At 43.0% G+C, this 280,393-nt stretch overlaps 10 protein-coding genes across 14 annotated transcripts; 4 read left to right on the top strand and 6 right to left on the bottom strand.

The window, feature by feature from the left end:
* Positions 1-6,452: 6,452 nt before the first annotated feature.
* Positions 6,453-14,245, bottom strand: tsn (translin). Of its 2 annotated transcripts, XR_013791380.1 has the most exons (7): positions 14,092-14,245; positions 13,213-13,306; positions 12,552-12,648; positions 10,804-10,919; positions 10,206-10,285; positions 8,270-8,856; positions 6,453-8,239 (listed from the first exon to the last, which is right to left on the bottom strand). XR_013791380.1 is itself a non-coding variant. In XM_079518322.1 (6 exons), the coding sequence occupies exons 1-6, from the start codon at positions 14,155-14,157 to the stop codon at positions 8,620-8,622; spliced, it is 690 nt and encodes a 229-aa protein (XP_079374448.1). In that variant the 5' UTR covers positions 14,158-14,245; the 3' UTR covers positions 6,453-8,619. The 2 variants fall into 2 exon arrangements, 1 of the variants encoding a protein (XP_079374448.1); XM_079518322.1 differs by having other exon boundaries at positions 6,453-8,856.
* Positions 14,246-17,158: 2,913 nt separating this feature from the next.
* fam124a (family with sequence similarity 124 member A) lies at positions 17,159-61,809 on the top strand (the record flags this gene model as incomplete). Its single annotated transcript, XM_079518678.1, has 6 exons — positions 17,159-17,273; positions 23,527-23,558; positions 45,463-45,698; positions 46,545-46,852; positions 47,737-48,007; positions 60,808-61,809. Exons 1-6 carry the CDS (start codon positions 17,191-17,193, stop codon positions 61,807-61,809), a joined length of 1,932 nt encoding a protein of 643 aa, XP_079374804.1. The 5' UTR covers positions 17,159-17,190.
* A 15,217-nt stretch (positions 61,810-77,026) lies between these two features.
* Positions 77,027-88,500, top strand: serpine3 (serpin peptidase inhibitor, clade E (nexin, plasminogen activator inhibitor type 1), member 3). The gene is made up of 9 exons (XM_079518764.1): positions 77,027-77,553; positions 78,397-78,716; positions 82,587-82,826; positions 83,834-84,076; positions 85,676-85,874; positions 86,459-86,559; positions 87,045-87,128; positions 87,639-87,722; positions 88,242-88,500. Exons 2-9 carry the CDS (start codon positions 78,452-78,454, stop codon positions 88,292-88,294), a joined length of 1,269 nt encoding a protein of 422 aa, XP_079374890.1. The 5' UTR covers positions 77,027-77,553; positions 78,397-78,451; the 3' UTR covers positions 88,295-88,500.
* An 879-nt stretch (positions 88,501-89,379) lies between these two features.
* Positions 89,380-150,352, bottom strand: ints6 (integrator complex subunit 6). Of its 2 annotated transcripts, none has more exons than XM_079518749.1 (18): positions 149,842-150,352; positions 149,572-149,649; positions 148,897-149,046; positions 141,798-141,887; positions 137,702-137,885; positions 128,484-128,609; positions 126,763-126,914; positions 122,591-122,743; positions 120,585-120,717; positions 108,202-108,296; positions 107,502-107,612; positions 106,670-106,891; positions 103,674-103,800; positions 102,554-102,696; positions 100,803-101,004; positions 99,399-99,872; positions 92,738-92,831; positions 89,380-92,341 (listed from the first exon to the last, which is right to left on the bottom strand). In XM_079518749.1, exons 1-18 carry the CDS (start codon positions 149,950-149,952, stop codon positions 92,248-92,250), a joined length of 2,739 nt encoding a protein of 912 aa, XP_079374875.1. In that variant the 5' UTR covers positions 149,953-150,352; the 3' UTR covers positions 89,380-92,247. The 2 variants fall into 2 exon arrangements, with proteins under 2 accessions (XP_079374875.1, XP_079374876.1); XM_079518750.1 differs by having other exon boundaries at positions 100,812-101,004.
* A 3,120-nt stretch (positions 150,353-153,472) lies between these two features.
* wdfy2 (WD repeat and FYVE domain containing 2) lies at positions 153,473-187,399 on the top strand. The gene is made up of 12 exons (XM_079518766.1): positions 153,473-153,834; positions 154,895-154,962; positions 161,085-161,158; positions 165,168-165,222; positions 166,264-166,414; positions 170,878-170,990; positions 175,365-175,491; positions 176,351-176,456; positions 179,230-179,331; positions 181,158-181,288; positions 182,956-183,064; positions 183,759-187,399. Exons 1-12 carry the CDS (start codon positions 153,698-153,700, stop codon positions 183,786-183,788), a joined length of 1,203 nt encoding a protein of 400 aa, XP_079374892.1. The 5' UTR covers positions 153,473-153,697; the 3' UTR covers positions 183,789-187,399.
* A 2,280-nt stretch (positions 187,400-189,679) lies between these two features.
* On the bottom strand, positions 189,680-210,366 carry dhrs12 (dehydrogenase/reductase (SDR family) member 12). 2 transcript variants are annotated; one of them, XM_079518340.1, is made up of 11 exons: positions 210,228-210,366; positions 209,689-209,768; positions 209,090-209,223; positions 207,335-207,417; positions 206,814-206,906; positions 206,423-206,504; positions 205,313-205,374; positions 194,446-194,550; positions 193,925-194,015; positions 192,851-192,991; positions 189,680-191,056 (listed from the first exon to the last, which is right to left on the bottom strand). In XM_079518340.1, the coding sequence occupies exons 1-11, from the start codon at positions 210,264-210,266 to the stop codon at positions 190,944-190,946; spliced, it is 1,023 nt and encodes a 340-aa protein (XP_079374466.1). In that variant the 5' UTR covers positions 210,267-210,366; the 3' UTR covers positions 189,680-190,943. The 2 variants fall into 2 exon arrangements, with proteins under 2 accessions (XP_079374466.1, XP_079374467.1); XM_079518341.1 differs by having other exon boundaries at positions 209,689-209,730; positions 210,228-210,316.
* Positions 210,367-215,824: 5,458 nt separating this feature from the next.
* Positions 215,825-239,660, top strand: LOC306935578 (integrin beta-2-like; the record flags this gene model as incomplete). The annotated part of the gene is made up of 13 exons (XM_079518677.1): positions 215,825-215,911; positions 217,816-217,882; positions 225,780-225,877; positions 227,158-227,359; positions 227,966-228,030; positions 228,770-228,907; positions 229,956-230,143; positions 232,060-232,194; positions 233,118-233,221; positions 234,589-234,811; positions 235,908-236,131; positions 236,719-236,853; positions 238,940-239,660. The coding sequence occupies 12 exons, from the start codon at positions 215,825-215,827 to the stop codon at positions 236,811-236,813; spliced, it is 1,626 nt and encodes a 541-aa protein (XP_079374803.1). The 3' UTR covers positions 236,814-236,853; positions 238,940-239,660.
* Positions 239,661-246,172: 6,512 nt separating this feature from the next.
* Positions 246,173-247,781, bottom strand: LOC306935233 (uncharacterized protein). The gene is made up of 2 exons (XM_079518197.1): positions 247,648-247,781; positions 246,173-247,013 (listed from the first exon to the last, which is right to left on the bottom strand). Exons 1-2 carry the CDS (start codon positions 247,771-247,773, stop codon positions 246,234-246,236), a joined length of 906 nt encoding a protein of 301 aa, XP_079374323.1. The 5' UTR covers positions 247,774-247,781; the 3' UTR covers positions 246,173-246,233.
* Positions 247,782-254,634: 6,853 nt separating this feature from the next.
* LOC306934823 (E3 ubiquitin/ISG15 ligase TRIM25-like) lies at positions 254,635-263,529 on the bottom strand. 2 transcript variants are annotated; one of them, XM_079517634.1, is made up of 7 exons: positions 263,276-263,529; positions 260,816-261,184; positions 259,090-259,185; positions 258,097-258,330; positions 256,964-257,123; positions 256,153-256,218; positions 254,635-256,005 (listed from the first exon to the last, which is right to left on the bottom strand). In XM_079517634.1, exons 1-7 carry the CDS (start codon positions 263,504-263,506, stop codon positions 255,482-255,484), a joined length of 1,680 nt encoding a protein of 559 aa, XP_079373760.1. In that variant the 5' UTR covers positions 263,507-263,529; the 3' UTR covers positions 254,635-255,481. The 2 variants fall into 2 exon arrangements, with proteins under 2 accessions (XP_079373760.1, XP_079373761.1); XM_079517635.1 differs by having other exon boundaries at positions 259,090-259,179.
* Positions 263,530-267,933: 4,404 nt separating this feature from the next.
* On the bottom strand, positions 267,934-270,332 carry LOC306934817 (ATP-dependent RNA helicase DHX15-like). The gene has a single exon (XM_079517620.1). The coding sequence runs from the start codon at positions 270,233-270,235 to the stop codon at positions 267,962-267,964; it is 2,274 nt and encodes a 757-aa protein (XP_079373746.1). The 5' UTR covers positions 270,236-270,332; the 3' UTR covers positions 267,934-267,961.
* Between the last annotated feature and the right edge of the window lie 10,061 nt (positions 270,333-280,393).

Here is a 280,393-nt window from a genome sequence, read left to right as displayed (position 1 = left end):
AGAGATGTATTTTCAGTATCCCTAAAACAAGGTGTACTGTGTTGAAAAAAGCATGACTGGAACATTCAACCGCAAAAAAAAAAAAAGAAGAAAAACTGTAAAGTCATTTTTTTTTAAGATGCACAAATGAGTGGAAACAATTATCGTTTAGTATACGTGTATTAATGGGGAGACTTGGACCATACTGTAGCTTTGTTCAATTGTTTGTTTTCGCAGTAGTGAGTTCAGTCACTGCCCTCTCTCCCATCTCTCTGTCTCCCTCTGCTGTATGTTAGTGGGATAGCAAACGGTCGTGCACTGCCAGAGAAGCGGTTGACACAGGGCTGTGATCATGGGACTGAACGAGCTACATCACTGTGTTTAGGTGAAGAAGTCACGTAGCAGCAATAATCTCTGCCAATTCTGAAAACTACAGTAGCTATATAAGTATTTTAATTCATCTACATTTTCCTTTGGCTTTCTCCGAGATTCTTTTTTGGAGTATGGGTTCAATTCCAACGACCTGTCGTTATCATTATCCCATTCTGGGCGGGAACCCCTTTTGGTGTTTTAAACATTATGTTGTAATTTAGCTATTGAAAAATAGCAGATCTACAAGCTCATAGCGCGCCACCGAGTGGCGCGCTACGAGCTTGTAGGTCTGCTATTTTTTGAAAAATCGTGAAAATATTTATTTCAGAAAACTTTTTTTTAAACGACGTCAGGCCTAAATGGGTTATAGGATGGGATGGCCTAGAATAGATTTTCAAGTAGCATACTAAAGGGCCTTGCAAACGGGGAGCGATAAAACGCGCCTATAGTTCATTTTCAATGAGACCTGCGTTTTTGCTCGGAGAAGTCGCGGTGCGACAACGCAAGCGTATTTACGCGAGCGCGGTCCCGTGAATTTGTTGCGCGCGGCGTGCTCGTTTCGTGCACACACCCCCGCGACTCACCAGACCTGGATACTGTTTAGCTTTTTTTTTGCACCGCTCTTGAGCAGACCTGGAGGAGAGACCTGTCGTTGATCCAGGCCTGATCAACGCCTGCGTTCCTCGCTTCCCGTTTGAAAGGCCCTTAAAGGACCACTTCACCACTTTTCAACCTATCTTCATATAGTAGGTCCTCACAAATAATCATGAAAAAATGGCGCAATTTCTTTCTACTCGGTCTGTGTCTCATAGGAGGGCTGTGGGCAGTTCAGAAACCGTCCTCCAGTGACATCATCGATGGGGAATACAAGCTAATAGAAACTGCAGGCTTACTAGTCCTGAAAAGTTGCAATGCGAAAATGGAAGCCATCGTTCTCACGATAATGAAAATCTAAACATTTTTGTAAAAATAAATCTTGTTTAAAAAAAAAATCTGCCTAATGATGATGTCACTGGAAGACGGTTTCTAAACTGCCCACAGCCCTCCTATGAGACACAGAATGAGTGGGGAAAAATCGTGCCATTTTATCATGATTATTAGTGAGGACCTATTATATGAAGATAGGTTGAAAAGTGGTGAAGTGGTCCTTTAATGCATCATTCCATGATGAACACGTCAGTGGAACTATAGATTAAAAAGCTATACTTGGGAATCCTGTCCTGGCCTGGCTCTCACCCAGCATCTTTGTGAAATGGATGGAAGTCAAACTCAACCTCGACTGTGATTTTAACCGGGCCATGAAGTCCACTCATGCCCAAAAAACGATGCCCTATGTTGCCACTTGCCACAGGGGTTTCAGACATGTATACTATTGTGTTGGGCAGACTAAGTGATGAGATTTTGTGCCTTTTGGTATTTGATTACCTGTACTCTAAATTGACTGAGATATTTGTAACATGTCACAGTAGCATTGTGTGTTTGAGATCTATGGCATAGAGTGCCCCTCTGTCACAATGTTGCAAAAAAAACGGCACTTCACTGAGATGAACTTGCGGGCAATAGTAATCAATTTATCTACTTTTACCTGGCTGCTAATAATGTAACTGATGATTTAGCCGTGCCCCTAAAGCTGTCAGTTTTGTGTGTTGTAACTGTTTCTGGTTTTAATTTTTATTTATGAGGCTTCTGCATTTTTGTTTGACGCACTTTATGGCTTGCTTTCCATATCCAGAAAAAGGCTGACGGTACTCTCTCTCTCTCTCCCACTCAACAATTTTGTATTCTGTTGTCTTTGTTTATTCAACTTGTATTCAATCTTTACTGTATACGTTCTGTTCTAGAAGTAGGCCTATTTCACATTTCCGCAGGTCAGGGCAATACAAGTTGGCTTACGCATCAAAACCAAAATTGTTATTTAATTTATAATAACCGTTCGGACATGTTTTATGTCAAGGAGTACAGCACTGCTAGAACAGGTAGCTTAATCACTGTGTTTGGGGCTCCCCCTGCTGGCCACTCTTCCTTTGGCACCCTCACTGTTAAACAGGGACGTGCAGAGAGTGTTACAGAGGGCAGGGGCTGAAATCCTGTTAAGAGGGGCAGTTTTGGACAAAAATAGCGAAAATAGCAGATCTACAAGCTCACAACGCGTCGCGCTGCGACACGTTGAGAGCTATTTTCGGGTCGCAAACCCAGCACTCTATCTACTTGGAGATGCGGTGTATACGACATGGATTTCTAAACAAATGTGTTCCAACGCAAAATGCTGCGTTCTAAGTTCAGGAGACTTCGGAAAAAAGCAATTCTCCTGAATGCTGCCTTCCGGAATGGCATGGAAAGGAAAGGAGTGGCATTTTTTGCATCTCTTTCACCATGTAGTAAATGCTGCATTCATTGGACTGGGAAAGGGCAGTTGTTTTACAGACGGGTATAAAAGGGCAGGGGCTCAAGCCCCCTTTTTGATGTCTATGTGTGCACGTCCCTGCTGTTAAAATAGTCTCTCAGCTTCCACAACATTTCAACAATCTACCACTTGCTGTGTCAAAGGATGTCATGGCATAGAAAACTAAAACCTTTCCAAAACAAACAAAAAAATAAACCTTTCCAAAACATTAATGTGCTGAGTTGTATACTTTTTATTTTCCTTTGCGATTTTAAGACCTAATGTAAAAATTTCCCTGTGTAATATATTGTGAATTATATTAAATATTTTAAATGCAGCCTGATTTATTGTTTCTCTTGTTATTGTTATGGTAATAACCTGTGTAACCCAGTTGAGTGTTGAGCAAAAACAATCTCATCTCAAAAGTTTGACTTTTTAACTTTTTAACCAGTGGTCCTTTGGTCCTTTGAGAGGGATCCAGTGTTGTTTTCGTCGACTAAAACTAAGGCCAAAAATGTTCGTCGACTACCTTTTTTCACTGACAAAAACTACATAAAAAAATCAGGGTGACTAAAATGTGACTGAAACTAAATTAAAACTTTTGAAGAGACTATGACTAAAACTAAAATCGAAATTTGCTGCCAAAAACAACACTGGAGAGTTCCCAGCTAAATGATGGAGAGTTGGTAACCAAATGGACCCTTGTAGATCTTTACCTCTTGAGAGTGTACAATGATACCAAACGGACCCTCACAGGGTCCGTTTGTTTCATTTTAAACTCAACATCGAGTTACATTATTGTTAAACATCAGCATTACTTAATTTACAAGAAGTCTACACAATTTAGAGACTGTAAAATAATTGCCATTTTGATCATTTTCCTGTTATCTCTCCTATAGTACAACATCAATACAGCATGGAATTGGGTGGGGAAAAAAATCAAACAATAACAAAATATTCTTTAGCTTTGTGTCTGAGAGGCTAAATGTCATCAAACGGTGGTCCCAGTGGCTCAAATGCCGAATAAATAATGGGCCTTGAAATGAAAAGGGTTGAAAGCCACTGTTCTATAATCAGGGGTTCTCAACCCGTGGGTCGCGACCCCTCGGGGGGGGGTCGCCAAACTATTTTAGGGGGTCCCCAAATTATTTTCAAAAAAATAAAAAATAAAAATATATATTTTCACGATTTTTCAAAAATAGCAGACCTACAAGCTCGTAGCGCGCCACTCGGTGGCGTGCTATGAGCTTGTAGATCTGCTATTTTTCAATAGCTAAATTAGCTTAAAACACCAAAAGGGGTTCCTGCCCAAAATGGTTTAAGGTTATTGTAGCAGTCAATTTATATTGGGGGTCGGGAGGGGGCGGGGCGGGGGTCCCGAGACATTGCCAAAGCATTTCCGGGGGTCCCCGGCCAAAAACGTTGAGAACCCCTGGACTATATTATGCACGTCCCAGTGTGATATTGGGAAGATGTTAGTATGTCACCAGTCGATACAGTACAGTACAGGTGGGTTTAATACCTGACTGACATCTTAAAGACAAATTAATTATATCAGCTTAGTGGTGATATTTGACCAAATGACAGTTTGAGATTGTTAGTAACTGTGAAAATGCTGTAGCCCAGGGGTGCCCACACTTTTTGACTTGAGCGCTACTTTCAAAATGACAAGCTCGGCAAGATCTACCCACCAAATCAATTATTATACCATTGCTGTTTAAATATTTTAAATATGTACCCGAGGTGGCTTCGGAATAGTAGAGTTCGTGTTACATTCTGTACAGTATAAGACAAATGCACTTGGAATGGGAAATAGAGGGAAAGAAATGTATTTTTTTTCCCCCAATATATTTAAATGAAATACTCTTTAGGGCCATGTCATGTGATCTACCTGCACAGCCTTTGTGATCTACTGGTAGATCGCGATCTACCTTTTGGGCACCCCTGCTGTAGCCCTTTTCCATGTACCCCAACAGTCTGAGAGGTCATTTTGTCAGTTTTTTTAATAAGATTTTGCCCATGAAGCTTTCAGGAGGTTCCCCATTCCATGACCATCATCATCCATCATCATTCTATCATCTCAGAAAAATCTGAAAAAAATTCTAAATATGAATTTAAGCACATGCTACTTCTATCTCATTTTACTTCAGACATGCTAGTGTTAAATGTCTTTGACTTTTGAATTTGAAGTAGGCTACAATGTCCAAAACCACTGAACAATTCCAAGGAGCAGGGACATTGCCAGGGCTGGATATAGGCATGGGCAATGCCCTGACTGCCCCACCAAACATGATGGCAATATGCAAACATCCACTACTACTGTAACTACAACAGTCGCACCACCAAACCAACACCATTTCATCATCCAAAAAAAGCTCAGTCTGATAGTTTTCTATGCATTTCAGGTGTTTGGGGGATTTAATCGTTATTATTTAGTCGTAAAAGGGCAAGGAACTACATGGACGGATTATAGACTGGACAAGGGGGTAAAGTATGTATAAGTAGGTAACCTGTTCAGCATATTACAGTACAAGGACCCTCCTATATTGTTGTTTGACTAACAAGACAAATCTCTGACTAGAGCCGACGAGAACTTTTTAAATACACGTTTTACATGCAAATAAATATCATGTAACTACTGTAAATTAGAGACACACGTGCCTTACAACTCAACTAGTATGTTTGCATGCCCAACCGACTGCCTGTTCTGGGAAGCACATGGCAAAGGCCGAAAAAGAAAAATGGCCCAGGGGCCTTGATCATAGAGTATATAAAAGGATAGAGACTGAACTGGCGCGAAGCTCCGCCCCCCCCCAGCTATTCATGTCAGTGGAAGTTGCTCAGTGGCGTTTTGAAGCACCCGGAAGACTGCCGGAAGTACCGTCTCAGAACGTCTACTTCCGCATTTGACCACCAAATGTTGGTGGTCAAATGCGGAAGTGCAACCGAGCGCTCAATGTTAAAGCCCAGCTGCACGGGGTTTCCCGGTCATGAATACACGGGTCCGCCTGTAGTCCCTCCTCCTACCACTAGGGCCCAGAGCTTCAACGTAGAATAGCCTCACTGGCCCCTTGGCCTTGATGAGTCAAAATCCATCCATTTGTAAGTTGCTCTGGATAAGTGTCTGCTACATGTATACATTTGCAGTGGCGTGCACAGACATTTAGAGGGGCAGGTGCTCAAGTTAAAAAAGGGCACCTTGTGCAGCGCGTGGAACCGGCCGGTTGCCTTAAACTATTTTGGGCGGGAACCCCTTTTGGTGTTAGCATTATGTTATGCTTTAGCTATTGAAAAATAGCAGATCTACAAGCTCATAGCGCGCCACCGAGTGGCGCGCTACGAGCTTGTAGGTCTGCTATTTTTGAAAAATCAAAAAAAAAAAAGGAAAAAAAAGGTTTTTCTTTTTCTTCTTCAAAAGGGCACATTGCCAAAAGGGCAGGGGGTGCTCTAGCACCCCCTAGTGTCTATCTGTGCACGCCACTGTACATTTGCCTACCAAATTGCCTATCTTAGGTCTAATTCTCTCAATGTCTCCGATACCATTACTTCATCACAGAAAGGCAAACCTCTGCATTGTTGGTACCAACTAGGACCACCCCACCTCCCCACCTAGATCACATACTGTAGCAACACCATAAGATGACTTTCATGATTTTAAATTAGGTTTCAGGATAATATTATCCATATAATATATGTTAGGTAAGAAATGTACCTGAAATGGAGAACGTAGAAATATTTATTTTGAAGCACTTTAGAGCAAGTGGATCCATATTAGGATCAAATACAGAAGTAAAAAAAAAAATACAAGTGAAACTGAACTGGAATCGTTTGTAAGCAACCACACATGGCACTTATTATCACTAATGGAAAACAAGAAACACAAATTGGAATTGAGCAAAAATACAGTTTCTAATGATAATTGCTAGTCTACAAGCAAAAAACGTACACTTCCAAAATAAAGTCACAAGACAGAACACTGCCGTACATGAAAAAAAGTCAGCGGAATAGCCTTTGATTTATTCAGAACATACTGCTGTCACAATCGTGGTTTTCCAGAGAAAGCGGTACTCAAACAAAATATAAAAATGGCACGGCTGATTCATTGGCAAGTGTTGTAGGGTACCTGGCCAATTGAACAAGGTGTAGAACTAGAAACATAGCAGTAGCTTTAGATTTTGTCAAGTGCATCCATTGCCATTTCTTTTGGCTCTCTTTCTTCCTTCTGAGGCCTCATTTATAATAAAAACACCAAAGCTTGTTGACTTACTGAAACTATCAAAACTAATCAGGGATCAATCGATTCTGTGTTTTGTTTTTCTGTGATATACAAGTATCATTTGGAAAAGTAAGGATGTTAAAGACATCTTATGATAATTCTAAATTGTCAAAATCAAACCGGTTAATTTTATAGATCAGGCCCCTGGGCTTCCCGTTAATGTCCCCGAGCATCAAGACAGTGTCTTACAAAACGACATATTTTATATTTAGTGTATATTTTACCTTTGTTGTTGCAAATAAAACACGTAACCACAACAATAAGCTCAACATGACTGGAACCAACTCGTCTTCGGTGGCCAACCATTTATCACAACTGTGAAGCAAACATCAAAAAACACTAGACAAGGAGTCGACGAAATCAATCCAACAATTGAAAAGGTTTAAACCAACAACCAATAAAATGGTATGGCCTCATTCACACCTAAGACACACGCGAGACACACACACTTGTGTCTTCTGTGCGTCATGGCCGTCTCAATGCATGGGGGGGGGGGGGGAAGGCAGAAGACAGTCATGCAACAAGGTTGTCACAAGGACTGTCTAAAGAGGACGAGACGCGAAGACCGTACGGGCGACGCCATGTTGCTCCATGGTGCTCCATGGAAGGAAAGAAACATGCGCAGTTGAGACCAAGGAAGCTGAACGCGGAAGTGTTGGCTGCATATAGCCCATTGCGCATGTTTCTTTCCTTCCATGGAGCAACATGGCGTCGCCCGTACGGTCTTCGCGTCTCGTCCTCTTTAGACAGTCCTTGGGTTGTCATCAAACCATGTGACCCCCCCCATTGGAAATGCATTGAGGCGGCCATAACACACAGAAGACACAGGACACAAGTGTGTCGTGAATGAGGCCTAATCAGGTGAACTGAATGATGCCGGGAACAAAAAGGAACAACTCTGAGACAAACTAAAAGAAACAAAGAGCATCATATCCGACTGCCTCTCGAACCATTTTGCTCTGATGGCGCCTCCTCAACACCTCTGACAGCCCGCCATCTTATCTAAAGCACTTCTCATGCAGTCAGTCACACACACACACACACACACACACACACACACACACACACACACACACACACACACACACACACACACACACACACACACACACACACACACACACACACACACACACACACACACACACACACACACACACACACACACACACACACACACACACACACAGTCTGTCCTAGGCTGCTGGGGCTCAAAGAAAATAGCCGATCTACAAGCTCACAACGCGTCGCAGCGCGACGCGTTGTGAGCTTGTAGATCAGCTATTTTCATACTTCATCGCACAGCGGTGTTAGCGGGGCCAAACTTTCCCCGACCTATAAGCGAACAACGAATCGCAATTATTGTTAGCTTGTAGGTCGGCTATTTTCGCTGCGCAACAACATTGTGCGACGGAAGCATAAGTGAGCCATCAGGCGCACACCCCCGTGGGTTCTTGAAATGGGGGGGTAAAAAAAAAGTCTCCAGCCTGCAGCAGCCGTTGGAAGCGGTCCCAGCCTAAGAGTGGAGGCTAGCGCATGCCTCCCCTGCGCCATCCTCCATCTCCGACAGCTTTTCCACCTCCTCCGGAGGGTGGCGGGGGGGGGGGTTCTACTTCTTGTCTCCTCCCCCGGCCTCGGGCTCCTTGGCCAGGCCGCGGATGGACAGGTCGTACACCACCTCCTCGATCTTCTTCACGTCGTACTTGAGGCCGTCGTAGCGCTTGCGGAGGGGGTCGTTCTTCAGGTTGAGAAGGCGGAAGCCCGAGTCCAGCTCGTTGATGAAGTTGGAGATGCGCAGTGGCCTGCCGTAGTCCCCCGCCGTCACACTGTTCACCGCCAGCCGTGACTATAGCGAGCCGAGGGAGGGGAAACGAAGCCAAGCGTTAATGAGTTGCATTTTTTATAGCGCTTTTTCCCCAAGTGCTCAAATCGCTTTACAATGAATGGTTCATTCATTGGGAGGTGAAGCAGTCGACTTCAGCGTCCTCACTTCCCACACCAATGGTGGGCAAGCTCACACCGACCGACTCATTGGAGGCAATGTAGGGTTCAGTGTCTTGCCCCAAGGACACTTCCACATGTGGACAGGAGGAGGAGCCGGGATTCGAAACACCGACCCACGGATCATTGGACGACCTGCTCTACCTCCTGAGCCACAGACGCCCGTATGTTCGATTGTAGACGGCAACACGGGACATTTCCTATAGTCTTAATTAAATCTGATCATGATCAGATCGTATCATGTGTAACAACACCACAGCAATAAGGGTAGGGAGAGTTCAATGTAATATCACCGCGGTGTTGCAGGGGGCAGAGTGTGCAATTTTTGTTAATGCGCATTTGGGAAATAAGTCATAATGATAACAAATATGATAATAATAATCATTGCTTGCCATGGGAAATCTGACTACTTTTGTTAAAACCCGATTTATGAATCAAGTCACACAACCAACCAACTATGTTTTTTCTAGATTCCTTTTTCAATTTACATTTTTAAGCTATGTCTAGAACAGGGGTTCTCAACCCGTGGGTCGCGACCCCTCGGGGGGTCGCCAAATTATTTTAGGGGGTCCCCAAATTATTTTCAAAAAAAAAAAAAAAAAAAAAAAAAGTTTTTTTTTTAAATTTTATTTTCACGATTTTTCAAAAATAGCAGACCTACAAGCTCGGTGGCGCGCTATGAGCTTGTAGATCTGCTATTTTTCAATAGCTAAATTATAACAATGCTTAAAACACCAAAGGTTATTGTAGCAGTCAATTTATATTGGGGGTCGGGAGGGGGCGGGGCGTGGGTCCCGAGACATTGCCAAAGCATTTCCGGGGGTCCCCGGCCAAAAACGTTGAGAACCCCTGGTCTAGAAGACTAAAACGCCATTCATGTGTTGGGGCTTAAATCCTTTCTGTTGGGCATGCATTCGGGCAATTGAGACAGTTTATCTAGAGCCTGCTATGGATACACATGACAATCATATGTTAGTATTTATTTTTTAAAGCTCAGTTGTCTCCCCCATCTACTTTGGAGCGTGGTTTTGAAAAGTTTGGTTTTCTTTGGTCGAAAATAGCTTTTAGACAGGATGGACAATCTGGGAACCCCAACACCTACGTACACGTACAAATATACACTTCTATATAGCCAAAAAACAGGAAATCATCAAAGGAGGTAAAAAGGGAAAAGAAAACATATACAGCACTTACCAATTCACTGGCCATGATGAGAACGCCTGCCAAGTAGTCCTCGACATCAAGGTGAAAACCCTTCTCTCTGACCACTTCGACTGAATGGAGGAAAGAGCAGAGGTCAGAATCAGAGCCCGACGGCCCGACAGATTTTTCGGTCAATCCCGATTTCGTGTTTCAGATGCCGTTTGGCAGTGCAGGCCACTGTGAAGCTGCAACTTTAAATCCCTTATTTTAGTATTATTCATTGAAATGCTGTGATATTTTTATCTGATCTAAAAAAAGGAAAAGTCTATTTATTTATGTATACATTGCACTTTAGCACCACTTGTCTAAAGTGTTTGTGTCAAAGTCAAAGTCGTACGATTTGTCACACACGTTAACGCAGTGAAATTTGTTCTCCGCATTTGACCCATCTCTTGGAGCGGTGAGCCGCAGCCAAGGAGCTGTAGCCGTGCCACGCTCGGGAATCATTATCAGTTAGTGCAGCGGCCCAGGGCCACAAACTAACATCTGTAACATTTGTTTTTATTTTTTTTATTTTATCATCCCCTAGCTGGCAGCAGTATGTATGGCCAAGTGATCAACTGGATCTTTTCCACGATTTGGTACCTACTGCCAAGTATCTCAGCCACTTCCTCCCGTTTGACCAGGTTCTCACTCTCCAGGTAAACCACGAAGGCTGCCAGGAAGACCAGGCGCTGGAGGACGAACCTCCAGTGTTCATGGAACCTAAATGCAAGAGGGGGGGAATGAGGAGGGAGGGTGAGAGAGAGGGCATTACTTGCATTTGCAAATTGTACTGTGTACTTATATATTATTGATAGAAATACAAATTCTAAGACTGATAGCCTGTTAACCAGCAAGTTGAAATAGTATGTAAAACATTGTGCGCTATCAGTAGCAGAACTTAGTATGACAAAAGGACTGTTATGATTTTACTATTAGTAAGTGTGTCCAATTTCTAGTTTACAATTCCAGTGCTTCCCCAAACAGTTTAAGATTGATTAGTGCAAATCATAATTTCCTGCAACACAAAATAAATAATTGTATATAAACACTGAAACCGGGTTTAAGAAAACCTGTAAACCTCAATCATGTGCCGTTACTGTAGCTGTTGCAATTTACCACCTCAAGGTATACACTGAATGTTTTGGGTCACTGACACACACAACCAGTTCACATTGAATGGCTGATATTCGATGCAGTACATTGCATGCATTTCAAATGCCATAGAATACTCCCATTTTGATGGAGAGATTCATCTCTGCAGCATTCTTTAGTGTGTTGCACTGTGTACTATTCACTCAATAATTAAGACATACATAACATAATGCTCTCATTGAAGGAAGTTTACATGTGCTTAGTGCTGCTACTGTACGTATGTACAGATTGTGTTTCATGTTAATTTTGTGGAAGATTTTTTTTTTTATTGACTGAAAAACGTACAAACAATTAATTAATTTTCACACATAGGTCAAAAGGATGACACGAAAAGCCCCAATAGCTTATTTCGGTTGTATGCCCACAAAAGTGGAGATATTTTACTTACTGTAAAACAGGGGTCGGCAACTGAGATTGTCCTCGGGCCAATATTATTCCCAGACATTCCATCGCGGGCCGGCCGTCTGGCGCGTGCGCGAAAAATTTCGGGTCTAATTCGGGTCTAATTCGGTCTAATTCGGGTCTAATTCGGGTCTATTTGACCAATATAAATCAACTTTTTTCTTTTTTTTTTGCTGGAAAAATATGGTGCTGACACGACGTTATGCTGCTTTCACACGGGCAGATGCAAAGCTACACTAGTACACCTAGTCACAGAACAGTGTCGTCGTTAAGCAGCAGGAGGATCCCACTGGCAGCACCTGTCCGTTTATCATTAGCACAACCACGAACGTCCAACACATATACAATGAATTACTCACCTAATGCTGCCTGCAGGTTCCATGTTTAATTCCAGCGGTGTGTAACCTACATTGTCTAAGTGACAGTTTTCATATTGTAAATATGGTCGCTAACGTGGGACTTAAAAAAAAAATAATAATAATAATTCTCAAAATTATCTCACGGGCCAGATATTATTTCTGGGGGGCCAATTTTGGCCCGCGGGCCGCCTGTTGCCGACCCCTGCGTGTAAAACATTCACGTTCAAATGGATTTGATAATAGACAATAACGGGTGGGAGATAACCACCAATTGATTTATGGGCGAGTACACACAGAGTTAGACTAAATTAGAATGTCCCAGAGATTAAACCCTCCGTGAATTTGCATCAAGTCTTCCATGGCTGTATATGGAAATTGAATACACACACACACAATGTATGGAATATCAGGTAATTGTGATTTTTAACAGCAAATGTACCTGTAATACTGCTCCGCAGGAAATTTTGTTTTGAGGTCTGCAAGGTGGGTCCTGACTGTGCAGAACAAGTCCCGGGCCTTCGCACATTTACTGGGAACTATAGAGAAACAAAAGAAATATACATGTATTTAACCCAATTTCGGGCGGGAACGCCTTTTGGTGATTTAACCATTACTTTAGCTATTGAAAAATAGCAGATCTACAAGCTCATAGCGCGGCACCGAGTGCCGCGCTTACGAGCTTGTAGATCTGCTATTTTTGAAAAATCTTGAAAATGTGGCGCAAATCTTTGAATATATATTCTTTCAGAGCGAACGTTTTTTAACTCAAATCTTTGCTTCTGGGGGGGTCCCTGGAACAACATATTTTCAGATGGGGGTCAGAGGCTGATTACATATAATTTTTGGGGTCCTTCTAATGAAAAAGGTTGGGCACCAGTGACATAAAAACATAGGTTTTTCAGAAAACTGTCAGGATTTAGAAGACATTTGTAGCATCGTCCTCAGGTCTAAATGAGTTAAAGCATCAACATTAAACGGAACCAACAATCTCTGGAATATCTCCATAAAGTATCTAGCATCGTCTGCGAGCACTGCAGTCATGCACAGGAATGGGGATAGACACATTATAGGCCTGTGCAGGCAACATCGCCGCCACTTACTTTCTTTGAAGCCAGAAGGCTGGTGGACACCTTGGAGTAGTGTTAGAATTTCCCTAGCAGTTTGTTCCAAAAGCTGGACCACTTTCCTAATGTCCTGTAAGATTAATGTACAATAGACAGATGGAAGTAAGAAAAATGTACGAATTAAATAAATGAAGTATAAAATGTAATAAAGATACAAAATAGGAATACAAACAGGCAGACATAAGTCTGATCTAGCCATCTGCACATTGATTGACAGGCTTAGATTAATTAACCAATATTAATAAATATAAATACAAATATAGACCAAAGCATAATGCACAATCTACTGTATCAGTTGTATGCGCACACACACACACACACCACCAATACTTAACAAAAATGTCAGTCATGTTTGCCATAGAATTCGTAACACAGCATGCCTTTATTTTACCAGTAACTGCATTGATATGATTCAATCCTAGAACGCATTGACAAAACAAAGGGAAAATAGCGCCCTCTTTTCCTTTACAATCTGTCTCGAGCAGAAAAAGACTACTAATCATGATTAGATACTATTAATGAAATTAAATAAATTTCAACGTTTGCATGTGTTTATGTACAAGACAAAAATGTGTCGATAATTGATTGATTGAAGTATTTATTAACAGTTTGCACTGCAGAATTACAGTACATTTCAAGCACACCTCAAAAACTGTTAACTGTGAGTGGACGACCGCAATAAAGCACTACACTTGTTTACAAGAGGGTCCACCTTGTTCAATTCATCATAACATTTAGAGACGTGCAGAAGGCATCAACGTAGCTTGCTGCTGCTGCTAACATAGCTGCTAGCTAGTCAGTTGTGCAGTACAGCTAAGCTATTATTGAATTGATAATAATCATTCATATTCACACCTCTCGCACGTCCTGGTCGGCGCCCAGGAAGCCTTGGATGTAGGTGAACATCTCGGTTACAGACATGATGGAAGATGAAATGCCTAGACGTAGTAGACGAGACGATGATGACCAAACAATGAGAAATATTCAACGTGCACACGAGTCGGCTAGGGGGGGGGGGGGCTGTCTCCCTCCTTCCTTGGTAAATATTACGTCGCCTCGAGATGACGTCATCGCTGACCAGGGAATTCAGATTTTGCATTTTGAGATTAAAAAATATATAAAATAAAGGCGAAAGCCACAAAAAACATGGCCTGAAAAAAATAATAACATTAAAAAGTTTAAAAAAAAAAGAAATATTGTTTTTTGGGGGGAAACAACAGTGAAAGGCAGCAGCAAACAGAATTGATTGATTGATTGATTGATTGATTGATTGATTGATTGATTGATTGATTGAAGTATTTAACAGATTGGAGAATTACAGTACATCAAGCACATACATTCAAGCACAACTCAATACAAAACAAGATGCTGTACTCTCTGTCGTCAACCCTAAGCCATTCCAGCCTGTCAAAGTGGGCAGGGGTGAGGTGGGTTCGGGGCGTGAGGCCAAGTAGTAGCCTGACCAGTTTGTTTTGGGAAGTCTGGAGCCTTGTTTTAATTATTATTATTGTTACATCTTGTGTACAGGTAGGCTATACATAAGAGTAAAACTTATTTTTGTTTGGCTTCCTTCAGACAGTGCAATTCGAGCGGGAAGAGGGAAAAGGTGCGGGGGGGGGGTAGCGTTTTCCTTTTCCCTGGTACACTCTGGTTCTTATGAGTTCGTTCATGTATCTGATTGTTCGGGGAAATAAGCTTTTTTACAGTCTATTTCCAGTGGCTTTGAGACTACGAAACCGCTTCGTAGTCACACACACACACACACACCCTTCTTGTTTTGATTTCTAGTTTTAAACCATTTAACCTTTTAACTAGTTTTTCTAATATATATATTTTTTTTACTTCTGTTCTGTAAAGCGACTTTGGGTACCTACTACCTAGAATAGCGCTATATAAATCGTATATATTATTATCGTACAGGGCTTGGATGGATGGGAGAGCACATCTGCTGATGCGTGCGGCTGTCCGCACAACCCTTTGCGATGCTTTGCGGTTAGGTCAGTGCATGCAGTTGCCATACCAGGCCGTGAAGCAACCAGTCAGGATGCTCTCTGTGGTGCCTCTGTAGAAAGCTCTTAGAACTTTGGACTTTGGACCCATTCCAGCTTTCTTCAGTTTACTGAGAAAGAAGAGGCGTTGTTTGTTGTGCTTTCGTCACCACCCGCTCTGTCTTGCACTGCCCAGGTGAGGTCCTCAGTGATGCACTCCCAGGAATTTGAGCTCTCTGACCCTTTCCACTGCAGCATCTCCGATCTGGATGGGAGAGTGGTCTCTGGGAGGCCTCCTGTAGTCAAAGATCAGCTCTTTTGTTTTGTCAACGTTGAGAGCCAGGTTGTTCTCTTGACACCATTGTGCCAGGTTTTCAAGCTCAGCTCTTACAATTCTCTTACTATTCCACTCGGCATGGATCATACATGAAAATGAATCACTGTTTATCCCATTTAGGCCCGACGTCGAAATGAATAAAAAGTATTCTGAAAGAATATACATTCAAAGATTTGTGCACCATTTGTGCCACAAAAGTCTTCTGAAAGAATATACATTCAAAGATTTGTGCCACATTTTCACAATCTTTAAAAAATAGCAGACCTATAAGCTCATAGCGCGCCACTCGGTGGCACGCTATGAGCTTGTAGATCTGCTATTTTCAATAGCTAAATGATGCTTAGTTATGCATGTTTCATTCTGATTGACTCTGGGTTCAGAGAGTATAAGCCAATCTAAGAACAACTATCAACAATCGAGTACTTTTAAACTTGATCATTTTAGGCATCTTCGTTGAACCCCAATGGAAACAAACAAGCCCTGCTTGTATAGCAGAGCTTTATTGTACTGTACTTCCTTGAACACTGTTAATAAAGTATTCAATCAATCAATCAATCAATTAATCAATCAATGATAATAAATAAAGGACCACTTCACCACTTTTCAACCTATCTTCATATAATTGGGCCTCACTAACAATCATGATAAAATGACACCATTTTGTTCTACTCAGTCTGTGTCTCATAGGAGGGCTGTGGGCAGTTCAGAAACCCGTCCACCAGTGACATCACCGTTAGGCAGATTTTTTTTAAACAAGATTTATTTTACAAAAATGTTTAGATTTGTATTATCGTGAGAACGATGGCTTCCTTTTTCACATTGCAACTTTTCAGGACTATAGAAAGCCTGCAGTTTCTATTAGCTTGGATTCCCCATTGATGATGTCACTGGTGGACGGGTTTCTGAACTGCCAACAGCCCTCCTATGAGACAAAGACTGAGTAGAAACAAATTGTGCGGCCCAGGCGGTGGCGTAACCGTCTGGGCACCCGACTGGTAATCCAGTCACAGTGTGCCGCGGGCTCGACTCCCGAGCCCGACACGGCCTTCCTGTCAGCCTACTGTCTGTCCCTTCAAAAACCAATAAAAGGCGTAAGCCGCAAAAAAATATCTTTAAAAAAAAACAAAAAAAAACAAATTGTGCCATTCTTTCATGATTATTAGTGAGGAGGACCTATTATATGAAGATAGGTTGAAAAGTGGCGAAGTAGTCCTTTAAGATTTCTGTATGCTCCTGGTGGCCACCACCAGGTGTCGCCAGAGCAGCGCATCATCCACTGTAGTGACTGTAGCAGCTTTAGATGACGCACGCAGACAGCAGAGCAGAGCAGCCTGTTGCTGTGTGTGTGTGTGCGTGTGTGTGTGTGTGTGTGTGTGTGTGTGTGTGTGTGTGTGTGTGTGTGTGTGTGTGTGTGTGCGCAGTTCTATGGAAGTTCACCACTCCAGTCCCAGGGAAGGAAAACATATCGGCGCGCTGTCTGTGTCATCATTGTGTCTCTCTCTCTACATGTAAACGCGCATCATTCGCATTCATCTGATAATCTCTCACAGCTCTGTTGAGTGCGTACGTTTCTTGCGCTAGTATTTAAAGTGATGTAGATTTAGATAAGTGTTGTTGTTGTTGAAGAAGATGATGATGATGATGTCCTTGTCTGAGATGGAGAAGATCGCAACAGAAGATGATTGCGTGGACTCGGGAGCGGAGACGGGAGGGTGAGTTCAGTCGAAATTGTATGTGTCACAGACAGTGTGTGACTATAGTAGGCTATAACAGCTCACTAGCATGACTGAAGTAAAATGTGACATAAGTAGCATGTGCTTAAATTAGAAAATGTTTCAGATGTCAAACATTTCTGAGATGATGAAATTATGATGGAATGATGATGGATGATGATGGTCATGGAAGAGGAACCTTCTGAAAGCTTGGGCAAAGATAATCAACTTCAAAATCTTGTTAAAAAAAAGGGTCCAAATTACCTCTCAGTCATGCTAGTGTTTTAAGAAAAATATATACTTTCATAGTTTCATATATGTAGGCTATGAATATGATATACCGCACTGTAATCTTATTATTTCCAAAGATTTTTGTTTTCATTGGGACTGACTGTGAGACTGCCATCCAGATAATTGCCAGACTGGATGGCAAACACGTTTTTCTTAATAGTTACCGGATGATCCATATTCCTTTAACTGAGAAAACGTGTTTGGTATGAGTTTGCTACACGACATGAACTGCAGAATATAATGCGGTAATTCGTTGGTTATTACATGGAGCCATTACATTTGACAGGCTATAACTTGGAAAAGCTTGTTTTTCCAAGCTTGGAATTCTTGGACTTTATCCAGATGCCATTAATTGCACTAATGATCAAGGCATATGGAGAAAGAGAATGCTAAAACATTAAAGACATTCAGCCAATCTTAATCACCCATCAACACACATGTTGGGGAGGGAATGTATGTATAGCAACTGAAATTAAAATGTATTTAAACTTTATCTATAAGTGCTTTCCCAAACAGGGTTAAAGTGCTTTACAATAGCAAGATTAAATATAGTCATAAGAGAATAGTAGTAGTGATGATAATAATAATAATAATAATAATAATAATAATAATAATAATAATAATAATAATAATAATAATAATAATAATAAAGTAATAATCAAAATATATATAAGTAAATAGTATTAGTATAAAATACACATAATTAAAAGCAAATGGCATCAATTGACATGCAGGAAAATGTACACAAGGAAATAATCATGCATAAAAGAGGTAATACAACGGTGAGAAGGCCTTGATTTAGAAGCTTTTCAGACTTTGCTATAGCCATATATCCTCAGGTAAGGCATCCCACAGCCTATAGATGCTGGAGGGCCACACAACACAAGCCTAGATGATGATCACCCATGGTTAGGGCCCGGTCAGCAGTGGCTCAGCGGTAGAGTGACTGGATGGGTATACACAAGGTTGCCAGTTCGAACCCGGGCTCCCCCTGAGTTAGTGTCGAAGTGTCCTTGAACCCCTGATTGCTCCTGATGTGCAGGTTGGTGCCTTGCATGGTTTCCGCCGCCATTGGTGTATGAATGTGTGTGTGAATGTAATGCACAATCTCTGTAAAGCGCCTTGGATAAAGGCGCTATATAAATGCACCATTTACCATCATGGTAAACAGTAGTACAAGCAGTGTGGAAACAGTAGTACAACAAGAGCACACTTTGCCTGATTGTGTTGTGCAGTGTTGCGTTGTTATGCGAGTGACCGGTGTGAAGTTATGTCCTCTTTAAATGTTCTCATTTAACTGTATCTTAAGATTGTGTACTTCATCTTCTGGCCAGACAAGGAAATGTTAAGGAGTAAATGTTAACGGATACCTGCATGCTGGCTGCTGCATTGGAACATGTAAAAGGGTGGCCTGTTTTCGTGCTCGGACACTCGGACTGTCGGACAGACCCAGCCAGGGACCCATATAGCCAGGGACACACATAGCTGTCTATATAGGAGGGGTTGCACCACTCAAAAAATGCTTCTCTGTCACTGTACAGCTTGTATTCATTCCTACACAGGCTTGGGATAAGGGCACGGTAACATGATGTTATATCAAGGGTGGTTTTAGGAGTCACCTGAGACTATAACTATTCCATTAGCCCTCACCTAGAACCAAACAACAGAGCGTGCATGCGTTTGTGCACGCGCGATCGTGTGTGTGTGTGTGTGCGTGTACGTGTGTGTGTTTGTGTGTTATGGGCATAAAAAAACTTTCAGTTCTGCTCAGTCATTCGTGGAGAAGTGCTGATGAGGAAAAGGAAAAGCAAGGGATCTCAAGCTGATAACTTGAGACGCACTCAGCAGTGCACCGGGGGTCATATCCTCCACGGAATCCCAGCACATTGGCTCACGCCTCCAACCACCCCTCCACCCTCCCTCGTCCTCCTCTAAAATTCACTCCTCTGTTCCCACACCAACTAACTGTGTTGCTCAATCCCAGCCCCTTCGTTCACTCTGATCGTCTTCCTTCGTCATCGTCTCCATGGATACTCTGATTTTCCATAATTGTCTTTCAGTTCATGTGGCAAGTCTTTGCTTAGCTAATTTTGGTATATATCCCTGCTCAGTGTCTTGTTTCCTCCTCCCCTCCTACCTTTCTTCTTTTTTTTTTTTAGTGGTGCAAACCACTCCAACAACTGGCTTTGTTAGTACCCGTGTGTGTGTGTTTGTGTACCTGTCCCTCAAAAGAATGAGCATGGTTACTATGGTCACTGACATTACGTCAGACCACAGCTGATCAGGCTATATAAGACCTTGCACCACTCAGTTCACACGGGTGTGTTTTTTTTAGATGCACGATATAATTGGTAGCATATCGGAATCGGCCATAAAAACACCATATTATCGGTATCGGATCGGTCTCAAAATTATTTTTGAGATTATCAAAAAAAATGTTTTACTGATATTGATGACACAGTAATAATGTGACCACGTCAATGGCTAAATTCTACATTTAATTTGTGTATACTCATCTCATCCAGTAGTCATTCAGTAGTGAAAACGGACTCTTGGAAAAGGAGTATATTTATTGATTGATTGAATACTTTATTAACAGGCTTTGGGCCAATAAGCCCCTAGGGCCTAGGCTTGTTTCCATTGTGGTCCTCTGTATAATATCGGAATCGGTCAGAATCGGTATCGGCAGATATGACCCTGCAAATAATCGGAGATCGGATATCGGTCATCATTTCATAATCGTGCACCCCTTTTTTCCTTCCATCTATGAAGACTGAAATCTTCAATTATTTGTTTTGTTTTATTTTAAATGAGCATTCAGTGATTTGGGTGATTTGGAAAACCACCCAGTCCGCCCCGGTAACAAAATGTGCACATGCACACGCTCTACAGTGGGGGGAAGTGCAACAGCATGTGCACCAAGGCCCGCCCCCACACATGATTGGAGGAAGGCCCCTCTCATCCTGATTGGATGAAGGCTTTGCCACCCGCCACCAAAACTGAAACTAGAGTTTTTTTTTACCCCAGGGGCTCACTGGGGACAGGGAGGAACTCCTTATATGGTCAGCACACTATAGTAGGGAGGATTATCCAAATAAAAATAAAAAACCACACCCGTGTGAACTGAGTGGTGTAAGGTCTTATATAGACTGATCAGCTGTGGTCTGACGTAATGTCTGACGTAATGAAATCACACCCGTGTGAACTGGGTGACCATAGCAACCATGCTCATTTTTTGGTACGAACAGACAGACAGACACGTAAACTAACAAAGCCAGTTGTAGGAGTGGTTTACACCACTCAAAAATAAGTGATATTTGAATGAAGCGAAATCACTGAATATACCTTTAACTATGTAATGGCAAAAATTAACATTGTATTTATGTTTTAATTTGATTGTATGAGTGTTTGGACCCCAGGAAGAGTAGTTAGTCTTCACTGTAGTGAGAGGACTAATGGGGATCCGTAATAAACAATAAATCACACCCGTGTGAAGTGAGAGGCGCTATATATACATATTTTATGACATAATTCATCCATCCATCTTCAACCGCTTATCCGTAGTCGGGTCGCGGGGGCAACAGCTCCACCAGAGAGCTCCAGACTTCCCTCTCCAGAGCAACATTAGTGACTTCCCCCTGGGGGATCCCGAGACGTTCCAAGGCCAGTGAGTCGATGTGTTTCCTCCAACTGTGCCTTGGTCTGCCCCGGGGGGTCTCCTCCCAGTGGGACGTGCCTCGAGGACGTCCCTAGGGAGACGCCCGAGAGGCATCCTATAACCAGATGGCCGAACCACCTAAGCTGGCTCCTTTCCAGGCGAAGGAGCAGCGGTTCTATGACGTAATAATCAGACAAAACAAATATTAAACTCTGTCCATGTCAATGGCGTTTTTAATGTTTGTTTAAGGAAAAACAAACATTAACCCATTTTGGGCGGGAACCCCTTTTGGTGTTAGCATTATGTTATGCTTTAGCTATTGAAAAATAGCAAGACAAGCTCATAGCGCGCCACCGAGTGGCGCGCTACGAGCTTGTAGGTCTGCTATTTTTGAAAAATCGAAGAACGACTGACATAGAAACATAGCTTTTTCAGAAAACTGTCAGGATGTAGAAGACATTTTTAGAATCTAATCTCAGGTCAAAATGGTTTAAACCTGTATATAGGAGGGTCTAGCGCCCCTCAATAAACACCCATCCATCCACTCACCCATCCACTCATCCATCCATCCATCCATCCATCCATCCATCCATCCATCCATCCATCCATCCCTCCCTCCCTGTGACAGCCATCGATAGACTTAACAGTGTGTGTACAGCAATCAGTTAGATAAACCTGTCCCGATCAGTTCCCCACACGCACGTCAAGTCTTTTTCAGTGTCACTCTCCCGCTGAACTCGGCACGCACGACCGACCGGGGCCGTAGCCCGCTATCCCCGCCTCACTTTGTTTATTGTCTTTGGACGGAGATGAAGCCTGGGCGGTGTGGCTGCACGCTTTGGAGGCCAGACTGAGAGACGAACGCCAGGCGAGACGCTGAACTGGCGCTCACGCTGTAGGCCCCGGCCATGCCAAACACACACACACACACACACACACACACACACACACACACACACACACACACACACACACACACACACACACCCGAGGGAGCGCTCAAAACAAGACCCCCATGCAACAACTATCTACCACGACTGACCACCTCCTCCTTCATCTCTCCAAAGACTCGTAAACCTTCAGCTTTTATGGCTTCCCAAAGAGCAACTCTCTCTCTCTATTCCGTCTTTAACTTTTCCACATTCTGTCATTCTGATTCCTCTCTGTAAACAGGGATTCACAGTCTCTGTGGCAGGGGGTGGGGGGGGAAGGTGTCAAGCCTTCTGTCTGTGTCTTTCCGTCTGAAATTTTCCGTACCCTTCTTCTTTCAGCACTTATTTGTTCCCCACCTGTGATTTATTTAGCTTTTGCTTTCTTTTCTTTTTACCACTATCTCTCCATCCTCCCATTCCTTTTAATTGACTAGACTACTAAATGCCTATTAGCTAGATTGATCATAATGTCCTGCAGCAGGAAACAGACACGTCGCTCTGGTTCCTGCAATCCCCCGACAGGTCCGACCAGACCAGACCAGACTTATTGGGTTATAGCTGTATAGTCACACAGTGGGGGTCTGTGTGTGGAGGGACAGTGTCTTCTGTGGTTGTCATCTGACTCCCAACATACTAGCACAAACTATACCTCAGGTTATGTAGAATGAGCAGTGACAGATGCTAATGGTGAGTCAGTGTCGCAGGAATTCTGGAATGACGTTTGCACGGTGAAGTCTAGCTGTGTGTAGAACCGCTCGGTGCTGTGTGAGCGTGTGTGTGTGTGCGTGTGTGTGTGTGTGTGCGTGCGTGCGTGCGTGCGTGCGTGCGTGCGTGCGTGCGTGCGTGCGTGCGTGCGTGCGTGCGTGCGTGCGTGTGTCTGTGCGTGTGTGTGTGTGTGTGGGTGTAATGTGTGTGTGCGCATACATGTGGCCATCTGTGTATTGTCATATTACTGTAATTACACAAATTGTCGGAAATCGTCTGGCTCCGCGAGACAAATTTTCACCTAATCCACAGTGCACATTAAGCAGCAGCCCCATGAAATATGTACCATGCACACACCCCTTGATTCCCATTTCACTGTTCATTTTGCGGATAAACTTAAAGAAACAATGCATCATTATTAAGTTGAAAAGTGTTTGTGTGTCTGTCTTTAGTACGTATAACTTTGTAGTTGAAGCAGCTCTCCTACTGTTTAACCAGATGTAGGGGAAGGGGGCACTTCCCCTGGACTATAGTTTCTGCATCAGCTTTTAAATCATTCTGATTTGTACAGTTTACACTAGTATATAAACTCCTGTCTCCTCTCTCTCTGTTTCTTGTCCTCCTTCACTCCCTCCACTCTCCATCTCTGTCTTTCTTTATACTGCAGGTCTGATTACAGTCCCATGTCCTCGGCCAGCAGTAAGTAAACCAATGCTGACGTAAAACATCTCTGTTCCAGCGACAGAGAGCCAGCACGCACGCACGCACACACACACACATGCGTATGCGCACACACACTATCGAGCTATAGGCCTGCAGAGGCTTTATCTCCCCGATACACCCTGACTGTGTGTGTATTGTACGTTGACATTACGAGCACAGAGGGAAAGACAGAGGCTGTTAGCTTGCTGTCGGATGTAGAAATGAGAGCTTTAAGGTGTTCATTATGGGCCAAAATCTCAGCTCAGGTTAAAGGAACAAGAATCGTAACTATACTAGACCTTACCCGTTCTGAATATATGAACACCAAATGATGTACAGTGTGGGTGATGCGATGTAATAGATCACATTACTGATTGGGAGGGAATTGTCCTGTCTCGCTATAGCGCACGTAGGCTACGCCATCGCAAAACATAGCGGATTTATCCCCCCAAAAAGCATGCTTTTGCAATAAACGTATAGGGCATTAAGCAACTAGTCGACTAGTTTACTAGTTTACTAGTCGACTAGTAAATCCACTAGTCGACCTTGTTGGTACTAGTTGACTAGTTGAGTTTTCTTTATTTCCCCCCCCCCCCCCGATTTTGTAGGCCTCAAGATCAGGTAGATTATACTTATAGTCACCATGTACACAGTTTTTCAATGTACAAATATTTATTTCCAAAAAAAAGAAGAAAAAATAAGTTTATTTTTTTAATTTATTTTATTTTTTACATAATAGGTAGTTAAACAACTAGTCGACTAGTCGACTAGTAAACTAGGCAACTAGTCAACTAGTAAAAATGACTAGAAGTGAATGCCCTAAAACGTATAAACATTCCGCAAAATTCCGTGTGGATTGGACATTCCGTTGGTGCAAGATTTGTGTCATTTGGAGCGATTGGTGCAGGCAGTGTGAGGCTTCGTATACACACACATAAAGAACAACTGTGCTGTGCTCATGCCTGTGTTTCATGGCCGCCCCAATGCTTTTTCCAATGGAAGTCACGTGGTTTGACCAAACACTTGTGTTTGATTGCCCCCCCCCCCCCCCCCCCCCTCCCCCCATCACACACACAACTGTTTGGTCAAACCACGTGACTTCCATTGGAAAGGCATTGAGGCGGCCATGAAACACGGACAGCACAGAGCATGTGTGTCTGATATGTGTGTACGAGGCCTGTGGCTACGACAGTGTTTCAGACATTTTATTTATTTGTATTTATTATTTTTATTTATTTATTTATTTGACAGGGACAATGCTCATTAATCAACATTTCAGTTTTCACTTCCATGTAAATGTGCCAGAGTTAGCCATAAGCTAATTTTCATCTGTAAAAAAAAAAAAACACTCTCCACTTTCATTCAGACATTCTTTCATTCAGACAGACAGACAGACATTGAGTGAATTATGGTATGATGATGACACTGATAACTGCAACGATAATTATCTGAGCATCCTCCACACACTGATTAACGATTATGTTTTGCAAACATGTCAATGTGTTGAGTGAAGTGTGACGGGCTGTAAATTCTGAAAGATTTTGATTGGTTGTTTTTTTATTGGATTTAGAGCCGTCGTCGTCAGTGTTTCCATTGTTCAGCATGGTATTGCTCTGAAAGTGACCCCAGCGATATTATTCTTCGCTGCTGTCTGTCGTCATTATAGTCGTGATGCTGTGTGGACTCCACACTATATCCACTTGAGTTAGACCAGGGTTCTTGGTGTGGGAAACTCCTTGCTTTCTGGTCCCAGTCAAAGTGGAGAGTGTAAATGTCAGAATGAAAGTAGTACTTTTGTTTTTGAGGGGCACCAGCCCCTCCTATATTCAGCTATTCGTGTGGATTTTCATCTTACACACACATTAAATTCCCGTTGACAATGAATGGAGAATTTTAGGTCATAGTGTCTGAGCAAATCGGCTATTTTGGTCTTACACCAAAATTGAGTGAGCAAATAGGCATAGTGTCTACTTGATGATGTAATACGACAATAAGAGCGCCCCTCACTTCACACGGGTGTGATTTTTAACTGTAGTAGTAACTATTTTTGAACTATAGTAAACCTGAAGACTCATGGATGGTATGCAGTTAACCGTAGTCGTAATTTATAAACAATCCCCCCCCCCCCCCCCCCCCATGTGCACCTTTACGTGTATGCACACAGGGGACATGTGTGTGTGTGTGTGTGTGTGTGTGTGTGTGTGTGTGTGTGTGTGTGTGTGTGTGTGTGTGTGTGTGTGTGTGTGTGTGTGTGTGTGTGTGTGTGTGTGTGTGTGTGTGTGTGTGTGTGCGCGCGCGCGTGTGCGCGTGCATGTTTGTTTACATAGGGGTCTGACTTCTTCACCCCAGCGTAGCTGCCAGGTCCGGACACTTTCACAATGGGAGGATTATGTCCAATATTAGCCCATTAATCTGGCCTGCAGGAAGCTGTGTTTCACACACACACACACACACACACACACACACACACACACACACACACACACACACACACACACACACGGCATGACCCGCTGTGCGTGTGGCGTACGTGGTCTTTCCTGTCATGTTTCCTGTGTCTCTCTTCTGTATCAGATGAGCCTCTGACCGTCATTGTCCCCCAATCTTTGTCCTCTCAATGCACAAGGACAGGGTGGGATTGTCCTCTCAATGCACAAGGACAGGGTGGGATTATATTATACACACATGCATGTGCTTTACTAACAGACGTGCATGTGCAGTGCACGCATGTGTTATGTATTCCATAGCAGCCCCTCGCCCTATAGGTCCCTTTGTCCCCCAATATATGGCCTATATGCAGTGGTGGAAAGTAACTAAGTACTTTTACTTAAGTACTGTACTTATGTACAATTTTGAGGTATTTGTACTTTACTTGAGTATATATTTCCAATTTCCAGTACTTTTACTTCTACTCCACTACATCTCAGAGCCAAAATTTGTACTTTTACTCCCACTACAATTATTTGAAAACTTTAGTTACTAGTTACTTTGGCGATTTTAATTTTGATTAGAAAACATATACATTAACCACTTCAACCCTATACATTTCGGACATTTGAAAATAGCAGATCTACAAGCTCACAATGCGTCGCGTTGCGACGCATTGTGAGCTTGTAGATCTGCTATTTTCAATAGATTTTGTACACATTTTGAACTTGTGAAATGGGACATTCTGCAATACTACTAGTACTTTAAGTACATTTTGATGCAGATACTGTACTTTTACTCAAGTACATTTTCAATTCCGTATACTTTTACTTGTAACGAAGTAGTTCTAAATTGCAGTATTGGTACTTTTACTTAAGTAAAACAATTGAGTACTTTTTCCACCACTGCCTACGTATATGGCCTCACTCAGACCTTTACTGCATTGCTGTATGCTTGTTGGATGAATGTTGTGTAGTGTCATGGCCGCCCCAATGCATTTCCAATGGGAGTCACATGGTTTGACACAACATTTGTGTTGTATGAGGGGGAGGGGCGCAGTCGAAACACAGCCGAAAGCCATACAACAGCTTGTAGTCCAAAATGTGGACTACAAACCATGTGACTTCCATTGGAAATGCATTGGGGCGACCATGACACTACACAACATTCATCCAACAAGCATACAGCAATGCAGTAAAGGTCTGAGTGAGGCCTAAGTCAGGATCACACACACACACACACACACACACACACACACACACACACACACACACACACACACACACACACACACACACACACACACACACACACACACACACACACACACACACACACATGCTTGTACCAATGTAGCAGAGTGGCTCAGAGCCTCAGCCTGATGGCCTCAAAAGTCTAATATCTCCCCCAGTCCACATACCGTAGGTCCTTTGGTCTAGTGGTTAAGATGTTGGACACGCGGGAAACCCGAGTTCGAATACCGGGCATTACACTGATACACATGTACTGATCATTCCCTAAACTGTACTGCTAATATTTTTACACTCATTCAAATTCTAACTCTAACACCAAAGCAGCTTCTTGAAAAGTGAGTCCAGCAAAATGTCCTTGCTTTCCATAATTTCCTCAACCCTGTTATCCTTGTGAGGACATTTGTTAATTAAAAATGATGGTATTATCAGACACGCACGCACGCACGCACGCACGCACGCACGCACGCACGCACTCACGCACGCACGCACGCACGCACGCACGCACGCACGCACGCACGCACGCACGCACGCACGCACGCACGCACGCACGCACGCACGCACGCACGCACACAGTCAAAAGACGAGATGAGGACATAGACTTGAACGTGGGACAAAAAAAAACAAGCGTTGTCATAAAGAACTACACGCACACATTGCTCATCCATTTCATACACAGTCATGCTGTGTGAACTCATCATCTGGGTCGTACTTCTAAAAGAAAATGGTCTTAATGTCTTAATGCCGGTTGCCAGCAGCCGTTTATTCACCTGCCAATCACAAATGAAACGCAGTCAGAGGAACCTTCGCGGCGGCTCTGTCAGGAAACACTATAACCCGTTTAGACCTGAGGACGATTCTACAAATGCCTTCTAAATCCTGACGGTTTTCTTGAAAAACCCATGTTTTTATGTCAGTCGTTCTCAAACATTTTCATGTCAAGGACCACAAAAAATATATGTAATTGGCCGCCGACCCCCTTCTGAAAATATGTTGTTCCAGGGACCTCCCCAGAAGCAAAAGATTTGCACTATGTTTTCACGATTAAAAAAAAATAGCAGACCTACGAGCTTGTAGATCTGCTATTTTTCAATAGCTAAAGTATAACATAAATGCTTTAAAACACCAAAAGGGGTTCCCGCCCAAAATGGGATAAACCCACCAGGGGACATCGATAATAGACTGGGAAGGAGTTCGGAAAACGGGGTCTACTCCCCACGTTTGCAGGGGCAACGAGGAGGGTGGTCCCGTGGCTATAGAGCGTAATACAAGACATGGCAAGTGGAACGACATATTATTTCTGCTGCTATACACACATACACATACACACACACACAGGCATGTGCATGTGCAGTGCACATGAGGCATGAGCACACTTTTTTTGCTCTTCCAGCCATGCAGGCAAGCGCTGCACGAGACGGCTGACTTTCACAATATAGTAACACTTAAGCCATTTTAGGCGGGAACCCCTTTTTGGTGTGTTTTAAGCATTATGTCATATAGCTATTGAAAAATAGCAGATCTACAAGCTCATAGCGCGGCACCGAGTGCCGCGCTACGAGCTTGTAGGTCTGCTATTTTTGAAAAATCGTGAAAATGTGGCACGAATTTGGAATACGTTTTTTAACTCAAATGTTTGCTTCTGGGGAGGTCCTTGGAACAACATATTTTCAGATGGGGGTCGGTGCGGCCAAATATATATAATTTTTGGGGTTCTTGACATGAAATATTTTGAAAACCACTGATATATTTTCAGCAAACTGTCATGATTTAGAAGACATTTTGTAGAATCTGGTGTCCTAAATGGGTTAAGGCCCTTTTCCCCCAAACGACAGATGGAGAGTCAATGAGGAAGAAAATGATTTTCTTATCGCTCGACAGGGTGGAGGCAGTCTTGCAGAGCACCTCCAGACAGAATATCTGTGTATACCAGAGGCAATCAACGCTAATTAATTTAACTCTGGGAGTGTATATAAATGGATAAATGAATACTTTGGGACTTTACTGTGTATGTTACTGTATGCACTATGCATGCTCTTTAGTGATACATGACAGCCTGGTACAAACTACTAGTTCTGAAAAGCACCACGGTCAAAGGTCAAAGTTTGAACATACCGATTAAGAGTTGCTGCTTCCACTGCATTGTCCTTATGTTGCCCTGTTTATGTACTGTTGTTTTGTTGTTGTTGCTTTTTTTCCCCCTGATATTTTTAGTATTTCTTTGTGTACAGCACTTTGTTTCAACCTTGTTGTATAAAAATGTGCTTTATAAATAAAGTGGATTGGATTGGATTGGATTGGAAAGTTTGAACCACCAACCTCTGCAATGAGAGACGTGCATCTTATCGTCCGTTAAAACGACCGGATTAAGGTTGGTGAGGAGTTCCGTTTGTGGCTTTGTGCGGTGCCACTCAAAGTGACTATACTTGGGTTGGGCTTGCTGGATGCATGTTTCCACCCCCTAGTATGTCTGTCAGAAGCCGTTGAGGGGTGATTTCAAGGGACAAATGCGGAACGTGTTTCTGTGTGTGTGTGCTGCATGGCTTGCATCCATCAAGGCATAATGTTTGTTTATGTGTGCGTGTACAGTACAGTCCATGTGTCTGTCTGTACTGTATTATGTACTCAGGCGTGTCTGTGTGCGAAGGTGCATATCAACACTCATCTCCCCCGTCTCACCGTCTAGCAATATTTAGGTCTCGACGGAGAGCAGAGTGATGTTTACACAGGTGGTTCTAACTCCTGCCCTTTGACCTCACGGCAGATCAGTCGCAAGCCCATTGTAGTCGGCCAGTCCGCCGCCTTATCGCAATAATAGCCCCCCACTCCATGCACGCACGCACGCGTGCACACGCGCACACGCACGCGATGATATGTGTCGTTGTAATATATTGCAGGCCTTGGCGGTGAATAGCTGTTAAAAGCTATTCAAAATAGCTGTTAATAGCTGTTTAAATAGTATAACTAGTACTACTACTGTAGTGTTAGTATTATTATTATTATTATTAGTAGTAGTAGTAGTAGTAGTAGGAGGAGGAGGAGGAGGAGGAGGAGGAGGAGGAGGAGGAGGAGGAGGCGGCAACTATTCTATTCTTAAAAAGGAAAAGGAGATCTGAACACTCAAATATGTGGAGGAGAGGAAGTTAAAACACATTTTATTCTATACAAATAATTGCTAACACGTTTAGAACAGTTTAAGGTCTTCATCTGGTCGAGAACTGAATTCTATTCTATTCTTGTTTAACTGCAGTACATGTTTAAATGTTAGTGGCATCAATATATAGATCTGTAAAAGTGCAGTTGGGTGATTTTTCTTACCATAACCCACCAACAGGAACTCCCTGGAAACATTGTGATGGAGTAATTTAGGTTGGCATGATGGGGGGCTTGAACCGGCTGTTCTGGCCCTGCAGAGGGACCTCACCGCTACCCTATGGTACAGTCACACTCAGGGGGGCTTGAACCGGCTGTTCTGGCCCTGCAGAGGAACGTCACCGCTACCCTATGGTATACTGTCACACTCACTAGGTACCTCTAGGTACACTTACCTAGAGGGCTTTCAGTCATGCTCTGGATATCAGCCTTCATTGCGTTGGAGTCACTTTGAACCGTCAATCTATTCTTAGGAACATCTACAGATTGTCTTAACACATTAAGACTCACCCCCTTCCCCTTAATTGTCTTCCATCACAGTGTTGAATGGGCCTTTTCAGTGTCTCCTTTTATACTCATATTTGACTGAAAGTTGTTCAATCTCTCCTTATAAGGAAGTGTTGGGTTTGAACCTCCAACAATGATTCTAGGAACATCTAGAGAATGTCTTAACAAACTGAGCCATCCTGCGCTGTTCTGTGTGTGCGTGTGTTTGTGTGTGTGTGTGTGTGCGTGCGTGCATGCGTGCGTGCGTTCTGTATTTAGTCCATTGTCTTGCATGCTCTTTAGTGAATCATGACAGCCTGGTACAAACTACTAGTTCTGAAAAGCACCAAGGTCAAAGGTCAAAGTTTGAACCAACAACCTCTGCAATAATAGCATAGCACTGCATCACATGCGTTTTGTACTTGATGCTGTACTGTCAGCATTCAATGACAGATTAGAGAAAGGCATAATTACATCCTTTTTTGGTTATTTGCACAAAGCTGCACAAACCTGTTTATTAAGCTTAGCTATCACATATCTCCACAAAGCGTCTGTTTACAAAGACTAGCTAGGCCTTACCCGTTCTAATTACTGTATATGAACAGGAAATGATGTACAGTGTGGGTAATTATGCGATATAATAGATCACATTGATTGGGAGGGAAATTGTTAACGGATGACCTTGGGAAGTTGGGTTGAACTTGGGCACAAAATGTTATTATATAAGATGGATGGATGGATGGATGGATGGATGGATAGATGGATATCTGTCATATCTGTCATTGCATCTCTGTATCTATTTATCATTTTATTTTACAGACGGCACAGGATGGTGGTCATTGCGCGGCTGCATGTCACAGTAATGTAGACATGTGTCTGTCTGTCTGTATCTGAAGAGTGCAAACTGACTGTGAAAAGTGGCAGCAGTGGCTCAGGGGTAGAGTTACCGGAAGGTTCCCAGTTCGAACCCGGGCTCCACCAGAGTTGGTGTCGAAGTAGCCTGGAACTCGCCTATGCTTTTTATGGCATAGGCAGCTCCCGGCAGGATCCGCCGGGAGAAACTATGCGCAGCTGCGCGACATGAGACTAATTACTTAGAGCGACAGAGAGAGAGAGGAGTGTGTGTGTGTACATGTGTGCGTGTGTGTCAATTTAACAAAGGTGCAGACGATCAGAAATCAGCAGAGAGTGAGCGATGTTTGCGCTACTCTATGCCGAATTGAAGTGGACTCGGACCCAGACTTTTTTTCTCTCCCTGGAAATAAAAACGTCTGGGTTTCCGAGGCTAGTGTCGAAGTGTCCTTGAGCAAGACACTGAACCCCTAATCGCTCCCGATGCCTTGCATGGTTTCTTGAACTTTCCTCCGGCATCGGTGTGTGAATGGGTGAATGTAATGCACAATCTCTGTAAAGCGCCTTGAATAAAGGCACTATATACTGTAAATGCACCATTTACCATTTACACACAGAGCCGTGGTTCATTTATTGTAAGATCACATAGGCATTCCATTCCGGGTCAGTTGATGGAAACGATGCTCAGGCAACTCGCGTTGTTCACAACGTGCTGCTTATACTCTATATTACAGACACACATAAATAACAGTATCTAGGAATTTTGTGTCAGCAATTGTTCATGTTTGTTTTCACTGTTTCACAAATAAAAGTGGCACCCAAATGGGTGTGTGTGTGTGTGTGTGTTTGTGCGTGTGTTTGTGCGTGCACGTGTGCATAACAGCCATACAGCGGGCCTCCCATCAGAGTGATGAATGTTTGTGGGTCAGAGGGTGCATGTTTTAAACAGGACAGAGGTCAGTCTATGAAAACAAAGACGGCCATGTGCTGGACATGGACGGGCTCATCGGACCGTGTCCCAAATCACTCCTTCATCCACTACTCCCTACTCCCTATATAGAGAGGACTAGGAGGACTAGGGAACTAGCGGTTGTCAGGGGGATAAATAAAATAAAAACATTTGCAGAGTGTGGGGTCATGACCGAAAGAAATAAGGTCGCGAATACAAAGCGGCCAAAATGAGTTTTCCCTCGACGGGTGGCTGGCATCTCCCTTAGAGCATGCAGGGGTTCTCAACCTTTTTGGCTGGGGAGTGGGGACCCCCGGAAATGCTTCGGCCATTTCTCGCGACCTCCGCTCCACCCCCCCTCCTCACCACCAATACAAACTGACTGCAAAAATAACCTTATGAGAAAATATATCATAAATGAATACTGAAACCAGATATAATCATTAAGTTTATGCATGTACCAAGTACTATGTAAACTCTTAATTTCAATTCCCCCCCCCCCCCCCCCCCCCCTCACGGGTTGAGAACCCCTGCCTTAGAGAGATAGGGTGAGAAGTTCAGTCACACGAGAGAGACTCGGAGTAGAGTCGCTGCTTCTTCGCCTGGAAAGGAGCCATCTTAGGTGGTTCGGGGCATCTGGTTAGGATGCCTCCCTATAGGGAGGTCCTCGAGGCACGTCCCACATTATAACCATATAAAATGAAATGGGAGTTAAATGCTGCAATTTGTAAAAATGACAAAATGTGACTCTTAACGGCGCTGAAGTGGGACTCATCAAATGTCCCTGGGACTCATCTAAAAGACCACCCCTGCATCCCGGGACTCATTACATTGAACACCTATTTACATCACTGCATACAATAATTCTGTCAATATACCACTACAAACTTGTGTCTAGATATAGTGCTCTATATAGATTTATTTTATTTTATTTTGTTTTGCTTTTTGCCTTAGTGAAGATAGACAGGAAAGTGGGAGGTTGCCATGAACGGGACTCGAACACGCGGCGCGCTGTCACAGGCCAGTGTGCCTATATGTGGCATGTGCCTGGACCGCTAGGCCAGCGGGCGCCCCTATAGTGCTCTATATAATGAGTAGTGATTTCCTACGCGGTTATGCACATATGAACACATAAAAGTATTCCAAAACATACCAGACCGTGTGTAATGGACATAAATACAGACTTGAGGAGGACACGTGTGATTCATAATGCAAATAGGCCTATTCATAAAAAAATGACATTTAAAAGAAATAAGTCATGTTTATCATGTAACATTGCCAATGTTAGAGGCCTCGCCCACAGCTGTTGTTGTATGATAATGTGGGAGGGGTTAGGGTTATGATGTCACTAAAATGGTGTTATTTCGACTTTTGACTGAAAGGCTTTCAGGAATAAACCAAAAATACACAGGGAAGACATAGGCTATTTGAATATTCTAACCACACCTGCGGGGCTCCATTAGAGTAGTGTTAAAGATGGAGTGCCGTGATTTTTGTTTTGTTTTGTATGTGTCTATGGAGTTAACATTACTCTAATGACCCCCAGGTGTGGTTATAATATTCAAATAATGTCTTCCCTGTGTATTTTATTCCTGAAAGCTGAAAGCCTTTCAGTCAAAATGCCCAATGGAAATAACACCATTTTAGTGACATGACATCATAACCCTAACCCCCACCCCCATTATCATGCAACAACAGCTGTGGGCGATGCTTAAGTTCAGGTGGGTGGTGCTAAGGTGAAAACCAGGTATACTTAATGAACTGGTGGGTGTGGCCACATAAAAACATAATTTTAACACTTTCTGTACACTTTTTTGAAAGAAATCTTCCTCCTAGTATAATCATAATACCTGATGATCATGTTTTAGGGGGGGAAATCACGGCACTACATCTTTAATTAACCCCATAGACACATGCAAAACAGAATTTTTTTTTTTTTTTTTACAGTGTACAAATGTAACCATTATAGTATACTCAGGCTACAGGCTCTAAGCGCCCCTTTGGTCCCTACTAGTACCTCTCAATCATTTAGCTGCAGGGGACCCGCTGGAACGCAAGTTACAGATGAAATGAAATGGATAAATGAACACTGCAAATTTGACTGTGTAGTCAGTGTGTAGCAGATGGCTGCTGGCTGGGACAAACACAGATGTATACTCATACATCTATCTGTGTGCGTGCGTGCGTGCGTGCGTGCGTGCGTGCGTGCGTGCGTGCGTGCGTGCGGTGGTGGAAAAAAGTACTGGCATTTGATTTACTTAATCACTGTCTTAAACCCTCTAGACGGTAAAACGACCTGGGTTGGCTCAGTACTTTTTCCCCTCTACACCATCTCTTTGCCAGAAATAGCCAATCTACAAGATCACAAGGCTATAGTAGTACTGCGGTTTCAAAAGATCTTTTTACAGTTTGAAAACTAGAAATGGAAATGGGATATTCTGCATATACTTAGGCTTACAAGCTCATAGCGCGGCACTCGGTACCGCGCTATGAGCTTGTAGATCTGCTATTTTTCAATAGCTAAAGAATATAATGCTTAAAACAGCAAAAGGGGTTACCGCCCAGAATGGGTTAAAAGATCTTTCTACATTTTGAAAACTAGAAATGGGACATTCTGCATAATGAATACTTATAGGCTTGTGGTACTTTAAACTACGTGTATATTTTGATACATTTTGACTCAGTACTGCAGGACTTTTACTTGTAACTAAGAGCTCGTCGATCTCCTATTTTCATATAGCCAAAGTAAAGTATACTGTACAGTGTGAGATGTAGTTGAGTAGAAGTAATAGTATTGAAAATTGGAAATACTATCCTGTACGAGTGTACGTGCCCATCGGCTACCGGCCTAATTGAGAATGATGCAACTTGGGCACCTAATAATAGACCTACCCGTTGTCAAGTGGACTGGTTAAGTAGGCTAATCAATTGTCAGGTGTGGGGTTTCCATGGCAATCAATTGGCTGAGGCAGAGGCTGGAAATTGCACAGGTGAGGCGGATTCCCACTGAGGGGATTCCCACTGGCAGAGCCTGAGCAGAGCCTTTTGTGGTGGTTCTGGAGAACCGTGGGTCCGCCCGACTCGATACCGGGCACTGCACTCCCTGTGGGGGTGTGGAACGCGTGTGTCGAATGTGAAGTCGGTGGGGCGAACGGTTCTCGAGTTACGTGCATTACCACCGTACACACACGTGGCGCATTTATAGTAGGATAATTGTACTTGAGTAAATTATACTTATATTTTCCACCACTGCATGTATGCATGTGGTATGTACTTGTGTGTGTGTATTGCGTTGCCAGTGCGTTAATCGCATTCAGCTGGGTGTGAACATGTGTTTGTCAGTGTGGTAAAAAACGATGAGTCTTCTTCCACTGCAACCCAAAACACTTGCCTCTTGAATCCAGACTTCATCCACTGCGTTGGACAAAAACGCCCCACTCTGGAAAAACAAATGGCACGTTAGCAGAACCAGTAACACATGTGCATCCATCCAGGCAACTAAACAAATTGAACAAGTCACTTGTATATTTACCAGGAAAGGACAGACTGACCTCTGTTTGACATGCATTCACATAGAACTGTGTGAATGCAGAGTAGAGAGGCAGGGGCTGAAATCCCGTTAAGAGAGCACTTTTGGACAGAAATAACGAAAATAGCAGATCTACAAGCTCACAACGCATCGCGCTGCGACGCGTTGAGAGCTTGTAGATTTACAACTTGTAGATCTACAAGTTGAGAGCTTGTAGATTTTCGCAATTTTTCGACTAGTAGGCGTCCTACCCTACACCATTGGGTCTATACATTTCTCAATGCAAGAGACGGCATCCTACCGCTAAAGATGTGCTAGTTATATTGTATAACATAGAGTATAACATACTCGTCTACCATACAGATTTGGTTAAAATAACATTTTATCCATTGAAACAAGCTGAAAACGGAAGCTTTTTCTATCACACACAGAAACGGTTGCCTGAACCATGCACCACCACACAACTTCATATAGAAGATAAGTTAACACTAAATAATATGTGACCAGATTTGCCATTGGATTTTTTTGAATTTTTGTTTTTTTTTGTCACGTGAAAGCAGGGAATCATAGCTTCAATTTGACATATTGGTTGTTCAGTTTGACCCACCAGTTTTGGAGATATGGCTTATAGAGTAATGTCTTGCAGAGAAACAGCGAGTTGAGAAAACAGGCTTGAAAGGTTCACTTCTGTGGACTCTAACATTACACCTACATGTTTAAGCATTTATTTCATATTTACATGTCGATTTCAGCTCTGACACTTATTTCAGACATGCTCTAGTATGTGAAGAGTCTGCCTGTGTTATTAAATAATTTTGGAAAAATGTAAAGTTTTTCTCCTCTGGTGAAAAGCTGGAATTCACGCGATGGCAGGCTCTCAGTCAAATCTGGTCACATATGTAGAAATGAAAAACATACACGCATATACATCATCATGAGCACATGAGTCTCAGTCTCAAAGATCCCACGCTTGCATTCAGTCTCCATCTGTGTGTACAAAGAGAAAGGCATTTTATTTATTGGCTCAATGGGGTTATTCTCACCAGCGCCGACCAGCCCCTTTTGCCTTTCATCAAACATACTGGCCAGGTTTCTCATTCACTCTTACTTACTAGAAGTGAAAACCGAGAGAACTCTTTAGATGACGCATTTAAAGTGACTACTGCCCAGTATCATTTTACACAGCAGCACCAAAGTGTGTGTGTGTGTGTGATGACGTCAAGTCAAGGTCCTTTTCCACACAGTCAAGTTGAACAGCACCTGATGCACCCAAGACCACCCACACCTAACACACGACACGCACAAGTGCACGCAAACACACACACGCGCAAGTGCACGCACACACACACACGACACGTGCACACACGCACGCACGCAATTGCATTCTCCTTCGATTTGAAGTGACATATGAGATGCAGGCTATATGCCGTAAAGCACTTTGAATTAAGTGTTACCAAATGTGCATTCTCCAGATGAGGTTTGGACCACAGGCCCGTGAAGTGATCCCCAAGCTAAATGTGCTGCTGTCGGCTGTTTCTTAATGGCTTAATTGAAACAGTGTTGTCTCTTAGCCTCGGCATGGGCCATTCACACTGTGTATGTGTTTAAGCCATTTAGACCGACTGGGGACGATTCTACAAATGTCTTCTAAATCCTGACAGTTTTCAGAAATACCTGCATGTTTCTATGTCAGTGGGTTCTCAAAGTTTTTCACGTCAAGGACCCCAAAAAATATATGTATTTGGCCGCCGACCCCCATCTGAAAATGTGTTGTTCCAGGGACCTCCCCCCAAGAAACAAAGATTTGAGTTAAAAAGGTTCGCTCTGAAAGAATATATATTCAAAGATTTGTGCCACATTTTCACGATGTTTCAAAAATAGCAGAGTGCCGCGCTATGAGCTTGTAGATCTGCTATTTTTCAATAGCTAAAGCATATATACGTAATGCTTAAAACACCAAAAGGGGGTTCCCGCCCAGAATGGATTAAATGAGAGACAGAGGGAGTCAAACAAGGGTCACCATCGTCTTTGTCTATACCACAAGGTGACATTTTTTCTTAGACCAAATGTGTGTTCTTTTTTTTTTCTCTCTGAAATGTTTTGGTGTGGTTGTTTTTATATTTTAGATGGTCTGACTCCTCCTCAAGACAATAATTTACACTAGTGTTCGTTCAATGCATGGTGACGAACAGATTATACAGACGAGAGGAGTCAAAGTTTATAATGTGAAAAGTGAAAAGCATTTCCTGTGTACCATAGTGTTTGTTTTTGGCAGCATATTTTGATTTTAGTTTTAGTCATAGTCTCTTGAATAGTTTTCATGTAGTTTTAGTCACATTTTAGTCGTAATGACTGTTTTTACACTTGCTGAAAATAGCCGATCTACAAGCTCATAGAGCGTCGCGTTGTGAGCTTGTAGATCATGCAATCATGCAACCAAGTGTAAAATGACTTATACTGGAAACCTAATAGAGGTAACATGGAATCACATTCCTGTGTAACCACAAACCAACGCAAATTAGTTCTCGTTTGAAATCTTTTGAAATTATAAATGAAGTACAAAACGTGAAATCGCTTTCACAGAACTTCATTTGAAAGTCCAAACCATTAAGATTGTAATGTACTGGGCACCACCAGTCAAAAGTGACGTGTTAGCAATGGAACTCAAATCATTTTTTCCCCCCTCGTTTTTTAACCAGACGAAATAAGGGCCCCTGCGCTTGAATTTCCTGCCCCAGTTGTTTTGACTTACATCTATGGCCAAGTTAGCTAAAACCTTAAACTGCTATATGCAAGCGCACGCACGCACGCACGCACGCACGCACGCACGCACGCACGCAGACACACACACAGACACACACACTTGCTCTGAGGCCTTGAGGTTGAGTTTGCACTGCTAATCGTTGTCATATGTTCATAGTACTGTATGCACTGGAGAGGCAATAAAATGTGTTTTATCTCACCTTACTGTACATCACCTGTGCTAATTAGCTGCATGCATGTGTTTGTGCGTTAACACTAAAGACGGAATGGTCACCTTATGACCAACATACAGTAAATAGCTTACAATTGTGTGCATTTATATGGCATAGTGGTGGTATATTTTGGACCACCTTTGAAGTGAATGCCTTTTTTGGGGCTTGGGGCAACTTTTGCATGTAGCGTATCGTTGCTGTTGGCCAGTAAACCTTCTATTTCCATATATATTCTTTTTCATTAATGAATGCCTCTATATGACATAATTTGTTATATGATAGTGTCGCACAAAAGTAGCAGAAATACCTGTTCTATACAAGCTCACCACGCACGCAAGTCAGGAACGATACAAAGTTGGGAATTGGCACGCATACCTGGTTATGCAATACCCGCAAGTCTGTCTTTGGGTTTAATAATTAAATATTAATCCTCCGATATGAAAGTATTAAGAAGAGCTTTTGACTAAACCACATTGGATCCGTTGGAACACTAGGTTCACATTTCCTGAGAGATAACGGTTTTGGACATGCAAGGTTTCTTTCTGCCCAACAGCGATGGCGTTTAGCAAAGTCAGAACATCAGCCTTGCCTGAAGACATAAGAGCTTAACCCATTTAGGCCTGACCTCCAGTTTTCTGAAATAAATATTTTCACGATTTTTCAAAAATAGCAGACCTACAAGCTCGTAGCGCGCCACTCGGTGGCGCGCTATGAGCTTGTAGATCTGCTATTTTTCAATAGCTAAATTACAACATAATGTTTAAAACACCAAAAAGGGTTCCCGCCCAAATGGGTTAAAACCCATTTAGACCTGAGGACATCCATCCATCTTCAACCGCTTATCCGTAGTCGGGTCGCGGGGGCAACAGCTCCACCAGAGTGCTCCAGACTTCCCTCTCCAGAGCAACATTAGTGACTTCCTCCTGGGGGATTCCGAGACGTTCCAAGGCCAGTGAGTCGATGTGTGAGACCTGAGGACGATTCTACAAATGTCTTCTAAATCCTGACAGTTTTCTGAAAAACCCATTTCTATGTCAGTGGTTCTCAAACATTTTCATGTCAAGCACCCACAGAACTATATGTATGTATAGGGCGAACCCCATCTGAAAATGTGTCTTTCCAAGGACCCCCCCAGAAGCAAACATATGAGTTAAAACGTTCGCTGTGAAAGAATATATATTCAAAGATTTGCACACGTTTTTCTCCAAATGAATGAATGGTATTTATATAGCACCTTTCCAAACATAATTTAATATAATATAGTTACAAAGTGCTTTACAGACAGGTTAAAACATGCAACAATCATAAACAACATCAAGAACATCAGAAAATAACAAAGCACAACATCACATCAAAACACATAAATGAATATATACATATACATACATATCCATATATATCTACATATATATATACACCCACATAGGCCTACATACATATACAAATAAAACTGAAATTAGGAAAAGCACTTGACATACAGGTGTGTTTTTAAAAGCCCTCCCCTTGCCTAACAGCCAAGGGGAGGGCATTCCAGAGCGGGCCACAAAAGCCAAAGGCAGCATACATGGAGAATTGGGTTATTCGGAACTTGAACGTAGCATTTTACGCTGACAGAATTTGTTTAGAAATCTATGACATACACCACATCAGTAGCAGTAGCTAAAAAGTTGCTGGGTTGTGCCTTGAAAATAGCAGATCTACAAGCTCTCAGTGAAACGCGTTGAGAGCTTGTGGATCTGCTATTTTCGCTATTTTTCACCCCTGTCACATTCTTTGCACGTCCCTGCCCCTTAGCCTTATTGTAATGTCTATTGTCAGCTAGTGTTGATTTTGTCGACTAAAACTAAGACGAAAAATGTTCGTCGACTACCTTTTTTCACCGACGAAAACTAAATGGAAACTAAATGAAAACTAAGCTATGATGACTAAAACTAAGACTAAATATATTGACAATTTCGTCAACAAACAAAAAGTGGACTGAAATGTGAAGAAGGGACTAATGGACAAGATAGCAGATCTACAAGCTCAGTAGGGATCAAGATCGGTTTAAAAAACAGTCATTACAACGGCATCAAGGCCCGCCAAAATACATTTCAGTCGACTAAATCTAGACTAACGTTAAGACATGTCCAGGTGACTAAAATGTGACTAAAACTAAATGAGAACTATTCAAGAGACTGACTAAAACTAATCTAAATTTGCTGTCAAAAACAACACTGATGTAAGCTACTGTAGCATCAAGCCATTATATTGTATCTGCCCAGCATGTGGGACAGGGTAGTATAGGCTACTAGTACAGTCATGATGTCATGTTTTAACTTTAGGCTGTGTTAACGTAACATTGTCTATACTACTATTTCTCTGCAAAGTCTGTTAAAGTAAACAATTTGGGTCTTTTAATCCTTTCAGAAGTAGCTTTAAAGTATTTGTTTATTCCACAAAAGCGTCTGTTTGGATTTAGCGTGCTGAACTACACACCAAACACAATGATAGCGATTTGTGGAATGGTGGAAACCTCTATTCTCATCTCCTCCTGGGCCAAATTCAGATCTATTCTCTATACTCTTGAAACCCCCTGCCTTGCTAACGTTTAAAGTTTATCTTTCGCTCCGCGAGTATCATAGGGCACCGCAGTCTGACGTCAATATCGGTAGAGGGCGCTATAAGTCCACGGGTTCATGTACTTTTTATTTGCATTGTAATCCCCACGGGGAGGATTTTAGATCGCCTCATATAAGAGCTGTGTTTGAAAAATAAACATGTCATCCCGGCCGTTTCACTCATATGGATATGAAGAATCAAGTGACTGAGAGAAAACGCTAATGTTACTGCTGTCAGTCAGTCAAATAATGAGTGACTGGCGGTCGTAAACGACACAAGAGACACCTCCCCGGACAATTTCGCCGAGACACTTTGTTTATTTTTTAACCACAATGCTTATATGAGACGATTTTTAAGATCACCCCATGTTATTCTCCATAGAGAAATGACTTCCGTGAACCATGTGAGATGATGAGTCAGGACTTCGGCGCTCTATTGCAACAGCCCTCATGTGGCATTGCAGGGAAGAGGGGGTGGAGTTGGTTGATTTTACAGACAGCTTGAGGATGCAATTAAATCAAATCAAACTTTATGCACATTTACAAAGACCTAAAGGTCAACCAAAGTGCTGTACAAGATCAGATAAAAGAAAAAAGAAAACCAAGAAAAATAACATGGTAGCCTATAACAACACAAACAAACAAAAGAGCAGCAATTACACAGTTTTACTGTAATTTAAGTCACCCATAAACCAACATGCAATCCAGGATCAGACAGAGTTAAAAGCCATGGAGGAAAAAAACGAGTTTTAAGAGAAGACTTAAAAGCTCCTAGCAGACTTAATCCGCAGGGCCAGACTGCAATGGAGTTGAGAGGTTCTCTCTGAAGCAGTTTTCGATCCTTTCCATTGGTTCAATATTTGTTAAAACATAACATAAACCATTATCGCATTGCAACTTTTCAGGAATAGAAATCCTGCCGTTTCTATTAGCTTGGATTCCCCATCGATGTGTCACTGGTGGACGGGTTTCTGAGCTGCCCACAGCCCTAGTATGAGACACAGACCGGGTAGGAAAAAAACTGTGTTTTAGTGAGGATAGGTCCTCACTAATAATCATGGTAAAATGGCATGAAGATAGGTTGAAAAGTGGTGAAGTGGTCCTTTAAGGGTGCTTAATACGGTTAATTATTAAAAAAAAAGAAAAGAAAAACTCAAAAATGGAGTTAAGTGGTATCCTCCCGACAGCGACGATATGCATTTTTTATGCTCTTCGCAATAATAATAAAATATGGAGGGAATGGGGGTCAGAAAAGGTTTGGCGTTATGGCTGGCTCATGACATTGAGAGTGTTGTGAGCTGAGCTTGTACATATTGACTAATTTCAAAACATTTGCATAATTCAAAAAGAAAAAGGGCTTAATGATTAAAACCCAATACTCATGATACATCACGATATTGCAACATCCAAAAACCCCAATCAATATAATATATTGATACAGTCTCATATCACAATATTGACGTAATATTGATATATTGCCCATGCAGCCCTATAGTTTGATTACCAGCAAGTGCTTGAACGTCCTGTTCAGACCAAAGACAACAGAAGAGTTGGGTCTTCGTAACGTGATCCGAAAGGTCGATATAGACCGTCACGTTTTTGGTCAAGTAGAAAGTCGTCCATTAGCAAAAAGGCCAAAGGGTCTCAGGAGACAGATCCTGTTGTACTCCCATCTGGGGCCAACAGAGTAGCCTGGTGACGGCGGTGCCCAAGCACCCCTCCTGTGTCCAATAACCCATTTACGGCCAAGCTACACCAGGCTTTTCTCGCACAAAACGCGCGCGTTTACCCTAAACGCGTGCGTTGAATTTATAGGTCCAGTCCTATTTCAAAAAACGCACGCGCGGGCCGCGCGTTTAGGGTAAACGCGCGAGAAAAGCCTGGTGTAGCTTGGCCGTTAGGCCTGACCTCGAAATTTAAAAAAAAATCTTCTAAATCCTACAGTTTTCTGAAATAAATATTTTCACAATTTTTCAAAAATAGCAGACCTGCAAGCTCGTAGCGCGCCACTCGGTGGCGCGCTACGAGCTTGTAGATCTGCTATTTTTCAATAGCTAAATTATAACGTAATGTTTAAAACACCAAAAGGGGTTCCCGCTCAAAATGGGATAAGGACACTGTGTGTCCTTTCCCTCGCCCTGTGCAGTGCCCCCCAGCCTTCAAGGCCTTCAAAAACGAAATGGGACAAGCCCCCAGAGAATTAAGATAACGAGTGCCGGTTAAAGACTTTCTTGAAAAGAGAGAACGAGAGGACATACTGTAGTGTATAGCAATGGGAATTAAGTTGGCATGTGTGCGTTTTATCTGTGTACATTCAACATTGTATAGCGGAGGGGAAAAACAACACATAGTTTGTGGCTTCAGGTAAAAGAAAAGAAAAATACTCTCCCAAGGACTCGGCATTTCAGGAGCATAACATTGGTGCAAATGTTAGTTTGGCAAGTATACCTGCCCTGGGTGGGGGAGAGCCAGCTAGGGGAGGTGCAGCCTGCTACTAACACTGCCCGTACTGCTGTTTACTTCTGACCCCCGTTTCAAGTCACTGTACTGTACTCTCAATATGCTTGTCCAGAGAGAGTTGGGGGGGATGGGGGAGTGGGTGGGAGAGGATGAGCAAGCTAACTGTATCTGTACATGTCTGTATTGTCTATTTGTGTAACTGCACTGTACTGTATGTCATGTTTTTCCCTGTGTACGGGACCCCCTCTAAAATGAGATGCTGCATCTCAAGGGGCTATCCTTTCGAGAAGATTCTGAGCAAATTCTGAGCCCGGGCTGCAGGGCCTTGTTTTTCCGGGTCACAGGTTCAGGGTGGAAGATACACCTTGCTGCTACCAGTGTTCCCTGCTGTGGTCTGGAACATTCCTCTGTGGGTTTTCCACTAATGACCTCCTAATGCCACTAATGACTGCAAAGAAACACTGTTCCGAGGGAGGATGGTTATATGGGAAGAAAGATGGTGTTAGATGTGGAGAAGAAGTGAAACCGAGAATGATGGTAATGAGAGATTAGTTCGGGAGGGAGGAGGGGGCGGGAAAGGAGAGGGAGAGAGAATTGCTAAGAGGTAAACAAGGGGAAGTGGAGACGGGACGAAATGCAGATGTCTGGCATGAAAAAAGGAGCCGGGCCCAAGATGAGAGATCTTCCGCAGTGAAGCCAAGCCGGCGTATTATATACCGGTTGCTCTGTGATGCATTCGCATCCTTTTGTGTGTGTCTCGTGCCACGCATAGCTGTGATGTTTATTTCTTTGGTTTTAACTTGGTTCTCAAATTCAGTGTGGGCTTCAATTCTTATGATTCCTTCTCTCTTTTCTTCCCCACCCTCCTCCTCCTCCTCCTCCTCCTCCTCTCCCATCATGGTCTTTCTTCTCTGTGGCTCGATGGCCCTTATGGGTCTGTAACTCTGAGAGTGTACAAATGGAACCAAATGAACCCTAACGGGTCCATTTGGTTCCATTTGTACACTCTCAGAGTTACATTAACTTAACTAAGCTGTGATGTTTATTTCTTGGTTTTAACTTGGTTCTCAAAATTCAGTGGGCTTCAATTCTTATGATTCCTTCTCTTTTCTTCCCCACCCTCCTCCACCTCCTCCTCCTCCTCCTCTCCCATCATGGCCTTTCTTCTTGTCCTCCTCCCCCTCTGTGGCTCGATGGTGGTGCTGCTGCTGGGTGTGGAGGTGGTGAGTCATCCACGCTGGAGGGGGCGCTCCACCACCAGGACCCGTTCCTCGTGAGCGTGCACCTCATCGCCGACCCGGGCCAGGGCCCGTCGCTGCAGCGCGCCGCCGACGCCGTGCTGTCATGGGTGCACCCCGAGCTGCAGCTCTTCCGCGTCTCCGAGCGCGCCTCCACATCCTCCTCGACCCAGCGTTCCTCCCGGCTGAAGCCCCGGCAACCGAACTGCGGCTTGACGGTAGGGCATTAAAGGGGAATTTCTTCCTAACCGTTTTTTTTTACAAAATCATGTTGATAATATGTATATTGACAAAAATATACTGTATATATATATTAAACAAAAAAAAACATATAGGGCGCTGGTCCTTTAAGAAAAGCGTAGGAGGGGTCTAACGTCAGCCTATGTAGAACAAGAACAGTGCAGCAACAACCCTGCATGGACTAACCTGTCATATCATCTAGAACAGATGTACACTAAAACTAAAACAAATCACGCGATTGAAAGCGGTTGATCCACCCGGACGGTAAATCCGCTAATTTGTTTTTTTTTCTTGTTTTTTTTCAATGACGAATGGATACGTGTCTTCATATACGGTAAGAAAACAGCTTGTGCGGAACTCTCCTTTAAGCAACTAGTCGACTATTCAACTAGTAAATCCACTAGTCGACCTTGTTGGTACCAGAGTAATCTAGTAAGACAGTGGCGACACTATAGCGTTGACTCCCATTGTAACAATGGAATGCGGAAGTGCTCATTCCACTCCATGCTATAGTTCCAATGTTTGGAACTATAGCCCATATAGGTGCCCGCTTTGCGGCGAGATGAAGATGGACTATAAGCCATAGAGATAGATTCAGAAGGTCCCCTAGTGGCCGTTAGCTGTAAAAATCCATAGATTAGCCTCACCGTTGTATAGGCCGCAGGGTTCAAAGCATGGGAAAAAAGTAGCGACTTATAGTCCGGAAATTACGGTAGTTAAACAACTAGTCTAGACTAGTAAAGACTAGTAAACTAGTCAACTAGTCAACTAGTAAAAATGACCAGAAGTGAATGCCCTATACTTGGCGGCGGCCTGCCATGCAGCAGCCGGCCTTGGCGGTCGTCCTTTTCCTCCAGGAGTCCTATAGCGACGGCGGCGGCGGTGAGGAGGAGCAGACGATCGCCACGCTGCACCGCGCGCTGCAGAGGCCCCCGTGGCGCTACCACCACACGGAGAAGGTGAGCAACGGGCGCCGCATGCTGCCGCTGGCGCCGCGCAGCCAGGACTTCTTCACGCTGGGCCCCGGCACGCCACTCTGGGCGGCGCGGCAGGTGCACTACGGGAAGGAGATCGTGCGCTTCACCGTGTACTGCCGCCACGACACTTACGCCGACATGGTGCGGCTGTACAGGTAAGGGCTGTGAATCTTTTGGGTGTCCCACGATTCTAGGCATGTAACGATATATCGTATATCGATATATATCGATATTAATCCCGACAATATGAATCGATTTATTGAAATAAAAAAATCGAGGGGGGGGCTAGTGAATTATGGTGTGTGATGTGAAATGTGAGCTTTAGTCATATTCCATCATATTCAAGTGCTTTTGGAGAGAAATTAGTCACTTTCTGTAGTAGAGCACTGTAGAGGGGAGCTGTGTGTGTCTGTGACTGTGCCCAGGTGATGATGGTCGTTGATGCTCATCAAGGAAGGCAATTATGTTTCTGCACTGTCAAAAGTAATGCTACTTCTTTTGCAATGTAGTTAAATAAAAAATGTGGAAAAAAGCTCGGGGGGAAGATAAATTATATAAAATTTTAAAAAAAAAATGTTCTGGAAAATATATTTTGTTTAAAATATCGTGAAAAATCGTATCGTGAACCTCATATCGTGATACGAATCGTATCGTGAGTTGAGTGAATTGTTACATGCCTTCCGATTCCGATTCTTGGGGGTCACGATTCGATTCAACTCGATTCTCAATCCAAAAAACGATTCAAAATATAATATTCAAAATGATTCTCGATTCAAATACTACAATACAATACAGCTGTGCTGAACTGAAGTGACTATAGTACTGACTATACAGTAACTTGAAAATGACTGAAGACATGATGTTTACTGTGATTAGGGTAAGCTTACATTTCATATCAAATACCATGTAGTGAAAACTGTAGGCCTAACTGTAAGCAGAAAAAAAATCCCAAAAATAAAAAAAATCGGAAATTGGAAATTATGAATCATTCATAACGGGAATGAATTCGAATCGATTTTTTTGACACCCCTACGTACAGGCTGCTGCTGCAGCGCAGGGTGGCGGCACAGAAGTCGAAGAAGGAGGACTTCTGCTTCTTCGTGACGTACGCCAACCCGGACACGGAGATCCAGCTGTCGTTGAAGAGGCTGCCCCGCGGGCAGAGCCCCGTGCCCACGGAGGCGGCGGTGATGGAGGTGAGGGTGCGCGACATGGGGGCGCTGGTGCCCCTCCTGCCGCGGCCCTGCAGCCCCATCAGCGAGGTGCGCTGGCAGACGGAGGACTACGACGGCAATAAGATCCTTCTGCAGGTGAGTGTTGTTGTGTTGACCGTCCTCCACTAAACTGACCTATTATGACCAGTGGTGGATAAAAGTACTCAATTGTTTTACTTAAGTAAAAGTATACCAATACTGCAATTTAGAACTGCTTTGTTACAAGTAAAAGTACTGAATTGAAAATGTACTTGAGTAAAAGTACAATAGTATCAGCATCAAAATGTACTTAAAGTACTAAAAGTAAAAGTACTCATTGTGCAGAATGTGCCATTTCACAAGTTCAAAATGTGTACAAAATCTACACGCATTGTGAGCTTGTAGATCGGCTATTTTCAAATGGCCGAAATGTATAGGGTTGAAGTGGTTAATGTATGGTTTCTAATCAAAATTGTAATCGCCAAAGTAACTAGTAACTAAAGTTTTCAAATAATTGTACTGAAGTAAAAGTAGAAGTTTTGGCTCTGAGATTATAGTGGAGTAGAAGTAAAAGTATTGGAAATTGGAAATACTCAAGTAAAGTACAAATACCTCAAAATTGTACTTAAAGGACAACTTTAGTTTTTTTCAACCAAGGTTCATGTTTTAGGTTGTTATTAGAGAAAGTAAAAGGTGAGTGTGATTTTTTTTCATTTGCTGCTTTCTTTCGTTTTAGGGATTTTAGCTGTTTTTGACAGGGGGGGCGGGGGCATTCGAGCACGGGGCTAAATATGTATTTATTTACAAAATGTTATAGCGATTTCTTTTTTTATTCTTTACTATAGTCCTACTAGACCCCAAGAAATTTAATTTGGCCACAAAAGATCACGGGATCTACTGAATGTGTCAAACTGACATATTGAGCCTATGACACACAGGGCAGTTTTATGCGTGGTACCAGGTCTTATTACTTAACTTAAGACCTGGAGGTGTGGTCAATGCTGTTTGGCCACTCAGAATAGCCAAATGGCATTGATCACGCCTCCAGGTTTTAAGTTAAGTAATAAGACCTGGTACTTAAGACACGCATAATACTGCCCACAGTGTGGCTTCCCTCCAGTAGGCTACCTTCACATTCAGTAGATCCTGTGATCTTTTGTGGCCAGATGTAATTTCCTGGGGTCTAGTAGGACTATAGTAAATAATAAAAAAAGAAATCGAAGAATGACTGACATAGAAACATAGCTTTTTCAGAAAACTGTCAGGATGTAGAAGACATTTTTAGAATCTGATCTCTGGTCAAAACAAACATTGAATTAAAAACAAACACTAAACCTGTATATACTGTAGCAAACCTGTATATATCAAAAATATGAGGGGCGCTAGCCCCTCCTATATACAGCTTTTCGTCACAGCACGTGTCACATTTGTCATCGACAAAGAAAGCAGAATCTACGCCATATGTGTCTGAACAAATCGGCTTTTTGTGTCAACACAAAAAACACTCCGACCCATTGCTTGCGAAACACGGATGATTATATAAATACATTTTTGAGCTCCAGAACTGGAAACAAAAAAGGTTGCAGTGCATGTGGCAAAAAACACACTTGGACCCGAAGAGCATCCCTCGGTGTTGAATGCTGACAGGAAACTGATCCAAGCCAAGTATAGCCCCGACAGATACACTGAGACTTGGGGATGTGAAGGAACAAAGTCTGCGTCTAACAACAGTAAATGTGAAAACAGCAGCGGTATAGAAATATGATCGAGATGTTCCAGCCCGGATGCTGCAGGCCTGTTTAGATTGATTCGCACGCACGCACGCACGCACGCACGCACGCACGCACGCACGCACGCACGCACTGAGGCACAAAGAACTTGGCAGGATTGCACAACCACAGAAGCGCACGGCTAAGAAATTCAATTACTGTGTATGTATGCGTTATGTGAGAGTCTGTTCCCACCATGTGTTTATGAGGGCGTGCTTCCATGTCTTGAGAGCACGTGTTTGAGGAAACAAAAGAGAGAAAGCAACAGAGAGAGAGAGAGAGAGAGAGAGAGAGAGAGAGAGAGAGAGAGAGAGAGAGAGAGAGAGAAACCGCACATAGTAGTTCCGAGGGTGGGAAACAGATGCTGAAGACAGAATTAACACGTCAGACTTCAGACAAAAGGAGGAGAACTCCTTAAGTCTTAATTGAAGCCTTCACTCCTAACCCGTCCGTCCGTCCGTCCGTCCGTCCGTCAGATCACAGTGTATCCACATTCGTACTGCACCACTCATTCTAACCATTATACCCACATATTTATGTCATGGAAATACATACTGTATATTGTTTCACTGTGTATATGCACACACACACACACACACACACACACACACACGCACACGACACACCAGATTTGGTCCTTGTTTGGAGGGTGTCAGTTTCAGAGGGTGTATTCCAGTTATTGGGGTGGGTTATAATAAGGCCTGGGGAGTTGTTCAAGCCGATTAGATGAACCTGTTGTCCATTACTGGGATTGCTGCAGCGCTGTGTTCACCAGTGAGGCCAGCAATAATCTGTCATGACAAAATGCCACATGCACGCGGCTTAGCTAGCAGCCACCTGCTCTGACTAAACTAGCCAACTGACGTTTTCTAAGTGTTTAGAACTCCCAACTATTGATTATTTTCTTAGCAATGACTCTGTCGATTACTTTTTCGATTCATCAAAGCACTTTTTTTAATATAAATCAACGCAAAATATATATTTTTAATAATCAACTAAATAATTGGTAGTGCTGCAATTTTGTTTTACTATTATTCGATTATTTTATTAAGTCTTACAATTAAGTTCAATTTACTATTGCACCTAAAGTGAAGTTCCAGTTATCATTGGCGAATTGTTTGAACACTCTGGGCCCCATCTTGCGCCACCCTTATCCCTTATACCTAAACTAATTTGCCATTTTTTACTATTTTGAAAAACATTTTAAAATAGTTCAACTAGCCGATCTACATCTACACGTTGTGAGCTTGTAGATCGACGATTTGGACTATTTTAAAATGTTTTTTAAAAGGTTTTAAAGGTTTTTTTAAATAGTAAAAAATGAGTTTGGGATAAGGGTTAAGGGCAAGATGTACCCCTCTGTCTTGCTGTTAAATCTTGCTGAGGTCAGATCCATGTGTGACCTCATGGCTTATCCCAGATACCTAAGCCCTGACAGAGTAAATGATCATTTGTAATAATACACGAGCCGGAGCCGCGTGCAGATTTCCGTCAAGAGACGTGGCCTTATTACCACAAAGTATGAATTAGGGTTAAGGGTCATCATGACCTTTACCATGTCACCAACCTCATTACCCAGAACCCCCTGCTGACAGTACAGAGGGTATGCGCGTGACGTCATCATCAAACCCGGAAGTTATGCAGGAACGCCTACTGAGTGGCAATGAACAGTGGCGTGCACAGACATTTAGAGGGGCAGGTGCTCAAGTTAAAAAAGGGCACCTTGTGCAGCGCGTGGAACCGGCCGGTTGCCTTAATCCATTTTGGGCGGGAACCCCTTTTGGTGTTAGCATTATGTTATGCTTTAGCTATTGAAAAATAGCAGATCTACAAGCTCATAGCGCGCCACCGAGTGGCGCGCTACGAGCTTGTAGGTCTGCTATTTTTGAAAAATCAAAAAAAAGAAAAAAAAAAAAGGTTTTTTTTCTTTTTTTTTCCAAAAGGGCACATTGCCAAAAGGGCAGGGGGTGCTCTAGCACCCCCTAGTGTCTATCTGTGCACGCCACTGGCAATGAACTACTTTCTGGCCTTGACATACACATCCAATCAGTGGTGGAAAAAGTACTCGATTGTTTTACTTAAGTAAGAGTACCAATACTGCAATTTAGAAGTACTTCGTTACAAGTAAAAGTACGGAATTGAAAATGTACTTGAGTAAAAGTACAAAAGTAGCGGCATCAAAATGTACTTAAAGTACTAAAAGTCAAAGTACTCATATTGCGACGCATTGTGAGCTTGTAGATCGGCTATTTTCAAATGGCCGAAATGTATAGGGTTGAAGTGGTTAATGAGTGGTACTGTACTGTACTGTACTGTACTGTACTGTACTGTACTGTACTGTACTGTACTGTACTGTACAAGCCCTCCTCCCTGGCCTGTGTGTGTCTGTGCAACAGTGACACCTGGTGGTGAACAAACGCTATAACGCGTTCGTGCTCGGAGACAGCCAGGGACAGACCCCGGGTGGTATTGTCCGCACACTATATAATTCTGCTCTCCGTCCTCTTCATTTCAATTCCTATATATAAAACAACAACGTTCGTTTTCCTTATTCGTTTGTTATCCTTCCTTCTTTGCACTTGACAATACATCCAAACAGAAAAGTCTTATCCGATTGTATTGACCCATTTCGACCGAGACCTTAATGTCTTCTAAATCCTGACAGTTTTCTGAAAAACCTATGTTTCTATGTCAGTGGTTCTCATACTATTTCATGTCAAGGACCCCTAGAATCATATGTATTTGGCCGCCGACCCCCATCTCAAAATATGTTGTTCCAGGGACCCCCCAGAAGCAAAGATTTGAGTTAAAAACGTTTTCACGATTTTTAAAAAATAGCAGACCTACAAGCTCGTAGCGCGGCACTCGGTGCCGCGCTATGAGCTTGTAGATCTGCTATTTTTCAACAGCTAAAGTAGAACAGAATGCTTAAAACACCAAACGGGGTTCCCGCCCGAAATGGGTTAAACAATGTTAAACAACGTTAAACTCACTTTGCCACTCGATTTGCCAAATGGAAAGACAGCTCTGAGGTTAGACCAGAAACAAATTAACAATTATTTTTTACAGTTTTTGTTTGATTGAGTTTTCACACTTTGGAAACATTTTTTTGTTTTATACCTGCTTCCGCACCGTTGTTCACAGAGACGAACACTAACAACATGTCACGTGAACTCCATTAGATCTTCCCTTGTTTGTACATGTGTGCATTTGTCAAGACAGTATACACAGTAGGCCTACCTGTAGGATACTAATATGTGCCAAGGATTGTATGCACAAATCCAACAATAACATCACTGTACACACAGTTGCGGGCACACACACACACACACACACGCTCGCACACACACACCTTCCTGTGGTCTCCCTCTGGCGTCATTAAGTTGTAAATCACTCTCTCCTTCGGCGGTGCGTGGGAGAGATAAGTACAGCATACAGCCATACTGTATATCACCACCACTCCACCGCAAAGAGAAGAAGAAGAAGCGAGGTAAAGGGGTTAGGAGAGACTGTAAGAAGAATAAAGGACCTGAGACCGACATGTAAGCGAGGAGGGTGAAAATGAACAGAGGGAGCTTTTTGGTTCAGAGGAAAGGAGAGGGAGAGAGAAAAGAGTGAGAGTGCAATGAGGTGTGGAAAAGGAAAAAAAAACTGGGGCTTTGTCACACACTCTCCCCCTGTCTCGTTTACACACACACGTACAAGTTGTGGTTGTACGGTACGGTACGGTACAACCAGTGTTGTTTTCAGATACTAAAACTATAAGACGAAAAATGTTTTGTAGACTACCTTTTTCCACTGACGAAAACTAAATGGAAACTACATGAAAACTAAGCTACGACGACTAAAACTAAGACTAAATATACCTGACGATTTCGTCAACAAATAAAAACTAGGCTAAAATGTTAGGAAGGGACTAGTGGACAAGAGATTCAGTATAAGTCATTTGACACATGGTTGCATGCTGAAAATAGCAGATCTACAAGCTCACAGTTGTGGGCTTGTAGATCGGCTATTTTCAGCAAGTGAAACCGCCAAAATACATTTTGTTCGACTAAATCAACTGTAGATTTACTCGACTAAAACTAGACTAACACTAACCCCTTTGAACCATTAACCTACACATACAAACCATTACATAACAGTCCCTATTCTGGGGCAAACATTCAGCTACATTTGGGCCTAGTATAGAGCCCTTAGGAATCCGGTCTACTTTAAGTATAGGGTTTAAGACAAGTGGTTAACTCTGACAGAGTAAATGGACCCATAAGGGCGGCGCACAAAGAAACAATTACTCATGCAAGTGCTTGCAATCTCACGCACGCCTTTAATTTACACTACTGTCTCGTGTCTACCAAACAATGGGTCGGAACCCACAGAATGTTCACAGAAGTTTCAATAGATCCTGTGGCTCCTGTGGATCCTGTGGCTCAAGAGGTAGAGCAGGTCGTCCAATGATCCATGGGTCGGCGGTTCGAATCCCGGCTCCTCCCGTCTACATGTCGAAGTGTCCTTGGGCAAGACACTGAACCCCAAATTGCTCCCGATGTGCTGGTTGGTACCTTGCATGGCTTCCGCCGCAATCGGTGTATGAATGTGTGTGTGAATGGGTGAATGTAATGCACAATCTATGTAAAGCGCCTTGGATAAAGGCGCTATATAAATGCACCATTTACCATTTACAATCTTTTATTTATTTCAAAAGATTCAAAAAAATGCAAACTTTTTTCAAAAGTCGAACATTTTTCTAAATCTGGTTAGGATGCCTCTCGGGCGTCTCCCTAGGGAGGTCCTCGAGGCACGTCCCACTGGGAGGAGACCCTGGGGCAGACCAAGGCGCAGTTGGAGGAAACACATCGACTCACTGAGCCTTGGAACGCCTCGGGATCCACCAGGAGGAAGTTACTAATGTTGCCCTGGAGAGGGAAGTTCTGGAGCTCTCTGGTGGAGCTGTTGCCCCCCCGACCCGACTACGGATAAGCGGTTGAAGATGGATGGATGAATGCATGATAAAAAAATAAAAAAAACGTTTTAAGAAATTGTGAAAATAGCCAATATATTGCATCGCCTCATCCAAAAAGTAATGGTATTTCTGACGAGCTACAGATGATAAACTTAGGACAGGCACGTACATTTTTTAGACAGGGGGTGAAACAACCGTTTTTGTCGGAAGTTGCAGCCGGAGAGGCAGCATTAGCGCCTCCCCTGGTCGAATGTCAAATTACATTTTTCAACTGACTTAATCCATTTTGGGCGGGAACCCCTATTGGTGTTTTAAGCATTATGTTATACTTTAGCTGTTGAAAAATAGAAGATCTACAAGCTCGTAGCGATACGAGCTTGTAGGTCTGCTATTTTTGAAAAATCGTGAAAATGTGGCGCAAATCTTTGAAAATATATTCATTCACAGTGAACGTTTTTAACTCAATCTTTGCTTCTGGAGGGTCCCTGGAACAACATATTTTCAGATGGGGGTCCACAGCCAAATACAGATAATTCTGGGGGTCCTTGACATGAAATATTGAGAACCACTGATATAGAAACATGGGGTTTTTTTCAGAAAACGTTTAGGATTTAGAAGAAATTTCTTTAGAATCCTCAGGTCTAAATGTATTAAGTTCATTTGATATTCGACCAGGGGAGACGCTAATGCTGCGTTTTTGGCCTTTCTGCCTTTATTGATAGTATCAAGTGAAGATAGACAGGAAAGAGGGAGAGAGAGAGAAGGGGAGAGACATCTTGCAAACGTCGTCATGAACGGGACTCGAACACGCTGTCAGGCCAAAGCCTATACTATACTGTCTGCATGTAGCATGTGCCTGGACCACTTGGCTAGCGGGCGCCCCCGTGACAGTTAATTAGGGATCAAGAAGTCACGCAGTGACTTTGGTCACTTATTGTTTTTGTGTTTATTTTTCTTCTCCTTCTTCTTCTCCTTCTCCTTCTTCCGCCAAAAATAGCTGTTCTGACTGAATGGTGCAGTCGGTTTTCGCGAAACGCGGTAATCTGGTAGAGGGCCATGCCAAACGGTGAATATGCGACGCCCAAGACGATTGGCCAAATGGTGGCGCTATAGCGCTCAATTGAAAATGCTAACTTTGAACGTGCATAGCTCATGAACCGTTTGACCGTTGGCAATGACACTTTGATACCCATATGCGTCTCCTCGTGCTGAACAACTGTCGTGTTCTGACTTTTGACTTCTGACCTTTAGATCACCCGCCATTTTGAATTATATGATCAGTACTTTATTTTATTCTCCTTCCGCCAAAAATAGCTGTTCTGACTGAACCGTGCAGTCGGTTTGCGCAAAATTTGTCAACATGATAGAGGACCATGCCAAACGGTGACTATGCGAAGCCCATCATGATTGGCCAAATGGTGGCGCTATAGCACTCAATTGATGCAAAACTTGCAAACTTGCAAACTTTGAACGTGCATATCTCATGAACCGTTTGACCGTTGGCATTGACACTTTGATACACATATGCGTCTCCTCATGCCGAACAACTTCCGTGTTCTGACTTTTGACCTCTGACCTTTAGATCACCCGCCATTTTGAATTATATGAAAAACAGTTCAAATGTAATTCCTCCCAGAATCTTTGCTCAAAATGCACGAAATCTTCTACACGTGAACTTTGGACCTATACGGACAAATAATCGTAGCACATTTTTTCTAAGTGAAAAAATGAAGTTTTTATGAGCCAATGAAAATTGCGCGCGCACGCACACACACACACACACACACACACACACACTAAAGTTTGAGTACTTATGCTGAACATACACTGAATGATTTTCCTGTTAACAATGGAGTGACTGATTGTCTCCATGTAGCTCAGTCAGTCGAGCTCTTGCCCTTGGACCGCAAGGTTGTGTGTTCAAATCCAGCTACTGACAACTCAGCTTGTCAGTCATATTTGTACATATTGTTGAACGCCCGGGCTATATCAGTGAGATCAATAACTTTAAAGACTGGTGTGATAATAGCCACCTTATGTTAACACCACAAAAACTAAAGAGATGATCTTCAATCCAAATCCATGGTTATGAACGATTGTCTGCCTAACACACACACGCATGCAGCCACGCACGCACGCACGCACGCAGGCAGGCAGGCAGGCAGGGGCAGGCAGGCAGGCATGAGGCAGGCAGGCAGGCAGGCAGGCAGGCAGGCAGGCAGGCAGGCAGGCAGGCAGGCAGGCACGCACGCACGCACGCAGGCACGCAGGCAGAGGCAGGCAGGCACGCACGCACACACACACACACACACACACACACACACACTTTAACTGTGCGTGAAAACACACTGTAGTAATGGATAAAGACATGCCCAAAATGAGGACACACCTTCTTGTTACCAAATCACTGAATGGTTTTACTGTTTACAATATAGTCAGTGATTGTCTCTGTGTAGGTCAGTCAGTAGAGCTCCCGCCTTCGGTGCACAAGGTTGCGAGTTCAAATCCCGGTACCGACAACTCGGCTCGTCAGTCTCATTTGTGCATGTTGTTCTCGTTGCGCATTGTTCTTCTTCTATCTTGGTCCCGCTTTATCGCTGCTTGCAGCTATATTTCCTAATGTATTTGTGTACGTTTGGGTTCTGGGGGAGACACCATTATTTATCTTTTGAGTCTTGAGGCTGAAATATTTGGGGAACCCCTTCCTTCTCTGACTATACAGCCTCATTTAACCCATTTTGGACTGACGTCGAAATAAAAAAAAATGTCTTTTAATCCTGACAGTTTTCTGAAAAACCTTATGTTTCTGTATCAATGGTGCTCAATAAGGACCCCAGAAATTATATGAAATATGCCTCCACCCATCTTCTGAAAATATGTTGTTCCAGGGACCTCCCCAGAAGCAAAGATTTGAGTTAAAATGTTCACTCTGTAACAATATATATTCAAAGATTTGAGGCATTTTTGAGACATTTTCACGATCTTTCAAAAATAGCAGACCTACAAGCTCATAGCGCGGCACTCGGTGCCGCGCTATGAGCTTGTAGATCTGCTATTTTTCAATAGCTAAAGCGTAACACAATGCTTAAAACACCAAAAGGGATTCCCGCTCGAAATGGGTTAAACTTAAAACATACCAATGAGCACAACACACTGCGAGGCATTCATCAGAGCGAGAACAAACTGCTGTTTAATGGGCCGCTTATTTGACTACACGTCCACTTAACGAGGCCCTTACACGAGCAGAAATCCTCTTAAACGAGCCATTTGCTTAATGACGCATGCCGTAGTTGCATACTATACACATGTACGTGCACAATAGAAAAGTTAAAAACAGTTTGGTGCTTGGTACACTACCTGTCATAAAGCATGTTTATTCACTTTAGACGTTCAGTGAAAAACAATCACTGCAGTTTTTGAGGGGCGCTAGCCCCTCCTATGTCCAGCTTTTGGTGTGCGTCCACAAACTTTGTCCTACACAAACGTTAAATTCCCATTTACGTCAGTCAAATTACGTCAAATTTTACGTCCCTCACTTCCATCACGGTGTGATTTTTGAGTGGTGCAACCATTCCAAGGAACAGCAATGCCCGTGTTAACCTATGTGACTATGTATGTGACTATGAGTACCAGTAGGGGCAAAAGTGGCGCTGTTGTGCCAGAAACAGAGAGAGAGATAGTGCTGCACTGTTGCCTGCTATAGAGGGTATGCGCGTGACATCATCATCAGTGCCAAAAAACTACTTTCTGGCCTTGACAGCCCATACAGCCAAACAGAAAAGTCTAATATGCTTGCATTAAACGACGTTAAACTACGTTAAACTCACTTTGCCACTCACTTTGCCACTCGATTTGCCACTTGATTTGCCATTCACTTTATGCATGCACATACCCTCTATTTGAGAGAGAGAGAGGTAGGGGGAGAGGGGAGTTGCACCACTCGGTTCACTTACTTAGTTTCAATACTTACACTTTTGTGCTTTTACACTCAGGGACTGTTATTATTTGTGAACTTCAACATATGGAAATGTGCAAAAGAAAAGCCCCATGTGCTCCTATGCGAAATCGTTGCCTGAGACAAGGTGGAAAGTGATTGCTTCTTAAGGGTATTGTTTGGTCAGGAAACTGTATGACAGGACAGACATGAGGAGGATAGCCAGCATGGGGAAGCCATCAGTTTGTTGAGAGGAGGAGGAGGGAACTACAGTGTTTTGTGCTGGGATTTATTTGGTGAGAGTGGAAACATAGGCGAGAGACACGGTTCAAATCTAAACCGGAAAGACGTGGGCTGATGTTGTTCTTGTAGAGGGCAGATTGATTTAAGAATAACGACATTTCACCATGTCTGTCTGTGTGTGGACTATACCATTACTACGTTACCCAATAAACCCCATTTCACCATGTCTGTCTGTGTGTGGACTATACCATTACTACGTTACCCAATAAACCCCATTTTGTAAATGGATATCTGGCTATAGAAACTGAGTCAGTAACAATGTCTTTAATCCATTCTGTACGGGAACCCCTTTGTGTTTTAAGCATTATGTTATACTTTAGCTATTGGAAAATAGCAGATCTACAAGCTCATAGCGCGCCACCGAGTGCCGCGCTACGAGCTTGTAGGTCTGCTATTTTGGAAAAATCATGAAAATGTGGCGCAAGTCTTTGAATAGATATTCTTTTTAACGTTTTTAAGTCAAATCTTTGCTTCTGGGGGGAGGGTCCCTGGAACAACATTTTCAGATGTGGGTCAGGCGGCCAATTACATATATTTTTGGGGGTCCTTGACAGGAAAGTGTTTGAGAACGACATAGAAACATGGGTTTTTCAGAAAACGGTCAGGATTTTTGAAGACATTTTGTAGAATCGAGTTCAGGTCAAAATGGCTTAATGCATAGTTGATTCCTGAGCTTTAGGAGATCCTCAGGTAACGGAGGTGTGATACACATGGGCTTGTCTGTTCTCAACACTGATAACTTCACCAGCTGTTGCTCGTGAGTCTAATTCATAAACTAGCCAGGCTGAAAACAGGGGGGCCCCTTTAGTGAGCCCAGGGGGTTCCCTCTCACCCCCTTCTTCATCGCTCCGCTGCCTATGCACTGCGTGTGGACCTGTCAGTTCGAACGGAGGCCTTGCGGAAGGGGGTCGACGGGACTGAATATGTAGGCCCCCATCCTTTGTATCCCCCCACGACCTCATATTTCACTGTATACGTTTACACAAGCCACAGAACAAGGAGAGCAGATTCCTCTTCTCTCCGATTATGTTATACTTTAGCTATTGAAAAATAGCAGATCTACAAGCTCGTAGCACGGCACTGAGTGCCGCGCTACGAGCTTGTAGATCTGCTATTTTTGAAATATCGTGAAAATGTGGCACAAATCTTTGCATATAAGAGCGAACGTTTTTAACTCAAATCTTTGCTTCTGGGGGGGTCTCTGGGACAACATATTTTCAGATGGGGGTCCACGGCCCAATACATATAATTCTGGGGGTCCTTGACGTGAAAATGTTTGAGAACCACCGACATAGAAACATGAGGTTTTTCAGAAAACTGTCAGGAGTTAGAAGACATTTTGTAGAATCGTCTGCAGGTCTAAATGGGTTAAGTTGTTTTTACTTACGGTCAGATGATCACCTGGGCATTTGTTGTACAATTAACGTCAATGAGGAACTGCTGAACGAAATGGTCGTCCCACTATTTACCCAACTTTAGTGTGCGGACGGAGTTGGCTGGAGAAAAAAACAAAACATCACACTTCTGTGAAGTGAGGGGTGCTCTTATCATCATACATCAGCCAATCTTAATCATCACATTCCGTGCTACAAACACAAACACACACACCTACACACAAAGCTGTGCATAGGAAGGGCTAGCGGCACGCTACCCTCAAAAACATTTGGTCTCACTGTAAACACAGCCATTCTGTGAACTGTATACAGTCAACATTTTCCCACGTCTAGTGGACGAGTTTCATTCATGTTTGAATGTCATTGTTAAGGTTGAGTTCCTTCAGCAAGGTTGTGTACAGTGACAGCTCAGCATGCAGTGGCCTGCGCTGAATGTTAAAACCTTTAACTATCTGTATAGGCTACATGTATAACTACTACTGTACTGTACTGTACTGTACATTACATGTGTTCTAATAAATATATATATTTTTTTGTTTGTTGTTGATGTACAGATCCAAGGCTCCCGCTTCAAAAGCAGACGCCAAGACGCCAACATGGACGCCACCATGTCCTCCCCTTTGGCCGCCGAGTCCCTCCTCTCCGGCCCGTACGTGTTGGGCTGCGGCAGCAGCGCTGCAGCGTCTTCTCACGCTAGGAACAACAACAACAACCGCAGGCACCACCGGCTGCAGGCGTCGCGTACCGCCGCCACCACCAGGCTCCAGAACAACCAGGCGGCGTCTCTCTCCCAGGCCTCGCTCCCTCTCGCCTGCGAGGAGATGGACGAGGAGGAGGAGGAGGAGGATGAGGAAGAGGAGCAATGGGAACATCACCACCATCCGGACACTTGGAGGTCCCCGTGGAGGAACCTCCGATCCAGCTCCCTCTTCTCTCTGCCGGGCCTGGGAGGAAGCAGCTCCCACTCCACCGGATCCTCTCCCGCACCTTCTTCTTCCCCCGCGCCGCCCCACCAACACCACTACACGAGCCACTCCCTCTCTCGCTGTACGACGCCCTCCCACCTCCTCGTCCCTTCGCCCTTCCGGCTCAACGTGGACGCGCTGGTCGGCGCCGAGGAGACGGACGTGGACACGGGCGATAAGGTGGACGGCGGCGATGTGGACCTGACGGTGGTGTCGGCGTACATTAAATCCAGCCTCCCACGGACACCCTGTCCTTCAGTGGCATCGGCATCAGAGGACATATTAGGCCCTGCCCCATCGCCGGGTATCTCCGTCGTTAAGGCCTCCAAGATGGGTCGACCGCCGACTGTCCCCAAGAGGACGAGTAGCTTGTCTAGCAACAGCAAGCCCTCCTCTACCTTGCCAAAGTCGCGCCACCCCCAAAGTACCTGCCTAAACACAGCCAGCAGCAGCAGCAGGAGCCCCTCAATGAGTGACATCTCCGTAAGCCGGTGGGACAGTTCCAACAGCGTCAGCGCCGCCGGGCTGGTGGAGGACAGGAGTTTCCAAAATAAACACGAGGAAGAGGAAGATCAAGAGTTCTACATTTGAAGGAAGCTGAAAAGGACACACATGTTGGGCCAGTGAGGCCAACCGACTGTAAAGCAGAGCAGTGACCCCTGGTGGCCAATAATGACAGTACCACCAACACCAGGGCTGTTGACTATAAGTGGAGTTAAATCCACTTCTCTGCACTTGTCTATTTAGAAGGAATTTTACATATTTGTGTTGACCGTTTGATGCTTTTTTTTGTATGTAGACTTATGTTGAGGATATTTCTTGTCATGTTTTATAATAGAATTATATATACACTCTTCGCTTTAAACATTTTTTAGTCAAGAGTATCATTTACAGCCAATCGGTAAAGCCTGGTTTGTACTTAGTTGCCTCGCCAGTACGTGTTGCGCACAGAAATAAGCAGATCTGCAAGCTCGCAATGCATTGTGCCCTCACTGCGTTGTGAATTTGTAGATCTGCTATTTTCAGTCAGTGCAAGACAGCATGGGTAACTATAGTAAATCAGGCTCAACTGTTTTCCCCGTTTGCATGTTACATAATATTATCACTTTTAGCTGATAATAAACCTGATTCTACAAGATACTGTATCTATTTACATGGGTTAGGGGTCTGTCCCAAGTATTAAAAGAGTATATCAAATAAACTTTATTTATATATAGCACTTTTAAAGACCGTTTTGTAAAGTGCTTTACAAACAAAAATAAAAAATGTATTATGACAAATATATGAATAATGTTTTCGTCAACACAGGACAGGGCTGCATGAGAACGAGTTCATTATGTCAAAGCCCTTAAAACGTTAAAAAGTTAAACGTTTTAAAGTGAAAATACCCGTCATTCATCTGTGGACATAATCAAATAGCGTAAAGGCTGCCGATTCCATTCTATTCTAGATTTAACGCGTTCAGTACGAGAACCCCTTTTGGTGTTTTAAGCATTATGTTATACTTTAGCTATTGAAAAATAGCAGATCTACAAGCTCATAGCACGGCACCAAGTGCCGCGCTACGAGCTTGTAGATCTGCCATTTTTGAAAAATCGTGAAAATGTGGCACAAATCTTTGAATATATTATTTCAGGTATAGAGGGTATGCGCATGCATGAAGTGAAGGGCAGATCGAGTGGCAAAGTGAGTGACAAAGTGAATTTAATGTTGTTAAAAGACATTTAATGCAATCATTTTCTGTTTGGATGTACGGGCTGTCAAGTCCATAAAGTATTTTTTTGCCACTCCAGTAGACGTTCCCGCATAACTTCCGGGTATGATGATGATGTCACGCGCATACCCTCTATTAGTCTATATATTCTATTCTATATTAGTCTATAAGGTTTTTAACTCAAATCTTTGCTTCTGTGGGGGAGTCCTGGAACAACATATTTCGAGATGGGGTGCAGGGCTGCAGGCCAATTAAATACATATAATTCTAGGGGTCCTTGACATGAAATAGTTTGAGAACCACAGACAGAAACAGGTCATGATTAAGACGACATTTTGTAGAATAAGCCTATCTCACAGAATTTCCCCGCCCCCCTAAATACGCCCCCTTTCGGGGTTAGTGGTGATAGCGTGACGTCACTCCATAGACGCTACATGTTAACAGAGGTTATTTAAGAAGTCTACAACTTTTGTTTTCTCAAGGTAAGGTTTGTTCTATCTGCTCGACCTGATTTACCATCTTGTTTGCTTCATAATAATATTGGTCTGTCACATTTTTACATTAGAAAATGTACTTAGATTCTCCAGAGAAAAAAAACGTGTAAATGCCCATGTTAAAGTCACCACTATTTACCGGAAGTGGGCGTGAAAAACGGGCTGTGAGATAGGCCTATTGAGCTCAGGTCTAAATGGGTTCAGCAATGACATCCAATGAGATAAGTATATGTTATGTTAAGAGGTTGAAACAGGATGGACAGGGGCACGGTGGCACAGTTGGTAGTGCTGTCGCCTCACAGCTAGAAGGTCCTGGGTTCGATTCCCGATCGGGGACGCTGTGGGCGCTGGCGGCGCGTTTCCTCCTCTGCGTCATCAGTGCCCATACCCGAGTCGGGGTTGGCGAAAGGGCCTTTCTGTGTGGAGTTTGCATGTTCTCCCCGTGTCCCCTAGGGTAGGTACCCTCACAAAAAACATGCAGTAATCCTGGTCTCTAAACTGCCTCCCCCTGGCCAGCCGGGGCGCCTGATGGAGGGGAAAGGAACTGGTTGGAATAACGTGTTCCTTCCACGCGCTACAACCAGGGAAACACTCAGGCATGAAGGAAGCATGAGTTCAAGTCCGTTGCTCTCCCCGTGTCCCCCATATATGGGGACTAGGTTGGCGGAGGGTGTGTAGAGAGCCCAGGATCACATTAGATAATTGACACAGGGGTGAAAAATGGGTTACAAAATCGTGGGATAAAAATTATTTAAAAAAAAAGAAACAGGATGGACATTTTTGCCACAAATTGAGTGGTCAAAAATTACCATAAACCCAGAGCTACATCCCTACCTGCTTTCTCTGCACCATTTAAGCCCGTTTCCAAATGTTAAAATGTAAAAGACCAATATTATTATGAAGAAAATAAGATGTTAAGACCGCTAAAACAAATAGAATAAAGTTTACCTTCAGAAAAAGCGTTGTTTATGGCTTCTGAATGTAGGTCTTTTAACATGTAATGTCTATGGAGTGACGTCACGTCATCACCACTAGGTCTGGAAAGGGGGCGTGGAAAGGGGGCGGGGAAGGGCTGTGAGACAGGCCTTATAGCTCTTCTTTTCGCAGAAAAGTAAGCCTGGGACCGAGGCTAGCCTTATAGGCAGAAGACAGCAAACAAGTGTATGCCTGAATGGCAGTACACGTAACAAAAAGCATCAATATAATAATGGTCTATTCACAATTCTCCATATGCAGACCACGGCCATCTTACCATATAAGTTAATTGGCAAGTAGCCTGGAACTCACCTATGCTTTTTATGGCATAGGCAGCTCCCTGCAGGATCCGCCGGGAGAAACTATGCGCAGCTGCTGGACATGAGACTAATTACTTAGAGCGACAGAGAGAGAGAGGAGTGTGTGTGTGTGTGTGTGTACACGTGTGCGTCAATTTAACAAAGGTGCAGACGATCAGAAATCAGCAGAGAGTGAGAGATGTTTGCGCTACTCTATGCCGAATTGAAGTGGACTCGGACCCAGACTTTTTTTTTTCTCCCTGGGAAAAAAAAAAACGTCTGGGTTTCCGAGGCTAATTGGCAAGGTGCTACCTAGGTGCAACTTCCCATTGGCAGCCCATTCATCCAAACAGAAAAGTCCTATCTGATTGTATTACACAACGTCAAACTCACCAACATTGCAGCTGTACGGAAAGCTTGAATTATTCTCTTTCTATCCTCAAAGTGTTTGTTTCATAAAAGTCCACTGTAGACATGTTATGAGCTGTAAGTATGCAAAAAATCATTAACATGGTGAAACACATCTTGATGATGTCATCAAGATGTGTTTCACCATGTTAATGATTTTTTTCAGACCTCTAGTTCTAGGAAACACAGAATGGGGGGACTTTTTTTTTTATTATTTCAACTCTAAGGTATATTAATGACACAGTAAAATGTTGAAAATGAGTGGAATGCCCCTTTAAGCAGAAATCAGGAAACCAAAAGGGGGGCCTGTGGAGAATGATGTCGGTCAAAATCAACATAGGGGTCCCCTATAGGGACATCAAAGCTGCTCCCCCTCCCCTAACTGAAAAAGCCAAGTCTAATAACAACTATAACAGCCAACTCCAGGGCTAATGGCTAAAATAACAAACTGAATTAAGGTTGAGAGGGGAACAAATGTATTTAACAAAACATGCATGGCGTGGGACTGAGATATCGCTGTGCCTCATGTGTCTGTCTAGTGTCTTCATATACTGAGCAGGCTGACTTTTATAGCAGCCTGAATTGGGGAACCTGCTGCTGCAAGTTTGCCAGTCTGAGTGTGGGTGTATAAGCACACTTGGGCTTCCATGCGCGGCAAAAAGCCGCTCGTGGCAGGCGTCTCTTCCTGGTTTTAATACAGCTGGTGGGTGGAAATGAAGCTCCATGACCCACGCGGCAGAATGCCGCGTCGATTCCCGGAAACGCTTGCCTAAAGTGTGCCAGTCTGATAAGAGAGGAAAGACAGTGGGGGTTATAGTCCGGCAGCCGGGCTTGTGGGGTGGGACATTTGGTATATAATATTATTTTTTATTGGCCTAAAATATTGTCTATATACAAACATTTATGAATCCACTTGCTGACCGGCTGTCGGTATTAACATCCAATATAAGGCAAAAATGTCAAACATTCCTTATGCTTTAAGTAATAAGGAAACATGCTGACATGTCAGCATGTGACATGTCAAACTAGGGGGTTTTCATGATTCTGAATCCATTCCAAGCATTAGTTTTGCACAAAAAAACACTCCTTGGGCCATAGCAATCATGACAAATCACAAATGTGATAAGATCAGCACATTTTGGGCATATTTGGGAAAGTGGCTATGGCTGTTTTTTGCCCAAGGAGTGTTTTTTGTGCAAAACTAATGCTTGGAATGGATTCAGTCATGAAAACCCTAGTCATATCATGCTATTTAAGGAAAGTTTGACATTTTTGCCTTACATAGGATGTTAATGGTACAGTCACAAGAAACCCCTATAAAAAAATTGCTCAATACCAACAGCAAGTGGATTCATGAATGTATAGACGATATTTAAAACAAATCTATATACCAAATTTCCCACTTTAAACAAAAGAAGCCGATTGAATGAACGCTCCACACGTCCACACGTCCCAAACTCTTCTCCCTTCTGGCTCCAAAACTATGGAATGCACTTCCCATCACAGTCAGAACTGCAGCCTCACTCCCAATCTTCCGCCGTAGTCTGAAAACCCACCTCTTCAGACTCCACCATGGCCCGTAGCACTTGCCCTAGCCTAGCCCCTTAGATAGCACATTATGTAGACTTAGATAGTATTTTAAACAGACTTATAGCTTGTTACGTAGACAGCTCTAGAATTGCACTTTATGTAGTCATAGCACTTTATAGTACACGTATGTATAATATATTATATAGTATAGTATGTATAGTTTACATAGATACTCCACTGTTACGTTCTTAGTCTACGCATGATTCATGATAACTACTTTTTATATATGTGATGTATGCCATGCTTTTGTTATTGCTTAATGTAAGTCGCTCTGGATTAAGAGCGTCTGCTAAATGCCTAAATTGTAATTGTAAATTGTAATGAATGAGTGTGTGAGTGAGTGATGATGTCATGGCCCCGCCCACGCAACAGTGGGTTTAAAGTAAAGGTTTAATGATGACTGGAGGATGAGACTGTGGAACATGCGACCCTACCATATTGCAAAATCCTTTGGTTCCCTCTTGTGGTCAACTTAATAATTTCATCTCTCTCCAACATGCAACTATTATCAAACCATATTTTAATTATTATTGCTGTATCCAATAAACACATCAAACATGTCAAAGTAATACAATCAATATGAGCAGTTGAGACGAATAACCATCTAAAGACAAGTCCATAATTTATTCTGACTCCTCCCCAAAAGGACTTATATATCCGTCCTGATCACTTATCCATAATTTATACATTATGAATAATTAATGTGGACTTTAGATGGTTCTTCGTCTCAACATGCTCAGTTAATTTACTCTAATAGTGTTTCAATAGTACGACTATAAACCCATTTTGGGCGGGAACCCCTTTTGTTGTTTTGTAGCATTATGTTAGCTATTGAAAAATAGCAGATCTACAAGCTCATAGCGCGGCACCGAGTGCCGCGCTATGAGCTTGTAGGTCTGCTATTTTTGAAAAATCGTGAAAATGTAGTGCAAATCTTTGAATATATATTCTTTAAGAGCGAACGTTTTTAACTCAAATCTTTGCTTCTGGGGAGGTCCCTGGAACAACATATTTTCAGATGGGGGGGTCGGAGGCATTATTACATATCATTTTTGGGGTCCTTGACATGAAAAATTGAGCACCACTGATACAGAAACATAGTTTTTCAGAAAACTGTCAGCATTTAGAAGACATTTTTGTCATTTCGACGTCAGGCCTAAATGGGTTAAAGAACAATTACAGCCTGAAATAGAACTTTAAACGTGTGATCCAAGTAAAAGCAAAAAGGAAATAGTGCGTTAAATGAAAGGGTTAGGAAGGAAATTCAAGAACTGTCTCGAAGATTACAATAATTGCTGTGGTAATAAACGTCAACAAGTTTCCAGTTATTTTGCTTTCAAACTCATTACACCAGTGAACTGTGTCAGAGGCAGCCCACTGCACATCACAGACAGGGACAAATTAGCCATTGGGCCAGTGGGGCTGTGGCCCAGGGGCCCTTGGCTCTCAGGGGCCCTTTGAGGAAATTGGACCGCACAGTACTAGGTTTGACGCCCTGAAAAGGGCATCTGGAGCCCTTCATTGGCCATTGATTTAGTTAAATTTAGGTCAAAAAGATGACAAAAGGTGGTTCCCTTGGGTGTTTTGGAAGTGTGTTAACAAGGTGTTTTGACGTGGGACACGAAGCAGCGCTGGTCCTAATAGTACAGTACCCTGTTTCACACTACTCCGTGTAAGCACATTAACAGGTGTGAAGTGTGCTCTGCAGGCAGTCAGTGTAAACAGGGAAATCCCATAATAGCACCTACTGTATCGGGCTGTCAAAGTGAAGTCATCATGTGGACCATCAGGAAGAAAAAAAAAACCAGGGGATTCTTAAAATCTCTTCCTGGGAAGCACAGGAGCTCATAGATATATTTATATATATCTATGCAGGAGCTACCCAAAAATAATAAGTCTGTCTTGTTAGACTGTAAACGGACCAATATCCTCATGTTGAAGCGAACAGATGTCAGTTTTACACTTGCCTTACAAAGTGTTGTTTTTTACTCTAATGATGTTTCTTCAAAGCCAAGACTTCCACTTTCAAAAATGTTGTTTTGGCATGTAGCCTAACTGGAAATGTTCTAAAGGAAAAGGAATGGCTTTTGTAGTATATTCATTGCACATCGTCACGATCGACGGCCTCTTCACAGATGAGTAAGGCTGAGACCTATTTTTTTGTTTGTGATGGACGTCAGGGTGATTTGGCTATACCTTTTGGCTACTGAGAAAAGAAAGAACGAAACAGAAGTTGGCATTCTCTCATCCTATGGTCAAAATGCTATCAAAACAAAATCTCGTTTTTTTCCCCCACACACACACACATGACTGCAAATAAAGTTTAGCCAATATCTAAAAAAAACAAGTCCAGCCACAGATGTTGGATGGACATTAATTTGACTTATGCCCAGGCAGGTATAGCAGCTATAAATCCCAAGTTCAACATTAAGCCATTCTGGACGGGAACCCCCTCTTGGCGTTTTAAGAATTATGTTATACTTTAGCTATTGAAAAATAGCAGATCTACAAGCTCATAGCTGCCGCGCTACGAGCTTGTAGGTCTGCTATTTTTGAAAAATCGTGAAAATGTAGTGCAAATCTTTGAATATATATTCTTTCAGAGCCGAGCCGAGACTTTTTTAACTCTTCTTCTGGGGGTCGGCGGCGGCCAAACACATATAATTTTTGGGGTATAAATTTCAATATCAGGCCTAAATGGGTTAAGTGCAAACATCTTTCTGCGCCGTCAGTCAGGTTATATTCCCTGAACAAACATAATCTGTTTCCACATGCCGTCTTGACAGTACTGCATGCAACATTGAAGCTAGCCGGCTGCAGCCATGAATGATTCCAGCTTTCATGTGGTCTAAAAAGAACTCTACTACTGTAGAGACGATTCCCTATATTCCTATATATAGGCAGCTGTCTAAGGGCTGTGGTGTAGGCTTGTAGGAGGGAGTCTAGATGTACAGTTGGAGGCCATCGATATTGTCCTTTTCTTTTTGCTGAGGTTTGCGTGATCTGCGCAAAAGGACAGTTAACCCATTTTGGGCGGGAACCCCTTTTGGTGTTTTAAACATTATGTTATCATTTAGCTATTGAAAAATAGCAGATCTACAAGCTCATAGCGCGCCACCGAGTGGCGCGCTACGAGCTTGTAGGTCTGCTATTTTATTGAAAAATCGTGAAAATATTTATTTCAGAAAACTGGAGGATTTAGAAGGATTTTTTAAAATGTTCAGGCCTAAATGGGTCAAATGATAAGGGACAATATCGGTGGCACCCAACTGTAGGCTTGAGCCTGGAGTATGTTGACCCAGGTACCTCTCTTTGTACTGGTGATGATGATTACATATTATCTTTACTGAACCGACTCACTTCGTGGGCGCTTCTAGTTAAACTCTTCGAGTTGAACTTCTGAGTATATCTCTGTGGACACTTCTTGAGGTCGATCTGGAACACTTCTGAGCTAACTTCCTGAGCTTATCCTGGAATGCACTTTCTGATCGTCTTGCGTCAGGTTTTTATAGGGTAGCGTGACGTCGCGGCCCGACGTCACACCACTGACCGTTTCCGTGGTAACAACTACACTTTACACTCAACTATTTCTCCCACGGCCTCCGGAGGGAGGCGATGGGGAGTGGGATGGGTCCCCTCACGTCGCCTCTCTCCTAGCCCATTTAGACCCGAGGAGGACCATTCTACAAATGCCTTCTAAATCCTGACAGTTTTCTAAAAAAAAAAAACATGTTTCTATGTCAGTCGTCCTACAAACATTTTCACGTCAAGGACCGCCAAAAATATATGTAATCGGCCGGCGACCCCCATCTGAAAATACGTTATTCCAGGGACCCCCCCCCCCCCCCCCTCCAGAAGCAAAGATTTGAGTTAAAAAACGTTCGCTCTGAAATAATATATATTCAAACATTTGTGCCAAAAAATAGCAGACCTACAAGCTCGTAAGTGCGGCACTCGGTGCCGCGCTACGAGCTTGTAGATCTGCTATTTTTCAATAGCTAAAGCATAACACAATGCTTTTTAAAAAAAAACACCAAAAAGGGTGTTCCCGCCCGGAATGTGCTAGTGCCAGCGCTCGAGACTCTAATCCTCCCAACTGCTGTACCTGGCAGAACGCTCCGGCGACACCGGCTCACAGCGCTGCCTGGCCTCGTTGCAGCTCCGCGGCGCCCGGCCCTAGCTTACCCAGCAGCCCCTGCTAATCCCTCCCACCCCACCCCACCGGCCCCATGCAGGCAGGCTAGGAGACCCAGAGCAGGGACATAGGGCACAGGAGGTGAAATCAAAATAAAATCAGTCAAAGTCCATGCACCCCGCAGAAGGACACTTACACTGTATCTCATGGATTTCAACTGCATCGTCTTGGTAGTATTACAAAGATATCTGTGCTTGGTATTAGAGAGATTATGGTTTCTCTCTCTCTCTGTGTGTGTGTGTGTGTGTGTGTGTGTGTGTGTGTGTGTGTGTGTGTGTGTGTGTGTGTGTGTGTGTGTGTGTGTGTGTGTGTGTGTGTGTGTGTGTGTGTGTGTGTGTGTGTGTGTGTGTGTGTGTGTGTGTGTGCGCACGTGGACGCACACTTCATGTCCACCTGTGTGCCATGCAGTGATATTTATATTCACTCTTGCAGAACATTGCACAAACCCAGGCTACTGTATATGTAGCTTTTAGCGAAGGTTCAATGAGGAAGATCTCTGTTGTCATCTACAGCTTGAGAGGCCGCAGCTCATCTAGCCAATATGCAGTCAGCCAATCAGGCGATTGGACTTTAAATATCACCGCCTCTGACACTTGGCCATTCTCTTTTCAGTTTGCAACAAGCAGCCCACCTCCATCCCCAACTCCACCTTGTCTCAACCCACCTCCATCCCCAACTCCACCTTGTCATCTAGCGTTGAGGTTCATCTGCTCTGCCACCACCAGTGTCTATAGACTCCAATGCTCCAATGGGGGGGGGGGGGGGGGGGGGTTTCTCCCTATTAAAAGCTCGCCAAAATGTTATGCAACGCCAATAATGCAAATTGCAAATGCTGCGCAATAAATCTATTAATTTCCAACAACTTGATCTCTCCTTTCATTGAAATACAGTAGGGAGAGCTACTCTGGTCCTGTCTCTTTCTCTCCCCCACATACCACCCCCCCCCCCCCCCCCCCCCCCCCCCCTCTCTATAGCTTTACCACATGTCGTGTCTGTTAGTTGGTGTATGTCCAGCACCATTACTTTTCAAGAAATGAAAAAAATAATAAAAAAAGACCTGTGTTCCAATTGATGCATTGTAGTTATTATTTACTTAAGCTCTTGTTAATACTTTTCACTGGTTAAATATTTATAATAGGCCTATACCCACAGACTTTAACACTTAAACACTATCAAAATGTATCTGTATATAATCTATAACCTCACAACTATTTTTGGTGTGAAACATTTGTAAGATAAAGTACAGTACAGTATAGGGCATTAATATTTACAAAAACAATCATACAAAGTTTGCCCAAGAGCGACGATGTGCTCTTTTTGTGGATGAAATTTAAGGAAGAGGAAACCAAACCTGGCGTTTTTTCCGCTGCTGAGAAGCCTCCTCCTCCTCCTCCTCCTCCTCCGCCTCCTCCTCCTCCTCCTTCTCCTCCTCCTCCTCCTCCTCCTCCTCCTCCCATTTCATTATCATCCGCTCTGTAAGGTCAAGAGTCGTGGCCGGGTTGGGGGGACTGGGGTGAAGGGTCTGAATGGAGAGCCTGGGGACTGTCACCGCTAGTAGGGATTAAATTGCTGCCATGTGGGGAAAGGCACAGCCATAGCAGAGTCACACACTCGTGCATGGCACACACATGCACGCACGCACGCACGTATGCACAGTGCACACATGCGCGCACCTACCATGAACGCATCAACCATGCACACACCAACATATATTCATATACTATACTGTATGTGTTATTCCTATTCTCTCTTCCCTACTCTAATTCATCCTGCAACTACAATACTGAGAGCTCACATAAATAAATTCATTCGCCCACTTTTTTTTCCTTTTTTTGAGTGGTGTAAACCACTCCAATTGAGTGGTGTAAACCACTCCAACAACTGGCTTTGTTAGTTTACGTGTCCATGTGTTTGTCGTACCAAAAAAAAAATCACACCCGTGTGAACTGAGTGGTGTAAGGTCTGTCTGACGTAATGAAATCATGTCTGACGTAATGAAATCACACCCGGGTGTGATTTCATTACCTGGCTTTGTTTGTGCAGAAAAAATGAGCATGGTTGCTATGTTCACCCTGTTCACCCGGGTGTGATTTCATTACGTCATTACAACAGGGTGAACATAGCAACCATGCTAATTTTTTCTGCACAAAAAAGCCAGTTGTAGGAGTGGTTTACACCACTAAAAAATGAGCATGGTTGCTATAGTCACTCAGTTCACACGGGTGTGATTTCATTACTTCAGACATTACGTCAGACCACAGCTGATCAGGCTATATAATACCTTACACCACTCAGTTCACACGGGTGTGATTTAACATTTTTGAGTGGTGCAAACCACTCCAACAACTGGCTTTGTACCCGTGTCCCGTGTACCTGTGTTTGTACGTACCAAAAAAACGAGCATGGTTGCTCTGGTTAGTATGTGACGTCACTGACATCACAGATGTCAGTACTTATGACACAGATGCTTTCCTGGTTCTAATGTACAGTAACTATAACAATAAATGTGTAGTTGCACCACTCAGTTCACACGGTGTGATTTTTTTTTTTTTTTTTTTCTTTTTTACTAATAGTGATGTTAGAGAAGCTGTGTGGTAATCAGAACCCGATTGGAATAGTAAGAGAGTGACGACTTGATTCCCATTGTAACAATGGAATGCGGAAGTGCTCATTCTATCTCAATGGGATATAGTTCCAATGTTTGGAACTATAGCCCATAGGCACCCGCTTTGTCTCAATGGGATATAGTTCCAATGTTTGGAACTATAGCCCATAGCCACCCACTTTGTCTCAATGGGATATAGTTCCAATGTTTGGAACTATAGCCCATAGCCACCCGCTTTGTCTCAATGGGATATAGTTCCAATGTTTGGAACTATAGCCCATAGCCACCCGCTTTGTCTCAATGGGATATAGTTCCAATGTTTGGAACTATAGCCCATAGCCACCCGCTTTGTCTCAATGGGATATAGTTCCAATGTTTGGAACTATAGCCCATAGCCACCCGCTTTCTCTCAATGGGATAGTTCCAATGTTTGGAACTATAGCCCATAGGCACCTGCTTTGTCTCAATGGGATAGTTCCAATGTTTGGAACTATAGCCCATAGGCACCCGCTTTGTCTCAATGGGATAGTTCCAATGTTTGGAACTATAGCCCATAGGCACCCGCTTTGTCTCAATGGGATATAGTTCCAATGTTTGGAACTATAGCCCATAGCCACCCGCTTTCTCTCAATGGGATAGTTCCAATGTTTGGAACTATAGCCCATAGGCACCCGCTTTGTCTCAATGGGATATAGTTCCAATGTTTGGAACTATAGCCCATATAGGCACCCGCTTTGTGGCGAGATCAAAGCGTGTCACCACTCTCTTACTATTCCACTCGGATCAGAACTATAAGGTCATCTGTTTTGGCTTCTGCTGACAGTCTACGTGTGTTCCTGAGCAACACGGAATCTCCCCCACGGGAATTAATCAAATTAAAATCAAATGTGAAAATAAAGATGATTCAAATTCTCATTTTGATAAGGTGTGAAAGTGACTGTTTTTATTACTACTAGGCCAACACACATTGGGAACGATGACCATTGCAGGGGACATGTCCCTCTAATGTCTGTCTGTGTCCCTTATAGGGGACATATCCCTGCCTGTGTAACCTTATGCCCATACCTTATCACACATTTAATTATAGCTAGGCTATACATTTTCAAATGAAACTATGATAATAACTAGGTGTTTCTTAATTGTCTCTGTGATGACTGCATGCATTCAGCCTCACATATGTCACACCAAGGGCCACACCGCAAATTCCTTCCACTTTGAACCCGGCCTTTGTGCCGTTTGCTTTTTCAATTAGTCCACAGATCAGAGCACAAATCATCGTTTCTACCTCACAAATTGTGTTGTCGCTCGCTCTTCATCTTCCGCATTGTTTGTCGGAAAGGCCTCTCACAGGCCTTCAAGATAAAACAAGTTGTTTATCTTGGCAGCAGTTCAAACAGTCTGTGGTCAATTGCCATGACATCTCCTCTATCCCAGTCCTTAAAATTCCAAATTCCTGCGTCCGGAGTAGGAACATTTGGTTTTAACCCAATTTGGCCTGACGTCGAAATTAAAAAAATGTCTATTTTTTTTCCTGAAAAACCCTCATGTTTCTATATCAGTGGTTCTCAATATTTCATGTCAAGGACCCCAAAAATGATATGTAATTGACCGCCAACCCCCAATTGAAAATATGTTGTTCCGAGCACCCCTCAGAAGCAAAGATTTGAGTTAAAAACGTTTGCTCTGAAAGAATATAGATTTGCGCCACATTTTCGCAATAAAAAAAAAATAGCAGACCTACAAGCTTGTACCGCGGCACTCGGTGTGAGCTTGTAGATCTGCTATTTTTCAACAGCTAAAGTACAACATAATGCTAGTTATAACACCAAAAGGGGTTCCCGCCCAAAATGGGTTAAAGAATGTGGCGACTCCATTTATAATGAAGCCAAGTCGGCTCCACTAATTAGTCAAGTCCTCCAGTAATGGGCGGAATCCCAGTTAAACAAAGCAGCCAAATACCTGATGGCTACCAATCATCTCCCTAGTGGGAAAAAACATAGAATGTGTTCTTTTATGCTAATTGTGGCGGGGACATCAATTAAGATGGCTGCGGGGCACTTGCTTTTATGTGTAGGCCTAATACAGAGAGAGCATAACCTATATAAACAACATATCTCTGCTGTCGGGAGGAAACCTCATAACTCCAAAATGTTAATTTTTCAGGAAATGAAAAATATGCATTTTTCAGGAAATTAAGAAAACCTTATAGGCCTATTTTTTTAAACAAAGCAATACAGTCTCATCAAAGTTGCCGTTGTAACTTTATATATTGTCAATTACTTCCATGAGAGGGGGAGAGGTGGTGGAGTTAGTTGCTTTAGCAGACAGTTTGAGGGTCCAATGGAGTTAAGAGGTTTTGTCCAAAGCACTTAGTTTTTACTACTTTCCATTGGTTCAATATTTTCGAAACAACACACAAACATAAAGGGTGTTCAATAGCACTGATTTATGACAAAAACCTCAAAAATTGAGTTATGAGGTTTCCTCCCTACAGCAATGAGTCTGCAAGCTATAGGCTACTTTAAGGGTTATTTTACTTTTAAACACTTTAATGTCTTTTGCGTGCACCCCAGATTCTGGAGTGCACACAGTGTGGATGTAAAAATCACACACGTTCAGCAGGGCTATGACAGAAGCACAAGGTTGGGGTCTTGAGAGCTTGCGCTCTGACATGACGAGAATTCCTCATTCATTGACAATGGCATTTAATGTTTGTGTTATGTTAGGACTTAGGACAGAATCTACACTATAGCTGTAGGCCTATAGGAAAAACTAAGCAATGAATACACTTCTAAACTGTATTGACGTAATTCTCCATTCATTGTCATTGTGTTGTTAGCCGATTTGCCGATTTGCTCAGAAACATATGACGTAAATTCTCCTTTCATTTTCAATGGTATTTAATGTTTGTGTTAGGACAAAAAAAAGTCTTATAGGCTACACACTATATGACGTAAATTCTCCTTTCATTGTCACTGGCAAATGTTTGTGTTAGGACAAAGGGCTGCATAGGGCGGGGCTAGGGCCCCTAAAAAATGAGAAATGTTTAAGTGAAATCATTTTAGGCTGCTCCAGCCTCCAGCTGCTGCCTGAATGTGGGCCTACTCTGTCCCAGAGTAATTATAGTAAGAGAGTGGCGACACTAGCGTTGACTCCCATTGTAACAATGGAATGCGGAAGTGCTCATTCTATCTCAATGGGATAGTTCTAGCCATAGGAGCAATGTTTGGAACTATAGCCCATAGGCACTCTATGATAGGAACCCGCTTTGCGGCGAGATCAAAGCGTGTCGCTACTCTCCTACTCTGTCCATAAAATGACATGACAGCACTCAAGAACTCTGCAGCTCAGTGAGCTGAGGTGAAAAAATGGCAACAGGTGGATATTCTACGACAGGTGGACCTGGACAATATGCCAGAGAAAGGCAACAACAACAGTCAGACAATTATATCGTATGCATTCCACACAGCAGGTCGACGTAGCCAGCTGATACCAATTTACCAATTACAAAATGCTGACGCGGCACTTTTCTTTGATGTCAGGAGAAGAACGCCGCAGTTGCATTCCAGTAAAAAGCCCTATGACGGACGGTTCCCTATGACATCTTTTGATCATCACAACAAAAGGCCAATGACTTTGAACTGCGCCCTCTCTCTCTCTCCGTGTGTGTGTGTGTGCGTGTGCGTGCGCGCGTGCGTGTGTCGCTCCTTCCCCAGCTCGGTTCGGGATTTGCTGGCCAGGGACATGCCTCCCTCCGCCTGGCTCCTTATAGCGCCGTGGTGGAGAGAGGCAGGAATTCTGGCCGAGTGGTACGGACATCGCCGACAGAGACCAGTAACCGCGGAGCATTCCCTTTTTAAACGAGGTCTCATGACTGCAGGCTCCCTCAACAAGCAAAGCAAAAAGGGACAGAGGACACAAAGTGACTGACAGGGAGGAAGATATAGCAGCAAGCAACCGACACACTGACAGTGGGGATTCACACAGTGACTGACCGTTGACAGAAGTGGCGGGGATCACACGGACAATACCTCACCTGTCTTCAGGGACGCCAGGTAGGTTTCAGCATCCACCAATTCCTCCACATGTGTTCTCACTCTGAACTGATTAACTAGCACTTAAGGACACCTGCTGATGCTGTAATCCTAATTATGAGAAGCTATGTGTGTTGTCAACTTGTCATAGCATACTCATAATTCAAAATCTAAATAACTTAAAGGAAGACTTCACCACTTTTCAAACTGTCTTCATAGTGATCCTCACTAATGTTCATGGTAAATAGCCTGCAGGAGGGCACTGTGGGCAATTCAGAAACCCATCTTCCAGTGACATCATCTTCAGGCAATTTAAACAAGATTAAAAAAAGCTGTATAGAGAGATTTAGATTATCGCCAGAACTATGGCTTCCATTATAGAATTATAACTTTAAGAATAGAAAGCCTGCCGTTTCTAATTAACTTGGATTCCGCATCGATGATGTCACTGGGAGATGAGTTTCTGAACTGCCCACAGCCCTCCCATGAGAGACAGACCGAGTAGAAAATAATTGTGCTACTTTATCATCAACATTAGTGAGGACCAATTATGTGAAGATGGGTTGAAAAGTGATGAAGTCATCCTTTAATAGATTGCCTTTTTCTTTCTGCTAAGCTTTACTTTAATAAAAGCATATATTCTTCAACATGTTCTACAACAATTCTATCAACTGCTGATTTAGTCATTTCCTGCAGAGTCTAGTGCCTTAGATCTTTTAGAATACTTAGCCAAAAAGCATGAAATAACTAGCCTGCCCTTGGGTGAGAAGGGCAGACTGATGCCCACTGACCAGACTGGACATAATATATACACCTATATTTAATAAATATATATAAATATTATTTATATTTTTTGTCCCACAGGCATCTTTGGGACTCCTGTTATACCACCCTTAGAACCTACAACACCGAGGCCAACATGTGTCGCCTGTCAGTGGCTTCAGTCTTCATTTGCTTCTGCTTGTTTGAGAGAAGCCATTGCAATGGCAGTCTCCAAGACAACATGGGCGAGCTGCACACACGATTCGCCGTCAGCCTCTACCGAGCGCTTCTAGAGACGGAGAACAGTTCCAACCTGATCGTCTCGCCCGTGAGCGTCTCACTGTCCTTGGGGTTACTGCAGCTCGGCGCCCGAGGAAATACGCTAGCTCAACTAGAGGGAATGCTTGGATACAACGTCAATGGTAGGATTCACTCCCAAAGTCCACTCGATCACATTTAGAGGCCCCCCGCTATATAGAGACATGAGGACAATTAACCTTGCAGCTTTCGGTGCAAAAAACTGGGTGGAAACAATTCCACCTTTAGCTAAGCCCCGCCCTCTCCCACTTTAGACACTTCCACTTAGACACTTTCCAGCCGGGGCTCATTCATTCCAATGTAAATATCATGGATTTTACACATTAAATACTGGTTCGTTTTTTGGAACCAGACCTTCGAAATCTCTTCCAAATCCGTCAACAAGGCCTGCCTTATGCACTGGAAAAATATGTGCGTGACATTTCTTTTTTTTAAAACAATGTTTTATCATAATAGGAAAACTATTGGTGGAGAGGTTTGTGATTGGACCATAGCAGTTTGGGGAGGGGCTTAGAGTTAAAAAAGCCAATCCAAAGTCCTTTAGGCGGCCCTTCATATTGAGGCAGTGACATGATTGCTCCCCCTTGAAATTGCATTTCCATGCCATTTTAGCAGTTTTGGCAGTCCTTTTTTTGTTTCAAGACATCAAGGGCTGTGAGAATCCCTCAGGAACTGAAGCTCGCACTCATTCGTCAAAAGACTTTTGACCTTAAGATCTCTCGATGAGTAAATTGTTATGATTTGCTCGATCCACGTATTTCCATACTATGCCAATGGAGTCTGACTCTGGTTTTTGCCCAGCTTTGTGTGTCTGTGCACCACACATAAATACACCTTTGAGTTTTAGGTAGCTGTTAGGCTATCCTCAAGGTTGTATCCAGGATTTTCCCCCCGGTGCTGTGCTGTTGGTACCAGGTGGTGTGGAGTGGTGCTGCTTCTGGCCATTATTTAGCCCCAGGGCAGAGCACAGTGGTGTCTGGAGCCTTAATGCCTGCCTTTCCCACTAGTTGTAATCTCATTACCCACCCCTGAGGGCAAGGCCCAGGGTCTCTGAGGTCAAGAGGCCACTGAAGAAAAAACATATACAGGAATACACCAATGATTCGCAATGAGATTAAACTTTTTTTTTTTTTTTTTTTTTGGCTTGTAGATGTCTTTTTTTTTCTTCAGCGAACGACACCGTTGTACGATAGAGAGGTGCAACGTCACAGCGCTCTGAATATCCGCCTTAAAGGGATAGTTCAGATTTTTTGAACTTAAGTTGTATGAAATACTTGTCATTAATATAGTGGTTGCAACTGTATTAATTGATTGCCCGAGTCCCATGGTGGGAGTTCTGCTCTGGTTTTGGTCAATATTAAGTAGTTCCGGTCAATTTGTGGGGGGCACTGGGGCCACACAGTAAAAGTAAATGAATCCACAAAACGAATGTAATTTGTATTGTTGACCTATTTCTAAAATATTAGCGTGACTTTCGTTCAACTTTGACCCCTCTATCACATGGAACTATTTTTTGGGCGTAGTGATATGGACACAAAAAACATAGTTCTGTGTGATAGAGGGGTAAAAAAAGAACGGAAGTTGCACTAATATTTTAGAAATAGGTCAACAATACAAATGACGTTAGTTTTGTGGATTCATTTACTTTTACTGCGTGGCCCCCAGTGCCCCCCACAAAATGACCGGAACTACTTGATATTTCACCAAAACCAGAGCAGAACTCCCACCACAGGACTCGGGCAATCAATTAATACAGTTGCAACCACTATATTAATGGCAAGTATTTCATACAACTTAAGTTAAAAAAATCTGAACTATCCCTTTAAGTAATATTCTGATCACATATGTCAGACAGGGATGGAATGTCATCATGTTGGCCGCACGTGTTCATTTGGAAGCGCTGGTGGAAAAAGTACTCAATTGTTTTACTTAAGTAAAAGTACCAATGCTGCAATTTAGAACTACTTCGTTACAAGTAAAAGTACGGAATTGAAAAAGTACTTGAGTAAAAGTGCAAAAGTATCGGCATCAAAATGTACTTAAAGTACTAAAAGTAAAAGTACTCATTGTGCAGAATGTGCCATTTCACAAGTTAAAAATGTGTTCAAAATATTTTGAAAATAGCAGATCTACAAGAGAGCTTGTAGATCAGCTATTTTCAAATGGCCGAAATGTATAGGGTTGCAGTGGTTAATGTATGTTTTGTTAAGTAACTAGTAACTAGGTTGCAGTGGAGCAAAAGTACAAATTTTGGCACTGAGATGTAGTGGGAGTAGAAGTAAAAGTATTGGAAATTGGAAATACTCAAGTACAGTACAAATACCTCAAAATTGTACTTAAGTAAAAGTACTTAGTTACTTTCCACCAGTGCGTCCATCACCGTCCTATTCCATTCGAGGCATGTGAGGCTAAAATTACACACCAAATTCCTCTGGAAATGACTACCTATGGCTCTACAAGCTGCCATGCCTGTTTGTTGCTACTCGACTAAATTGCTGATGCATGTCAATGAGTGCAAATCGCTATGGTATAATAGCTTTGAGAGCCAAGCACTGTTGCAGGGGGGGGGGGGGGGGGGGGGAAGAAAATACCACCTCCTCCTTCCTTCCTGGCTGATATTATGACATTATACTGCTCGTAGAGGTCGACGAATTGTTTCAAATAGTCGTTGTTTACTGATGTAGAAATGGTGCTCTCATTAGTGCCAGGAATGTGATTTAGAACTTGGACGGTTCATTGACATGCAGGGAGCTCTTGGCAGAGGATGACCTCCATGTGGTGTACAGCAGTCACCAGCCACCACGAGGGAAATATGTTAAGCAGTGTTAACCACTTTCAAACTTGGTGTCCCTATTTTTGGGCACATTATTTTGAGTGTATTAAATTCACTGTTTAAAATAAATTGAATAGAATGAGCTAAAATGTTCACGAATAGTTCGTGAAAATAGCAGTTCGACAAGCTCACAATGAACCACATCGAGATGCGTTGTTTGTTGTGTGCTTGTAAACAGTGGCGGCGGCGTGTCCATGGGGTGGCCTGGGGCGGGGTGCCGCCAGCCCATGTGCCAGCTAGCCCAGCTAGGTCCGGAGAGGCATTCAGAAATAGCTCTGAGAGTGCCGGAATGCACTCAGGGTGCTCTCTTGGTATTTCGGAGGGCAACCCCATGCAGTCGCAAACTATTGGACACGTCGCTGCTTGTACTGTAAATCAGCCATTTTTGTCATTTGCTTTTCATCAGATGACAATGATATATATATATATATATATATATATATATAGGTGTTATGTGGTTAAGTACAATGGGCATTTGCTTTTGCATGGTCTTGCAAGAATGCAGTATGCACAGTTTGAACGGCTTCATTAAAATTAGACGTTATTTTTGTTATAGAGGATCAGGAATAAAATAACTCATGCTCACTTTAGGCCCCCCAGCAAGAGGCATAGACGGTCTTGGACATTTTCTTACAAAGGCAGTTTTAGTACCTTGTCTCTCTGTTTTGCATTTAGCTAACAATACCGAAATCCAGATGTTGGTGCTTTGCAAATAATAGCTAGAATTTAAATACTGCTGCGGTTACTGTTGAAGTTCACTAAAAAATCAAATAAAGTGCAACTTTCAGTTCTGCCCTGGCTAAGGTTTTTGCGAATTAGTAGACCTCAGCTAATTAGATAGCTCTTTTTTTTTTAAAGATTTATTTATTGATAATGCAGACATCATTTAAAACAATGAATTACAGAATCATGTTTTTTTTTTGACAAGACAAAAAAAAAAAAAAAAAAGACAAAAAACAGCAAAAACAACCCCCCCCCACCCACCCCCCACTAATTAGATAGCTCTTAATATCGACAGACATAAAAAAATGTAAAACCTCACCTCTGTCATTGTAAAACAAAAGTAAGAGATTGCTATGCTTTCCGGTGTATCACCCTCTGACCACTCATTCTTGCGTTTTTGTTTTTCTTCATCTCACAGACGTGCAGGTACAAGACTTCCTGTTGCATTTGCAAAGCGAAGTGGGCGTCGGAAACACCAGCGAAGGGATGTGGCTACAGCAGGCCTGCGCCTTGTTCATCCAAAGTGGCGTTCAGCTCCTGACAGAGTTCACTCAGCACGCGGCGGCCTGGGCCAACGCCAGCTTGGTCCGAGCCAATTTTAGCCAACCAAACCACACGCACAGCCAACTGGTGCGATGGGGACACAGCCATGGCAGTGGTGAGTAGTAGTAAAGCCTCACAAAAAGTAGTATTGTCCCAGAGAAGCCATGCCTTATGTGTCTTATTCTCTATGCAATGAGATGAAACGGTATTACCTGCATCGGTTAATTAATTGGTTATTTTGTATGGTTTTACTTAAAGCTGATATAAGCAATAATATGTCAGCATTTTAATGCCTTTTCTTTTTTGGGTATTCAGACAGCCAGCAATGGGTAGAACGCTCCCGAAATAAATGTAGTCTCTGTGACACATCTAGGGGCCGCAATCTGCATTCAAAGATGTTCCTAGAAGCTTTGTCATTGGTCGAAAAAAAAGGAAGCAGACAGGCAAATTGACCAAATTACAAAGCTTCTAGGAAAATCTTTGAATGCAGATTGCGGCTTCTAGATGTGTCACAGAGACTCAATTCTTTTGGGAGCGTTCTACCCATTGCAGGCTGTCTGAATACCCAAAAAATAAAAGGTCATTCAAAATTTGACATATTATTGCTTATAGCAGCTTTAAGCCCTATTTTGTAATTTGTTGTACGCAATTATTAATTATTAAGACTGCCCAGACGTCTTGGAAATGAAAAGACATTGTGCCATTTAGTGTTGATTTTGGCAGCACATTTTAATTTTAGTTTTAGTCAGTCTTTTGAATGGCTTTAATTTAGTTTTTGTCACATTTTAGTCACCCGGAATGTTTTAGTGTTAGTCTAGTTTTAGTCGACTAAAATCTACAGTTGATTTAGTCGACTAACATGTATTTTGGCGGACCTTGATGGTGTCGAAAGGCCTAATTTTATACTTGCTGAAAATAGCCGATCTACAAGCTCAAATTGTCACTATATTTAGTCTTAGTTTTAGTCATCATAGCTTAGTTTTCATTTAGTTTCAATTTAGTTTTCGTCAGTGAAAAAAGGTAGTCGACGAAAAATCTTCGTCTTAGTTTTAGTCGACAAAATCAACACTGGTGCCATTTTAGTGTGACACTTTGACATTTTTTCTCTTGTGGAACTTCCAGATGAAACGTGGCCCCTCCAGTCAGGGAGTGGGGAGCAGTCAGGCTCGGGGAGCGAGGCGGCCCAGGGAGAGGCCCTGCTGTGGGGCAGCCGGCTGCAGATGGCCCTCATCAACACCGTGTCCTTCCGGGGTGTCTGGCAGAAGCAGTTCCTCTTCGTCAACACACAGAACCTGCCCTTCACTCTGGCGGATGGAAGCGTCATCAAAGTGCCCATGATGTACCAGGCCACGGAGGTCAACTTTGGTAAGATTCTTACGTCAAGCAAAGCATAGTAATCCCTAAGTGTATTTGCGTTGGTCCCCCTCTATACCAAATCTTGGGAATGTAGTTATATATTGTAGATACAAGTCAACACGACTAAGTATCTTAAAGACCCGCCCGTGGACCATAGAGGCCACGCTCTACACCTAAACCAACCAAAGTGGTTTGAACTGACTGACACAGCCCTCCTTAATCCATTCTGAACGGGAACCCCTTTTGGTGTTTTAAGGATTATGTTATGCTTTAGCTATTGAAAAATAGCAAATCTACAAGCTCGTAGCGCGGTGCCGCGCTACGAGCTTGTAGGTCTGCTATTTTTGAAAAAACGTGAAAATGTCGCGCACATCTTTGAATATATATTCTTTCAGAGCCAACGCTTTTAACTCAAATCTTTGCTTCTGGGGGGGGTCCCTGGAACAACATGTTTTCAGATTAAGCGGCCAATTACATATGATCTTGGGGGTCCTTGACATTAAAAGGTTTGAGAACCACTGACATAGAAACATAGGTTTTTCAAAAAAACTGACAGGATTTAGAAGACATTTGTAGAATCGTTCCCAGGTCTAAATGGGTTAAGCCTGATTCATACTTAGTGTTTTTTTTATTTCCTATAACTTTACAATTCAAAGTATAAGGGGGGAAAAAGGTGTTAGAATAATGTGTCACAAACAAAGCATCATGTCTGCTGTCCTGTGTAACTACTCATGGGCATTGCACAATCCCACTAAATAGGTCGCTGTCCAGTGTCCCATGGTGCTGAAATGTCAAACTATCAACATAGATATTTACGTTATGGAATATAGGATTTTGACGGTGGCATAATCAAATGGTGTACATTTATATGATCAGTTAAAGGGATTGTGACGTTCTGATTCTGAGCTCAATTGCACGCCAAAAAAACCCCTGAACTTTTAACATTCAGTAGATTTTCTGTGGTCTGGGGTTTTCTGGCTCAAACAAGTGCTCTGATTTTCCTGTGGAGTGTGATGTAAGAGCCAGCAAATCCCATTTATGACAGGAATATAACGGGATTTGCCAGCAGATGTTTTCACTGTTTTGGCCTGTTTTCATTGCAGCGCATAAAGGCATCACAGACACAGAGAAAATCCCAGACCACAGAAAATCCACTGAAAGTTCAGGTTGTTTGTGTGTAATTGAGGTCATAAAACGAAAAAGATTTTTTTTATGAAAATTCATGTCATGACCTGAGGACGATTCTACAAAATGCCTTCTAAATCCTGACAGTTTTCTGAAAATCCCATGTTTCTATGTCAGTCGGTCTCAAACATTTTCATGTCAAGGACCCCCAAAATTATATGTACTTGGCCGCCGACCCCCATCTGAAAATATGTTGATCCAGCGCCACATTTTCACGATTTTTCAAAAGTAGCAGATCTACAAGCTCGTAGCGCGGCACTCGGTGCCGCACTATGAGCTTGTAGATCTGCTATTTTTCAACAGCTAAAGTACAACATAATTCTTAAAACACCAAAAGGGGTTCCCGCCCAGAATGGGATAAAGTTTAAAATATCCTGAAAACGTTTTAACGTGCGTATCTGTCTTTAATACAACGTACTGCAGGTCAGTTCCGGACGACGTCGGACCAACGTTACACCGTGCTGGAGCTTCCCTACCTGCGCCACTCCCTCAGCCTGCTGCTGGCGCTGCCGAGCGACAGGAAGACCCCGCTGTCTGCCCTGGAGTCACAGCTCACCCCACGCCAGGTGGCCGACTGGGACACGGGCTTACGGAGAACCAAGATGGACATCTTCCTGCCCAGGTGATCATCATCACACATGGGCTGATCGCAGCTCTTATAGTTGTTATGATAGTACTTTAACCCATTTAGACCTGAGGCCAGATTCTACAAAGGTCTTCTAAATCATGACAGTTTTCTGTAAAACCTATATTTCTATGTCAGTGGTTCTCAACCTTTTTCATGTCAAGGACCCCCAGAATTATCTGTATTTGGCTGCGGACAAATAAAATATGTTGTTCCAGGGAACCCCAGAAGCTAAGATTTGAGCTCTGAAAGAACATATATTCAAAGATTTGCGCTACATTTTCACGACTTTTCAAAAATAGCAGACCCACAAGCTCTTAGCGCGGCACCGTGCTATGAGCTTGTAGATCTGCTATTTTTCAATAGCTGAAGTATAACACAATTCTTAAAACACCAAAAGGGGTTCCCGCCCTTCCATTCCTAAATCCTTTGCTGAAGAAAGATAACGCTGAGCATATCAATTGTGTAGTGGCAAGTGACTCTGTTACCGTAACATTCATCAGATACTGTATCTCTATCTGTACAGAACGATATGTGTTCTTGGGGTTGGTTATTTATTCTCCCTATGTTGCGATTTCCAGGTTTAAAATGCAGAACAGGTTCAACCTGAGGTCTGTGCTGCCTTCCATGGGTGTCAGCGACACGTTCAGCCCCACAGCGGCTGACTTCACTGGCATATCTGGTAAATATAAATCAACTTTCTTACTAAAATTAGACTTTCATTTGTGCACTGCATAAAATATTCCTAGATCACTATGATCTGTGCATACATAGCTTCCATGTTATTGTAGTCAAACTATACTACACAAAACTGCCTCCCCCTGGCCAGCCGGGGCACCTGATGGAGGGGAAAGGAACTGGTTGGAATAACGTGTTCCTTCCACGCGCTACGTCCAACCAGGGAAACTCCCCCCTGTCACGTGTAAAGGAGCAACTTAGACACTCAGGCATGAAGGAAGCATGAGTTAAAGTCTGTTGCTCTCCACAGGTTGGCGGAGGGTGTGTAGAGCCCAGGATCACATTAGATAATTGACACAGGGGTGAAAAATGGGTTACAAAATCGTGGGATAAAAATTAAGAGAAGACAAATATACTACAGTATACACTTGGGGACAATCATGGTCGCTCATTACAGTGGTTACATTTTGTTCCGTTTCCCGCTTACAGCAGAGGGTCTGTATGTGTCGGACGCGTTCCACGAGGCAAAGATAGAAGTCACTGAAGACGGGACGAAGGCAGCTGCTGCTACAGGTGAGGAATTTACTGCATGATGACAGTGGCGTGCACAGATACTCACAAGGGCGTTCTAGAGCACCCCCTGCCCTTTTCCCTCTGAACAAATGTGCCCTTTTTAATTTTTTTAAATTATTTATTGTTTTACAGTGTCAGTGTACACTGTACAGTATGTGGACCATGGTGACATTGACCAATTCTTGATAAAAAGCTTCTAATATATTATTTAGGCCCCAACATCTATAAATCTCACACTATTAAGGCAACCGGGCTGGTTCCACGCGCTGCACAAAGTGCCCTTTTTTTTCAACTTGAGCACCTGCCCCTCTAAATGTCTGTGTACGCCACTGCATGATGATGATGATGATGGCCAGCTGAGACACACGCACGTTTCAACAAAATCTGTGTTGATGAATTAACCACTTGAATCCTAGCCCCCCCAAATAACCAATTGTACTCACCTATAGGCCCTTCCTCGTCTATATTCATAGTCAGACGTTTATGGATGTGTCTTTCTTTGCCTTGCAGCTATGGTGCTTCTCAAACGATCCCGTGCCCCCGTCTTCAAAGCCGACCGGCCCTTCTTGTTTCTTTTGCGGCAAATTGACACAGGTGATTATTATTTGCAAACTTAAGATATAACGCCGTGCAGTGTTGTTTTTGGCAGCAAGATTTGATTTTAGTTTTGGTCAGTCTTTTGAACAGTTTTAGTCACATTTTAGTCACCTGGAATGTGTTAGTCTAGTTTTAGTCGACTAAATGTCATGAGATTTTAGTCAACTAAAAATCTACGGTTGATTTAGTGGACTAAAATGTATTTTGGTGGGCCTTGATGCCGTCGTAATGACACTTGCTGATTTTCAGCAAGTGTAAAATAACTTATACTGGATCTCTTGTCCACTAGTCCCTTCCTAACATTTTAGTCTAGTTTTTATTTGTTGACAAAATCAACAGCATATTTAGTCTTAGTTTTAGTCATCATGGCTTAAGTTTTTATTTTTTATTTCGTTAGTCCACAAACATGTTTTTGTCATAGTTTTAGTTGACGAAAACACTGGATTCAAAACAGAGCGAGATGCCAGGCAGTCACAGTTGAACCTTTGATGCTCATTGCTGGTTTTCTGTTTTCAGGCTCCATCTTATTCATAGGACGAGTGGTGAATCCTGTGGACCAGGCAACATAGATCAAAGACTCTTTTTAACTCTTACCCCAAGTCCCAACACCTCATCCACACACCAACCCACCCACCCTTATCTCACTACTGGTATTTATTGGGGACCAACAGGAGGGTCCGGAAGACACTTCAGTAAGAGGGACAATATATATATATTATATATATTTTTGTATATATCTGTAAATAAATTTTTAATACGCGTGTCGTTTTTACAACCCCAAGTGTTTTGGTCCTTTCTTTCATCTAATGGAAATGTTTAATTGACAGGGAGAAAAATAATGGGGACATGACAGGGTTTGACAGAATGTGCATGAAATTGCACAAATAAATTAAATGTTCTTTCCATATTACACATAAATGTCAATATTTCAACAATATTCAACTGCTAAAAAGTAGTAATGGATCAAAGTGTTCCCTTTTTTTTAACCCATTCTGGACGGGAACCCCTGTGTGTTTTAAGCATGTTACTTTAGCCATTGGAAAATAGCAGATGTACAAAGTCATAGCGCGCTACGAGCTTGTAGATCTGCTATTTTTTTTTGAATTGTGAAAATGTGGTGCAATATTTATTCCTTCAGAGAACGTTTTTAACTCCAATCTTTGCTTCTGTGGGGGGTCCCTGGAACAACATATTTTCAGATGGGGGGGGGGGGGGGGGGGCCGATTACATTTTTGGGGGTCCTTGACATGAAAATGTTTGAGAACGACTGACAAACCTTTCAGAAAACGGTCAGGATTTAGAAGACATTTGTAGAATGTCACACAGTATTTGAACAGTCTGCACTTTCATAAGCTGTAAGAACTGAGAAATGGCCTACATCGGTCACACACAATCAGATCCCATCACATACTAGGGCATTCACTTCTAGTCATTTTTACTAGTCGACTAGTTGTTTAACTACCTATTATGTAAAAAATAAAAAAAATAAACTTTTTTTTTATCAACTAGTACCAACAAGGTCGACTAGTGGATTTACTAGTCGACTAGTTGCTTAATGCCCTATTGCACCACAACACATAATTTTACCTCTGTAATATTTTTACCCCAGCAATACATTAGAAACGAGACACAATTGACAAATGAATCGCAGCCGTACAGAACAATGTGACACTTTATTTACATGGCCCTTCACAGTGTAAAATAGAAGCTTTTATTCATGGAAATACTTACAAAAAGGCCTTTTCCACTGAACATTCTCTTTAAATAGTACTCTAAGGTTATTTACATCTTTACAGTGTATTCAAAATACTCTCTTTTGGTAGCATCCTCTTCACAAACAAAGACAAGTATGGCAGATTTGGTCCCTGTCCAAGGAAGGGGGGGGGGGGGAAGGGAGCGGAAGAGAGCTGCCCCTCTGAATCTCAAATCAACTCCCCTGTCCTTAGTCCTCTGTCAAGACATTTTGTATAAATCTGAAAAGACAGAATGTAGGCTCAACCAAATATTCACTGCTCAATTTAGTTAAATAACTTTTTTGTCGTCGTTTTGCTTATTTGTTTCTTTTAACTTAACGCTGGCGTCCCCATTGTTGGGAAACTTCCAAAAAACATTTAAATAGGGCATAAGTTGGCTAACTTACATTAAATAAGCCTTTTCAAAAATGTGTGTATTAAATTAAATGTATAAAGAACAAGGTGTTTGGTTTGAGATTCAGCGGAGGGAAAACAAAAAAGGAGTTAAGGTGGGAGTTAAATATTTGGCAGCTACCAGCGCACAGGACAAATTGGCATCCAAAACCTAAGTCCCCCCAGAGAGGGGACATTTAGTCCCCCCAGAGAGGGGGGACATTTTGTCATTTGCATAACAACCGTTTTGAGATAACAAAAGGTGGAATTATGTGGTAATACTAGTGCCAATGTTATTGCTTCACCGTGATGCGTTCCTGAGCTATGGTCCCTGTACTTACTGTATATCAACATTTACACCAGCCCTGTTCAAAAATGATTCCCCTTTTTTAAATTTGTATTGAGTATTTATGAAATACTAAATTGTTAAAGACAAAGTTATACCAAAACCAGTTGAAACACTGAACTAGAACATTATACAATATCACTTTCTGTCTCCGGGCAGAAAACAAGATATTTTTTCCCCTCAAGGGGCATCAAAACAACTACCTTTTGTTTTTTCTTGAATGACGAACAAACAAATCCAAAAACAATGAATTGTCTTCATTGTCGGCAATGACCGTGTTAAAAGTTGTGCCTGTTGTGGTTTGTATGGAGACAGTTACGGAGTGCTTTTCTCTTAACCACTTTCACCCTGACATCCCCATTTTGAGCCAAATCTGTCAAAAATCTTCCCAAAAAATTGCCGATCTCGTGAGCTTGTAGATCTGCTATTTTTGAATCTTTATTATTTATATATATGTTTTTTTTTTTTTTTTAAATAAGGCGTAAGTGGTTAATGGAGTGGTAAAAAGCAATGTCCAAAAAATATCACCAGTCAAACCATTGATATTTTAGGACAGTTTTCCCCCAAAAAGTAAAAGACCCCATTTTTTGAGGGTCTTAACTTGAAACTCAGCACAAAAGGAAGAAAGTCACCCAAGTGAATCAAAACGGTGCCGAAACAAAACACTTTTGATGATGAGTGACCATGAAACATCTCACTGCTCACCGCTTTGCACTCCGAGGTGGGTTGAAGACAACTGAACTCTGAATACCCTCAGGCCCGGACTAATTCTTCCATTCATCAAAGTTCTCTTTTCACTTCGAACTATCCTTTTGTTCGTCCAGATTTCCCACCTTTTTAACAACTCAGATCGACTCACGGGTGAGTCTCGTGTGAAGTTTAAGTGCACGCGCACGCCGCCAAAACGGATCAGTTCCAACAGATCAATATCGAAACCCTAAACCGGCGCACGGACGGACCAACAATTGTATTGTTTTAGCCGGCGTGCTACCTACAAGTGCTTCCTTCCATCAATTCTCCACCTGTAACAGTAACAATAACAACAACAATAATAATAATACAACTCACTCACTCACTCCACTTAATGGATCGATGAAGCACAGGACTGGGAATCAACCAAGGACTATTAAATGAGGACGGGAAGCGAAGACCGTACGTACGGTGGACTCCATGTTGCTCCCTGGACCGAAAGAAACATGCGCAATTGAGACCAAGGAAGCTGAACGCGGAAGTGTTGGGCTGCATATAGCCCATTATTGCGCATGTTTCTTTCCTTCCAGGGAGCAACATGGAGTCCACCTTAGGGTCTTCGCTTCCGGTCCTCATTTAATAGTCCTTGGAATCAACATAGGTTAACCAAATGAACCCTAGCGTCCCTTTTTACAGGCTCTGTTGCGCATGACTGTAGTTATTTCCTTCCCAGGAGATGGCATTCCCGTGTCCCGTTCACACTAGTCCAGGTTCACAGATTTGAACTGGAATGGCATGTTTCTTTCCTTCCAGGGAGCAACATGGGAGTCCACCGTACGGTCTTCGATTCCTAACCTTATTTAATTCACCTTGCCCGGAACAGGGAAGGGGAATGCCACCTTCTGGGGGAAAAAAGGAATTACAGTCATGCACACACGGAGCCTATTCTGGGGCAAGCATTTAGGCAAAAAAATAGCTGATCTATAAACCCCCTCAATGGGTCGTGACGTGAGCTTCTAGGTCAGCTACTTTCGCCCGAATCGATTTGGTGTAGAGGTGGACAAAGAAAAAGGGGGGGGGGGGACCTTGTAAAACCCCCTGGGGGACTCCATCCAGTCAACAAAGTATATTCTTCAGTGATTAAGTGGGGATATGTGTAAACCAATCCAAAACACCTCCGATGACCAACACGAGGCACAGGGTCCAATGGCGGGGAAGGAGAGTCTTGAAAGTTGGATGCTGTCTGTCTGCCGTGTCGCTGTGTGGGGGGATGGGGGGCAGGGAGGATGGAAAGTTTGTTGGGAGACACACGGGGTGTGCGCGTTTGTTTTTGGGGGGAGGGGGGGGGGGGGGGGGGGGCTCAGAGTGCGTCCAAGTGGTTCATGTTGTTGGATCTGTTGTGGATCTCTTCTAGAAAGTTCTCCAGCTGCTCGATGAGAACACGCTTCTTGAACCTGTTACGGAGACAAAAATAATGATAACAAAAAGATAAAGTTAAATTTCCGCACATACATATGGTTAAATAAGCCACTGGGCTGATTACATTTAAGCAAAGAAATAATAGCTTGTAAAAAACAAAATGCTGCAAAAAAAAGCTAGTCAATGTCTCACAAAATGATTTGTTCCAGAACAAAGCTCCAGGACATGAGACTGCTATTTATATTAAGGAAGTTCCTGAAGGGGAAAAAAAAAGTCTTGGCAAAGATATTCAAGGAATACAGGATCCCAAAAGTCAAACACAAGCGGCCTCGCTTCCAAGCCAATGCCCCTCAAGGTGAAGTTGTTTTCACAGCCCTATTTAAAGGCAACACAATACTTGTACAGTAAGGTGAAGGTTAAAGCTGCCGCACCTGGCCGCCTCTTTGATGATGTTCTGGAGGAAGATGAGCCGCGTATCCAGACTTCCCTGGATCTGCTTCAGGAAATAGAAGATCTTCTCGTAGTCTGTACAAAACGAAACAACAAGGAGGAGAAGAACGAATGAGTGAGCAGCGCCGCACCGGACCAAACAAGACTAGAGTAGAGTTGTTTAACACTTACAGCTTACATTCAGTGGTAGTTTTGACAAATAATAAACCACACAATGATATTTGGAGTGTTGGATTACCCATCTCAAGCAACTTGGTCTCTATACCGTATTAACCCATTTAGACCTGAGGACGCATGTGTGTCATATTATAGCTTTAAACCCATTTTGGGCGGGAACCCCTTTTGGTGTTTTAACTAAGCATTATGTTATACTTTAGCTATTGAAAAATAGCAGATCTACAAGCTCATAGCGCGCCACTCGGTGGCGCGCTATGAGCTTGTAGATCTGCTATTTTTGAAAAATCGTAAAAATGCGGCACAAATCTTGGAATATATATTCTTTCAGAGCGAACGTTTTCTTTATTTCGACGTCAGGCCTGAATGGGTTAACAGTTCTACTGCGTTCCCCGCCATTTAATCCATGTCGGTGCTGCGTAATACGCTAAACCTGCTATTTGTTTAATTCGCTGTTTTTTAATAATTAAAAAGAAAGAGCGGATTTGTCACGGACCTGGTGACGAGGCCGTCGCGTTATGACGACGAAACCGGAAATCAAGCCATGCTCTGGGCTGCTAGGGCTTCTGGGAAAATGAGTTCAATGCAAGTGAAAGGTGGGTTTGTTTGGACTACAACATGCTGTGGAGGCTGTGTTCGTCTCGCATCGTAACGGCGGCATGTTTTTCTCTTCGACAATAAACCATGGGACTATTTTCCGCCGGATTCGCGCCGATCAAAGCTGCAAATACTTATGGTCCAAAGGTAATAAATCAATCCCGGCAGCCTAGATAGGATGGATAGATTAATCTAAGGCCCCGGAAGTGTTAAAATGAAATGAATGGAATCCACTGGCATCCTCAAAAATCAAACAAGTTCTAGTTACAGGGGTTGCAAGTAGAGGTTAGTTGGGTTAGCTCTACTATTTGCCACATACACGTCACGTACAAGATTTTTTTCTCCGCATTCGACCCAGCTCTTGAGCAGCAGCTGTGCCACGCTCAGGAATAATTTGTAGTTGATCTAATCCAACCCTTTGGTCATGTTCTACTTGCCCAAAGACAACGCTGGATACACAGTTGGGTCCACCCTCCGTCTCGACGGTGGCCCACAGCATTCCCTGGAAACGGCTGGTTTCCCGCATGACTCTGTAGACAGTCACGCAGGCTGGAGATATGGCTCCTTACGTTTACAACCAATCAAATGGTTGTAAACGCAGGACCTCACGATGGATGATCCCTTCAGTAGGGCATAGTCAGCGCATACGGGTCCCTTACGGGGCTGGTTCCCTTGCGTATTCCCGCAATAGTATCCCAGTTCTGGGGTGCCCGTAGGTCGTTGTCCTGGGCTGTATCTTCCAGGATATGGCCTCTAGAGCTGGGGTTCGCGGGGGGAGCCTTCCCCTTGAGTAGGGTGTGGTTTGTTCCCCTGCGATTGCAGATGGGTGCCAGCTTGTGTGGCGTCTGGTCCCTGAGAGCCAGGGGCCCAGATGTAGGGAGCCGTGGGGTCAGCTCTCGTTACCCCGGGTTCTAGATCCTGAATCCCGTTAAGGTCGGGATATAGACCTCCCGTACTGGGCCCACGATGGGCGCTGGCTCCCATAAAGGGGTCTTGGATGACTGCTGCGGCATTGCCGCTCTAGTCACCAAAGGGGTCTTGGATGACTGCTGCGGCATTGCCACTCTAGTCACCAAAGGGGTCTTGGATGACTGCTGCGGCATTGCCGCTCTAGTCACCAAAGGGGTCTTGGATGACTGCTGCGGCATTGCCGCTCTAGTCAACAAAGATGACTGCTGCGGCATTGCCGCTCTAGTCACCAGAGGGGTCTTGGATGACTGCTGCGGCATTGCCGCTCTAGTCAACAAAGATGACTGCTGCGGCATTGCCACTCTAGTCACCAAAGGGGTCTTGGATGACTGCTGCGGCATTGCCGCTCTAGTCACCAGAGGGGTCTTGGATGACTGCTGCGGCATTGCCGCTCTAGTCACCAGAGGGGTCTTGGATGACTGCTGCGGCATTGCCGCTCTAGTCACCAGAGGGGTCTTGGATGACTGCTGCGGCATTGCCGCTCTAGTCACCAGAGGGGTCTTGGATGACTGCTGCGGCATTGCCGCTCTAGTCACCAGAGGGGTCTTGGATAACTGCTGCGGCATTGCCGCTCTAGTCACCAAAGGGGTCTTGGATGACTGCTGCGGCATTGCCGCTCTAGTCACCAAAGGGGTCTTGGATGACTGCTGCGGCATTGCCGCTCTAGTCACCTAAGGGGTCTTGGATGACTGCTGCGGCATTGCCGCTCTAGTCACCAAAGGGGTCTTGGATGACTGCTGCGGCATTGCCGCTCTAGTCACCTAAGGGGTCTTGGATGACTGCTGCGGCATTGCCGCTCTAGTCACCAAAGGGGTCTTGGATGACTGCTGCGGCATTGCCGCTCTAGTCACCAAAGGGGTCTTGGATGACTGCTGCGGCATTGCCGCTCTAGTCAACAAAGATGACTGCTGCGGCATTGCCGCTCTAGTCAACAAAGATGACTGCTGCGGCATTGCCGCTCTAGTCACCAAAGTCATCTTCCCATTCTTCCCCGGGGCCAAGAGTGACCCCAGAGTGGGTGGGTGAGAAAGGTCTCGCCCCGCCGTCCGTGCCCGTGGGTACGTTCTCTGCGGCGGTGGGATAGGCGATGAAAACCCAAGAGGTAAAACCTCTCCTTCTATGAAGGATTCATCAGGATCAAAAACAACTTCAGTGAATATAGAGGTTTATTGAGAAGCAGGTTACAAATGTAGAACTCTCAACCAAAGGAGATTGAAGAGCAAAGTAAAATTCAAAAAGGTTTACAAGTGGATAGATGAATTCTTGCAAAAATCAGCTAAGCAGTTCAAGACAAGACTGACTTTGAGACGTTAAGCATCTCTTTATATACACCAGTCCGTAGCAACATACAACAGTATACGCCCCATCTCCCCGTAGGCAACACACAACATTATACGCCCTATATTCCCAAACACCAAGCCTTACATGGCAGCGGTCAAGTTAGCTTTCCGGCCCACACCCTTATATGGCAGACGGTGGATGAAACCTCCTGGTACCGGTTACATCCTGCTCATCCAAGGTCAGTTTTGAATAAATGACATTCATTTGAAAAAGCAGGAAGTGGAGATGACAGCACATGGCTCTAGGCTGCCAGTGTAAGACTTACTGCCCAAATCTGAGATTAGTTGTGCTAAAATAAAAATACACACCAGCTAACTCGATGACTCAACTATAGAAACATTGAAGTAGATTACATTTGACCTTACTTTTGTCTGAGATATTTGGCAATGTCTGTTTGGGACAAATTTGACCCATCAGGCAGTAGGACTACTGTCTGTTTGGGACAAATTTGACCCATCAGGCACTAGGACATGGCATCTCACAATAGAGATAGTAGTAACTGTAATAGTGGAATAGTGAAATAGTGTAATAAGTCTAATTTTGTAATAGTGTAATAAGTGTAGTAGTGTAATAAATGCAATGGTGTAATAGTGTGATACATGTAATGGTGTAATAGTATAATAAGTGTAATAAGTGTACTAATGTAATAGTGTAATACGTGTAATAATGTAATTGTGTAATTAGTATAATAGTGTAAATAGTGTAATAACCCTAATAGCCTAATGTGCCAAATTTGGCACATACCTACATTTATATCTATTGTTTGTGCCAAATGCAAATTGAGTATCACAACTCAATATAGTATCTGATTGATGGCAGAAACACAAATATTTTTTTTTTTCATCATCAGAAATTAATTCCGTCCATAAGGGGTTATTGCTTTTATTGCTCTTCTGGCTAAACAAAGCAGCATATAGTTATTGCTTTTATTGCCTAGTAGTGTCCATTCCTATTTTTGTTCCTCTTGCCCGAGCGCCTTCGTTCCTTCCTTCCAAGGGTAGGGGAGGGGAGTGGTGGTGCCACAGGCACAGGTATCGGGGGTTGGAAGACCATTGGGGTCGGAGTCGGAGTCCACTGGTAGATATCTGGCCACTGGTAGATAACTGGCCACTGGTAGCTAACTGGCACCTGCGCGATGGATGGCGGTGGTGTCACCGGGGGCGGCATCAGAAGAGTAGCCGGCTGAGTCGGGGTGGGTGACCGTTGTCTTTCCACACTCGCTGGACGACGGTGGCTATCACGTGGTTTCTTCATGTAGTCCCTTTCACGGTAGTAGGGCTCACGTTGTTTCTTCCCGTAGTCCCTTTCGCGGTAGTAGGGCCCATGTGGTTTCTTCCTGTAGTCCCTTTCAGGGTAGTAGGGCTGAGAAGAACGAGGGCCCACGTTCTTAGGGTCCCGGGTAAATCCCGGGCCCTTGACACCCCCTCTGGCATACTTCTTCTTCTTCCCACCCACGGCATTGGGCGGGTGGGTCTTGACTGGGCTTCGAGTGATATGACGGATTCCCAGCCTAGGGGTCCCCAATGCTCCTTCTCGGGGTAGTTTGGGGTGCAAGATAACATCGACTCTGGAGTAGTAGTAGGGTCCACCCTCCGTCTCGACGGTGGCCCACAGCATTCCCCGGAAAGGGTTGGTATCCCGCATGACTTTGTAGACAGTCACGCAGGTTGAAGATATGGCTCCCCAGTTGTCACCAATCAAATGGTTGTAAACGCAGGACCTCACGATGGATGATCCCCTCAGTCGGGTATAGTCATGAAATGACATTCCCGAATACGGGTCCCTTACGGGGCGGGTTCCCTTGCGGATTCCCGCAATAGTATCCCATTTCTGGGGGGCCCGTAGGTCGCGGTCATTGAATTTGCGGCCCTGGATGTCGTAGAGCTGGATCCTCGGCATCCCCGGGTAGTCGTCATCTTCACCGAACGTTCCTTCCAAAGGGGCCATCTGGTCCGTCCATACGTTGGAGACTTCAAAGTGAACTTTTGAGGATAATTATTTATTATTATCCTCAAAAAGGTGAGGAGGTTGTGGACAAAACGTTACATATGACGTCCATCATAACTGAAGTGGTTTTGTTTTGAATTGATATCTCAAAGTGACACAGCGCTAGCCTGGCTAATAAGCCAGACTCAAATCACACTGTCGTGTGGTATTTGAGTCTGGAGATGCTGTGTATGGATCTTGTTTCCCGGGGGGCGGGTTCAAACATTTTCTCTTTGACGCAATTGGTTAGAGCTACTGTCAGTCAAAGGTCTCAAGCATTGAACGTCACTGTACCAAAGCCCGCCCATATTGCATACCGTGTCCCGATTGGCCACACCAGTTATCTGGTGTAGGAAATGGGCGTACAATTGAGCCTCTCCAGACCGTAATCCGCCGGCAGGCAATTTTTTTTTGCCAACGGCTGATTCGGTCTGGCTTATTAGCCAGGCTAACGCAGCGCAGTACTTGATAAACACAACAAATGTTTTTCATTAGTGGTTTACAAGTTCCCCCATCGATCGCACTGTGCGTCCGACGGTCCGAGAGTATGAAAACGTGGCTACAACATCCAAGGTGGCGCCTGCCCAGCAAGGCTATCCAACCCATTTAGGCCTGACGTCGAAATAAAAAAAATGTAATAATATATATTCAAAGATTTGAGGCACATTTTCATAGCGCGGCACTCGGTGCCGCGCTATGAAAATGGGGTTCCCGCACAAAATGGGCTAATATACCAAAAACAAGCAATTCGCATCGTCTTTTGAATGATCTGCTACGGTAAGCGAGTGCAGTCTCACCCTTTATGACGGAATACATAATCCCCCGAGTACAGTGGAGAAAAAACAGATTACATTGCTGGACTCTCAAGCATGCACTCAAACTGTCTGCACTGTGGAATGTTGCACCAATGATTCACAGCAATCATCTCAATATTATCGGTTGTCTAGTGTACTTTCCAAGGGTTTTGACTAGAGATGTCCCGATACAGTATCGGTAAAGTATCGGTATCGGCCCTAATTTGTCATATCGGGTCATATCGGTATCAGCGAATATGCCAGACTAACCAGCGATCCGACACGGAGTTTGCTTTTGAGTGCACATTTGAGTGAGGAGTCTGCTATAAACACAACACGAGATATATAGCTAGAAAGCTATAAACACAACACGAGATCACTGGTATCGGAATTCGGTATCGGCTGGCATAGAAATTGTGGTATCGGATCGGGAACGAAAACAGTGTATCGGGATATCCCTAGTTTTGACTGGACCCCCAAAAAATCCGCCATCGGTCGGGCGGTCGGGGCTCTAGTATACATTTTGAGTGGTGCAACCACTCCAAGGAACAGCAATGTCCGTGTTCACCTATGTGTTCACCCATGTGTTCACCCACCCACCTATGTGACTATGAGCACGAGTAGTCGAGTACCAATGACTACCAAAAGTGGCGCTGTTGTGCCAGAAACAGAAAGAGAGAGATAGTGCTGCACTGCTGCCTGCTAATGAGAGACAGAGAGAGAGAGAGAGGGGAGGGGGAGTTGCACCACTCAGTTCACACGGGTGTGATTTTTTACTTACGTCTGCCGGGTTTCCTGATCTCCTTGGTGATGAGCGCCCTCAGCTCGTTGTTCAGCTCCAGGCTCTCCGTGTTCATCTGCTTCTTCAGCGCCGTGGGCGACAGGTAGCGCGGCGGCCGGTGCTCCGGCGACATGCCCTCCGTCTCCTCCTCGCTGCTCTGCTGCAGCTGCTCCATGCCCCCCCGGTCGTTGTCGTCGCCGCCGCCACCGTCTCCCTCCTCCCTCTCCTCCTCCTCGTCCTCCTCCAACCCACGGTGGTGGTGGTGGTGGTGGTCCGGGGGGTGGTCCGGGGCAGCCATGGTGTGGTTCTGGTTCTCCTGGGGTTCTCCGGGGTCTCCTGCACCCGTGCCTGGCGTCCCCGGGGGGTCCACCTCAGAGTCGGAGTCCGTCGTCGGACTGTAGTGGTTTTCGCCGAAGTGGTTGATCATGAATTCTGCAGGTTCTGGGGGACTCCCGTCGTTGCTGCTGTCCACATCTGGCGGAGGAGTCACAGACCATATTGTTCTGAATTAATTTGACTCTTCAACAAAAGGGACAGTTGATGTTATTTTTGATTATATAAACATTATCGTCCGATATGCAGGGAAGCCACAGAGGTTGAACAAACATTGTATACATGTGACTCATGATAAAAGTGAGGTTAAATCTTGGCTTTTGAAGACCTTATTAATCCCGTATGGCACTGGTTCCCAAACATTTTCATGTCAAGGACCCCCGCATTGACACTTATCAGCCCGCGGACCCCCATTTCAAAAGATATGCCAGGGACCCCCCCCCCCCCCCCCCCCCCCCATAAGAGAAGATCTTTACGGCTCTAGCAGTGATTCTCAACCCGTTTAATTTCAAGGATCCCCCAGTTTGACATGCATTAGTCTACGGACCCCCATTTAACGGCATTTCTAATTTAACTCAGAGCGTACAAGTGGAATCAAATGGACCATTTGGTTCCATTCGTTTCCCTGGTTGGACGTAGCCGCGCGTGGAAGGAACACGTTATTCCAACCAGTTCCTTTTCCCCTCCATCAGGCGCCCCCGGTTGGCCAGGGGGAAGGCAGTTTAGAGACCAGGATTACTGCATGTTTTTTTGTGAGGGTATACCTACCCTAGGGGGACACGGGGAGAACATGTGAGGATACCTACCTACCCTAGGGGACACGGGGAGAACATGTGAGGATACCTACCTACCCTAGGGGACACGGGGAGAACATGTGAGGATACCTACCCTAGGGGACACGGGGAGAACATGTGAGGATACCTACCCTAGGGGACACGGGGAGAACATGTGAGGATACCTACCCTAGGGGACACGGGGAGAACATGTGAGGATACCTACCCTAGGGGACACGGGGGGGAGAACATGCAAACTCCACACAGAAGAAGTGGAAGAAGTGAAAATGTTCAGTACCGATCTCACCGGCTGTAGGTCGAGGGCTGGCAGGCGGGCTGACCGGAGGGGTGTAGGCCCTGCCCAGGCGCAGCAGAGGGGACATGCACCGACGTCTCTTGGGGCCGCCGCCGGGCATGTTGTTGTTTTCCATCATGGGTCTCTTGTTGCCCTTGTTCTGGGGGCCGGTGACAAACTCATCCGCCTCGTCGATCATCATGCCCTGTGAGAGACAGCGGCAAAAACGCCACACAACACAATGAGTACAAGCTGATCGTTACACAACAATAGAGCGTCGCAGTCCCGCCTCCTACCCTGGACCAAGGATAGTCTAAGAAGGATGAGACGCGAAGACCGTACGGGCGACGCCATGTTGCTTTGGAAGGAAAGAAACATGCGCAATGGGCTATATGCAGCCAACACTTCCGCGTTCAGCTTCCTTGGTCTCAACTGCGCATGTTTCTTTCCTTCCAAAGCAACATGGCGTCGCCCGTACGGTCTTCGCGTCTTATCCTTCTTAGACTATCCTTGCCCTGGACCAGGAAATGATTCTCCGTTCATTTTCCTCATAGACATTTCAGAAAGTATTTATTTAAAGACGTTTACGCCGCGGACAAAGCCAACTCGAGTCGTGACAAATCATGACAACAAACACAATTTATTGGGCCGAACAAATAATTAGAAAGAAGAAAAAAACGGCAGGTTACAACACTTTTTTTGTTGTTTTTCTTCTTTGTAATTATTTGTTTGGTCCAAAATATTGTTTGTGTTGTCATGAGTTGTCACGACTCGAGTTGGCTTTGTCCGCGGCGTAACCGTCTTTAAATAAATACTTTAAGAAATGTCTATGGGAAAAATGCATTGGGTTTCAGTTCCTGGTCCATGGTAGGGGGCGGGACTGCGACGCTCTATAGGCCTATTTCACAGCATTTCCCCGCCCCCTTTTGGAGATAGTGGTGTTATTTATTGTGCGGTCCATAGGCTTCCATGTTAAAAGAGGTATTTTCACAAGCCACAAACTACCGTTTTGTAAAGGTAAGGTTTATTCTACTTATTTAAGTTGTTATACCATTGTGTTTTCGTCATATTATTATCGGTCTTTGACATTTTAACATTAGGAAATGTACTTAGATTCTCCAGAGAAAAAAAGTGTAAATGCCTAATGTTAAATGACACCACTATCTACCGGAAGTGGACGTGGAAAGGGGGCTGTGAGATAGGCCTATTAGTCCTGCTGGATGAAAGCACAACTGGTTAATCTCACCAACTACACTTGCCTCTACAGGTGTAGTTTTATACAATACTGGTACAATAATATATTTACAGCACATATATAAGAATGAACCCCCTCATTGCCACCCCTAATAGCTAATTCTGCCAGCTCTAGAAGACATATTTGAAGGCCAAAAATGTTTAATTCCTTTAAAAAAAAATTGCATTACGTCAATTACGTCAACAATAGTGGGGGATTTTTCGATTAATTACGTCAATAACGTCAAGGCCAATAAGGGGGTTAAGAAGGCATAACGCAGTCATTTATATTTGATAAATATATATGTATTTGTATTAATATTAAACATTAAACCTAAAGTTGCAAATACAAGTTCACAACACATTACACTAGGACAGATTGTTGGCTTGTAGATCATCTTTTTTCAGTGCAACAACGCAATTAAGTACTATCATCAATCCCTTAACACTCAATATTTCATTTCAAATCTGACCCAGTGACACAAACACACACACACACACACACACACACACGCACGCACCTTTTTGTCCAGTTTGAAGGGGTTTCCAAACGTGTGCAGGCGTTTGGGCTGCTCGGGGTCCGCGTCTCGGAGGGGCTGGGGAGCGGCTTTGAGGAAATCCTGATAGTTCCCCATCTGCGCTATTGGCACGCTGTGGAGCTGATCTGGAACGCACACCGCAACCACACCATTTAACAGTGTGCAAACCAGGCAGTGGCGTGCACAGACATTTAGAGGGGCAGGTGCTCAAGTTAAAAAAGGGCACCTTGTGCAGCGCGTGGAACCGGCCGGTTGCCTTAATCCATTTTGGGCGGGAACCCCTTTTGGTGTTAGCATTATGTTATGCTTTAGCTATTGAAAAATAGCAGATCTACAAGCTCATAGCTTTTTTTTCAAAAGGGCACATTGCCAAAAGGGCAGGGGGTGCTCTAGCACCCCCTAGTGTCTATCTGTGCACGCCACTGGTGTGCAAACCAGGGTTGTTTTTGTCGACTGAAACTAAGACGAAAAATGTTCGTCTACTACCTCTAAACTAAGTGGAAACTAAATGAAAACTAAGCTATGATGACTAAAGCCGAGAGTAAATATATTGACAATTTCGTAACTAAAATGTCAGGAAGGGACTAGTGGACGAGAGATCCAGTATAAGTCATTTTACACTTGGTTGCATGCTGAAAATAGCCGATCTACAAGCTCAGATCTACAAGCTGCGACGCGTTGTGAACTTGTAGATCGGCTATTTTCAGCAAGTGTAAAATCAGTCATTACGACGGCATCAAGGCCCGCCAAAATAAAAATCAGTCGACTAAATCAACTGTAGATTTAGTCGACTAAAATCTTATGACATTTAGAATTATAACACAAAGACATTCCGGGTGACTAAAATGTGACTGAAACTAAATGAAAACTATTCAAGAGACTGTCTATGACTAAAACAGAAAATTGCTGCAAAAAAACAACACGGGCACAAACTACTACTGTGCGCGCACACACACACACACACACACACGCACGCACGCACGCACGCACGCACGCACGCACGCACGCACGCACGCACGCACGCACGCACGCACGCACGCACGCACGCACGCACGCACGCACGCACGCACACGCACACGCACACGCACACACGCACACGCACCTGGGTCCTGTCCTCGGAGGGTACAGACGCTGGTGTTGAGCAGGTTCCTCCTCATGCGGCTGAGCTGGTCCAGCAGGTGGCTGCGGGGGATGTCGTAGGGGTTCCTGAAGCTCTGCGGCTTCAGACTCTGTGGTGGGGGACACACAACAACACAGAGTTATAGAACCCATGTCTTCTAAATCCTGACAGTTTTCTGAAAAAACCCATGTTTCTGTGTCAGTGGTACTCAATATTTCATGTCAAGGACCTCAAAAATTATATGTAATTGGCCCCCCCAGAAGCAAAGATTTCAGTTAAAAACGTTCGCTCTCAAAGAATATATATTCAAAGATTTGCACCACGTTTTCACAATTTAAAAAAAAATAGCAGACCCACAAGCTCGTAGCGTGGCACTCGGTTGCCGCGTTATGAGCTTGTAGATCTGCTATTTTTCAATAGCTAAAGCAGAACATAATGCTTGAAACACCAAAAGGGGGTTCCCGCCCAGAATGGGATAAAGGATAGAGAGCGGACACCTGCTATTCATTTCGATGGAAGTTGCTCAGTGGCTCAGTTTTGAAGCACCCTGAAGAACGGTCTACTACTTCCAATTTTTTTTCCGATTTGGACAACCAAAATTTGGTGTCCAAAATGCGGCGGAAGTGCTCAATGTTATAAACCCCAGCTGCACGGGGTTTCCTCGTCATAAATCCACGGGTACCGCCTGCAGTCCCAGCTCCGGCCAGTAGGGCCGAGCACTTCAACGTTGGAGAGAGGGGAGGCCTGGGGGGGGCTTGGTGGTTGAATGAAAAACCACTGAACTAAAGTATATAGAACTGTAAAACTGCAGGATGAAGATAGAATATACCGTTTTTTCTTACCCTTAACAGCTGTCTGAAAGTGCAAAACCATTTGTTTTACTATATCTCCAGGCACTTTTCCCAATGTGCTACATAATGAAGTGGTTAAGCTGTCTCATTATCGAGGTGGCAGTGTATAGCTTCGAGGTTTTGAAAAAGTGGGTTTTTGCGTCGGCCCGGGGAAGGTCTATGATTCAAATCCCTGGACGTCTGGGGGGGGGAAACATGGGCTGGTCTGGTGCAGCAGAAAAGACTCTCTTCCCGAGGCGGGGGTTGGCGAAAGGGCCTTTCTGTGTGGAGTTTGCATGTTCTCCCCTAGGGTAGGTACCCTCACATGTTCTCCCCGTGTCCCCTAGGGTAGGTATACCCTCACATGTTCTCCCCGTGTCCCCTAGGGTAGGTATACCCTCACATGTTCTCCCCATGTCCCCTAGGGTAGGTACCCTCACATGTTCTCCTCGTGTCCCCTAGGGTAGGTACCCTCACATGTTCTCCTCGTGTCCCCTAGGGTAGGTACCCTCACATGTTCTCCCCGTGTCCCCTAGGGTAGGTACCATCACATGTTCTCCCTGTGTCCCCTAGGGTAGGTAGCCTCACATGTTCTCCCTGTGTCCCCTAGGGTAGGTACCCTCACATGTTCTCCCTGTGTCCCCCTAGGGTAGGTACCCTCACATGTTCTCCCTGTGTCCCCCTAGGGTAGGTACCCTCACATGTTCTCCCTGTGTCCCCTAGGGTAGGTACCCTCACATGTTCTCACCGTGTCCCCTAGGGTAGGTACCCTCACATGTTCTCCCTGTGTCCCCTAGGGTAGGTATACCCTCACATGTTCTCCCCATGTCCCCTAGGGTAGGTACCCTCACATGTTCTCCCCGTGTCCCCTAGGGTAGGTACCCTCACATGTTCTCCCCGTGTCCCCTAGGGTAGGTATACCCTCACATGGTCTCCCTATGTCCCCTAGGGTAGGTACCCTCACATGTTCTCCCCGTGTCCCCTAGGGTAGGTACCCTCACATGTTCTCCCCGTGTCCCCTAGGGTAGGTACCCTCACATGTTCTCCCCATGTCCCCTAGGGTAGGTACCCTCACATGTTCTCCCCGTGTCCCCTAGGGTAGGTACCCTCACATGTTCTCCCTGTGTCCCCTAGGGTAGGTACCCTCACATGTTCTCCCCGTGTCCCCTAGGTACCCTCACATGTTCTCCCCGTGTCCCCTAGGGTAGGTACCCTCACATGTTCTCCCTGTGTCCCCTAGGGTAGGTACTCTCATGTTCTCCCCCCGTGTCCCCCTAGGGTAGGTACCCTCACATGTTCTCCCTGTGTCCCCTAGGGTAGGTACCCTCACATGTTCTCCCCGTGTCCCCTAGGGTAGGTACTCTCACATGTTCTCCCCGTGTCCCCTAGGGTAGGTACTCTCACATGTTCTCCCTGTGTCCCCTAGGGTAGGTACCCTCACATTTTCGCCCCGTGTCCCCTAGGGTAGGTACCCTCACGTTCTCCCCGTGTCCCCTAGAGTAGGTACCCTCACAAAAAAACATGCAGTAATCCTGGTCTCTAAACTACCTCCCCCTGGCCAGCCGGGGCACCTGATGGAGGGGAAAGGAACTGGTCGGAATAACGTGTTCCTTCCACGCGCTACATCCGCCCGGGAAAACTCCCCCCTGTCAGCTGAAAAGAAGCAGCTTGGACTCCTCATGCATAGAAGCAAGCATGAGGTCAGTCCGCTGCCCCCCCTAGAGGTCTGTGTGGAACACTAGCCTCGCCTCACCAGGCTTTCCACCTCGGAGGAAAGCCTGGTCTCTGTTCCAAAAGTGCCGTATAATCCGGTCGGGAGCGGATGATATCGTTACGTCATGTTGTAGTATTGTTTTGTAGTCATCAGGCAGGAACCATCAAACAGAACTTCCTTTTTCCTCAAACTGGAAGAATAACAATAAAAGCTCTCGTAGCCTGTAGCTTTTATTGAGAAAAATGTGTTTGAGGGAAAAGGAAGTTCCGGAAGATTGTTGACAAAACAATACTACAACATGACGGTAGCGATATCATCCGCTCCCGACCGGATCATAAACCCGAAATGGAATGCTGCCCAGGCTAGTGGAACACTGGGTTGAGGACAACTAGAAAGTTATCCGAAAAGCATGACGTAGCAGACGGTTTGGTTACCTTGTTGAGCAGAGCCAGGTGAAAACCCTGGAACTCCTTGGGGTTGAGTTCTGCGAGCTGTGTTGCCGGAGCCTCCCCCGTGATGGTCTGCAGCAGCTGGGTGAAGTCCTTGCGCTGGGCCAGCGAGATGCCGCCGCCTCCCCGCCATCGCACCTTGATGCCTGGATCCGGGAGCGGCTTCTTGCCGATGGACGCTATCAGTCGGTCGTACTCGATCTTCGTCTGTTGGAAGAAGTGGAACATGACTCGTTTGATAACCGCTTTAAAGCCATTCTGGACTGGAACCTCTTTTGGTGTTTTTTAAGCATTATGTTATACTTTTAGCTATTGAAAAATAGCAGATATACAAGCTCGAGCTTGTAGGTCTGCTATTATTTGAAGAATCGTGAAAATGCGGCACAAATCTTTGAATATATGCGTTCACAGCGAACGTTTTTAACTCAAATCTTTGCTTCTGGGGGTGTGCCTGGAACAACATATTTTCAGATGGGGGTCGGCGGCCAAATACAGATCATTTTGGGGGTCCTTGACATGAAAATGTCAATGAGAACCACTGACATAGAAACAGGTTTTTCAGAAAACCGTCTGATTTGTAGAATCTAAATGGGTTAAGCCCCCCGAGGCCGATTCTACAAATGCCTTCTAAATTGAATCAGTAGTCCTCAAAATATTTTGTGCCAGGGACCCCCCAAAATGATATGTATTTTGGACGTGCACCACCATCGATCAACGCCAATGGTTTTTGTGTTAACTTTGTGAGATGTCATGTGTACGTCACCGTAAAACATCAGTGTTACACAGCTGTTAAGGGTGTATTTCACCGTCCACCCACCTGTTGCATGAGCTTCTTGAGGTAAGAGACGACACTGTAACTCAGGCCGTACTCCATGTTGTCCGCCAGCAGGTTGGGGGCGCCCATGATCCTCAGAGCCTTCCTCAGAGACTACCAAGAAGAAGAACACACACTCAATTAGTAAATGCACTGAAATTCTCCTCCAAACCCATCAATTCACACAGGATTTTTAGTTTTTTCCTTTTTTTGTTTTCCTTTAGGCAAGGCATTTGGCCTGCAAAAACCTAACCAAAAAATGTATCATTAGATAAAGACAATTAATTGAAATAAGGGTTTCGGCTTTTGGCCCATGCATAATGCCTACAGTGTTTTTGTTTTCCTTTTGTGTGTATATTGATAGGTAACCTGTGACATATTTCTGCTACTGTATGTCCTTTTTTTTGTCTATTTTTGTCATGTTTCTGGTTTTACTTGTCTTTATGTTGTCCTAAGTGTTGTCCTTTGTATCTGTATGACCACACCGTGGTGTTCACATAAAATACAAATATAAAGTATAAAAAAAACACAGGATTTGGGGCCTTTATCACAGAAAAAAAAAAGTTGTGATGCAAAGGTAATGTAATCCCAATGCAAAAAAATACAGTATATTCTTATAAATGAATGACAGTATTGAGCAAAACCTTAAAAGGTTTGCGCGGTCAACAGATAACAGACATTTTTTGCTGCCAACTCTACTCACCCCAAAGTAATATGGAGGCATGGTCTTCAGGTAGTTCTCAAAGGACTGCCGCCATTTGATGGTAGGCTTGAACTTGTGCACTTTGATCAAGTCATCTGGGAAAATAATAATAATAAAACTTTATTTGTATAGCATACATACCGAATGTGCAGCTCAAAGTGCTTTACAGAGCAACACAGAAAAAAAGAAAAGCAAAAGGCATAAAACAAACATTAAAATAATAGCAGTGAATAAGGCAATACAGTCAGTGAGGACATGAATAACCATCCAAGTACAACAAGGATTTTAAAAGCTCAACTAAAATCAATAAGTGTAGAAATAGGTCTTGAGCTGTGCTCTAAAGATGTCTACAGAGGCTGCCTGTCAAAGGTACAGTGGGAGTTGGTTCCATGCCGTCGGCCTGTAGAAACACGGTGAAGCAGAAAGCTGCTTCACCGTGTTTTTTAGTTGCCATTTTTTGTAAGCACATTGAGCAGTGTAGGCCTGTAAGGCCTGAGGGCGCGGTTTAGGACATATCTATCTAGGCAGGCATAGATCAGGGGTTCTCAACCCGTGGGTCGCGACCCCTCGGGGGGTCGCCAAATTATTTTAGGGGGTCCCCAAATTATTTTCAAAAAAATATATATTTTTTTTATTTTCACGCTTTTTCAAAAATAGCAGACCTACAAGCTCATAGCGCGCCACTCGGTGGCGCGCTATGAGCTTGTAGATCTGCTATTTTTCAATAGCTAAATTATAACAATGCTTAAAACACCAAAAGGGGTTCCCGCCCAAAAGGGTTTAAGGTTATTGTAGCAGTCAATTTATATTGGGGGTCGGGAGGGGGCGGGGCGGGGGTCCCGAGACATTGCCAAAGCATTTCCGGGGGTCCCCGGCCAAAAACGTTGAGAACCCCTGGCATAGATAGACAAATACACAGAGAGGTCCCAGTGGTTGCAGCCATTGCCAGCCAAGTAATGTCCTGTAGATGGCGCCAACACAGCTGCAGTGTGAAAATAAGTCATTCCTACTACTACAGAGAATGGGAAAGTTACTGACTAGTCTGCTCACTACTCTTTTACCTGCTTTTTACCAACACTCCAACAGTAGTGGCAACATTCAACTTTGGAGAGAAAAACGGAATGTCAAATACGAGGAGCGTCCGCCTGAATTTCGTTGCGCATTAAAGTAGTGTGTCTCGGACGAAGCAGTGAAAGGTCCTGAAAGATACACAATGTCGGTCTTACCCAGTCTTTCTGCTTTATTTTAATTTATTTAAATGTATTAACAGTAATAATTTGCCACTACTGTTGGAGCAGCCATAAACTACACAGGTAAGAAGTCCTGATGTTCTGGGCATCTTTGTGAAGTTAGTGTTAGTAAAAAAGCAGGTAAAAGAGTAAACGTGAGCAGACGAACATCAGTCACTATTCCCATTCACTGTGTAGCAGCCATGTTGGCTCCGCCTACAGGAAATCCATGGGCACCCGTCTGTGGTAGGAAGGTGCGAGACCATTGAGAGCTTTATAAACAAGTCAAAGAATTTTAAAAAATCAATCCTAAAAACAACCGGGAGCCAATGTAAGTGAAGCTAAAACTGGAGTAATTACGTTCTCTCGTCTTAGATTTAGTTAAAATATCTGGCTGCCGCATTTTTGAACAAGTTGTAATTTGTGAGTCTTTGGCAGGCCAGAAAAAAGTGCATTAAAAGTCGATTGCAGTAATCAAGTCGAGAGAAAACAACGGCGTGGGATCAGCGTTTTTTTGCATCGTCCAGCGACAGATAGGCTCTAATTCGCGCAATATTTCGAAGGTGAAAAAAGGCAATATTTTTTGATGGGATGAAAAAAAGAATGTGTCTAATTTTGGGGGGAAAAACCTTATCAAGCAGTCATCACTGACAACTAGAAGATCAGATGTCTACAGCTTAAAAACATAAGACAAAATCTGAAGTTCAAAATACAAATTAGAACCACTTTTTTTTTAATAGGCGTTCTACAAGCTCAGATGTTGCAACGCAGCACGTTGTGACCTTGTAGTAGATAAGTCTCTTTTCACCTAATGTCGAGTTTATTCCGTGAGTGGGATCATTATATTATTAAGTGCCGGCCCAGCTTATATTTGTAACTTCATGTTGTGTCATTTATGTATAGAGTGTTGGTGCTATTATGAAGTTCACTGCCTATACAGTAAATACTCTGTGTTATATAAGAACAGAGATCCTCTTATCAACCAATTGCAGTATATCTCAGGGATGTAGATATTAATACAGCTAATTGGGGGGTAAATGTGTTACCAATGTGTTACTAATACTATATACCAGGAATGCGAGTTCATACTAGGACAGGACATGGTATGGGGATAGGAAGTGTCGGGTGACAGAGGAAGGGGCGAGCTATACCAGGGGGCACGATGTGTTCGTTCATTCCTACAGAAACAATGTAGCAAACGGGATGACGCGTTTAAGTAAGTCCTTTTAATGTGTTATATGTTCGTTAAATGCTCTAAATTCAGTCATAAATGATGCATCTATGCAGTCGCTATATCTGTGAATTAATAGTATGTATCTTGTGTTTCCCTTGTGTTCGCAGTTATTACCTAAACTCAGATTCCTTTGTTGTAATGATCATCATGCTATTGTATTAGATCTAACACGGGCCAGACAAGGCAAATAAGGCTTTATACTGTACACAAGTGTAGTAGAAGTATGTTTGTACGTGTGTGAGTGTGTTATGAGATAATAGTAATAAAATGGCCAAAATCAAGTGATTGTTTACGGGCATTATTGCAACGTCGAGGCTATGTGTGTTTGAGTAATATAAATGTTACCTTGGTGTGTGTTAAATCACAGTTACCAGACCTGTTTGTTATAACCCCTTTGCGGAGGGTCTGAATCAGTAATTAAGCAAAGCTATGAAACAGCAAAGTTTAGTTATATCCGTACAGTAATAATTAAATGCTCTGTAATTCACCAGAGTAATAATTAAATGTGGTGTAATTCACCATAGTAATAATTAACCGTGTGTAATCACCGGTGAGTAATAATTCATTGCGGTGTAACCCACCGACGTGTTACTGAAGCAACGGTACTTAATTCACCGTAGCTATTCAAAGTGATACGAGCATTGTGTGATCCGCAATGCTAATGAAAGCCATTGGCCCGTGTTAGCTTAGCTGTTAGCTTAGCTACTACGTGAGCAATGGTGGTTGTCTGCTGTTAGCGTGACGCTAGCTGGGAAGCAAGACAACGAAGGGACGGCCATCCAGCGTTTGCGGCGGAGCATCGCTGACCCGTCATCGATCGCCGTGTCCAAGGACCAGCGACCGAAACCCGTAGGCTGCAGGAGGTAGCTGATATCTGCGGGAATCATCCGTGCCGTATTGAGGTGACAAGGATGCTAGTAGCGTGATCCTGCTGCTAAGGAGGTTGTGCCCTGGGTGCTAGGAAGCATCCGGTTTTGCCGACCTAAATAAAGAGTTTCAGTGCCCACATGAGTGCTTGTGCATTGGGGGGAATATCGCTGAAATTGTGTGTTGCAGAAAGGAACTGTGCATTGACTTTGGGGGGTATACCAGACCAAGCTAAATTGTAAACAAGCAAGGAGCTAGCCACCTACCCATTGACATTGCATTGTGCCTAGCAACCAACTAGCATTAGGCTAACGGTGGCTAACTGGCTGACTGACGCTAATGCTAAGCTAAAGGAGGGTAACTCCAGTTGGATGTTGTTGGGGCTAGCCTAGCCAATGCTAACGCTAATAGCATAGGAATTGGGGCTACGCATTGTGTATGTTTCACAGCACGACTGGCCGCCAGAGAGGAACGCCGACCGGCCATCTAAAAAGAGAGACAAGGTTGGTGGGGGGGGCGAGCGAGTAGCCTCGTGTAACCATGGCAGCCTTAGATGCGTTGAAGAAAGCGCGCTCGGCGAGCCAAGGCGCGTTAACAAGGTTAACGACCAGAGCCAAAAGTACGGCGGCCCATAAGTCCGAAAGTGAACTTAAGGCTTTACTGAAAGACATGGATATAGGTTTTGATGAGCTTCTAACCTGTAGCACGGATTATAAAAGTGCACTGGAAGAGGCTGATGAAAACGCTATGGACATAGCTACCGTTAGTACGAGACTCAATGCCGCAAAGATATCCTATCTTTTGGCTCGGACAGACTTGCAGGAAAACTTATGGAAGCGGTTCATAGAAGAGTCTGTGCGGCGCGCCCTCAAGTGGGCGGCAGAGGCAGCAGACAGAGCGCGTCCTGCCCGTTACGAAGAACAGGATATTAACCTAAGTCTTATTTACGGGCTAGAGAGTGTAATCGAGCGATCATTAACAGACATGCAGACGTTACTAAACTCTTGGGAAGGTTGCATTTCTGACGAGAATTTGGCCAAGGTATTAGCTGAGATATATGCTTTGAAAGCACTTAAGAGTGCCAATCTCCAGGATTTAAAGCACAAAGGCGAAATAGTAATAGAAATGAAAGAGGAAATTAAACAAGAAAGTGTACCTCTCGCCGTTGACAATGGAGGAAAGAAGTCAGCCGGTAGCAAACTGGCTGCTCAGCCTATGAAATTACCCCAATTCAGTGGGGAACGCATGCAATACTTCAGATGGAAGAAACAGTGGCATAGGATTTATGCACTCTTTGACAATCCTGGATGGGGTGATGACATGCGTTACCAGCTACTGATTGATTCCATTGATAAAAGGATAAATGATGAATTAAGGCTTGATTATTGCCAGACTTCAGATGAGGTCTACCAGAAATTAGAACTCCACTACGGAAACGTAGGACAGATTGTCAAGGAGATTATAATGAAGTTGGAAAGTGTGCCCGCTGTAAGCAGTGGCCAGCCAAAGGAGACATTACATCTTGTTAGATTAATAGAGCAATCGGTGCTGGATCTAGCGGATCTGAATGCTGGCGACGTCATTCAGAATCAGCTCGTCATTCACAATTTAGAGGCTAAATTGCCGCCAGAAATGCAAGAACGGTGGCTTGTGATGCGTTGTAATCCAAATAATAATATTGATAGCCAAAACAGGTTCCCGCATTTCATTGCCTTCTTACGCGAGCATACAAAAGTGCTCGTTGAACAAGAACAATTAAATGCAAAAGGCATAGGGACCAAACGAAGTGATCCGAGCCCACGTAGCCGTAATAATGACCGACAGAATGATAAGCCGGGGAACGGGGCGCGCGAGAAGCGTGCTTCGACAAGGGCTACGTTTAGCGGCGAGGAGGCGCGGGGTTCGTGCGTAATCTGCGGAGAGAGCGATCACTCAGGGGCATTGTTCCGTTGTAAAATGTTCATGAAAGCCAACGTTGAAGGCCGGCGTGCGTATGCGAAAAAACATAAAGCATGCTTTAAGTGTTTATATCTACATGACGGCCAATGCAGAGTGCGCAATGACAATTTCCTGTGTAGGTTAAGTGAGTGCAAAAGGGACGGCTCGTCGCCTCCTCATAATTTCAAGTTGTGCCCCAAGGCGCGTCCACGTAATGGGGATAGTAGCACCAGTAATAATAATAGTGACAGCGCGAGAGGGGGGGCTAGTAGCGTGGGGAGGGACTCACGTGGGCCTACACATGAAATTGAACTTAAGCTTGCTGAGGCCGAGTTGACGCCAAAGCAACTAGCTATAGTGCGCAAAGCTTACACGAACAATACAGCCGCGACAGGCTGCACTGAGGGCGGAGAGATGCCTGCTCTGATGATGACGCTGGAAGTAACCACGAAAAGCGGTGATTGGGTGGGGGCTTTGATTGACCTCGCCTCTGATACGAATTATATCACCCACAAAGCTGCAGACAGGCTCGGGCTGAAAGGAAGACCTGTCACTCTGAGCGTGCAGGGCGTTGGGGGGATGAGAAAGACATTCAAGACGAAAAAATACTCCATTAAGTTGAAGACAATGGGGGAAAAGGGCTCTTCTCCACTGGACCATGACATGACTTGTTATGGTCTGAATGAGATTGCAAAGATCAATTGTCCAGTTAATCCTAGGCGCATTGCAGATCTTTTCCCGGGCACCGATCCGGAGGAGTTGAGACGTCCACTGGAAGTGGAAATACTTATCAGTGCGCGTGAGGGTCGTTTAGCCCCACAGCGGTTGGCTAGATGTGGAGATTTGGTACTGTGGTCGGGGATTTTGGGTAAGACGGTTAGCGGATGTCATCCGTCTCTATTCGACGCCAGTGAAATGATCACAGGACAGTGGGCGTCAACCCATTTTGCTCTTTCAATGAGAGGTGGAGCCGTTGAAATTAAGGCTGCTACATGCCATACCGACACCAGCGCGGCACTGTCTTGGTGGCGTTGGGACAGTATTGGCGCGGCATGCGATCCCCTGTGTGGGGGTTGTCGTTGTGGAAAATGCGCCCCTGGTGGCAAAGAGATGTCTCTCGCTGACGAGAGAGAAATGGAGATTGTCAAGAGGGGCCTGACTTTTAAGACAAGCGACCATCACAGCGATGAGTCGCATTGGGACGCGAGCTATCCTTGGAAAGAGGACCCGTCCACTTTACCAAATAATAGGGCGGCGGTTGAGGCCACGTTCTTAAAGTCTGAGAAACGTCTCAGGCGAGATCCCGTGTGGTACCAGGCCTATGCTAGCCAGGTGCATGAAATGCTCAAAAGAGGTGCTGCTGTCAAGCTGTCTAAAGCTGCCATGGACATGTGGAACGGGGCTGTTTGGTGGATCAACCATCTTATGGCACCAAACCCACACTCAGTTTCCACGCCAGTTAGGATAGTCTGGGACAGTAGTCAAGAATTCCGGGGCGTGAGTTTGAACAGTATCCTGCTGAAGGGGCCCGATGTTTTGAACCCGATCCGAGCAGTGTTGCTGCGTTTCAGGGAGGGGGAATACGCCGCCATTGGCGACGTAAGCAAAATGTACCACTCCGTTTGGCTAGAAGAGCGGGAGGTACATTTGCACCGGTTCCTATGGAGAGACTCAGTTGACAGCAAGATTGAAGACTATGCAGTTGTACGGGTCAATATGGGAGACCGTCCAGCGGGTAGCATAGCTCAAATAGCGATGCGCGAGACAGCGTATCTACCTCAGTTCACCCACATGGTTGACGAGAGGGACGTAATCGTGGAGAACGCTTACGTAGATGACATTTTTCTATCTCACAACTGCCCCCAGAGGCTGGAGGAGGTACTGGCGGGGGTTAAAACCATTCTGGCTACCGGGGGGTTTCACCTAAAGCCCTGGGTACGGTCAGGCCAAAGTGGGAGGGAAGGAGATGGAGAAATGAAACCAGAGACTATGTTGTTTCCGAATCAGATGAGAGAGGAGGACAATAAGGCTCTGGGGGTTGGTTACCATGTGAAGGAGGACAGCCTCTTCATCATGGTTGCCATAAACTTTTCCGCCAGAAAAAAGAAGGTGCGGAGCGAAGAAAACCTTGCTCTGGAGGAGGTGGCGGAGAAAACGCCAGATCCTCTGACTCGGCGTATGTTGCTGAGTCAAGTAGCGGGGCTGTATGATCCCATTGGCCTTGTGACGCCTCTGAAACAGAAGGGCGTTATTCTAGTCAGGAGGGCGTTCCAAGAGGCGGGGTCATTGACCAAAGACACTTGGGATCAACCGTTGTCTAGCGATCTCCGCGTGAGAGCGGTTGAACTTTTTGAGGAATACGCAAAGCTGAGTGCGATCACGTTCCCCAGGTGTATCACTCCGCCCGGATGGGTGGGGAAACCCTGGGGCATCACCTTCTCCGACGGGAGCTCAGAGTCCTACGGAGCGGTGCTCTACCTGCGGTGGGAAACTGCTAGCGGGGTGGAGACTCGTCTGGTGGAGTCAAAGGCCAAGTTGGCTCCTCTAGACCAAAAGGGTGATGCAGTGAAAGCTGAAATCTGCGGTGCTGTCTTTGCCGCACGACTGAAAGGGTACGTGCTGAAGCATAGCAGGCTGACAATCGAGAAGTGGTATCACTTTGTCGACAGCCAGACAGTGCTGGGTGCCATTCAAAGGGACAGTTATGGGTTCCAAACGTTCTTCGCCAATAGGGTTGGGGAAATCCAGAAGGCGGGGCCTGTGACTGACTGGTGGTGGGTTCCCGGGGTGGAAAATGTAGCTGATCTAGTCACGAGGGGGGGTTCTCCTGAGCAATTAGACAGTGATTCCCTGTGGCAAAAGGGACCAGAGTTCCTAGCCAGACCAGTCGACCAATGGCCTATGAAGTCAGCTGCTGAGGTGGCTGCTTCCTCGCGGGAAATCGTGAGTACATTGCAGAGAAAAGTGTTCAAAATGAAAGCATTCTCTGCTGCTGTTACTAGATCCCAAACTAAGAACCAGGGGTCCGCGCCACTGCCAGACAGTGGCGGGTCCTCACCAGTCAGTGGCAGATCTTCACCAGGCAATGGGGGGTCTCCAGCGGTCAGCAGGGGTCCTTCACCAGTCAGTGATGGGGGTTCTGTGGCAGCATCTAATGACGAAACTAAACAGCTGTGGGGGTCAGGCCTTGTGAACCAAATGGACTTGGCTAGATGCAGCACACTGTCAAAACTCTGCGGGGCAGTTGGCTACGTCCGCAGAGTGTTGCACGGCCACGGAGGCTTATTCAAGTCCGGCAGTCGTGTACAGTGGGGGGCGGTGCTCTCTGTCGGAGAGCGGGACACAGCATTTAAGGAGCTGTGCCTTGCCGCCCAAGAGGGAATTTCTTTCCCGACAACGACACTAAACCGTCTTGTAGTTAGTAAGAACGACAAGACAGGTCTCTTGCTATGCCGAGGCCGGGTTCAGACCGTTGACCAAGAAAGCCAGGGCGTGCCCATCATTCCTTACGAGGCACGACTCAGCACACTGCTGTGTGAGGAGGCCCATCGTGCAAACCACGAGGGCGTGGCTGGGACACTCCTGCGAGTCAGGAAGAAAGCCTGGGTGGTTCAGGGGCCAAGGGTCGCACGTAAGGTGATCGACTCTTGCCTGTTTTGTCGCAAACGGGGGGCTAAGCTATCCAGTCAAGTGATGGCTAATCTTCCTACAGTGCGCACAAGTCCAGCAGCTCCGTTCGAGTACACAACGCTGGATTTGTTCGGTCCTTACACTGTCAGGGGCACTGTGAAGCGACGCATTAAGAGAAAAGTCTGGGGCGTGGTCTTCAGTTGCATGGCCTCACGGGCTGTCCATGCAGACCTAGTTGAGGACTTGTCTACAGAAGGCTTTCTGCAGACCTACCAGCGATTCACTGCTCTGAGAGGCCATCCAAAAAAGTTGTGGTCTGATCAGGGTACGAACTTTGTTGGCGCGAGGCCAGCACTGGAGGATCTATACAAGTTCCTAGGGGACATTGACAAGGAGCAGATCCAGCAAAGAGCAGCAGTTGCAGGGACCGACTGGGCATGGGAGTTTAGCCCAGCGGACTCACCGCATCGGAACGGAGCGGCCGAAGCTGCCGTCCATGTTCTGAAAAGGGCGTTGAGCAGCGTCGGCGACACCGATGATCTGTCGGCGTTGGAGTTCCAGACTCTACTCTACCTTGCTGCTAACCTGGCCAACGAAAGACCCATCGGAGCCAGAACTCAGGTCGACGAGGATTCCGTGGACATCATCACTCCCAACTCTCTGCTGTTGGGGCGGGCAGGGCCCAGGGGAGACATCCTGGGCTTTGACTTCCCTAGCTACCCGTACAGTCGTCTTCGGGCGGTCCAGCGCGAGGTGGACAAGTTCTGGAAGCGGTGGAGCCAGCTGGCGGGCCCTCATCTCTTCATCCGAGAGAAATGGCACGTTCCAGCACGGAACGTGGCCGTCGGCGACCTGGTGTGGGTCGCGGACCAGAATGCTCTACGAGGTCGATTCCGGATGGGTCGTGTCGTGGAGGTGAATCCAGATAACCAGGGTGTCGTCAGGGACGTAAAGGTGCGGACATGTCCAAGTCTGCCCATCAGTTGGTCGCAGGTGGTGAAAGACGTGGTGGCATGGCCATCCGTCATCCTCCATCGTGATGTGCGGCGGCTGGTTGTCCTAATCCCGGTTGAAGATCAGTGAATTAGACTAGAAAGTCCTCTTGAGAAATACCCTAACGAACTCTTCCATATGCATGCTGCGCGAGTAAGACTAGTCAGTGGGTGTTTACTTGAGGCAGCTGGGTGATGGGGCATACTTGTCACTCAGTAAGGAGCAAAGCGGTGGTGCCTACCTCCTACAGTCAGATTGAGATCAAAATTAATTCAGTGCATGAAAGTAAACTAGGTTTATTATTTCATAAGTTCAACTGGTGAGTGCCATCCGGAGGCGTTCATCGATTAGAAGCATGATTGATATACTTATTTTTTATTTTTGTTTGAATGTTTTTGTTTGCAAATGATTGTGGGGAATCTATTTAGCCTACTGGGTTTATTTCAAACCGTAGCCTAAAAGTGGGAGGTGTCGAGTTTATTCCGTGAGTGGGATCATTATATTATTAAGTGCCGGCCCAGCTTATATTTGTAACTTCATGTTGTGTCATTTATGTATAGAGTGTTGGTGCTATTATGAAGTTCACTGCCTATACAGTAAATACTCTGTGTTATATAAGAACAGAGATCCTCTTATCAACCAATTGCAGTATATCTCAGGGATGTAGATATTAATACAGCTAATTGGGGGGTAAATGTGTTACCAATGTGTTACTAATACTATATACCAGGAATGCGAGTTCATACTAGGACAGGACATGGTATGGGGATAGGAAGTGTCGGGTGACAGAGGAAGGGGCGAGCTATACCAGGGGGCACGATGTGTTCGTTCATTCCTACAGAAACAATGTAGCAAACGGGATGACGCGTTTAAGTAAGTCCTTTTAATGTGTTATATGTTCGTTAAATGCTCTAAATTCAGTCATAAATGATGCATCTATGCAGTCGCTATATCTGTGAATTAATAGTATGTATCTTGTGTTTCCCTTGTGTTCGCAGTTATTACCTAAACGCCACGGTCTCAGATTCCTTTGTTGTAATGATCATCATGCTATTGTATTAGATCTAACACGGGCCAGACAAGGCAAATAAGGCTTTATACTGTACACAAGTGTAGTAGAAGTATGTTTGTACGTGTGTGAGTGTGTTATGAGATAATAGTAATAAAATGGCCAAAATCAAGTGATTGTTTACGGGCATTATTGCAACGTCGAGGCTATGTGTGTTTGAGTAATATAAATGTTACCTTGGTGTGTGTTAAATCACAGTTACCAGACCTGTTTGTTATAACCCCTTTGCGGAGGGTCTGAATCAGTAATTAAGCAAAGCTATGAAACAGCAAAGTTTAGTTATATCCGTACACCTAACCTCGCGTCACCAGGCTTTCCACATCGGAGGAAAGCCTGGTCTGTGTTACAAAATCGCTGTGTGAACCGGTCTGGAGCGGATGATATCGCCAAGTCATGTTGTAGTCATTGTTTTGTAGTCATCAGGATGATATCGCTACGTCATGTTGTAGAATCATCATCCTGATGACTACAAGACAATGATTACAACATGACGTAGCGATATCATCCTGATGACTACAAAACAATGACTACAACATGACGTAGCGATATCATCCTGAAGACTACAAAACAATACTACATGACGTAGCGATATCATCCTGAAGACTACAAAACAATGACTACAACATGACGTAGCGATATCATCCTGATGACTACAACACAATGACTACAACATGACGTAGCGATATCATCCTGATGACTACAACACAATACTACAACATGACGTAGCGATATCATCCTGATGACTACAAAACAATACTACAACATGACGTAGCGATATCATCCTGATGACTACAACACAATGACTACAACATGACGTAGCGATATCATCCTGATGACTACAACACAATGACTACAACATGACGTAGCGATATCATCCTGATGACTACAAAACAATACTACAACATGACGTAACAATATCATCCTGATGACTACAAAACAATGACTACAACATGACGTAGCGATATCATCCTGAAGACTACAAAACAATACTACAACATGACGTAGCGATGTCATCCTGATGACTACATACAGGCACGGGGCTGTAACTTAACAGCATGAGAGAGAGGCCGTGTCAACTGTCACTGTAAACACGACAGACGGACAGACGGACACACCATCCGTCCGTCTGTAGTTGGCGCCCCCCAGTGGTTGGCGCCCTGGGCAATTGCCCACTATGCCCAGCGCATTCGCCGGGCCTGACTACATAACGATACTACAACATGACGTAGCGATATCATCCGCTCCCGACCTGGATCATAAACCCGAAAAGGAATGCTGCCAAGGCTATACTTTAAGTGTTATTCCCAGAATAGGGATAAGAGGTGTCAAGTGGTTAAATCAATGTGTTCAAGACAGGTGCTAATCATTTACATTATTCACGCGGTGTGGCCAAATATATATAAAATGTATAAGAAAGCCTTACCCAGCAGTGGAAGCAGCACAGGATAATTATAGGGCATGACAAACAGGTTGACACAGTTGAGGGCTGTACTGGCCTTGAGGTAACCAAAGGGCTGACCCAAGTCACTGTACTTGGCACTGTTGCACACAAACACCTGCAGGGAAAGAAAGAAACGATAAGTAGTAGCAAAGGAAATAGAGCATGCACATCCACTCGACTAGCCCGGGTGCTGCTGGACAAAATGGCAGCACAAGAGAAAGAAATAGAGACGGTAACACTGGTGAGGAATAACTCGGCAATCCCCAGCGATCGAAACGTTGAATTAACCATTTTGGGGACGGAACCCATTTTGGTGTTTTAAAGCATTATGTTATACTTTAGCTATTGAAAAATAGCAGATCTACAAGCTCATAGTCCCCAGTGATCGAAACGTTGAATTAACCATTTTGGGGCGGGAACCCATTTTGGTGTTTTAAAGCATTATGTTATACTTTAGCTATTGAAAAATAGCAGATCTACAAGCTCATAGTCCCCAGTGATCGAAACGTTGAATTAACCATTTTGGGGCGGGAACCCATTTTGGTGTTTTAAAGCATTATGTTATACTTTAGCTATTGAAAAATAGCAGATCTACAAGCTCATAGCGAGTGCCACTCTACGAGCTTGTAGGTCTGCTATTTTTGAAAAATCGTGAAAATGTGGTGCAAATCTTTGAATATATATTCTTTCAGAGCGAACGTTTTTAACTCAAATCCTTGCTTCTGGGGAGGTCCCTGGAACAACATATTTTCAGATGGGGGTCCGCGGCCAAATAGGACAATTCGGGGGGTCCTTGACATGAAATATTGAGCACCACTGATATAGAAACATAGTAGGTATTTCAGAAAACTGTGATTTAGAATACATTTTTTTAATTTCGATGCCAGGCCTACAAGGTTGACATCTGACGACACGGTCGTCACGGTACGAAGGAACTGTAGTGTTTATTTCAATAAATTTATTTTACTAAAATTATGACGAAAAATGTTCAGTCGACTACCTTTTTTCACTGACGAAAACCAAACTAAATGAAAAGTATAAGCTACGATGACTAAAACTAAGCCTAAATATATCGACAATTTTGTCAACAAATAAAAAGTAGACTAAAAATGTTAGGAAGGGACTATAGTGGACAAGAGATCCAGTATAAGTCATTTTACACTTGGTCGCATGCTGAAAATAGCCGATCTACAAGCTCACAACGCGTCGCAGCGCGAAAAAATGCTATTTTCAGCAAGTGTAAAATCAGCCATTACGACACCATCAAAGGCCCGCCAAAACACATTTTAGTCGACTAAATCAACTGCAGATTTAGTCGACTAAAATCTTATGATATTTAGTCAACTAAAATTAGACTAACACTAAATTATTCCAGGTGACTAAAACAAAAATTAAAACTATTCGAAAGACTATGGGCTCCATTTTCGTCACCGCTAAACCGCTTATCCCTATACTACTTTGCTACTTTACTTTTTTACTATTTTGCAAAACATTTTTGAACAGTTAAAATGGCCAGTCTACAAGCTCACAACGTGTCAATGTAGATTGGCCAGTTGAACTATTCAAAAATGTTTTTCAAAATAGTAAAAAAAAAAGGCAAAGACGTTTAGGGATAAGGGGTTTAGTGGTGACGGAAATGGAGCCCTATGCCTAATATGCAGTTAATCCATTGAGACCTGGAACGCATCCATGTCACGTTAGCGTTTAACCACATTAACCATTAACCCATTTTGGGCGGGAACCCCTTTTGGTGTTTTAAACATTATGTTATAATTTAGCTATTGAAAAATAGCAGATCTACAAGCTCATAGCGCGCCACCGAGTGGCGCGCTATGAACTTGTAGGTCTGCTATTTTTGAAAAATCGTTAAAATGTGCCTCAAATCTTTCCGAAAATTGTCATGATTTAGAAAACTTTTTTTTTAAATTTCGACGTCAGGCCTGAATGGGTCAAACAATCAACACTGGGTGTTGGCCTGCCTGCCTTACCTGCCAGCAGGTGTGAGGAGACTTCCTCTCCAGGATGTACTGCGTGAGAGGCGACGGCTCCAGCTCATACTTGTCAAAGGGCACCTTGTCTATCACCATGGGCTCAGCGTCCAGACAGGAGAAGCGGACGTGGGGATGGGCCGAGCGGGGTGGCTGTAGTGGTCACACAAGAAGAGGAAAGAAAGAATCAGACCAGTCTGAAGCGAGTGGTGCAACAGCACCCCCTATTGGTACTCTAAACATCGGGACATAGGTTAGGACATAGGGACATTGCTGTTCCTTGGAGTGACGGGAAGACGGTGCGCTCCTATTAGGACAGTGTTTTCCCAAACTTTTTTTTCAGCTCGACACCCAAAAGTCTTGGTGTCTCCGCGGGAATCCAAGCGGTAATTAAAATACATAATGAATTGAATCACTTTAGCCCTCATCTACAGTGGAAAATATCTCACAACACGCCACGTGACGATGCATTGAGTTTTAAGGTTTAAAAAGATAAATAATCATAACCGTCTGAACTGAGTGGTGCTGTACTTGTGCTGTACTGTACTGTACTGTACTGTACTGTACTGTACTGTACTGTACTGTACTGTACTGTACTGTACTGTACTGTACTGTACTGTACTGTACAAGCTCTCCTCAATGGCCTGTGTGTGTGCGTGTGTGTAAAGGCTCATACATAGTCTGGATTTTCGGTGGTGAGGTGACCAACGCACTACAACATGACGTCACGAGCCGCCGTGAAGAGCAAACCACCGCCACCTTCCCCCTTCTCTCTGTTTTTACTCACCACCGCTCAACGTTATTTCAGCTCCGGTGGTCACCTCACCACCGGAAATCCAGACTATGAATGAGCCTTTAGGCTGCGCAACAACAGTGACACTTGGTGGTCAACAAACGCTATTTCCGTGCTTGGACGGACGGACACGTACACATAGGGACACACATTGCCGTCTATAGGAGTGTCTAGCACCACTCAAAAACAAAAACAAGTGTGTCACAAGAGGCAGAAAACAGAAATACAGTAATACCACTGGACATTCATTCAGTCATCACCAATAGCCCGGATATAAACTTTATGTCAGTGAAAAACGTGTTGAGGCAAGATTGTTGTTGTTGTTATATGTTGTGTAGTGGTGCATCGATAGGTGAATCGATCCGAGAGGCTGCTGTATCGATACGGCAATAAACGGCATGAATTATCTGGGTGACGCAGTGTTGCCAAACGTACCTCTGTTTAACGTTATCAAAGCCCCCCCCCCCTTGCAAGTTGCAATGCACTCGGCAATGCTCGGGACAGACCCAGCCAGCCAGCCAGCCAGAGACACACAAAGCTCCGTAATGAAGTGGTTGCACCACTCAAAAAATGAATAATCAAAGGATGGGAGCTGTGGTGAGACAGGACAGCAAACCGTCTACGTCAGTCTCTCAACGCACTTGAGCTGGAGGTTCCTCCTCCTAAAGTACAGTATAAACATCTCTCTATGTACTGTATGTCTGTGTGTGTGTGTGTGTGTGTGTGTGTGTGTGTGTGTGTGTGTGTGTGTGTGTGTGAAAGCTGCATAGTGTCCGTGGCATGTGTTTAACAGTCAGTGGAATGTGTTTAACACCCAGGCAGCCTCCGACAGGCAGGCGTGGACATCCATAAACCTCATTGTCCATAACACAAACATTATATACTGTGTATATATATATATATAATATGTTTCCTTAAAGGTAGTGCAAGTGATTTTCTTTAGTTAAAATACGTGTTAAAAAAGCTCCATATTGTGATTGTACTATTGCTAATATAGTGTGCTATATTTGCTATATTTGTACTGTTTCATTGTTTAATGTACCGTCTATGCTGCAACCCAATTTGCCCTTCGGGGACACTAAATAACCTTGAACCTTGTGTGTTGCAGTAACGGAGTCTCCATGTCTCGCCAGCTTTTTGAGTGGTGCGAACACTCCTATAGACGGCTTTGTGTGTCCCTGGCTGGCTGGCTAATTGTAAGTGATGACACAAAGAAATGAGCAGACAAAAATGGAACTGGAACACTATAAAACGTATAAGCTCATAAATAGCTACTCTCTCCTGATTGGCTGACATGAGAGATTTTGTCACCTACCTTTTTATTAAAGAGCTGGAGAGAGAGGGAGACCACTGTTACTGAACACTATAGCAATGATTATTATTATATCAGAATATAGTGATTTAGACCGTATAGGTCGAAACATGTCGGTTGAATAAAGTTTTCCTCCTTTTTAACTATTAAAGCTACTATAAGCAATAATATGTCAAAATTTGAATGACCCTTTTATTTTTAAAATATGTTTTGTCTCTGTGACACATCTAGGGGCCGCAATCTGCATTCAAAGATTTTCCTAGAAGCTTTGTCATTGGTCGATTTGCCTGTCTGCTTCCTGATTGGTTAGTCACTGCGACCGGGTTTTTTTCGACCAATGACAAAGCTTCTAGGAACATCTTTGAATGCAGATTGCGGCCCCTAGATGTGTCACAGAGACATTATTTTTGGGAGCGTTCTACCCATTGCTGGCTGTCTGAATACCAAAACAAATAAAAATAAAAAGGTCATTAATATTTTTGACATATTATTGCTTATAGTAGCTTTAAGTGTGCCCGGATCTCCGCTTTTTTCTATATAGTGATTTAACCTTAACAAAAAACTTTTTCTTTTAAAGGACCACTTCACCACTTTTCAACATCTCTTCATATAATTGGTCCTCACTAATATTCATGATAAAACACCACCATTTTTTCCTACTCAGTCTGTGTCTCATAGGAGGGCTTTGGGCAGTTCGGACACCCGTCCACCAGTGACATCATCATTAGGCAGATTTTTTTTAAAACAAGATTTGTTTTAAAATATATTTAGATTTGTATTATCGTGAGAACGATGGCTTCAACTTTTGCATTGCAACTTTTCAGGAAAAGAAAGCCTGCTGTTTCTATTAGCTTGGATTCACCATCGATGATGTCACTGGTGGACGTGTTTCTGAACTGCCCACAGCCTTCCTATGAGACACAGACTGAGTAGGAAAAAATGGTGGTATTTTATCATGAACATTAGTGAGGACCTATTATAGGAAGAGAAGTTAAAAAGTGGTGAAGTGGTCCTTTAACCAAAACATATCACTTTACTTTTAAGTAGGCCAGGGAGACTTATTGTCACTACCAGCCTAGAACGCAGGAGTTACAATGCCCTTGGAGATGGATTGCTAAAATGGAACGTCGCATCTACCATCTGCTCCCAGTACTCGCCGCACGGCATGCCGCACCCAAGCCGTGCTACTCATACGGCGAGTTGCCTGGGATCAAACCCATGCCCGTGTGGTGCAAAGGCGAGAGCTCTACAGACCGAGCTACCTCCTGACAGTTGCTTTATCTATCTATGCACAAAACTGGCTGCTTGTCATGGATTCTAGTTCACAAAACAATCTTATTGTTTTACGGCGGTGGGTGGCTCAGGGGTGGAGTGGCTGGACGGTAACCGCAAGGCTGCCAGTTCGAACCCTGTGGGCTCCCCCAGAGTTAGTGTTGAAGTGTCCTTGAGCAAGACACTGAACCCCTAATTGCTCCTGATGTGCTGGTTGGTGCCTTTGCATGGTTTCCGCCGCCATCGGTGTATGAATGTGTGCGTGAATGGGTGAATGTAATGCACAATCTATGTAAAGGTTTGTGAATGTGTGCGTGAATGGGTGAATGTAATGCACAATCTATGTAAAGGTGTGTGAATGTGTGCGTGAATGTAATGCACAATCTATGTAAAGGTGTGAATGTGTGCATGAAATTGTGAATGGGTGAATGTAATGCACAATCTATGTAAAGGTGTGTGGATGTGTGCGTGAATGGGTGAATGTAATGTACAATCTATGTAAAGGTGTGTGGATGTGTGCGTGAATGGGTGAATGTAATGCACAATCTATGTAAAGGTGTATGAATGTGTGTGTGAATGGGTGAATGTAATGCACAATCTATGTAAAGCGCCTTAGATAAAGGCGCTATATAAATGCACCATTTATGTTACAGTACACAACTTCACTATGGATAGAGGAATACCAATTACCTAAATAATTAAAATAAACATAACACATAAAAATAGAGGCCCTGGTGACATAATTATAGTCAATATAACGTCAATTGGCATCTACTGTGATGAGTTTCTTCTTACCAGCGTGGGGGAGTTCTGGTCTGGCCAGAAGGCTTCGGGGATGGGCCAGTGTCCAATAGGAACGCCGGTCTTAGGGTTGGGCCGTACGTAGATGAGCTTGTGACAGCAGTGCCAGGTCTGCGGGCCTGGCTTCACCACCTCGGCTGGACAATCTGGACAGGCACGGAGACAAACACACACAGGCCAGTGAGAATGGCTTCATTTCAACTCTTTCATTACATCACCAATAGAGCGTCGCAGTCCCGCCCCCTTTCATGACGACGACAGGCCCAAGGACTATTAAAAGAGGACAGGAAGCGAAGACCGTACGGTGGACTCCATGCGCAATGGGCTATATGCAGCCCTACACTTCCGCGTTAAGCTTCCTTGGTCCACCGTACGGTCTTCACGTCCTAACCTTATTTAATTAACCTTGGACAGGCCCAGGAAATAAGTCCCCATGCATTTTTCCCCACAGACAAAAAGTATTTATTTAAAGATCTATAAGCCTCGCACAAAGCCAACAAGGATCGTGACAAATCATGACAACAAACAGAATACTTTTGGGCCGAACAAATGTTTAGAAAGAAGAAAAAAAGAGCAGGGTACAGCACTTTTTTTAAATTGTTTTTCTTCTTTGTAATAATTTGTTCGGCCCAAAATATTGTGTTTGTCACAATTAGTTATTAATTTGTTACAGTTAGTAAGATACTGTATTAAATGTCTCAGTAGTAGCAAAGTGAAATCCCTGACTATGTCATATTACTCAAGGAGACTCTGCCGAATTTGATACTCGCGGGCTCTCGGAAACAACAGTAATACATATTTATAGCTCTACTTATTAAAGTTGTATAAATTCCATCTTGAGTCACAATACGTAAATAAATAAAACGTCTAGAGGAAGTGTCTTGCCTTATTATGGAGGCAGGGATAGAGGGGAGAGAGTGAGGCTATTCAAAACAGACACTGGCCAACAAGTCAAATGAGTCCCTCGGAAATAGATTCTTACACATGTACTGAAAATACCTATAATATCCCTATATCAGTGATGTAAATAGGTTTTCAATGTAATGAGTCCCGGGATGCAGGGAAGGTCTTTTAGAGGATTCCCAGGGACATTTGATGAGTCCCATTTTTACAAATTGCAGCATTTAACTCCCATTTCATTTTATAATGGTTATAATGTGGTAAACTGTTCATGTAGAAAACAGAAGAAGAAATGATTATTATTATTATTATTATTAACTAAAGCTAGCAAAATAAACTGAAATAAAAAAACAGTACAGTAGTGCATCCCGTGGATGCAGAGGTCGTCGTTTTATTGCGTCCCTTAACTATAAACTGCGTTTTGGGATGCAAAATGCACCCTATTTTAATCTCTGCTACATATATCTCTTATAAAGTCCTAGGCGCACCAATTACAGATGTTTTGTCTGTAAAGTCTTCTGAAAGAATATATATTCAAAGATTTGTGCCGCATTTTCACGATTTAAAAAAAATAGCAGACCTACAAGCTCGTAGCGCGCCACTCGGTGGCGCGCTATGAGTTTGTAGGTCTGCTATTTTTCAATAGCTAAAGTATAACATAATGCTTAGTTAAAACACCAAAAGGGGTTCCCGCCCAGAATGGGTTAAAAAGAAAAAAAAAGTCAATTCTAATCAATTTGAAAAACCCTATTAAAAGCTTTTCCATAAATATAAAGTTCAAAACCAGCTGATGTACTGTGAAGCTGGGCTCTCACCCTCTACAGGAAGGGGGTCGGGTCCAGTCTTCTCAAAGTTGATGACCACTCCACTCTGGATCTTCTGCACCAGAGACTCCAGACACTGGTTTAACATGCGCTGGGAGAACACGCTGTAGGAACGCCCTGCAAAGCAACACAGCATGAGACTCCAGACACTGGTTCAACATGCGCTGGGAGAACACGCTGTAGGAACGCCCTGCAAAGCAACACAGCATGCCGTTACAACCATAGATATATTAAAAACAAAATAGATGCCTCATTGGAGCGACGTGTCTCCAGTGAAGGCATGAAGTCAAGCGGAAGTGCTTTTTTTTTTTAAACAAACAGTCATGACATACAATAGCCTATATTACAATACAAAACAAGACAAACAAAACACAAACAACAAAGTTATTGCGAACGCAGTGAGCATTTACTATGAGACCCAGCAGATCATGTCTGTCTGTCTGTGTGTGTGTGTGTCACGCTGTAACACCACCCGCCCACCACCAGAGGGCGCAGCTGTATCACACACAAAAACACACACACGCACGCACGCACGCACGCACACACACACACACACACAAAACTTAACTTAAAAAAAAACTTAACTTAAAAAAAAAACTTAAAAAGGAAAAACGCACGCACGCACACACACACACAAAACTGAACTTATAAAAAACTTAACTTAAAAAAAATATCTTAAACACAAAAAAAAGATAACTTAAAAAATTACGTAATTTATTCTAATTGTTGTTGCAATTTACGAGCTGCGTTCGCTTCCCGCGTTCGCGCGTCTTACTTGTTAATACAACAATACAACATCAGAGCCAGGGGGAGCAGAAAACATTAATGAGTGAACACAAAGCAACAGTTCACGCAGCTTTCTTATTTAGAAGTGCTGAAGGCACGCTGCGTCGCCGCCCCAAGTGACGTCACTCACGCGACTCCTCTGTGTCTCTCGCTGTCACTCGAGTGACTACTGGCCAATCACAGCGCGTCTTTTCCCGGGACTTATGTTACGCACGCGGAAAAGCTCGACAAGCTTCCGGCTCATGATGCTTCGCAAGGAATCTCGGGAAAATAGTGCCTTCGATTTTTGACACACGCCACAGACATTTATATGTCCATGGTTAAAACTGTTAAAAACGGGAAGCGAGGAACGCACACGCGGTGTCAACGACAGGTCTGCTACAGGTCTTCCAAAGAGGGGTGCAACAACGCAAGCGTAAAAAAAAAAGAGCTAAACAGAATCCAGGTCTGGTGAGTCATGGGGTGGGGTGTGCACGAAACGAGCACGCGCGCAACAAATTCACGGGACCGCGCGCCGCTCACGTAAATACGCATGCGTGGGCTCCGCGCAAAACCGGAGGTCTCATTGAAAATGAACTATTAGGCGCGTTATCGCTTCACGTTTGAAAAGGCCCTTAAGTCATCCATTCCTAATTTGGCATCCATTGGCAGTGAACTGGAGCAGGCATGCGAGTGACCCACTGCATGCATTTTACAGGAGGTGTATACTAGCGCTAAGTGACGGCAAAATGCACTGTACCGTTGTCAGATCACAACACGAGGCCAGAAAAGGTGTACGGTACTGCACTGCAATTTAATGTACCCTGGACCAGTAAGTATGTTATGTATGTGTGTGTGTATATATGATTGTGTATACACATACTGTATACGATACACGTATACTGTACAGAATTATATATAGATACAGTACACACAGTTATTGTGGGTTGTGCTGGATATGTGCTCTCTGGGCCTGGGCCGTGGCTCAGCGGTCCAGGCACCTTGGCCGGTAGCCGTCGAACCAGAGTCTGGCAGTGTGCCAGACTCTGGTTCGACTCCCAATCCCGACGGCCTTTACTGCATGTCACTCCCCCATCTCTCTCCCCCATGTACTGTCAGCCTACTGTCTGTCCCTCTATAAAAAATATAAAATAAAAAGCAAAAGCCGCAAAAAACAGTGTGCACCGCCTTAATAGATAGAAAATGTGTTATGTAGTTTGCATTTTTATACAGTATATGCTGAGTGAGTGTGTGTGTGTGTGTGTGTGTGAGAGAGAGAGAGAGAGAGTGAGTGAGTGAGACAGCCAGGCAGTCCAGATCCATTTCAAGTTGGGAAGTGCGCAAATCATGTCAAAGAATACATGTCAGTGGAAATAACCGCGAGAGGGTGTCACATGTCAAAAGAAATAACTGATTTGTAAGTTAACAGTGCCTCACAATGAAATGCGTCGTCAGTTTGTACATTAGTTCTTTGTTGAAACGCTACACGTCACATACATTTGGCTGTAGCCTCGCAGATCAAATTGCACAGTGTCATCATGATGTCATCATACTATCTGCCCTGCCCAGGTTGATTTGAGTTATATGGTTATGAAAATATTGTGTAATTGTGGCGCTCTTATCAGAAGATTATACAAATTAGCCAACATGACTACAAAATGTGCAAATTCCAAAGAGCACGTCAACGGTAATGTAGGTTACAAAAAGGCATTTTCTAATTTGAGGTGGGCAATTTTCACTTCTGAACAAAGTTAGTCACTCACGTCACTACATGAATACTGTTATAGTTTTTTAACCCGTTTGGACATGAGGACGATTCTACAAATGTCTTCTAAATCATGACATGAAAACTCCATTTCTATGTCAGTGGTTCTCAAACCATTTCATGTCACCCCCAGAATTATATGTATTTGGCCGCAGACCCTCATCTGAAAATATGTTGTTCCAGGGGACGAATATATATTCAAAGATTTGCGCCACGTTTTCACGATTTTTCAAAAACATCAGACCTACAAGCTCGAGCTTGTAGAGTAACATGATGCTTAACCCAATTTGGGGCGGGAACCCCTTTTGGTGTAAGCATTATGTTATGCTTTAGCTATTGAAAAATAGCAGATCTACAAGCTACGAGCTTGTAGGTCTGCTATTTTTGAAAAATCGACTGACATAGAAACATAGCTTTTTAAGAAAACTGGCAGGATGTAGAAGACATTTTTAGAATCTGATCTCAGGTCAAAATGGGTTAAAACACCAAAAGGGGTTCCCGTCCTGAATGTTTTCGCCCACGAAAAACTGATTGCTGCCCGTCTGAAAGGCTGCTATACATTTTAAGGGTATATTATTAGTACCAACTTGGAGTTTAATTTCAGAACTTGCCACCTTTTTCAACCCTCAAGATATGATACGACATGTTGTTCATGATAGGCATTACAAATTACATTCGAGTGTATTATATGGTAATAATAATAAACCATGGCAATGCACTAAAAAGCCATTTATAATTTTAGCCGGTAAGAAAAACTGCCTGGCTGGTAGCGTTTTTACCAGCCACCAGAAACAAAAGAAAAGTTATGTTTGTTCCCTGACCACACACACACACACACACACACACACACACACACACACACACACACACACACACACACACACACACACACACACACACACACACACACACACACACACACACACACACACACACACACACACACACACACACACACACACACACACACACACACACACACACACACACACACACACACACACACACACACACACACACACACACACACACACACACACACACACACACACACACACACACACACACACACACACACACACACACACACACACACACACACACACACACACACACACACACACACACACACACACACACACACACACACACGAAAAAAAATTCAAAAAATCTTGGCTGTTGGTCTGCACATCACCATTGAGCCTGTCACAAAACAATTACGGGAAGGAGAACAGATGCATTTTGTGTGTTTCTATTTTACGGATGTTAAAGCCACGAAAAAGATACAAATGTGATACCGCAGCCATGTAATCAAATTCACTTTCGAAAGCAAATAAGGCGATGCGTGAAAAGGTTAGATTATTTAAACGTTTATGTATGCGTGCGTGCGATAGCCAGCTATTATCATTAGTCACATGGCTATAATTTGGCCCAACTGATAAGCGGTACTTCACATTTATAAGCATGTGCCACTTCATTGTCTCACACTTCGACTCCAGCGACCTGCCGGGTGAAAACCATTCACTCCATGCAGGTTTCAATAGCGTCCTGGCATTGTGTCAGTCTGCCATCAGCAGTAATAGAAAAAGGGCAGCACGTAGACTGTCAGTCATTGTCTGTGGCTCGCTGTGTCATGTTCTGCATTCAGCAGCTACTGACAGATCTACAGAAAGCTTAGACCCGACCGGCTGTGTGTTTTAATCCACTCAGGACGGGAAACCCCTTTTGGTGTTTTTTTTTTTTTTTACATCATGATGTTATACTTTAGCTGTTGAAAAATAGCAGATCTACAAGCTCATAGCGCGGCACCGAGTGCCGCGCTACGAGCTTGTAGATCTGCTATTTTTTGAAAAATCGTGAAAATGTGCCTCAAATCTTTGAATATATATTCTTTCAGAGTTTCAGTTTTTAACTCAAATATTTAATTGCTTCCAGGGCGGTCACTGGAACAACATATTTTCAGATGGGGGGGGGGGTCGGTGGAATATTACATATAATTTTTGGGGTCCTTGACATGAAATATTGAGAACCACTGGGATTCTCAGATTGCTGATATAGAAATATGAGGTCTGTTCAGAAAATTGCCATGATTTAGAAGACATTATTTATTTAAATTTCGACGTCAGGCCTAAATGGGTTAATCTTAACCTCTCATCAGCATTGTTCTAGAATCTAGTCTATTCCCCAGCCACACCCCAAACTACCCAACAGTTAGAGTCGACCGGAGGCAAGAGAGAGCCAAAAGCCTACTTTTTTCAGAGTGTGGATGTTCTGTAACAGTGTGGGGCAGATGATGACCTGGCAGGCTTATTTATTCCCGAGCCTGGGGACTTGGCAACGCAGGGAAATCATTAGCCTAATTTTCACTGTAGAGCCAAAGGGTCAGAGATGCGCGGGGCTTGTGATCACAAGTTCAAATCCCTGGCCAGCTGCGGGACAAATCTGGGACAATGTACTGAATGAGTACTGTCGTTCTCCTATATGTAGTCAATGACCACTTAGCCCCCCCCAAACTCCTCCAGTTCAGGCACCCTACTGCCCAGTGTTGATTCCGTCGACTAAAACTAAGACGAAAAATGTCCGTCGACTACCTTTTTCCACTGACGAAAACTAAATGGAAACTAAATGAAAACTAAGCTACGATGACTAAAACTAAGACTAAATATACTGACAATTTCGTCAACAAATAAAAACTAGACTAAAATGTTAGGAAGGGACTAGTGGACAAGAGATCCAGTATAAGTCATTTTACAATTAGTTGCATGCTGAAAATAGACGATCTACAAGCTCACAACGCGTCGCGCTGCGACGCGTTGTGAGCTTGTAGATCAGCTATTTTCAGCAAGTGAAAAAAAACTGTCATTATGACGGCATCAAGGCCCGCCAAAATACATTTTGTTCGACTAAATCAACTTTAGATTTAGTCGACTAAAATCTTATGATATTTAGTCGACTAAAACTAGACTAACAGTAAAACATTCCAGGTGACTAAAATGTGACTGAAACTAAGTGAAAACTATTCAAGAGACTATGATGACTAAAACTAAAATCAAAATCTGCTGCCAAAAAAAACACTGTTAGTGCCTAAAAGGTAGAAGACAGAAGGCAGGAGTGTCTCAGGAGGGAAAGCAGCCGCGGCCTGGGAGCTGGAAGTTGCCATGTTCAAACCCGCCGGCTCCTCCTGGGCAGTGTGTCGAGGTGCCCTTGAGCAAGACACTGAACACCCCCCACAACCCCCATCCCGATGAGTGGGTTGGTGCGTATACTGCCTTTCTTGGTTGCCTTCTGCCATCAGTGTGAATTGAAACCACATTGCAAACTGTGGCGTAATGGTATGTGTGAATACAAAGTACATTGTAAAGGTGTTTTTTTGAGAGGGGAGAAAGACTAGAAAATGGGCCATGTTATTAACCCATTCTGACCTGAGATCAGATTCTAAAAATGTCTTCTACATCCTGACAGTTTTCTGAAAAAGCTATGTTTCGATGATGCTAACACCAAAAGGGGTTCCCGCCCAAAATGGGTTAACCCATTTTGAGCGGGAACCCCTGTTGGGTGTTTTAAGCATTTCGTTATGCTTTAGCTATTGAAAAATAGCAGATCTACAAGCTCGTAGCGCGGCACCGAGTGCCGCGGTAGGAGCTTGTAGGTCTGCTATTTTCGAAAAATCGTGAAAATGTGGCGCAAATCTTTGAATATAATATTCTTTCAGAGCGAACGTTTTTAACTCAAATATTTGCTTCTGGGGAGGTCCCTGGAACAATCATACTTTCAGATGGAGGTCGGTGGGCAATTGCATATCATTTTTGGGGTCCTTGAAATGAAATATTGAGCACCACTGATATAGAAACATGAGGTATTTCAGAAAACTGTCATGATTTATAAGACATTTTTTTAAATTTCGATGTCACCCATTCTGGGCGGGAACCCCTTTTGGAGTTTTAACTAAGCTAGCTATTGAAAAATAGCAGATCTACAAGCTCATAGCGCGCCACCGAGTGGCGCGCTATGAACTTGTAGGTCTGCTATTTTTGAAAAATCGTAAAAATGCGGCACAAATCTTTGAATATATATTCTTTCAGAGCGAACGTTTTTTTTTATTTTGACGTCAGGCCAAAATGGGTTAAACGTAGTCCATTAACCAGTAGCAGCCGGTTCCCATGTGTCAAAATGTGAAACAACTGTATCAATATGAACCGGGTACAGCTGGAAAAGGGGCAACCTTTTTATATAAATCAGGGCAACCTTTTTGGCATGATGTGGTAAGACATGTTCCGGCCTCAGATAGGCCGACGTCTACAGGCCAAACCAGCACCATTTACTTTTGCCCTGAAGTCAAGAAGCATATATAGCCCATTTTATTCTCTCTCTCTCAAGGACTAGGTCGTCCTCCATTGTTACTGTAGCGTTTTTTTTACATTGTGAAGAGTAAGGAGATCAAGGAATGTTTCTCTTTTTGAAGTTCGAGGTTCCCATTATGGACCAAAGAACTTTTTTTCCCCATGTTTTTATCTTCACTAGCACATTTTGACCTGAGATCAGATTCTAAAAATGTCTTCTACATCCTGACAGTTTTCTGAAAAAGCTATGTGTCCATGTCAGTCGTTCTTCGATTTTTCAAAAATAGCAGACCTACAAGCTCGTAGCGCGCCACTCGGTGGCGCGCTATGAGCTTGTAGATCTGCTATTTTTCAATAGCTAAAGCAAAAAGGGGTTCCCGCCCAAAATGGGCTAGTTCGCCGTAGCCCTCTTTTTCTGATTTCATGGTCTTGTTGTGATGAGAATACAGTGTATGAGTCTCATGCAAACATGGTGACAGACAGACAGTACAGTATGAGTGAAAGGTTTGGACACCAAACTATTCAATGGTTGTTCAGAGGAAGATCTGTGTGAATCAGGCATTCAGAGTATATAATCGCAGCACAGAAGAGACTATACTTATGAGGAAGGACGAGAATAAGATAATCATTTGGGAGAAGAAACGCGAGGAATGGACATTACCAGTGGAAATCTGTACTTTGGTCTGACGAGTCCAAATTTGAGGTTTTTGGTTCCTGAGTCCCACCTCGTCTTTGTGAGACACCGAGAAGGTGAGTGTATGGTTTATTTTCTTTTTTATCCCACGATTTTGTAACCAATTTTTCACCCCTGTGTCAATTATCTAATGTGATCCTGGGCTCTACACACCCTCCGCCAACCTGGGGAGAGCAACGGACTTGAACTCATGCTTCCTTCATGCATGAGTGTCCAAGTTGCTCCTTTTACACCTGACAGGGGGGAGTTTCCCTGGTTGGACGTAACGCGTGTAAGGACCTAAACCTAACATTAACCCATGTCTAACCAATGACTAGTCTAAACTAAGTATGCACCCCAGTTTAGAGACCAGGATTACTGCATGTTTTTTGTGAGGGTACCTACCCTAGGGGGCACGGGGAGAACATGCGCTAACTCCACACAGAAAGGCCCTTTCGCCAACCCCCGCCTCGGGTATGGGCACTGATGACGCGGAGGAGAGAATACGCCGCCAGCACCCACACCCAGCGGGAATCGAACCCAGGACCTTCTAGCTGTGGTTTCTTAACTTTCTTTTCATGTGTGGTTGCCATCGTGAAGCATGGAGGTGGTTGTTAATGTGTGATGTTGTGGGGGACGGTGCTTTGCTTGTGACACTTTGTTGATTTATTCAGCATGGCGAACACAGCATTCTGCAGTGACCTTCCATCCCATCTGGTTTTTGCGCTTAGTGGGAACATCACTACAACAAGACAATGACTCCAAACACCTCCTCCAGGCTATTTCTGGGCTATTGGAACAAGAAGCAGAGTGATTGGAGTGCTGCTGCCGCCCACGTCAGATAACCCGACCTAAACTCAACTGAGATGGTTTAGGACACCCCAATCTCTGGGTCGGGACCCATTTGTGGGTCGCGGACACGTTGTTATGGGTCCACTTACTTTTTCCTACATTTTGGTTTTTGATTATTATCCCATATTAAAAAAAGAAAAAAAAAAACATTCCCAAAAAAAGCTGAACTTCTTACAAAACCCAATGATTTTTTTCTCACATGTGAGCTTGTACATCGGCTATTTTCACTAGTTTTGGGTCATGGGCCCGAGAAGTTTGGGAAACACTGGTTTAGGGGAGTTGGACCGCAGTGTTCCAACACTTCTAGGAACCCAGTTGACGCTGATTGAGAGAACCATTGGTTTATTTAATACTCTTTTGTTTACTAAATTAATGTGTTCTTTCATAGTTCCCGATGTCTTCCATTCGGACCTGGAACACCGATAACGTTAATCATTATATCTTTCAAGCTGGGAACAACCTCTGTGTTTAGTTATATAATACAATACAGTAGTCTATATTGCTCGTCAGGTTTTCAGACAACATAACTCAGGCCTAAATGGATTCATGTACAATGTAAAAAAATAAAGAAAAACCATTAAATGGAAACATTTTAAGAGATTCAGGCGCCTCCGAATGTAGAAAGATGGCTAATGTTGGATGTGTTTTGTACCAACATTGCAACTTGCTTCGAGAATCATTTTTGACAAATAAACAACCTTCAAATCTACCCGTACTCTACACATAATACCCTGCTGGCAAGAGCCCCCCCCCCCCCCAACACACCCCCCCCCCCCGCCACAGACATCTTCTCTCTCTCCCTGAAGAAGCCTACCTCCGGTGACCTCGCACATGGGCGTGATGGCAGAGTCGTCGGGCGGGACGCCCCCCAGGGGCTCGGGCTCCACCGAGGCGTGGCCGGGGATGCGCAGGACGAGGGAGAACAGGCGCTGGTCCCAGCGGAAGGGCTCCTTGGTCAGCTCGCTGCCGGGCAGCGGCGTGGTCAGAGGCAGATGCAGCTGGAAGGGAGGAGGGGTGGGGGGGGGGGGAGGAAGATCCCAGCGTAAATCACACGACAATCCATGAGCTACTTTTAGGGACTCTAAATACATCGTTGACGTGAGAGTCATTCAAGCAATATGAGTCAAATAAAGGGGCGAGTGATTCTACAACGGTCGTTCCCAAACCTTTTTCATGTCAAGGACCCCCAAAATGACACTCATCATTAGCCTGTGGACCCTCCCCGCCATTTGAAAATATATGCCAAGGACCACCCCATAAGAGAACATTTTCACAGCTCTAGCAGTGATTTTCAACCATTTTCATTTCATATATAACAGGCTACGGGCCTCCCATTTAATGGCATTTCTTCTATCTCTGAGAAGCAATGTTAATTTAACTCAGAGAGTGTACAAATGGAACCAAATGGACCCGTGCACTCTCAGAGTTACAGACCCATATAAGGGTCCATTTAAACTAATCATTTAGCTGGGGACCCCCTGGAACTCCCTCAAGGACCCCTGGGGGTCCCCGGACCCCACTTCGAGAACCACTGCTCTACAATAGCGACATGGGGATGAGGTGAGGGTGAGTTTTTTAACACGTTGGCAGAGGCAGTAAATATTTAACCTTTGTCGTAGGTTGTTAAGTCAACTGTATGAATTCATTCCGCAGTGCTGATTTCAACTGATGTCCGCTGAATAGGCATGTAACGATATATCGTATATCGATATATATCAATATTATATCCCGACGATATGTATCTATTTATTACAAATTAATATCTTAATTTTTTTTTAGGGGGGCTAGTGTGTGATATGAAATGTGAGCTGTAATCATATTCCATCATATGAGCTGCAATCATATTCCATCATATTCATGTGCTTTTGGAGAGAAATGAGATGACTCCATATCGTGACAAATCGTATCGTGAACCTCATATTGTGATACGTATCGTATCGTGAGTTGAGTGTATCGTTACATGCCTACCGCTGAACGTTAGTTAAACCCATTTAGGCCCGACGTCGAAATAAAAAAATGCCTTCTAAATCATGACAATTTTCTGAAAAAAAGTCATGTTTTTATATCAGTGGTGCTCAATATTTCATGTCAAGGACACCCACAAATTATATGTAATCAGCCGCCGACCCCCCATCTGAAAATATGTAGTTCCAGGGAGCGTAAAATAAAACCAAATGGACGCGTAACGGTCCATTGTTAACGCTCTCAAGAGTTAAATTATTGTTAAACATCATTACTTAATTTACAAGACGTCTACACAATTAGATAATGTACAATGTAGAAGAATTGTTATTTTTGACCAACGCTTGCCTGTTATCTCTCCACATCAATACAGCATGGAACTGTGGACAAAAACTTATCCAACAATAACAAAATATTGAAGCTTAAATCCCATCAAAAGGTGGTCCGTGGCTCTCAAATGCCGAAAACACCTTGGGCCTCGATATGAAAATGGTTGAAAACCACTGGTTAAGATTAGATGACCACAAATGCTGCTCTTCTCACCCGTGAGGCACAAGAACACAAGCAATAAAATGTCTACACTTTCTCACACGAGCCTAAATAGATGTTCTTGTAAAAAAGAAAAGTCTAATTCTTTTGTTACAGGAAACCCAGACATGGCTCAGTGACTGTCCCGAGAGCTGCGAGTGTGTGTCGCTGACTCTTCCACACTAAAATGCCAATGGCAGTGGATTCTTGGTTCCTGCTCAGAACACACACACACACACACACACACCACAGGCTCATTCACTGCTGCTCTACAATTAAAGCGTGTACAATTATGGCTTTGGTCGTTTAGTGCTCGATGGTGTGTGAAACATAAGCTTTTCTAGTTATCAAAACTACAATACTATATATTATGGCTTGCTGGCAGCCTCGACGCAGTGTCCCGGGGGAGCAGAGAGAGAGAGAGGGAGAGGAGAAGAGAAGAGAAGAGAAGCGAAGCGAAGCGAAGAGAAGAGAAGAGAAGAGAAGAGAAGAGAAGAGAAGAGAAGAGAAGAGAAGAGAAGAGAAGAGAAGAGAAGAGAAGAGAAGAGAAGAGAAGAGAAGAGAAGAGAAGAGAAGAGAGGAGAAGAGAAGAGAAGAGAAGAGAAGAGAGATCAGGATGTTTTTCTGTTTGTGTGGGTGGCAGAAGTAGAGATCATCAACAGAACTAAAGAACTCTTTTGAACATCAGTCTGTCTTGGTTTTAAACCAGTGGATATGTTCTCGTTCCCGATTGTTTTCTGTGATCTTTGTCCTGTAATGTCTACCATATTGTAATGTATTGTCTATGTCTTTTTTTCTTGAACGGTGACGTCATGGACGCAAAACAAATTTCAGTTCAAGCCGACAATAAAGTTGTATCTTATCGTATGTAAATCTACAGAGTGAAATGTAATGAAATGAAAGACTTTATATTCAGTGTCAATGGGACCATTTTGTAATCATGTAAATTGAGCCATGGACAGTAACCCGGGAATCACATTTTTACCATTCACCCTAATACTTGAGATATAACAAGTGGTGGGAACAAGTACAGTGCAATGTGAAGATAGGGGGGGGGGGGGACTAAATCTTATGAGATATTCTCTTGGCATTCTCTAACCTCTATCAATCACTCTACATTATACAACAGGTCGTTTCGAGGAAGCAATCTGATTGGTTGAAACTGCCGTGGCAATAATCACGTTAAACCACACCCTCTCGTGTAATATTGCTTAAGTCTACACCAGTGGTTCCCAAGGTGGGGTCCGGGGACCACTAGGGGTCCTTGAGGGAGTTCCATGGGGTCCCCAGCTAAATGATAGTTAGGAACCAAATGGACCCATATGGGTCTGTAACTCACTACATTTGTACATTCAGAGTTAAATTAACTTTGATTTTACAATATGTACATTGGGGTCTCAAAAGATAAGAAATGCCATTAAATGGGGGACCGTAGCCTAATTCAGGTCAAACCGGGAGGGCCCTTGGAATGAAGTGATGGTTGAAAATCACTGCTAGAGCTATAAGAATCTTCTCTTATGGGGGGTCCTTGCCTGGCATATATTTTCAAATGGGGGGGTCCCCGCAGGCTGATGAGTATCCTTTTGGGGGTCCTTGACATGAAAAGGTTTGGGACCCCCTGCTCTACAGCATTTTTCTATGATGGTGATGATGATGCAGATCTACAAGCTCACATGTAGATCGGCTATTTTCAGCAAGTGTAAGATCAGCCATTACGACGCCATCAAGGCCCGCTAAAATACATTTTAGTTGACTAAATCAACTGTAGATTTAGTCGACTAAAAAAATTATCTTATAATATTATTCGACTAAAACTAGACTAACAATAAAACATTCCAGGTGACTAAAACTAAATGAAAACTATTCAAAAGACTAAAACTAAAATCTAAATTTGCTGCCAAAATCAACACTGTCGGGGAGTGGCGGGATGCTGGTGTTAAAGTTAACCCATTTAGACCCGAGGACGATTCGTCTTCGAAATCATGAGTTTTCTGATAAACCTCTGTTTCTGTCAGTGGTTCTCAAATTATTTCATGTCAAGGACCCCTAGAATTATCTGTATTTGGCCTCCAACCCCAATCTCAAAATATGTTGTTCCAGGGACCCCTTGTTAAAAATGTTCGCTCTGAAAGGATATATATATATATATTCCAAATTTGCACCACATTTTCACAATTTTTCAAAAAATATCAGACCTACAAGCTCGTAGCGCGCCACCGAGTGCCGCGCTACGAGCTTCTAGGTCTGCTATTTTTCAATAGCTAAAAGTATAACATAATGATTAAAACACCAAAAAGGGGGTTAACGTGGGGTGTTTGTGGCGTTATCAGCGGACACAAGGATCCAGAGTAGTCAACCGACCAACCAGGAAGCCCTCCTGATGGCCTGTGACCCCCGTCTCCACGGAAACCATGGCTGACCTCGTCCTGCACGCCGCCAGTACTGGTTAGCTTGTTGCCGTCGGTGATGGCGATGATGATGGCCGGCTCGAGGAAGAAGGGATTCCTGCCCTGTGATTGGAGGAGGAAGAGGAAGAGGGAGAGAGAGAGGGAGATACACAAAGGTTAATGAATAGAACCATAACTCTTTATAGACTGCACAATCTATGTCAGGGGTGGGCAACTGGCGGCCCGGGGGCCACATGCGGCCCCCCACCTTCACTTAATGTGGCCCTCAGGTTAATGTCAGAATACTGATATATTATTGGTTTCAGCTGTTTACAATTCCACAACATGCAAAACATGACCCGCTGTAATTACTTCAGTCTAAATTAGTAGCTCATTGCTTCAACACAAGTATAATTAAAGGCATTTGAAATTAGATACAAATGTTAATTTGCAGGATTCCAATTCAAAATAGCAAAAATTCAAGATTTCAATTCGAATATAGCAAAAATACCCTCAAAACACGTCGCAGCGTTTTGAGCTTGTAGATCGGCTATTTTTGCTACGACAGTAATATATGGCCCTAGGGAGTGAGTGTGGAAATATAGTGGCCCTCTCCATCGTCAAAGTTGCCCACCCCTGATCTATGTAAAGCGCTTTGGATAAAAAGTGCTAAAAGTGCTGACAGGGCAGCCTCTGTAGACATTTTTTAAAGCACAGCTCAAGACCCACTTCTACACTCTTGCTTTTAATTGATCTTTAATTGGACTTTTTTTTGTCCTCACTGTATTGCATTGCTGCTATTATTTTTTTTATGTTTATGCCTTGCTTTTCTTTTCTTTCTTTCTCCATTGCTCTGTAAAGCACTTTGAGCTGCATTTCATGTCATGAAAGGTGCTATACAAATAGTTGTATTATTACATGTACCATTTGCCATGTATTGTCAAATAAAACGTTGGAAATGTCACAGCACAAAGAAGTGATTACAGGTAAATGTGATTAAGAGTGATTAACAATGCATACAGATCTGATATCAAACTGGTAACGTCGTCTACACTCATGCCTGTGGCCAGAGAAATATTTAAAATGGCCATATCATGTTTTAAAACCGTTGAATGTCTGAAGTAAAAATAACGAGTGCAGATAAAGTATCATATAGATAACTCACAGGCTATCCATTTCAAACGAGAGAGAGAGAGAGAGAGAGAGAGAGAGAATAGCCCTAGCTAAAGGCAATCATAAATAGCAAGAGTATAGTCTAGAGTAGACTCTAGAGGGAGCGAGTGCAACACTGACTACATCAACACCTCTTCAATAACAAAAGGTATGTGCGAGTGTCTGGAGGGAGTTTCTCACTAGCATCATCACTCCCCATTCTGGGGCGCAGCACATCAGCTAAAGCATCTTTGGAATTGGAACGCCTCGCTTTCTTCCCAGACAAAGCCATATTTCATGACATCAGCATTTCCTCTTATTGATATAATGAATCCCAAGCAGTGATTCATCTCAATGTGTATCAGCCCCGGGGGGACCTCTGAGGGAGATTTATAAGCTCGCCGTGTCTGAATAACTTGTGAGTATAAACGTCAGTGTAGCATGAAGGGTATACCACGTCAGAAGTCAAACCTTTCACTTCGTAGAGTCAACACTTAGCCATACCGCAGGTGTCGCAATGGACACCTTGCGAAATTTGGTGTCCAAAAATGTCTCTTTTCATCGTTCTATATTGCTATGCTGTCTTGTTTCACTCTGTTCAGCACTTTGGTCAGCTTTGGCTGTTGTAAAGGTGCTATACAAATAAAGTTTGATTTGATTTGAAAATGCGGAAGTGCAAACGGGCGCTCAATGTTAAAGCCCAAATGCACAGGGTTTCCTCATCATAAACCCACGGGTCCACCTGCAGCCCCTCGTCTGACCAGTAGGGCCGAGTCAAGGGGGCAGTGAGGCTATTCAACGTTGAAGCTCTGGGTCCTAGTGGTAGGAGGAGGGACTACAGGCGGACCCGTGGATTCATGACCGGGAAACCCCGTGCAGCTGGGCTTTAACGTTGAGCGCTCGGTTGCCCTACGTCACTCAGGACCTCAAAGTTGAGGTCCGGGGAGGGACTTCCGGCAGTCTTCCGGGTGCTTCAAAGCGCCACTGAGCAACTTCCACTGACATGAATAGCTGGGGGGGGGCGGAGCTTCGCGCCAGTTCAGTCTCTATTATATATATACTCTATGGGCCGAGTGCTTCAACGTTGGAGAGCCTCACTGGGGGCTTGTGTTGGACCCACTTTCGTTTTGGTTTCCCCTTAAAAAAAAGGGTCCTTTTAGACGGGGAGCGAGTGGCGCAGGCCCACACGACTTGGGCTAAAAACGAAGGTCAGTACATTTGGGCAAGTGGCTTTTGGTCGCTGTGGCGACCCCGAAGGTCGCCGGGCTCGGGCGCCCTAGCTAAATCATTAGAGCACTTTCAGACGAACTTGCACGAAATATCCCCTATGCTCCTCAACTAATGGCTATATTATGAAGAATATAACATGGAGTCAAGAAGAGTTGCAATTCACCATTTGTCAGCCTTCTGATTGGTCCCTGAGTGACCAACCAGCAGGCTCTTTCTGCCTTGTTCCGCCCTGGTTCTGCCTTGTATATGTTGAATTTGCTAAAACATCATTTTTTGGGGGAAAAAACTCAAAACAAACATGATATGCCCAGTCACCATGCTGTACCTGTGATGTTCCTTTTTTACTGACAGCAAGTTTAAAATAACAATTGAATTCACAGAATATCAATACAAAAGGAACTCAAAAACACCTTATTTCAATGGTAGTGGATGGAGAGAAAGGATTTTTGTCCGACCATGAAATGGCAGCCAATGGGTGCGAAGAGGGTCAGAACCACAGGCGGGACTTGACAAAAGGGTGAATTAGGGCCTCAGCTTGCACAGATTTCAAGAGAAGTACAGCTTTGATATCAATATGTTCAAATAACGTACAATAAAGGTATTGCTTTCTATTCAACAACAGTTGTGCTAGTCATGTGTTTTGATTTATCAATGCTTTATCACCAACATTAACAGTAAAATACATCCTTCCATCCACTTTCTCCCACATACCCCACCCCCCCCCCCCCGTAGTAGTTTGAGAAACACTGTCGCCAGCACAATGATGGAGGATTTCTGGAGATCCACTGGTCTCCTGTCTGTCACCTTGGCTGACATGTTTGTGAAATCAGTCCGGCAGTAGCTCTCCATTTGAATGCACAACCTCACTTTTCACTTGACATCTTTCGTTGCTCCTCGACGTGACCATCGAGGATTACCCACTGGCTGCTCTATACACTCCTCCCAACACACCACCCCCTCTTCATCTCTTAAGAGAGCCGTTTCAGACGCTTGGCAACCTGGAGGGCTCTTCATCACCATGAAGAATAATAACAAACCTCCAATGTTTGTGTTCTCTACAGAGAGGGTTCCCTCTCTTCCCTCCACTCTTGTCTCTCTCTCCCTAAATGCATATATATATATATATATATATATATATATATATATATATATATATATATATCTGGTGGTTCTAAATAGACCAGAATGCTTTGTGGCTTTCCATAGCAACACTTTCTTTCTGGAAATACTGCCCATGGTTGAATCCGTTTTTAGTGCCCAATCCCATTTTTTAAGTTGAAAGTAGAGGGTCTCCTTTCAAAATGGATCAAGTTAGCCACTATAAGCATTTATTGAAATTAAAAGGCTGCTTCATACATTATCATTAGTAGTCTTGACAGTCATTATCCTTTAATAGTCACTCACAGCATCAAAATAGTTTGAGTTGAATCTCAAACTATTCAAAGTTCCATTACATTATGCAAAAGGAGTATCGTTAAACCAATGCCAAGTGTTTAAATAAAGGCCATTCATGTGAAAGGCATAATGGTTCATGTAAAAAACACTGAATAACCCTCCCTTGGGATCAAAGGGAGCGTAGAATATATAAACACGTTAACATACCGAGCCTTCTTAATGCCCGAGCAGGATCATCGTTATATTCACCTGCTGTATTGCTTAAAGGAGCATTCAGTGATTTGGGTGATTTGGAAAACCACCCAGTCCGCCCCGGTAACAAAATGTGCACATGCACACGCTCTACAGTGGGGGGAAGTGCAACAGGCCAACAGCATGTGCCCCCACTCGATCATGATTGGAGGAAGGCCCCTCTCATCCTGATTGGATGAAGGCTTTGCCACCCGCCACCAAAACTGAAACTAGGGTTTTTTGACCCCAGGGGCTCACTGGGGACAGGGAGGAACTCCTTATATGGTCAGCACACTCTATAGTAGGGAGGATTATCCAGAAAAAAAGAAAAAATAAGTGATATTAAGATTAAGTCAAATCACTGAATATACCTTTAAGCTTGGATTTCAAACTAGTTGTTGATGGAAACAAAACGGCAGCCACCACCATAGGTCTAACCACATCCATACATCTGAAAACAGCACAGAGATGAAAACCCTCACTCATTCTGTCAGACAATATGTAAACACAGAGTACTCCAGTCAAAGACGACTTGTTAAACACCGAGCACTGTAGACATGTCAAGTACTGAGTGACATGTCAAAAAGAGCACCCAGCCAACTACTGCCTCTGAGCACTCTCGAGTCTAGACGACAGACAGTTGCACTTTTTTCCAGGTGCTAATCCTTTCAACTTTACACGCTCGATGAAGACAATGCTAGGAATGTTTAATGGAGAAAAAAAGGGAAAAAAAAGGAGGCTTCTTCCCAAAAAAAAGTAAACTACATTCAATGAGTAGTACAGGGTTTACTCATTCAAATTTAATTTCCTAACATAGCATTACAATATTGGAATGTGAATGGGAACTACTGCTATTAACGTTTTTAAAAAGATGTCCATTGTGCTTATATTGACCTACTTTGAAATGTTCTCAGCCTCAACTATCTTTCCAATATAATGTCATGATAAAAGGCATGTCAAAACCACCTATGAGAGGTAAAAGTAATGGTGAAAGTCAACTCACAAGAGCTCTAAGCAAAACAAATATCTATATATATATATATATATATATATATATATATATATATATATATATATATATCTGGCGTTTATTTAAATCCTATATGAGACAGGGACTGGAAACTGAATCACACTCAGAATAATAGGTAAGAGCTTCTAGGCAACAGACAACAGTATCCTTGGACTAAAAACATTAGCCTATCAAAAACAAAACAAAAGGAAGAAAAAACGGTGCAGGCAGATTGAGACTGCAGGAACGTACGTGTATTCTTAGATCCAAAGAGAGGCCTGTGCAGAGTGCAGCCAGTGTTTAAATGTATGCTTATCCTTATCCAAACTAAGTACCGCTTAGATTTGTCTACCTCACATGGCGGTAGCTGCCATTCAAACTCCCTCAGAGTAGTGTGTTGGGGCATACATTATTCACACTGTATGTATGCATTACCCTCTCCACAGAAGGGAATCTTCCCTTTGTTCCTCCAGAAATTCTGGTTAACCACACATCTCCATGCCTAGCATCCCCCTTGAAAAACAAGACAACCCGACTAAATAGAACAAAAGAAACTGGGCATGGAGTACAGACTTTAAAATACTTCATATAAATCATAGGCATAGTGGCACGGCAGAGAATGCCTATGCTTATATAGGTCTAGGTCCTCCCCACTCCCGTGGCATTAGATAAATGCTTGAATGCGAGTGGATTACAGAAAAAAGAGCGGGAGTCTAAAACAATATCACCTTAATCTCGCTCTAAGTGGGTTATCATCGTCTCATGTTCTCACCAGTAGCAAAACAATCAGAGCCAAGCAAAGCTAGGCTGGATTAAACTGACAAATCATGTGACTAAGTCATTATACAACGATTTAGCATGGACAGTGTTGTGAAACAGGGGGCACTGTGACGGGGGCTGAAGATCCCAGATTTTGCCACACTTGTTTTTTTTATATCCTCGTCTTGTGCTTTGACATTCAAATATTCTGGTCTCACAGCTGGCCTCGCCATCTCAAAGCCTCTTTTTTTTCCTCCTCAGGGAAACAATGCTTCGTGATTTTCCTGACATTTGGGTATAGATCCTGCACTGTACGCCCCTGAATGTCTGAATGTTTTTGAATGATCACGCATCTGAAAAGAATGATTCAATGGGCCTGTGTGAAAAGCCCAGTCGCCATGCACACAGACACACAGTCACACACTGTCCCAACCAGAAATATTTTTGCATAAGTATCAAATTCTACTTTCTTGGTGTCGTCATTCAACTGCCATGACAAATATGAAACCTCCCATCGACAAAGAGAATACCATTAAGGACAGGCTGTCATAATAATAATTTATGTCATATGAGCAGAGGGTCTTCATTGAAAATGTACTATGTTGTTCACACCAGAGCCAGAGAGTAAGAAGGAGATACAACTCCGTTCACTTCACGGGGCCAGGCTCTTCTACATAGACTTCTATTGGAAAGGGACAAGCGGAAGTTAACGGAATGCATTGGAGTCTATGGGCTCACGGGAGTAGTCATGAACCACGTGACCAGGCCGTTTTCTGCCCCCTCAATGTCGTAACTCTGGTCTACACTATACTATCCAAAAGATTGTATTGAAGTTAAGTCAATACAAATGTTAATTCATGCATTATAATTTGTATTTCGTTTTTTTTAGCACAATGGAATAATGGAAGCCCCCTGGTGCTTTTTTTGTGTTATGCTTTTAGCACAACCTTTGTCTGTACTACCTCTACTGTTAATCTTATTAAGATAATATTCAAGAAATAAATCTTGACAATCACATTTAGTCCCACTTGTTGTTTTACCATCAAAATATTGGAGTTTTAAAAAGGTAAAAAACAAACATATATGCAGCAAAAGATCATTAAATCAATGCCAAGTAATCAATAAAGGCCAGGCATTTATGTGTGGAAATGGGGGGTTATTCGATCTTTGACATTATGCTGTCACATATGATGTCTGTTTAATGAACTCTGTGACTTTTGAGGAGTGCGGGGTGATGTCAGGTGCAGGTGTTTGATGCTTGTAAGACTGGGGGGGACACTGGAAGGGGGGGAAATCTGCAGTTGTTGTGCCAGCATCGTTTACTCTAGTCTCCTCTCTGCCTAAATGACTACATACCTGTCCATAGTTGTCTATCCCAGTCACTAATCTATTGAGATTGAGTAAATCAAAAGCCGTCCTCAAGGACTGGCCAATTGTTGTTAGTCCGGTTGCTTGAAGGTTCCTCAATTCTGTCATAAATGTGGCATGGCTCTCTTTCCATCCAGCCTTTAGGGGGGAGGGGGGGGAAAACAAACAAAATATGAGCATAATTTGTTGTTATTGAAAACAGATGTCAAACATGTTGATAAAACATTTATATAGGTCACTTCCTCAACACAACAACTTGACAGCACTAAAGCCAAGCCCACATTCTTCAGTCCGCCTATAGCAGCTGTAATATAACGTTAACAGATAACACTGTCAAAGTCGCGATGAGACATAAGTGACAAATGTGTCTAAACAACTAAAGTGGGCTAGTCAGTTGAGTTACACCCCCCTCCCTCCCTCCCTCCCACCCCAGACATCACCTCCTCCCTGTATAAATATCACCCAGAGTTCCTTGCTGCTCACATTGAAACAAAATGTCGGCCATGTTTTAAAAGGGGGGTATGAAAGCTCCTGAAGATTTTCTCTCCATACAATTGATGTAGTGATCAACAACGTGGTGGAACGATGGGAGAAGGACAAATCTAAAGCTGCGACATGTTAATGCTGGACATGACCCCGGAAAATAACAAAAAAAAACTCTACCTTTATCCCGACTGGGACGTCCTCAAAATTTACCAACATATACCGGTCCCCTCGGCTAGCCGGATCTCTCCCTCTGAGCTGTGGAAATAGTAAAGCATTAATATTGACGGGTTATCGAGAGCATTTTCCCCCCCGTTTTGACAAGGCGAGCCTGCAACGGTCAACAACGATTGATCTGAACCGGCCATCATCATCATCCCACAACTTGGGGATCTCCCCCCAAATCAATTTGTCCCCCCCTCCACCCCCAGTCCGTGGTTAATACAGTACCTTCATAAAAGTCTCAACAGCGCCTTTTGCTATGTCCAGATAGGTAGTGCCCAGATGGGTGCGCTGGTTCATTGAAGCGGACGTGTCTATCAGAAAAAGTAAAACGGGCATTGTGATGGTGATGACACGTTCTGCATGGACTTGGTGTCAGTGCAACCGGCCACCAAAACGCAAAAAAGGAAAGAAAAAAAAATCTTTTGTTCTCCTGCCGCCCTGTGTGTATCACCACCACCACCACCTCCTCCTCCTCTCTCTCTCTCAAAGCTAAAGCTATAAGCTAGCCTAGGCTAACTGCCTGTCTCACACATTCTTCTTTCGTTTAAAAAAAAAAAAGTTGTCAAGAATAGTGAGTATTTCTGCCCTTCCTGCGTCAGCTCGAGTCTAAAACCTCAAACCCTAGGGGGCAGGTTATTGATTTACGAGGGATTTTTTGGTAATTTTGACGCTATGTTGCCAATATTTCTTAAGTTTTGATGGGAACAAAGTTCCCCTCTCACAGTGGCGTCCCTGCTTCTCCCTACACTCAACGCGACGGCTCGTCCACTGGGCTTTTAACCTCAGCCTCGCGCACGGCCCCGCCTCCCCGATGCCGCGTCATTGGTCACGTGGGGCCGCGGCCTCGTCGCCTGATAGGTCGGCGCGGAAGGGGGGACGAATTACCATATCCAAATAAGGACGGTGGCGGTTATAGGAGCTTTCGGCGGTTGCGCGCCGGTGCCGCGCGCCGAAAGTAGCCGATCTGCAAGCTCACAGCGCGTGGCCCGGGCAAGGCGTTGTGAGCTTGTAGATCGCCTATTATTATTTTGTTCCCTCCCTCCCGCCCGGCCGGGTCCTTGTGCGCATAGTACTTTCTTGGCTTTGAAAGGCTATGGATGTAAAGGAGGAAATATATATCTTCTCAAGAAGGAGACGCATTTATATGTGTTGCTTGGTGGTTGTTGTTGTTGAAGAATCATGCAATGATGACGCGCATGCCTGGAGCAAGTCCAAACAACTACAATGTTTATTGGAAGTGATGATTGCATAATAGTCAGCATTCTTATGCACGGACGGGCGTATGCTATACTGTCACTGTGTGTGTAGTGTGTGAGGCTGAGGCAGCCATTGAACAACAAATATGGGGGATAGATAGGCCTGAAGAACAGAAGACAAATTATTAAACCGACGGCGACGTTAGAAATACATTCCAAACAATCATTATATGCTCGATAAAGGGCCTATATGGAGTCATAATTCACACTTGGCGTTTGATCTGCAGGTAAAGATAATGATTCTGTTTACAATCCATATTCTGATGACAGTGATGAGTGGTCATCATCAGAATATGTATTGTAAAAACATCCCCAGCGCCATAATGCAGCCTCCCTCGCAACGTTAGGTTGTTTGCATTTTTTCATCCCTGCAAAGCATTGATCTATAATGATGTCATGTGCACGCGCGCACGCACACACCTTGCAGGCTATATTATATTGATAACATTTTCAACCTCGACAAAACGTGCATTCTGAATCATTCTGTGAATACATGATTTCACTGATTTCAGAAGTTATGATGGTTTAAAAAAACATATAAGGTCGACTTCATCCAGTTATACAATTCAATCCAAATGGTTTATTTAAAAAATGACATCACACAGCAGAGCCACAGCCCAGTTCATAATTTTGCTCCATGACACCAAATTAGCTCTGGTGACTATAGTCTGGTCCATAGCGTTATTACCATAGGTTATTACACCAAATAAATCATGAAATATGAATCATTAGCGAACATATTTATGTCTGTCTGCTTGGAAAATATCATAACTTCCGCAAAAATAGTACTAGGAAAACATGAGGCAGTTATAGAAGATCGTCCCATGTACAGAGCCCAAACAAAAGCGCTCTTTTTTAGCAGAATTGGCACGAGTTGATAAAAACAACACGACCACTGTCTCTACTATAATATTTCCGGTTTTGTAGCTTAGTCGCATCTACCTTTCAAAATAAAAGTCTATGCAAACGCAAACGCATCTACATTGTTTTTGTTTATATTATGGAATGTTTGTGAGAGATTATATTCTCTCATTACTAATCCATTGAAGATGAAAAAGAAAAGAAAACCTGGAAAATACATTTAAGACACAAATTCAGCTGTTGATTTTGAATTGAATAGTTTAATCTTTGATCAAATTATTCAAAACATAGCTATAGACAGTGCTGTGTTACCCCAGAACTCATTTTAGAATGTTCTGAAAAGGCTATTTACTCCAACAAGAGGATGAGGATCATGTCAATCCGGAATAGCACATCGATGAATACCTTTGTTGATTAGAGAAAATTAGATTTTTGTAGGCCTACTAGCCTAATTTACTGATCTATTCTATATTATATAATCTAGATATATTCTAAAAATAAAATAATATTTTTAGAATATATTTTGCTGGTTGTAGGAAGTCCAGTTTGATAGCCTATCTGTTTACAACCTTGGCAATAGTATGTTTTATTCATAATACTGATAATAAATCTATCCATAAATGGACCAAGTCTCTGTACGTATATATGTGTGTACATCTGTAATCCTTATCCACGTAACTCGAGAACCGTTCGTCCCACCGACTTCAAATTGTACACACGCATTCCACACCCCCGCAGGGAGTGCAGTGCCCGGTGTCGAGTCCGTCGGATACACCGTTGTCCAGAACCAGCACAAAAGCCTCTGCCCAGGCTCTGGACAGGGCCCAAATTAGCCAATTAATCACACCCTATGTGATCACACCTGATCACCCCTAGATCTCCATATATGGAGCTGGCCTGTTCTGACATCACAATGAAATGATGGTCTGACATCTGCATCTATAGACTCCATTTGGGCATGCCTGACAAAGAACTCCATATTTGGGCATAACGTGACAGACATAATAACTGGGTGAGGCATCCATTTCCAACTTTCCAACTCTAGTAATAATAATAATAATAATAATAATAATAATAATAATAATAATAATAATAATAATAATAATAATAATAATACAAAGAAGAAGAAGAATTTTATTATTATTCGGTATTACTATGATTATCATAATTATTGTTATCATCATCATAATAATCATATATTTTTTTAAATTCGTTTATTATGGAGTCAAAACCAAAATCTACCGGAAGTGTGTTTGTGTTTAGTTTTTGCGTGGCCTGTGTGTCATGTGTGCTTTACGTTGCATGCATGTCTTGTCAGCTGACCAGAGCCATAATACAGAGCCACAATAGAAGAGTTACGACATTGAGGGGGCAGAAACAGAGCGCTCGAGGCTCGAGCGCTGTTCATGCAGCCAGAACTGGGACAAACTAGAGTTTGGAATACATTGTTTTCAACGAGGGCGGCGCAAATAAGAAAGGTTTTAGGCATGTGTGCCAACATGCCAACTGTTTTAAAGTACTGTACAGTAACAACTAAAGTCTCTGTAATGTTTATGTTGTACTATTACTACAAAACAATCTAAAATAAAAGGGATTTAAGATCATTAAAGCCGGGCATGTTGCCTGGGTCCAATGCTTTTCTGCCTACTCGTCCCAGTTGGTTGTCCCCCATTGTCAATAGAAGTCTATGTAGGAGAGCCGCCATATTGGACTGGCCCCATGAAGGGAACGGAGTTTGCGTAACTCAGCTGACTAAGCAGCAGTCTTGGCTACCTGCCTGCTGCCTGCTGCGGTGCTGCCTGGCTGACACAACACTGTGCACGGTCTGCAGCGAAGCGACACGACACCACCATGCAGCCTCTGGCTAGTATGCTGCTGCTGCTGCTGCTGCTCCACTAAAAGTGTTATGTTACCAAAAAGGCAAAACTGGAGAAGGAGGTTAGCGATATTGATTCTTCTTCCACATGGCGGCCGAGGTCCAGCCCAAGCCACAGGATCGTCTGCCCGTCCTGCTGAGCAAGATCGAGGGGTTCCATGATGTTGTGACCACGGCTGTGATCATCCCCAAGGAAGACGGGGTGATCAGCGTCTCTGAAGACAGGTAAAAAGAGATGCGTGCATTCGTTAATTTGCGGCAGATATAGCTTTTAATTGGATGCATAGAAATCTATAGCTTCATAAAGGAAATTCAAGTCCGAGCGGTGTATCTGTGTGAAATTATCCCCTGTCTGACTGTCTGTCTGTCCCTCCGGTCCAGTGCCCTCATTCCAGCTCGGTCATCGATCGGAACTCATGTCTTGTTTGCCTTTTGATTGTTTCAATGCCATCTTTTGTTGCCTCATGTTTTTGTTTAATAAAAGACACGTTCAGGTTTCCCCATAAAACTGCCCGGTCAAAGTCAGCTGACCTGGCTTAGTCATTCTGAAGGCTGAGTTTGAGTTCATATAAATAAACCACAGAGTTACACATTTTACGCATAGACTATAACTACAGTCTATAACCCCTCTACACATGGGTGGTGTATGCAATGAAAATAGTTCAGTTCTATTTTTTTCTCTGACCAATATTGGAGAAGCATATTCTCTGACCAATATTGGAAAAGCATATGCTTTGCAGATCAGGCTAATACAATGTCGTATGAAAATGTACGTGCTTGATCCTATTGTAGACCTAATCTCAAACTAGCAATCTATTCTGTAGTCTTTTTTATTATTATTATTATCATGGCATATGATATAGGATTGGCAATAAAACACGACTGATTAATTAAAAGGCTGCAGTGCTGAGTGGTGCTGAATGAACTTCATGGGTGTGTCAGGAGGGGGAATATAGCTCTTCTTTACAGGTTAGGTGGTGGTAATAAACGTATGCACACACAGTACAGTATAATTTAAGTCTAATTATGTATCTTCAACTGCTTGCTCTCCCAACTCGTTTTGCCTGAATTCAGTGAATTGTGTGTGCATTTCACTTGCCTGCCTAGAGCTGTGTGTGTGTGTGTGTGTGTGTGTGTGTGTGTGTGTGTGTGTGAGTGAACCGGTGACATGGGGTGATGTTCTATGCATCTGTATAAAGGTTAGACAGCACATAATGATAATAAAGCAGAGGTCAGGTGCCATTGTCATTCAGACGCTAAGCCGTGCTCTCGCCTAACTTTACAGGACGATTCGGGTATGGCTGAAGAGGGACGGTGGCCAATACTGGCCTAGTGTATATCACGCCATGACAAGTAAGTGTACTTTAAACCACTATTTAATGTTTACACCAAATCCTGTTGGCGAAAATAGCAGAACTTAAAAATAGCCAATCCACAAACTCACAGCGTGAAGATCATTGCATAGGATCATCAACACATCACTGTGGTCTAGTGTCATTTACACTCCATTATGATGTGTTGTTAGCTTGAAGAGAAGTCCCTGTCCTCGTCAGCAGACCACTCATCATACTGCAGAGTTTAAATTTGTCTTTAAGCAAAAATGTGCCTTTTTTGGGTCTACTTCTACCTAGTACACTCATGTAACGATTCACTCAACTCACGATGCGATGCGAATCACGATACTAGAGAATCACAATACGATTGTTTTTTAAACACAAAATTATGTTCCAGTTAAATGACCGCTAGAATGCCTATAGTGCCTAGCTACCTAGTTTTATGATGTGAGTATTAACATGGTAAATGATAGCCTTGGTTGTCGTTTATTTTACTCTGTGATACAAAATATTTTGTGAATATTTATGAGAAAGTAATATAGATCTGTGCCAAGTGTGTCTGCATACCTGTAGCGATTAGCTTGCTAAAGGGGGGTCTCATAGATACTACTGTATCCGTGGTCTCTGGTTTCCTCAAATTTTGCTATCAAACAGTGTCACTTCCCATTTTCTATTTTGCCTTTTGTTCACCCACATTGTGCAATAAATGGAAATCCCACGCTGTTGTCTGTAAAATGTCAGAAATGTTTCAGAACTAGTTGTTTGTTTATATATGTCCAGAGACTCCTGTCCACTCCAGGACAGGTTTCAAAATGATTAATGAAAAGAAAAACCACTAAGAAGCATGAGTCATGTGATAAGAGAATATGATAATGGATTTATTTTTCATCATTGCACAGGGTCCCATGATTAGATTCCGACCAATGCCAGATTTCTGGGTCCGATGTAGATCCCATCAGATATTCTATCATTTGAAGTTAAGCCCCCACAGCAATTGCTTACACTGTAATGCTGGTCTCTAAACTACCTCCCCCTGGCCAGCCGGGGCGCCTGATGGAGGGGAAAGGAACTGGTCGGAATAACGTATTCCTTCAGCCTTCCACGCGCTACGTCCGTCCGGGGAAATCCCCCCCCCCTTGTTTTGATGAATTGAACAAGGTGGACCCTCTTGTAAACAAGTGTAATTCTTTATTGGGTCGTCCACTCAGTTAACTCTTTGAGAGTTTCATGGATTTCTATATCGTTTTTAGACTTCTCTATGGCAGAATGGCGTTTTTGAATGATTTATTGAAAATTCTCTGTTGTGAATGTGTGACAACGAAAGACCTTCAGAGAAAGCTTGGCTTGTCTGCTTCCAGGAAAAAAATGAACTGAGTTGATAAAATGTTTAGTTTTTGTGTTGGAAGCCATTTAAAAGAGCCTGCATTTACACTGGGTAGTGTTTCTAGGACAACAAAAAAAGTTATGCCCGGTTGAAGTTTTATTTTCTAAATAACTTTTTTTCTGCTGGGCGTACATAGCCATGCAATATCTCATTTTAAAGGGTGAGTTGTCTAGTTCAATTAAAATAAAATAAAAAGTTTCTCACATGTACCACTGTAGATATTTTGCCATCTATAAATAGCATGGTCAGTCATGATCAATCTGACCTATCCAGCTAAAAGTCCCCCTAGCTCTGAAATGGAACATCATATAAACTCAATTCTTTTTTGGGGTAAAATTAGACATTCTAACGCACATTTTGATATATACCATGTTTACATAGTCTTACCAGTACCTTGTCTATTCATGCATGTATCTCAAAAACCTGTTGTGAAGAAACAGTTTTGATAAAAAAACACATCCAAGGACATTGTTTTGATATGACTTTGTGCCCATGATATGTATCAAAATATAGACTTGAATGTATACTGTATTATAACAAAAAATTGGGTTCTTACCATCTACCGTTACAGAGTAAATCACAGTTGAAACTCGCTTAGTCAAACCATAAACCTCAGAATAGTGAACAAAATAGCCATGACAGGTCTAACTCATTGTAAAAGCGTCTTTTATTTTTTATGACTACTAACATAATACAATTATAATAAATATTACAGAAAATAAATAGGCCTACATACAAAACAGTTGTCCCCAAACTCCCCAGTGTCCCCAAACCACTGCATTCCAGTTGTTCTTGACGGTGTGTGTGTGTGTGTAGGCTAAATTTAAAAAAAACAACAACTGAAATGAATGAATGCATCCGGTTCAGTGTCGGAGAACTCCATAGCAGTCTTGACTCTTCGTCTTCATCATCATCATCATCATCCTCCTCCTCCTCCTCATCTGATGCCAGTTCTAAATATATAAAAATAAACATTTAGCTGTAGTCAGCCCGGCCAATAGCCAGTTGGGGGGGGGGGGGACGTAGGCTATCTGACATCATCGTCATCATCATCATCACACGGAGACACACTAAACAATGTACAATCATGATAGTATACAATATTCAATGAATGCGATTATCATGCAAGCTCAGACGTCAATGAAACGTCATACAGATCTTATATAATACGCTACTGTTAGCTTCACTCCCCGTCCCCCCTCCGATCCTTGTAGCAAGGTCATCAACAACCACGCGTTGCTTCAGTAAACGATGCATGTTTGTTCTCCGTCTTTGTAGACAGTAAATAAAAGGAGCGAACATTACTCTAAAGATCAGATCGCCTATAAGGCACGCTACAATATAAAATACTTGTACTGCCATGCGTGCATGCCTGCTACGATACATTTGTACTGCACCGACCAACCGATCAACACCATTAGCCAGCACCTTTGGTGCTGGCTAATGGCTGGGGGCCATCGTGGTGAGTCATTCTGGCGTCATGATCTGACTAGTAGTAGTAATTATCCAAGCATCTATTTGTAGCGATCATCTTATGATTTCTGATCACTATAGAAGGATCTACAATAAGATTACCTCAAAACATTCCGGGTTGATCGTCTTCTTCAATGGTTTCCCGGTATAGCTCATCGGACGACGATGGGGAGACAATGAAAAAAGGAGGGAGGGAGCAGCGAGTCTCGCTGTAAGCACTGGACCAGGGCTACTCCGCCTGGAGAAGGCGACTGGGACGCGTATGGATCAATACTACTACCACAAAACTCGCTCAAATAAATAGTACTGCTTTCAACTTTTTCTGCTAGAAAATCGCTCGGGCGAGACGGGTAAACAGGCAAAACAATGAAAACTATGAAGACTCCCTCTGCCCCCACTGTTTACAGGGGGTGGGACCAGCTTCCAATGGCAACACGTACACGTGTGTCACGTGACACGGGTTTTCTGGGTAATGTAGTTGGAATATAAGCTCAGGAATTTAAACAGCGCTTCGGAGCATATTAATATGTTTAGATTAATCAAAAACGGCGAAGACGCCAATTGGCGTCATTGATCATTTACGGAATTCTGATGAAGACGCCAATTGGCGTCTTTCACCTTCTAAGGGTTAATAGTCTTTGTATTGAGTTGTGCTTGAAATGTACTGTAATTCTGCAAACTGTTAATAAATATTTCAAACAATCAATCAATCCCTGTCAGGTGAAAAGAAGCAGCTTGAGCCAAATTCCAATACCCAAAATCTCGGCCACTCGCTCACTCACTCACACTCGCTCACTCCAGCATGGCGGAGTTATGGTGAAATTGGTGACCTGCTGAAATATGTGACAATCGTGTAGACAATCACATAATGCCAGTGTCCGAATGCAAATCATTATTTTTTTATTATTGTTCATTAGCAGAGTTCAACCTAGCGGTATTCAGGCCACATATTTGAAGACCTCCATGTAAGTTGTGTGAAGTCCACAAGATGGTAACATATTTCGGCAGGTCACCAATTTCACCATAATTTGCCATGCTGGAATGACCGAGTGGGAGTGAGCGAGTGGACGAGATTTTGGGTATTGGAATTTGGCTTTGGGCTCTTTGCATAGAAGGAAGCATAAGGTCAGTCTGCTGCCCCCCCCCCCCCCCAGGTCGGCAGAGGAAGTGTAGCGCCCAGGATTACATTAGATAATTGACACTGGGGAAAAAAATGGGTTGCAAAATCGTGGGATTAAAAATAATATATTTTAGTTCCTCTTGCATTCGGTCATCTTTTTCGCTGCCTCTGTCTAACCATATTCATGATAGAAAGTAACAAAGGAATTGACTAGATTTTAATGTTAAGCTGAGAAAAAACATCACTAGACAACCAGTTTTGCCAAGAAAAACAACATGGTCATGTGGTACAAAAAATTAATAGATCAGTTTTTAACCACTTTTGCGAGAAAATATAGATATTTTAAAAAAGAAAAAGAAAAACAGATCTACAGGCTCACAGTGTGATGCAATATGAAGCTTTGTAGGCTTGCCTGGCTTTTAAGCTATAATCTATCTTAAAAGGACTGAAAGCATTAGTCAAGTTGACAGTTGATGACTAGTCTATTACATCTCACCTACATATGGCGTCCTGCAGTCATTGCCATAGATATTAAAATAGAATAGATAGATAGATGCCTCATTGGCCGCTGCAGTTCGTTGGAGCCATAATGTGTGCTCTTGCACACATTATGGCCCGCTCTTGCACACACACGAGAGTGCTGAAGGCACGCTGCGCTGCGTTGCTGCCCAAGTGACAAGTGCCTCCGCGTCCCCGAAAAACGGGGACGCCTCTCGCTGCCACTTGAGTCTGCTGGCCAATCACAGCGCGTCTTTTCCCGGGACTTCCATTACGCTTGGCAAGCTTCCCACTCGTGCTTCGCAAAGGAATCTCGGGTAAAGTTTTGCCCCCTTTTTATATGTCTATGTATGGTCATTGTCATTGCCATCGCCATCGGGGATGATGACCTCAGAGTCCTCTCTGGAGTTCTGGATCGTGCTGGATCCTCCTAGCTATTTTCCAAACTAAAGTGTGAAATGAATTATGAAAACTTGTATACAGTATAATAATTATACAATGAACAATGAACAGGCAAACAAAACAAAATATAATTATACAAACTGAGCTTTATTTTATTAAACCACACTAGTATAATATCACAATACCACAAAATAATATCACACTAGCCCCCTGCCCTCCTATAGCATGTTGTCTGGTGTGCTCCTTGAGGTAATGTCGTTTTAGTAGACCTCATGGAGGGCACACTGCAATTGCCTTTTGCATGGGTGGTGATGGACGGGACGGGTGGATCTGCAGACCTCCGGTTCACCACACTGCAGCTGCTTTATATAACCATAACCAGTGTTGATTTCGTTGACTAAAAAAAGTAAGACGAAAAATGTCCGCCGACTACCTTTTTCCACTGACGAAAACTAAATGGAAACTAAACAAAAACTGAGCTATGATGACTAAAACTAAAAGTAAATGTACTGACGATTTCGTCAACAAATAAAAACTAGACTAAAATGTTAGGAAGGGACTAGTGGACAAGAGATCCAGTATAAGTCATTGTACAATTAGTTGCATGCTGAAAATAGCCGATCTACAAGCTCACAACGCGTCGCAGCGCGACGCCTTGTGGGTTTGTAGTTCGGCTATTTTCAGCAAGTGTAAAAACAGTCATTACGACGGCATCAAGGCCCACCAAAATACATTTTAGTCGACTAAATCAACTGTAGTTTTAGTCGAATGTTGTGATATTTAGTCGACTAAAACTAGACCAACACTAAAACATTCCAGGTGACAAAAATCTGCTGCCAAAACAACACCGACCAGAACAGATCTATCAGCAATACTTTGCCACGAATTCTTTACTGCAATGTTTTTATGGAGCAGAGAAGAAACGGTGCAAGAATAAAAAGGTAACGGTGTTCTTTTAACAGACCAATACAAAACGGACATCAACACTGAAGATGTTTGATGGTGGCAAACGGCCCTCTCAAAAGAGTTTTACAGCCTGGGCCACGGCTCAGTGGTCCAGGCACCTTGGCTGGCAATCCAGTCTGGCAGTGTGCCACGGGTTCGACTCCTGATCCCGACGGCCTTTACTGCATGTCTTCCCTCACATCTCTCTCCCCATTTCCTGTCAGCCTACTGTCTGTAAAAAATAAAAATAAAGGCGAAAGCCACAAAAAAAACCCATTTAAAGAGTTTTACAGTCTTGTATTTCCCTGTCTTCCCGCAGCCTCGTGCACCTGTATGTCCTTTAACCCAGAAACCAGGAGACTGTCGGTGGGTACGGACACCGGATCTGTCTGCGTAAGTTCAAATGCCAACCTTTTATCCCTTCCAAACACAAAATGAACTCCCCCCTGAGTTTCCTCCATGGGAAATGTACGTACGGGTTTGAAAAGGTCATATTTGTTTTGGCTCTCTAAGAGGAAGCAACGGATGCCCATTTTCTTCTCTCTTTGCAAATTGAATGGAATATACCTTTAACCTTTTTATTTGGCAATATTTGATCAAGATGAAGACTCCTCTGAGTGTGTGTGTACAGTACTTAATAGATGGAAACTAGGCTGTACAGTTACAGTAGCTCCATCTGGGATCTGAAACATGGGGCTCCATTTTCGTCACCGCTAAACCCCTTATCCCTAAACTTCTTTGCCTTTTTTTTTTTTTTACAATTTTGCTAAACATTTTTGAATAGTTAAAATGGCCAGTCTACAAGCTCACAACGTGTCAATGTAGATTGGCTAGTTGAACTATTCAAAAATGTTTTTCAAAATAGTAAAAAAAGGCAAAGAAGTTTAGGGATAAGGGGTTTAGCGGTGACGAAAATGGAGCCCATAGTCTTCTAAGCTCTGCTCCATGTAATGTACTGTAGTGTAGTGTGTGTGTGTGTTATGTAGGCTACTCATCTTCCTAGTCCTACCGAGACTTCGAGTGCCGGCGAATTTCATTCATTCATTCAAACCTTTATTTATTCTCGAAAGACTTTGAGCCGGTCATCCTCGTTTGCAGTGTCGTCGAGATACACAGAATACAATATTTCAAAGCAATGAACAAAAACAGAACGGTAACATTTCCTCATCGCGTGACGTAGCACGTAGGCTATGTTTAACCCATTTTGACCTGAGATCAGATTCTAAAAATGTCTTCTACATCCTGACAGTTTTCTGAAAAGGCTATGTTTCTATGTCAGTGGTTCTTCGATTTTTCAAAAAATAGCAGACCTACAAGCTCGTAGCGCGCCACTCGGTGGCGCGCTATGAGCTTGTAGATCTGCTATTTTTCAATAGCTAAAGCATAACTTGATGCTAACACCAAAAGGGGTTCCCACCCAAAATGGGTTAAAAACAGTTGCAGACACTTGGGGGTATAAGTCTGCAATCAAATTAAATTGACCGTATGTTATGGGAGAACAGATCTTTAATTTAAGCTGTAGGTCATTTCATGTGGTTGGGGCACTAAAACAAAAGGCTCAGTCACTCAGTGATTTACTGAGTGACTGAGTTGTCTCTATGAGCTAGCCCAGTTCAGTTCCTTTATTTAGCATTTTAATTGTTTGTTCTAAAAGGTTCTGGCCCACAGAATCCTCCCTGCTGAGTCAGTTATTTGAAATTCAGCGGCAGAATAACAAAGTTAACAAGCGTTCAAGGGTGTAGTATGCAGGGTGTAGTATGCATACATTTTTTACTTGAGTGTCCTAGGCTTGAAAGGGAATTACACCCATTAAATGAAATGAATTGTCTGTAACTGTGTATCTTCTGTTCTGTACACAGGCCTGCAGGGTTTTACATAATGTTTTGACTGAGAAGTAAATACCCTTAAAGCATGCACGCACGCACGCACGCACACACACGCGCTCACACACACGCGCTCACAACACACACCAGAGAGAGAGAGAGAGGATTCAGTAGAATTCCTCTGTCACTCAGTCTTGTCCAGACACTGCACCAGTCAATGATTTAAAAGAGCTAGGTGTTTCAGTGTACTAATGGGCTCTTAAGCCGATCGCCCGGCATTGAATGTCTTTGTTAGTGAGGCAATGCAGTCTATATATACCACAGCATCTGCAGTAGAGGAGAAATATCAACTGATTAAACCCTATACAATCTGCAAGCTCGCAATGAGCTTGTCTATTTTTCCTGGATGTTTTGCCATTTCTGCAGATTGTCCGCATTTTATATCACGCCTAGAACTAGAAAAAGTGCTCCTCGGAGCACAGGTCTCCGCCAGGTCAGGTAGGCTATCGTGGGCCAGCAATGTTTGGACTTCACCTATCGGGATGGAAACATCTGACTGATCCGTCTTGATCATTTGACTATAGAGATAATGTGTACCGATTTGGCGTGATGCTTGGACAACATTTCTAGGAGTAAATAGAGTACAAATGTTTTGCAAACAACAAGCTTGGGCAATGTTAATTAAAAAGGTGGAATTTGTTCAACGTAGTGCGACTACTGTGCGTGCAAAGTTTCTCCGCAGTCAGACGCTGCGTTCATGATTTGCAGCATTTTGTTCAAAACGGGCCACGACTGCGAACTTTAGATGTCAATATTAGCCAATCAGGATGGAATATGAAAAAGCGAACAGATCCGTCCTTTATCACATGACTGCTCTGAAGGCGTTATATAAAACAGTTTTACAGTCGGTCTCCTGGTGGCGCTAGAAAAAGGCAGATGTGAAAAATGCAGGGCTGAGGTTTTCCCTTGGCCTCTAGGGAGCGTGCGTGGCGCGTACACATTTGTTTATACAGATCAGTGCAGTTATAGGTCTGGCTGGCGGAGACAATAAGCGTTCATGTGGTTAATCTGAATGCGATGCGAGTGTGGTCTAGCTGCAGCTACAGCCAACGCCAACTCGGGACTCCTGAATCGTTGCCCTCCACACTCTTATCTAACATCAGGGTCTTGAGCTCGCCAGTGTTGTTATCAGCTGTAAGCTGTCGCACAGCAGTGCATCTACGTGTGTGTGGTGGTGCACTTGTGTTGCCTTTCCTGCCTTTGCCCTGGGTTGGCTCCAGTGTTAATTTCGTCGACTAAAACTAAGACGAAAAATGTTTGTCGACTACCTTTTTTTTTCACTGACAAACTAAATGGAAACTAAATGAAAGCTAAGGTATGATGGCTAAAACTAAGACTAAATATATTGACAATTTCGTCAACAAATAAAAACTAGACTAAAATGTTAGGAAGGGACTAGTGGACAAGAGATCCAGTATAAGTCATTTTACACGTGGTTGCATGCTGAAAATATCTACAAGCTCACAACGCGTCGCGCTGCGACGCGTTGTGAGCTTGTAGATCGGCTATTTTCAGCAAGTGTTAAATCAGTCATTACGACGGCATCAAGGCCCGCCAAAATACATTTTAGTTGACTATATCAACTGTAGATTTAGTCGACTAAAATCTTTATTTAGTCGACTAAAACTAGACTAACACTAAAACATTCCGGGTGACAAAAATGTGACTGAAACTAAATTAAAACTATTGAAGACAATGTGACTAAAACTAAAATCTAAATTTGCTGCCAAAAACAACACTGGTTGGCTCCCAGAGTGTCAAAAAAATGGTTGCAAGGACAAATGTAATTTGAAAGCGGAACCTATTCTTCTTGTATCTGAATGTTGTATGTAATGCAGTACATTGTAACTGTTTGTAAAAAGGGAAATTCCAGGATTACGCTCATGCATTTCCATACTGACGCATGCTAACTAAAATGTTAGGAAGGGACTATAGTGGACAAGAGATCCACTATAAGTCATTTTACACTTGGTTGCGTGCTGCGACGCGTTGTGAGCTTGTACTGTAGATCGGCTATTTTCAGCAAGTGTAAAGTTTTACCATTACAATGGCATCAAGGCCCGCCAAAATACATTTTAGTTGACTAAATCAACTAGTCGACTAAAATCGCATGACACTTAGTCGACTTGACTGAAACTGGACTAACCCTATAACATTCCAGGCGACTATAAAATATGACTTAAACTAAATGAAATGATGAAATTTGCTGCCAAAAACAACACTGTGTAATGGTCAAGGAACAGCAATGTCAGTGTTAATGTGACTATGTATGTGTGTGACTACGAGTACCAGTAGGGGCAAAAGTGGTGCTGTTGTGCCAGAAACAGAGAGGGAGAGATAGTGCTGCACTGTTGCCTGCTAATGAGAGAGAGAGAGAGAGAGAGAGAGGGAGTTGCACCACTCAGTTCACACGGGTGTGATTTTTTTGTTTTACACTGAAAGTTAGGACTCTGTCTGGATTTTGCTGCATAGGACTTGTGAGTCACGTCTCATCACATTGTGTACTTGTTGTCTTTCAGGAGTTCATTCTGTCAGAAGACTACAACAAGATGACCCCAGCACGCACCTACCAGGGTGAGATGGGGTGTGTGTGTGTGTGTGTGTGTGTGTGTGTGTGTGTGTGTGTGTGTGTGTGTGTGTGTGTGTGTGTGTGTGTGTGTGTGTGTGTGTGTGTGTGTGTGTGTGTGTGTGTGTGTGTGTGTGTGTGTGTGTGTGTGTGTGTGTGTGTGTGTGTGTGTGTGTGTGTGTGTGTGTGTGTGTGTGTGTGTGCGCGCCGTGTGTGCACGCCGTGAGACAATGTATGTGTCAACTGAACTGGTACTGTAGGAGGCAGGTGTTTTTGACAGCAGTCATAGTCTTTTGAATAATTCTCATGTTTTAGTCACATTTCAGTCACCTGGAATGTTTTAGTGTTAGTCCAGTTTTAGTCAGCTAAATATCATGAGATTTTAGTCGATTTAAATCTACAGTTGATTTAGTCGACTAAAATGTGTTTTGACAGGCCTTGATGTGACGCGACGCGTTGTGAGCTTGTAGATCTGCTATTTCCAGCATGCAACATAGCATAAAACTGGATCTCTTGTCCACTAGTCCCTCCCTAACATTTTAGTCTAGTTTGTATTTTTTGATGAAATTGTCAATATATTTAGTCATCATAGATTTGTTTTTATTTTGTTTTTATTTTGTTTTAGTCGGTGAAAAAGGGTAGTCGACGGACATTTTTCGTCTTAGTTTTAGTCAACGAAACAGTGGTAGGAGGTGGAATCCAAAACGGTGCCACAGTTCAGTTGCTTGGAAGCTTGTTCATGTGAAAAATGCCCCCTGTGGTTTGCCTACAGGGCCATGAACCCCTGGCTGTCACCTCGAGAACGTAAACTTAAAAATACTTTCAACCTGTTGTTGCCCTACGGCACAGCCGTAGGGTCTCTCTGTTATTTCCAATACAAACAAGGGGTTTCCAGATACTTACAACTAAGCGCTTGTATTTGTTGAATGAACGTAGAGTGATATTGACACAGTGACTTCCGCTGGTTCTCTTGGTATTGTTAAACCGGTTATATAGTTTTGTGTACCAACCAATACATTCATTTGTGTCCACGTCTTCTCCCTCTGTAGCCCACCAGGGCAGAGTGACCGTGGCGTTGTTTGTGCTGGAGATGGAGTGGGTTCTCTCTACGGGCCAGGACAAGAACTTCACCTGGCATTGCTCAGAGAGTGGCCAACAGTTGGGAGTCTACCGCACCGCTGCCTGGGTCTCTGGACTACAGTATCCTCAACTTAGAGCTGTGGATATGTGCTCCGATAATCGGCCACCGATCGGCCGTATCGGCCAATATTCACTCTGATCGGTGATCGGCGGCAATGTACTGTACCTACTACCTTATCTGTGATCGGCAATTTACCCTATCTGGAGAAACCGATCTTTTACACCATTTAAGTGGTATAAATGTCAGTCACACATATAGTATAATATATTTTTTCATCTTTGTGACAGGCCTAAACATTCTCTCCTTCCTTCCAAGTTCCTACACAGGAAAAGTTTTGACTAGGGATGTGCCGATGAGACATTTTGGCCGATATCGATGTCCGATATAATTAATTGGTGTTATGGCCGATAACCGATATTGTCGATATGATCTCATTCTGTATTGAAAAATTATATTAATTTTGTCCATTCTGAAAAATTCATGTAACAGTGAGCTTGTAGATCGGTTCAAGTTACTTTGGGCTTGTTTATCTGTAAAGATAGACAGATTAATCAGACCGATTGATTAATCGAACCGATGCCGATTAATCAACTAGAATCTAGAATCAACTGGAATCTGCCATGAAATCCATTTTTTGACAGTGGTCGTTGCCAGGCAACGCCTTGCTCAGCCCGTCCCGGAGCGGTTTTGCTGCGCACGCAGCCGTTCGCTTTCTGGTTTACGGGCAGACAAAAACGTCCTTATTTTCTCTGAATCTACGCTGCCTCCGCGCAGATTGATCATACCGGCGATGTTCTGTCCTAATTTCTGCCTTCGATTCATGCATCTCGGTTAGAATATTAACGCTTCTAAAGAGAGATGAGTTTTGGATGTAGTTATGGAACATTTCACCTCCCCAGTTTCCGGGGGGAATGAAAGGCGGGGGTTTTTCAGAGTAAAATCTCTCTCATCTGCTTGGCACTCTAGCGCCTTTATTCTGTAAAGATTCCCCGGCACCATAAGTGTTCTTAAGTGGGTACCTGTGTGGCCCATGCTTGGGTGAATGACCCTTACATAAACTTGATAATACTGACGACGACGACAACAAAAAATAGTCTCTTTGAGGGCCCCAACTTTGTTCCAGCACAGCCCTAAACCTTACATACTTTGTCGTATGACAAATGGTGAAAATAAAGCTGATGTTCAAGCTCACAATGTGTTGTGAGATGCTTGACATTTTTTTTGCCTAGAATGACATATAATACTCAAAATTGGCAGCAGGTTATTATCATTATGTTATGCTTTAGCTATTGAAAAATAGCAGATCTACAAGCTCATAGCGTGCCACCGAGTGGCGCGCTTCGAGCTTGTAGGTCTGCTATTTATGAAAAATCGAAGAACCACTGACATAGAAACATAGCTTTTTCAGAAAACTGTCAGGATGTAGAAGACATTTTTTTAGAATCTGATCTCAGGTCAAAATGGATTAAGATAGTCAGGGGGAGTGATTTCAGTTATCTTTTATTATCGGGGAGGGCTAACAATAGGTATTAGTCATGCCGTTGTCCTGGATACGGTTGGGGAGGATTTCTGTAATGTCCATGTGATGTGAAAGACGGTGCAGCAACAACGCTGATCCATACCAACGAGACTTGTGTGAGATATGATTTTGAGACCGATAACTGTCCTTCAAGCCAATGAAATGAAATGAAATGATTACTATATTTACCCAGGGTATCTGGGCTAAGCTCAAGAACTTGTTTCCAGCCAGGCCCTGCTCATAGAACACATTTCATCGTAGTGGTTCAATGCCTTGTTCAAGGGCACTTCAGCGGTGGTAATTTTAACGTGTCGGACCGCTGATTCGAACTGGCGACCTTCCGGTATCAAGACCGCTCCGCTATCCGTTCGGCCACCGCTGCCATAAAGGCAAAGGCATGCTAGTCTTGTTCAAATTACATTCTGTAGTTAGAATAGATAGAATAGTGCATAGAAAAAATTGAGGGAACCCAGTGAAGGCTACATTCTCTGATAAAACGTTTTATATTGGCCAATCGTTTGACTTTTAAACTCAAAAAGCGCCAGCATATGAAATGTCTGCAAAATGGGTTATTTGAGCTCTAACCACCACAGCATTGGAGATAGCCTTGTAATTAGATTTGTAGCTGCATATTGGATGCCGGGCTCCTTTTTCAAAAAGATATTACAAAATGAGATTAGATCGGAGAATTTAATTAGGTTACTTCTTGCGTGATTATTTGCTTTTCTCTGTATTATTGCTGTGTGGCAGAGGATGAATGCATTTCGGGTTTGTAGGGTCAGAGGAGGAACTAGTTGATCCTGGGACCTGTGAAACTGAGAGTGAAGTCATTGGCACTTTGTGAACATTTATTTTCTCGTCGGAGGAGGAGAAGGCCGAACTGAGATGTGTTGTTGTTTGCTCTCTAAATAAAGGACTGGATCTCAACCTTTTTTAATTTCAAGGACCCCCAGTTGGATATACTTTAGTAGAGTAAACCATGGGCGCCCATTTATTATGATGTTTGTTTGGAAACGGCCTTAAATGGTGCAGAGAAAGCAGGTAGGGATGTAGCTCTGGTCCATGAGTAAGGCTATGGACCGGAGCTACATCCCTACCTGCTTTCTCTGCACCATTTAAGGCTGTTTCCAAATGTTAAAATGTAAAAGACCAATATTATTATGAAGAAAACAAGATGGTAAGACAGCTAAAACAAATAGAATAAAGTTTACCTTCAGAAAAAGCGTTGTTTATGGCTTCTGAATGTAGGTATTTTTGGACATGTAATGTCTATGGAGTGACGTCACGTCAACACCGTTAGCTCAGAAAAGGGGGCGGGGAAGGGCTGTGAGATAGGCCTATCTAAACTGAAAGATCCTCTTGTGTTAATTTACTCGGAGAGGATACAGATGGAGTTACAGACCTATAAGGGCCCATGTGGTCCCTAACTATCACTCATTTAACTGGGGACCCCCTCAAGAACCCATTTGGGCCCCCCCCAGAACCCACATTGACAAGCTCTGCTTTAAGGAATAGCAAAATGTTCTATCGAAAACAAAAGTCCAAACTATTAGGTTCTTCTCGTGTATTTGGAAACAAAAGTGGCTTTTTAAGGTTGTATATTGGAAAATGGATTCTAAATGGTTGTTTTTGCATTGTAGATTGTTAGATGATAGGCTGAGAAACATTGAAATACATAATGTATGTTTGTACTATAAACTTATAACAAAATAAGGCCATGCTCATGATTGCAACAACTGAATTCTAATCAGCTGGTTTCTATACCAGTGGTTCCCAAAGTGGGGTCCGGGGACCCCCAAGGGGTCCTTGAGGGAGTTGCAGGGGGTCCCCAGCTAAATGATAGTTTGTAACCAAATGGTCTGTAACTCTGAGAGTTAAATTAACATTGATTTTACAATATAAATGTGGGTCCCACAGATAGAAATGCCATTAAATGGGGATCTGTAGACTAATATGCATGTCAAACTGGGGGGGTCCTTGAAATTAAACGGGTTGAGAATCTCCGCTAGTGCCGTACAAATCTTCTGGGGGTCCCTGGCATATCTTTTCAAATGGGGGTCCACAGGCTAATTAGTGTCAATTAGGGGGTCCTTGACATGAAAAGGTTGGGGAAACACTGCTCTATACTGCAGTTATTTTCCTTTTTTTTTTCTTTTTTTTTTCCTTTTAACATTTCATTTACATACAGTTACAAAATTCAACATATACAAAAAAATATTTCCTGGCTAAAGAGAAACAACCCAACCCTTCCTAGTACAAAGAACTAACAAATGCATGATTTTCTTCTGACTATTATCATCTGTGCTACAAACATAAATGAAAAACATAAAAAAATAGGAATTTAAAAAATTTCGAAAAAGGTAGCACATCCAAAAATTAAATAAATGGTGGACAGTACTCACATTTCCATTTCTTTATTGGCACACACCAAAAAGGAACGCTTCCGCGTTTCGGCTATGCAGCCTTCATCAGAGCATACATAAAAATCACACCTGTGTGAACTGAGTGGTGCAACTCCCCTGCCCCTCTCTCTCTCTCTCTATCTGTCTCTGTAATTAGCAGGCAACAGTGCAACACTATCTCTCTCTCTCTCTGTTTCTGGCACAACAGCGCCACTTTTGCCCCTACTGGTACTCTAAACATAGTCACATAGGAACATAGTCACATAGGTTAGGACGGACATTGCTGTTCCTTGGAGTGGTTGCACCACTCAAAAACACGACAACAACAAGAATGACAAGTAGACAATGGTGACACCAACAACAATCTCCGTTATACTTCAATTAGCCCTCTCCGGTTCTCCAGTTCACGTCCCATATTATTTGGGATGTAATCCGTTGCCCGACCGCAGATCTTTTGCAAGTGAGATCATTTTCCTTTCACATTAATTATACATGATTTTCTTTCCCCCCCCGGGGTGCAATAGTACTATACTGGAGTTCTTTTATATTCTGTACTGTGTATACTGCAGCTATTCCCATTCCTTGACTGCCATTTCCTCAGGTTTGATGTGGAGACAAGGCATGCCTTTGTAGGAGACCAGTCTGGACAGGTCACCATCTTGAAGCTGGAGCAGGACAGCTGTAGCCTTGTCACCACCTTCAAAGGACACACCGGTACGCACGCACGCATGCACGCACGCACGCACAAGGTGACATAATCATGTGGTCTAAGACTATTTGCAATGTGCGAACTGTGATAATGTTTCTCTGAGATGTTATGGTTTCAGTAAGGGCACTAAGGTGCCTAATGTATAGGCGTATAGTTTTCAGTTTGATTGAACTAAAAGTCTTAGCAGGTAAGGTCCCTCTATGTGGAACAGAAAAGTTAGACCAAATATCCTTGTGCAGTCACTAGTCAGTGTATTATTGACAACGTAACGGAACACTCATCATGACTGTGTGATACTGTGGGAGTTGTCACCTGATTTCACACGATGTAGAGCAGGGGTGCCCAAAAGGTAGATCGCGATCTACCAGTAGATCACAAAGGCTGTGCAGGTAGATCACATGACATGGCCCTAAAGAGTATTTCATTTAAATATGTTGAAGAAAAAAAACGATTAAAAAGAAAAAGAAAAAATGTTTTCCCCCTCTTATTTCCCATTCCAAGTGCTTTTGTCTTATACTGTACAGAATGTAACACAAACTCTACTATTCCGAAGCCCCCTCAGGTACATATTTCAACTATTTTCAGCAATGGTATAATAATTGATTTGGTGGGTCTCAAGTTAAAAAGTGTGGGCACCCCTGATGTACAGTGTCAGTCACCAGGTCATCTTTCTCCCATTCAAACTCTGTGAAAGAAATCTCCATCATGTGCAGTAAAGTTAAGAATGTTGTTGTTGTTTTTTACAAATTGTACCCTGGGGAAACCCCCGGTAACTGTTGCCAAACATCCACGAGTGCTCAACTGTGTTTGTCCTATTTTCACCTTTTATGCTAACTAGCCCTTACCCGTTGTGAAATACTTGCCGCCTTGTGGCCGCGGGGGTACTGCGCCCTGTGGCCGCGGGGGGTACTGCGCCCTGGGTGCTTTTTTGCATTTTTAATTCACTAATAAATTCATTATTAATTTATAATTTGTTAAATTGGAAAAAGGGCTTCGTTAAGACCTCCATATTATTATGGTCAATGCCTGTGTGAAAAGTGGGAGCGATTGGTGCAGGCAGTGAGGAGCTACGGCAGTTACAGTGACACACAGACACACATTCATTACATTACATTACATTACAGTCATTTAGCAGACGCTTTTATCCAAAGCGACTTACAATAAGTGTATTCAACATAGGTAGGGAACAAAAACTACTAATCACCAGAAGTCTTTAGTGCATTTTCTGCAAAAACAAGCAACCAAGAGTATACCTAGCGCTAAGGTAAAAGTGCAATATATCAGCTACCTATTTCCTTAAACAGATGAGACAAAATAGCTAAATCAAATGAGCATGAGCTAAAACAATTAAGTGTATCGACTAAACAAGATCCAATAAACAATACAACAATAGAAAACAAGCGTTCGTACAACTAGTTAACAACAAGTAGGTCAGGCAGAGAGGAAGGGTAGTGTTTCCTGAAGAGGTGGGTTTTCAACCTGCGGCGAAATATGGGCAGTGACTCTGCTGTCCTAACATCAGTGGGAAGTTCATTCCACCACTGTGGGGCCAGAACAGAAAAGAGTCGTGACCATTTGGTTCAGACATTTGGTTAATTATAGTATGATTATAGTATGATGATGATGTGTGCCATCGCTGCCAGGTAGAAACCTGTGTGTCCCAAACTGTTACGTTTGAATGCAGCCCATACAGTGCAAGTGGATGCGCGCGCATCTTCAAAATGGCCGCGGCCACTGTCCCACTTGCACTGTTATGCTTAACGAGCGGTAGCGAGCGATTCGACCGGATAAAAACATGGATTAAAGAATATAAACACTGGAAAACGTGGATGCGGTTCTGGCTGGCTAGCTAGGGTACTAATTTAACCCTACGGTTTCTACAGTTCTGGCGGGCTTCGCGTTAATTAGTCGCAACTTCACAAGCTCTCTTTAATACTTTTGTTTGGTTAAAGGTTCATAAAAAATCACACCCGTGTGAACTGAGTGGTGCAACTCCCCCCCTTCCACCCCACCCCCCCTCTCTCTCTCTCTCTCTCTCTCTCTCTCTCTCTCTCTCTCTCTCTCTCTCTCATTAGCAGGCAACAGTGCAGCACTATCTCTCTCTCTGTTTCTGGCACGACAGCGCCCCTACTGGTACTCATGAGTCACACATGAGTCACACACAAACGGGTTAACACGGACATACATAGTCACACACAAACATAGGTTAACACGGACATTGCTGTTCCTTGGAGTGGTTTGACCACTCAAAAATCATAGACAGACTGACAGACTTAAACACTTTCAACCTGGTGTCCCTATTTTGGGCATGTCATTATAGATGAAAATGTTCTAAATCTTTCGAAATTAGCAAAACGTAACATGCTCTGCGTTGTCTCAGTGTCTCAGTGTGACATGTGAGCGTGTAGATCACCTACATTTGCTACTTAATGTATTTATACAACACAGTATGATTAATTTATGTTATTACACATGGTTGAATGCTTGATTCTGATTGGTCAATCGCCAAATTCATCGGTCTGTTATTTCTGGATAATGACGGCTCCGCTCTATAACAGACCAATGGCTAATCAAACCCTGTCGGAGCACCAGCTGTGCTCCGCTGATTTACTGCTGTTTGCAACATGACAGCCATGTAAACACACACACAGTGTCATTTACATACAGCAAAACATTGCTCTCAAAAAAAAAAAATGAAAACATTTGAGCGAGAAATAGACGAAGCAGTATACCCGAAAATGGATTCTATTTGATCCAGTGACGTAGAGTCTGTAGGGGCCGGGGGGCCCTGAGGAATTGGACCAGGGATCTCGGCCCCCATGAGGAATTGGACATGAATATATATTCGCCTCGGTTCGTCCCGTTTGTGCCGCATCAGGTCGCGCCGCGCCCGTTCGCGCAATTCTCGTCTTGCATTGACTTTGTATGTAATCGGCGGGAACCCCTTTTGGTGTTTTAAACATTATGTTATAATTTAGCTATTGAAAAATAGCAGATCTACAAGCTCATAGCGCGCCACCGAGTGGCGCGCTACGAGCTTGTAGGTCTGCTATTTTTGAAAAATCGTAAAAAAATGTGGCGCAAATCTTTGAATATATATTCTTTCAAAGTGAATGTTTTTAACTCTGGTCTAAATGGGTTAAGTGACCGACTAGTCACTACCCAGGGCAAAGGAAGGACACAACACAGGGCAGCTTTAAGTAGACTGTTTTATTCCTCTCAGTCCAGGGAATAATTCACAATTTAACATTTTACACAGGAGAGGCGATAGCTCTCCACTGTCCGGACAGAGGCTCTCTCTTGATAGCCTGGCTAATAAGCCAGACTCAAATCACAACTGCTGATTCGCGTCTGGCTTTAGCCAGGCTACTCCAAGGGGCCAGTGAAGCTATTCAACGTTGAAGCTCTGGGCCCTAGTGGCAGGAGGAGGGGCTACAGGCGGACCCGTGGATTCATGACCGGGAAACCCCATGCAGCTGGGCTTTAACATTGAGTGCTCGGTTGCACTTCCGCATTTGACCACCAAAATGTCAGCCACAATGTCAGCCACACCCAGCTCTGAGTCCAGTTCTAGTTTGACTCAGGCCAGGTGTGACTGCTTAAATCAGTCATCCTCCATCTCACACAGCCTGTCGGTGATTTATCTATAAACGATGACCACTCATACATTCATACAGTCATACATTATACCCTTACATAATACTGATTTATTTATAAAACAGTTTGCAGAATTACAGTACATTTCAAGTACAACTCAATACACAAACTGTTAACTGTGAGTGGACGACACCATAAAGCATTACACTTGTTTACAAGAGGGCCCACCATTTTCAATTCATCAAAACTTTTAGAGGCGTACGGATATACACTTCTATAATAGCCAAAAACAGGAAATCATCATCGAGGAGGTAAAAAGGGAAAAATATATATATATACAGTGAGGGGGAAAAGGGGTGGGTGGGGGATTTAGATTTTACGGGGACCATTTTCGAATTGCAGCCTTCCGTATAGGTGCCCTTTTGAGGGCAGTTTTGAAGGAGTCAAGGGATTTGCATGTCTTAACCCATTTTGGGCGGGAACCCCTTTTGGTGGTAGCATTATGTTATGCTTTAGCTATTGAAAAATAGCAGACCTACAAGCTCATAGCGCGCCACCGAGTGGCGCGCTACGAGCTTGTAGGTCTGCTATTTTTGAAAAATCGAAGAACCACTGACATAGAAACAGCTTTTTCATAAAACTGTCATGATGTAGAAGACATTTTTAGAATCTGATCTCAGGTCAAAATGGGTTAATGACCGTTGGTAGGGCGTTCCACATTTTGGTGGCATAGGAGCGAAATTAATTCAGTCCCTTGTTTCTGTGTGTTCTCTGCTCCCCAGGTAATGTGACGGCTCTGTGTTGGGACCCAGTCCAGAGGGTGCTATTCTCTGGCAGTTCAGACCATTCCATCATCATGTGGGACATCGGAGGGCGCAAAGGCACCGCCATCGAGCTGCAGGGCCACAAGTACGACCCATACACACTGCACACACAGCGCACACACACAACAAAGTCAGAGTGAGACACTTGAAGCACTCGTGTGCGCCGCACACTCAACTGACGGTCACCTTCACTGTCTCTTTAACTCATTTGGCGCCTAGATCGCCGTTTGACGCTTCCCGTCCAAATGCCGTCTGCGCCGAGATCGCCTGCGGACGCCTATTTAATCAATTGATTACGGTTCACAACTGTGTCATTCGGGTGCGATGAAAAAAACAAAGAAGAAAACGGAAATGAAAATTCCGCTGGCTTATTTTGTCTATGGGGACGTAGTTTTTAGGATCGTAATATCTCGGATTCTTCTTTTTGGCTCAAAACAAGCTTGATTTGCGGCTCATTTCCCTAAACGATATGATCCTCGGTTACAAAATGTAATGTTTTGGGCGGATTAAATGACAATCGCGGGAAATGTTTTATAGCGGATTTTCCCTTCCTGACTCGCAGTTTCCGAGTGAAACGGCTTTCAGAATAAGAATGCTTCGCCTATTAAAGGACTGGATGGCGCTCTGAGCCCAACCACCAGATGGCGCTGTTGGCGGTAAATTAGTTTTAAGAGTTGTCCTGAGGTAGTTTAATCAGGGAATTACAAAAGATGTTGCCCTCTCCATTACCTTTTATGTGATCATCTGCAGTATTGATTCTTATTTTTTTCCCTACACCAAATCCTTATATTCACGTTTTTGTTACAGACTGCTGACTGAGTAATAATGTTGTAAGTCAGGTATGCAAACTGCATTATTTTGTACGTGTGTGTGCTGTATGTGTGTGTGTGTGTGTGTGTGTGTGCTGTATGTGTGTGTGTGCGTGCTGCATGTTCTCCGTACAGTGACAAGGTGCAGGGCCTGTGCTATGCGTCGCACACTCGCCAGCTCATCTCCTGCAGCTCTGACGGAGGAATCGTCATCTGGAACATGGATGTGACGCGACAAGAGGTGAGGGCGGGGGAGGGGGGCGCACACACACATGCACATGCACGTGCGCACACACACACACACACACACACACAGCTCCTGCAGTGTCCCTTTTCAGACTCAATCGCTCATCAACTTTGGTGTTCTGCAGTGTGAAGAGACAGTGCTGCTGCGCCCCCAAACGTAGTAGTACAGTATATCCAAGTGTGTGTGTGTGCGCGTACATGATATATACGCGGGGCGGCGGTGGCTCAGGGGTAGAGTGGCTGGATGGCAACCGCAAGGTTGCCAGTTCGAACCCGGGCTCCCCCAGAGTTAGTGTCGAAGTGTCAAGACACTGAACCCCTAATTGCTCCTGATGTGCTGGTTGGTGCCTTGCATGGTTTCCGCTGCCATCGGGGGGGGGGGGGGGGGTGGTGTGTGTGTGAATGTAACGCACAATCTATGTAAAGCGCCTTGGATAAAGGCGCTATATAAATGCACCATTATATAGACGAGGCACACAATACTGTGTAAGATGTTCTCCCCTCATACTGAGGATTAAGCTCTTCCCGAGAGTCAGGAAAGGTCACCAGATTAGCAGAATGTACTCTTGATTCATTTCACGCACATGCGCACTGGTGTGTGTGTGTGTGTGTGTGTGTGTGTGTGTGTGTGTGTGTGTGTGTGTGTGTGTGTGTGTGTGTGTGTGTGTGTGTGTGTGTGTGTGTGTGTGTGTGTGTGTGTGTGTGTGTGTGTGTGTGTGTGTGTGTGTGTGTGTGTGTGTGCGCGCGCGCGTGCGCATGCAAACAAAAAACAGGCATGCCGGGGAACACGCCCACGACCACACATACTATAATCCAGCTGTGATTGGATAACCAACCCTGGCGTCCTCCCTTACTTGTCCTCTGTCGGTCTCCAGAAAGCTAGTTAGTAAGGACTGAAATTGCTTCTATAATGAAACCAAAAGACAAAGTCCCTCGCTTTGTTCCCCCGGTGTCGGTAGTTTTTTTTCTTTCTGTTTGTCACTGCAGTCATGAATGGTACTTCATCAAGGATTCATTCTTGATTTCCTCATTCCACATTCCTTTTGAAAGGTCAAGTGTCTCGTGCTTCAACCCCGCTACGGGCTGTTCTGGGATCAGCCCACTCACAGTGTGTCGTGCTTCAACCCCGCTACGGGCTGTTCTGGGATCAGCCCACTCACAGTGTCTCTCTGTAAGGCTGCTACGGGCTGTTCTGGGATCAGCCCACTCACAGTGTCTCTCTGTAAGGGTGTTAAGACCACTTAAACCCATTTAGACCTGAGAACTAATTCTACAAAATCTCAGAGTCTTCTAAATCCTGACAGTTTTCTGAAAAACTGTTTCTGTGTCAGTGGTTCATGTTTTTCACGTCAAGGACCCCACAAATTATATAAATTTGGCCGCCGACCCCCATCTGAAAATATGTTGTTGCAGGGACCCTCCCAGAAGCAAAGATTTGACAAAAAAAACGCTCTGAAACAATATATATTAAAATATTCGCTCCACATTTTCAAGATTTTTCAAAAATAGCTTGTAGATCTGCTATTTTTCAATAGAGAGTATTATATGTGCATGCTTAAAGTGAATGGCACATCGAGTGGCAAATCGAGTGGCAAAGCAACAGGCAAAGTGAGTTTAACATCGTTTAATGTTGTTTAATGCAATCAGATATGACTTTTCTGTGTGGATGTATGGGCTGTCGAGGCCAGAAAGTAGTTTTTTGTTACTTAGTAGGCTGTTCCTGCATAACTTCCTGGTTTGATGATGATGTCACGCGCATACCCTCTATAGCTAAAGTATAGCATAATGCTATAAACACCAAAAGGGGTTCCCGCCCAGAATGGATTAAACCCTATCCGTAGTTGACAAGATTCCCAAGGGTCCCCTCCTGTCTTCACTCTACACTAATTACTAATTACCTTCACATAAAGAAACACTTTATTTTGTCCCGTTTTGTGCACTGTAAAGGGGCACACCAGGAGCAAAAATTCCGACGCGATTATTTCACATCAAACATGTATTTTGGGGATGTTTTTTATTTTAGTTTCAGTCGTAGTCTTTTGAATAAAAATGTCATTTAGTTTTAGTTATACTTTAGTCACCTGAAATGCTTTGGTGTTGCTCTCGATTTTAGTCGACTAAATCAGCAGTTGATTTAGTCGACTAAATCAGCAGTTGATTTAGTCGACTAAAATGTATTTTGGCGGGCAATTTTACACTTGCTGAAAATAGCAGATCTAAAATAGCAGAAATTACGTCGCTTAATCGCCTCATTACAATCGCACTCTGTGTGCATGTACTCCTAACACGAACAGAAGTTTAAAATAATGTGCATGAATTGCGCTGTTTACAGACCTTAATACTTTTGATAAAGTGTTGTTCTACATTTAATCCATCCCTCTGCTTTCGTTCGGGTTATTTTGCATCTCTGTCCTTTTTTTTAATTTTCAGCACGTTTTGGCTTTAACCCATTTTGGGCGGGAACCCCTTTTGGTGTTAGCATTATGTTATGCTTTAGCTATTGAAAAATAGCAGATCTACAAGCTCATAGCGCGCCACCGAGTGGCGCGCTACGAGCTTGTAGGTCTGATCACGTCATTTGAAAATGACGTGATCGGCCCCGATGTCCGGTCCGATCATGTGATCGGATCGGGACAACCCTAGTTTTGGGTCTGATGGGCTCAAATAATGGGCCTTGAAATGAAAAGGGTTGAAAACCACTGAGCCACTGTTATTTGTCAAACAAACACTAAAGCGCTGGATCCTGTGTGTGTGTTGTCTTTGCCCAGACTCCAGAGTGGCTGGACAGTGACTCGTGTCAGAAGTGTGAACAGCCCTTCTTCTGGAACTTCAAACAGATGTGGGACAGTAAGAAGATTGGCTTACGGCAGGTACCGTACATTCCAGATGATGTCTGTTGTGTTGTTTCATATTTATGCTTGATAATAACATTATCAAATGACTTTAAAATGTTGTACCTAGGCTATTTTCGCTATATTTGTCTTACAACACAAAGTACAGAAATGGTACCAGAAATCAAGTCTTCTTTCTGGTATCAAAGTTGCAGTTTTGGGGCACGGTGGCACAGTCGGTAGTGCTGTCGCCTCACAGCTAGAAGGTCCTGGGTTCGATTCCCGCTCGGGACGCTGTGGGTGCTGGCGGCGTGTTTCCTCCTCCGCGTCATCAGTACCCATACCCGAGGCGGGGGTTGGCGAAAGGGCCTTTCTGTGTGGAGTTTGCATGTTCTCCCCATGTCCCCTAGGGTAGGTACCCTCACAAAAACATGCAGTAATCCTGGTCTCTAAACTGCCTCCCCCTGGCCAGCCGGGGCGCCTGATGGAGGGGAAAGGAACTGGTTGGAATAACGTGTTCCTTCCACGCGCTACGTCCAACCAGGGAAACTCCCCCCTGTTAGGTGTAAAGGAGCAACTTGGACACTCACGCATGAAGGAAGCATGAGTTCAAGTCCGTTGCTCTCCCCAGGTTGGCGGAGGGTGTGTAGAGCCCAGGATCACATTAGATAATTGACACAGGGGTGAAAAATGGGTTACAAAATCGTGGGATAAAAAATATATTTAAAAAAAAAAGGTTGCAGTTGAAGGTCCATGCCTTAATCGGCAGAATTAGAAATAGATAAAATCAGAATATATAATATTTATATAATCATTATGTTTATGTATTGCCATAGTATCACCTTGGATTGTAGTTATTATTGTGATGTTGTGGACTTGTGGCTGCATTTCGGTAAAACTATTTTCTGAACATTAAATAGACTGAATTATTATACTAGTTCTGTCATTATATCTACATTACTGATGATAATTTATCAAACTTTTAGTCATCCTTAAAATATGGTCAAATTATGAATATTGAGCTAATCAGGGAAAATTGTGATATTTGACATCTAGATGATATCATCATCATCTCAAATCCCCCGACCGTTGGCTAGCTTTAGTTTATATAGATTTAGGTTTCACAACCATTAACCCATTTTATGCTTTAGCTATTGAAAAATAGCAGATCTACAAGCTCATAGCGCGCCACCGAGTGGCGCGCTACGAGCTTGTAGGTCTGCTATTTTTGAAAAATTGAAGAACGACTGACATAGAAACATAGCTTTTTCAGAAAACTGTCGGGATGTAGAAGACATTTTTAGAATCTGATCTCAGGTCAAAATGGGTTAATTTCTGGTGATATTCAGTGGACATCCTGTACTGTCCTCGTGTCTCAATTCAAGGAGAGTCTTGTCTCTACACTTCTGCTATTTCCTGACAGCTACACACGTAAGATACTGCATAACAAATGGCATCATGAGAAAATAGGCAACGTTAACGAGAGATAAGAAATTAGAAAATACTAGTCCTAGTGATGTATGGTTTTGTCTTCTACCCATTAGGGGGTTATAAGACTGTTAGCCTCGGAAACCCAAACGTTTTTATTTCCAGGGAGGAAAAAAAAAAACTCTCGGACCGAGTCCACTTCAATTCAGCATAGAGTAGCGCAAATGTCGATCACTCTGCTGATTTCTTATCGTCTGCACCTTTGTTAAATTGACGCACACATGTACACACACACTCCTCTCTCTCTCTATCGCTCTAATTAATTTGTCTCATGTCTGCTGCCTATATGCCATAGAAAGCATAGGTGGATGCCCAGGCTATAAGACCGTCGACTGGGCACATGATTTAGATTCTCTTCTGCTTTCTACTCGTGTCAGCACCACTGTAGGAAGTGTGGCCAGGCAGTGTGTGGGAAGTGCTCGTCCAAACGCACCACCATCCCCCTCATGGGCTTCGAGTTTGAGGTGCGAGTCTGCGACGGCTGCCACGAGTCCATCACGGATGACGAGTGAGTTCCCATTTCCCGTTACCATGTTTTGTCGACTAGTACTATGACGGAAAGTGTTCGTCGACTGCCTTTTTTCGCTGACGAAAACTAAATGGAAACTAAATGAAAACTAAGACTAAATATATTGACAATTTCGTCAACAAATAAAAACTAAAGACTAAAATGTTAGGAAGGGACTGGTGGACAAGAGATCCAGTATAAATAAAAGACAAGTCATTTTACACCTGGTTGAAAATAGCAGATCTACAAGCTCACCTGGTTGAAAATGGCAGATCTACAAGCTCACCTTAGTCGACAAACTAAAATCTAAATTTGCTGCCAAAATCAACACTGCGCCTCAGTGATATACACACTATCTTCTTAACACATTTAGGCCTGACTTCAAAATTAAAAAAAAATATTCTAAATCCTCCAGTTTTCTGAAATAAATATTTTCACGATTTTTCAAAAATAGCAGACCTACAAGCTCGTAGCGCGCCACTCGGTGGCACGCTATGAGCTTGTAGATCTGCTATTTTTCAATAGCTAAATTATAAGAATGTTTAAAACACCAAAAGGGGTTCCCGCCCAAAATGGGTTAACCACTCTCAGCCTGGCCCTCCCTATTTTGGGCAGTCCAAATTTTGCGAACCGTTGAACATTATGCAAATTATGTTCATCCATTTTCCTCAAATGGCGAAAATAGCTGATCTACAAACTTGGAACACGTTCATATCGTGAGGTTGTAGATCGATTATTTCCACTCAACACTGTCACACGACACAAGTATAAAATGTTTATGTGGATTATGTGGTTAAATGCACTTTTGCTGGTGAATGCGCAAAGGTGGTTTGCAGACTGTGACCGTGGAAGAATTAAGCAATATATTACACGAGAGGGGGTGGTTTAACGTGATTATTGCCACGACAGTGATGCGGTCAGGAACGAGACGTAGTCGAGTTCCGCAAGCATCACTGAAGTGGCAATAATCACGTTAAACCACACCCTCGAGTGTGATATTGCAATTATATATTTTTTTTAATGACAGATGTAGTCACTACGACCACAAATGTCCCAAGAAACTAGCTAGCCTAGCCACCGAGTTTGCTAGCGCTCTGGGAAAACAGAGCAGCTGAATTCTTTGTTTTGATTAGGTGTGGAGTGGTGCTCGTTTGAACCACGGCTAGAAGGCTGTTTCAACCAATCGGATTGCTTCCGGCTCGAAACGACCTGTTGTATAATTCTCTTTCTGATAGAGCACAATTTTTTGTAGAATAAGATATAATGAGACCGGACTTAAAGGAGCATTCAGTGATTTGGGTGATTTGGAAAACCACCCAGTCCACCCCGGTAACAAAATGTGCACATGCACGCTCTACAGTGGGGGGGAAGTGCAACAGGCCAACAGCATGTGCACCAAGGCCCGCCCCCACTCGATCATGATTGGAGGAAGGCCCCTCTCATCCTGATTGGATGAAGGCTTTGCCACCCGCCACCAAAACTGAAACTAGGGTTTTTTGACCCCAGGGAACTCCTTATATGGTCAGCACACTCTATAGTAGGGAGGATTATCCAGAAAAAAGACAAAATAAGTGATATTTGAATTAAGTCAAATCACTCAATATACCTTTAATTCCTTGTGATCAGGGTAAAGTAACCTGTGTTTCCACTTTGTGCTCTCGTTCCAGTCGAGCGCCTACGGCCACTTTCCATGACAGCAAGCACAGCATAGTTTACATTCACTATGAGCCAACCACGGGAAGTCTACTCACCTCTGGAACCGACAAGGTCATCCAGGTGAGACAGGGGTGATGTATTAGTAGAATTATTAATTGAAATCTTTGATAACTCTTACCCCATTTAGACCTGAGGACGATTCTACGAATGCCTTCTAAATCCTGACAGTTTTCTGGAAGACCTGTGTTTCTATGTCAGTTGTTCTCAAACATTTTCATGTCAAGGACCACCAAAAATATATGTAATTGGCCGCCGACCCCCCCCCCCCCCCCCCCCATCTCAAAATATGTTGTTCTAGGGAACCCCCAGAAGCAAAGATTTGAGTTAATAACGTTCGCTCTGAAAGAATATATATGCAAAGATCCATGCCACATTTTCACGATTTTTCAAAAATAGCAGACCTACAAGCTCATAGCACGGCACTCGGTGCCGCGCTATGAGCTTGTAGATCTGCTATTTTCCCAATAGCTAAATTATAAAATTATACTGCTTAAAACACCAAAAGGGGTTCCCGCCCAGAATTGGTTAATAACTTTCATGTCATACACGAAAATGTCTAAATATTTTAAAAATAGATAACATGGGGTACATGCAGCATTTTGTGTGCAACACCGTCAAACGACAAAGTGTAGAGGTTAGAATAGTAAATGTACAAGAAGCATTTCTGTTCACAAGCAGTTGATCGTGTGCGTGTGTGTGTGTGTGTGCGCGCCTGTGTCTGTGTGTGTGTGTATGTGCGTGTGCGTTTCGTCAGCTTTGGGACATGACTCCTGTGGTATCATGAGCTCTGTCTTCGGCCTGGGAGTCAACAGGCACCACTGCTCCACCGACCAGATGGAAGGTTCACAACTGAGGCAGTGGTCATAAGAAGAAGAAGAAGAAGAGACGAGAGAGGAGAAAATACATCAACATCGTCTGTCTGGGTAATCTTTGCCAAAAAAAAACGTCCTGAAAAAAAGAATTCACAAAACTGTTGGAACGCTCATTCAGTAGCAAGTCAACCTGGTGAGACCAGTGGGGGGGCCTTCGGCCAGAAGGGAGACTGGAACGGTCCTTAATGGATACAGGATTATTGAAGGCAGCGTTTCCTGTGTGTGTGTGTGTGTGTGTGTGTGTTTGTGTTGCATATTATGCCTATAAGGGGTTGGGAGGCGTGCGGTGCGCTGGGTTGGGTGTGGGACGGGTGTAGTGCTTTGTTTTTATAATGAATTGACGCGCGTTATTTACTTCTACTTAATGCATTCCTTGCCTGTCTTAAACTGGAAACTCTGGGATACAGAACTATGACGGTTGCATGCTTACATTCTTTTGCTCCCCGGGTTAGCCTCCGGGGGCTAAATTTCTCCGAACAGCCACAGGCACGAAAAACATCTCTGGGGCCTCATTCACACGTACCAAACACCAATCAAGCAAATGTTTGGTCGTTTTTTTTTTTTTTTTTTTGCCACCACGATGCTTTTCCAATGGGAGTCACATGGTTTGATCAAACATTTGTGTTTGATTGCTGATTGCTGGTGGTGTTCTGCCCCTCCCCCCTCATCAAACAAAGATGTTTGGTCAAACCATGTGACTCCCATTGGAAAAGCATTGTGGTGGCCCAAAAAACGATCAAACATTTGCTTGATTGGTGTTTGGTACTAGCCTGGCTAATAAGCCAGACCGAATCAGCCGTTGGCAAAAAAAAATTGCCTGCCGGCGGATTACGGTCTGGAGAGGCTCAATTGTACGCCCATTTCCTACACCAGAGAACTGGTGTGGCCAATCGGGACACGGTATGCAATATGGGCGGGCTTTGGTACAGTGACGTTCAATGCTTGAGACCTTTGACTGACATGAGGCCTCACACAACTCACAAATTATTCTGTGGAAGCATGCTGCAAATGAAGTAATCGGTGATTTATTGAAGTTAATTAAATCAATCAAGACTTTCACATTTGTTTGAACTATAGTGAAGTCTAAACCCCTCTGACGACAGAATTGACGGGAACAATAATGAACCATATATTGTAACATTTAGACCTAAGTTCGATTCTACAAAATGTCTTCTAAATCTTGACAGTTTCTATGTTTCTATGTCAGTGGTTTTCAAAACATTTCATATCATGGACCCCCAGAATTATATGTAATTGCAGTTCCAGGGACCCCCCAGAAGCAAAGATTTGAGTTAAAAACGTTCTGAAAGAATATATATTCAAAGATTTGCGCCACATTTTAACGATTTTTCAAAAATAGCAGACCTACAAGCTTGTGCACTCGGTGGCGCGCTATGAGCTTGTAGATCTGCTATTTTTCAATAGCTAAAGCATAACATAATGCTTAAAACACTGACACCAACCTGTCCAGAATGGATTAACAAGCTGACGAGACTGTTGATGGTCCTTGAGGTTTGTCAAAGCAAGGATCTGAAACCTACTGTAATGTTGAGGTTGCTTATTGATGCTGCTGTACCCTGCATCAAACACTAGGGGGAGACCTGGCCTGCACATAGAAGCATGCAGAGTTTTCATATCATGCATGCTTTTATCAGCTTCAGAAAACCTTTGTTTTTTCGTGTCCAAACCGCCAAATAGAGCAGACAGCGTCAGCTATGTGGAATTTTGTTTTAAAAGAAAAAAGGTAGGGCCTAGTGCAGAATGATGGTAGCCTCTTGATTCTGAAGTCGTCAACCATTCGACAGCAACCATTCAAAATGCCAGTATTCACAACTATAATCAATTTTAAAATGTGTATGTTTCAAATGTTGGTAGGCTGGAAGAATAGATTTAATGAAATGAAGGAGTCCACTATCTTCATGCACTGGGGGCCTCGAGGTTTGTTTTGAAAGATGGTGAGGTGAGAAAATGTTATATCCAAAGTTTATTTTGTTATTTCGGTTCTATTCAAGAGGATACATATGACAATAATATACTGTAGGGCTGACTACGTCACAGATATATATATATAAGAAAGCTAGATGGCTCACCGGCGCTCTGGCCAATGGAGAGCGACGTTGCTACGTGGCGGCCATCTTACCTCGGGGCAGCATAACATTGTGTCTATAGACATGTACTTTTAAATAACCATAACTTGCTCAGTTCTCAACCGCTTTTCAAATGGTTTGGTTTGTTATAAACGTCAGGCAAAGATGTCCGTATACTTATATGCTTTCATACGACGTTCATATAAAAAACAACATTAAGCAGATACGCGTCCTGAATCATAGCCACGTTGACAACGTTTGTAATAAACCAACCCGTTTGTAAATCCGTCAAGATTTGAGCGAGTTATGACCTTAACCTACTGTACTGTAGCCCCGAAGCAAGATGGCCTCCATGTGAACCACGTCAGAGACTCCGCCTTGAGCCATCTAGCCTTTATATATATGTCTATGGACTACGTCTGCACCAGGTCACGCGTACATTTCATAAATCCGGTCACGGCATGTAATGTAAGCAATGAGAATATTTAATTTTTACACTTTGAGGTCCCATATGATGAATTACCTTTTGCATTTTCATTTCACATATACTGGAGCACTTTAATAAGAAACCATATATGCTTTCATTACCTACTGATTTGAAAACAGAAGTGTACATTGTAGCTCATGCTTATATACTGTCATCAAGGGGTATTGTAAATGTCTTATGATTATATTTATTATGAACTGTGTCTGTTATATGAATATGTCCATATCCTTAAAGGACCACTTCACCACTTTTCAACATCTCTTCATATAATTGGTCCTCACTAATGTTCATGATAAAACACCACAATTTTTTCCTACTCAGTCTGTGTCTCATAGGAGGGCTTTGGGCAGTTCGGACACCTGTCCACCAGTGACATCATTAGGCAGAATTTTTTTAAACAAGGTTTTTTTTTACAAAAATGTTTAGATTTTCATTATCGTGAGAACGATGGCTTCCATTTTCGCATTGCAACTTTTCAGGACTAGAAAGCCTGCAGTTTCTATTAGCTTGTATTCCCCATCGATGATGTCACTGGTGGACGGGTTTCTGAACTGCCCACAGCCCTCCTATGAGACACAGACCGAGTAGAAAAAAATTGCACCATTTCTTCATGATTATTAGTGAGGACCAATTATATGAAGATAGGTTGAAAAGTGGTGAAGTGGCCCTTTAAGCTAATCATTGACCTTGGTGGTGATGCGTAACAGGACTAAAAGGAATCTGTGTAATGGGCACTTTTTTGCTTTGATTTCGTTTTTGTTTTTAAATCATAATATATATATATATATCTATACTGTTTGTGTCAGTTCATGCACTGGAATCAAAAGAGAAGATTTGTAACAGATTGTCACTGTCAAGAAAAAGAAAAAAAACCCTGTAACTTTGGTCGTAGTGTTTGACTATTTGTACTTGAATTAAAAAAAAAGCTTAACTGGTTCTTTTAGAAGTTTACAGTCTCCAAAATGCAAGTTTTTTTTTGGTGTTAAGTGCCGTTCACACTATACCGATAACTATATAATTCACCATTGTATTTGTTTTATAGTTGAACTCTGTAATCCACTTGACTTTTGAATGATTTTAAAACTATGTTTAAACCCATTTAGACCTGAGGACGATTCTACAAATGTCTTCTAAATCCTGACTATTTCATGTCAAGGAGCCCACACATTTTTATGTAATTGGCCGCCGATCCCTGTCTAATATGTTGTTCCATTGATCCTCTCAGAAGCAAAGGTTTGAGTAAAAAACATTCGCTCTGAAAGAATATAATGTTCAAAGATTTGTGCCACATTTTCCCGATTTTTCAAAAATAGCAGATCTACAAGCTCGTAGCGCGGCACTCGGTGCCGTGCTATGAGCTTGTAGATCTGCTATTTTTCAACAGCTAAAGTATAACATAATGCTTTGAACACCAACAGGGGTTCCCGTTAGTTTCAGAATTGATTTTACTTGTGACTTTTAAAGCTGTGAATGGACAGGCTCCCAGTTATGTCTGACATGCTAGGCTTAGGCCCTCATTTATCAACACGGTGTGTGCCCAAATTTGGGTGTACATTTGGATGTACACCCACATTTGGGTGTACATGGGCGTACACCGTGTTGATAAATGAGGGCCTAAGCCTTTAACATAGAGGTGGGTTTTCAGAAGAGTTTTTAAAAGATGACAGATTTAGCAAAAGCCTCCAATTGGGGCTTTGTCTGAGGATCTGAGTCTGGGCACAGGCTTGTAGGGATCTAGCATGTCAGAGACATAACTGGGAGCCTGTCCATTCACAGCTTTAAAAGTCATAAGTAAAATCAATTCTGAAACTAACGGGTAACCACTGTAATGAGCAATTAACCCATTTTGGGCGGAACACCTTTGTGTTTTATTTTTTTATTTTTATTTGTATTTTATTTTTGAAAAATCGTGAAAATATTTTTAGAAGATTTTTTTTAAATGTTGAGGTCAGGCCTAAATGGGTTAAAACAGGGGTGGTATGCAGTCTACAGGTAGATGCTGAGTTATGTACTAATTGGAGACGGCCGATATAGCTTTTTTTTTGCAGAGACCAGAATAGTTGCAGTTGAGAAGAAATAAAGCATGAATTACCTTTACTACGTCTGCAGGTGCAACTTTTCACTTGAGCTATGTATATTCCTTAACTGGAGGTAGCATGTTTTAACGACTCATGTTACTTGGGGAATAAAAGAGAGGCCAGAATCGAAGAGCACCTCCTTTACTACCAAAGCTCTGAAACAAATGACTGTGTGGAATTAGGGGGACCGAAGATGTTAGGGCCCATTGGGAATGGAGTAATTTTTCATAAAAGATCCATACATTTTTTCCATACATATTTCATTCAGAATATTATTGTGCTAGTTTAACCACTTTCCACCAGGCAACCCTATTTTAGACTTTAGTCTTATTTGCACATTTTAAATGGCCTTAAATATCTGATCTACAAGCTCATATTGTGAGCTGGTAGCTTGGCCATTTTTGCAATTTGAAATATGAATCGTACAACAAAGTATATAGCGCAAATTTGTCTCTCTTCCACGAAAATCTTATGCGGCTGGTTTTGCTTGTATGTAAATGTATTTACATGCACTTTGGCAATACAAATATTCTCCCTGAAACTTAACATTTATACATATACCTAGAATCTGAGTTTGTATTTGAAATTTTTACCTCTCAATGGGGGTGAGAAGAATTTGCAATTGGTGGTATTATGGCATTGTAAACACTGTCCACGTTTATTATTAAGATTTGGCAGACACAGGCATTAAATATCATACTGTATCACTGAACTGCAGCTACTCAGTCAGGGGTATATGCTGTATAAACTGAAAGATGGAGTGCCATGATTAGTTTCCACGCTAAAACATGATCATCGGGTCTTATTGTTATATAAGGAGGAAGACGTTTTTCAAAAAAATGTACAGTATTTGTTAAAATGTCGTTTTTATGTGGGCACCCCCACCAGTTCATTAAGTATGCCTGGTGGGTGGTGATCCACCTGAACATAACCCATTCAGGCCTGACGTCGAAATTTAAAAAAAAAAGTTTTCTAAATCATGACAATTTTCGGAAAGATTTGAGGCACATTTTAACGATTTTTCAAAAATAGCAGACCTACAAGTTCATAGCGCGCCACTCGGTGGCGCGCTATGAGCTTGTAGATCTGCTATTTTTCAATAGCTAAATTATAACAATGTTTAAAACACCAAAAGGGGTTCCCGCCCCAAAATGGGTTAATGGTTAATGTGGTTAAACGCTAACGTGACATGGATGCGTTCCAGGTCTCAATGGGTTAAGCCGCACCCACAGCTGTAGTTGTATGATAAAGGGGGAGGGGTTAGGGGAGAGGCTGATAATGTGATGTCACCATATTACTGTTTTTTTCCATTGGCACGTTTGACTGTCAAGGGTTCAGCCTCCAGGAAGAAACCCTAAATGCAAAGGGAATACATCATTGCACATAAAAACTGCACATGAAAACATAAAATACAAAAATTGTGGCACTCCATCTTGAATGTTTGATGATTAAATGCCCTTGAGCTTGAAAGGATAATGGTCACATACTGAGGAAGTGTTTGCTCAGCCTCTTAATCCATTGAGACCTGGAACGCATCCATGTCACGTTAGCGTTAGCGTTTTAAACATTATGTTATAATTTAGCTATTGAAAAATAGCAGATCTACAAGCTCATAGCGCGCACATGAACTTGTAGGTCTGCTATTTTTGAAAAATCGTTAAAATGTGCCTCAAATCTTTCCGAAAATTGTCATGATTTAGAAAACTTTTTTTATTTCTACATACCGGTAAGTACAACTTACAACATTTCAACATTGCTTCCTCCTAATCACTTAACTGGAACAGTTAAAGTGCTGAGATGCTAGAACGGTACCGTCCATTTCCAAGATATTTTTTCCACTAAGTTGCTAAACATTCTCAGAATGCAAACTAAATATAGTTCTCTCCACCAGGAGAACATGTTTTCATGTAGTATCTTGTACTATGAGGTAGCGTCGTATTTCCTCTGCCCGCCAGGCCAAGGGCCTCAATTCTTTAAATATTTTTCAAATCGGTCAAAAGAATTTGCAGTAGTAGATGTAAAAGATATCTTGCAAAACCGTGTACATCTATCCGTCATTAGGAGTGTTAAGTAATAAGTGTTAATTAATATAATAATCGTTGCTGTTGGGAGGAAACCTCATAACTCCATTTTTGAGGTTTTTGAATCAGCATAAATCAGTGCTGTTGAACACCCTTTATGTCTGTGTGTTGTTTCAAAAATATTGAACCAATGAAAAGTAGTAAAAAGTGCTTTGGACAAAACCTCTTAACTCCATTGGACCCTCAAAATGTCTGCTAAAGCAACTAACTCCCCCACCTATAAATATAAGGTTTTCTTAATTTCCTGAAAAATGTATATTTTTAATTTCCTGAAAAATTGAACATTTTGGAGTTATGAGGTTTCCTCCCGACAGCATGAGTGTTTTGTCAGAGTTCATGGTTTGAGCTTGTTGGCCAGCTGTTCCAACGTAGCGAGCATCATGTCCTCCTCTTGTGGTGAGGCTCTGGTCCAGGCCAGGGGTAAGTGTGAGGCCACAGCCTTGCGGTCTGCAATAAATTGTAAGTATGAACAGTATGAGACAAAGCAAGAACCCAGTGGTGTACAGGCTTGTAGAAGTTTAACCACTTTCCACATGGCAACCCTATTTTGGACATGTAATTAAATAGCAAAATGAAATGGACCATAATTGCCGATCTACAATGTGCTGCGACATGTTGTGTGAGCCTGTAGATTCGCTATTTGAAATATTAATTGTACAACAAAGAATATAGGGCCAACATACTCCACTCCAGTACTACAGTTTAAGTATATATATATACACTGCTAGTCAAATATTATTCAACTTCACTACAAGTCAGTAATTATTTGCACAGTCAATATTTTATGAATAGTCTCCGTACACAGTAAAATACTTAAGGCTCCAATTTCGTCTAATCTTTCTAAATACACTGTTTTGGGATTTAGCAGTGGGGAAGGGGTGTTCCCCCACTAAAGTTGGTATTTTGGTTACCTGTCTAAATCCCTAAAACACCTCCGTTGCCCGTTATATTATGCATAGGTGTGGTTTGGTTAAACCAATCACCAGTCCACGTGCCATTGCCTTTAAGAGAGATCCCTTATCCGTTGCCCGTTAGTGCTATATTGCTTCATAGCCCGTTTTTTGCCTTGAAGTCTCACTTGTGCTGCCGGATTTAGACGGATTTAACCCCATTTGCTGAACTGAATGAGCAAATGGAATCGTGCACGCCACACGCCTGGCACAAATAACTTCTTTGACTATACAATTATATAAACACAATGGACACAAGGAAGTGGCAGGCACTCACTTCTGCTGATTATAGGAAAATTACATTGAGATGCATAGGAGAATAAGGAGAGATGCCCTGCACTATACGCGGACATCTCCATTGAGGCGCGGTGCGCGCCGCTCTTTACCAAACTAATTTGGCATGCGGTTTACGGGTGCTTTTAAAAGAGCAAAGAAAACAGAGAGAATCATATGTAAGTGAAGTGTGCATGTTTAGTGGACATTTAACTTTCTAAACTATTTTGTTGTATGTTTATGGAACTTAGCCTGCTGTGAAGTAGCTTTAATACTTCACAGCTTTCCCAAATGTGTTTGACCAAAATAGCAATTTAGGGGAAAGCGTGCTAGCACGCCCATGACCACACCTCTAGGCACAAGTACTGGTGTCGGCAAAAAAGATAGCGGGTGATGCTGGACGGAAATACCATTAAGGGACAGAGAAAGCTCCTAAATTCGTAATTTTCGGGCAGCGGCTGAATTGCGGGTCGCGTTGCGGGTAAAGGCGGCGACGAAATTGGAGCCCTTAGGGCTCTATTTTCGTCCATGCTAAACCCCTTATCCCTCAACTTCTTTGCCTTTTTTATTATTTTGAAAAACGTTGACACGTGAGCTTGTAGACTAGCTTTTAACTAATCAAAAATAGTTTAAAAAAGGCAAAGAAGTTTAGCATCGACAAAAATAGAGCCCCTGGTGTTCATTTAAAACTCCAATCCAGGGCGGCTGTGGCTCAGGAGGTAGAGCAGATCGTCCAATGATCCCTGGGTCGGCGCCGGTTCGAATCCCGGCTCCTCCTCCTGTCCACATGTCGAAGTGTCCTTGGGCGAGACACTGAACCCTACATTGCCTCCAATGAGTCGGTCGGTGTGAGCTCGCCACCATCGGTGTGTGAATGTGTGAAGTGAGGACGCTGGCGTCGACTGTTCGCCGCTTCACCTCCCAATGTATGAAATGAATGAACCAGCGCTTTGAGCACTTGGAAAAGCGCCATAAAAATGCAATTCATTATCTTATTTTAACACCGACTGTGTCTCACCCTGGAAGAAGAGTCCACTGGACTGCCTAGCAGCGCCGTCGGCTGACACGGCCAACCACACCACCGTGTCTGCCCCCATGGCCTCTGTCCGCAGTTTGTTCTTCATCTTGTCGTAGAAGTCTGGCATGGATGACCGGACAGCTATGGAGGAAGTTAGAAACACAGAAAAAAGGCTCCAAGTTCACTCACAAGTAAGCAGGCCGACAGACTTGGTATCAATATTTTTTTTTTGTACTTATTATTTTTTATCCCACGATTTTGTCACCCATTTTTCACCCCCTGTGTCAATTATCTAATGTGATCCTGGGCTCTACACACACCCTCCGCCAACCTGGGGAGAGCAACGGACTTGAACTCATGCTTCCTTCATGCATGAGTGTCCAAGTCGCTCCTTTACACCTGACAGGGGGGAGTTTCCCTGGTTGGACGCCTTGGACGCCTCCCCCCGGCTGGCCAGGGGTAGGAAGTTTATCACAATGAATTAGTCAGTTGTCTGATCCTACTCGACGGGCTGCATGCCGTGCTATCGCCATGCTAGGCGATAAGGACAAAAATCTATATTTTCAATAATAGCTAAAATAGCAGATCTACAAGCTCTTGAAGCTCATAGTTGAAAGAATAAAATAAGGCGAAAATAATTCAACCCAGGAAAAGACGACACATGCCACATCACAATATTCAAAATACACTATATTAACTCTCTATATTAACAATATAAATCTAACAGCTACTGTTATATATATATATAGCCCAGCCTGGGCGCCCGCTGGCCTAGTGGTCCAGGCGCATGACACATATAGGCTCTGGCCTGACAGCGTGTCGCGTGTTCGAGTCCCGTTCATGACGACCTTTGCTGCGTGTCTCTCCCCTTCGCTCTCTCCCACTTTCCTGTCTGTCTTCACTAATAACTATCAATAAAGCCAAAAACAAAAAGAAAACCCAGCCCTGATGACACGATTTGACAGTGTGTTAGGTGCTCTACTGCTATAAACCGTAACAGGCGTGCCACAATCAATAATTATGCAGCACAGCGATTGACTTACGTATGGCATGAGATGTTCTCTGTATTGTTACCTGGTGTATCTGCCCAGCCAGGGTGCATGACGGAAAAGTGAATGTCTTTGTGTTGGGATGCCCATCGCTCTGTCAGGATCACCTGCTGCCTCTGTCCGAACAAACCGGTGTAAACATTTGCGGCAGTATTATGCGTGTCTTAAGTACCAGGTCTTATTACCTAACTTAAGACCTGGAGGCGTGATCAATGCCATTTGGCTATTCTGAGTGGCCAAACAGCATTGACCACGCCTCCAGGTCTTAAGTTAAGTCATAAGACCTGGTACTTAAGACACGCATTTGATCTCTTGAACATCAATCCTCAAGGACCAACCCAACCCACATCTCTACAAACAATATGAATATATGTTGTATAAAAGTCAGATTATTTTCAAAGTTTTAAGAAATGTACAATTCTATAGTATTTTAAATTTTTCGATGGACCACTTGTAAATATGCCATGGACCACTGGTTAAGAAACAGTGCTTTAAGATATAGGTCTCGTCTGTCCCTCCCAAGTACAGTGTCTCCACATTTCATACTTTGTTCTGAGCGTAGGCCATGGTGCCATCAAATGTCCCCTTCTCACACTGCATGTCATCCACTTTCATCTTTTGCACCAGCATGCCTCCTGATGACACAGTGATCTGCAAAGATGGGATAGCAAATTTTTTTTTACAGTGTGACTCTGCAAGAGGCTAGGCTGACATAGATGAGGCTAGTCATCTATGTCAGCGCGTCTATTTGCGTCTGTGGCACTGCCCGGAGCTAATTTAGCTTAACTACTACAACTGTCAGCGCCAAAGTTTGTATGCACACTGCCAGTTGGTTCACAGAAGTACCTCCACTACCCCCCCCCCCCCCCCCCCCCCCCACACACACACATATGTTGTAGACGTTTTGAGATATTCAACTTTTATTCAGGACTGCAATCGATTATCACGCTGATTATTATAACATGTGTGCATCAGTGTGGTCAAATTCAAGCTCTTAAAGGACCACTTCACCACTTTTCAACATCTCTTCATATAATTGGTTCTCACTAATGTTCATGATAAAACACCACCATTTTTTCCTACTCAGTCTGTGTCTCATAGGAGGGCTTTGGGCAGTTCGGACACCCGTCCACCAGTGACATCATCATTAGGCAGATTTTTTTTTAAACAAGATTTGTTTTCAAATATATTTAGATTTGTATTATCGTGAGAACGATGGCTTCAACTTTTGCATTGCAACTTTTCAGGAAAAGAAAGCCTGCAGTTTCTATTAGCTTGGATTCACCATCGATGATGTCACTGGTGGACGGGTTTCTGAACTTCCCACAGCCTTCCTATGAGACACAGACTGAGTAGGAAAAAATTGTGGTATTTTATCATGAACATTAGTTAGGACCAATTATAGGAAGAGAAGTTAAAAAGTGGTGAAGTGGTCCTTTAACCACTTTCACCACCTGGTGGTCCCTATTTTGGGCATGTCATTGTAACCCAGGTGGAAAACCCAGCTTACAAGCTAAAAGAGTTAACAAGGTTAACCAGGACATTATTTTATTTGTATTGAAATTCAATGTAAGGTATTGTTTTATTTAAAAACATGTACAAAATAACCTACCTCAAACTAATACTACTACAATGGTTTAGTTGTTCATGAGGTATACTTGAAAGCAACACTAGAGGGCAGCACTGCTTTTTACAAGCACACACACACTTGAAAGCATCCCAACAGCGTAGCTGAAAGTGACGTCACCACGTCTACACTTCCTCTTTCACGTTGGCGCGAGTGTTCAGCAGCAGCAGTGAAAAGCTGAGAGAGACTAAGTTCATAAAAAAGTATATAAATAACAGAACAGATACACCAGCTGTGGCTACAGTGTGGTGCTGTATGTTAGTCTTGCCAGGGGAGAATCCTGCAGCCGTTTGGTGTGTGAACCAAACGTTAACCCACTCGGCAAACCCCTGTTGTGAGAGTTGAGTCCTGACGTCGCTCAGTACTGGAACATTGGATGTGATTCGGTCAGGTTTTTTGATGAGGTTGAAGATCCCTGGAGACCAGTATTCCTGGTAACCAGAACCCTGGAGACCCAGTAACCCTGGAGATCCAGTTGATGGCGAGCTACCCAGTTTGATGATTCCAGGACCAGATCTGCATCAACCACGTTCTCAGCAGCAGACGGACGGTCTGTTGATGGTAGGATTGTGCCAGTCACCCGACTGGTGCTGACTTCGAACGCGTGATTAAGAGTGCACTCCAACGAACTGAATTTATCACATAGACCCGGTCTGTGTGGAACTCTGGATCAGAGTCAGACTTGTTCAGTCTGATTCCAACTGACCTTTGACCCAATTGACTTACAAGAGTTGATTGAATTGACTTTGGACCATACTGTTGACCTTAAGAGTACAGATCTCTAAAAAGTGACGACTTCACTTAAAGACATTTCATTTTCTATTTTTATTTTGGGGGTTATTGTTTGCCGGCTAATGTACCATTGTTTGTATGTATTTCATGTGCACTATACAGCTGCTAAAATACTAAATGAGTGCCAAGAGGTTACTCAACAAAAGTTACTGTGTCGTCTGATGTGTCACTGTGGTCATTGTACATCGAACATAACAGCTTTAACGGACCTAGAACAAAGCGTCCACCGTAATACGCAGAGTGGGGTACAGGTGGGGGTTACACAAAGTGGCGAGCTAGCCAGGAGCTAAAATACTGTTGTACAATTACCACAACACATCAGATGTATATGTTTTCATGTACTGTTATGAGCATTGGTCATTACGAGTGAACCTAACGAAACAAAAAACGAAAATGGATATGGATGTAATTGAGAAAGAAAGTGTCAAGGTTCCAAATTCAGTACTCATCACAGGTATGTCCAATACAACTGTAGATGAGGAGATATTTGACTACTTGAAACAGTTTGGGGCTATTGAGAGAAAAATATATATTCCACTGGTGCCAGAAAATATAATTTTAGAATTTAAATCTGGTACTACTGTTGAATCTTTACCGTTACCAATGCACAGAACCAGTGAAGCAGACCCTGACATCGTACACCATGTTGATGCACTAGCCAGTGTATATTCCATTGACAAGGGCTCAGTCTTAACAGGCAAGTTTTTGTCTGACCTTAAAAACATGGCTAAGATTAGTGGCAAGTCCTTTGAACAAATTTTGCAAGACGAGTTAGCTAGGATAACCGATGCTGTTGGAGAACCAAACAAGGAAGTGTCTGGTGGAACTGAGGAAAACGCAGCTGATAGTTCATTAAATCTCAGTCCAAGTGTAGCTGTTAATGTCACACCAGCTAGAGTAGCATCAGAACCCATTCCAAAGCTTTCGTCCGAGCAAATAATTCCACCCGAAGTACAACGTCTAGTTGTAGAACACATTGTAAAGACTACAGATTCCTCAGCACAGAGCCATTCAACCGCAAGGTTGCGTTCTTTCTCGGGCAAGGTACCATGTCCCAATTTCGAAGTAGACTATGAAACCTGGAGAGATAGTGTTGAATTCTACATAGCAGACCCCACAATCTCTGAAAGACAGTTAGTGAGGAAAATTGTTGACAGTTTATCATCCCCAGCTGTCAGTGTGGTCAAGTCATTAGGCCCACACTCAACGCCGAGAGCTTATTTAGAACTACTTGACTCCGCCTATGCTACAGTTGAAGACGGCGATGAGTTATTTGCAAAGTTCCTCAGCCTGAACCAAAATTCTAACTCTGGAGAGAAAGCATCAAACTACCTTCAGAGGCTACAGACTGTTCTTAACAAAGCTGTACAAATGAAAGCCATCGCAGCCAGTGATGCAGATACGCAGCTCTTGAAACAGTTCTGCAGAGGATGCTGGGAGAATGACCTTATCAACAAACTTCAACTGGAGCGTAAGACGAAAAACCCTCCTACCTTCTCTGAATTCTTAATGCTCTTGCGCACTGAGGAGGATAAGCAGGCAGCCAAAGACACCAGAATGAAGCGACATTTAGGTTTCACCAAAACCAAATCTCAAGCTCATAATGTTAGCTTCCCTGATAATGATGATGGTGAGTCACATTCACCCGCTGTAGTCAGCAAACCACCTCCAGAACTAAAGCAAATCCAGAAGCAGCTTGTCGCTCTTCAAACACAGATTGCGACTCTCATGCTACACAATGAAGGGAAATCTGATCAGAACAAAGGAGCAAAGAAAAAGTATAAACCATCCAGTGAAAAGGAAGAACCACTCAGTGTGAAGCAGCCACCAGTCAAACCTGTCTATGCAGCTAAACGACCAAAACCGTGGTACTGCTTCCAATGTGGTGAGGACGGACACATCAAGATCACTTGCAGCAATCCTCCCGATCCTGCACTAGTGAATGCAAAGAGACAAGAGCTGAAGGCAAAACAAGAAGCTTGGGAGAAAAATAACACAGACCCTTTAAACGACTAACTGTTCCTATTGCGGGGCAAATGGGAACAGATCAGTGCGAAAGTCCCAAAACTGAGACTGTACACAAAACCAGAGCATCACTAAAAGAACACAGAACTACACCAACAAGAATAATCCCCAAAGGTTTAGTAGGCAGCAAGACTGCAGCTAACATTAAAGTTAATGGAATCGACTGCAACTCATTACTTGATACCGGTTCACAGGTCACTACTGTGTCCCAGTCCTTCTATAACTTGCACTTGTCAGACCAAACTATGCACCCAGTGAACAAAATACTAGAAGTAGAAGGAGCCACTGGTGATTTAGTGCCCTATGCAGGTTGTGTACAGTTGAATATCCAATTCCCCAAAGAGTTCATTGCTTCTGAACCTCAAGTTGAAACCCTTGCTTTAGTAGTGCCAGACGTTCGTTCCAACAGCGACATGCCAGTACTGATTGGAACTAACACTCTCGACACACTCTACGAACAGTACTATGACTCTATACCCTCAGTTAATCCCTACTGCGGTTATCAACAAGTACTGCAGATCTTACAGTTCAGACACAAGCAACAAGATGGTCAGCTCGGATTTGTCAAGCTGCGAGGCAGTGAGCCAGATGTCATCCCTGCTGGTCAGAAAGTTGTGTTAGAAGGTTTTGTTAATGTCAGTGGCATCAGCAATGAGAAATGGGCATTACTTGAACAACCCACCTTTTCATCCTTACCTGGTGGAATCCTCACTGACCGCTGTCTCATTACCCTTCCAGCTCGTTCACCACACAAGATTCCAGTGGTGTTAAGCAATGAAACCAACCATGATATTGTCCTTCCAACCAACTGTGTTATTGCTAAGCTTAGTGTTCCACAGAAAATCACTGATCCCCAGAGCACTGGTTCACAGGAGAACCAGAAACCTGAAGCTAGTCAGCAACATCCTGCTAGCCAGACAAACCAACAGAAATGTGACACGAATGAAAGTCTCAAGTTCGATTTTGGAGATTCCCCACTTCCAGAGGAGTGGAAGGCCCGAGTAACTAAAAATCTCAACTCCTACTCTGATGTCTTTTCCCATCATGATCTTGACTTCGGTCATGCGACGAAAGTCAAACACCGAATCCAACTCAAAGATGAGACAACTTTCAAACAGAGACCACGACCTATACACCCTCAAGATTACGATGCTGTAAGACGTCACCTTCAAACTCTTCTAGAGGCTGGAGTTATCCGGGAATCTGAGTCGCCATTTTCATCACCGATAGTCGTTGTCAAAAAGAAGAATGGTGATATTCGGTTATGCGTTGACTACCGGAAATTAAACATTCAAACAATCAAGGACGCATACGCTTTGCCTAACCTTGAAGAGTCGTTCTCTGCACTCAGTGGATCGCAATGGTTCTCGGTGATGGATTTAAAGTCAGGATACTATCAAATAGAGATGGAAGAGAGTGATAAGGCCAAAACAGCATTTGTGTGTCCTCTCGGTTTTTGGGAGTGGAATAGAATGCCGCAAGGGATAACTAACGCACCAAGCACATTCCAGCGCTTAATGGAGAAGTGCATGGGTGATATCAACCTGCGTGAAGTCCTAGTCTTTCTTGATGATATCATCGTCTTTTCAAAAACCTTGGAGGAACATGAGACTCGTTTAGCCAAAGTCCTGAGTCGTTTGAGAGAGAATGGTCTGAAATTGTCTCCAGAGAAGTGTAGTTTCTTCCAAACATCAGTACGCTATCTGGGACATATCGTGTCTCGAAGTGGAGTGGAAACCGATCCCAAGAAGATCGAAGCCTTAAAGACCTGGCCGAAACCTCAGACTTTGAAGGAACTAAGATCGTTTCTAGGTTTTTCTGGATACTATCGTCGGTACGTTGAAGGGTACTCAAAGATTGCAAAGCCCTTAACAAGTCTCACGGCAGGCTATCCACCAACCCGGAAAATGACAAAAGTATCCAAAGATGGTACCAAATACCACAATCCCAAGGAACCCTTCGGAGAAAGATGGACACAAGCATGTCAAAAATCATTTGAGGAAATCATTGAGAAACTAACGTCATCCCCAGTCCTAGGGTTTGCAAACCCTGAGATACCATACATCATCCATACGGATGCAAGTACAACAGGACTGGGAGCGGCATTGTATCAGGAGCAGGATGGAAAGAGTCGGGTTATTGCCTATGCAAGTAGAGGCCTATCAAGAAGTGAAGCACGATACCCAGCCCATAAGCTGGAATTCCTAGCCTTAAAATGGGCTGTCAGTGAAAAATTCCATGACTATCTGTATGGGAACACCTTTACTGTAATAACCGACAACAATCCACTCAGATATATACTCACCACTGCTAAGATGGATGCCACCAGCTACCGTTGGTTGGCCAACCTGTCCACTTACACTTTTGACATCAAATACCGTGCCGGTAAGCAGAACCAAGACGCGGATGGTCTATCAAGAAGACCACATGGAGAATTGACCAACGATCTCTTTTCTCAAGAGGAAAGCATGAGAATCCATGATTTCACATCACACCACTTAGCTCCTGTGGATGTAGTCAAGGCAACCTGTCAGTATCACATTGTGCTACAAGAAGAGGAACAGTTCCAATCTCCTTGTCTCATAGAGTCATTAGCCATCCATCCGGATGCTATTCCAGCTGCATATGAAGAGGAGGATGGGTCCTCTGACGGCCTTTGCACAGTTCCAAAGTACAGTGAAGCTGAGTTGGCGAGATTACAGCAAGCCGATCCTGTAATCTGTACTATCATTAAATTCCTTGAATCAGGAGAGCCTGTACCTGACAGCTTAAAGCTAGAGCTGCCAGAGATTCCTCTTATGCTCAGAGAGATAAGTCGGCTAGAACTGAAGAATAGCCTGTTATACAGGAAACGACAGTGTGACAACACAACCGTGTACCAACTTGTTCTTCCACGTGTGTTAAGATCGTCTGTACTCACCAGTCTTCACGATGAGATGGGTCATCTCGGAATAGAACGCACTCTCGATTTGGCCAGATCTCGATTTTATTGGCCGAAGATGACATCTGAAGTGGAGTCCAAGATCAAAACCTGTGGGAGATGTGTCAAAAGGAAAAAACAACCAGACAAGGCCGCACCTCTGGTCAATATCAGAGCCAGTCGGCCTATGGAATTAGTCTGTATGGATTTCCTGTCACTAGAGCCGGATAGTCACAACACAAAGGATATCCTGGTCATAACTGACCACTTCACCAAATATGCTGTGGCCATACCGACTAGAGACCAGAAAGCCACCACAGTCGCTCGATGTCTTTGGGAGCAGTATTTCGTTCATTATGGATTTCCAGAACGTCTCCATAGCGATCAGGGGCGTGACTTTGAATCCCTGCTCATCAAAGAACTCTGTGCCTTGGTGGGGATAAAGAAAATCAGAACAAGTCCATACCACCCTCGAGGGAACCCAGTAGAACGGTACAACCGTACGCTACTAAGCATGCTGGGTACTCTACAGGAAAAACAAAAGACGAAGTGGCGTGAATATGTTAAGCCTTTAACTCATGCATACAACTGCACGAAGAACGACGTCACAGGTTTTTCGCCCTACGAGCTCATGTTTGGACGACAGCCTCGACTACCGATTGACATAGCATTTGGATTGCCAGTCAAGGAAGGCTCAGCCACAACTCACACGCAATATGTGAAAAACCTGAAGTCTTACCTGAAAGCAAGTTACCAGCTAGCTACAACAAATGCAAAGAAAGTGGCTGACAAGAACAAACAAAGATTCGACGCGCGAGTAAGAGAATCTACTCTGGAGATAGGAGATAGAGTGCTGGTGCGTAATGTCCGCCTCCGTGGCAAGAATAAACTCGCTGATCGGTGGGAGTCTACTGTTTATGTAGTGCAAAAGAGAGCAGGCGACCTACCAGTCTATACAGTATGTCCTGAAGGTCGGGATGGACCAACACGTACTTTGCACCGAGATCTACTGCTTCCATGCGGATATCTCTCTGAAATGGAGGAAGAGCCTGTTAAATCAAAGACACCTACTAAGCGTAGGACAAGACAAACCACCCAAATGGATGACAATCATCAGTTCTCGGACGAGGATGAAGATGAAATCCCATTATTCTATCCCTTAGAGATTGAGACACTGTTCTATCCCATAGAAATTGAGACTGAAGCCAGAGAGTCGTCAAAAACCTTCAGTGCGTCTCCATCGGAGGATGTCGCAGCAACTGGAAGGGAGACAAAACACCTACCTGAAATGGAGCAACCAAACTTACCTGAATCCACTGAAGCTGAAGTTCTAAACTCATCTGTGGAAGGAGAAAATTCAAACTTACCTTTGGAAACTGAAACAAATACGGATGAACCTGTGGAGAAAGACAATGATATAATGGACATAGAAAACCAACAAACTGAAACAGACTTACCTGCAACGGAAAGAGAGGAAATAACCGAAATAGGACAAGAGGAAATGGAAAGTGGAGAAAAGCAAGCAAGAGATGAGAATCTTCTATTGGAAGAAGAATTACCAACAGATAATCCTCAGGGAGACTACCAGTCACCTGCAGAAACAACTGAAGATACTGTTATTGAACAAGATCCCATACAATCTGTACGTAGGTCAGAACGTCAGAGAAAGCCTACTGGGAAATTCACTTACCCTCAGTTAGGAAATCCCTTTGTTTCTTTTATTCAAACCGTATTTGATGGTTTCAATAAAGCACTAGTTGAAACCTTTGAAAGCAATATATTGAAGGGAGAACATGAAGGGACTCATGTTAGTTAAGGAGGGGAGGGTGTAACCCAGGTGGAAAACCCAGCTTACAAGCTAAAAGAGTTAACAAGGTTAACCAGGACATTATTTTATTTGTATTGAAATTCAATGTAAGGTATTGTTTTATTTAAAAACATGTACAAAATAACCTACCTCAAACTAATACTACTACAATGGTTTAGTTGTTCATGAGGTATACTTGAAAGCAACACTAGAGGGCAGCACTGCTTTTTACAAGCACACACACACTTGAAAGCATCCCAACAGCGTAGCTGAAAGTGACGTCACCACGTCTACACTTCCTCTTTCACGTTGGCGCGAGTGTTCAGCAGCAGCAGTGAAAAGCTGAGAGAGACTAAGTTCATAAAAAAGTATATAAATAACAGAACAGATACACCAGCTGTGGCTACAGTGTGGTGCTGTATGTTAGTCTTGCCAGGGGAGAATCCTGCAGCCGTTTGGTGTGTGAACCAAACGTTAACCCACTCGGCAAACCCCTGTTGTGAGAGTTGAGTCCTGACGTCGCTCAGTACTGGAACATTGGATGTGATTCGGTCAGGTTTTTTGATGAGGTTGAAGATCCCTGGAGACCAGTATTCCTGGTAACCAGAACCCTGGAGACCCAGTAACCCTGGAGATCCAGTTGATGGCGAGCTACCCAGTTTGATGATTCCAGGACCAGATCTGCATCAACCACGTTCTCAGCAGCAGACGGACGGTCTGTTGATGGTAGGATTGTGCCAGTCACCCGACTGGTGCTGACTTCGAACGCGTGATTAAGAGTGCACTCCAACGAACTGAATTTATCACATAGACCCGGTCTGTGTGGAACTCTGGATCAGAGTCAGACTTGTTCAGTCTGATTCCAACTGACCTTTGACCCAATTGACTTACAAGAGTTGATTGAATTGACTTTGGACCATACTGTTGACCTTAAGAGTACAGATCTCTAAAAAGTGACGACTTCACTTAAAGACATTTCATTTTCTATTTTTATTTTGGGGGTTATTGTTTGCCGGCTAATGTACCATTGTTTGTATGTATTTCATGTGCACTATACAGCTGCTAAAATACTAAATGAGTGCCAAGAGGTTACTCAACAAAAGTTACTGTGTCGTCTGATGTGTCACTGTGGTCATTGTACATCGAACATAACAGCTTTAACGGACCTAGAACAAAGCGTCCACCGTAATACGCAGAGTGGGGTACAGGTGGGGGTTACACAAAGTGGCGAGCTAGCCAGGAGCTAAAATACTGTTGTACAATTACCACAACACATCAGATGTATATGTTTTCATGTACTGTTATGAGCATTGGTCATTACGAGTGAACCTAACGAAACAAAAAACGAAAATGGATATGGATGTAATTGAGAAAGAAAGTGTCAAGGTTCCAAATTCAGTACTCATCACAGGTATGTCCAATACAACTGTAGATGAGGAGATATTTGACTACTTGAAACAGTTTGGGGCTATTGAGAGAAAAATATATATTCCACTGGTGCCAGAAAATATAATTTTAGAATTTAAATCTGGTACTACTGTTGAATCTTTACCGTTACCAATGCACAGAACCAGTGAAGCAGACCCTGACATCGTACACCATGTTGATGCACTAGCCAGTGTATATTCCATTGACAAGGGCTCAGTCTTAACAGGCAAGTTTTTGTCTGACCTTAAAAACATGGCTAAGATTAGTGGCAAGTCCTTTGAACAAATTTTGCAAGACGAGTTAGCTAGGATAACCGATGCTGTTGGAGAACCAAACAAGGAAGTGTCTGGTGGAACTGAGGAAAACGCAGCTGATAGTTCATTAAATCTCAGTCCAAGTGTAGCTGTTAATGTCACACCAGCTAGAGTAGCATCAGAACCCATTCCAAAGCTTTCGTCCGAGCAAATAATTCCACCCGAAGTACAACGTCTAGTTGTAGAACACATTGTAAAGACTACAGATTCCTCAGCACAGAGCCATTCAACCGCAAGGTTGCGTTCTTTCTCGGGCAAGGTACCATGTCCCAATGTCGTACCATGTCGTCTGATGTGTCACTGTGGTCATTGTACATCGAACATAACAGCTTTAACGGACCTAGAACAAAGCGTCCACCGTAATACGCAGAGTGGGGTACAGGTGGGGGTTACATCATCAACCATATGCCTGCATGTATTGTGAACGTCTATGGTTGGTTGTGAACTAACCTTGCATAACACCATACTAAGTAATGAGATAAAGACAGGCCACAACCCACCACTCTGGGGTCTTCGGCTTGTTTCAAGGTAGGCATCAAGGCTGTAGTGAGGATGTACGTGCCTGCAAATAAACGGAGAAAACAAGTCGGCAACACATTTCTTGGACGCTCCACTTGCGCCGTTAACCCATTTAGGCCTGACGTCGAAATTAAAAAAAATGTCCTTATGTTTCTGTATCAGTGGTGCTCAAAGGTTTTGAGGCACATTTTCACGATTTTTCAAAAATAGCAGACCTACAAGTTCATAGCGCGGCACTCGGTGCCGCGCTATGAGCTTGTAGATCTGCTATTTTTCAATAGCTAAAGCATAACATAATGCTAACACCAAAAGGGGTTCCCGCCCCAAAATGGGTTAAGGCCTTTTCAGACAGGGAGCGGCTGACTGACGACGACGTGCCTTAGTTTTTCATTTTCAATGAGAGGCGTGCGTTTATTTTGGACACACGGAGAAGTTGAGAGGCGATTACGTCAGCGGGCCACTAGACCAGGATTGTGGTGATCTTTTATTTCATGACCAGACGTGTCGCTAGATCCAGGCGACAACACCTGCGTCACTCGCTCCTTTTGATCGATTGATTGAAATATTTAACAGTTTGCAGAATTACAGTACATTTCAAGCACAAACTAAATACAAAGGCTGTTAACTGTGAGTGGACGATCCAATTAAGCATTACACTTGTTTACAAGAGGGTCCACCATGTTCAATTCATCAAAACATTTAGAGACGTACAAATAGACACTTCTATATAGACAAAGAACAGAACATGAATTCATCATAATGGAGGTAAAAAAGGAAAAGAAACAGTGAGGGAAAAAGGGGGGGGGGGGGGGAGTGAGGGAAAAAGGGGGGGGGGGGACTTTATATATACACACACAATGCACAAGGTTTCATCCCTGCTTTGGCTCAGACGGGAATTAAATAAATGCATTTCCCTTTGCAAAATGTACTGTCAGACATGTTTGATAATGATATTCATATTTGATAATATCACAATAAATAAAAAATGTATATTAGAGAAGTGTCCATCTCTCGGTTTGCTTTACAAATGGAACCCTGGTTGTTTTTACTGAAATGCAAAGTGGCATATTAGCGTTCCCTTTCTTTCTTACCCAGAGTATTTGTGGCAAAGTTCTTCTCCAAGCCCTCCTCAGTTAGTTCTCTCTGATTGACCATACACCCTGCATTGTTGATCTAAAGAAAAGGAAAAGATAAACCATTATTTTTCACATCTTAGGATCTATAAGGCTAGCTAGCAAGGTCAGGGTCGTCTTTTAAATCTCTTCTGGAAAAATATTGTTTTTTACGCCAAGGCCTTTTTAGTGTGCGTATACTTTCTTGCATTGTTTTATTGATGCCATTTGGGTTTATTTTTATTTTGTTGTTTGCTTTTTACTACACTGTTTTAATTCCTTGGTGTTATCTTGTTGATTTGTTCTGTAAATTATTAATTTCATTCATTTCACAGGTTTTGATGTCTCAGTGTTGTAAGCATATACGTACCAATACATGTAAACTGTTATTCTGTGAGAAGTTCTGTGCAAACTCCCACACTTGCTTAGCACTGGACATATCCACAACATGTACATGAACACTCTGAGAAGAAGAAACAGAATATTAGTGATATCATATTAACCATTTGCACAGAATGACACCTGCTCGCAGTATAGACTTCGACAGTATAGACTTCGACCGTGTGTCTGTGACAAACTGTCTTGGTCCATCGTATCAGTACAGAGCTATTTAGACACAAAGCTTTGACTTTTCACAAAATACTTTGTTTTACCCGGTTCATCACTACCTTACATTTAAGCTACGGTTTACTTCTGCATTGTGAGCCACTCTGGATAACAGCTTCAACTACTCACATTTATTACAAAGTCTAAGAGACCAGGACATAAGCAAGGACCCATTATAGCACGTGTTCGCTCCATAATGTCTTCAAACTTTCACATAACAACCAAACATGCACTTTGGAGCCCAATATGGTATGAATGGAAGGTGTGTGAACTACCAATGCTCACCTGACTTTTAGTCAGCTCCGTGATGTCGTCCTTGGCTGCCTCTGCCCGCTCCCTGTTGCGACATACCATATGGACCGTTCCCCCTTTAGACACATAAAGAAGTCATTATGGTCAGTGGCGTGCACAGACATTTAGAGGGGCAGGTGCTCAAGTTAAAAAAGGGCACCTTGTGCAGCGCGTGGAACCGGCCGGTTGCCTTAATCCATTTTGGGCGGGAACCCCTTTTGGTGTTAGCATTATGTTATGCTTTAGCTATTGAAAAATAGCAGATCTACAAGCTCATAGCGCGCCACCGAGTGGCGCGCTATGAACTTGTAGGTCTGCTATTTTTGAAAAATCAAAAAAAAAGTAGAAAAAAAAAGTTTTTTTTTCTTTTCTTTTCAAAAGGGCACATTGCCAAAAGGGCAGGGGGTGCTCTAGCACCCCCTAGTGTCTATCTGTGCACGCCACTGATTATGGTGGACAGACTACATTCTGATTTTTCTTTTCCAAAGCAATGAGAAAGCAGAATTGTGTTACTTCTATTTAGTACTTGGACAGATGTGGCCATTGTGTTTGTCAGCACTGCAGAGTTCCCAGACCAAGGACAAGGATACGAGAAAACACTTTTACCTTTGACATACATTGAAACTTTACAACCTTATGTTACAACAAATGATCTGTACAGTATTGTGGACATTGCAAGTGCATTGCCTTATCATACTTTTCACTCGCCCTCTTTATTGTCAAGAGGATGCATTTTTTTTTCAAAAGGGCCTTTCTGTGTGGAGTTTGCATGTTCTCCCCGTGTCCCCTAGGGTAGGTACTGTAGGTACCCTCACAAAAAACATGCAGTAATCCTGGTCTCTAAACTACCTCCCCCTGGCCAGCCGGGGCGCCTGATGGAGGGGAAAGGAACTGGTCGGAATCACGTGTTCCTTCCACGTGCTACGTCCGGCCGGGGAAACTCTCCCCTGTCAGGTGATAAGAAGCAGATTGGACTACTCATGCATAGAAGGAAGCATGAGGTCAGTCCGCTGCCCCCCCAGGTTGGCAGAGGAAGTGTAGCGCCCAGGATTACATTAGATAATTGACACTGGGTGAAAAAAATTAGAAAAAAAAAAAGATGATGCATTTTGTCTTTTCAGACGATCATCTCAGCACATAGCCTACCCTTTCGGATCCCTGGATACCTTTTTTGTATTTGAGATGAGGTATCCCCCGTCATCTTAAATACAAAAAAGTTGTCCAGGATCCAGTATACTCCTGACTATTACTGGCTATAGAGCGTCGCAGTCCCGCCTCCTACCCTGGACCAGGAAATGAAACCCAATGCATTTTCCTCATAGACATTTCTTAAAGTATTTATTTAAAGACGGTTACGCCGCGGACAAAGCCAACTCGAGTCGTGACAACTCATGACAACACAAACAATATTTTGGACCAAACAAATAATTAGAAAGAAGAAAAAAACGGCAGGTTACAACCCTTTTTGTTGTTTTTCTTCTTTGTAATTATTTGTTTGGTCCAAAATATGTGTTGTCATGAGTTGTCACGACTCGAGTTGGCTTTGTCCGCGGCGTAACCGTCTTTAAATAAATACTTTAAGAAATGTCTATGGGAAAAATGCATTGGGTTTCATTTCCTGGTCCATGGTAGGGGGCGGGACTGCGACGCTCTATACTGCATTACAGTTGCATTGATTAGGCATACCATTATTTTAAAAAGCATCATTAATTTACCAAGGGTCTTATTGTAAAAATAAAAATATCTCACCTCTTTTAGCTATTTCCAGGGCTGTGGCTTTTCCAATGCCGCTGTTGGCCCCTGTTATCATGAAGGTCCTGCCACTTAGGTTCACATCGAGGTCCCCTGGATTGAAACGCTTTGCTGCAGCTTCATAGCCACTCCTGTAGGTCGGAACAAAGGTGAAACATAGTTTATGCACTATAGCTACCACCATATACAGTATATAAATGAATAAAAGTTGCATGCTGCAAGGGTTATTTTATCAGACCGAATCTGTCACGGTGTCAGTTAACAGTTGTGGTCCCTGTTGTAAACAAGTGTAATCCTTTATCATGGTTGGATCGTCCACAAAGTAACAGTTTTTATATTGACTTGTGTTTTCAGTTAAAATGTACCCATTCCATTCTGCATACTGTGAAATAAAAACATCAATCAAGTTCTTTAACCACTAAAACAATTAAGCCATAGGCTATTCCGATGAATAGAAATGAATAGAAAAAACGTCAGTTATTGCCTACTCAGTACTCACATGTCCAAAGAGGTTTAGTGGTTAATGGACATTGCACAAGCTGATTGGGTCAGGTCAGGCAGTTACACAAAGCACATAGCCTAGTAATTACACTTACTTGGTGTACTCCTGAAGACCTTTGGCTATCCAAACTGCGTTTCTGTAAAGTGACATTTTGAAAGACAAAGCAGTGCTGATCTGTTCGGGAAGAGAAGACCTCCAATGTGACAGTAACCAGACACAAGTTAACGTTACAACATAGTTGTACAATAGACCTAGTAACGTAACGTTATATGACTGACTACAACAACAACAGATGAAGCAATGGTTATGTAGTAAAAGGGGTGGGTCTCGTGTCTCACGTGGCCATGGTTTCCACTTTGAATTACCGGTAACTAATGTGATCCGGTCTATATCCCGCCTACTATATTCGATTCGGTCATTTCCAGCATAGATATATCTATGATTTCCAGTACACACGCAAACATGGATGCACCGTTTCCTTATCCGCTCAAGAAAGACCCAGTCCTGCTGCCTGACACGAATAAAACATAGCATCTGCTGGTTGTTTCGAATCACTTCTTATTTTATAAAGAAGATAAAGATGAAGAATAAAAATGGCCACAACCTTGAGTGATTAAAGCCCCCGTCGTTTACCCGTATGTTTAGCTTCATTTGTGCTTTATTTCTTATCATTGGGCGCAGGCAAGGCACAGGCAGCACAGTGCAGCACTCCTCTCTTGTTATTCGGATGCTAACTAGCGTAGCCACCCCAGCTAGCTAGCCTAGCCTCTCACATTCATGAATGGCAACAACTGACGCTGAAAAACAACGTGTTGCTTTGTACCTTTGAAACGTCTTTAATTTGATGAGCTGCCTATTTGAAAATTGCCAATGAAATAGCGTCGTCACACAGACTGTATGATATCGTCATGTACAATTTATTCCCCCGCACACACCAGTTGTCAGGATGGCCGAGTGGTCTAAGGCGCCAGACTCAAGGTTGAAACCTTCCATAGGATTGGGTATTCTGGTCTCCGAATGGAGGCGTGGGTTCAAATCCCACTTCTGACAGAAACATTTTGGATTTTCAATATATTATACATATCTAAATTACCCGTAAACTGGATTAAGTTTATTTTGTCTTCTTCTGATGTTTAAGTTTATTTTATCTTTCTTCCGATGTTTGACGTTTCAGTCTTAATTAGACAGTCTGGACTCTGGACTCAGTACGTTATAATATTTAGCTACATTTTTTCACAACGTAATCTCACATAGGCACCCGAATTCACCTTGATTCAGATTAGTCTACTCTACTAGCTAGTAGCTACTACTGCTATTTCGTTGCTATTGTGTCTGACTGCAAGAGGAGAAACCCAATAATTGTCTGCTATAGGCTATATATATTTAATCTTGAGCTCATAAAGCTACTTATCATTTAACACAATAATATTTCGCCGATTGTCAATGCCAACCATTGATTTCAGGTTCAAATACGTTATTTGTGTGCTATGAAAACCAGTTGTCAGGATGGCCGAGCGGTCTAAGGCGCCAGACTCAAGGTTGCTCCTTCCATAGTAATGGGTATTCTGGTCTCCGAATGGAGGCGTGGGTTCGAATCCCACTTCTGACACTACTTTTGCACCGGAAAGAAACATATTACGTTGTGCTGATATAAAAGCCGTATTAAGAACTATGGCACCTTAACGAATTATTTACAACAATATAATACAAATAAAACCACAATGTAGGGCAGGCTATATAAATAACGTCAAATCACGTGGATTTTGGAATCCAGTTCTTTGTCTATATAGAAGTGTCTATTTGTACGTCTCTAAATGTTTTGATGAATTGAACATGGTGGACCCTATTGTAAACAAGTGTAATGCTTAATTGGGTCGTCCACTCACAGTTAACAGCCTTTGTATTGAGTTTGTGCTTGAAATGTACTGTAATTCTGCAAACTGTTATTAAATATTTCAATCAATCAATCAAAACTTCATGTGGCCAGTCTTTTGACGTAGTCATCTGATGTCACGTTACTGTACTGTAAATAAACTAAAGCACTATATATGCTACTGTAAACAAAGTGAAAGCACTATGGACTCTCAAACTGTGCACAAGTTGTACGGGTGATCAGTGTTGGTGCCCATGCTGTCTCCCAGGCCATTATACAAAGTAATGTTAAATAAAACCAACATAAATGTATGTCATTTTCTTGCCATCTTACCAAGTCGTTAGTTGTATCGCTCTAAGCCTCAAAACTACTACTAGTACTACTACAGCATGCTGCATGCTATAGTAGCCAGTGCTGTTGTCTGATAGTCTTGCTTGAGCTAATTGAAGACCAGTATTCATTTCAATAGAAATGTCGCCCTCTTCTGGAGTTAACAGAAAATGCTTACAGCCCTTGAAACCTCCATGGATTTGCACAGGCTTCAGACGCGCATAATGCCACAATGCAATTGATTGATTGATTGAAATATTTATTAACAGTTTGCAGAATTACAGTACATTTCATGCACAAACTCAATACAAAGGCTGTTAACTGTGAGTGGACGACCCAATTAAGCATTACACTTGTTTACAAGAGGGTCCGCCATGTTCAATTCATCAAAACATTTAGAGACGTACAAATAGACACTTCTATATAGACAAAGAACAGAACAGAAGCTTTGATTGATTGATTGATTGATTAAATGATTGATTGATTGATTGATTGATTGATTGATTGATTGATTGATTGATTGAAGTATTTATTAACAGTATGTAGGATTGTTTTTGTTTTCCTCTGCTTTATCATTGATAGGCTGCCGCTACAGTTTCTTTTCACGGATTTGGAGTTTGGAGATCTCTGTCGAAGCGCTTGGACTTGCATATTAGAAATCGCTGGCTCCAACTCCGAGCTGGTTTTGACCCTGATGGTTCTCAAAGGTTGTACTGTTGTTGTTCAGTACTGATGTAAATTTGGTTTTGAACCCAAGCCATGCTTCTTCGACCAGTGTGCTCTTGAGCTCATGGACCAATCCAGATTCTCCAATTCTTGGTTAAAGACCTCACTAGAGTAGGTTTTGAGGTCCTTAGATATTACTTTTTTTGGTACAGCCGGTCTTTATTTATTTATTTTTGTGCGGGTAGGCCTACAGAATATCCTAAAATGATGTATTAGGGCCTAATAATTAGGCCCTAATACAATCCATGTTATGCCTAAATATGAAGATCCCAGACGATGCCCTAATAATTAGGGCATCGTCTGGGAATGCCCATATATGGACTTTTTTTTTCTCTCTCTTTTTTAATTGACGTTTTTGGGACGGGTAGGGCGTAAACTGAGTGTACATGGTTTGATGAGGTCAGATCGATATATGGCTATATATGGAGCGTGTCACGAGGCATGACGGACTGACACCCATATATGGAGCATGTCACGAGGCGTGACGGACGGACTGACTGACTAACGAACTGACTTTGGTCACGTACTGTTTTTGTGGGGTATTTTTCTTCTCCTCCTCCTTCTTCTTCTTCTCCTCCTGCCAAAAATAGCTGTTCTGGCTGAACCGTTCGGTCGGTTTTCGCGAAACATGGCAACACATGGTAGAGAGTCATGCCAAATGGTGACTATGCGAAGCCCATGACCATTGGCCAAAGGGTGGCGCTATAGCACTCAATTGAAAATGCAAACTTTGAACTTGCATAGCTCATGAACCGTTTGAACGTTAAACGTTGATACACATAATGTGTCTCCTCTTGCCGAACAACTTTCGTGCTCTGACTTTTTACCTCTGACCCGCCATTTTGAATAGGATCTTTGATCAAAATGCACGAAAACTTCTACAAGTGAACTTTGGACCTATACGGACAAAAACTCGTAGGCCTATGTGAATCTTATTGTGTTGTTGTTTGGGTTAGATTTCTTTAAACCACTTGGTGCAGGTGAAAGTAAAACTACAATACGTTTAGCGTCTCGTCATGTTGTGTCTGTCAACTCACTCGCTGTGCAATCTGCTCTGGCAGCGGTGGCCGAACGGATAGCGGCGCGGTCTAGATACCGGAAGGTTCCCAGTTCGAATCAGCCGTCCGACTCGTTAAAATTACCACCGCTGAAATGCCCTTGAACAAGGCATCAACCACTACGATGAAATGTGTTCTATGAGCAGGTTCTGGCTGGAAACAAGTTATTGAGCTTAGCCCAGATACCCTGGGTAAATATAGATTTCATTTCATTTCATTTCATTTCTGATAGACATGTCAAAAAATTCTCCTCTCCACCAGCAGGGGGTGCTGGCGCACCCTCCGCACCCCCTTCCAGCACTGATGCATAGGCTTACATATTGTACTTTTACTCCATTATTGTCTCCACCAGGCCAAAGGCATGGGGAGAGAGTATGTTTTGCACTCCGTCCGTCCGTCCGTGTGTCCGTCCGTCTGTGAACAGCTAATCTCCGGCACCGTTAACCCGGTCGATGCCAAATTATGCACACACACTCCCTGGATGCCAACGATGAACCTCTGCCCCAAAATGTCCAGAACGGGAACGACGCTTGCAAACTATTCTAATTTAATTTACCCAGTTTTGCGTCTTTTGCTAGTGCTGTAATCAATTAATCATTGTGTTCACATGGGCAATGTGCAGTCTACCATTCATTCAAGGAAAAAAGGAAGCCGCTAGTGGATGATCATCAGCAACGGAAAACACGGTTTGTTGGTCGTGTAAACGGTCAAATTGTCACCAAATGGAAGCATATAGGATTAGGAGACACACACACTCTCTCCGCTCTAATTCCGCTGAGTTCTCGTCTGAAAAGCAGGGCTGGACTGGGTCAAAGGGCTAACATTTGGCCCAAAAACATATTAAAGCAATGGGGGCGGCCCATTGCCCACTGGACATAGGCCTAACGTCAGTCCAGGCCTGATAATCACCGACGAGTTTGCAAAGCAGTGCTTCGAACGCTGATGTCATGTTGTCCTGTTTAACTTCCAATGTGATATAGCCATACGTTTACAACTCAATGTGCCGGCGGAAGTGTTGTCCTCTTTCAAGAGGGGTCGAGCAGAGGAGGAAAAGCCTTCTTGCTCTCTGCTGCCTCCAGGTGGGCAGGGTGTCCTCGACGCAAGGTACGCAACGCAAGCAATATGGTTGCGTAGACTCGGGATCAGATCTCAACCCGACGGAACGAGACAGATCACGTAACTGACGTGACGCAAGAGAGACATTTCTCTCATCCTCCGTTGCGTATGTATTATTGCGTCGATTACGTTCGACTCTGCAAGGCACTTAACGCTGCTGCGGTAGCAGCGATGCTCATTGACGGGTGCTGCTGCTGCTGATGGCTGGGGTGACTGGGGTCTGGCGGCTGCGGCTCTTGTAGTTGTTGTTGTGTTGTTGTGGAAGAAGGACGCTTCAGAAATGTATGGATATCCATGTTTACTTTTGCCAAGTTGACTACACAGGTAGGAAGACGGAAAAGGTCAGAGTTGGGTTGGTACCCGCGGTGTCCTCTAGAATGACATTATTTGGGGTGTGCTATAGAGCAAAGAGAGAGAATGAGAGGAGAGAGAGGGAGGAGAGACACATTCAGGACATCGAGGAGATGAGAGAGACCTACGAAGCAGAGGCCAGAGTGGAAGCAGAGAAAAACCTGATGAAGGTTCTCCTGCCTGAGATCCAGAGGAGCATCATGATCTCCAACACCAAGATGCAGAGAGACTTTAACAGACGGCTGGAGGAGAAGAACAGAGAGATGACGACACTGAGACAAACGTTAAAGGAGAACCACAGCCGTTATTCAGTACTAGAGGAGGTTTATCACAACTCACTGGAAATACGCCTGAAGATACTGGACAGACTGCATGCCCCCAGGAGGTGAAAGGCAGTACTTGTGAGGGGAGAGAGGGAGGAGAGACATAGGCAGGACGTAGAGGAGATGAGAGAGACCTACGAAGCAGAGGCCAGAGTGGAAGCAGAGAGAAACCTGATGAAGGTTCTCCTGCCTGAGATCCAGAGGAGCATCATGATCTCCAACACCAAGATGCAGAGAGACTTTAACAGACGGCTGGAGGAGAAGAACAGAGAGATAAGGGATCTACACAAATGTTGTTCAGTGTTGAAGGAGAACCTGAACTTACTGGAAAAGAGAGACAACATACCAGTAGAAAGAACATGTGAGATAGAAGAAGGGAAAGGAGAGTCATGGACATGGTGGATGAGATACATGGAATAGCTCTAATTAGCAACACTCACCTGTAGGAGACACATGCAGGATCAGGAGATGAGGGAGAGGTTTGAGAAGGAGCTTAAGGACTCTCTGAGGAAGATGGAGGGATCCATCCAAGGGCACAAGGTAGACATCAGGAAGATTGACTGTTGAACGGGGGAATTGGAGAGACATGGGGGAATGCATTACGTTTAAACAAACAGTCTGCATGTAAATACTGCTTGTAAGTAATTAGCTTTTGCAGTTTCTTCTAAGTCATGTTATGGTAGTGATGATGATGATTATCTTTCATATTAAACACTTGTTCCTAACTAGTGTTACTTTGTGTTCAGTCACATATTCATTGTTGAATAGCTTTTGTTTTATGGACATAGATTACCCAGGCGGCATGTGGATACTGTATGTAATATACATTTTCTAAGGATGCACAATTAATCGCATATCGGAATCGGTCATAAAAATGTCATGTCGGAATCGGAACGGTCTCAAAATAATACAGATTATTTTTCTTTTTTTTACCAGCTAAATTGTTTTTAAATTAAACATGAAAAGAAAATCATCAATGAGTTCAATATAAATCAAAATTGTCTCTAGTCTAGAACAAAAGCCAAATCAAATATGATGTAAAATCTTAAGTAATCCTAAGCAAAAATAAACGTTTATTTTTCTACATTTAATTTGTGTACTCATCTCATTCAGTAGTCATTCAGTTGTGAAAACAAACACTTGGAAAAAAGGCTCTTTATTGATTGATTTAATACTTTATTAACAGGCTTTGGGCCAAGCCCCCTAGGGCCTAGGCTTGTGTCCATTGTGGTCCTCTGTATAATATCGGAATCGATCAGAATCGGTATCGGCAGATATGACCCTGCAAATAACCGGAGATCAAATATCGGTCATATTTCATAATCATGCACCCCTAACATTTTCATATTCGCTGTGGTTAGTCTGTAAATACCTCAATCCCAAAACTGTGCTGACTAATGTTCAGTGTACTGACATGACATCATTTGAGTGTACACTACGCTCTACACTTCTACAGTATACAGATGTAATGATGTATACAGTACAACTGTATGTCTTCCTTACTTCTTGGTTCTTCAGTTCTTGGAAACACTGCAAACACAAAGGAAACACTTCATATTAAACACTTGTTCCTAACTAGTGTTACTTTGAGTCAGTAAGTGTACCTTTTTGGCGACACTGCCATTTGAACAACGACAGTTTATTTGGACTGTAAAATGCTGAACAAAGGCTCAATTATTTTTGTTTTGTTCAAAGCACACACGAGTGACTTACAGTACATTCGGCTGCACAGGCAGCGAAAGAAAATCGATGTGATTCATTCTGTATTTAAACAAAATGGTTGTAATGTGATGCATTTGTATCATGTGCCTATTATGGTCCAAAGGAACAGCATGTACATATTATTATTATGGTGGTGAAAGCATATGAAAATACTTTGTGAATAGGCCTACTTCTGTACTGTGAATCTATCTAGGGGTGCAACTGTTACTTAAACAAATTGATTTAATCGATTAAAAATTACAATCGATGCGTACATAAATTAATCTATTAATAATCAATCCCTATTTTATAGGCGAAAAGTTTCAAATAATTAAAAAAAACTAAATATCCGACTTGATCTAAACTACAAGGTCACAAGTCACAACGCATTGCATCGCTGTTGTGCAACGAAATATACAATAACAATTAAGCTTTAATCGATATATATATATATATATATATATATATATAACAATTGATTAGTTGATAATCTATAAGAAAATAATTGAGCCGCCCTACATCCATTCAGATCAGTGTTTTGCACAGCCAATCAGGGAAAGTGGAGTGACGGACGGTGTAAAACAATCAATTTCTTGTTCACAACTTTGTGAACAAGAAATTGCTCCAAAAGCAGCAGAAAAGAAGAAAAAGCAGATCAGGAGATCTGACGGAGCCTCAGCTCAGCACATTCAACCCTGAGCCCTCATTAGTCCTCTGTCTCAGCCGTTCACACCCTTTTTCAGCTCGAGTCCAGAGTGACTGAGACCCACAAGAGAAATGTGGCGTCTCCCCACATGACCAACCACACTTGTCGGACAGAAACCTCTTATCTCCATATTTAAGCATGTTTTTCCCCGTAAATTAACGTCCTGCTTGAACATATATACTATACAGCACCACACAAAAGCATCAAAAGTAGAAGATCCACAAGCTTGAAACGCATGTTTGAATTTGAAGCTATGGTTTTGGACATGAGGTAACCTCCAGACTTACAACAATACATTATGAAGCCCTGCATGTACAACGGGGCCTCAAGCCAAGTTTAGGCTGGTCTGGTGCATCTCAGGAGCAGGACTGGTATATAGTGGAAGGAAGGCACTGGAGCAGACTCACAATTAAAGCCCTTTATTCACAGCTAGGGTGCAGGTAAAAGAGTTCCAATACTGTATTGACATGTAAGATATCTTCCTTCCACTTTATGAAGCCTCATTTTTTCACAACGCATTGCTTTTGCAACACGTTGTGAACTTTAAGTTGTACATTTGCTATTTACACTATTTACTAGTTGAACAAGTTTTTAAATGTTTGTATTTTCCTTGCAAAATGTTTTGGGGTTTGTCTTCGCCGTCTTAATTGTTCTACGGCGAGGACGCGCATGGAATCTTAGGTGTGCCCAGAGTGACCCTTTGTCCATCCCTGTTCTCGGCCTTCTGCTCATCCCTCCTCTGCACATGTCCAAACCATAGACTGTAAAAAATAGTCCAAACAATAGACATAGAAAGGTAGACGCCTCTTCCGGATCTGGGGCGAATGCTCTCAAGTGAGGGCAAGCTTCTGTGTTGGTGCTCAAGGAACGTAATGGAAGGAAGGGACGTCACCATCTGATTCAATTGCCCATTTGCAGACCGCGGCCATGTTTACTCGTTTTCAGTAAAGCAGTGTCTGCCTCTCGCATTATGTGCTAATTCAAAACAGGTGGTACACAGGACAGTTGAGTGATATCTAACGAGCACTTCCAAACTCCAGCACTTTGAAAAAGAATCACCTGCAAAGGACACAAAGTAGCTCATAACATGTATACAGTGGATTTTTATAAAACAAACACTTTGAGGATAGAAAGAGAATAATTCAAGCTTTCCGTACAGCTGCAATGTTGGTGAGTTTGACGTTGTTTAATACAATCAGATAGGACTTTTTTGTTTGGATGAATGGGCTGCCTATGGAAGTTGCACCTAGGTAGCACCTTGCCATTATCTTATATGGTAAGATGGCCGCAGTCTGCATATGGAGAATGGGAGCCAGGCCTGGACTGGCCACTTGAAGTACAGGGCCCAATGAGTGGGCCGCCCCCCCTTGCTTTAATATTCTTTTTACATGGATGTTTTTCAGTAAAAGTGGTGGTATTAAGGTTTGTTTGAGTGTGCCTCGACAGAGCGGGGCTGTAGAGTTTCTGCCATCTGCTTGCTGGTTGTGGTGGGGCGGTCTGGGCCAAATTTCAGGGCCGAATTCTTGACCCAGTCCAGCCCTGCCAGTAAATTAGTTAATTCACTGTGCCAAGTCGACAGTCATTGAATTGGGCCATTACTATGTTTGACCGCTAGATGGCGGCCTAAGACCATATAATGCAACAGTGTTAACCAGGCAGACTCGGCAGAGAGCTTATACTGTACTTATTAATACGGCTACGTTTGCTGTTATGACTATTCACTGGTTCAATGTGTTTAATTCACATTATAATTATTATGATATACATTTTTGTTAATGTAATTTTATGTCAATATTCACCTGGTATTGTAATATAACATATAGGCCTATGTTTAGTTTCTAGAACATCACGTCTGTTGAGTGAGGTACGTTCTGGAAATAAATCCCAGTGTCACCATTTCCCGTTCTAATCAAGCAGACATCTGATAATCCAATAATCACAAATTATGTGAGATATATTGAGATATTCTTTTGCCCATGTTTGCCCATGGAATTATGTGTTTCCATGATGTAGATTTTGTATGAAGATTTGTATATCTAGGCTACATTTCATCGTGCCATCATATATTTCTATATCTTTTTTATATAATAATTAGTTTCGATTTCAGTTTTTAGATTAATCGGCATCGGTTCGATTAATCAATCAAACCGATTAATTAATCGGTCCGATTAATCGGTCTGCCTTTACAGATAAACATGCCCAAAGTAACAGCTTGAACAGATCTACAAGCTCACAATATTAAATATAAGGTATTAAAGTGAAATATGACTTGCCTAAGACATATAAATGTACTCTTAAGTGTCACAAACCGTCCCACTTGAATACAATTAAACAAATTAAATGTTTTTACTACAAAATAATGCAAGTCTTAATTATTGATTTATTGAAATATTTGTAATTAAATCATGTCAACTGGAGAGGAGGCATATGAAAAAGCAATACAATCTAACTCGTTTAGATGCGTCTCCGCTCGTCTAAACCGGTGGTAGGCCTAATATTGAAAGGCAATGAACAGAACCACAGCAAGGAAAGGACAAGACAGACTCACAAGAGCAGGGACGTGCAGAGAGTGTTAGAGGGGCAGGGGCTAAAATCCCGTAAGAGGGCACTCTTGGACAAAAATAGCGAAAATAGCAGATCTACAAGTTCACAACGCGTCGCACTGCAATGCGTGGAAAGGCATGGAAAGGAGTTCCATTTGCATTTCTTTCACTATATTAAATGTTGCATTCGTGGTCTGGAAAGGGCGGTTGTTTTACAGACGGGTAAAAGGGCAGGGGCTGAAGCCCCCTTTGATGTCTATGTGTGCACGTCCCTGCACAAGAGTAATATGACCCACAAGCTGAATGGTGTCAATGGCAAGAAATGATCAAAACACAAGGCATCACAATACTTCCAAGTATGCATAATACACAATATTGGTGAATGTACACAAGAGCCTATATAGATTTCAGAGAGCCACTACAAAAAGTCCACAACAAGACTAGTAGAGTATAAGACGATGCTTTATCACCTCTAGAAAGTGGAAGTGTGACCGCAGCTGCAAGCCCAAATATCTGAGAAGAAGAAACTTAAGTTGTGTTGTGTTGTGTTGTGTGAAATGTATGTATGGTCAGTTAGAGCATAGCCAAGCGGTATAGCCTCGGCAGTCGGCACCTAGCTTTTATCTTTTCGTTCGTATCCGGCCAGTTTGCCAATTTATTGCTCTTAAAAGTCCTTAAAGTTTCACTTTAGAAATGTGCAGATACTACATGTTTACTGTTGAGTGATTTTTGCACATTAAAACCCATTTTTTGGCGGGAACCCATTTTGGTGTGTTAAGCATTATGTTGTACTTTAGCTGTTAGCCACACTACGAGCTTGTAGATCTGCTATTTTCTTTTAAAACCATGAAAATGTGTCGCAAATTTCGAATATATATTCTTTCAGAGCGAACATTTTTAACTCAAATCTTTGCTTCTGGGGAGGTCCCTGGAACAACATATTTTCAGATGGGGCTCGGCGGGCAATTACATATATTTTTGGGGGTCCTTGACATGAAAATGTTTGAGAACGACAGAAAACTGTTAGGATTTAGAAGACATTTGTAGAATCGTCCTCAGGCCTAAATGGGTTAAGATAATCATCTGGGGACCTCCCAAACATTTTTTGGGGTCCCCCAGGGGGTCCCGACCACCAGTTTAGGAACGACTGAACTATTATGACAGAGACAGAGCACATTACACACAAGATACAAGGGGCCCGATTAAGCAAGTGCACAGGAATCTAATTACATATCATATTACAGTTTTTAAGACGCGTGGGCAATGTCATATTACAATTATGGCCCTGGTAAGAAGCGCTTTCGACACCCCGTGGTGTGAGCAAAACGGCCTTGAATAGTCATGGGAGTGTTTTAGGGAGTTTTGAGGCTTACCCAATGAACATGTCCGTACTATTCTCTTTACGAGTCAGCTGATGTCCTATACGGAATGCGCACTTTTCTGCAAGCGGTATTACATTTCTGCAGACTGACACCATAGACATGACATGACTTTGTCACATTTGGGTTAATTATTCCTATTGCACTGCATGCTGTCACCTTTATGCCTCAAAAGAACAGATCCACAAGCTGTCACAGCCATGATGTGCATAGCTTGTAGATCTATGTCTCTATTTTGTTATAATGATGTCTCTTTTCTTCAGGGTTCTGTGGAGATTTTACCTAATTCCTTTGTTGAAGTTGCTGTTGAAATAAAATAGGAGATCCAAGCAGGCACATATCCTTCTTTCCATTTATTGGTCAGTTTTACAGACAGGTTACAGATATCATCGTTCCAGTTACAGCATATTGAGGCCTTCGTCCCAGGCCGAGCGCCTACGTTCCCCCCTTGTCTCTCTGCTGTCTCTTACTCACTCTCACACACTGGGCCCTATAAGCCTATCTCACAGAATTTCCCCGCCCCCCTTAATACGCCCCCCTTCGGGGTTAGTGGTGATAGCGTGACGTCACTCCATAGACGCTTCATGTTAACAGAGGTAATTTAAGAAGTCTACAACTTTTGTTTTCTCAAGGTAAGGTTTGTTCTATCTGTTCGAGCTGATTTACCATATTGTTTGCTTCATAATAATATTGGTCTGTCACATTTTTACATTAGAAAATGTACTTAGATTCTCCAGAGAAAAAAACGTGTAAATGCTCATGTTAAAGTCACCACTATTTACCAGAAGTGGGCGTGAAAAACGGGCTGTGAGATAGGCCTATTAAGCAAGTGGAATCTAATTACATATAATTTTACAGTTTTTAAGACGTGGGGGCGGGTGCAATGTCATATTACAATTATGGGCCAGGTAAGAAGCGCTTTCGACACCCCGTGGTGAGAGCAAAACGGCCTTGAATTAGTCATGGGAGTGTTTCAGGGAGTTTTGAGGCTTACCCAATGAACATGTCCGTACTATTCTCTTTACGACACCAGCTGATGTCCTCATGGAATGCGCCCTTTTCGGCAAGTGGTATTACATTTCTGCAGACTGGCACCATAGACATGACATGACTTTGTCACATTTGGGTTAATTATTCCTATTGCACTGCATGCTGTCACCTTTATGCCTCAAAAGAACAGATCCACAAGCTGTCACAGCCATGATGTGCATAGCTTGTAGGCCTATGTCTCTATTTTGTTAAGTAACTTGCAGTGTTCATTGGAAAGTCATTACAGCGGCGCAGCCATATGCTAAGGGAGAGAGATATACGCACATCATCACTTCATTTGTTTCTGTTCTAAGCATGAAAAACAGCTGTAATTTTTTTTATTCTAGTTCATTTGCTTCATAAATGAATAACTAAGCCTTTGAAATGGCACCTACCTATACCTTTCAGATCGGAATGGAACTGCGAGTAGATACGCAGCATTGGCTGGCAAATTGGCAATCCATGCGTAATGTTCCCAGAATCGTCTAACCCCCGAACATACAAGTTCGTTTGATATTGTTTAATTCGATAAAAATAGAACCATATACCATACAGCGAATGAAAGCAAGATTCCTAAGGAATGTGGGGATTTTTACATTTTAAAAAACGGCTGAGAAATGAGAGAACCATGAGTGTTTATAATATCAAATATTATAAGAATAATATGAAAGACAAACGGGCTGTGAAGAGCTCAGCTCACCATCCCGACAAGGAGGAAATATAGCCTATAGTGCATGCACGTTGCACACACGCTCTTTATTTGTTTCTATTGAAAAACACCAGTAAAATAACGTTTATTTTATTTTATTTCATTCGAGTCACGACGAAGGAATGAGTTGAAATGCCATACGTGCGCCATGCGTATTGCTGCGGCCCCAATGTTATGTTCTTCGCTCGTAGCATTTTATTAAAAAAGGTTTAGAAATGAGCGATATATGACCCTTTATAATCTCAACGAGAAAGCCAGAAAGCTCGCTGTTGCCATGTCTCATAGAAACAAGTAAATAGGTCTATAAACATACTCCCAAAAGAATCGCATATAACAGGGGTCTACAACCTATTTTAAATGAAGTGCCATGTTTTTATTTTCTAGATAGTGAGTCTGCCATATCAAGATTCCTTTTAATGACACCACATTAAAATTTCCAGCATATTTTGATTGTCCACAAATATAAAGTTCTTCCTTCTTTTTACATATTTTCTTGCACATTGTTATAATGATCATTATAAATATATATCCCCCTGCAGTCAGAGTTCATTGTTTTAATGAATGAATGTGATGCATTGTGAGCTGGTAGATCTGCTATTTTCAAAAGTAATCTTTGAAAAAAGTGACAATAAGAATATTTTTGAAAAATGTTATTGAAACATTTAAAAACACAAATCTGTCATGGGGGTCACTGGCTTAGTTGGGCAAATGCATTCATCTGGGGGTCCTTGACATGGGAATGTCGCTGTGTGAGGATCACTGGTTTAAACAACATTAGGAGAAAAGCCCAAATAAGCACTTTAGAAACAAGAAAAGCAACCACAACTACCAATATTTACAAGCAACTTTGCAGAAAAAGAAGCCGCTTATAATAAACAGACATGGCAACACTCCAGCAGCACTCCAGAGCCGCTCAAGTGTAAAATCAAACAGTGCTTTTTGCTTTTAAGACGTGGTCAGACCCAGGCGGAATCGGTATGCGCTGAGTGTTTTTAGGTCAAGGGGCTTAATAGCAACTAGCGCAAAGCGAAAATAATTAACATATGGACACTCCCCCAATGCTAAATTATGCAGGAACGTGGTATTCCATATGAGTGAGCGCTCACCACGGCTTCCATAATACGAAAAGGCGCAGAGCGAGGGCGAAATCTGTATTACCGCATGGGTTTTTCGTCTTGCTTAATAGGGCCCCATAGTCTCTTGAATAGTTTTCGTTTAGTTTTAGTCACATTTTAGTCACCTGGAATGTTTTAGTGTTAGTCTAGTTTTAGTCGACTAAATATCATAGGATTTTAGTCGACTAGATCTACAGGTGATTTAGTCGACTGAATTGTATTTTGGCGGGCCTTGATGGCGTCGTAATGACTGTTCTAACACTTGCTGAAAATAGCCGCAACCAAGACGTGTAAAATGACTTAATACTGCATGGATCTCTTGTCCACTAGTCCCAATTCTTAAGTCATATTTGTAGTCACCATGGCTAACGCCAGGGCTCCACCAGACGCGTTGCGTTGCGTCTGCGTCGCGTCAAAAAACGCACCGGTTCAATTTTAATGCACGCGTCGCGTCTCCGTCAACGCGGGCAGTGGAGCCACCCTTCATTGATTAAAAAGGGAACATTCCCTGACGTGACGGAGACGCGACGCTGACGCGCCCGGTGGAGCCCGGCCGTTAGTTTTCATTTAGTTTCCATTTAGTTTTCGTCAGTGAAAAAAGGTAGTCGATGGACATTTTTCGTCATAGTTTTAGTCGATAAACAACACTGGTATAGGTGTGCTGCTCTAAAAGGCAGTGGCTGAATAACAAATGTATCTTATGCCGGGAATAGTCTAGCCTATAGGCTACAGTATGATTTTTTCCACAGTCAACACGTGTGAAAACCTTGCTTTTCATAATATTAGGCATTCAAATCTGCATTATTTGTATAGCATTTTGCTGTGACAAAAAGCATCATATATCAAAATGATCTTGGACATAAAACAGAGTTTCAAAATGTCTAAATGAACCTTTATGGCACAGTTAGTAAAATGCATTAGGAATCTACAGCAGCATCCCAAGTTTTGTCAGAATTGGGCCAGCAGTTATCAACATGGACAAGATAACAATTAACATATTACACTAGACAGTCGATTGACTCTTTTAAAATCCATTTAGACCTGAGAAAGATTCTACAAATGTCTTCTAAATCCTGACAGTTTTCTGAAAAACCTCTGTTTCTATGTCAGTTGTGCTCAAACTATTCATGTCAAGGAAATCATTAGAAATCATATAAAACAAAGATAACCATGGCTCATCAGATCTTTAATACAAAGTGTTTTGTGTCTTCTGTTTGTTGTTGTAGGGTCTTGCAAAGATGAGGAAATATGCTCTAAGACAGCGATAAACTCCTGTGGTGACTGTATCAGTTCTGGGAGATACTGTGTGTGGTGCAAACAACCGGTGAGTGAAAAATACATTACGACGCATGTGGCCTCATGAAGCAACATTTTCTTCTATATTTTCTGTTCAGAGAATAAATATCTCTGTCGGGAGGAAACCTCATAACTCCAAAATGTTCATTTTTCAGGAAATGAAAAATATACATTTTTCAGGAAATGAAAAATATAAAAAAATATAAAAACATATAAGAAATTAAGAAAACCTTATATTTTTAAAACAAAGCAATACAGCCTCATCAAGTGTTGTAACTTTATATATTGTCAATGACTTCCATGAGAGGGGGAGAGGTGGTGGAGTTAGTTGCTTTAGCAGACATTTTGAGGGTCCAATGGAGTTAAGAGGTTTTGTCCAAAGCACTTTTTACTACTTTCCATTGGTTCAATATTTTCTAAACAACACACAGACGTAAAGGGTGTTCAATAGCACTGATTTATGAAAATAATTAAATCAAAAACCTCAAAAATTGAGTTTTGAGGTTTTCTCCCGACAGCAACGATTATGAAAAAGTAAGAATAAGTTAACATTCAAGATCTGCTGTTATGTGTGCTGAATGGTGAATCCCACTAAATCATGAAATGGAGAAGCATGACCATTGATTTGACAGTTGACAGTTGCCATAAGTAACGCCCACCAAACAGTATGAGGGCATTTATTTGGCCACAACAAGACCACAAAATGGAAAGATCATCATGACCAAAAAAAGCAGTATTAGAAGAACTTCGCCTGGGTGGCGGCAGACTGCTGGGCGAGGTCGCGTGCACGCATCCGCCTGGGTGGCGGCAGACTGCTGGGCGAGCGCTGGCGATTTGGCATGGGGGGGTCAGATCAATATATGGAATCAATTCTCTACTGGCCTGGCCATATATGGAGCCTGTCTTGAGTGTACAGGGTTTTATCAGGTCAGATCAACATATGGAATGTCAGAACCCAAAGATGTAATAATCCAGTACACATAAAACCATAAAACCATGCGTGTGCGTCCCCCCCAGAAAAAGGGAGAAGCAGTTAATGTGGTTAAATGCATTGTGCGATTGGTTGGTTGATTGATTGGTTGGTTGGTTGGTTGATTGATTGATTGATTGATTGACTGATTGGTTGGTTGATTGGTTGATTGGTTGGTTGGTTGGTTGATTGATTGATTGATTGATTGATTGATTGATTGATTGACTAATGTATTGACCGTTTGCAAAAGAAAAGAGCACAGGGAAGTATACAGTGTGTGTAGACCAGACCTAACTATAATAATACTTCTTCTTTGTATATTTTGCCATTGTTGTCAGGATTTCACCCAGCAAGGGGAACAGGACGCGGCCCGCTGTGACACCAGGAGCCAGCTAGAGACGAAGGGCTGCAGACCAGACCAGATCATATCGCCCGTGAGCAACGTCTCAGTGGTGGAGGACGCTCCTCTGTCCGAGTCCTTCAGTCAACGGGGGTCCGTTCAGCTCTCGCCGCAGGAAATCAATCTCAAACTGAGACCTGGTCAGCACTAGTTGTTTTTGGCATGCTATGGCATTTTGATTTTAGTTTTAGTCTTTTTAATAGTTTTTCTTGTCTTAGTGTCGTAAGATTTTAGTCGACTAAATCTACGGCTGATTTAGTCGACTGAAATGTGTTTCGTCGGGCCTTGATGCCGTCGTAATGACTGATTTTACACTTGCTGAAAACAGCCGATCTACAAGCTCACAACTGCGACGCGTTGTGAGCTTGTAGATCGGCTATTTTCACCATGCAAACAAGTGTAAAATTACTTATACTGGATCTCTTGTCCACTAGTCCCTTCCTAACATTTTAGTCTAGTTTTCCTTTTTGACGAAATTGTCAATATACTTAGTCTTAGTTTCAGTCATCATAGCTTAGTTTTCATTTAGTTTCCATTAAACATTTTTCGTCTTAGTTTTAGTCGACGAAATCAACACTGCTGGTCAGTGGAAGCAAAATTGACATGAAGTTGAACAGTAGAGAACAAGCGTTATCTTGATTATTGTCAGAATTATGCTTTGTGACATATATAAGGTCTTGTGTCTGGAATCATGTGTTTTGGAATTATTGTTCCATTCGTGTCAACTGTTTTTTCTCTTTCTATAGGGCTGCCAACCACATTTACTGTGCGTTTTAAAAGAGTAGAGGGTTTTCCAGTTGATCTCTACAACGTGAGTTTTAAAATCTTCCTTAATCTTCCTCGCGTTTGGGTAAAAATCGTGACGCTCCTTGGCTTGGGAGATTGACAAGCTACGGCCCACATTTGTACTTTAGTAGGTAGTTATATTTCACTTTTCATCGTCTACTCTGGCCATTGTGAACACGCCAGACAGTTTTTACGTTGCTTGATTGAGTATTTAGATATTTGACATTAATTTTAGCTGCCCCGCCCCCCCTTCCCATACAAACCCATTGTAACTTCAAACTCCTTGTAATGAATCTATTGCAAACTTTTGTAATAGATTCCTTACAAAAACCCGCCCGTGGTTCTAGCGACCGATATTGTCCTTCTAAAACGTGAAAGTCCAAAATAAACCGTGCGCTACTGCGTTCTGCCTTCCTGCGTGGTGATTGGTGAAGCAGTGAATAGGGGCGCCATTTACTCAAACCCGAAAAGATATCCATGCATGCTCGCCTCTCGTCTCCGCATTCTTCTGTTGGTTTACCCCATTTTGGGGCGGGAACCCCTTTTGGTGTTTTAAACATTATGTTATAATTTAGCTATTGAAAAATAGCAGATCTACAAGCTCATAGCGCGCCACCGAGCGTGTAGGTCTGCTATTTTTGAAAAATCGTAAAAATGTGGCGCAAATCTTTGAATATATATATAATCTTTCAAAGTGAATGTTTTTAACTCGGGTCTAAATGGGTTAATAAACCAGCCATGCTTTGTTTGTCTACCGTTGGTAGAGCTTGTCCTCCAAAGTCATTCTGAAGCACGACGATCTCCCTAAGGGCGTGAAGGTCACCTACACCCCTATTTGTCCTCATCCAGGACCCGCGGGCGACACCACAGGGGTCTGTGAGAAAGTGGGTGTGGCAAAGGAGGTACGTTTTGAACACATTTTGGTTACACACAAATGTACGTGTGTGCGCATATGTGCACGCACGCACGCACGCACGCACACACACACACACGGGACATGCTGAACAGATGCTGTAAATATACATAGTGGCAGAGCTGCACCCCAAAAAGTTAATATTACACAGTATATGACGTCACATTAACAATTGAAGTATTGTTCTGTTACCCTGTAGGCAATATAGCAAACTAATCATTGGAGATTGGAGTATAATTCACTATCCTAACCTATTAATAATTTATTATTAATGAATTTAGTGACATAGACCATGGGCAGTATTATGCGTGTCTTAAGTACCAGGTCTTATGACTTAACTTAAGACCTGGAGGCGTGGTCAATGCCATTTGGCTATTCTGAGTGGCCAAATGGCATTGATCACGCCTCCAGGTCTTAAGTTAAGTAATACGACCTGGTACTTAAGACACGCATAATACTGCCCTTTATCTCCTGAAGAACTAATAATTACACTATAAGTGTGGGTCCTTTAGAATAACCATTAATTAATTACTCATTATATCAACATTAGCTCATCTAAATATTGTGTTATATCTGGGCGGAATAGTAACTAATTACATTAATTACATTAAATAGCCGATTTACAATAGCCGATCTACAAGCTCACAACGCGCCGCACTGCGACGCGGTGTGAGCTTGTAGATTGGCTATTTTCAGCAAGTGTAAAAATCAGTCATTACGACGGCATCAAGGCCAGCCAAAATACATTTTAGTCGACTAAATCTACGGTTGATTTAGTCGACTAAAATCTTATGATAAGATATGAGTCTTATCATATTCAGTCGACTAAAACTAAACTAAACACCAAGACATTCCTGGTGACTAAAATGTGACTAAAACGAAAGGAAAACTATTCAAAAGACTATGACTAAAACTAAAAAAATCTAAATTTGCTGCCAAAAACAACACTCGTATCAGTCACGGAATGAAGATACAAATTCACTGTCTGAACCCTTCCACCCCCCCCCCCCCCCCTCCCCTCCACCCCCTCCCCCCAGATTTCCTTTGATGTCACTGTGACTACAGACTACTGTATGGAGAAGCCCTCCATTTTCTACATCGGCCCACAGGGCATCGAGGACAAGCTGAAGGTGACCTTATCGACGCACTGTGACTGTGACTGCAATGACCGTCCTGACACCACCGGCTGCAACGGCAAAGGCCGGCTCACCTGTGGCACATGCAGGTAAGCCACGAGGAGTGATGGGTGCATTGGGAGAGCTTATTTACTGTTTCTCACCTGTGGCACATGCAAGCTGCAGTGTTGTTTTTGGCAGCAAAATTTGATTTTAGTCATAGTCGTTTGAATAGTTTTAATTTAGTCTTAGTAACATTTTAGTCACCTGGAATGTTTTAGTGTTAGTCTAGTTTTAGTCGACTAAATATCGTAAGATGTTAGTCGACTAAATCTACAGTTGATTGATTTAGTCGAAAAAAATGTATTTTGTCGGGCCTTGATGCCGTCGTAATGACTGATTTTACACTTGCTGAAAATAGCAGATCTACAAGCTCACAACGTGTCGCACTGCGACGCGTTGTGAGCTTGTAGATCTGCTATTTTCAGCATGCAACCAAGTGTAAAATGACTAGTGGATCTCTTGTCCACTAGTCCCTTCCTAATATTTTAGTCTAGTTTTTATTTGTTGACGAAATTGTCAATATATTTAGTCTTAGTTTTAGTCATCATAGCTTAGTTTTCATTTAGTTTCCATTTAGTTTTCGTCAGTGAAAAAAGGTAGTCGACGGACATTTTTCGCCTTAGTTTTAGTCGATGAAATCAACACTGCATGCAAGTAAGCCATGAGGAGACGTCGTGGGTGCATGGCAGGGCTTTACTGTTGTTCATAATCGTTCAAGTAACATTTGTAGAGCAGGGGTGCCCAAAAGGTAGATCGCGATCTACCAGTTTATAAAAACCTACCAATTCCATTTTGCCCTTCTATGTCCCATTCTATGTGTGTTTGTCTTATATCCAATGCCTCAGGTAACTGTTTAAAACTATTTTCAGTAATGGGATAGGGCATTAAGCAACTAGTCGACTACTTTACTAGTCGACTAGTAAATCCACTAGTCGACCTTGTTGGTACTAGTTGACTAGTTGATAAGAAAAAAAAAGTTAAAAAAGGCCTCAAGATCAGGTAGATTATAGTTATAGTCACCAATGTACACAGTTTTTAAATGTACAAATATTTATTTCACTTTTTCTTTTACACAATAGGTAGTTAAACAACTAGTCGACTAGTCGACTAGTAAACTAGGCAACTAGTCAACTAGTAAAAAGGACTAGAAGTGAATGCCCTATAATGGGATAATATTTTTTGGGGTGGGTAGGCTATAGATCTTGTTGAGCTGGTCAGTTTAAAAGTAGCTCTCGAGTCAAAAAAGTGTGGGCACCCCTGTTGTAGAGTATTGTCTGTATTGCAGAGTAGCCCTGCCTATAGCCCAGAAGCCTAATATCTCCTTTGTCCAGTTAAGAGATATTACGGTATAAATATATGGTTTATTCTGAAATATCCATCTGACAAGATACCACAATGTTTCGGATGCATTAAAAATGAATTGACCAATACAAATCACAGGGACTTTTATTTTGGAGTGTCTAAATGCCACAATTTTTGTATTTTTCCAGTTTTTCATGTGTCTATGAGGTGACAGTACTTCATTAGACACCCTGGAGTTGTTTTTATGTGCAATGGTATATTAACTTTGTATTTAGGGTTTCTTCCTGGAGGCTGAACCCTTGACAGTCAAAATGTCAATTAAATAAACAGTAATATAGTGACATCACACTATCAGCCCCTCCCCTAACCCCTCCCCCTTTATCATACAACTACAGCTGTGGGTGCGGCTTAAGTTCAGGTGGATCACCACACATCACCACCCACCAGGCAAACCAGGCATACTCAATGAACTGGTGGGCGTGCCCACATAAAAACAACATTTTAACAAATACTGTACACTTTTTTTGAAAAGAATCTTCCTCCTTATATAACAGTAAGACCCGATGATCATGTTTTCGGGTGGAAAAACTCCATCTTTAAGTCTACATGTATTATTTTGACATTTCAGTCGCTCGCTCCAATACATATGTTCTGTCTGCAGTTGTGACGGCGGCTTCGTGGGGCAGAAGTGCGAGTGCGAGATTGGAGTCAAGGACGAGAGCGCCATGAAGGCGTCTTGCCGGAAGAACGGCTCGCTCACCGAGTGCGAGGGCCGTGGAGACTGTCAGTGCGGCAGGTACATATACGTCTCTAAATGTTATGATGAATTGAAAACGGTGGACCCTCTTGTAAACAAGTGTAATGCTTTATGGTGTCGTCCGCTCACAGTTAAAGGGATGTTAACAGCGTTTAGAAGATTTAGAACACTTTCCTGGGGGTCTTTATGTGTGTAATATGTGGTTTTAGATATTTTAGATTTTAGCAGTGAGCCCAGTGTCTCTGATGTCATCGACACTGGGCTCACTTCCTTCCTGGACTACAATTCCCATAATGCTTTGGTGCACTGCTCCTCCTTGTAGATAGGGGGGAGGGCTGTCTTACTGAGACAACATGTAGTCCAGGAAGGAAGTGAGCCCAGTGTCCATGACATCATATAGACACTGGGCTCACTGCTAAAATCTAAAATATCTAAAACCACATATTACACACATAAAGACCCCCCTTTTTTGCAAAAAGGGTAAAGTTTCCCTTTAACAGTTTTTGTATTTAGTTGTGCTTGAAATGTACTGTAATTCTACAAGCAGTTAAAGGACCACTTCACCACTTTTCAACATCTCTTCATATAATTGGTTCTCACTAATGTTCATGATAAAACACCACCATTTTTTCCTACTCAGTCTGTGTCTCATAGGAGGGCTTTGGGCAGTTCGGACACCCGTCCACCAGTGACATCCTCATTAGGCAGATTTCTTTTTAAACAAGATTTGTTTTGCCGTTTCTATTAGCTTGGATTCACCATCGATGATGTCACTGGTGGACGGGTTTCTGAACTGCCCACAGTCTTCCTATAAGACACAGACTGAGTAGGAAAAATGGTGGTATTTTATCATGAACATTAGTTAGGACCAATAATAGGAAGAGAAGTTGAAAAGTGGTGAAGTGGTCCTTTAATAAATACTTCAATCAATCAATCAATCAATCAATCAATCAATCAAAAAGGTGCCTGTGCCACCACCTGGAGCAAGGCGGCAGCAGCTACCACGGTGCCCACTGCGAATGTGACGACGAACACTGCGAGAAGTTCCAGAATAGACTCTGTGGAGGTATGTGTACTGTAGTGCCTGACAGTGGTGGAAAAAGTACTCAAATGTTTTACTTAAGTAAAAGTATACCAATACTGGAATTTAGAACTACTTCGTTACAAGTAAAAGTACGGAATTGAAAATGTACTTGAGTAAAAGTACAAAAGTATCTGCATCAAAATGTACTGAAAGTAAAATTACTCATTGTGCAGAATGTCCCATTTCACAAGTTCAAAATGTGTACAAAATCTATTGAAAATAGCAGATCTACAAGCTAGCTGGCTTGTAGATCGGCTATTTTCAAATGGCCGAAATGTATATGGTTGAAGTGGTTAATGTATGTTTTCTAATCAAAATTAAAATCTCCAAAGTAACTATAGTAACACTACAGTTTTCAAATAATTGTAGTGGAGTAAAAGTACACATTTTGGCTCTGATGTGTAGTGGAGTAGAAGTAAAAGTACTGGAAATTGGAAATACTCAAGTAAAGTACAAATACCTCAAACTTGTACTTAAGTACAGTACTTAAGTAAAGGTACTTAGTTACTTTTCACCACTGGTGCCTGATTTATACCCAAAACAGCTGTTGTACAAGTAGTATAGTGTAGTTGTTTTTGTTGCACTGTTGTTTGAGTGACAAACCTTTAAAAAAAATGGTCAATAAAGTAGTTAATCAGACAATCGAGAGTTTGCAATGTGTCAACGCATCACCGAAAATAGCCGTTCTCTTGTAGATTGTCTATTTTCAGTGAGCTTGTAGATGTAATACTATACCGGTGAGTTTGTAGATCTGCTATTTTCATTACAGGCGTTATAGGTGTTCCAGTATTCTGTTAAATAATTATTGTCCTACCTTGAGAATCACTGTCATTTAGTTTTAGTCACATTTTAGTCACCTGGAATGTCTTAGTGTTAGTCTAGTTTTAGTCGACTAAATGTCATAAGATTTTAGTCGACTAAATCTACAGTTGATTTAGTCGACTAAAATGTATTTTGGCGGGCCTTGATGTCGTCGTAATGAGTGTTTTTACACTTACTGAAAATAGCCGATCTACAAGCTCACAACGCGTTGCGTTGCGACGCATTGTGAGCTTGTAGATCAGCTATTTTCAGCATGCAACCAAGTGTAAAATGACTTATACTGGATCTCTTGTCCACTATAGTCCCCTCCTAACATTTTAGTCTAGTTTTTATTTGTTGACGAAATTGTCAATATATTCAGTCTTATAGTTTTAGTCATCGTAGCTTAGTTTTCATTTAGTTTCCACTCGTTTTTGTCAGTGAAAAAAAGGTAGTCGACGAACATTTTTCGTCTTAGTTTTAGTCGACGAAAACAACACTGATGCAGGACACCAATACTGATTCTGCCCGTCCTTCACCTCTTTAAGGGAACGGCAAGTGTGGCTGTGGCATTTGCAGTTGCAATGAAGGATGGGAGGGCTCGGCCTGTCACTGTGCAAAGTCTGACGCGGACTGTCGCACCCCTGGCACCACCTCCGTGTGCAGCGGCAGAGGCCAATGCGAGTGTGGCCGGTGCAAGTGTGACAGCGGATACCAGCCACCCTTCTGCATAGAATGTGACAGCTGTGACGATTACTGTGTGACCAACAAGTAAGAAGGGGTGGAGTGTCACAGATATTTTTTTTTCTTTTTTTTACAAAATCTTTAACACTCAAAAGTAGTATACAAAATGTACAAATAGGCTACCGTCTACCTTACAAGCTATTGCTGCTCTGGATGGGGACACATCATACACAAATGTATTATAGCACTAAAAGTGGTTCTTTGGTGGCTCATAATCACAGAGGAAGATATTTTGGTGCTATATAGCAGTGGTTCCCAAACCTTTTCATGTCAAGGACCCCCAAATTGACACTAAATGCCCCGCGGACCCCCATTTGAAAAGATATGCCAGGGACCCCCATAAGAGAAGATTTGTATGGCTCTAGCAGTGATTTTCAACCCGTTTAATTTCGAGGACCCCCAGTTTGACATGCATTAGTCTACGCACCCCCATTTAACGGCATTTCTATCTCTGGGACCCCCAATTTGTATTGTAAAATCAATGTTATTTTAACTCTGAGAGTGTACAAATGGAACCAAATGGACCCGTTTGGGGTCCATTTAGTTCCTAACTATCATTTAGCTGGGTCCCCCCCTGTAACTCCCTCAGGTACCCCTGGGGGTCCCCGGACCCCACTTTGGGAACCACTGCTATATAGCACCTATCTTAAAGCGTTATAGGACTTTTGTCAAATGTTCTCAAAGCTTTTCTTGTTGACATTTTTTCCGATTATTCTATTCTATGATTATTCTATCAATTTACAATTTTACAATTTAGGCATTTAGCAGACGCTCTTAATCCAGAGCGATTTACATTAAGCAATAACAAAAGCATGACATACATCACATATATAAAAAGTAGTTATCATGAATCATGCGTAAACTAAGAACAGTGGAGTATCTATGTAAACTATACATACTATACTATATAATATATTATACATGTGTACTATAAGGTGCTATGACTACATAAAATGCAATTCTAGAGCTGTCTACGTAACAAGCTATAAGTTTGTTTAAAATACTATCTGTCTAAATGTCAATTACTCTTGACATTTTGTGGGGTGCATTAATTAAGCCAGGCCTTGCATGTTGAGTTGCACAGCGAACTTGTCTGATACGATGTCAATCTTTTCTTTTTCAGAGACTGCATTGAGTGTCTGGCTTACGACAACGGCCCCTTGAAGAAAACCTGCGCAGACTCGTGCACAAGCGTCGAGCACAGAGAGGTGACCGAATTCACGCTAACAAAGAGATGCAAACAGAAGGACTCCAAGAACTGCTGGATGTTTTACAGTATCGAACAACTGGACAGTGAGAACGGAACAGCTAGATACAGGGCTGAGGTCAAACCTATTGAGACCAGAGGTAAATACGACTTTTTTTTTATACTTGTTGTTGTTAACACTCAGGATTTAAGAGGGTGGACCCTCTTGTAAACAAGTGTAGTGCTTTATTGGGTCGTCCACTCGCAGTTGGGTTTTGTATTGAGTTGCGCTTGAAATGTACTGTAATTCTGCAAACTGTTAATAAATACTTCAATCAATCAATCAATGCCCGTGTCCATAATTTTGGACATGGCAGCTGAACTTTTTCAGAAAATATATATATTTTTGAAAGAATTGCAAAATGTTAAAACATTTGCAGATCTACAAGCTGGGATATTTTCACTATTCTTCGGACAAATAAGTATTTTAGGGCTTGTGGTTAAATTGCACCTATAGTCTCGCATGGCCAGACTGTTGCCTACATATTTTTTTTACAGTCTATGCCATAGAGTTATGAACTGTTGCCCCCCACAATTTTAAAATGTTTCCAGTCATACATTCTGAGATTGTGGAATAGTTGTCTGACTACGCGAGACTATATATATTGCACCTAAAACTACAGTATTACAGACTTACATACAAGCCCATGATGAACCATTTTTCTTTATATTCATCGCCATTTTCTAGAATGTCCCGTGTTGTCATCATCTTGGGCGCCGTTGTGGGCGTGGCTGTCATCGGCCTCTTCATACTGGTGCTGGCCAAAGTACTCATCACCCTAAACGACCGCAGGGAGAGAGCAGGAATGTCAAGTGGGCAGAGGTGAAACTTTACTATTATATCATCATCATCATATCATACTATAATTAAGCCAATGTCTGTCTGTCTGTCTGTCTGAATGAATGAATGTGTGTCAGAAACACTGCCGTAGCTCCTCACTGCCTGCACCAATCGCTCCCACTTTTCACACAGGCATTGACCATAATAATATGGAGGTCTTAACGAAGCCCTTTTCCAATTTAACAAATTATAAATTAATAATGAATTTATTAGTGAATTAAAAACGCACCCAGGGCGCAGTACCCCCATCGGCCACAAGGGGAGGGGGGCAATATCTCACAACGGGTAAGGAGCTAGTAAATATAATATATTTTAAAAAAAAATGGAAATGGAGCCCCCCTCAAGGACCCCCTGGAGCCCCCCTCAAGGACCCCCTGGCGCCCCCCCGTCAAGGACCCCCTGGAGCCCCCCTCAAGGACCCCCTGGAGCCCCCCTCAAGGACCCCCTGGAGCCCCCCTCAAGGACCCCCTGGCGCCCCCCCATCAAGGACCCCCTGGCGCCCCCCCGTCAAGGACCCCCTGGAGCCCCCCTCAAGGACCCCCTGGAGCCCCCCTCAAGGACCCCCTGGAGCCCCCCTCTCAAGGACCCCCTGGAGCCCCCCGTCAAGGACCCCCTGGAGCCCCCCCGTCAAGGACCCCCTGGAGCCCCCCCGTCAAGGACCCCCTGGAGCCCCCCCGTCAAGGACCCCCTGGAGCCCCCCTCAAGGACCCCCTGGAGCCCCCCTCAAGGACCCCCTGGCGCCCCCCTCAAGGACCCCCTGCAGCCCCCTCGTCAAGGACCCCCTGCAGCCCCCCTCAAGGACCCCCTGGAGCCCCCCCGTCAAGGACCCCCTGGAGCCCCCCTCAAGGACCCCCTGGAGCCCCCCTCAAGGACCCCCTGGAGCGCCCCCCTCAAGGACCCCCTGGAGCGCCCCCCTCAAGGACCCCCTGGAGCCCCCCTCAAGGACCCCCTGGAGCCCCCCTCAAGGACCCCCTGGAGCGCCCCCCTCAAGGACCTCCTGGAGCCCCCCTCAAGGACCCCCTGGAGCCCCCCTCAAGGACCCCCTGGAGCCCCCCTCAAGGACCCCCTGGAGCCCCCCCGTCAAGGACCCCCTGGAGCCCCCCTCAAGGACCCCCTGGAGCCCCCGTCAAGGACCCCCTGGAGACCCCCTCAAGGACCCCCTGGAGCCCCCCTCAAGGACCCCCTGGAGCCCCCCTCAAGGACCCCCTGGAGCCCCCCCCGTCAAGGACCTCTGTGGTTCCACGGAACCCACTTTGAGAATCACTGCCTTACAATGGCCTCCTATGTCCTACTACTACTGTATATCTCTGCTGTCCGGAGGAATCCTCATAACTCCAAAATGTTAATTTTTCAGGAAATAAAGAAAACCATATATTATATCATATATAACAAAGCAATACAGCCTCATCAAAGTTGGTGTTGTAACTTTATATATTGTCAATTACTTCCACGAGAGGGGGAGAGGTGGTGGAGTTAGTTGCTTTAGCAGACAGTTTGAGGGTCCAATGGAGTTAAGAAGTTTTGTCCAAAGCACTTTTTACTACTTTCCTTTGGTTCAATATGTTTGAAACAACACACAGACGTAAAGGGTGTTCAATAGCACTGATTTATGGCAAAATATCAAAAACCTCAAATGTTTTCAGAATGGGTACATTTCACATGAAAGCACAACTCAATACAAAGGCTGTTACTGTGGACGTGGACGACACACTGATAAAGCATTATACACTTGCTTACAACAGGGTCCACCCTTTCAATTCATCATAACATTTTGAGACGTACAAATATACAAAAAGAACAGGAAATCATGCACGGAGGTCAAAAGGGAAAAGAAACATACCGTATACAGTAAGGAGGAAAGGGGGTGGGATTCAGATTTTACGGGGGCCAGTTTCGAAATACAGCCGTCCGTCCGTATTTGCCCTTTGAGAGCAGTTTTGAAGGAGTCAAGGGACTTGCATGTCTTAATGGCTGTTGTATAGGGCATTCCACAACATCATGTATAGCCATTCTCCCCCTATGTAGCATGTATATGGAAACTAACAGGAGGGTTTTTGTCCCTCAACAGGATGCAAACCCGATGTTTGTGAAAGCCACCATCACCACGGAAAACCCCATGTTCACTGGAGGAGACGGAGAGTGAGCACTGCCCTGCACACACAGCCAAACTATACTGGTCTACGGTGGTTCTCAATATCTTTCACTTCCAGGACACCCTGTTTGATATGCATTAGGACCATATGCAGACCGCGGCCATCTTACCATATAAGTTAATGACAAGGTGCTAACAAGGTGCAACTTCCATTGGCAGCCCATTCATCCAAACAGAAAAGTCCTATCTGATTGTATTACACAACGTCAAACTCACCAACATTGCAGCTGTACGAAAAGCTTGAATTATATCCTCTTTCTATCCTCAAAGTGTTTGTTTCATAAAAAATCACTGTAGACATATTATGAGCTATACTTTCTGTCCTTGCAGGTGATTCTTTTGCAGTTTGGAAGTGCTCGTTAGATATCACTCAACTCCCTTGCGTACCACCTGTTTTGAATTTGCACATAATGCAGGAGGCAGTGGGATGTTAATTGCTTTACTGGAAACGAGTGCTTCCAAACTATGATGGTAAGATGGCCGCGGTCTGCAAATGGTCAATAGACATTCATTTGATTAAAAGAATATATATGTCAGCGACTCCAATCTACACTGTAACATCTTCTGTGTTTATTGAACTCTGAGAGTGGACAAATGGAACCAAATGGACCCTTACAGGTGCATTTGGTTCCATTTGTCCACTCTCGCTGTACTGTACATGTAATGTGGAGGGGAAGGAACTGGAATATTGTTGCACTTTAATTCATGTATTTAACATGGCAACGATTTACATTTACTCAGGTACATACTGTAAGTATATTTTAGAATAAATTGTACTTTGGTTTTAATGCAACATAATTTTCACTTTTACTCAAGTATATTTATGAAGAAATGTTTTTCAACTTCCATTGTTTAAACGATTTGGCTTGCAGTTTTACCCATGTTTTATTCTTCAGAGACTATAGAAATAGTGTTATATTTTAGATTCAGACGACCCTTAATTGACCTATAGCTAAGCCCCTCCTCAAACTGCTATGGTCCAATCACAGCTAACCATAACGTGGGTTAGACAAACCTCTCCACCAATAGTTTTCCTATAATGATAAAACATTGTTTTAAAAAAGAAATGCCACGCACATATTTTTCCAGTGCATACGGCAGACCTTGTTGACGGATTTGGGAGAGATTTTGAAGGTCTGGTGCCAAAAATGAACCAGTATTTAATGTGTAAAATCCATGATATTTACATTGGAATGAATGAGCTCGGCTGGAAAGTGTCCAAGTGGGAGAGGCTTAAAGGTGAATTGAAATCTGTCTTTTTTTTGTTTTTTACCACCATGTTGTCTATATGAGACCACCTATAGTCATACAGGTGAGAGCTGATTTGCCAATACTTCTTCTATATCTGTACACATTCACAGTAAGGTTCCTTCTGGTAATTGTCAACACTGACAGTACAACTTTTAAATTTGAAACCAAGTTCTTCCCATCATCCGCCATTTCAGATTATGAGTGTAATTTCATGCAGGACAAAAACAATATGTTAAAATGTCCCTGTAGTCTGGCCTATATTGGCAAAATATAATGTAGGAGTGCCATTCGGAACCAGTAGCTGTCCGTTTCAATCAAAGTAACCAGTGTCTCTATACCCTCAATGTAAGTAGTTGAACAAGTTTTAAATGTTTGTATTTTCCTTGCAATTTTTTTGGGGGGTTTTCTTCGCCGTCTTAATTGTTCTAAGGCAAGGACGCGCATGGAATCTTTGGTGTGCCCAGAGTGACCCTTTTGTCCATCCCTGTTCTCCTCTGCCTTCTGCTCATCCCTCCTCTGCACATGTCCAAACCATAGACATAGAAAAATAGTCCAAACAATAGACATAGAAAGGTAGACGCCTCTTCCGGCTCTGGGGCGAATGCTCTCAAGTGAGGGCAAGCTTCCGTGTTGGTGCTCAAGGAACGTAATGGAAGGAAGGGACACGCCATGTCCATATGACCCATTTGCAGACCGCGGCCATGTCTCCATCAGAGTTTGGAAGCACTCGTTTTCAGTAAAGCAGTGTCTGCCTCTCGCATTATGTGCTAATTCAAAACAGGTGGTACACAGGGCAGTTGAGTGATATCTAACGAGCACTTCCAAACTCCAGCACTTTGAAAAAGAATCACCTGCAAGGACACAAAGTAGCTCATAACATGTATACAGTGGATTTTTATAAAACAAACACTTTGAGGATAGAAAGAGAATAATTCAAGCTTTCCGTACAGCTGCAATGTTGGTGAGTTTGACGTTGTTTAATACAATCAGATAGGACTTTTCTGTTTGGATGAATGGGCTGCCTATGGAAGTTGCACCTAGGTAGCACCTTGCCATTAACTTATATGGTAAGATGGCCGCAGTCTGCATATGGAGAATGGGAGCCAGGCCTGGACTGGCCACTTGAAGTACAGGGCAAATGCCCAGTGGGCCGCCCAATGAGTGGGCCGTCTAGCCTGGGTAAACCCACTCCCCCTACTGGACAACATTTCATTCTGCCAGGAGGGTTGAGTCTGGCAAAATGGTAATACAAAGTCTTTAGCATTGTATCAGCTTTGGTACGAGCCAATCCGCGACCGAGCTCAGGGCTCTGTGATTGACAGCGCACGTTGGCCAATCAGGAACGATTTGAGCAGTTGATGACGTATGTACTGCTCGACTCATTCACCACAACAAACATGGCGGAGCTAGTAGCTAGCAGTGACGTTACCGACGGAATAAAAACAGCCATAGGGGAAGTTATTGCAGAAATTGATTCAATAACAGCAATTAAACAAGAGCAAGAGTATGCACTTGTGGAGTTTCTCAGTGCACGGGACATTCTCTGCGTTCTTCCTACAGGTTTTGGAAAAAGCTTAGTATATCAACTAGCACCGTTGGTGACAAAGAAAATGTTCCCAGACAGCAATCCTATCTTCATCATTGTTTCGCCACTCGTCGCGCTGATGGAGGACCAGATAAAAGAAGCAACAAAACTAGGAGTTACTGCTATGCAGCTTGGTGTTCACAACGTTACAGACCTAGAACAGGGATCCTATCAATTAGTATTTGGCAGTCCAGAGGCTTGGCTGATGAATGATAAGTGGCTGAAAATGCTGGAAAGTCCTGTGTATCGTGAAAACATCATGGGAATAGTGGTCGATGAAGTACACGTCGCATATAAATGGTAAATATATATAGAATCTCCTGTTACTGTTTAAACTTATGATTATTTGTGTTGTAGACTAGTAGGGCAGTGGTTTTAAACCCTTTTCATATCAAGGCACCTTATTTATTCAGAACTTGAGCCACAGCCCACTATTTGAAGACAATTAGCCTCAATATTTTGTTATTGTTGTATAAAATGTCCACAATTCCATGCTGTATGATTAGGAGAGATAGCAGGCAAACGTTGATCAAAATAACATTCTACATTCTGTAATTGTGTAGACTTCTTTTAAATTAAGTAATGCAGATGTTTAACAATAGAGAGAGTTGAGATAATCTATAATAAGGGTACATTTGGTAACCAACTTTCCATAATTTAACTGGGGACCACCTGTAACCCGCTCAAAGATCACTGGTGGTCCCCGGAACACTGGTTAAAAATCACTGTAGTAGACTACCAGGGCTAGGACGTAGGCCCCCTATTTTTCATGTGTATATGATGATTTCTTTTTTTGTTGTATAGAAGTTGCATAGAAGTGTTTATTTGTCTTTAAATGTTCTGATGAATAGAAACCGGGTGACCCTGATGAAAACTAGTCTTAGTGCTTTTAATGGATTTATTCTCTTACTTGTACTGTAGTTGAACTGTACCCATTCTACAAACTGTTAATAACATAATCAATCAACAACATGTTATCTGTGAACACAAGTGGAACATTAGGCTACTGGCTTCAATGTGGTAATCATCAACATTGTCTGCTTTATTGTCTTCATCAGGGGACTGGGTGCAAAGGGGAAACCTGCCTTCAGAGATAGCTTTTCAAAGCTTAGTGTACTCCGATCCATTGTGAAACAAGGTGAGTAAAATGAACCCTTTAACCCATTTAAATCTGAGACCAGATTCTACAAAATGTCATACAAAATCATGACAGTTTTCTATATCAGTGGTGCTCAAACTATTTAACGTCAAGGACACCCAAAATTATATGTAATTGGCCACCGACCCCCATCTGAAAATATGTTGTTCCAGGGAGCCCCCAGAAGCAAATATTTGAGTTGAAAAATAGCTTGTAGATCTGCTATTTTTCAACAGCTACAGTTTTAAATAATGGTTAAAAGCTATAAGGCGACACAGATGCGGCCTCAGGTCTAAATGGGTTAACTGTAGTGCGGTACATAATGAATAAACCTGTTCTGTTGGTTTGGTCTGATGTCTCATCCGATAGTTTGATAAACCAGCCGGTCACGTGAACTCACATTCTGTTTTACCAGGCTAATTCTTTTGATGTCTTGTAATTTACCATTGCACTATTCTGCAATAAATAGCACTGTTTATTTGTGACATCATGTATTATATTCTTATTCTTATGTCTTCTTCAGGCACCCCAGTGTTGGCTCTGACCGCATCAGCAGACATGGAGTCCAGAGACAGAGTCACCAGACTTCTAGCAATGGAGAATGCAACACGGGTGATTGTGAGCCCAAACAGAACCAACATCCGACTAGCACTAGCCTCAGCACCACGCCACGAAAAAGTACAATGTCTTGACTGGATAGTGGATGATGTTCGAGCCAAGGGAACAGCGATGGCACAGATCATTATCTACTGCCGGTCACGTGACAAGACAGCAGAGGTGTACCACTATCTGAAAGCAGAACTAGGTGAAGATTTCTGGTTAGACAGGGACCCAGAGAAAAAGTGGGACAATGAATTGATTGGCATGTACCATAAAGGGACTGACAAAGACAACAAGAACTTTGTAATTAGTTCACTGAATGGACAGGGGAATTGCAGAGTTGTTGCTGCCACAACTGCGCTCGGGATGGGCCTCAACTTTCCCAATATCTCTCATGTGGTGATGTTTGGTCCACCAAACGACACAGAAGCGATAGTCCAACAGGCTGGCAGAGCTGGGAGAAACGGAGTGCAATCACACGCAGTTTTATACAACACAAGGTCATTTCATGTGGATAAGGCAGTACGAGATTTGTTTACAGAAGGCAGAACCAGTTGCTTGAGAAAAGCTTTGTATAGTAAATTTGAAGAGATTACAGAAAGTCTTGAGCCAGGTCATCTGTGCTGTACATTTTGCCATAAGTCATGTTCATGTGATGGATCAGGTGTTTGTGTGGAGCCTCTACCCATTTATGAGCAGCAGAAAAATATTTGTGTACCTTTGCAGTCAAGGGTGGTTACACGTAATCACAAAACATTAATCAAGGCACAGTTGGAGAAGTACAAAAACGATTTGGTTGCAGACCTCCCATACCTCTTTACTAGCCAGGCTGCTTGTACAGGATTTAGTGATCAATTGATTGTTGCCGTTTTGGAAAAGTGTGCACACATCTTCGACATTGATTACATAGATAACCACCTTCCTGTCTACAGCCACGAACATGCACGGCACATATTACAAGTTATCAATGATGTTTTTCATGACATTGAAGATATGCCGCCTGCCAACCCCACAGAGGGTGCTAGCATTTGTCCGCCAGATATTTATTACCGTGGGTATTTTGATGAGTCAGATGAAGACACATACTGTGATTCCAATGAGGATTCCAATTCCAGCTCAAATGATGACATTTGAAGTTGGCCTGAGCATGTACATTTGTTTTGTTTTGAGTCAATACTTATGTACTTTTCTGAATGCAACTTAATAAAGTTTTCATTGTTGGATACTCTATTTCTTGTCGGTTGTAGGTGTGCAAAAGCCTTGCTTTTTAAGTCTACCGATTGACGGGTCAATTTGGTTTCATTTTACACTCCCTAGAGTTCTATTATAGTCTGCATTACTTCATTTACAGTATACACTATATTAGAGAATGTAGAATAATCATTTTGGTAAACGTTTATCTCTCCTATGGTACCACATATTTAACGTTTAAGGTCAGAGCTTCACCCATTTAGACCTGAGGACAATTCTACAAATGTCTTCTAAATCTAAGGCAGTTTTCTGAAAAACCCATGTTTCTATGTCAGTGGTTCTCAAACATTTTCATGTCGAGGACCCCCAAAAATATATGTCATTGGCTGCCGACCCCCATCTGAAAATATGTTGTTCCAGGGACCCCCCGGAAGCAAAGATTTGAGTTAAAAACATTTGCACCACATTTTCAGGATTTTTCAAAAAATAGCAGATCTACAAGCTTGTAGCGCGGCACTCGGTGCAGCGCTATGAGCTTGTAGATCTACTTGAACAGCTACAGTATAACATAATGCTTAAAACACCCAGAATGGGCTAAATCTCAAATGCCAAATAATGGACCTGGATATTATTTTTTTAAAACCACTGTGCTAGACAAACAGAATCCAGGAGCTTCTTATCAATTTCCTTGCTCATTGATCTAAATATATAACTATTTTAAGATGGCGTTCCCTTATTGCATGGTGTGGATTAAATCCGGGAGAGCTAGGTGAGATTGACATCAAACATCAGCCATCCATGAAGTGCTTCTCTCTTCTCGACAGTTAAATATTTATCAACATGACAATCAAAGACATTAGAATGTTAAGATGGACCACTTTCCAGGTTAAATTTGGCTTTAGTCACAGGAAACATTTTGTTGGGTTGATCCAATCAAGCAGGTCTCATGCAGCTCAGGGGTTAATTTACAGTACAAGTAGAGAATGTAGAATAATTATTTTGGTAACACTTTTAAGGGAAGTCAACACCTCAAGAGATTCCCATGCGGTACCCTGTGGAGAAAGCCATTGTCTGTCTAATCCTTTGAAGCTTCCCAGACGTGTGACCCAAAAACACTATATCCTGTAGGACTATATCATGTCATGTATGAATCAACTTATGCTCTCTCTCACAATAAATTGTTTTGTGGAAGTCTGACGACTGCCTGTCCTTTGAGACCTTATGCTGTATTAACACAGTGCTATTTAAGAAATGCAAAGGTGGTGTTCAAAGCATTTTATTTTACAAATTAAACAATGAAAAAGCAACATTTATAACAGACACACAAACATATAAAAGAAATGGAAACGACAAATGGTTACCCTACATTCAGAGCTTTGTTAAGCCAAAATATGTCCCTGTACAATTGCACATGAGAAATGGGAGACAAAATACTCAGGGAAGTTTCACATTTGAACTACTCTCCATTCTCTTAGCCTAGCCTTCATCCACAAACGATATTCACTGTAATTGAATTTGGACAGGAGGTTCCTGTCAAAACGAGGGAAGGCACTGAATTCTCTGCCGGGATGACTTGCAAAGAGCTCTCCCTCAAGGGCAACCTGGACCAGTGCTCTGATGTCGTTTGTCTGGTCAGGTGTGTGATGCCTGCCACTTTGCTTGGCCACTCCCAACTCAGCGTCTGTGGCATCTAACAAGTGCTTGAGGACACTGATGGACCTACTAATTCTGCTGGCAGATTGCTCGGTCAGGTTTGCTCCAAGGCCCTTCAAGAAAGACTTGAGGAAATTGTTCAAGTGTTCCAGGTGCAAGTCTAGGCTGATGTTATTTCCTTTCCCCCCCCTGCTGCTCCAAAAACGGTTATATGTGATGCTGTGGACCAACTTGGGTGAAAGAGTGGCATTCAGTTGCACCGATAGCAGGAAGGTGCTGTAGGCATACTGAGTGTGACCATATGCTTTATAGTACATAAGGGCAACTGTGTACAGCTTCAATAGCCTCTTTCCGTCTCCTTCTTTCACAGCATCGCGTAGATTCATCAAAAAAAAACCAAAGCTTAATCTTGCCACTGAATGTTCTGTTTTGTGGTCCATTGTAGGGGTGGTTGGGGAGGTCGGTACATCTGGTTGTAGCTGGAGTTTGTGGTATTTGAGCTCATGTGTATTGCGAGACTTCTTGTGCTTGTAGACCTTTGAGCAGCCTTCCATGCGGCACCTAAGCTGTGTCTGTGGAGACAACAGTGTAAGACTTAAAAGAAAGACAGTGGAATACAGTGTGCTATGCCTAAGACAAATGTGGTACAGCAAGGCACAGGTGAATCACATGACAACATGCCCCTAAAGAATATTTCAATTCAATATATAATATATATATATAATATATATATAATATAAACAATTCTTGGCATCTGCCACTTGAATTAAAGGTGACTTGATCAAAAAGCACCTGTCAGCTCAAATCCACAATGCAACATTTTGTTTTCAGTGTTGCTGTGCACAAACATCGGTAGCATTATAAATTAAATACAAAAAAAACCCTACCTATTCCATTTCCCCCCCTCTATTTCCCATTCCAAGTACATTTGTCTTATATGTAATGCCAGCGCCGCTATTCTAAAGCACCCTCAGGTACATATTTAAACTATTTTCAGGTGGGTAGATCTTGTTGAGCTGGTCATTTTGAAAGTAGCTCTCAAGTCAAAAAAGGGTGGGCACCCCTTTGGTACAGTGACAGTCACACTGCAATATCTTACAATATGGTTTACATATTTGTATTGCTAACATACATACTAACTATTTTAGTCTAGATGGCACGGCCTCATCAAACAAACAAATTACTATTATGGAAATGTTAAAAAACCTCAGGTTGTTGTTCTTCGGCCAGGGTAACCGCTGTTGCAACGGCAGACGTGGTGTCATTGATGTTGACGAAGGTTTTCACAACTAGCGCTGCTTTGTCATGCAGCCAGGTCCGCTTGAGTTCCATATCCTCGGCATCCCTTACGTTGTCTGGGATGAATCCCTCAGGCGTTTCTGTTAGCGGAAACAGTGCAAGAAAAAACAGCATGTTGATGGAAATACTACCTATTAATCCAATATAGGAATGAAAATGTTTTAATTGATAAAAAAAATGTGTTATACCAGAGACATCCTTCAGCTGAAAAATGGTCATTGCTGCTGCCAGGAAAAGTGCTGCTGTCTCTTTAGCCACAAACTCTTTATATGCATTGAATGCAACTTTTGGGCCCTTCTTCGCATTGCTGCACCTAGGACATATTAACAAGTTTAATTGCACTATATTGTGCCCCTCTTTCTCTCTCTCTCTCACACACAGACTCACACTTGCAAGACGACTGGGCCAACTCCTTTTGCACGCACACGCGCGCACACACACGCCCACAGACAGACAGACAGACAGACAGACAGACAGACAGACAGACAGTTACACAAACCAGTTGAATCTTTTGATACCAAGCCAATAGCGGCCAGGTGTTCACTGGGGACAGGACTTCATAGATCACTTTGCCCTATCTCTCTCTCCCTCATTCACTCACTCACTCACTCAAACACTCAAACACGCACGCACGCATGCACATGGACAGGCCAAAATTCATGGGGCCGGTTTTCACTGCAGAATAAACAGAAGATACAGTTAAATAAACAGGTTTAATAAACAGAAATTATGAGCATTCAACTAATATGATCATAAGGTATTTTTGAATAGGGTTACATTTTGAGTCGGTATTACAAACCTGAGCTTGTTCATGTTCGCCAGCAAGGTACCGTGGTCTTTGGCAGACGCGTCTTTGAAGAAGACCTTATGATATATCTGAATGACATTTTGTATTAGATTACACTATAGCAGAAACAAAAGTTTGAAGCTTCAATCTATATATGGTAATCAAACTTTGTTCAATTTGCAACAAGTATTATTACTTGTTCTCTTAGACAAGGGCATTGTGTGTTTAAATATAAAGATATCCTTGAAGTCAACATGCTATTGGGGGACAGCACAAGCTTTTATTTTATTAGCCAAAAAACTATTCATTTCGTAACCATCTGTTGACCATTTAAATTCACTCACTTCATAAAGGTTTCTGATAGCGTGCCAGTCTTCAAACTTGAACTGCATTCCTGCAAGTCTTACTTCGGGTGATCTTCCATTGCCCATGGTCCACTGCATTTTGCGACTGGCACCTTCAGTGAGCCTGTCACCTCCAACCAGGAGAGTTTCCATGCCATCCTTGCCCTTTGGTACATAGCTACAAAATACACAAGTCTTTTAACACCATTCAGCCTCTCTCTCTCTCAAACACACACACACACACACACACACACACACACACACACACACACACACACACACACACAATTCACATTTAAAATTACTTACTTGGTCTGTATATGCTCCAGAATGGCTTGCAGGTCGTCAGATTCGTTCTCATTTTTAAAGAGGAGACCAAGGGGATGCTATGAAGAGTATATTGACAATATAGTGATTATAACAACACAGGCTTATGTCTATACACATTGACAGTGAAGGTTAATACTAATTGCATTGTTTAGCTAACAGCACTTACATGGGTGGAAGCCTTTGACATGTTCTCTGAATACTCATGGGGAATGTGATGGACTGCAACGTTGCGTAGGGGTTTGAAGGCGTCAAGATGCTGGGTGAGGATTCTTGCTCCGAGTACAATGAATTCCTGTTCCATGCTCCATTGCGATTCACGGCTAGGCATAGATGTCTTAATGTCGTACCCTGTGAGAGACAGCCGGGGTTTCTCGTTGCTGAGGTGGTGGGTGGGTACTCTGTCTTCCACAGCCATGAGATGAGTCCAGTGTATAGATTTGTTGCTTCTATCTATTGACTGGTGGTGTGTGGGCATGTAGAAGTCCAGATTGTCTAATATTATTGAGTAGCTGTGTGGTGGCTGGTTGGTTAACTCTAGGCTTAGTGGTGGTGATGCCTCTGCGGCAGCCATGAATGCATTGAAAGTCTGGAATTCTAATTCACTGGTCTGCTGTTGTGAAGTGCTTTGTTGTTCCTCTGTGTCCTGGATGTCCATGTCTAACCAGTCCATGTCCTCTCTGACACTTGCCTCGTCTACAGCTGAAGTGCTCGGTGCTCCCTCTATTGCAAAAACAAAAGTAAGAATAATAGGAAATCATTACATTTATTATAAGGCTCTGGGTATGAATAATACAAAAAAAATCACACTGGTGTTAAGTCATGCATCATTATAGTAATACACAAAGAAAAAATAAACAACATTTATTTTCAATTTGAGGGTTAAACATTTAAAAATTCTGTCCCTCTTACCAGACAATTCAAGCATTTCCATACATCTCAAAACATCTCCATCCGAGCCTTGCTGGGGGTTGAGGTCCAGGTCACCATCTGAGTTTGGCTGGGGGTTGAGGAACAATTCGTTGGCAGCTTTGAGCTTCTGAAGTGCTTCACCACATGTGTTTGCCAGTAAACGTTGCTTCTTGACTGCTGAGACATGGCTGGTTGAAATCCCTAACTTGCAAAGTCTTTGAAACACAGCCTTTTTTGCCCCACCATACTGCAGAACACTGTTTATATAATATGCAAAAGCAGATGGCAATTTTTCATGTCTTCCTCTCAAGAGTACAGATGCAGCAGCACAGATTTGGAGTGGAGACTGGTTTGTGATGGTGGACAACAGTGAGAACAGGAATGGAGCTAGACGTTGGAGATCTGACCCCATCTTGGCAAATGAAAAGGATTTCAAGTTTTTGGGAGAACAACGAAACAGCATGAAATCTTGTTTTGGCTGGCAAAGTCTCTTGCATTCATTGTTTAGGAGAATGAGCACAGATTCTTTGATTGTGTCCAGCAGTGTGTCGTGTTTCATGATGAGGTTTGCAGCAGTTGACCATTTTTCCTTTGCGATGTTCTCCAAAATCCCTGCTGCAGATTTGAGGCATCTCAGTGTGATTGGTTTAGCCGTAGGATAATGAATGATAAGCTGAAAGATTAAGCAGAGTGTGCATTACAACTTAAATACATAATTATAGGTTTATAATAGCCAGGGCAGCATTCCTTTTTGGGTTTATGATCCGGTCGGGAACGGATGATATCGTTGCAGTCATTGTTTTGTAGTCATCAGGCAGGAACCATCAATCTGGAACTTCCTTTCCCTCAAACCGATTTTTCTCAATAAAAGCTGCAGGCTACGAGAGAACGAGTCACGCTTTTATTATTTTGTTATTCTTCCGGTTGCTGCCTGATGACTACAAAACAATGACTGCAACGATATCATCCGCTCCTGACCGATTCACACAGCAATTTTGTAACACAGACTAGGCTTTCCTCAGAGGTGGAAAGCCTGGTGACGTGAGGTTAGGTTTATATTTTATAATAGGCTACATCTTCAGTTATCAATAAACGGGTGATGATAATAGGTTTTGGAGCTTTATATTGCCAATTTTAAAACAGAAAAAGACAGTCCAACAAAACACATTTTTCTTACACCATACTTTGAACACAAAGTGGTATGCAGACTTGCAGAGCAAGAGCAATGTCAAAGTAAAACTTAAATTTTAAATTGATACAGGAAAAGCGCAAATGCTTGATCTTAGTCAGTGGTTTTCAACCAGTGGTCCAGGGACCACCAGTGGTGCTGGTCCCCAGCTAAATGATGGAGTTTGTAACCAATTGGACCCTTATAAGTTATTTACCTTTTGACCCTTATGGGTCCATTTGGTTTCATTTTACGGTCTCAAGAGTTAAATCAGTTAAATCATTGTTACATCTGCATTACTTAATTTAGAAGAAGTCTAGTAACTAGTCTACATAATTAGAGAATGAAATTGTGGACAAAATCGTATCCAACGATAACAGCATTCTTTAGTGTTGGGTCAGCAAGACTAAATCTCATGAAATGGTGGTCCGTGGCTCAAATGCTAAATAAAAAATTGGCATTGATGAAAAAGGTTGAAAACCACTCTCATCTACTCTACCTAGCTGTAAATAACAAACATAATTCATGTTTGTGATTATTTAAAAGGTATTATCATATTAATTTATCATTGTTAAGTTCACTCTGTATATCCACGGGCATAATAGCATGATGATGCCATTACAAATCATGGGCAACATGGAAGAAATGTGATTAATAAAAACGAAATGAACTGCTAGAAGGTCTTAACTTAATTAAGCAGTCACCGTCTCTATGACATGTTGTTCTTTATAAAGTAAGTATAGAGATCGACTACTATGCAATCAAATAAATCTGTATACAAGATCATTTCAGATTTCAGGGAAATACTAAATTAACTGTTACATTTAAAAAATTGCGGAGCGAGTTGGTAAAGGGGCGAGCAGTCTCGTATTCCTCATTTTTTAACTCATAATAAATAGCAGGTTAGTACATCGTTGTGATTGTGAACTTCTTACCTCTATCACACTTTGTCTTGTGGCTGTCCCAGGAGTTTTTAGTGGGGTTAACTTGCGATTTGGTGTAGGAGGATAGTATCTTTTCCTTTTCGCTGCCCGTGGTGTTTTCATAGGGGAATCTCTCATCCTTTTCTCCGTTTGGGGTGGTGTAGTTTTCGTTGTTGGGGACTGGCTACTAGCGGCCGGTTCGGCACCAGTTTCTACCTGTTTCCATTTGTTGAGTGTTAATAACGACTCCTCTATTGTTGTCATCTGTCTGAAGCACTTATTGCAAATACGCAAAGACTTGTCATCTTGTGGAAGCAGCTGTAGGCCAACGGAAACCAGACGCTGATATATGGTTCTTTGGCTAGGATCCCGTTCGTAAATCTTCCTGGTGTTAGATAAACGGCCGGCTTTCCGACAACTCTCTTTGCAGAGACGGCAAAAATCGTTTACATTCGATTCAGCCATAACAAATAACGATCGTTTGTTGCTGGTTTGATTTCGAAATAAACTAGTGTGGCAAGGCAAGAAGATTTCAATAGCTGCTGTGTGCAATGCATAGAGACTATGTAGGCTACTGGTGGAGGAGGAAGGAAGTAGGAAGTAGGAACAGGAAGTAGGAACGGAACGCGTTTAGATGACGCCACTTATTTTGATATACGCTGATTGGCTGAAGGGGTTGTCCGTCAACGCTACTCTCCCGCCCCACGGCTAAACAGCCACACAGGCGATTATGCCAGACTCTCCCCGCAGGCAGAATGAAAATCTGGCGAGGGGGGAGGGGTTTACCCAGGCTACAGAAAACCCTCATCTCCATATTTCAACGTTATAGGATTCACATTGGCCTATATTATTATAACAGTGGTTTATAAACTTTTATTTGCAGACACTATAGGTCCAAAATACAAAAAAAAGACACAAAAAACAAACAATAAAACATAGAGGTAGCCTATCACAATCAGGCTATTATCACTCCATACAGCATATCAATTAAAAAACATATAAACATTTCCTCCAGTGTTTCCAAAAGCAAGAGGAGAACCTTGTATCACTCTGTGTGAACCCTGTTAAGGCCATGCTTAATGCATTATTTGACTCCTTCAATCTACACATAAATCTGAACATAAAATTCCTCAGTACAGCATGAAAGGTGGTTACTAGTTAAAAACATCTCACTTGTCCATCTTGGGAGTTTCAAAAATATTCTAAAAGCATCATTATATGCCACCTGAAGTTTTTTCATTTTTGCACTGCTAAAACGGCACCACAAGTGAGTGACAAGTGGTTTAGAACAGCGCTTCTCAGAAATAGCAGATATAACGGTACAAAGCTCACTCACAGCGCGACACCATCGCCGCGCTGCAAGCTTGTAGATCTGCTATTGTTGAACATTTTAGAAAAGTCTAGAAAGTGTTACTTGAAAAAAGAAGGAAAAAACCCACACATCTCTCTTCTGGGGGTCCCTGGCACAAACATATCTCAGTTGGGGGTAAGCGGCCAAATACCAGTGTGGATTTTTGCAAATTTAGATTTTAGTTTAGTCATAGTCTTTGCAATAAAATTGAATTTAGCTTTAGTCATATTTTAGTCATCTGAAATGTCTTAGTGTTTATAGTCTAGTTTTAGGCGACTAAATCTACAGTTGATTTAGTCGACTAAAATGTATTTTGGCGGGCCTTGATGCCATTGTAATTGGCTGATTTTAGCAGATCTACAAGCGTCAAGCTCACAACGTGTGGCAGCGCAACGCGTTGTGAGCTTGTAGATCTGCTATTTTCAGCATTTTCAGCATGCAAGTGTAAAATGTCTTGTGTCTTTTACTCATACTGGATCTCTTGTCCACTAGTCCCTTAAACATTTTAGTCTAATTTGTATTTGTTGACGAAATTGACAATATATTTAGTCTTCGTTTTAGTCGTCATAGCTTAGTTTATTTAGTTTCCATTTGGTTTTCATCAGTAAAAAAAGGTAGTCGACGAACATTTTTCGTCATAGTTTTAGTCGACGAAATCAACAGTGCCGAATACATAGGCCTATCTTTTTGGGGGTCCTCGGCACAAACACATCTCAGATGGGGGTAAGCGGCCGAATACGTATCTTTTTGGGGGTTCTTGGCACAAAAAACGTTTGAGAACTACTGATTTAGAAGGCATTTGTAGAATCGGGCTCAGGTCTTAATGGGTTAATGAGTCATTAACCCATTAAGTGTCGTCATGGCATGTCAATGATGTCATTCATTATTATGAATGTATGTTTTCACACTCGTGTCGTGCCAAACGCCTCACAACTATGTGTGGAAGCCTCTGATGGAAAGGAATTTAGAAAATGGATTGAAGATTACTGGCAAAAATAAAAGAATAAAACATCATCTAAACATGGAGACAACTTTCACAGAGAGACAGAAACATTCTTCAAAATAAGACTAAAACACTCTGCTAGAGGTTGCAGCCACAGTGCTCACATCTATTTTGAAAAACAAATCAGTGTAAATTAATTAAAGTTAATGAAAACATATTGATTACCCGATGGTCGCAAAGTCCTCTATATGAATGAAACCATTCTTTCAACATCCGCCAAAATAATCGAATTGAACTGGGGACCCCCAAAATAATCTAATTGAACCGGGGACCCCCAAAATAATCACATTGAACTGGGGACCCCCCCAATATAATCACATTTAAACTGTGAACCCCAAAATAATCTAATTGAACTGGGGACCAAAAACAGGTGTGTGTGTAGGCTACTGTTGAATGAGAACACAATGTTGCATTGAACTGGAGACCCCCAAAAAATTATCAAACTGAACTGGTGACCCTCCAATATAATCATATTTGAACTGGGGACCCCCCCAAAATAATCAAATTGAACTGGGGACCCCCCAATATAATCACATTTAAACTGTGAACCCCAAAAGAATCTAATTGAACTGGGGACCAAAAACAGGTGTGTGTAGGCTACTGTTGAATGAGAACACAATGTTGCACCCACGGGGGGTCCTGACCCACAGTTTGAGAACCAGTGCATTACACTACTATTAAAGTATAACCAATCTACAGACTGACAGAGGGCTCTGTAGTAACATCAACAAGATAACAGGGAATATACTGTAGAATGATTGATCTGCAAAGAAATGCATCGAGCGGAACACAATCAATTGATCCATTGATCATGATGGTGACACATCATTCTAACACACGCTTCATCTACAAGGGAGAGTCTAGAATCAAATGAAGAAAACTCACTTTTCAACTGAATATCGTCATCAGTGTTCTTAGCCATATGTCTACCATGTCTTACACAGCTCTGCTGTATCTCCATAGCTCCCCCAAACCCCTATCCCTGGATAGAGAGGTTGTGTGAATGTGGTTTGAACTGTGTGGAGGACTCGGAGGAGGGTCATTGTGTCAGAAACACTGTAGAAGGACAGAGTGCCTGCCTTGTGATCCAGGTACACCCCCACTCTGGAGGTGACAGGCCCTGACACTTTAGTCTCAACACTGTTGTGTATGAACCTGTAGTCTTTATCATAGCAGTCTAAACACCAGGATTTATCATTGTCTCCAAAGTAGGTTTGTCTGTCGGTGTCTTTATAACAGACTGCTATACGAGCCCTTCTACCACTCCTCTCTACTTCCCAGTAACCACGTTCAGACAGACTCTCTGTACACAACACCTGACGGACAGTAAATCTCTCTATATGATCAGGGTAAGGTTGTTGTTGTCGTGTAAAAGTCACCTTCCTCTTCTCCTCTGACGAGGAGAGATGTTTGTGTATTGAGTTGATGTCCAGAGACAGAGGAGAGGAATCTGTGAGAACACGACAAGAGAAAATCCAAACCTCATGAACCTCATTGTGTTTAGACTATAGTTAGTCTCTCAGATCAAACTCATTAGAGCTTTAAATGCCAACACATCAGAGTGAAACGTTCAGAAACAACATCAACATGGACTCACATTGTAAGAAGTCCTTCCTGGTCTGAGGCTCCGCCTCCGCTGGATGTAAAACATCAACTGCACACACTGGAGACACAAGAGAGAGAGAGAGAGAGGGAGAGAGAGAGAGAATGAACCGACAGACAGCTAGAGAGAGAGAGAGAGAGAGAGAGAGAGAGAGAGAGAGAGAGAGTGAAGAATGGATCCAACTCAAGTGTTTGGTCAGAAATGTAAAGCTATTACAGCTCCATAGTATCAGATCAGTCATTTTATGCTTGGTTTCATGTTGAAAATAGCAGACCTACAAACTCACAGCACGTCTCAGCGCGACGCGTTGTGAGCTTGTAGGTCTGCTATTTTCAGCATGAAACCAAGTGTAAAATCAGCTATTATGACACCATAAAGGCCTGCCAAAATATAGACTAAAACTAAATCAAAATGTGCTGTGAAAATAACTAATTGGTTGGCTATTAAAAAATAGCAGATATACAAACTCATAGCGCGTCACTCTGTGCCACACAAACATACTGTACTGTCCCCCATACTACAGTATAGGCTTTAGTAGCCTATCCATCCTAGACATACTTCCACCTGTTTATAATCCATTCAACACTTAGAAATAGTACAGTAGAGGCTGCTTAGAAAAACAATAAACACATTGAAATGTCACCTCTCCTTTGAGTAATATTCTTACTTAATTCTTACATTTTACTGTCCAATCTGACAGACAGCCAACCTGTGTACCATCAGTCTGTTCTAGTTCAAACCTCTCCAGTTGCCTTCTGGCTTCATCCATCCATGTTTACTATGAACAACTAGAAACACATGTCACCTCTCTCTGCTATCTGTGGCCAAGTTGTCTTCAGGATGTTGTCTAGTTGGTCTCTCAGACCAGACACGACATCAGTCACATCTGTGAAGGACCTCAGAGGACAGATGAGCACACTGGGTGAGACTGGAGATCCAGTGGAACTGGAGAGAGACTGGAAACTCTGGAGAGAGACAAGTAAACCACTTTAGACAGGGATGGAAGATCAATAGATTAGTGCATTGATCACACTTGGTGGAGTTGAGCTGATGTCCTCGTTCAATCAGTAAAAATAATGTGTGCGCACGCACGCGCGCTCGCGCATGCACGCACGCACGCACGCACGCACGCACGCACGCACGCACGCACGCACGCACGCACGCACGCAAAACCAAACAAAACAAAACAAAACATACACACAAAAAGACAAAAACAGAAAAAAAAACTAAACAAAAGAAAAAGAAAATCAAGTCACCTGAATTTACAGAAAAGTTGAAAAAAGCAACACAATAGGAACCAAGTATTTTAGACACCCTAAACGGCGGGGTCGCGTGCACGCATCCGCCTCGTTCACAGCAGACTGCTGGGCGAGCGCTGGCGCTTTGGCATGGGGGGTCAGATCAACATGGAATGAATTCTGTACTGGCCATATAAGGAGCATGTCTTGAGTGTACAGGGTTTGATGAGGTCAGATCAACATATGGAATGTCAGAACAGGTCAGCTCCATACAGTATAATGGAGATCTATGGGGGGTAGCGGGGACATTCAGGGTACAGGGTTTGATGAGGGCCCAGGTAGGGCCGGGCCTTCATTTTCGGGCCTGTAATAATATGAGACTGAATGAGTCTTGTGACCTGTGATTGAATTGAATTAATTGAATTTGTCTTTAATTCTCATAATTGCAATTCAACAATGTATTTGTGTTTTTGGTATTTAACAGGAATACAGATTATATTTATCTAATAATTTTATACTTTCAAAATATTAAAAAAAATATGAAAATAGCCAATCTACAAGCTCGCCATCTGATCTTGTAGGTCTGATGTGTCTGTAAAATGTTTGAATGATATGATGGAGTGGAATGAAATCCTGTACTATGAAGCCCATTTGTCCTAAAGGAGTGGAAACCAAAGTGTCAAAAAGCCACGCGTGGAACCTGAATGAAAGTGATGTTGTCCTCAGTGTTGGACAGCTCCTCCAGCTCAGCATGTCTCCTCTCCAGCTGCTCCAGGGTCTGTTCCAGCTGTCTCAGGAGAGCCTCAGTCGGAGCCACTGCATTCTGCTGCTGATCTTTGATCAGTTCTCTAAGCTCAACACGTCTTCTCTGAATGGAGACCATCATCTCACTGAAGATCCTGTCACTGGCCTCCACTGCTGCTTCTGCAGACCTCTGCTTCACACACACACACACACACACACACACACACACACACACACACACACACACACACACACACACACACACACACACACACACACACACACACACACACACACACACACACACACACACACAAACACACACACACACACACACACACATTGACGTCGAAATTAAAAAAATGTCTTCTAAATCCTGACAGTTTTCTGAAATACCTATATCACTCAATATTGCATGTCAAGGAAGGACTCCCCAGAAGCAAAGATTTGAGTTAAAAACTTTCGCTCTGAAAGAATAATGTTCCCAATTTGCAACACATTTTCACAATTTTTCAAAAATAGCAGACCTACAAGTTCGTAGCGAGGCACAGGAAAGCAGGAAGCAGCAGTCATTTTTGATTTACGGCATAATCATTTAAACCATATTTTATACTTTGGCTATTCAAAAGCAGCAGATCTACAAGCTCATATCACGACACTTTGTGACACGCTTTATGGGGTCCTGCGTGAAAACGTTGTGAAAACCACTGATATAACAACATACGTTTGTCTGAAACTGTTTTGGAAGACATTTTTAGAATCGGCCTCTGGTTTTGATGGGTTAACCCGGCCTATAGAGATTACTGCAGCTGTTTGAAAATAGCCGTTCTACAAGTTCACAACACATGTGGAAACATTTTAACAACACAGATCTTATATGTGGCTTTCTGGAACAAAATACTTTCAAACAAGAACAAGAACAACAACTATTATCAGAATATCAGCTCACGTTCAGGCCCTCCAAGACCTGTCTCAGGTCTTTCAGCTCCTTCTTTTTCTCCTGGATCTTCTGCTGGACTTCCTCCTGACTTGTCACCAGCTGTTTCTGCAAGAAACAGGAATAGAGACAGTTTGACTTGTAAACATTGTGGACATTTTAATGTCGGGATACCAATTCTATCCAATCAGGAGAGAGAGAGAGAGAGAGAGAGAGAGAGAGAGAGAGAGAGAGAGAGAGAGAGAGAGAGAGAGAGAGAGAATGAACCGACAGACAGCTAGAGAGAGAGAGAGAGAGAGAGAGAGAGAGAGAGAGAGAGAGAGAGAGGGAGAGAGAGAGAGAATGAACCGACAGACAGCTAGAGAGAGAGAGAGAGAGAGAGAGAGAGAGAGAGAGAGAGAGAGAATGAACCGACAGACAGCTAGAGAGAGAGAGAGAGAGAGAGAGAGAGGGAGAGAGAGAGAGAGAGAGAGAGAGAGAGAGAGAGTGAACCGACAGACAGCTAGAGAGAGAGAGATAGAGAGAGAGAGAGAGAGAGAGAGAGAATGAATGAACTGACAGACAGCTAGAGAGAGAGAGAGAGAGAGAGAGAGAGAGAGAGAGAGAGAGAGAGAGAGAGAGAGAGAGAGAGAGAGAGAATGAACCGACAGACAGCTAGAGAGAGAGAGAGAGAGAGAGAGAGAGAATGAACCGACAGACAGCTAGAGAGAGAGAGAGAGAGAGAGAGAGAGAGAATGAACCGACAGACAGCTAGAGAGAGAGAGAGAGAGAGAGAGAGAGAGAGAATGAACCGACAGACAGCTAGAGAGAGAGAGAGAGAGAGAGAGAGAGAGAGAATGAACCGACAGACAGCTAGAGAGAGAGAGAGCTCATACAGGGTAGAAACAAGTGAAATTGGAGACAGTTTGGATCCACACATCCTCTTACATCAATTGTGTAATTTCCTCAAAATATACTTTTGCAGAGGCAACGGACATGAGATATGATTCATGAAAAGTTATCAATCCAGTTTTTGAATTAGCATAATTTAACTGTATACTGTTCTGAGGCCAAATATTATTCATAATGTATACTGCTCTAAGGCCACATAATAAACCATAACCATATAAATTAATTCTTAAGTTGTTTTAGTGAAATATTTACACATTTGCCATGTTATTCTGACAGTGAGTAAAAATGGCCTATAGGAAATTCTGCTACCTGACAGAGCCAACGTTGCTATATGTCAACAATTTCATAAAACCATACGAAAACATTTTAGTTTTTTAAACATTATATTTTCCTCTCCAATGTACTTCTACAAAACCATCTGAAAGGTGAAATATGGGACAGCATCTCTGCCATTTTAGATTTTATAACATGATCTGATTTAGAACAAGTGGTTCTCAAGCAGATCTACAAGCTTACAGCGTGTCACTTTGTGCCCCGCTGCGAATTTGTTAATCCCCTAATTGTTTTCAACATTTCTAAAACATATTTGAACACAAATCTTCTCTTCTGGGGGTCCCTGGCCCAAAACATTTTCAGATGGAGGTCCGTGGTGACACATATCTGAATTTGGGGGTCCAAATAGACATTTGAGTAATTCTGATTTAGAAGGCATTTGTAGAATCGTCTCAATGGGAAATTACTACCCTGATTTGTGCTTTTAATGTCTCTAACATTGTTATTTAGTGTTGCTTCCATCTTTAAAACATGATCTATCTCATGATGTGTCTTCAAGTGATGGTGGTGCTACCTGTTTCTCTGCCTTCTCTGCAGCAGCTGACACCGTGTCATGGCCCTTGTGTTCATCCATGGTGCACAGATAGCAGATAGACTGTTGGTCTGTGCGACAGAACGCCTCCATCAGCTTGTCATGCCTGGAGCACATCTTCTCCTTCAGTTTGTCGGTGGCTGGGACCAGCTTGTGCTTCTGCAACGCAGGAGCATTGTAGTGAGGCTGGAGGTGAGTCTCACAGTAAGAGGCCAGACACGCCAGACAAGACATGAGAGCTTTGCGACGTCTGGCTCCGGTGCAGAGATCACAGGCCACGTCTGCTGGACCGGCGTACAGCGGAGCAGCAGGAGACTGCTGAGCTCCTGTACTGCTCAGCTTCATCACCACCTGGAAGTAAAGAGAAGAGGAGGGGACAAATGCCACATCTGAAAATATTTCATGCCAGGGACCCCTATACAAGATTTATGTTGTTAAAAGGTTTCAACAAAAATATTGTATATGGCGAAATATTGTATATTTCAAATATCTGATGTAGACCAGGCTTTCCCAAACTGTGGTGTGCGCACCCCTAGTGGTGTGTGGACGACCTGCAGGGGGTGCGTGACATGAAAAGGGTAATGGCGGACGGTTTATAGTGTTATTTAACACTGGTTAAAAAAAAAAAAACTGGTAAAACACCATTTTTGTATAGAGCTGCTCGAGACGGGAGAGCAGCAGCAGCTCAGTGTCTCTCTCTCTCTCTCTGTGTAGTGACATTCCTGCCCACACTGCGTGGCACTGAGTGCTACGAGCTTGTAGATCTGCTATTTTTGAAAAATCGTGAAAATGTGCCTCAAATCTTTGAATATATATTGTTTTTAACTCAAATCTTTGCTACTGGGGGGTCACTGGAACTACATATTTTCAGATGGGGGCGGCGGCCTATTACATATAATTTTTGGGGTCCTTGACATGAAAAATATTGAGCACCACACCACTGATATAGAAACATAAATATTTCAGAAAACTGTTATGCTTTAGAAGACATTTTTTAAATGTCGATGTCAGGCCTAAATGGCTTAACAACACCAGCCAGCTGCAAATGCTTCGGTCCTTTGTGCGTGTGTGTGTGTGTGTGTGTGTGTGCGTGCGTGCGTGCGTGCGTGCGTGCGTGCGTGCTCTCTCAACCTAAAATTAAACTGAAAGGAATGCATTTAAAATCAACTCTAAAGCGGACAGGGAGCCAGTGAAGGGAGGCCAAAACAGGTGTGATATGCTCACGCCTGCGAATACCTGTGAGTAGACGTGCGGCAGAGTTCTGGACTAGCTGGAGTCGAGCAAGGGAGGCTCGATTTAAACCAACATGAAGTGCATTACAGTAGTCCAACCGCGTAGAAATAAAGGCACGGATAACCCGCTCAAAATCGCTAAAGGATAGCACAGACTTGATTTTAGCCAGCAGCCTTAGGTGATAAAAACTTGAGCTGACGCATTTACCTGTTTATCAAGTTTAAGGGCGTTGTATAGTTTGACCCCAAGGTTAGAGACCACAGGTTTCACATATGGCTGCAGGGAACCTAGGTCAGGTATACATATATATAATATATAGGTTTACAGTGGCTATAACAGACTGTGATGCTCTAGTAAAAAAAATGTGTGGACCTCCTGGAACCGCCTCATGGATGGACCCCTGGGGGACCCCAGCCCCCACTTTGAGAACCACTGGTCTAATACTGTATCTAAATAGCATTCTTATTATTTATGGACAAACAATGTAGCCTATATCATTATCAACATAAACATACAATGTGAACAAGTAACCATACATAGCCTACATCATGTGCATAGTAGAACTGCTGTAGCAGAAAATGTATATATAATGGGATGAATCTAGAGTTGCAATACCCTCCATTGACTCCCCACTCATCCAATTTGGTTTGCGATCTGCTTGTCTTAAACAACTTTAAACTCACCAACATTGCAGCTGTAGTCCAAGCTTGAATTATCCTCTTTCAATCTGCCGAGCTTGTTTTTCATAAAAAAATCCACCGTAGAGATATTATGAGCTACTTTCTGTCAAGAAATGATGTGTAGGTGATGTGCTGGAGTTTGGAAGCACTCGTCGTATGTCACTGAACGGCCCTGCGTACCACCTGTTTCAAATTTGCACATAATGCAGGAGGCAGCAGCGCGACCCGTTAACAAAAACGAGTGCTTCCAAACTGCAACACTTAGAAAAATAATCACCTGCAGAGGATGTCTTGACAGAAAGTAGCTCATAACATCTCTACGGTGGATCTTTATGAATTGAAAGAGGATAATTCAAGCTTGGACTACAGCTGCAATGTTGGTCGTTTAAGACAAGCAGATCGCAAACCAGATCGCAAGCCAAATTGGATGAGTGGGGAGTCAATGGAGGGCAACTCTAGATTCATCCCATTATAAAAAAATCTAGAGTTGCAAATTGCGGCTAGTTTTTGTAACTTAAGGTCATCTCACCTCAGCCAGCATGGTGTTCTTCCTCAAAACAGGTCTAGGACTGAAGCTCTCTCTGCACTGGGGACAGCTGTAGACTCCACTCTCCTCATACTGGTCCCAGTAACCTTCAATACAGCTGCTACAGTAACTGTGTCCACAGTTTAGAGTCACTGGTTTCTTTAGAAGGTCCAGACAGATAGGACAGCAGAACTGGTCCTGGTCCAGCTCACATCCCTGTTGTTGTTCTGCCATTTTGACACACAGCCAAAGTCACATTGAGAAAGAACACACAACACTCTGGTTTACTCTGAAGAGAGACAGAGAGTTTTGTTTCTAAAGAAAACTGGGAGAGGCAAAGAGGGAGGGATTTCCTGGATGTTTGTACGAGGCAGTGGTTTGACTGGTTTTAAAGAGACTGGTGTAATAAGTGACCAAAGTCACTTTGTGACTTCTTGGTCCCTTAATAAAGATGTCACCAGAGGCATGCAGCTCTCCAGACCTGTGGAAGGGCATTCCGCATACCTTTTGGTTTTTGACCCTTGATCTTTCCATCCCGCGGGGGGGAATTTCAGTTCTCAGCCCAGCTTGAATTTCCACATTTTTGTGTCAAACTATCCGTGAGCAGGACCCATAAAGGGGAATACCACTCATTTTCAACATTGAACTATGTCATTATAATATGTTGTGTACTACCAAAAAGGTATGGAATGCCCCTTCACAGGTCTTGAAAGCTGCTTCCCCTGCGTACGTCTTTAAGAACCGGCTCTTATACGACCTGGAATAAACTCCCACATTACCTTAGACAGGCAGCCCCTTTAGTCGTTTTTAAACCTCTGGAACTCCTTCCCCCCTGATATCAGAAACATGGACTCAATCACCACATTTCAAACCCACCTCAAAACCCACCTGTTTAGGCAGGCTTATGGCTGACCTCTGTTTTGTGCTGCAAGCTGTACTATATATGTTTTGCTAGTGCTTTTAACTGTGTTTTTTATTAACTGTTTGTATATTGTTGTATGGCTACCTTGAGTGCCCTGAAAGGCGCCTTATAAATAAAATGTATTATTATTATTACTAGTAAACTTAGGGTGTCTGCCTCCTGGACGAAACCTCCGAGATGGTTCCACAGGAGAGCAGGCGGATAGTTGAATGTTCTCTCTTGGAGTCACACACACACACACACACGCACACGCACACACACACACACACACACACACACACACACACACACACAGCGATAAGGCGGGACCAAGAAAGAAGACAATACGCAATAAGAACAATATGCACAAAGTACAGTACAGTACCCGGATTTGAACACACAACCTTGTGTTCCGAAGGCAAGAGCTCTACTGACTGAGCTAAAGCTGGGGAACACTAGACTGTAAGAGGGGGGGAAGAAGAAAAATGGAGGGGGAAGAAGGGGGGAGAAGAAAAAGAGAAGAAAGAAGAGAAAAGGAGAGAAATCTTGAGAAAAATCAAGGCAATGGATGCAATTCTAATTCAGCTTCATGTAAAATCCTGCTGGAAGCGATCATTTATGCAAATAGTTTCAAAAAGCACTGAAATGTTTAAAACTGTCGTTTCTGGGAAGGGGAAGTATGGACCACAAGGTCACCAGTTCAAGCCCCGCTTTGACCAAGGCCGCCATTTCGAGCCCCGCTTCGTCCAAAAGTAACCTGACCATAACGGCCGGGCTCCACCGGGCGCGTCAGCGTCGCGTCTCCGTCACCGTCAGGGAATGTTCCCTTTTTAATCAATGGCTCCACTGCCCGCGTTGACGGAGACGCGACGCGTGCATTAAAATTGAACCGGTGCGTTTTTTGACGCGAAGCAGACGCAACGCAACGCGTCCGGTGGAGCCCTGGCGTTAGAGGTGCTCATGCTGTGTTTTCGATTATTTTACACAATGACAAGTTTGATGTAAAGTGTAGAGGCCTGTCCCTCCACACCAAGAACGATAACTGTATGTTTTTCTATGGCAGATATATACCACAACTAATGGTAATGACAGTAGACATTGACAGTGGTGAACGGCAGTCGCTGGCATCTGTTTCAGAGTAATTAGATGAATGCAAACTCTTAACAGGCAATCAAATTCTGTATTGTGTAGGCCATTCTGTAGCTCATTATTAAATGTGCCAATTGTTATTGAGTCATAAGTACTTAAGTACAATTTTCAGGTATTTGTACTTTACTTGAGTATTTCCAATTTCTGATACTTTTACTTCTACTCCACTACATAGGATTGAATTATTGTTTAAACTAGTACATTACATTACATTACATTAGTATTTCTACATAAATAACAACTTTTTCCACCACTGCCCTTTTTAACCCATTTAGACCTGAGGACGTGCATGTCCGTGCCACCTTATAGCTTTTTTTCTTCTTCTTTTTTTTTACCTTATAGCTTTTAACCACTTTATGCATTATTTTAAACTTTAGCTGTTGAAAAATAGGCACCGAGTGCTGCATTATGAGCTTGCCTTGTAGATCTGCTATTTTTGAAAAATCGTGAAAATGTGTGCAAATCTTTGAATATTATTTTACAGTGAACGTTTTTAACGCAAATATTTGCTTCTGGGGGGGTCCCTGGAACAACCTATTTTGAGACGGGGGTCTGCAGGTAAATGCATATAGTATAGAGAGTATGCCATACATTTAACAAGAATGAAGAGGGGAATTTTTTCAATGCCAAACAAAATATTCATATAAAGAAATCAAACCTTGAAATTGGAAACATTGAGAAACTAGAAAAAGTGCCCTTCTGGGCACAGGTCTCCACCAGGAGGATAGGATTGTGTGTGATGTTTGGCAAAATGTTTAGGAGTAATATAAACATGTGTGTGTGTGTGTGTGTGTGTGTGACGCGACTTGGCCTGTTGTAGCGCCACCATGAGGCTGATTTGAAAATTGTCAAGTGGCATTTCTTCCTCAGCCTAGTAGTGGGAATAGGCATGCACAGTTTCACCGCAATCGGACGCTGCGTTGCGGAGTTGTGGCAATTTGTACAAAACGGGTACAAAGCGGGCTCCTCCTGAAAACTTTAGAAGCCAATCGTAGGCAATCAGGATGGATAATTATGAGAAATCAAACAAATCACATGATCACATGACTATGGAGAGCATGTGTACCGATTTGCGTGAAATTTGGATAAAATCTGAAGGAGTAATATTAGAAAATGTGTTTTACATATGTCGGCCTCCTGGTGGCGCTATAAAGAGCAGATGTGAAAAATTCCAGGCAAAGGTTTTTCCTTGGCCTCTAGGGAGTGTGCATACATGGTTTTACACAGATCGGTGCAGTTATAGGTAAAACACAAATCGGCCAGTTATAGCGCCACCATGAGGCTGAGTTGAAAATATTCAAGTGGCATTTCTTCCTCGACCTAGTGGGAATGTGCGTGCAACATTTCACGGAAATCACACCATGTGTTCATGATTTGCAGCATTTTGTTTGAAACGGAGCACTCCTGCGAACTTTGGAAGCCAATCTTAGCCAATCAGGATGGAGTCTGAAAAATCTGAAAGACCCGTTTCGTTGAATGGCTCTAGAGCAGGGGTGTCAAACTCAATTTGGGGCAAGGGCCACATTGCGCGAAAGGTGACTTGATGAGGGCCGCGGCCAGTTGCAGCTCACGTGCGTTGACTTACACAGTTGTCACTTGGCTTTGTTTTCTAGACTGTTTATTGACATAAATTGACTTTATTTGTATTACAGTTGTAGGCTACAAGACGTTTGGTATGAGATGTGGAAAAAAGACCCAATAAACCACTCGAAAATAGTTAAAAAATATTTTATCCAAAATGGCAAATTGACATGTAGCCATCATGAAATCTGACACTTTGCATCTCTTTGCTTTGACTATCGTGTATAAATAGACTATATTCCTCACTTGGTAAGGGAAATTAAACTCTACTGAGCTGTAACAACTATGGTTAGCCTCTCCATGTCCTGCTGTATCAGAGTGTGAGGAGAGTAATCCACAACAACTCAACTAGTAGTTGAATAGACTGTTAACGAGCCCATCAGTGACAACATTCCGCACCTGGGCAGAGACAAAGCCTTCTACAGCAGGGCCATTAGCGGGGCAGGTGGGGGAGGGGGAGTAGCAGCGTTATTTCATTTTTGAAAATCATCTCGAGGGCCGCATTGGACCTCTCCCTGGGCCCTGCCCACACACCACTTCAAAAAAAAAAAAAACCCCAGAGTGCCCACGTTTTACATTCATTTTTTTGACATGTTTTTCTTTTTTTTAATATAAATGGCCGGCGGGCCGCATTGGGCGGCTCCGCGGGCCGCAAAATGCCCGCGGATCACCAGTTTGACACCACTGCTCTAGAGAGACTGTGTACCAATTTGCGTAATGTTTGGACAAAATCTGTAGGTGTACTGTCAAAACATTTGTTTTGCACAAAGCGGCCTCCTGGTGGCACTATAACAGGCCAATGTGAAAACTTTGGGGCAGAGGTTCAGCTCTGGCATTCAGGGAGTGTGTGTGCAGAGTATGACTGCGATCAAGCCAACGGTGCCAGAGATTAGCTGTTCACAGACGGACACACGGACGGACGGACACACGGATGGACGGATGGAGTGCAAAACATACTCTCTCCCCATGCCTTCGGCCTGGTGGAGACAACAACAGACATAAAATTCTAAAACTATAATATGCAATTATTTTTTGTGACTCTTCTCTCCTCTGGTCATTCAGTATTGGGAATACTCCTTGGTCTCTAGTTTGGCAACAATTCGCTCCAGTTGTCTCTTAGTCTCACACTGTGGAAAGTTGCCCATTTCATAGTACTGTGGGGCAATCTTCACAAGCCATTCTGGTTTGATATCTGTGCAAGTGCGAATGTAATTCTTTGTAGTGAGGACAAACTCGTTGTAGAGCACCCACTCAGGCTTATGGTCCAGCACTGTAGATGGATGTAGTTGGACAACTTGGTTGTCTTTGACTGTGAGGTAATGACCAGTGCGCTCCAAATGAGCCACCTGCATGAAGAAGCCAGTGCAAAGCGCCCGACGGATGTTGGTGTAGTAATCTCTGCTGGTAAACTCTGTGCTTCGGGGCAGGTTGAAACGGTCCATGATCCTGGACAGCTGCTGCCGCACATTATCAGCAGACATCAACGAACGGTAGTTGACAAAGTTGTCATAGCACCACTGGTTGGCCTCATGGTTTTGTTTGAAGGCGTGGTAGACGTTGAGCAGCGTCAGGTGATCCCCATCGATATGGGCAAACCTCATCTTGGACTCGTCAGCTGCCTTCTTAGCCTCCGTTGGCCGGACAAAACACTGTGGGACTGACAGCATGGCAGTAATGGAAAGGATCTCATTTGAGCAGTTAAACTCGCAGCTGGCAATGACCATCTTTGCCAACTGGGGGTCTAAGGGAAACTCTGCCATCATGGAGCCCAGCTCTGTTAGGTCACCGTCATCGTTGAGGGCAGCCAGGTAATTCAGCAACTCAAGGGCCCGCATCAGTGTCTCAGGAGCTGGTGGGTCCATGAAGTCAAAGTGCACAAGGTCATCAATACCTAGCCTCTTCAGCTGCAACACCACGGATGCCAAGTTCGACCGTAGAATCTCAGGATAGGTGTTATCCTGCATCTCTGTTTTATAGGCCTTTTCTGTGTAGAGGCGGAAAGTCTTTCCTGGACGCGTTCTGCCTGCTCGCCCTGCCCTCTGCTGGGCAGAGGCTTTACTGATGGCTGTGACAAGCAACGACTCCACTCTAATGCGAGGATTGTACACCTTTTGCTTTGCAAATCCAGGATCAATAACGAACACGACTCCATCAATTGTCAGGGAAGTCTCAGCTATGTTTGTTGACACCACAACCTTTCTTCCTATTGCACCACTAGGTTTTCTGGGAGGAGGCGCCTCAAAGATCCTTTGTTGCTGCTGTGGTGGCAGTGTGGAGTACAGTGGAATTATTTTGATGTCTCCCACTTCAGGTCCAAGGTCATCGACCTCACGCTTGATCCGTTTGCATGCCTCATCAATTTCCTCTTGACCAGTGAGGAACAGAAGACAGTCACCTTCCTCTTCCTCACACATGTGGATCTGAATGACAGTACGAATAGCTGCTTCAAGGTAATCCCGTTCTGGCTCAGGGGTGTAGAAAATCTCTACAGGGTGTGTACGCCCAGGGATTGTCAGAAGGGGACAGTTGTCAAAGTACACCTGGAATTTGCCAGCATCTAGTGTGGCACTCATGACTATTACCTTCAGATCCTTTCTCTGTCGGACCACCTCCTTTAGGACTCCCATCAGGATGTCTGTGGCAAGAGTTCGCTCGTGAGCCTCGTCCAGAATGATCACGCCATATCTCTCCAGCAACGGGTCATTCATGGCCTCCCTCAGCAACATACCATCCGTCATGTACTTCAATATAGTCTTGGCCGAGCTACAGTCCTCAAATCGAATCGAGTAGCCAACTTCTTGTCCAAGCATTACGTCCATCTCATCTGCCACCCTCTGAGCCACGCTCATGGCGGCCACTCTTCTGGGCTGCGTGCAGGCTACAGCTCGCTTAGGACCGGGTAACCCTTTCACCAGGTCCACACACCACTGGGGAATCTGTGTCGTTTTTCCAGAGCCCGTCTCTCCAACCAGCACAAAGCTCTGTTGATGTGTGATGATGTCATTGAAACTTTCCCTGTACTCCCACACGGGCAGCTGTAGCCTTTTCTTCAGGATCTCATAGAAGCGCGGGGTGTGTGGCAGGTTGGTGAATGGGTTGATCTGCTGGTTCACTGCCATCTGTTTGAGACTGGGTGCCATGCCCAGCCCCACTGGCACACTGTTAGCTGATGAAACACTGGAAGGCTTTATGTCCCGGTCTCTGTCTCGGTCCCGGTCTTTATCCCTGGAGCGATCCTCACGGTCTCTGTCGCGGTCTCTTTCTCTCCCATCAGATCTCTTCTTGGTGGAGGAGTAATCGTCACCCAAATCTAGACAGTGTCGTGTAGACATGTCTGTCTGGGGGCAAGACGGCACGGGAGACCTTTACACAATCAAATAATATAATTGTTGACTGGCTGCATTCAGCCACTGTCTGGGATAAATAGCTGTTAACCTTTTCGTGAGGGGCACTCTTATCTTTGCTCAGACACATAAGACGAAAATAGCCGATTTGCTCGTCCACATATGACATAAATTCTCCATTAATTGGGCGGCACGTAGTCACCATTATGTCACTATGACTCGTCCATAACCATATAAGGACTTCCCAATGCAGCTACGCCCAAATATGGAGTGTGTTGTCTAAACTCAATGTGTTGCCAATGGCATCAGGCGCAAACAAATGAGTCAGCTATGTGGGCACAAAATGAGGCATGTAGCCTACTGTGGGTATATACTGACGACATCAGAGATCTCCATATATGGGCATAAAAGTGAGAAAGACTGACAGATACAGAGATCTCCATATATGAGAATATTGGTCAGATCGGCGGTGCATAGAACTCTATTTTTTCGCCCTGTGGCAGATTCGTCTGGTTGCCAGGCTATATCATTCCGACATGCACTGAATATTAAGTGGTGAATATTTCTATATGCATTCTGGGATGTCACTATGTGTGCTTTTATTTCCCCAAATCCACAGCAATATAAAGGTTGTTTGTATCTATCCTGAGCTGTAGCAGTGTCACATAATGTCTCACAAGATGTCAAAATAAGAACATCTTTTCTTTCATCAAAGAAAAAACTGTGGGAGCTGTACAGCACCACGATATGACATGTTACTTGTATTATTGTCTCCACCAGGCCGAAGGCATGGGGAGAGAGTATGTTTTGCACTCCGTCCGTCCGTCCGTCCGTCCGTCTTGTGTGTGTGTGTGTGTGTGTGTGTGTGTGTGTGTGTGTGTGTGTGTGTGTGTGTGTGTGTGTGTCCGTCCGTCCGTCCGTCCGTCTGTGAACAGCTAATATCCGGCACCGTTAACCCGGTCGATGTCAAATTTTGCACACACACTCCCTGGATGCCAACGATGAACCTCTGCATAATTTGGCATCGACCAAGTTAACGGTGCCGGAGATTAGCTGTTCACAGACGGACAGACACACACACGGACACATGTCGGACACACGGAGTGCAAAACATACTCTCTCCCCATGCCTTCGGCCTGGTGGAGACAATAAGGAGTTTTTCCCAACACAGCTACTAAAATGTATAGGTACAAGGTCTGTGGCACTACGTTTGTGGAATGATTATGAACGTTGCTAACCTTATAAAATAAAGGTATTTCGGGTGTCCTTGCTTTGTATTCTGTGGACCATACACAGTTGTATTAATGAAGCTCTCTCCTCTACCCCTAAGCCATTTGAGACTATCAAAATGAGCAGGGAGAAGATGTGTTCTGGGATGGAGTTTTAGGATAGCCCTAACTAGTTTGTTTTGTGATGTTTGAAGCTTATGTTTCAAAGCTGCACACATACTGTACCTGTGTGCCATGAAGAGCTTGCATAATCAAAATGACATTGGACCAGAGACCCTGCTAGTATGACCAGTGCATTTCTATTTAAGAATGAGGATGTTCTAGCGAGGAATTTCACTCTTTGGTTAACCTTATTTATGACCTGTAATGCCATACTCTCTCCGGATAGGTTATTGTCCAGTATACACCAAGTTACTTGATTGAATCTTTGGTCGAAACTTCAAAGTCACCAACTACAACCTTGAACCCAGGGGACTTCTTTAGTTTAGCTCTAGACGCAACGAATCAAATGAGTTTAATACATGATTCTTCTTGTAATGTTCCAATGGCATAAGATCGAAATAAACCATTCATTCAATCTATATCATTTGTTATTTTATTTCTAATCTATAGACAATAGGATTCTTGTTTATTTTCAAACAAATACAGAAAAGCTTGACATTAAAAAAATGGTCTGAGATGTTATGTCAAAGTGAAGCTTGAGCATTTATCACACTCAACCCAACACCTACAATGGATATGCTTGTCTTCCTTTAGAGCGGACCTTGCCGTGCTGTACCTCAGCTCAGATGCCATTCTGACAGATTCCGTCAAGCTGGGCCACCTGCCTGCTACTGACCAGATTCTGCCCCACAACACCTGGTGTAGCGCTGCTGGATGGGGGAGTACAATCTGTGGGTTGGATAGGGCCTAGCTGCCTACTATATATGTGTAAAATTATTTAAAATGTGCCTTTGATGGGTTCATCTGATGCAGCAACTAGCCAACTACATACTGTAACGGCATGATACATTTATTTTGCCATTAACTAAAACCTTTATACAGAATAAAACGTCCATAGTATTAAATGGATTCTTGTACATAATCCTTCCTATTGTACTCAAGGGTTTTTACGTGTTTTTGTGTCATCTTCCAGCTTCTGCCAAGCTGAAGGAAGCTGATTGGACTGTGATTGACCACGGGACCTGTTCCCAATTTGACCACTGGGGCTGGCAATTGAAGGACAACATAATCTGTGCTCGAGGGCTCGGTATACATGACAGTGTCTGTAACGTAAGATTATTCTGACATAAACATGAAAACCATGAAAGATTTATATATAGGCCTATATGATTATTTACTTTTTTCCATAGAAGTGTATATTATATGTACGTCTTTAATGTTCTGATGAATTGAAAATGGAGGACCCTGATGTAAACAATGAAGCCTTAGTGCTTTTCCTGGTTATATCCTCAGTAGCAGTCTTTGTATTGACCTGTACTTTCTTTTGAACTTAGTCTGTACCTGTACTTTGTGTAAGCCTACATTAGTGTACATAGTTAGACAGTCAGCCATGCATGGGGCTGATCAAAGAATCAAATATCTAAATCTTGAATCAAACAACTTAAACAAAAATTCTGGTTTAATAAAAATAATCTCATCACTCCGTACCGCAAGACAAACTAGAACTGTTCCAGTGTGAGCTGCATGCACAAGAAAACAACCATAAGTAGTGTAGTTATATTAGTAGTGTAGCATATTAGCTTTGCCGAGAAAAAGAGAAGAAAGGGGGGGGGGTGTGCAGGGCAGGGCACGCAGATTAGACACACCAACGAACCGACATGCGGAAACAACGGTCGGACATGCAGTTGGACATACGCTGCTCCCGTGCTTGCAGTTAGTCATTGGCTTAGAGGCAATCATTATCAAAAAGTGTCCTGCATAGAGATATGTAGCAAATGTAGTCCAGGCACTGTACAAGCACCTGGCAAAAGGTCAAAGGTCAAGTCACAGGTCCATTAAAGAGCTAAAAATCCGCTTGTCTCTTTCTCTCTATAGGGCGACTCTGGAGGACCTTTGACCTGCCTGTGGAATGGCACAACGTATGTCTTTGGTGTTGTCAGCTTCGCGGATCGGCAGTGGCGTGCACAGATAGACACTAGGGGGTGCTTTTTCTTTTTTTGTACAGTTACACTGTACAGTATGTGGACCATGGTAAAATTGATCAATTCTTGATAAAAAGCTTCTAATATATTATTTAGGCCCCACAATCTATAAATCTCACACTATTAAGGCAACCGGCCGGTTCCACGCGCTGCACAAAGTGCCCTTTTTTTCCACTTGAGCACCTGCCCCTCTAAATGTCTGTGCACGCCACTGCGGATCGGCAATGCAGACAAACAGCAGGATATTTATTTCGGCCCAATAGGCCTATCTCACAGCCCCCTGTCCACGCCCACTTCCGGTAGATAGTGGTGTCATTTAACATTAGGCATTTACACTTTTTTTCTCTGGAGAATCTAAGTACATTTCCTAATGTTAAAATGTCAAAGACCGATAATAATATGAAGAAAACACAATGGTATAACAACTCAAATAAGTAGAATAAACCTTACCTTCACAAAACGGTAGTTTGTGGCTTGTGAAAATACCTCTTTTAACATGGAAGCCTATGGACCGCAAAAAAAATAACACCACTAGCTCCAAAAGGGGGCGGGGAAATGCTGTGAGATAGGCCTATGGGTTCACCAGAGTCGCTCTCTTTAATCAATGGATGCGCAAGGAGGAGGAGGTAAGGATGAGATCCATAACTGATAAATATAAGATTAATCTTAAAATCTCCCTTTGACGCCTTTTTGAGTGGTGCAACCACTCCAAGGAACAGCAATGTCTGTGTGTTTGTGTGTGACTATGAGCACCAGTACCAATGAGTACCAAAAGTGGCGCTGTTGTGCCAGAAACAGAGAGAGAGAGAGATAGTGCTGCACTGTTGCCTGCTAATGAGAGAGAGAGAGAGAGAGAGAGAGACAAAGAGAGAGAGAGGGGGGGGGGGGATTTGCACTACTCAGTTCACAAGGGTGTGATTTTTTTTATATCAATTGATGTCCTGTACGTGGTCACAACACTGTGACCAACAAAAAAATAAAAGAACGGGAATGGAAAATCCACTGATCTTATGACGAGATTCTTAGAACGTAGATATCTCTGATTCTTCTTTATAGACCAAAAACAAGCTTGATTTGGGCTCCTTCTCTAAACGATTTGATCCTAGCTTACAAAAAGTATGTTTTATGGCAGCCGATTTTTACTTCCTGACTCAGAATTTCTGGCCAAAGCGGCTTTCAAAAGCAACTCGCCCGCATTGAGTTATGTGTGGCGAGTGTGCCGCACTGAGCCACCACTAGATGGCGGTCATTATTAGATTATTATATACATGGTTTCTTTTTGTTTTCCAGAAATTCCAGCGCAGAGATGGCAATTAAGAGCTGAGGAAATAATCCAAAAACCACATCACAGCTGTCCTCCAAGACCTTCACTGGTGACCACATCACAGCTGTCCTCCAAGACCTTCACTGGTGACCACATCACAGCTGTCCTCCGTGTGCGTGTGTGTGTGCGTGTGTGTGCGTGCGTGTGTGTTTTCTGATGACAGGATTCCTATACACAACCATGATGTATCCAGTCCACTGATCATAGTGTTTCCATGGCACTCAATTTGGAATTGAGTTTATGGACTGGATGTTTTTTTAGTTTAGGGCAGTAAATGACAGTGGTGGAAAGTAACTAAGTACATTTACAGTACTTAAGTACAATTTTGAGGTATTTGTACTTTACTTGAGTATTTCCAATTGCCAGTGATTTTACTTCTACTCCACTATACATCTCAGAGGCAAATATTGTACTTTTACTCCACTACAATTATTTGAAAACTTTAGTTACAAGTTACTTTGTAGATTTTGAATATTCTTTTACAAAACATACATTAACAACTTCAGCCCTGTATACATTTGGACCATTTGAAAATAGAAGATCAAGCTTAAATGTTGTTTTATGTTTTTGCCTTTCTTTATTTGTTCTGCAGAGCACTTTGCGCCGCATTTTTGTCATGAAAGGTGCTCTATAAATACAGTTTATTATTGTTGTTATTGTCGATCGTGTCACAGGTATTAAAACTGAGATCACGTCCGTCCCGGTAGGCTGTCTGTTCAGTGTTCAACAGTTCCAGTTTCCTAGCATAATTTCACCAATTCACAGCTAGAGATGAGATGCTCGCTCCAGATCGCTAACAGACACTACCATCATGAGGCCACACCCATTTCCATCATACCTATTGATTATGAAGGACCCAATAATAATCAATTACTATAAGAGGCCTCATTTCACGTCTGCCATCTCAATCCTGTGTCCTTTGGTGTGCTCAATTCAAAAAAAGTTAAAGAACCCCCCCCCCCCAGCATCCCTTTCCCCTTTTCAACTGTATGATTTCCTTTTTTTCATAGAAGTGTATATTTGTATAAATGTTCTGATTAATTGAAAATGGAGGACCCTTATGTAAACAAGTCTTTGTGCCTTTTCAGGTTCTATGCTCAAGTTTCGTAGTGACCTGTACCTTCGTTTGAAATGCATTCTGCATACTGTGTGAAGTACATTTTCAATCAAATCAATGGCGCTGCTTTTATTATTTTGAATCTATTAAACTGTCTAGATCCATGGTGTTGTTTTTGAATATTAATTAACTCTTTAATCAATACCCAAACAAGGTTAACATTTTTGAGGAAAAAAAGGCACTAATGCTGAAGTACAAAAATACACATATCAATACCATGTTTAGGTTTAAAACCGAACGGTTGTCAGACGTCAGGACAAACTTCTCGAGTCTGTTCAGTATAGTCCTCTCCAGGGCCTTGGATAGAATACTGGCCACAGTGGCCTGCAGGGCTATTGGTCGATAATTATCTGAGCTATTCAGCTTCCCAGACTTATCTTTAATAACAGGCACTAATAAAACCGATAAAATAGCACTTGGTATTTGTATTGAAAACCCAGTGAAGCAGAGTTTTCTGCCTGCAAACTTTAAATGCTCAGCCGATATTTTGTCCATACCACATGCCTTGTTATCTTTAAGGACTCTGACTGCATCATAGATTTCTTGTGGGGAAATGGCAACATCCTCATAAAGGCGTTGCTTAACACAGTATTCCCCTCAATACGGCTGTACATGTCATTCATGTTTGGCAGGTTCATAAAGTGGTGGCCTGGTGGGGGGTAATAAGGGAGGAGTGATCATTTCCTCGACCGACGAGTCGATTCTACTCTATATGGCTCCGAGACATGGACAAGAAATTACAGAAACGGCTGGATGGTGATGTGAGGGGCACTCTTATCATCATACATCATCACATTCCTGCCAATCACAAATCCTCACTTTTCTGTCATTCCGCCCAATCACAATTGCCGTCTTCACTTTTCTGCCCTCACTTTTTATCCTCAATATGTACTTTGCTCAGCCAATCACCGCCCACCCCTTTTTTTCCCCTCACTGTATATGTTTCTTTTCCCTTTTTACCTCCTTTATGATGAATTCCTGTTCTGTCTATAGAAGTGTCTATTTGTACGTCTCTAAATGTTTTGATGATTTGAACATGGTGGACCCTATTGGAAACAAGTGTAATGCTTAATTGGGTCGTCCACTCACAGTTAACAGCCTTTGTATTGAGTTTGTGCTTGAAATGTACTGTAATTCTGCAAACTGTTAATAAATTCTTCAATCAATCAATCAATCAATCAATCAAATCATCGCTATGGGATGATCAGCCAATCAAATCATTGCTAAAATTCACCCAGACAGTAGCGTCAGTATTGGCGGCAGTGCTGCTACAGACTAATTGACCAGTAAGACGAGAAGCGACCTAAAGGGCGAGGTCTGCCTTCCGTTCCGTTCCCCACCAAAACCAGGAGGCTTGGGGCCCTATTATGCGTGTCTTAAATACCAGGTCTTATGACTTAACTTAAGACCTGGAGGCGTGGTCAATGCTGTTTGGCCACTCAGAATAGCCAAATGGCATTGATCACGCCTCCAGGTCTTAAGTTAAGTAATAAGACCTGGTACTTAAGACATGCATAATAGGGCCCATAATGTTCCATTCTTACCTCACGCTGGTCACGCTAAAGTCTCTCTAGAAGCGTTAATATTCAAAACAAGAGGCATCCTTAAGTCAGAAATGAAGACAGAACTCTATAAATGCATCTACGAGTTCAAATTTTGGGCTACCTTCACAGTAAAGGCATCAGCTGTCACAAGTTATGTGACAAGACGGAATCAAAATGGAAAAGGATTACAGATTTGGTGGCATTTCACATTGCAAAAGGGTGCCAGAAGAGTGGGCACCTAAACATCAACTTGGCAATTTGTTTTTCTCCCCGTGTATGTATGTATGTATGTATGTATATATATATATATATATATATATATATATATATATATATATATATATATATACACACACAAACAAATAGGATAATGTTAATGGACATATTATAAATGTTTTCACTTGTTTTATCGCAAGGGGTTTTATCTTTTGTTCAAAAGGATCCCTGGCCAGACAAATATGCCTTAAAACACTACTTGCCCTCTATAACTAAAAATACAAACTTATATTTTCTTTCATAAATAGAGAATCTTTCACTCAATAGGAAATGCTACTGGCAAGTTGATGATGTCCATGTGTGGTCCAGCCCTAGAGACTGTATGGAATGCACGTGCTAATAAAAAGTATTTAAATATTGCTTTGATGCTCCTTAGGAAGTATTACCTTTTTATTAGCATATGCATTCCATAGGGGTGGACCTCACATGGACATATCATCAACCTGCGACGGGAGCAGTCCCTTTCGAGTGAAAGATTCTGTATTTATGAAATAAATAAAATATTGATAGATTTATTCAGTATAGTATAATGTTTTAAGGCATTATTTGTCTAATTAGCCAGGGATCCTTAAGGTTTGCACTTTATTCCAATAGGAATATTCACATTTGTTTGCATATAAAAACATATTTTTAGACATCGAGATTTCAGAGGGGAAAACAATCAAGTTTCTTTTTTTCTTATGCAAAATTGTGCAGCCCTAGTAGTACAAATAGTATGGTAGTAGTAATATAATTATTATATATTTTCAGGTCCTGATCTGAGAATTGTTATGATTGGAAGAAGAGGCGTGGGGAAGGGTGCCGTCGGCAACACGATCCTTGGACTTCCAGATGCATTTCTATCCTCACGTTGTGACATATTATCGACTGCTGAGTGTGTCAGGAAAACGATGGAATGGTCTGGAAGAAGGATTAGTGTGGTAGACACACCATGCATCCCACACCGTCACCATGCCTCCCTCACATCTGAAATAGAAATTATGAAATGCATCCAGTACAGCACAAGCCCTGGCCCTCATGCAATCCTGAGTACCACAGACGAATAACAGTCTAAGTCCACACTATTGATCCATAATATATAAATGATAGATCAGGGTTCAGGACAACGAGGCCTTTTCGTGGAGGGGTCAGTCTGAAATTTGGACTTAGACTGTTTTTCGTCTGTGGTACTCATTTAAGCTGGTCGATTCTACAAGGAAGAATACCGTGATTGTGTGGAAGCCCTGCAGAAGCTATTTGGTCCAACGGCTTACAAGTACATGATTGTGCTGTTCAGCCATGGTGATAAGTTTACTGGTTATCATGACTTTCTAGATTATGTGCGCAGGCCCAGGGCCCCGAGCAAGCTTCAAGAAGTAATCCAACACTGTAGAAACAGGTTCCATCTCTGCACAGACAGAAAGCAAGTTGTTGAGCTGATCCAGAAAATTGATGACATGGTTTTAGGAAATGGAGATGCATGCTGCAACAATGCGATGCAGGCCTATAGGGAGACGGAGAGAGTCCTTTCTCAATAACTAGTGCCACGAGAAGAGGCTGAATAGAACCTTTAATTTCACCTACTTTGAAGAATTGAAAGCATTAATCTCTGAATTCCTGAAGGAACAAAGATTGAGCCGTTTTTGTCAATGGCCTGCCCTGTAATCACGATCAATACTGAAGTCCATCTCTGTAAGACAGAACACGGTTAAAATACAAATCTATAGCACACGATGCCCCTTCCTTAAAATCATCAATACAACGACAGACACATATTCTGTGATATTATATTCTATTTTATCATACTGTATAAGGAGGACTGATTTTATAGAGTGAAAAGTAAATGTGTGATGAAATACAATTATGATGAAATACAAATAAAACTATGACTGAAAACCTTGTTCTTTACGGATAATTTACACCACATTCAATTTGTAAATTCTAAAGCAGGTGATTTCAACTGGTGGTCCATGAAGGTATTGCATGTGGTGGCTGAACATTTAATGTGGGAAAATTAAGATTCATAATGTTTTGTTTTTTTGAGAAACATAGATCATAACTGTTTGTGTAATATGAGGACAGTGGAATGAAAGACATTATTATCATCAGTGGTAATTTGAGAAGTCTTTTTATCCAAAGTACAAGCTTAACTCCTACAGATCCACACACTGAAGTATGAAACGGTCACTTGTAAAGTTGTTGAGTTGTGAGGCATAATTCCCAGAGCGTTCAGTAAAAGCCATCAGGTATTTTTTTTTGTTTTGCAAATGCATCCCTGTCCCTTCTTTAGCCAATAATTGACAGACTCTGTAACATGAACGTATCCCCATGCAACACATAGTGGACCATAGGTAGATTGTTAGTCAGGATGGTTGTGGATCATGAATGATGGTTGTGAATGCATGGTCTTCTTCAAAAACAGATTAAACACAATTTACTTTTCACTCTATAAAATCAGTCCTCCTTATACAGTATGATAAAATAGAATATAATATCACAGAATATGTGTCTGTCGTTGTATTGATGATTTTAA

This window comes from Electrona antarctica (assembly GCF_951216825.1).
Source record: "Electrona antarctica genome assembly, chromosome: 13".
NCBI classification, from domain to species: Eukaryota; Metazoa; Chordata; class Actinopteri; order Myctophiformes; family Myctophidae; genus Electrona; species Electrona antarctica.
This window is presented reverse-complemented; position numbering and strand designations above follow the sequence as displayed.

What these genes read in the sequence shown, in the direction of transcription:
- tsn (XM_079518322.1), bottom strand. Translation starts at nt 14,157, where the DNA reads ATGTCTGTAACCGAGATGTTCACCTACATCCAAGGCTTCCTGGGCGCC. An exon ending in CCGACCAGGACGTGCGAGAG is followed by an intron (nt 13,307 to 14,091) that starts GTGTGAATATGA and finishes TTAATCTTACAG; the next exon opens with GACATTAGGAAAGTGGTCCA. An exon ending in TCATCATGGCCAGTGAATTG is followed by an intron (nt 8,857 to 10,205) that starts GTAAGTGCTGTA and finishes GGCTCGCTATAG; the next exon opens with TCACGGCTGGCGGTGAACAG.
- serpine3 (XM_079518764.1), top strand. Translation starts at nt 78,452, where the DNA reads ATGTGTCGCCTGTCAGTGGCTTCAGTCTTCATTTGCTTCTGCTTGTTT. An exon ending in GCTTGGATACAACGTCAATG is followed by an intron (nt 78,717 to 82,586) that starts GTAGGATTCACT and finishes TTCATCTCACAG; the next exon opens with ACGTGCAGGTACAAGACTTC. An exon ending in GAAGGCAGCTGCTGCTACAG is followed by an intron (nt 87,129 to 87,638) that starts GTGAGGAATTTA and finishes TTTGCCTTGCAG; the next exon opens with CTATGGTGCTTCTCAAACGA.
- ints6 (XM_079518749.1), bottom strand. Translation starts at nt 149,952, where the DNA reads ATGCCCGTTTTACTTTTTCTGATAGACACGTCCGCTTCAATGAACCAG. An exon ending in CTGGCGGCGTGCAGGACGAG is followed by an intron (nt 137,886 to 141,797) that starts GTCAGCCATGGT and finishes CCTCCCTTCCAG; the next exon opens with CTGCATCTGCCTCTGACCAC. An exon ending in ACCTACAGCCGGTGAGATCG is followed by an intron (nt 99,873 to 100,802) that starts GTACTGAACATT and finishes CTCCTCCGCCAG; the next exon opens with ATGTGGACAGCAGCAACGAC.
- wdfy2 (XM_079518766.1), top strand. Translation starts at nt 153,698, where the DNA reads ATGGCGGCCGAGGTCCAGCCCAAGCCACAGGATCGTCTGCCCGTCCTG. An exon ending in ATCAGCGTCTCTGAAGACAG is followed by an intron (nt 153,835 to 154,894) that starts GTAAAAAGAGAT and finishes CTAACTTTACAG; the next exon opens with GACGATTCGGGTATGGCTGA. An exon ending in CACCTTCAAAGGACACACCG is followed by an intron (nt 170,991 to 175,364) that starts GTACGCACGCAC and finishes TCTGCTCCCCAG; the next exon opens with GTAATGTGACGGCTCTGTGT.
- dhrs12 (XM_079518340.1), bottom strand. Translation starts at nt 210,266, where the DNA reads ATGATAAGAAATAAAGCACAAATGAAGCTAAACATACGG. An exon ending in ATAACAGTTTACATGTATTG is followed by an intron (nt 206,505 to 206,813) that starts GTACGTATATGC and finishes CCTTTTCTTTAG; the next exon opens with ATCAACAATGCAGGGTGTAT. An exon ending in AAGCCGAAGACCCCAGAGTG is followed by an intron (nt 194,551 to 205,312) that starts GTGGGTTGTGGC and finishes CCATCTTTGCAG; the next exon opens with ATCACTGTGTCATCAGGAGG.
- LOC306935233 (XM_079518197.1), bottom strand. Translation starts at nt 247,773, where the DNA reads ATGGAACTCAAGCGGACCTGGCTGCATGACAAAGCAGCGCTAGTTGTG. An exon ending in CCGAAGAACAACAACCTGAG is followed by an intron (nt 247,014 to 247,647) that starts GTTTTTTAACAT and finishes TTGTCTCCACAG; the next exon opens with ACACAGCTTAGGTGCCGCAT.
- LOC306934823 (XM_079517634.1), bottom strand. Translation starts at nt 263,506, where the DNA reads ATGGCAGAACAACAACAGGGATGTGAGCTGGACCAGGACCAGTTCTGC. An exon ending in CAGAGAAGGCAGAGAAACAG is followed by an intron (nt 259,186 to 260,815) that starts GTAGCACCACCA and finishes TGTTTCTTGCAG; the next exon opens with AAACAGCTGGTGACAAGTCA. An exon ending in ACAACATCACTTTCATTCAG is followed by an intron (nt 257,124 to 258,096) that starts GTTCCACGCGTG and finishes GTCTCTCTCCAG; the next exon opens with AGTTTCCAGTCTCTCTCCAG.
- LOC306934817 (XM_079517620.1), bottom strand. Translation starts at nt 270,235, where the DNA reads ATGTCTACACGACACTGTCTAGATTTGGGTGACGATTACTCCTCCACC.